The sequence below is a fragment of the Phyllobates terribilis genome, unplaced genomic scaffold, assembly GCF_046119375.1.
Source record: "Phyllobates terribilis strain yellow unplaced genomic scaffold, ASM4611937v1 Scaffold_9__5_contigs__length_417890890, whole genome shotgun sequence".
Taxonomy (NCBI): domain Eukaryota; kingdom Metazoa; phylum Chordata; class Amphibia; order Anura; family Dendrobatidae; genus Phyllobates; species Phyllobates terribilis.
The window spans coordinates 135,289,268-135,577,625 of NW_027362769.1; the positions used below are offsets into that span (position 1 = coordinate 135,289,268).

The 288,358-nt window shown below is 41.2% G+C and overlaps 1 protein-coding gene across 3 annotated transcripts; it reads left to right on the forward strand.

Annotated features, from left to right (window-relative positions):
- Positions 1-28,745: 28,745 nt before the first annotated feature.
- Positions 28,746-198,418, forward strand: FIGN (fidgetin, microtubule severing factor). 3 transcript variants are annotated; one of them, XM_073647043.1, is made up of 4 exons: positions 28,746-29,321; positions 29,961-30,131; positions 159,065-159,140; positions 195,522-198,418. In XM_073647043.1, exons 2-4 carry the CDS (start codon positions 30,129-30,131, stop codon positions 197,747-197,749), a joined length of 2,307 nt encoding a protein of 768 aa, XP_073503144.1. In that variant the 5' UTR covers positions 28,746-29,321; positions 29,961-30,128; the 3' UTR covers positions 197,750-198,418. The 3 variants fall into 3 exon arrangements, with proteins under 3 accessions (XP_073503144.1, XP_073503145.1, XP_073503146.1); XM_073647044.1 differs by lacking the exon at positions 159,065-159,140 and adding an exon at positions 165,250-165,313; XM_073647045.1 differs by lacking the exon at positions 159,065-159,140.
- Positions 198,419-288,358: the final 89,940 nt, after the last annotated feature.

Below are 288,358 nucleotides of genomic sequence, written 5' to 3' on the forward strand. Positions count from 1 at the left end.
ATTCTGAAAAAATGCAGGAGCATTAGTAAGACCAAAAGGCATAACCAGATTCTCAAAATGACCCACAGGAGTGTTAAAAGCAGTCTTCCATTCGTCACCCTCCTTCATGCGCAACAGATTGTATGCCCCCTGAAGGTCAATTTTAGAAAACCACTTGGCCCCCACTAACTGGTTAAACAGATCAGGAATCAATGGCAGTGGGTAAGGATTGCGTACAGTAATTTTGTTAATCTCACGAAAATCCAGACAAGGACGTAAACCGCCGTCCTTTTTTTTTACAAAAAAAAATCCAACTGCCACAGGAGACTTAGAAGGCCTAATGTGACCGGCGGCCAAACTTGTCTGTATGTATTCCTCCAAAGCCTTTCTCTCAGGAATAGTAAGGTTAAATAAACGACTTTTAGGAAGAGTCGCTCCAGGGACAAATTCAATAGAACAATCATAGTCTCTATGGGGAGGCAAAACCTGCGATTCCTTCTCAGAAAAAACTCTCCAAAAATCCTGAATAGGAACAGGCAATTCCCCCCTATCCACAGCTGCAATACGCCCGTTACAACACTTGTCATAACATTTATGGCTCCAGGATTTAATTTCATTGGTAGCCCAATCCAGTACAGGATTGTGAAATTTTAACCAGGGCAATCCCAAGACCACCGGAGAAGGCAAGTTATTCAAGACTACCAAATCCAATTTCTCATGGTGAACACCATTAATAGTGAGAGGAAATTCACAGACCTTGAGAGTAACATTCTTCAAAGGGGAGCCATCCACAGAAACCACAGCAATGGGGGATGATAAAGGTTTGGGTTTTAAATTGAGTCTTTCCAAGAATCCCCCATCAATTACATTCAGAGTAGACCCACAATCAACAAACACCCGAAATTCCATTAATTTTTCCTGAGCAATCGTGGAAGCAGCTAAAAATACACCCTTGGAATTTAAACAGGCAATACGGGCATGACTGACCATTTTTTTTTCTTTCTTCATACGAAGCTCACAGCCTTTAATCAAATGACCAGATTTTCCGCAATAGAAACACAAGCCTTCAGAAAATCTGCGGTCCTTTTCTTGAGAGCGAGGTGCCATCGCTCCAATCTCCATCGGTTCACCACTGTTAGTACACACATTCTCATAACTAGAAACTGACATAGCAGAGGATTTGCTCTCATTAACCCTTGCACGCAGTCTCCTATCCACCCGTATAGCTAATTGCATAGCCTGTTGCAAATCTTCAGGTGTAGGATAAGCAATTAGCAGGTCTTTAACCCTTTCATTGAGCCCAGCAAGAAACAGACTTTTCAGAGCAGAATCGTTCCACCCTGTTTGAGTAGACCATCGACGGAAATGAGTACAATATTTTTCCACATTACCTGATCCCTGTCTCAAACGTCTTAACTCAGTCTCAGCTGATGAGACACGGTCAGGATCATCATATAATAGCCCCAAAGCAGAAAAAAAACTATCCACTGATCTGAAGCATGTATCACTAGGTTGCAAAGAAAAGGCCCACTCCTGAGGCTCTTTGCGCAAAAGTGACATTATGAACCCTATGCGCTGGGATTCATCCCCAAAGGACTTGGGTCTCAAACGAAAATACAATAAGCAAGCATTTTTAAATGAAAAAAATTCTCGGTGTTCACCAAAAAATAAATCCGGCAAACGTACCTTAGGCTCCAAGAAATGTGCTCCAGGACAGTTACTCACGTGCTGACGGAGCTCGGCCACCTCCAGAGAGAGTCCCTGCAGGCGATGAGCCAAATCCTGAACCGACACCATGATGGAACAGAAAAATCTTTCCTTAGAGAATTTGCAGGCTGGACTTACTGTTATGTTCTGCTACCAGAGCTAAGGAAAGAGAGGAGATCTGTCCCTACGATAGAACTCAGCTTTATCCCTACGATGTAACAGGGGACCTGATCCTGCGATCAGACCTGCTAAAGTCCTAAGCTAGTCTGTACGGAGACCTATAGATGTGGGGAAGGAATCCCTACAAGTACTAAGGACTGGGAGGAAAATGGGACACCTCCTAACAGAAATAGTAGCAGACAGACGAACAAACAAAATATATAGAACACAGAGGTCCGTAGACCAAGCAAACTAACAGAGTTAGATACAGAGCACAGGCTAGCTAGAAAGTAGTTATACAATGAAGTCCAGCAAAGCCAGAAGGGCGGAGCAGGATTAAATAGGCCAACAAGGTCATGTGACCAGCAATAGAAAAAACCTAAGAGCAAGGTTCTAACAATAACTCGTCACTGCAGATTTTCCTGCCCAGATGTCTTTGGTTCTTCCTTTTTCAAAGAGAACCTTCTGATTCTGTTGACCCAGTACCAGTTTCCTACCACTTCAGCCTGATGGTTCCCACAAAAATAATAGTGGCACATAGAAAGTGGAAATTTCAGAAACGAGCTACGTGCTGATATGGGAATAACTCTTTAAAGCTTCATGCACATCCATGCAACCTTTGAGCTTAGGGCACATGTAGGGAGTAGTGTATGGGGTCACACTGTACCCTATGTCTAATTTCATATAGAGCCAAATACATTTTTTTTTGTTATATTCATATAGATACAAAAATGTGCCATGCTCCTTCAGATGCCATATTATGTACTTATTTTTCCCTTAAACTATCCTATGTATCCGTCTGTGCAGGCTCTGTCTGCACAGCTCTACAATGTGTCTAATGCCTAATTGTAAGAATTATAGTGTGCAACCTACTTAAAAATTTTTTTTTAATAAATTAAAAATGTAAATCAACTGACGTCATGAAATGTAAACTGTAACTTTTTGTCTTTACATACCGTAATTTAAGCAATTCTAGAAACTGTTTAAAGTTTTTGTGTGAGGTCGTGGTGAATTAATTCTTGTGTGATGCTCCATTGCTTTGTTAGAAAACTTAAGTGCAATTATTATTGATGCAAAGTTTGTAAACAGTTTTCAGGACACCATTTCTCCTTTTAAACTTGAGGATTAACGAACTACAAACCTGCCAACACAACTATATATACTAGGAAGGTGTGAGTCTGGGTGACAAAACACTGCATGTGTTAAACAAGAAATATCTTTGTAAGATGTAAACGTAAAAAGGTCAAATGTGATTTGTGATTTAAATACTATTCTACACAACAATTCATTACAGACGAGATGCATGTCTTTGTTTATGTATATTATACCGTATGGAAAAAGTATTAGGTCAGCTATACATAAAACCTACAGGAGCTTTGATGACATCCCATTCTATAATCGTAGACATTCACATGGAGCTTGTCCTCGCTTTTCGGTTTCAACATTTTCCATTTCTTCTAGGAAGACTTTCTCCAGGATTTTGGAGGTGTCTGTGGGAATTTTTGCACATTCATTCAGAAGAGCATCTGTGATGTAAGACACTGATATTAGATTTGAAGTCCTGACTCATCTATATTCTAGTTCATCCCAAAGGTGTCCGATAGGGGATAAGGTCAAGGTTCTGTGATGCCAGACAAGTTTCTCCGCACCAAACTTATCCAACCATGTATTTATGTACCTTACTTTGCACAGTCATGCTAGAACAGAAAAGGACTTTTCCCAAACTGTTCACACAAAATTGGAAACACTCAATTGTCCAAAAATGATTGGTATGCTGAAGCATTTAGAATAATCTTCACTGGAACTAAGAGTCCTAGACTGATTCCTCAAAAACAAGCCCATAGCATTATCCCTCCTCCAACAAAAACTTTACAGCCGGCACAATACAGTCAGGCAGGTAACATTCCCCGGACAATCACCAAACCCAGATTCATCCATCACATGCCAGATCGAGAAGCAGGATTCATCACTCCAGAGGACATGTCTACACTGCTCCAGAATCCAGTGGCTGTACAGTGGCGCCATTTTCCAAGACCCGTAGAGTCTCCATTTTTCAGGACCTGGGCCCAGGTGAGGGCTTATATTTTGAACGTCGAGCAAAAATTTTTATTGATACTATTTTGGGGTAGATCCCTTGTTTTGATCGCTCATTATTGCATTTTATTGCAATGTTGCGACGACCATTTAACTGGTTAACAGCAGTGGGTGGATCGCGATTCCACCCGTGGCTGTTGCGGGCACATGTCAGCTGTATAAATCAGCTGACATGTGCCTGGTTCAGGTCGGGCTCAGCACCAGCACCCACGCTGAACTGGGGGTGATGACCTGGGGGGGGTACTAGTGCGCCCCAGGTCAGAAAGGGGTTAAACTGGTGACTGATATTATTAGTAGATCTCCCATACATGTTTATTGCACGAAAGAATAAGGAGAAATACAGAGTCTTGATTGGTATAAAAAGGTTAATTTTATTTTCTCATGCATAAAATATGAAAGAGGGAGGTGGGGGGAAAGAGGGGAATATTTGTCATAAATCAGGCATAAATCAGACAAACAGGAAATTAGTGGCAATAACATGTTCCATAAACTCCCTAGAAAGGTGCATGTGCCTGCTGGCCGTCAAACATGCGCTGGGGGCTCGCTCGGCCGTGCGTGCTCCCGGCCGTCTAATGGCCCTCCCCGTGTTCCTGGAGCCCGCCCTCGGGGGGCTCTGCGCGCGCGCAGCGTGTTTGACGGCCGGCGGACGTGGGGCGGTCGGAGCGGGTCCCCGGTGCATGCGCCGTAATACACCTACTGAGCAGTTTCCATTATGACCACCTGACTCATCAATGCGGCGGTCACGTGACCAGCCGATTTACATAAAATCAGGTCCTTTTCCTTACTCCCTTATCGCCTCTTGAGAAAGCCGGTCTCTTGGCAGCGAAACACGCGTCGAGGCGCAATCCTGCACTATAAACAACCACTTTTTCCTCCCTTAAACTGGGCCGTAGTTGATTCTTCAGTGGTGGTAAGGGAGCCTTATTTATATAATATTATGCATTACTGCTAAGCTTTACATTGTATTTAATGATTGTATACCTAGGGCTTACCTGCCAAACCACTTGTACTCACACATGTGTGAGTACCCTATCACATGCACCTTTTTTAGGGAGTTTATGGAACATGTTATTGCCACTCATTTCCTGTTTGTCTGATTATGCCTGATTTATGACAAATATTCCCCTCTTTCCCCCACCTCCCTTTTTCATATTTTTTGCATGAGAAAATAAAATTAACATTTTTGTACCATTCAAGACTCCGTATTTCTCCTTGTTCTTTGATGCTTTGTTAGGAGTCATTGTTTATCAGCAGCCTGCAGGGGTAGAGCTGCTATTTTGATTATGTCATTGGCCTCTTGTTTATTATATTTATTGCACGAGTAGTTTTAAATCTCCATCCTTTTCACTGGATACTGGTAATACTTCTTTTCATATTTGACGAACTGTGGGCCTAGCTTCAGCTTTGTGAATTTATTAGAACATGATTAAAGGGGTTTTCCACTACCTAAACAACCCCTTTTTAAGTATTGTGCCCCCCCCCACTTGTGAAAGAAAAATTAACAGATATTCACCTCCTGTACCAATGTCATTCCAACAATGTTTTTATCATTTTCCCGGAGCTCACGTTACATTGTTGTACCATATGAGCCCTGTAGACAATCAGCGGCCACTATTGGGCTGCAGTGTTCTCACTTCTTCCATTTGTCCAACATTCATCAGAGGGATGTGCCTAAAAGTGGCCGCTCATTGACTATCCCAGGAGACCCGGAACCGACAACACTGGAACGTTGTCAGTGCAGGAGGTGAGCATATATGTTTTTTTTTCAAGGGGGACTATTTCATTTAAAAAGGGATTGTCCAGGTAGTGGACAAATCTTCTAAGGGTGGAGTCTAAAGGACATGAGACTGCAACTATGTTGATAAAAATGTAGCAGAACAGACTTCCGTTGAAAACCAGCAATAAAACAGGGTGAAGTAAGACATTCAGTTCTCCTACATCTATATGTTTGCAACTCACTCATATTTTAGTCCTTCTGCTTCTTGATTACCTGCAGCTTTAAAGCCGACTGTACAAGTAGTAGATTAAGATGTGATTTTCAGATGACAGTACATTTGCAAAACTGAAGCGTCGACAGTCAGCTTACGTTTGCAAGACTAAAGTAAAGTCAATTACATTGCAAGACCCCAGCAATATATATTGTAAATGTCATTTTGGGTAGTAATTAACCATTTTATATTAATTTATAACCACTTACAGTGTACGTCTCTTAGATAATGTGAATAAGACGATCAGTGATTTACTACATTGGAAACATGAAAGGTTTCCTAAATGGTATTTGCAATTACTTTAAAGTGAATGATTTCTGTAAAACATCAATTTTATGATATGATTACGGGGATATGTTTTAGATACATTGCAAGAACATGATCGCTTTATTTCAAATAAAACAAAAAAAAAAAGAAGTACAACAGCCGCTATCAAGCAAAACCGAGCTCCCTATCAATTAAAGTCTACCTGTTAGGAAGGCTTAACTATGTTGCCGCAATTATACAGCTTGAGTAAAAGCTTAATTACAGCGTCATTAATATACACATCCTTCTATACTTAAGGGATATTCTTTACTTTCATGGATTTTTTTTTTCATTGGATTTAATGGATACAGTAGCATGTAAAAGTTTGGGGACCGCTGGTCAAAATTACTGTTGTTGTGAAGAGTTAAGCAATTTGAAGATGAAATGATCTCTAAAAAGGCCTAAAGTTAAAGATGAAACATTTCCTTTGTATTTTAGTTAAAAAAAATATATATGTTTTCATCTTTTACAGTTTAAAAATTACAAAAAGAAAAATTTATATATTTTTTTATAAATAAACGCAAAACATATCGAGCTAAATTTACCAGTATCGAAAAAATATAATGTGTCGCGAAAAAACAAATCTCAAAATCACTGGGATATTTAGAAACATTCCGGGCTTATTGCCACAAAGTGACATCAGATTTGAAGAATATGGCCGGGTCAATAAGGGGTTAAGACTGACGCAAATGACAATATTATGGCTCCATACAATCTGCATTAGGTCAAGATACAGCTCTCAAAGTCTTCTCAGGTACCGTACTGCGCCATTATCTAGCATCACCATTTCTAGAGGAGAACATGTAGTCTAACGTACCTACACTAGTGGCCAAAATTGAGGCAACACCTGCAGTTTTTCACCATCACCAATATTTAATGAAAGTTTTCACTGACATACTTACTTGAACACACGCCCTCTTCTGCGATATGTATTCTATGTTTGTTTATAGTGACCTGGGTGTGATTTAAGACCGATATTGTGCGAATAAAAGGTGTTTTTTTTATATTTTAAAGCCAGTTTGTCATCAAAAGGTAGGCAATTACATGTTTTTATTCGGTTATAATGTCTCTGAATTGTATGATATAAAATTGACACGCATTTTGCTTAACTTTTATTTCACGTGTAGCATTAAAGGGGTTTTCTCACAAACAAAAGTTAATTTTAAAAATTGTCTGTGTCTGACCTTGTACAGAACACACCACAGCTCCTGGGCAGGGGAGGAAACAAAAGACAATACAACTGCTGTTGACATCAACAAGGAGCTTGTCAACACTGGAGTGACAGTGTCCGATTGGACGGTTCGACGACGATTGGTAAACGCGGGGTTAAGAGCCAGAATACCACGTAAAAATGCCTCACAGCATCAGAAACGTCTACAGTGGCCAAAGAACATTCTGAATGGACCATTGAACAATGGAGAAATGTTTTATGGAGCAATGAGACACGCATATCCAACTTTGGCAGCAACGGTGTCCGCTACGTTCGACGACGACCTGGAGAGGATTGCTTGCCAGAGTGTACAGTACCCACCATGAATCATCCTCTGAGTGTTATGGTAGGGGGCTGTGTGTCCAGAGATGCAGTTGGTCGGCTGCAGGTAATGGAAGGAACAGTTAATGCTGAAAAGTCCATCAAGGAAGTCCTTCAGCCTAAACTCATTCCTTCGGCACGTGATGTATTTGGTGAAGGGACACCATTTATTTTTCAGCAAGATGGAGCCTCATGCCATACAGCTAAAAAAAATGTCTCTCTTGGTTCAAGGACAAAAATGTCCAAATATTGAATTGGCCAGGAAACAGCCCAGATCTCAATCCTATTGAGAATCTCTGGGCTCGGCTCAAAAGAGCGGTGTCAAAACAGCGGGCTTCAAACAAGCAGGAACTCATTGCAGCCATCATCAAATCATGGTTTCATATCATTACACCATCTGATTTACACAAACTGGTAGATAGCATGCCAAGTAGATGCCAGGCAGTTATCAAGGCCAAGGGCTATCCAACTAAGTATTAACATTTTAGTGTTAGATATGAAAATAGGACAAAGAAATGGCTCTTCTCCCACAGTCATCTGAGTGACAATAGTGTCCAATTTGCTGACAAATGAACAAATTTCCTGCTAATATTGTGTTTCTATATGAGATTTTGTTATTTCTACTTAAAAACTTTACTGTGAAATCAAAAACATTCATGAAATTTGAATTTGTATTGGCAAAATGCTAAAAATTCATAAATCTTGGGGGTGTTGCCTCAATTCTGGCCACTAGTGTATATTGTGTCTAAACTGTACACAAGATTTAAACAGAAGTTTTACAGATTTTGAGAAAAATATTCAATCAACTGCTGTATACAGACAAGATGAAGAGGTTTAATTAATGTTCAGACCAAACACCAAGTGATGAAGAACTGCAAAACAAAAGTCGGTTAGTGAAAGCATATTGTATGTCTACATGGATCCAAAGTGGGGTAGTTGAATCGAATGTACAGTGTACCGAGTAGCGGTGCCAGTCAGAGATATTAATATTAATATATTTTTCCACCTCTATTGCCCGGTTAATAAGTAGTTTTCCAGTGGTGGGCAACTCATTTAAAAAGTTGAACTAACTGTGTGCGTACATACTCAAGCTACCCACAGCTCGTTATTGCTTACAAGTCATTTTTGCGGAATCTTAACTAGATAACCAGCACCTTGCTCTGCACTAATGAGAGGCAAAACTACCAAAACAGATGTCTGTAAATAGATGTATTGCGTTTGAAACAGTGTGATTTGGGTAACATCTAAAGTCACATTGTTAGACTAAAGATTACAGTTTTGTATCAAATTTGTTTAGAATTTCCTGAAGTTCATTATTTCAGAAAAATATGAATTTTTGGCATATCGCCTTCCTTAAAAGGGGTTTTCCCCACAAACAAAGTTAATCTTAATCAACATTTTAAGCAACAAGTCTTTGGATAATAATAAGTTCCACGATTGGATGTGTTTAAAAAAAATGTTCCTGTGCTGAGATAATCTTATAAATGTGTCCCTGCTGTGTACTGTGTAATGATCGTGTCTGACCGAGCATGATTGTTGTCTGATTATACCACATCTCCTGGGCAAGGGAGGTCATAAGAGAGTATACATACATTACAGCACAGGATCACAGCTGCTGCTTTCTTTAAACATTGTTTAAAAACAGGAAGTAAAATGCTTTATCTCACAGAAAGAATCAGCTGTGACCCCTGCTGTAATTTCTGTATACTCTTTTCCTTCCTCCCCTGCCCAGGAGATGTGGTATGATCAGAACATGTTCCTGTATGGTCAGACACAGCCATTACACAGTACACAGCAGGGGCACATTTATAAGATTATCTCAGCACAGGAACATTTTTTTAACACATCCAATTGTGGAACTTATTTTTATTTCAAAATCTATTGATTAAAATCAACTTTGTTTGTGGGAAAACCCCTTTAAATCCAGTAAAATAGTGACCATTTGGCTGAAAAGGTGTTTAGAAAAATGCGGCATGGAGTTTTGAGGACTAGCCAGTTAGGAGAAGCTGGAGATGCCAGGACATGGTAGAAGACCAGACTGGACATGGGGCTGCACAGCTAAACAGGTGAGAGCTGGGGCAAGTTGAGTACATTTATTTAATCTATATTTATTATGGGCTGGGGTCTGTAGAGACCTCCGAGCATAATTAGGTACATTTGATTTGCAGCAAATATATTTAATGCAAAACTAGTTTCCTGGACAGATTTGAGCAAAGTGCCAAACTGGAATTTTAGCTGATTTGCTCAATGGTAGGTTGGATAATGCCTCATAGGGGAGTTACTATCAATTGGTGGCATTATAATAAAAAAAAATATTTCTTCTGAATAAAAGCTAATTTACATACCTTATTTCCCAGGTTACATTGCTTGGCCTAAAACACTTTATGCCAGCTTGCCATCTCTGCAAGGAGAAATAGTACCCAGTTTTTCAGAATTCCTTTTTCAATGTCATTCTCTCGTTTTGTTATGAAAAGAAAAAAATAAACTCTTTTGGTCTGTCTCATGCGTAGCCACTTTTTTTTATTAACAGTATTTTTCATGTATTTTACACAGTTTGCAATAGTGATGTTTTATGAACTAAACAGCTGGAGGTGGTGACACCGGTATGAAAGCACCAGTCTTGCGCTCCTTTGGTATGAGCTTAATTCGACAAAGTTATCAAACCTTCTACGATTTAAATAAAAGCCGAGAGATTTGTCTTTTTCATACAAGAACGTATCTTGATTTAAATATTTGATGCTTCTTGTTTAAAAAGATACATTGACCTGAACCCCCGCCTGGAGAGATCTTTTCTGGAGTCTTTCTTTTTCGGAACTTGGTTACGGTTTCTGTCACATAAAAGCACAACAGACAGTTGTTACCAAGTAATATAATTTACTCAGTTCAGACAGAAGCCGATTCAAACAGAGAGAAGCATAGACAGCAACATTCTTACCTCTGCTGGCTAATTAGTCATAGCACAGACTGGCATTGTATTCCTTTCATCAAGAGAAAAAACTATAATATTATTGACAAAATTTAGGAGAAAATAACGCAAAAGAATAAAAAATGTCCTTTCATTGGTTTTTCTTTGAAGGAAGAAGAGAAGTGTAACTTCAGCGACTCTTCTTAAGATGGACTCGCGTCATTCATGTTTCCAGTTTCGTAAAAACAGGATCAGATCCAACCGGGAGAAAAAAGATAAAACATTTTCTTTTAATGCGAGTTCATACATGGTAAGAATTGTTACAGATTTTCAGTCTAGATCTCACACTGGAAAAAAAAGTACAATAATTTACAGTACAATATAAGAGGATGGTGGTCTTCAAAACCATTTCCACATATAGGGCAAAAAAATCTGTGCAAAATGTGAAGCAAGCAGCAGATCTGAGAATGTGAAATGCAAATAGCTCAATATGCGGCAAATCTGTAGCAAAATCCACACGAAGCAAATGTGCTACATCACCGCAAAAAAACGTGATCTGTGTTTTACAACAGACAGTGGACTCACTGAACAAAAAAAATTAATTAATTAAAAAAATAATAAAAATAGAAGAGTGAATACTGCAGTAGGGAAAATGCACAAGTAGCAAATTTGCAGCAGTGTATCTGCAATTTTTTTTCAAATCAGTGGATCTAGTTGTGGATTTCAGCCATACATTTGCAAATTGGTGAGTCCTCAATGAAAACCTGCTGAAAGAATTGACATGACGCAGATTTCATAGTTACTTGGCAGGTCAATGTACAAGTTACGCACGTGGTTGTGGAACCACTGTGCCACGATCGGGGAGAGCCTGGAGGGGCGTCACTAAGCGAACACCTGGTTCTTCAATAGAGCCCCCCCCGATAGTGTGGCTAGACTTCGACCCAGGTGGACGCCATGTGCTACTCTAGGACAGATCCCGGAGCCGTGGCTGCTGACTCCCAAATGGGCAGGAAGCAGGAACGGCCAGGGACAGGAACACAGGAGGATGTGCGGTAAGTAGACAGAAGAGGTACAGGAACAGGAATGGACAAGGTAGTTCAGGAACACAGGACAGCCTCAGGTACAGGATCACATGTGCAGGTTCAGACAGGACTAGTGAGGGTAGCGGTATAGGTGCAGACAAGGCGGATCGAGTTCTGTACTTGTTAGATGCAGAGTGAAGGCAAAAGGGCCAACAAGTGCTAAGCATCTCTGGGAACTCCTTCAAGATTGTTGGAAGACCATTTCCGGTGACTACCTCTTGAAGCTCATCAAGAGAATGCCAAGAGTGTGCAAAGCAGTCATCAAAGCAAAAGGTGGCTACTTTGAAGAACCTAGAATATAAGACATATTTTCAGTTGTTTCACACTTTTTTGTTAAGTATATAATTCCACATGGGTTAATTCATAGTTTTGATGCCTTCAGTGTGAATGTAGAATTTTCATAGTCAGGAAAATACAGAAAAATCTTTAAATGAGAAGGTGTGCCCAAACTTTTGGTCTGTATGTACTATATATATATATATATATGTACACACACACACACACATAAATAATGGGAAAGAAATAAACAAAAAAACTACACGTTTGGTATCGTCACGTCTGGTATGACGCGCCCTATCAAAATGTTCCACTAGTTAACCCCTTCAGATATATATATTATACTGTGGGTGATCGCCATGATGTACATATACCTCATCGGGCGGGAAGTACTTCCCGACTATGATGTATATATACCGCAAATGTCGGGAAGGGGTTATTGGTTCTCTGGTAGTGTGACTGTTCCTAAACATAACTAGTGAACTCAATTTGCAACAGGTTCAGGTAGCTAAAGGAAGTACTTTTACGCCACCTCTGAACCCTCCGGTGATTAGTGCATTTATGGAAGCGGTACAAAGGGATGTGAAAGCATTGAAGGTGAACTCAAATAAGGGGTTGAAATCTCCAAATTTAAGTACAGAGGAGATATGGGCTTTGAAGGACCTTGTCCATGACGACGACATTATTATAAAACCTGCTGACAAAGGTGGGGCTGTCGTTGTCATGGACAAGGTCATGTATATTGAAGAGATTAGAAGACAGTTGAGTGATCGTGAAGTTTATGCCAAGTTGGAAAGGGATCCAAGATTTCTATTTTTAAACTCTTTGAGAACCATTTTGGATGGGGCTTTGGAAAATAGTATAATTGATAGAGATATTTATGACTATCTATATGTTGAGAATACCACTACCCCTGTAATATATGTACTTTTTAAAATACATAAAAATCTTGACCATCCCCCGGGACGGCCCATAGTCTCTGGGGTAAATGCATTAACGAATAAAATTGGAATCTACTTGGACAAAATACTAAATCCATTGGCGAAAAATACTAAATCTTTCGTGAGAGATACCACAGATTTTCTATTAAAAATGCAGGAAGTTGAATTAAAAAATGAGGTCATTTTGGCCTCATTTGATGTGGTGTCTCTATACACCTCCATTGATAATGTTAGGGGGATAGAAGCGATTGAATGGAGACTGTCTTATACAGATCTTAGTGAAAATAGTAGGAAATTTATTATTGAACTATTGGAGTTCATATTATATCATAATTATTTCCTATTTGGTGATGAATGTTTCCTCCAAAAACGTGGAACCGCGATGGGGGCCAATATGGCCCCTGCTTACGCAAATATTGCTATGGCTACATTGGAGGAGGACCTTATCTATGTGTCCCACCACTTTAGACATGTTATGGCATGGTGGCGATACATAGATGACGTCTTCCTCCTCTGGACAGGAACACAAGGGGAACTGGAGGATTTTTATGGATATTTGAATCAGATTGATAGGACTATTAAATTTACATTAGTGAGCTCATGTAAATCTATTCAGTTTTTGGATGTTTTTGTTACACAGGAGAATGGAAAATTATTGACCTCCCTCTTTACTAAACCAACGGATCGAAATGACTTTCTGAGGTATAATAGCCACCACCCAAAATGCATGATAGAATCATTACCTTTCAGTCAATATTTAAGAATTAAGAGAATAGAGAGTAATGAGGAGGGCCTGCATAAGAGTACAAAGAAACTTACGAAAAAACTCAGGTCAAGAGGTTATCCTTAGAGACTGTTAAATAAACAGGAGAAAAAAGTAAGTGGACTAAAAAGGGATATTATTTTGAATAAAACGATCAAAAATAATAAAAGTGATAGAATACCTATGGTGTCGACATTTGGTGAAGAGAGTGAACAAGTGGCAAATATAGTTAGGAGTCATTGGAAAATGTTAAATAGGTGTTTACCAGATGTGCCAGAATTTAAAAAAAAAACCTCTTTTTTCTTATAGAAGAAATAAAAATATTAAGGATGTATTAGTGCACTCAGATATAGGCCCTTCTAAAACTGTGACTCAGGCATTTATTACGGGTAGAGGTAGAAAAGGTTGTTATCCATGTTTGTCATGTGTTAACTGCCAGCTCATGTTAAAGGGTGATCAGTTTGTTCATCCAAAAACTCAAAAAGTATATAACATAAAATTTTTTTTTACATGCGACTGATTATATAATATACCTGTTGGAGTGCCCTTGTTCACTCTGGTATATAGGAGAAACTACGTGCGAGTTTAAAACTCGTATGAATAATCATAGACATTCTATTAGAAAAAAAAGAGGATGGATTTACCTGTATCAAAGCATTTTGTGGAGGCGGGACATACTGTGACACAACTAAGATTTAGAATTATAGATGCTGTCCCTGTGCAAAGACGGGGTGGGGATAGAATATGATTATTAAAAAGAAAGGAACTTGAGTAGATTTATAACTTGAATACGTTGAAGCCAAATGGATTGAATGTTGAATTTAATATAGCAAGTATCACTTGAAGAGTATGTTTAGACTAAGCAACATATTTGGAGTATTTTTAGAATTTTAATATATTTATTTTTCTGGTTTCTTGCAGATCAATCACTCTCACTTTGGTGGTTTGTGTAGGCGACTTGACCTGCAGCAACATGCGTATAAAGAGAGAGAGACTTCCTCTGGGAATGGATTTTTTTCTTCTATACATATATAATAATTGAAAATTTTCAAGTCTCCATCTAATGAAGTTATAAAAATATATTTTTACATTATGAAATGGTATTCCTACTTATGGAGGGAATTGGATTGTAGTGTATTCCCAATTAAACACCCGAGATTGGGAAGGAGGTGGGGACCTGTTGAAGGTTCCTCCTCTGACCTATTAATCTCACTCCATGGATGAACCTAGGAATAGGGAATTCCATGGAAGGGTGTTTGGGTTATGTAATAATATATTATCCCTCCGTTCACTTAGGGACACAGGAATTACTATTTGGATACTGTTATTGTAATGCAAATATATTGAGAAACTACTAACAGGATGTTGTCCCTAATAATGAGAAATAGTGCGTTTTTAGTACTAATAGGGGATAAGAGAAATCATTGAAGTATATACTTTGCTTATATGTGAAGAAAATTCTTTGGTGGGGCTTGCCAATTTAAAAGATGGCGACCGTAGCATTAGAAGTGTAATGTGCATGCCCGGTGACGTCACGGAGTGGGCGGAGTAGGTTTGCCCCGATCATATGACGAGATAATGTGTTTTTCCTGGGAGACATGCGCAGATGGGATTTTGAGACGCTGAAGACAGCGTGGAGGAAGTAGGGAACGTGGTCATGCATGATTGCTTTAGGGTGAGTCGCACCCTCAAATATATTATTATTTATAATGTACACCTGGCACTAATGAATATTAATCAAAGCACTTATCACTTTGAGAGCCATGGATCATGATACTGATGATAATAACATATCTGTCTAAAATTTTATCACTATGTATGTAACTGAATAGTATTTTGTGATATGCACTATTGCACTTTTATTGTGAAATCATGTTTCTGTATTAATTATAATTATGGAATCACAGTTTGTAACTATATATATTGCACCATATGCACTTGAACTCTGCTTGAGAAAGGTTCTGTGAACCGAAACGTTGCCTTTTGGGCTCATTAAAGTCCATTTCTTCTAAAATATTTTTGGAGTGCTGCCTTTTCATATTCTTTCTATTGATATGAAGCAGTTTGGACAGACTGTTTGGAGGCCTGGCACCCACTAGTGAGTAAGATGAAATGGTGCTGTCTTTAATATACATATACATATATATATATACACACATATACATATACACACACACACACACACACACACACACAAATAATTGGAAAAAAATAAACAAAAAAACTACACGTTTGGTATCGTCACGTCTGGTATGACGCGCCCTATCAAAATGCTCCACTAGTTAACCCCTTCAGATATATATATTATACTTTGGGTGATCGCCATGATGTACACATACCTCATCGTGCGGGAAGTACTTCCCGACTATGATGTATATATACCGCAAATGTCGGGAAGGGGTTAAACTGTTCCAGTCTAACCAGTATTTCCTATGAAAGTATTAGTTCAACGTGAGCATGTATAAATTGTATGTCATCATGATTACTGTGACTAAAAGCGGTAGCCTAATCTAGTCCATCGACAGCTCCCATAACCTCAGGTTAGTCACACGTTTCTCTCCAAATCTAGTCGAATGGTTGGGTTACATTTTGGATATTCTGGCCTGCGCGCAGGGCTGTGGAGTCGGAGTCATGGAGTCGGTGTCCATTTTGGTGGTGTAGGAGTCGATATAAAATGGACCGACTCCAACTCCTAAAATATATAATAAATTGGGTACAGTAGTTCAATGCAGCTTGAGCAGAATATTTTTTCATAAGAATTTGGGAAAGTTATGAAATGTCTGTCCTATTCCTGATCTAAGGGTCTAGACTTGTAGCCGAGATGAATCTGTGCTACAGTAAATTTATCACTTAAACATGAGCCATGTATGAGGGAGTCGGAGGTTTGGCTTACCGACACAGCCTTGCCTGCGCATCATCTTATTAGCATATTAGACTGGGTCTTGCAAATCAATTCACACCAACTCTATTAGCCGTGTCAGTAGTTGCTGGATGGGAATCAGAGAACTGCCTCCAATATAACGTTATCTGTGATTTTTCATTTGATTAGCCGGCCTTACACGACATCATCATTGCGAAGTAACACAGAGTCTGTGATGTCGGGAAACAGGAAGTGGTTCACAGGGGTCATACCTAGCAGTCACAGCATTCTGACATGCCCGCTGGACCGACTGGGTCCTGCGAATCAATTAGCACCAACTCTATCGTATATAATATAAAATCTCAATGGTCATAACATCTCCATGTTCAACAATATCTAATTCATGAACGACAGAGTCACCCCAAACTTTAGGAATAACTACAGAAATCCATTGACTGCCAAGGTCAGGTGACACTGTCATCAATGGCTGCATATAGCAGGCGATCAAAGGGGAGGAGACCAATAGTAACGTTTATTACGCTGCCATTAATCGAGAGACATTCATTGATGGAGCATGAACAGAGCAGAGGATTAATATAAGATTGATGGACTGCACCTTCAAACAGCAATTTATTAATCTATATAGCTGTGCCTAGAGCTGTAACTCTGCCCCATACTTGAACATAGAATTTAAAGGGAATATGTCAGTAGGATCAATCCTCCCAAGCCGTCTTCATAAGCACAGAGTACAGAAGTTGAATAAAATTATACCTTGATATCTGCAATCCAACATCTTATTCCAGAGACATCCACATTTTTCTTAATATGTAAATGAGCTTTTAAGATCTATGGGCGGGACATAGATCTCCCTTTAGAATCTGGCTCTAGAGGTTATTTTAAATGAAAGGAGGCTTTACCAGTGTCACACTTTGCTCTCCTGATCTCATTGCAGAGCTGTGTGTGATTACAACTAACACAGTACAGTAGAGCTAACACAGTAGAGCAGAACTTCGTCTCATTGCAAACACATTTGCAGCTGCAGTTGTCCTCAGTGTTTCAGCTTCCATCTCACAGGCATATAGCGTCAGGGAAGTGCAGTACAGCAGAGCTGACAGCACTATGAGAAGACAAGTGCTGCACATGTGTTTGTAATGAGACAAAGTTCAGTTCTACTGCATTGTGTTAGTTACAATCAGGCACAGCTCTGCAGTGAAATCAGGAGAGTAGACTCTCAGCCATTACATGACTCACACTGTAATGCTCCATGTATTTAAAATAAGTTCTGGAGGCAGATTCTAAAGGAGATCTGGCCCAGAGATCCTGAGATTTTATATATATATATATACATATACACACACACACTGCTCAAAAAATGAAGGGAACACTTAAACAACAGAATATAACTCCAAGTAAATCAAACTTCTGTGAAATCAAACTGTCCACTTAGGAAGCAACACTGATTGACAATCAATTTCACATGCAAATGGAATAGACAATAGATGGAAGTTATTGGCAATTATAAAGACACACTCAATAAAGGAGTGGTTCTGCAGGTGGGGACCACAGACCACATCTCAGTACCAATGCTTTCTGGCTGATGTTTTGGTCACTTTTGAATGTTGGCTGTGCTTTCACACTCGTGGTAGAATGAGACGGACTCTACAACCCACAGAAGTCGCTCAGATAGAGCAGCTCATCCAGAATGGCACATCAATGCGAGCTGTGGCAAGAAGGTTTGCTCTGTCTGTCAGCATAGTGTCCAGAGGCTGTAGGCGCTACCAGGAGGCAGGCCAGTACACCAGGAGATGTGGAGGGGCCATAGGAGGGCAACAACCCAGCAGCAGGACCGCTATCTCCGCCTTTGTGCAAGGAAGAACAGGAGGAACACTGCCAGAGCCCTGCAAAATGACCTCCAGCAGGCCACAAATGTGCATGTGTCTGCACAAACGGTTAGAAACCGACTCCATGAGGGTAGTATGAGGGCCCGACATCCACAGATGGGGGTTGTGCTCACAGCCCAATACCGTGCAGGACGCTTGGCATTTGCCACAGAACACCAGGATTGGCAAAGTCGCCACTGGTGCCCTGTGCTCTTCACAGATGAAAGCAGGTTCACACTGAGCACATGTGACAGACGTGACAGAGTCTGGAGACGCCGTGGAGAGCGATCTGCTGCCTGCAACATCCTTCAGCATGACCGGTTTGGCAGTGGGTCAGTAATGGCGTGGGGTGGCATTTCTTTGGAGGGCCGCACAGCCCTCCATGTGCTCGCCAGAGGTAGCCTGACTGCCATTAGGTACCGAGATGAGATCCTCAGACCCCTTGTGAGATCATAAGCTGGTGCGGTGGGCCCTGGGTTCCTCCTAATGCAGGACAATGCCAGACCTCATGTGGCTGGAATGTGTCAGCAGTTCCTTCAAGATGAAGGCATTGAAGCTATGGACTGGCCCGCCCGTCCCCAGACCTGAATCCGATAGAACACATCTGGGACATCATGTCTTGCTCCATCCACCAACATCACTTTGCACCACAGACTGTCCAGGAGTTGGCGGATGCTTTAGTCCAGGTCTGGGAGGAGATCCCACAGGAGACCATCCGCAACCTCATCAGGAGCATGCCCAGGCATTGTAGGGAGGTCATACAGGCACGTGGAGGCCACACACAATACTGAGCCTCATTTTGACTTGTTTTAAGGACATTACATCAAAGTTGGATCAGCCTGTAGTGTGTTTTTCCACTTTAATTTTGGGGGTGACTCCAAATCCAGGCCTTTATTGGTTAATAAATTTGATTTCCATTGATGATTTTTGTGTGATTTTGTTGTCAGCACATTCAACTTTGTACAGAACAAAGTATTCAATGAGAATATTTCATTCATTCAGATCTAGGATGTGTTATTTGAGTGTTCCCTTTATTTTTTTGAGCAGTGTATATAAAACTCACATGTCTCCTCAGTGTCGCCCTATTCGTCGTGGTCACCGCACGGATTCTCCTTATGTCAGGTCGTCTCACTGAGTTTGCCTCTGCACCACTTCTCAGCACTGCTGCTTCTACAAGTGGTTTCCATTTGACTTTAAGGTGGTGTGGTCGGTCTCTTCAGAAACTTATCCCTGCTGTGTCCTGCAGAGATTAGGTTCCTAGACCTATCCAGTGCCAGCATGGTCTATAGTAGACAGCTCCTCCCACCATTATCCATTCAAACGTTGGTTCTTAGTTAGTTCATCTACTAGTGTCCTGTTTATGCGTTTGTTTGTATTGATTCTCCCATTATAGACCTGGCTTGTATACCCGTCCTGTCTGACCTCTCCGCTCCTGACCTTCGTTTTGTACTGTGATCGGCCTGTCACGTCCTTGGACCGTCTGACTATGCCTCTGTCTCGCCCTCCTATACCTTGCACCCGCACCTCTGACCCTTTGGTCAGCTGCTCCAGTCCCGGGAATTGCCCTGGAGTGGTACCTGGTATCTCCTGGAAGCCCAGCCTATCCTCACCATCAGAGGCCCTAGTTTAGATCTGGTAGACACATACTCACCAGCGAAATATAAAATAAGAACTGACAAGTCCCTTCTTTGATGCAAATTCATTGTAGAATCCGTTTCAACTTTTATGCTCTAAAGTCAAAAGCCTGGGTGTGTGTGTGGGGGAGGGGTGAAGAAAACACCTCAAAAACAGTGGCAAAACCAAGTAACAACTCTTCAAAAATAGTATATTATCACTTCATGATTGGTGGGCTACCTCCAGGACCCTCACAAAATCCTGAGAATAAAGAGGCAGCAGCTCTGATTTAGCCCTGTGGACCCTTTACCATTTTTCCCGGCACTACAGCCCTCAGGCCTGCAGAGAGCTAGAAGCAGCTCCATGTATTTGAATTGAGCTATGCGAGAGTTTCCTGCACAGTACCTAGATAGAAGCATTGATGTGCAGAAGAAAAAAAACGAGAAGGTGCCGCAGGCGCCAAATTCTAAGGGATACAAGTGATTATAGCCCCAACAATCATAAGGTAATGGCATATCCGAGTGATATACTGTCGCTTTAATGAGAGTGAAACACCCCTGGACTAACATAAATGTTCCATCCTGATATGCCTCAAAGACTGATACAGGGTATTGCTCAACTTTCACAATGAACATATGTGTAGTTGTAGTGAATGGGACATTAAAAAAAATAAAAATCACATTTACACAATTTAGTTAAAAATCATGTGGGCATATTTTAGATTGTGAAAACACAGCATGCCCCTTTGTCTTAAAAGGAAAAAAAAAAACAGAAAATGACAACTGCAAATAAAAAAAAAAAAAACTGTAGAATACTTTTTTTTTATTCTCCAACTGCAAGCAGTTTGTATGTTCTCCCCGTGTTTGTGTGGGTTTCCTCCGGGTTCTCCGGTTTCCTCCCACATTCCAAAGACATACTGATGGGGAATGTAGATTGTGAGCCCCAATGGGGACAGAGATGATAATGTCAGTAAAGTGCAGTGGAATTAATGGCGCTATATAAGTGAGTAAAAACAATAGATAAATCTTTAAAAACACAAGTGTCACAAATCTGTTTCTAAAGCAGAGAAATAGGGACTTACCTAATAGTAAAACATAGCTGTTAATGTATAGAAATAGAAAAATAATTATATATAACATATATACACTGCTCAAAAAAATAAAGGGAACACTCAAATAACACATCCTAGATCTGAATGAATGAAATATTCTCATTGAATACTTTGTTCTGTACAAAGTTGAATGTGCTGACAACAAAATCACACAAAAATCATCAATGGAAATCACATTTATTAACCAATAAAGGCCTGGATTTGGGGTCACCCCCAAAATTAAAGTGAAAAAACACACTACAGACTGATCCAACTTTGCTGTAATGTCCTTAAAACAAGTCAAAATGAGGCTCAGTATTGTGTGTGGCCTCCACGTGCCTGTATGACCTCCCTACAACGCCTGGGCATGCTCCTGATGAGGTTGCGGATGGTCTTCTGTGGGATCTCCTCCCAGACCTGGACTAAAGCATCTGCCAACTCCTGGACAGTCTGTGGTGCAACGTGACGTTGGTGGATGGAGCGAGACATGATATCCCAGATGTGCTCAATCGGATTCAGGTTTGGGGAACGGGTGGGCCAGTCCATAGCTTCAATGCCTTCATCTTGCAGGAACGGCTGACACACTCCAGCCACATGAGGTCTGGCATTGTCCTGCATTAGGAGGAACCCAGGGCCAACCGCACCAGCATATGGTCTCACAAGGGGTCTGAGGATCTCATCTCGGTACCTAATGGCAGTCAGGTTACTTCTGGCGAGCACATGGAGGGCTGGGCAGCCCTCCAAAGAAAGGACACAGAACACCAGGATTGGCAAAGTTGCCACTGGCGCCCTGTGCTCTTCACAGATGAAAGCAGGTTCACACTGAGCACATGTGACAGAGGTGACAGAGTCTGGAGACGCAGTGGAAAGCGATCTGCTTCCTGCAACATCCTTCAGACTGACCGGTTTGGCAGTGGGTCAGCAATGGTGTGGGGTGGCATTTCTTGGGAGGGCCGCACAGCCCTCCATGTGCTCGCCAGAGGTGACTGCCATTAGGTACCGAGATGAGATCCTACGACCCCTTGTGAGACCATATGCTGGTGCGGTTGGCCCTGGGTTCCTCCTAATGCAGGACAATGCCAGACCTCATGTGGCTGGAGTGTGTCAGCAGTTCCTGCAAGATGAAGGCATTGAAGCTATAAACTTATATGAAGATATATATATATATATATATATACACACTGTATACATACACATACACACAGTACAGACCAAAAGTTTGGACACACCTTCTCATTTAAAAGATTTTTCTGTATTTTCATGACTATGAAAATTGTACATTCACACTGAAGGCATCAAAACTATGAATTAACACATGTGGAATTATATACTTAACAAAAAAGTGTGAAACAACTGAAAATATGTCTTATATTCTAGGTTCTTCAAAGTAGCCACCTTTTGCTTTGATGACTGCTTTGCACACTCTTGGCATTCTGTTGATGAGCTTCAAGAGGTAGTCACCGGAAATGGTCTTCCAACAATCTTGAAGGAGTTCCCAGAGATGCTTAGCACTTGTTGGCCCTTTTGCCTTCACTCTCCGGTCTAGCTCACCCAAAACCATCTTGATTGGGTTCAGGTCTGGTGACTGTGGAGGCCAGGTCATCTGGCGTAGCACCCCATCACTCTCCTTCTTGGTCAAATAGCCCTTACACAGCCTGGAGGTGTGTTTAGGGTCATTGTCCTATTGAAAAATAAATGATGGTCCAACTAAAAGCAAACCGGATGGAATAGCATGCTGCTGCAAGATGCTGTGGTAGCCATGCTGGTTCAGTATGCCTTCAGGGGAGGAGTCCTGAGGAGATAATTTGCATATTCCCACTGCATTTTGGGGTAAGTGAAGAGTCTCCGCGAGCTCAAAGAACACTGGATTTTGGCTGTTGGAGCTGAAAAGAGGACATCGGTAAACCGCGCGCCTCTTGGCGCGCGCATTTTGAAGCTTTTTTTTTTTTTAAAGCTTTTTTTCACTGTTTTCAGAACATTAACAGTAAGAACATGGAAGAGTCCAGGAGCCATTTGGTGAGCTGCATATCCTGATACATGTTCACAGACTTGCCAGTGGAAAAGCCAAACTTCACATGCCAGAAATGCAAGCTTGTGTCCCTGTTGGAGGAAAAGTTGCGAAATCTAGAAGAGAGGTTAACTACCTTAAAAATCATTAAGGAAGGTGAAGAGTTCTTAGACAGAGCAGAATTATCTCTTCATGATTCAGAAAGAGAAGAAATTCGAACTGCACCTGACGAAACAGAGGAATGGAAGCATGTGACCCAGAGAAGCAGGAGGATCGAGAGGCAGTCAGCACCCATACTGCTCAGGAACCAGTACCAGGCTCTCACGCAGGAGAACCATGAAGAAATACAGCAAAATAAGACTTTGCCAGCAATGAATAACCTTGTAAGCCCTCAGAATCCTCCTGGATGGAGAAAGAAGAATGTTGTGAAGAAAAAACGGAGTGGTGGTCATGGGGGATTCCCTGTTAAGAGGAACAGAGGCCGCTATCTGCAGACCAGACATAACCTCAAGAGAAATGTGCTGTCTTCCAGGAGCTAAAATTAAAGATGTGTCTGACAGGATATCAAGACTCTTCAGACCTACAGATCACTACACATTCCTGCTAATACATGTGGGGACAAATGACACCGCAAGAAAGGACCTGGAAACCATCTGCAGTGACTTTGAAGACTTAGGCAAGAAAGTGAAAGAATTGGGAGCGCAGGTGGTCTTCTCATCCATCATCCCAGTGGATGGCCATGGAACAATGAGGTGGAATAAGATTCTACAGGTGAACAACTGGCTACGTCGATGGTGCCGTCAACAAGGATTTGGATTTCTGGATCACGGAATGAATTACCTATACGATGGACTACTTGCTAGAGATGGGGTGCACCTTACGAAGACTGGAAAACATGTATTTGGAAGTCGCCTTGCTACACTCATCAGGAGAGCTTTAAACTAGAACAATGTGGGAAGGGAAGCAAAAGGCCAGAAAAAGCCATACAGCTGACAAATACTACTGAGATCTCTGCTACTGGAAGTGGAAAGGAAGAACAAAGACAAAACAATTTAAATAATAAAAATATGGGAGGAAGAGAAACCAATCACAAACTAAAATGTTTTTATACAAATGCACAAAGCATGGGCAACAAACAAGGAGAATTGGAACTACTAACGCAGGAAAAGGAATATGATGTTATTGGAATCACTGAAACTTGGTGGGACGATACACATGATTGGAATAAAAGGCTAAAAGGATACAACTTATTTGCAAGAAACAGACTTGATAAACGAGGAGGAGGTGTCGCATTGTATGTTAGAAAAGCGTATATCTGCACAGAGATTGAAGCTTCAGAGACTGGGAGTTCTGTGGAAACTGTTTGGGTAAGAATACAAGGAGAGAACAACGGAAAGGACACCATTGTAGGCATTTACTACAGGCCACCTGGGCAAGCTGAAGATATGGATGAACTCTTTATGTATCAAATGACCAAGTTCTCCAAAAAATATGACGTAGTGGTCATGGGAGATTTCAACTATCCAGACATTTGTTGGGAATCTCTCTCAAGTAAAACTAGCAGGTCAAGCAAATTCTTATCCTCTCTTGCTGACAACTTTATCTTCCAAAAGGTAGGGGAGAAAACAAGGGGATCTGCTACTTTGGATCTAATCCTTATAAACAGGGAGGAAATGGTTGAGGAGGTAAAGGTGGCTGGGACGCTAGGAGGCAGCGATCATGCTATTATAGAATTTTGGATAACTAGAGGAGGAAGACATGTGAAGACTCAAACTTCAAGGTTAGATTTTAGAAAGGCAGATTTTAAGAGACTCAGAAAGAGAATAGGAGGGATCCAATGGCTGGATGTCCTTAAGGACAAAAATGTCCAGGAAGGATGGGAAATTTTTAAAAATGAGATTCTCAAAGCACAATCGTTAACAATCCCGAAAAGTAGGAAGAATGGGAAGCATTTAAGGAAACCAGGATGGATGAACACAGAACTTAAACACATGCTAAAAAGAAAGAAAGAAATGTTTATTAAATGGAAAGAGGGAGGCATATCTAAAGAAGATTATAATGCAGTCTGCAGATCCTGTAGGGCACGTATCAGGTTAGCTAAAGCTGACAATGAATTAAGGCTTGCAAGAGATGTCAAAAGCAATAAAAAAGGATTTTGGGGGTATGTCAAAAGTAAAAGAAAAGTCAAAGATGCTATAGGATTTTTACAGGATGAAAATGGAGAAATGGTAAGAGAGGATGTTGAGAAGGCCGAACTTTTTAATTCCTATTTTGCATCTGTTTTCTCTCAGAAAGAAAATGTAACATCAACTGATCTTCACTGTCCTTTTAGAGGAATAGAGGAATCCAAGTTATCTGTAAACAGAAAGATTGTGAGGGAATATTTAGCTAACATAAATGAGTTCAAGTCTCCAGGTCCAGATGAATTACACCCCAGAGTACTGAAGGAGATCATAGAAGAAATTTTAGAACCACTCTCCATAATCTTTGAAAATTCTTGGAGAACAGGAGAAGTCCCAGAAGACTGGAGAAGAGCAAATGTTGTTCCTATCTTCAAAAAGGGGAAGAAGGTGGACCCAGGGAACTATAGGCCGGTGAGTCTGACTTCTATACCAGGAAAGATCTTTGAACAAATTATTAAACAACATGTATGTAAGTACATGGATAAGAATGAAGTGATTAACCAGAGTCAGCATGGGTTTGTAACTAACAAGTCATGTCAGACTAACTTAATTTCCTTCTATGACAGAATCACTGACTGGGTGGATCAGGGAAATGCTGTAGATATAGTATATCTTGACTTCAGCAAAGCATTTGACAAAGTATCTCACACCATCCTTATTGAAAAAATGACCAAGTATGCAATGGACCAGGCAACTGTTAGGTGGATTCATAACTGGCTTAGTGATCGGACTCAAAGGGTGGTTGTAAATGGCTTCACATCCAGCTGGATGAATGTCTCAAGTGGGGTACCACAGGGCTCCGTCCTGGGACCTGTATTGTTCAACATCTTTATCAATGATTTAGATGAAGGAATTGAGGGTAAACTGATTAAATTTGCTGATGACACAAAGCTAGGAGGGATAGCTAATACTAGAGAAGAGAGAGAGAGGATTCAAAAAGACCTAAATAAACTGGAGCAGTGGGCAGCAACCAACAGAATGGTTTTTAATAGGGAAAAATGCAAAGTACTACATCTGGGCAATAAAAATGAAAAAAGCATATACAGAATGGGAGGAATAGAGCTAAGCAACAGTACATGTGAAAAAGACTTAGGTATACTAATAGATCATAGACTGAACATGAGCCAACAGTGTGATGCAGCAGCAAAAAAGGCAAATACAATTCTGGGATGTATTAACAGAAGCATACAGTCTAGATCACGTGAAGTAATTATCGGTCTTTACTCCTCTTTGGTCAGACCTCATCTGGAATACTGTGTACAGTTTTGGGCACCACATTTTAAAAAAGACATAGACAAACTGGAGCAAGTTCAGAGAAGAGCGACCAGAATGGTGACTGGTCTGCAAACCATGTCCTATGAGGAACGGTTGCAGGATTTGGGAATGTTTAGCTTGCAAAAAAGAAGACTGAGAGGAGACTTAATAGCTGTCTACAAATATGTCAAGGGCTGTCACATTGTAGAAGGATCATCTTTATTCTCATTTGCACAAGGAAAGACTAGAAGCAATGGGATGAAACTAAATGGGAGGAGACACAGATTAGATATTAGAAAAAACTTTTTGACAGTGAGGGTGATTAATGAGTGGAACAGGCTGCCACGAGAGGTGGTGAGTTCCCCTTCAATGGACGTCTTCAAACAGAGGCTGGACAGACATCTGTCTGAGATGATTTAGTGAATCCTGCTTTGAGCAGGGGGTTGGACCAGATGACCCAGGAGGTCCCTTCCAACTCTACCATTCTATGATTCTATGATTCTATGATTCAATTTTGAATAAATCCCCAACAGTGTCACCAGCAAAGCACACCCACACCATCACACCTTCTCCTCCATGCTTCATGGGGGAACCTTTTCTGCGTTGCACAAAGACACGGTGGTTGGAACCAAAGATCTCAAATTTGGACTCATCAGACCAAAGCACAGATTTCCACTGGTCTAATATCCATTCCTTGTTTCTTTAGCCCAAACAAGTCTCTTCTGCTTGTTGCCTGTCCTTAGCAGTGGTTTCCTAGCAGCTATTTTATCATGAAGGCCTGCTGCACAAAGTCTCCTCTTAACAGTTGGTGAAGAGATGTGTCTGCTGCTAGAACTCTGTGTGGCATTGACCTGGTCTCTAATATGAGCTGCTGTTAACCTGCGATTTCTGAGGCTGGTGACTCGGATAAACTTATCCTCAGAAGCAGAGGTGACTCTTGGTCTTCCTTTCCTGGGGCGGTCCTCATGTGAGCCAAGTTTCTTTGTAGTGCTTGATGGTTTTTGCAACTGCACTTGGGGACACTTTCAAAGTTTGCCCAATTTTTCACACTGACTGACCTTCATTTCTTAAAGTAATGATGGCCACTCTTTTTTCTTTACTTAGCTGCTTTTTTCTTGCCCTAATACAAATTCTAACAGTCTATTCAGTAGGACTATCAGCTGTGTATCCACCAGACTTCTGCACAACACAACTGATGGTCCCAACCCCATTTAGAAGGCAAGAAATCCCACTTATTAAACCTGACAGGGCACACCTGTGAAGTGAAAACCATTTCCGGTGACTACCTCTTGAAGCTCATCAAGAGAATGCCAAGAGTGTGCAAAGCAGTCATCAAAGCAAAAGGTGGCTACTTTGAAGAACCTAGAATATAAGACATATTTTCAGTTGGTTCACACTTTTTTGTTAAGTATATAATTCCACATGTGTTAATTCATAGTTTTGATGCCTTCAGTGTGAATGTACAATTTTTATAGTCATGAAAATACAGAAAAATCTTTAAATGAGGTGTGTCCAAACTTTTGGTCTGTACTAATATATATATATATATATATATATATATATATATATATATATATATATATTATACACATATATACACACACACAGTATATTCTCTGTATCTAACGTTACCCGAAACTTCTGTTCATTTCAAGAATGTTTAAATTATGTTGAGAAAAAAAATAAATCACATCATATACAGTATATTACCAAACAAAACTAAACAAGTGAATTTTAAGAAATTTCTAAATCTCCCTATGCATGTCCATTTTCTATCGATATACACTCAGTGCTCCCTTGCTTGATAAGTACTTTTTAAATCCAGCTAAACATATGTAGCATTCATTTTCCATGTGCCACAAAAGAGCTTCTGCAGCAGCTGTGTTTTCTAGTTCTGTCCTACAAAAACAATAGAGGTGTTAAGCTTAGTAATATGTGCAGCATCCAGCATCATTTCTCCCACTCTCCCCCAGACAAAAGAGCAGCAATCCTGCCCCTGCCTCACATATGTACTGCAGTAAATCACTGGCAAGTACCCCATGCAAAGCTTCTGGTAGAAAAGCCCACTGTGTGAGTACATAGCAATCAATCAACCCTTCTGTAAACACCCCCTACTGCATGGTGCAGGCTTGCTGCCTGCTATATCTCTGCTGCTGCTGGAAGGAGAAAGCTTCATAGCCCTCTGTCCTTGCACAATGCAAAGCCTGAGCTAAATTCATGGAGGCTTGTTGTCTAAGCATTTGGTCAGTGAGCCTTGCACAGAGGAGGAAGTGCTAGCAGACCATGCATACCTCAAGCTGAAGAGAGAGAGATTGGGGCAGGGACAAGGGGAGTGACCACTGCACATCCATCAGAAGCCAGCCTGATGCTTCCACCAGTCCAACCCCCACATACAAGGAAAACAAGATTGCAACCCTGGTGGTGAGGGTTTTTTGCTAGAAACACAAATTAAAAACTTCAAGGCTTTTCTATTTTTTCCTCCCCTCTTAAATCTGCATTGATTGTTTCCTTTGGAGACTGCAAATAACATCCCTATTGCTATAGCAGAGTGACTGTCCTCTGTTGCAGCATGTGCAGAACTCTCTGCTGCTGATCCAAATCATGAACTGCTGCTTTCACTTGAAGAGATTTCCCCATTCATCAGCTAATACAGCAGATCAATGCTCCAGTAACCCATCTGCTGCCAGTGTTACACATGCAGGTAAGTGATGACTCCTTCTATCCTCCTTATTGTGGGGCTGCTGCAGTCAGTGTTTTGTTCCTGAGTCTTGGCTTTGCAGCCAGTTCAGTTACATTGTATAGAATGAGTTTGTAAATATTTACATGATTCAGGAAATGTCTTGGAAGCGGTGTATCTTTTTTGTTCTGTGTCTGTATCTTCAGGCTCCTTCTCTGGGTGCAGCAATGAGTCATTCATGGACTCAAGGCTATTTAGGATGTAATGGCTACTAGATTGTTAATATGGCTTTAGAAAGTTGGGTGTGGCAAGAATAAGAGTGCAACTTTAGTTCCTAAGTGGGTCACAACTGGGTTTGGGGGTCATTGCAAAGAAAGTTTAGAACTGTAACAGTGGTGGGCTGTGTTAATAGAAATTCAGCATTAATGCAGGGGGGAGCTAGGCAGCATGGTGGGTATATTGTTAACTGGGGGGGGAGGTTGGATACTTAATTTAATAAAGTCATGTTATTCCTGTTGGTTTGAATGAGAGTGAATGGTACACAGTTTTGTATCTGCCTCTGCTTTTTGTTGCACTTCTCCCTTTTCTTTTGTGATGTGAGAGCTCTCTCGATGTTGATGTTGTTTTTTTTTTTTTCTTCCACCCTTAATTATATGCATGTAGGTTAAATGAATACCTGACGAAAGGGCCCACGTTTCAAGGCAGTGACATTTGATAGCTGAGAGGAAAAGTGGCTTTAATGAAAATCAACCTTTGGAATTCCTGCTTGTGAAAAATCCCATTCGGCATCTTGTGCTGGCATTAAAGACATGATCAGCAGCAGCAGTGTATATGGTATGTCAGTTTTGGAATTTACTTCACATGTGTGTAATATAATAATGACAGCTTAATAGCATTTGGGGGTGGGGAGAAGTTGAACTGTTTGCTCTTCATGTATGCAAAATACTTAGGAGATTCCAAAAAACTTTCTCTTAAGTTTTTCATTGTGTCTTTTTTTGTTAGTATAATTATTTTTGACACTCAACTATTGTCAAAGATCTCATCATCATAGGCAAGTTTTCACAGTTCTAGGGTCAAAGCCTGAACTAGTGGTGGAGAAGTTCACTTTTTTTATTTTGTCACTAATAATTGAGATATGGAATATTATTGACTTTATTTTTATTGTTTTTTTTACCCTTGATCCATCTGTTGGTTCATTATAACCATTTCAATATAATTTGCTAAATCCTGTTTACAACTCCAAAATAGCTGGTGATCGATTTGCTTAATGATCCAGTTGCCAAAGGTTATTATTATTATTATTTTTTTTTCTTTTTGATGTGATTTTTTTTTTTTTTTTTTTTTTTAATTTAGTTTCTAATTGTTTGAGGAAAAACAGCCTCTGACATATTTTTTTAACCTTTTCTCGCTTTCTCATTCCTTATCCCCCACCTTACTTTACTAAAGGTCACTGGAGATGCAGGAGGAAGGATTTAAGGAGATTTTGGGGGGTTTTAATATTTTTGCAGCGTGTTTAAAAAAAAATGGCTTGTTACAGCTGTAGGATAAATTCCTAGATATTAAGAGATTATCACTGAAGCTAATGTGCAGGCCATAATAAGGCATTGTACATTAGTATTATAAAGTGACAATAAAAAAAAAAAGGAAAAGCTGATGCGTTAAATTCGTATTTTTTTTTATCTATTACAGTAACTCGTAGGAGTGATGACACCTTTTAAATGAATGGATTTTATTTTGCATTTGTGGTACTTGTTGACATGAAAAGATCAATAAGTAGACTGTTTATTTTGCATGCACATAATCTGCACTGGGAAATGTTTTGTAGAGAGCAGAACCTTTTTTTTTTTTTTTTTTTCTTCCCGAAGCTGTTGAAGCGAATTTGATTGCCAGATGGGAGATTTCCCTGTGTGATCTTAAAGCTGTAATATATATTCTGAGCAGATTGGACTTCTGTTGGTGATGAGAAGGATATTACATTTAGAAATTTGAAATAAGCAATAGTACAGAATGCTAAGGTCTGCAAAGTGGGCATTATTTTAGACCCCAACGTATATAGAAAAATAAATAAATTATTATATATATATATATATAAATAAATAAATTATTATATATATATATATATATATATATATATATATATATATATATATATATATATTATTCTCTTTTAATAATTGGAAGAGTGCAAAACTATTAAGTTTTTTTGTAATATATATCTGTACTTAAATATATTTGCATTGCTATTTGATCTAAAAGATAAGTGACCATATACAGTGCAGTAATAAAATGTATAATATTTATTGGGGGGGGGGGTTTTCCCAGGGTTAAATATTGTCTATAGAATGCAGGGCAATTGTGGTATTTTGTTTTGGGCCCGAAAAGCTTGAGAATTAAAGACTGACTCACACTCCTGCCTTCTCTGCTGTTGCAAATTAAAAGTGTGTTTTGGTCAGGAAATGAAAGCTACAGTGTGTCTTTTGAACAAGTCGTTTATCAAGAACAACATCTATCATGCTGCGACTTGTCACACTGATCCTCTAAAACTTGGCTTCTATGTGGACACTGCTTTGATGTTTTTTAATCCCCAAATTTATAAAACAAGTTGAGAAAACAAAAATAAGAACTCACTCAGATGTGTTTTTTAAAGCAAAAAAAAAACACTTAAAAAGAATAAATAAAATCACATGGCCATCACATACCGAGCCAAGAATGTTGTGTTTAGTACAACTGTATTCATATGATGCAGGACATTGTTGCAAGTGTATGTATGTTACTTGTTTGTTTACGTTGGTGTCATGCATCTTGTTTGGTGATTTATGTCAGGCTTTAGCTTAAGACTTGGAGTCTGCTTTTTGTGTTTGTTTTTTTTGTTTTCTTTTTTGTAAATTCTTTGTTCAGAAAGATATGGTAAAAATAAAAGAATTTGGGAATTATACAATTGCCATAATTATTTTTATATCCCCCATCTTTTGGACACGCTCAAATTTATTTATCATAAAAAAAAAAACCTCTTAAAGTTATGACTTAAACATCTTTTATTATCCTTTTACGTTGAGATATCAATGCTCGCTGTGCAATAGGTGATTTAGCAGTCATTTATTAAATAGGCAAGCAGGGGACACACATTAAAATCGCATTTGGCACTGTCTGTCAGTGTAATTGTTGCTTACACCTAGAACTCTTGCTACTTTTATTAGGTCAAGAAAACTAGATTGAGAATTCTGTAGTTCTTATAATTGTCAAAAAACATTTCTAAAGAGTATTGTCTTATCATTTATTTTATCATTGTTAAAAAGCTGAGGTTTTTTTTTTTTGGCCTAGTTAATTGATAACCCTTCCAATTGTAGCCATGGGAATCGCAAATCAGAACCTCAAATTGGTTATATTAGTCTCCAATTATTATTTTTTTAATGAAGCAGGTTGTTACTAAATGCTTTTAGGGTGGCTCATATTCACTTACTAAACTTAAACCTAAGTTTTGTATTATTTGATGTATACCATTGCATGAACGACGCTTGCCCCCCCCTCCCTCCACTTGCACTCACATTTAAAACCTCTTAATTAGACATATAATTGTTCCTAATTGCTTAGAGGCAAGCAGACTTTTGTTTCCCATTGGTAACAAGCGATGGCCAGAAGTATGATATTTAGTTGAATTCTTTGTGTCCTTCCAAACCAAGTGGTGCATTGTATCATTTGTGGCTAAAACTCAACCTCGACTTTGCATTCTGCAGCTTCTTGTTTAAATTAGTCTTTCTTTACTTAGGTGTCAGTAATTTTCTCCAGTCCAACCCTGTTTTCGTTTGTTCTTTTATTTTGAGGGGGGGGGGGGGTGTAAGGGGATGATTGAGAATTTTCATTTTTTTTTTTTTTTCTTTTACCCACCCACCCCACCTTTCCATTTGGAACTGTTGTGACTGTTGAACTCGTTTTGACCAGAGACCTTACCAGAGACCTGCATGTGTTTGTATTTTAAATTTAGTGGAAGGAAAAATCTGGACTGTCAGATTCAATTAGTGGCAAGTATTCATGCAGAGCTGGAGAAAATGATTGATCTTGCCGCATTCCTAATCAACAATTAATCAACCAATCAACGAAGTTGTAGGATAAGGAAAAAAAAAGCAAAGTCCTTAAGAATAAGTAAGCAAATCTGAAAAAGTCTTGTCGCCCAAAAAAAATGACCTGGGTGCCAAAGTTAGTTACTTTATCCCAACATCAGAGGGGTTAACAAACTAAACTTTGGAGTATGTTCCCAATGGGAGCCCTGTGTTTCAGTTGTGTTTGGAGAGGGTTAATCTATACTTATTGTCAGACTTATTGATTGAGTCCTTGGATTATATCATGATATATTGATTTTTGGGGATAAAACAGCTTCTCTGGCTGTGAAACCCTGGAGAGGCATTACAGTCCAGTATGCTTCTGATTAGCACAACTTAAATAATTGATTCATCTGTAGATTCTCTTCACTGAGTCACTGATAGCAAAACGCTAGAAAATGGATCTGCAGAGGGAGAATTTCTATAGTCCATAGAATGATAAATTGTTTTGTATAGAGAAAATCATTAACTACAAGGGGGAGAAAAGAGGAGTTTTACTAAATACAGTAGCACAATTCATTGTAACGTTGGGATTGACTGTGCGATTAGACGTTCTTTTCTTCTTCATCATAGATTAAAGATGGAGCGGGAAATGTCACAACAGCAGTACAGTTAGACAGACGTGTGTGTGTATATATATATATATATATATATATATATATATATATATATATATATATATATATATATATATATATATATATATATATATATATATTTGTGTGTCTGTGCAGGACCAATCGTTAACCCTTTGCTTTACTGTTAAAGAATGCTACGTTACAGGCCGGGGACATGTGGGTGCAAATGTTAGATTGTGACATCCCTCATGAACCTCTGCTCACTTTATAATGGAAGCTCCACGTGTTTGCAAATTGCACAACAATGCAGTTTATCTGCTGCTTGCCAGTCAAGAGACGGAGCCTGGAGATATCTATAGGGGCTAATCAATGCCCAATATATAACATGTATAAAAGTGCATCCTATGTCTTTATGTGGCTTTCATACAGCTCTGGGATAACTAACAGTACAATGTAACCAAGATGTCTGTATCTGTTTAATATTGTACAGGATTTGTTCAATATAGCAAGAAATCATCCAAATATGTAATTATTATTAACACTTAGTGAATAGGCAGATGTAAGCACCAGGAATCCTGCGCTGTAGGCTGCATTACTATATCATGGAGCATCAGAGTTTTATTGTGACACTTTATTTTAAGAGCAAAACTCCATATTAGACATGTTTAAGAAAAAAAAATAGATATATTAATTACACACTTCTCATCACAGACAAAGCCAGCAGTTGGGAATATGTCAGGTAGTTACAATTATGCCTCTGTGGGTTTACATAGGACTGCATGTAGCTTTATCTTAACACTTCCTGGGAAATCCAGTTATGCTGCTTTATTCTATCCATGTGTGTGTGTGAGTATATATAATATATATGCCTGCGCGCATGTGTAATACATGAATAAAAATGAAATAAATAAAAAAATATATAAAATATGTATGTATATATATATATATATAATGTGTGTGTATGTGCTCTGTTTATCTTTATATATTCTGTCATTCTATGGATCCAATTGTCACGGTATCTATTCTACATATCTGTGTGTGTGTGTGTGTGTGTGTGTGTGTGTGTGTGTGTATATATATGTATATATATATATATATATATATATATATTCATTCATTATAATTGGAACACTGGATGGACTGATATTATGAAGACAGAATATATATTGAACATGTAAGTGTAATATATATTACACTTACATGTTCAATATATATTCTGTCTTCATAATCAGTCCATCCATTTTTCCAATTGTAATGACGTGTGTGATATCTGTAGACAGACGGATAATATAAAAGATTTTTTTTATATATATATTACATATATATTAAAAAAAAAAAATCTTTTATATTATCTGTCTGTCTATAGATCTATTTGTTATGGTATCTATTGACCAGCTTGTAGCTGTCTATCTATATAGATATGTATGTGTGCTAGATAGATAGATATATGCATGTCTATATATACTGTATATCTCTATCTGCACATACATATCTAGACAGCTAGAAGCTGATCAATAAATACCATAACGCTTAGATCTATAGATAGACGGATAATATACAAGATAGAAAAAAAAGTGTTTATATATATATCCTATATTTATATCCTAGAACTGTTCATATAGGGCTCCTCATCTCTTTCCTGTAACACTTTGCATGCTCTCCATCCATTGAGCCTCACGTTTCCTCCATCACCATATTACCCGGGTCCCCGTTATAATGTAGCTCAGGATTTCCTTCCCCCTTTAAACATTGGGTGACTTTAGCTGTGATCTCCGGTGCAGTTCTTTTCTGTGCTGCTGTAGAGTATGTCCGGCCTGTGTAATTTTTTTTGTTCTTTCTTTATATATGAAATGCTTGTCTTAATAAAGCATGAGTCTAATTTCCTGCAATTAGGAAACGCTAATACGAAAATGTGTTGTAATTACTTCAGCATGAAAATGCTGCCTGTTGCCAGGAACTCTGCATTCACGTCTCCAGCAGCAGCAGCGGCGGCGGCGGCGATGGTGGATATTAACTTCGTTCACAGCGAGACACAAACTGCTGTTAATTCTTTGTTTTTGTTTTGCCTGAACAAAAGGGTTTTTTTTTTTTCCTTTTTTTTGACACCGCTTCTCTCTATGAAAGAATCATTCTAAAGCTCGGGATTTGTCACATAATGGGACTAGGATGGGTGAAATCTTCCATGCCAGCATGTTTTTTTTTTTTGCTCCAATCCTTGAGGGTTTAACCCTTTCACCACCTCCGAATGGTCTAATATTTGTCACCTAGACTCCGCTAATAGCAAAAAAACATGTTGAATGCTGGCACTTATACTTTTTTACTCGCCTTTAGTAAACAGAGGTGCAGCAGAGCAGAGTTTGTCATTTGGTGGCACGGTTTGTGATAAAATTGCATTGGACTGCTGATGTTGTAAAGTGGCAAGTGCAACTTTTCTGCATCGTTGTGTAAATTGAGATCCCGTATATGTTATGGCAATTAACGCTGTTGCAATATTTTGTGCCCTTAGCCCTCTGGCATCTTAAAGGTTAACAAGCTATGCAAAACGGGGTCCCACTTAGTGCAATGAAACGGGGTGCCTATATTATGTTACAGGCGTCACGCATGCACCAGAGATATGCTAGCAATTTGGTGCGACCCATGGCGATATTACAGCATATTACTACTAGTTTTACATAGGACTGCATAAATGGATAACGTTATGCTGTTCTGTAGGGTTAAACGAGAACATCGACTCTGCTGCACCAAAATCGAACGGGTGTTCTACTAATTAGGCGTTTTGCCGGGAGACAATATTTGGGAGACCATAGGCCCTTCCCTTTGCTGGCAACTGAAAGGTTAACAAGCTTTTTTTTTTTTTTTTTTTTTTTTTTTTTTTTTTTTTTTAATAGAAAAGGGCATCTCCCTTCTTCATTCAGCTCACAGACTGCAATGATACTGGGTCTGTAAATATTTCATAAGGAAAATAGTTTCGCCTGATACCTGTTTGTAGGAAAGAGGTTAAATTATGTCACTTGCAGAGGATCTTAAATGACTTCACTTAACCCCGTCCAGGCAAGCTGGAGATGATTTCCCTAATAAAATATTCACACTCCCCTATGTGCGGCATGGTGGCGGCGTGACACCGAAATATCGCTCCAACATGAATTGTCTGTTATATCACTAGTTTAATATTATTTCTATATTTTTTTTTGTCCCTCTCTTTGTTATATAATATAATAATTTCTATAAGAACAGTTGTTTTCCTCTATTACGAGTGTGCTGCTAACCCTACAAATACGTAATTGTGTTGCCGATCAATGCTTCTTCAGGCATTTCTTTTTTATTTTATTTTTTTTCTGCCGCTTTTACGAATATCCGAGCACTTGTCCTTGATTCTTGGTGCTTATTAGATTACTTTTAGGCTGTGTATTCTTCAGGTGCTTTTTAATTCATGTAACAGTAGAGTGGTTTCATGTCGCAGAAAATCCTCTTCACTGAGGTCTGGTAATTATCAAATTTGCCTTTTCATAAGCATATATGAATGTACATCATTTATATTTGAGGACATTTTTTATTGAAATTGGGGCTAAAAAAAAAAAAAAAATTCAGTGCCACTTGTTGCTCTTTATTCTCCAAATATATTATTTTTGTTTATCGTTCATTGAACATGTATGAATAAACCAAATGTTTAGCTCATAATATTTGTGTTTGTCTAATATGTTTATATATATTTATACATTTTTTTTTTTTTAATCATATTTTTTATGTTTTATTTTATTTTTTATATTGTCCTTCTTCAAGTTCGTATTAGCGGCATTGCACATGAGCCGGTGTACCGTAGTTCATTACTGCGTCAAATGACATTGCGTTCAGAAATTCTCACGTTTGGGCTAATTGTATACATATTTACTGTGACAAAGTTTGGCAACTTGAAAATTTTTTGTTTTAACCTCTGTATCCACCCACGGCACAAAATGAAAATGTATTATTTTTTATAATATTTTTATAATATTTTCTGGACCCTTTTAAAGCCCTTGTGAATGGTTGGTACTCCTAAAATGGAGGTAACGTTTGCTGACCGTTTCTAAGCATTTTCTATTGTGGGTCTTATATACAGTATTTAATTTCTAAAACAAATGATCCTACATAAATGCTATAACTATAAAATGCCGTCGCAGAGTAGGTTGAGTGGATAATGATGATACCTTATTGATTGTTATGATAGGAGCAGAATTGATCGTATAACTTTCTTGTCATTCCATTCCCTAAGTAAAGAGATTGTAGTAGGTGTAGTTGGAAAACCGGGGATGACACCTCATGATATCCATACCCTCAAAAGCATTTCTTTTTATTCTTTGTATAGACTTCTGGCATGCCTAAAAACATTTAGTTTTGGCACCCTAAAGATTTGATAATGAGGTTTTCCAATTCTTTGATAATCATGGTGTGAAAGCTGTTCTTCTCAGTTACCTAATATACTTTCTTGTCTTAGTAGAAAATATAGCAATAATAGGACTTTTTGCCCGTTGACTAAAGATCAGTCGTAAAGACATTGAGCTACTTTTTGTAAGGCCTCGGCCATGGTGTCCAAATCAATTGCCACTGCTTCATATGAGCTTTTTTAGACTTTTGTTGCCTTCTTGAATTTGATATTTTAAAGTTTTAATTATTCTACAAAGTTCTTATATAAGAAATTGTAGCAGAGCGGAGTTTTGATCATTTGCCTTGGCCCATTGTGACTCAATGTATATTGTCTTTTACGCAGATATACCTGCTACATTACCATAGCTTTATTCAATTATCGTGATGACAAATTCAGCCCTACTACATCTGTATTTTAAAAGCCTTTCAGATCATTTCTTTATCTCCCGAGTTACTTAGGATGATCGTGAGAAGCTATAATTCTTCCCTACCTAGAAACAATAACTGACTTTTGGTTTGCGTGGCAACTCGGCCTTGGTACCAAGAGGGTTAAGCATCCCGCTGTTGGTTGAGAAGACTCTATTTGTAGACTTCACCAGGGAGATTTGCCATTTCCACAGACTTAACAGGCTATTGGTATCACAATGTGATGCCTGAGATACATTTAAATCAAGCAGCTGTTTCAAGTTGCAGCAGAAATCTGCAGTGGAAAGTCCAACAAGAATATATCTGAATGCTCTTGTAGGCTCACCATTTATTTTCAAAAGCTATTTTTGACATCACTCAAGGATGGCTCAGCTATGAACAGTCAAATCAAAAGAGCTCAAAGAAATAAAAAAAAAAAAAGGAGAAAAAAAGTAACTAGATTCTTTTATTCCTTCGGAAACCCAGATGCTTACAAGATTGTTTCAGTGAACAGAAAGAATTGAGCCTCTATTTAATCTTCTGTTGCTGTGTGTAGGAATGTCGGAAAAATCCTTCATAACAGAATGTTTCTACCGTATCTCTCATGGTAATTTCATCCAATGTGCTGTTTTGGGGATTTTTTTGTACACACTTTTTTTTTTTTTCGGGAGACATCTGAGTGAACTAAAAAATGGCAGCAAAACGGTCTATAGGCCTAATTCGGGCTTGCACATCTTTTTGAAGGTTTGGCAAATCTAGATAAGCCAACGCTACGAGGTGGATAACTTCTCACACTTTGACTTCCTACCATACATAATATTAATTCTGTAAAACTCTAATGACTATAAGGTTCTTGGTAACAGGCTTGATTTTTACTTTCAATCCCAATGTCTTTATATTGCCTTTTAAAAACCTTGTGTTTAAAAATGTGTTGAGGATCATGTGGTAGGTGTCTACCCGGAATGTTAGTTGCGGAAGTCAACTAACCTCTTAAACTACTATAAGGAGTAATGGGATATTCATTACTGTGGTCCTAAGCCATTCTGTAAAGTGTGTTGATGGTCTATTTTCAGTGACATAGTTGATAATTTGTCTTCAATCCTTGAAAATCGTTGACTTTTGGGTTTTGTTCTCATTTCAGAAATTATTTTATTTTATGATTTCTTTCGAGATTTTAAGTCAGTTCTTGTTGGAAGATGTTTGTCTTCAGCTCATTTACAGTCACATTAATTGTCTGTGCGATTACATTCAAGTCTTGGTTAATAGGTTGACAAAATTGGTTGACTAAATTGCTCGTATAGTGTGGTGAGAAACAAGGTGTTGTTGGAGGATGATGGTCTCTAGTTCAATTGATGTTCCAAGTTGTAAATAACCGCACCATGGGACGAGTTGTGGAGAGTAAAATAAATATATATATATATTACTTTGAGTTTTGAGTCAAGAAAAGAATGCTAAGTCGAGGAACAGTCCTTATTTTTTTTTCTATACCTCTCTTCTTACTAATTGATCAAAAAGTGTTGATTCTTAAGGCTTTTCTTTTTAAATACATACTTGCATACGGCTAAAACTATCAACAGGTGGTTTAAATGCCACAAGGCAAGTTTAGAAGAGTTCTCTTTCTCTCGTGGAATCATCTTTCGCTACAATGAGGCAATTAACAGTGAAATGTCTCAGTGGGAAAATTCCAGCTTGAGGCTACATTGTTGATGGGAACGTTTTGGCTACTTGAAAATTTCTTAAGCATAATTCCCACTATTGTCTTTTATTTTTCTTACATGTTATATTGTTAAATTGGTGCGGGCATTGAAGTGACTATCGGGAATAGAGTAGAAAGCCAATGCCGAGCCTTTGAAAGGACATTTTACCAGGAATTTACATAGTCTCCTAAATGGCTGAATTTTAGGAATGCTCATTCTTTACATTTGAAGTAAATAATCCCTTTTAAATACAAGTATTTGTCCTATAATTTAGAATGTGTAGAATCTTCATGACAACTGATATGCTTTGAAGTATTTGTAAAATCTAAATCTTATCTCGGGTGATGATAACGCTGCTTGTAATCTGGTGCATGGTCAGACATTGGCCATCAAAGAAAGATCCGAGTTGTTTGACTAACGTTGGCGGTGTCATTTGTTTAAAGACATTAAGTGGAAAGAACAATAATTAGCAGTTAGCATTTTAAATGAAGTGTAGATGCCTGTGTGTTTAAGAGACAGCCAGGGACAAGCTATGTGACACTTGCTTCTGGAGCCCTCTTGACACCAAGATGCATGTGGCTTTTTGAGACACCTGACAGAATAAGACAGATGGTTTGCTGGCCATCCTTGATAGGATATGAATATAAATAAGTCTCTTTAGAGATTATAATCGGGGTTGATTGTAGAGCTGATATGGCCCATTACCCAAGCACTCATAAGGCCCTTGTGAAAATGGTGATGTGTTGATCACTATGACAGTTGTTTATACTGTATTTGTGGCAGTTTTTCTCATGCTGGCATGGAATACAGCATTCCTCATAGATGATGATAGATGCATGAACTGACTTTTATGTGGTTTATTCAGCACTGTTATAAGAAGTTTTGAATAAAAGTATCTAGCTTTGTCATATGTTGTCTAATTTTGTTTTAGATCAGCCATGATGCAACAAGTAGAAGTATCTCAGGTTGACCACAATTTCTGAGGTCTGGTTGGGACAGAAATGCACAATAGGGGCAATACCGCGAGAGGAATGAGAGAGGGTGAGAGTGATGGTATTGCTTACCTGGGGTGGTTGTGAATGGACACAAAACCAATAAGAGCCTTGAATCCGCGGCTGCAGAAAGAAAAGTACTTCTTCTAGATAGCAATTCACTTTAATGGAGAGATCACGGTATCTGGGTTGCGCTTGCGGAAATGAAAAATCCTTGATGGTATAAAATTAAGGTTTTTATTTAACCGACGCGTTTCGGCGCCAAACTGGCTCCTTTTTCCAAGGTAAAACAAATGTGTTTTTTTTTTACATTGGAAAAAGACACCAGTCTGGTGCCAAAATGCGTCAGTTTAATAAGGTTTCCTTTTATACCATCTAGGATTTTTCATATCTGCAAGCGCAACCCAGGTACCGAGGTCTCTTCACTAAGGTGAAGGTGTAACACCATGAAGTGTGTAGAAATTATTTCTTGCTTTTAGAGTAAATGTCATCTGAGAGTTAATGTTAGTCTATACTATTTTATATCATCAGGTCACTGATTGGGAGGTCCTAGCACTGAGACACTCACTGATTAGTAAAGTGGACTGGATTAGGAGCTCTTACAGGGAATCTGTCACCTCTTTGGACTTTGGAGTTATCTGACCTCTACTATGGGCCATACAGGGTATAGAAAAGTAAATCTATACATACCTGTATGGTCCATAGTAGAGGTTTGATTGCAGAGAAAAGCTCTTTAATCAATTCTATTTTGTACAGGCTTCACGTCCCCCGGACGCCAAGAAATCCCGCCTATGTGCTTATTATTCCCCCAAATCCCCACCTATATGCTTAATTATCATATCCCCCACCCCCCCCTCCCCTGCACGTCACAAGGCCCTGTGACGTGCACTGTGCTCCCTGACTTCCCGGGCATGCGCAAAGCACTGCTCATATAGAGCTCACACAGAGCGCGCTCTGCTTCATCCCAGCCTCGTCTGCCTGTGCACTGCGCCGCAGGATTCTATTGCGCAGGCGCCGGGAAGTGAAAATGTGTAAATAGAATAAGACTGAATAGTGTTACTATATTACCAGGCATCTATGAAATCATTTAGTAATAATGTTGAGTTTCCCCCAAGCATTGTCTTTAGGGTGATACTTAGATTTGGTGTGAATTTATTTTCCTCTGATAGAACTTACAACAACTTCAGAATTCCACCATTCTACTGCTATAATGCTGCAGAAAAATGATAAACATCCCCCATGATGAAGCGGTAAACACTGACAGCGAAATGCGCGTAGGGGTCTATCAGGGGGCTTTCTTCCATGCTGGTCATCTCCACTTAGTGTTGTCCTGCTATTTAGGTATGTTTTGAACTTAATTTTTTGGCAAAATTGCACAAATTATGCATATCACTGTTTTACATGGGATCTTTGTGATGGACATGGAATGAGCTGTTATGGATTACTATGCATAGTATGGGACTATTTGTGTATAACTTTGTCCATTTCCCTCACCACGTATTCTGTATTTAACTTGAATAGCATTGATGTATTGGGGATATATTAAGACAGTATAAGTGGGGTTTTTGGCTGAGGATATTTTAAATGTTCGTTCATTATTTTTCCTTTCTGTACTGTTTGATAATTGTATCTTAATATTTTTCGAATTAAACTTGTTTTATTCTTGAGTCTATAATACTCCGTGCTTTCCTCTGGTTTGTCTATTAGTATAGTACCCCAATATGTATATAACGCTATATTTGGGATTATTTTTACTAGCAAAATTATAAAGTATGTTTTTTTCCGTTTTAAAGAGATATTAACTATATTTGGGATAACGTACAGTACAGACCAAAAGTTTGGACACACCTTTTCATTTAAAGATTTTTCTGTATTTTCATAACTATGAAAATTGTACATTCACACTGAAGGCATCAAAACTATGAATTAACACATGTGGAATTATATACTTGACAAAAAAGTGTGAAACTGAAAATATGTCTTATATTCTAGGTTCTTCAAAGTAGCCACCTTTTGCTTTGATGACTGCTTTGCACACTCTTGGCATTCTCTTGATGAGCTTCAAGAGGTAGTCACTGGAAATGGTCTTCCAACAATCTTGAAGGAGTTCCCAGAGATGCTTAGCACTTGTTGGCCCTTTTGCCTTCACTCTGCGGTCCAGCTCACCCCAAACCATCTCGATTGGGTTCAGGTCTGGTGACTGTGGAGGCCAGGTTATCTGGCGTAGCACCCCATCACTCTCTTTCTTGGTCAAATAGCCCTTACACAGCCTGGCGGTGTGTTTGGGGTCTTTGTCCTGTTGAAAAATAAATGATGGTCCAACTAAACACAAACCGGATGGAATAGCATGCCACTGCAAGATGCTGTGGTAGCCATGCTGGTTCAGTATGCCTTCAATTTTGAATAAATCCCCAACAGTGTCACCAGCAAAGCACCCCCACACCATCATACCTCCTCCTCCATGCTTCACGGTGGGAACCAGGCATGTAGAGTCCATCCGTTCAGCTTTTCTGCGTCACACAAAGACACGGTGGTTGGAACTAAAGATCTCAAATTTGGACTCATCAGACCAAAGCACAGATTTCAACTGGTCTAATGTCCTTTCCTTGTGTTCTTTAGCCCAAACAAGTCTCTTCTGCTTGTTGCCTGTCCTTAGCAGTGGTTTCCTAGCAGCTATTTTACCATGAAGGCCTGCTGCACAAAGTCTCCTCTTAACAGTGGTTGAAGAGATGTGTCTGCTGCTAGAACTCTGTGTGGCATTGACCTGGTCTCTAATCTGAGCTGCTGTTAACCTATGATTTCTGAGGCTGGTGACTCTTGGTTTTCCTTTCCTGGGGCGGTCCTCATGTGAGCCAGTTTCTTTGTAGCGCTTGATGGTTTTTGCAACTGCACTTGGGGACACTTTCAAAGTTTGTCCAATTTTTCGGACTGACTGACCTTCATTTCTTAAAGTAATGATGGCCACTCGTTTTTCTTTACTTAGCTGCTTTTTTCTTGCCATAATACAAATTCTAACAGTCTATTCAGTAGGACTATCAGCTGTGTATGCACCAGACTTCTGCACAACACAACTGATGGTCCGAACCCCATTTATAAGGCAAGAAATCCCACTTATTAAACCTGACAGGGCACACCTGTGAAGTGAAAACCATTTCCGGTGACTACCTCTTGAAGCTCATCAAGAGAATGCCAAGAGTGTGCAAAGCAGTCATCAATGCAAAAGGTGGCTACTTTGAAGAACCTAGAGTATAAGACATATTTTCAGTTGTTTCACACGTTTTTATTAACTATATAATTCCACATGTGTTAATTCATAGTTTTGATGCCTTCAGTGTGAATGTACAATTTTCATAGTAATGAAAATACAGAAAAATCTTTAAATGAGAAGGTGTGTCCAAACTTTTGGTCTGTACTGTATGTTCAACTGGTGGTGTCTGACTACTGGGAGCTTTATCTGTCATAAAAACAGAAGACCTCCCACCAGGGCCGGCGTCAGCACCCGGCGCACGCGGGCAAATGCCCGGGCCCTGAGCAGGCAGAGGGGCCCACTGGCGGTCGCGCACCCCGCTGGGCTATGGGCGGAGGAGAGCGGTGTGAGCACCTGCCCTTCTCCGCCGCTTGCTCAGGGCCCCGGCAGCTGGATACTTACCTCTCCCCGTGCCTCCGCAGATCAGCTGTCTTCCTGCTCTGCGCTCCCTGTGGCGTCTCAGGTCAGAGGGTGCGGTGACGTCTTTACACCGCGCCCTCCCCTGAGCCGTCACAGGCAGGGCAGAGCGAGAAGACATCGGTGACGCTGGAGTTCGGACCCGAGCAGCGGGCAGCAGGTAGCAGGTGAGGAGGAGGGAGGTGAGTATTTGATTTTTTTTTTTTTAATGTATGGAGGCATGGGGCAGTATAAAGAGAAGGGGGGGTGGCATCCTGCATGGGGCATTATAAAGAGAGGGGGGGACATCCTGCATTGTGCATTATAAAGAGGGGGGGGCAGTCTGTATGGGGCATTAAAGGGGGGGGCTGTATGGGGCATTATGTGGGGGGTAACAGCCTGCATGGCGCATTATAAGGGGGGGACAGCCTGTATGGGGCATTATGTGGGGGGTAACAGCCTGCATGCAGCATTATATGGGGGCCAGTATCCTGTATGGAGTGTTATAAGGGGACCGGTATCCTGTATGGAGTGTTATAAGGGGACCGGTATCCTGTATGGAGCGTTATATGGGGGCCAGTATCCTGTATGGAGTTTTATAAGGGGACCAGTATCCTGTATGGAGCATTATATGGGGGCCAGTATCCTGTATGGAGCGTTATATGGGGGCCAGTATCCTGTATGGAGCCTTATATGGGGGCCAGTATCCTGTATGGAGCGTTATATGGGGGCCAGTATCCTGTATGGAGCTTTATAAGGGGACCAGTATCCTGTATGGAGCGTTATATGGGGGCCAGTATTCCGTATGGAGCCTTATATGGGGGCCAGTATTCCGTATGGAGCCTTATATGGGTGCCAGTATTCCGTATGGAGCCTTATATGGGGGCCAGTATTCCGTATGGAGCCTTATATGGGGGCCAGTATTCCGTATGGAGCCTTATATGGGGGCCAGTATTCCGCATGGAGCCTTATATGGGGGTCAGTATTCCGTATGGGGCCTTATATGGGGGTCAGTATTCCGTATGGGGCCTTATATGGGGGCCAGTATTCCGTATGGGGCCTTATATGGGGGCCAGTATTCCGTATGGGGCCTTATATGGGGGCCAGTATTCCGTATGGGGCCTTATATGGGGCCCAGTATTCCGTATGAAGCGTTATATGGGGGCCAGTATTCTGTGTGGAGCGATTCACCGGTTTCTGAGCTATTGTGGAATTTACAATAGATATCACTCATGTAATGTAAGAAGTGAAATCTTTGCATTGTACTATATATATATATTTCTCTGCATCATGAATCGTGGTATGTGTTAAAGGGGCCCACTGAGACTCTTTCGCCCGGGGGCCCAGAAAAACCTGGAGCCGGCCCTGCCTCCCACCATCCTTTCTCATGTTCCTCCACACTAGGACATCTGTGATGGATAGAAATCATATTTTATGGTTGATGAGTGTAATGTGGGCTTTAGAAATGACCGATCTCCTGAAATTTGAATTTAACAGTTTAGCTCAAATTTGGCCAGGAAATTCAATTTAAATCAAAAAGTGCCCTGATTGTAGTCAAAATACATTTATATGCTCTGATGTCTCTCTAGATACTGATCCATAATAAGTGTAAGGCTAGGATGGAGTTAAATTACGAGTAATATATTTTACTTAACTCACCACCTACCTGTGTTGCCCCTGAAGTTCTTCGTCAGGTCCTTTACTCGCTACCTGCAGGCTTTCGCTACTAAATTCTATACCTCTGGCACATTCTATGACTATTCTTCACTCCCTTCATTGATGTCGATGATTTGCATTGCATCCCTGGTAACCCGAAGTGGACCTTAAGGCCACGGCCCCACTATCAGTATTTCTTCAGTGTTCGGTCAGTAATTTTTCTCAGGAGTGGGAGCCAAAACCAGGTGAGGAACAATCAGAGAAAAGGTCTAATAGAAACAAGTCATTAATTCTGCATTTATCACCCACTCCTGGTTTTGGCTCCAACTCCTGAGAAAAAATAAAAAATACTAACCGAATACTGACCAAATACTGATAGTGGGGCCATGGCCTAAAGGTTTTTCTCAGAAAATGTAGAAATGTGCTACTGTTAAGGTTCTGAAGCCAAACATCAGAATATGTATCCAGACAAAGCAAACCCACTGGTCACACGTTAATGGTCTACAGAGATAAATGAATAAGTTCTCAGGACCTTGGTCCAGCAGCCACACCAGTATTTTGTGGCCACGGGATGGAAGCCCTGATACCGCCTCCTACCTGCTGAAATCTTGTAGGCCTGGCTCAAGTTTCACTTTGCACCAGGCCTACTCATCGAAAGAGATGCCAGGGATGCGGAAAGGTTGCAGTTTACATGGCTCTCATCTGGCAGTCATATACTTTTTGTTATGACTGCCGGACCAGGGTCCTGAGAATACAGAAAGGATAAGCCATTAGAAATGGGCAAATCTATTGACACCAATAATCCAAAATCCCTGTAAGAACTTGTGGACATGTTGTGGATTTGTCACGTTTTTTTTTTTTTGTAATCAGATTTGTGACAAAACGTGAAGGGAATCCTGCTGCCAGCAAAGTGATTGAGATTCCTTAATGCACACGTTGCTTATTTTTCCTTGCAGATTTGGTGCAGAGTTAAATATGCAGCATGTCATTTTTTTTCAACATTTTTGCTGCTGATCTCACCCATTCTAATGAGTGGGGAAAAATCTGCCGTAAAAAAAGTGGCAAAAAGGCATATTTTTTACTTTGCGTTTTTCCTGAGAGATGCAAAAATGGTGCCGAAATTTCTGCACAAAATACTTAACGTGTGCACATACCCATGATCCCCAAAAATTCAGAACATGCGATGATAAAGTTGCACCTAGCACATCTCAAGTAAAGTTAAAGGGGTTGCCTGGATATATATATATATATATATATATATATATATATATATATATATATATATATATATATATATATATAATTATATCATTAATTAGCATAAGGCAGAGAACCCAGTTTTTTTTCACACACATCCCCCCACGAAAAGAAAGAAATAAATAAAATTCTTGATCATGCAAACCACTATTTTAGATAACATGTCAAAAGGTGTAAGGAAAGGCTGATTTTTCATTCATAGATATAAAACAACTTTATTAAGGTTCTTTGATATGAGGATTTGAAGAAAACAGTCATGATTTACTGTTGTGGTCAGCTACACTCTGGTCGCCAAGGCCTGTACTCTTTCCAATTACACCGGGCTTTTTAGCATCACTTCTCTTTGTATAGTTAATATGGTTCATTAATGATTAAATGGTTTGCAAGTGATTTCAGGAAGTAAAGCAGCAGGAAATCACTTTGTTTAATATATATTATGTAGCGTCCTCTTTTTTTTCTGCATGCTTGTAGAGAAATTCCACATTAGTTATGCTTATGAGGAATATTTATTGAATTTGGGAGTCCACTTATTACTTTTATAAGCACTCGGTAGAATACAGAAAATTTTGCAAATGCTGCTAATTCTAACAGCCAAATAAATATTGTAGAGTGAATGTTTCCTGGCATCGTTCACCGGCTCAGTTGACTATGTGAAATATCTACCTTTTTGTAGTTGTAAGTACCTTTTTATTTCCGATCTAAAGTATTCTTCTATATCTATAATAAACTATACATTTCTTATATATATATTATAAAGAACTGGTAAACTGGATTTATTTTTTTTTTAATGTTCAAGGTTTGTGCACAAGTAATAAAACTTTTAAGGGAGGTAGTCTAGGAATACAAATTTGATGGCCCATTTTGCCTGGTTATTATTGCATAGTCGGTGGGGTCTGATCCCCCAAAACCTCCACTGATCAGCAAACAAAGCACCAAGTATTGTGGTTGACTTAGTAGTCTTGATGGATGGAATTGGACCAACTCTGCCAACACATTGATGGGTCATCCTAAGTAGTGTTGAGCGAATTTGTTCGGGTTCGTGTTCGGGGTTCCGGCTTGTTCGCGCCAAAAAATTGGCTCCACCCATGAACAGATCGTGACAGCGTGGCAAATCAGGGATGTTCATGTGCGGAGCCGATTTTTTTTTTTTTTTTTTTGGCGCTAACCAGCCGGAACCCCGAGCACGAACCTGAATTTGAAATGCCGAACAAATTCGCTCAACACTAATCCTAAGTATAGATTATTGTTGTGTATTCCATGTAGGCCTCTTTAATTCTTTATTCTATTGCAATAAAATCATAACAATCGTTTTGACTAGAGACGAGCTGACTGATTCGCGAAGATTCCAGTTCAAGTTGAAGTTCATGAAATTTGCGGTTTCATGCAAGTTAAACATTTTAAGATTTGACTAGTGGTTCACAAAATAAAAAAAAAGTACCCCTGCCCTATTTCTCACACTGTTAAAGCATCAGAGTGCGGACTAATGTCACTTTGGGTTCTCGCATGAGACTCCCCTTAATGCCCTGCAGCTATGACATCTTACTGGTTATCATACCTTGTACAGTGGTTGTCAATACCTGGGTCATCACAGATCAGCGGTTCCTAGTAGAACATGGAAAATTACTTTGCAGTACAATCTATCTCCAAACTCACTGGGAAGTCTCTCTCCCGTAGAGTGTAAGCTCTTATGGTCTTTCCGTCTCTCCCTCTCCACGTCTTTCCCTCATAAAGTGTAAGCTCTTATGGTCAGCAGGGTCCTCTCTCTCCCCCAAGTGTACTTTTTTGAGCAATATAAATCTTTAAAGTATTGAGATTCACACAGATCTAATCATCACAAATCAAATTTTTGTCAAAATCAGCAAATTTTAATTTCTAAAGATCTGTTCATCTGTAGTTTTGACCCTTCAAATTTATTGACAGAGTTGTGTAGAGGATATAAAGTGCAAAGTTAACATACTGTATGTGAGATAATAGCCATGCAAGTTCAAATCATCATTTTATTGCCTCCAGTGCCACAATGGTCCAAAAGGCTGGCCCTTCGTGGGTAGTGTCCAGGAGGCTGGCCCTTCGTGGGTAGTGTCCAGGAGGCTGGCCCTTCGTGGGTAGTGTCCAGGAGGCTGGCCCTTCGTGGGTAGTGTCCAGGAGGCTGGCCCTTCGTGGGTAGTGTCCAGGAGGCTGGCCCTTCGTGGGTAGTGTCCAGGAGGCTGGCCCTTCGTGGGTAGTGTCCAGGAGGCTGGCCCTTCGTGGGTAGTGTCCATGACTCTGTGCTGAATGCTCCACAGCTTTTCCTCTCTGCTCTGAGTGATGGCTGTAGTTTAATTGTGATTGAATGCTTCAGTCATCATTCAGAGCAGAGGTGGAAGTGCTGGGAAGAAATTGGTGCAGAGAGCCATGGGCACTACACATGAGGGGTTGGGGGCATTTGTGATTGTTGACAACTGTGCATTAAAATGTGCAGAAATATGTAGGGACAGGACTGAAAGTAGTAAGGGAGGATTGAGAAAAATGGATATATGAAAATTAAAGAAGATGTTGTCTTAGTCACCTATGGTGAGCAATTAGATTGTTGTGATTAAAAGAAAAACATGGCTGCTGTCTTCCAAAAACAATGCACACAGTCCATGGGCTGTTTGTGGTATTGCAGTTTATTGCCATCGAAGTGAATAGGGCCACACTGCAGTACTATATGTGGCCTACTTTTAAGAATGGCACTCTTTTTTTTTTTTTTTACTAACCACCTTTCCACTCCTTTTTTTAAGTTCTCAGAGACTCCAGAAAACATTTACATACAAAATCCGTAATTCTACCGGCAGCTATTTGTCTAAACCTTATACTAATGGTTGTATATGCTTTTACGTACATTGTGGTTTGTGCTATTATAGAAAATGTCTTTTGTGATGTGAAAAAAAAAAACAAGCAGTTACTCGGCTATTTCATTGAAAGGAAAAAGAAAAGTAGACATTTTGTTTAGAAAGCTCAGATGAAATTCTAGTGCACTATTTTTTGCTGCCTTCTAAGGGGTGTTTATCTCTAGAGATGTGGCTGAGTGAAAATTGATATGAGTTGTGGTATCTGTTTTTATTAGATTGTTTGTACAACATCTCCTATTGCTTATGGCTACAGAGAGGACAAAAAACAAAACACAAAAATCAGGATGTTCTACTCGTATGCTTTTTATTTTATGAATGAAATTCTTGGAAGAGCAATATTAATTTTTGCAAGACCCTCAACAATAGTGATACATAGATGTAGCTATAGCTGCTGTAGAGATAGCTGTGGCACCAAGGTCCACGTGTCCCATGAAGGTCTACATTGTCCTCTACTCATCAGTACTGGTGCATGGCAGGTTCATTAATTCCCCGGTGCTTTATTTTACACTCCCGAAATAGAAGCTATATACAAATTTGTAAGTTTAATTGTAGGTGAAATTTGAATGGTTCTTTCATTTTTCTTTTATGTTGTAATATTTATTACCTTATGGACATATTTTTTTAATGATGTTCCTTTCATCTTCATTAATAAAATGAGCAGATGCCATCACCCCTTTTTTTTTTTTTTTTTTTATGCTTCCTTTAAAAAAAATTTCAAATTTTATTGGTTTCGGAATGTTGCTGAGTCCTGTAGTATCGTGATGTCTCATAACAGATAGCACCTTTCAACCTGCTTTTTACAGAGTGATCAGCTGATTGCCCCAGATCCTGCTCCCAGCATGCCCATAAAGGGGTTTCTGTGAATTTAACATTGAGGGACTATCCTTAGGATAGGCCATCAATGTCTGGTGGGGATGCAACACCCGGCACCTCCAATGATCAGCTGTTCCCAGTGTTGGCCAGAACTGCTTAGTTGGAGAGCTCCATCGACTGTAAAGTGGCCGTGGCCGGGTACTGCACATCTGCCCCCCATTGGTTTGAATAGAGGGTGCAGTACCCGGCCACGGGTACTATACAGTCAATAGAGCTGTGCAGCTCTGCAACTGAGTAGTTCCGACTGCTGTCAACATCAAGAACGGCTAATCGGCGGAGATCCCAGGTGTCACACCCCCACCGATCAGACATTAATTACCTATCCCAAGGATATGTCATCAATGTTAACATCCCGGACAACCTCTTTATAACCACTCAATATATCTCCTACAGTGACGTCTAAAGGGGAGAGGTACTACATTGGTGTAGTATGTAATGTGGTAATATAATGTGTATGCAGTATTGCATAATTGTAGTAATACAATACTGGCCATTCATGCAGTTCAATTTGCCAGAAATGAAGCTACTCATTCTAGTTCATTGAGTGGGGTCCTAATCAGAAGAAATATTAGGCTAAGTGCCCACGATAAAAAAAAAAAAAAAAAAAAAAAAAAAACTGGAGGTCTGAACTAAAATGTAAATTTATTTATTATCATGTGTCGCGTGAACTGTAACCTGACTAAATGACGTCATGGCTGGTCCTTTCACACCACCGCGACCCATACAACAGACAGGACGCAGCGGAGTCAAGACCAGGGGCCATCAGAAGGTAAGTATAATCTTTAGTTTTTATTTTAAATCCTTTTTTTTTAACAGGTACCATGGTACTCGGGTCTGGAGGAGAGTCTCCTCTTCTCCAGACCCGGGTACCATCCGCATATTGAATCGCATAATATCCGCTTGTGCACATGTGCTCATTCGGATATTATGCAATTCAATGCAAGTCAATGGTGGCAATTACGCTGCGTGTCCGCAAAATTAATGGACATGCTGCGTATTTTTCCACAATGATAATCCGCAGCGGAAATTTCCGCAGCATGTGCACAGCACATGCGGATTATCATTGGGGACCAAGGGGCACGTATTACCAAGCATTTTTTAAGAGTTTTCGCTGTGGAAATTCCACGGCAAAAACGCATAGTGGGCGCGCAGCCTTAGGCTATTAGGGTATACGTACAGGGGTTGTCTTCACTAATCAGCCCCTTTGGATAAACTAAGTGCACTTTTTATTCTTGCTCCCAGGTTCAAACACTGTTTTCCAAAGGAAAGTCCTAGTTGATTGATTGTTGTTCAAAAAATTATTACAAATGATGCATGTAAAGCGCATATCACAATGAAGTGCTACAGCTGTAAATATTAGAGAATACCTGATGTCTTTCACTGAAATTTATTGTCTAAAACGTTAAAAGTTTTTTTGTTTTTTTTAATCGTAAAACCTGATTTTTAATTCGTATTCATTTTTAAGGTAAAGAGGTTTCGGCATCCTCACAACTTTCGAGCAAACAGTAAGCAAAGATCCCGTTCTTAGCTAAAGTGTGTCTCCCAATTATGACATGTAAGTGAAACCAATCACACTGTGAGGGGCCTTGGCATCCCTGACCTTTCAGAATGGTTTCTAAATTATCGCCCTAAGCATCTCACATTAAGGGCAAAGCCTCCAGCAACAAAACCTTGTGAGATTTTTGCTTGCTACACAACTGTCATCTGTGTTTGGCAACATTTATCTATGTGATATGGGCATATATTCATCATGTATAAAAAAGACGTGATTTAAAATATTTTTGTCCAATAATTTCTGTTTTTAAAAAATCTAATTGCAACAATATAAATAATTATTTTAAAGAATTTAAAATCTGTTTTAAAAATAGGATACAAATGTAGCTTTTTTTTTTAAGCGTTTTAAGAAAACGCCTTTGTTGATCATGTTGACTTATTTACTATTAACGCTAGAGTGGAATAAGTTTCTGCTAATATTTCAACCAGTCAAATTTCTTGACTTCCCTTAAAAAAACAAACAAATAAATTTATAGACTTTTAGAGTTAATTTGTTGCACTTGGTTAGTTCTTTAAAAAAAAATTTTTAACACCTGTAGCCTATAACGCGACGTGGTCACGTGAGTAAACATTTTATTTCGCAAGACCCCTTTTTAGAAGTAGAGTTCGACTTCTGGATTAGTTATATATGTAGTTTGGTTTACGCCAATGCATTTCTAGTCAACAGAACCTCTACATGATGCATAACAAGGCATTAAAGGGTGCCTATCAAACACAAGTTGGTGATCAGTATCATCCAGGCTTGGACTGACCCACTGTAGAAGAGGAGAATCCTCCGGTGGGCTCCTGTACAACAGTGGGCAACCACCCTCTTATATGAGCAGTACTTGGCACCATATACTTGAATCACTATGTACAGACAAAGGCAGCATCTTATTCATTTACAATCTACCCAGTTCATTGTTATATAAATTTGTGATTTAGGATAATGTCACATTTGCATGTAGCTGATAAGTGGGGCCCTGGAGTTGGTTACTGGTGGACTCTTGGAACCGCAGTCTGACACTGGGATCATCAATAGCTTGTGTACATTTCTTTTTTGGTCCAGCTTTTCTACATTGCAGTGCTGATTGTGCACTCTGGAGGTGGATCCCTAATTTTTGCTTAAGTTGACTATATTGGCCCAATAACAAGATGATAGCTATGGTAGACCACACTCCATCCTTCCCTTTTTAAATTCCATATGTTTTTATGCAAATATTAAAGGCTGAACAAATATTAGTTGTATACAAACATCAAACATTTTCTGCTACTGTCAGACAGTCACAATAAAAAAATAAAATGTCTTTTTACATCACAGGTGGGTTATCAGATGGATGTACAATAGTCTGTGTGTGAATTGTGATGATAGGTTTAACATAATTTCTGTATTGCTTGCTTACAGAGCAAAGTCTGGGTACAGGCAGTGTAAGTGCTGACTTAGAAAGGATTGATGCCTCTATAAACCTCTGGCTTATAAAAGCAATTTTTCTGCTAAACAGAAAACAACGATAAGCAGTGCTAGTATAGGTGAACTGGTTTCTGGAAAAAAAGATTGGGATACAGCACCAGCCTTAGGCTTGGAGTGTTAGAATGCATTAAAGAAATAGAAGTCTCTTTTCCCATAAGGACGGAATAAAGAATTGTACTGTTCTATTTTACTGGGATTTTCACCAATTTTGAAAGAACCTTTTGCCCATAATAATGCTTAGCGGAAAAAAAAAAGGAAGAAATAAAAATGAGAGGGCAAAATGAAGTCAAATTTTCAAATAAATAGCAAGAAATGTTACCGTTTTAACAATTGGATGTAGAATGGTTTTAGTTTTAGATTTTCACATCAGGATCTAATTAGCCACCGCCAGGAGTGGGAGAGCGTAGCTCAAAGCTGTTTATTGTGGCCGAAATATTTATTTTTATTTCACAGAGTGTGTAAGTGTTTGTATATTTTGTCAGATTTGGGGGGAAAAAAACGTTGTTGGAACCAAACTGAAGTGTAAATGTTATAATATTAGTACCAGCTGATTGAGCTTTCATAGTCACTTGTAGATGTCAAATATAGTTTTGTTTTTTTTTTCTTTTTGCTAACATAGTGGAACCTTTGCAAATAAATTCCTTTTTTTGCATTTATTTATTTTTTTCTTTAGAACATTTACAGAATAGAACAAATAACACAAATAAGTGTATGTATGTGTGTATATATATATATATATAATATGATGTGTGTGTGTGTATATATATATATATATATATTTCAAAACAGACGTTTACAAACACTATATAAAATGACACACATATGTGTGTTTTTTTCAACATCTGATAGATCAGAATAAACCTTTCCCATTTTAGGTCAATTATAATCACCATAATTTTTAATATTTGCCAAATGCCAGAATAATGAGAGAGAGAGAGAATGTTTTAAGGCATTTTTATTACTTTCTGCAAAGTCAGAAGTTTCCATACATTTCATTAGTATTTGGTACCATTGCCCTTAAATTGAATGACTTGGGTCAAACATTTGGGATATCCTTCCACAAGCTTCTCACAGCAGTTGGTCAGAATTTGGGCCCATTCCTCCTGACAAAACTGGTGTAACTGATCCAGGTTTGTAGGTCGCCTTGCTCGCACCTGACTTTTCAGCTTTGCCCATAAATTTTCAATAGGATTGAGATCGGGGCTTTGTGATGGCCACTCCAAAACATTGACTTTGTTATCATTTGGCAGTATGTTTCGGGTCATTGTCCATTTCGAAGACCCATTTCCTCCCAAGCTTTAACTTCCTGGCTGATGTCTTGAGATGTTGCTTCAGTATTGCCACATAATCTTCTTTTCTCATGATGCCATCTATTTTGTGAAGTGCACCAGTCCCTCCTCCAGCAAAACAACCCCACAACAAGATGCTGCCACCCCCGTGTTTCAAATGTAACGATGGTCATTATGCCCAAAAATTTCAATTTTAGTTTCATCAGACCACAGGACATGTCTCCAAAAATTAAGGTCTTTGTTCCTGTGTGCATTTGCAAACATTAATCTGGCTTTTTTATGTTTCTTTTGGAGTAATGGCTTCTTCCTGGCAGAGTGGCCTATCAGCCACAGTAACACTGTATACGTGTGTGTATATAATTAAAAAAAAATCTATCTGTATTTAATTTTTTTATTTATTATTATAGCGCCATTTAATACATAGTGCTGTACATGTGAAAGGGGGTATACATAATAAAAACAATTACAATAATTTTGAGCAAAACGTAACGGCGCCTGGTACAGGAGGAGCGAGGACCCTGCCCGTGAGGGCTCACAGTCCGCCAACTCCTGGACTGTCTGTGGCGCAACGTGACGTTGGTGGATGGAGTGAGACATGATGTCCCAGATGTGCTCAATCGGATTCAGGTCTGGGGAACGGGCAAGCCAATCCATAGCTTCAATGCCTTCATCTTGCAGGAACTGCTGACACACTCCAGCCACATGAGGTCTGGCATTGTCCTGCATTAGGAGGAACTCATCTCGATACCTAATGGCAGTCAGGCTACCTCTGGCGAGCACATGGAGGGCTGTGTGGCCCTCCAAAGAAATGTCACCTCACACCATTACTGACCCACTGACAAACCGGTCATGTGAAAGGATGTTGCAGGCAGCAGATCGCTCTCCACGGCATCTCCAGACTCTGTCATGTCTGTCACATGTGCTCAGTGTGAACCTGCTTTCATCTGTGAAGAGCACAGGGCACGAGTGGCGACTTTGCCAATCCTGGTGTTCTGTGGCAAATGCCAAGCATCCTGCATGGTGTTGGGCTGTGAGCACAACCTCAATTTGTGGACGTCGGGCCCTCATTCCACCCTCATGGAGTCAGTTTCTAACCGTTTGTGCAGACACATGCACATTTGTGGCCTACTGGAGGTCATTTTGCAGGGCTCTGGCAGTGCTCCTCCTGTTCCTCCTTGCACAAAGGCGGAGGTAGCGGTCCTGCTGCTGGGTTGTTGCCCTCCTACGGCCCCCTCCACATCTCCTGGTGTACTGGCCTGTCTCCTGGTAGCGCCTCCAGCCTCTGGACACTGCGCTGACAGACAGAGCAAACCTTCTTGCCACAGCTCGCATTGATGTGCCATCCTAGATGAGCAGCTCTACCTGAGCAACTTATGTGGGTTGTAGAGTCCATCTCCTGCTACCACGAGTGTGAAAGCACAAACATCATTCAAAAGTGACCAAAACATCAGCCAGAAAGCATTGGTACTGAGATGTGGTCTGTGGTCCCCACCTGCAGAACCACTCCTTTATTGAGGGTGTCTTGATAATTGCCAATGATTTCCATCTAATTTGCACAACAGCATGTGAAATTGATTGTCAATCACTGTTGCTTCCTAAGTGGACAGTTTGATTTCACAGAAGTTTGATTTACATGGAGTTATATTCTGTTGTTTAAGTGTTCATATCTTTCTCATGGATTGTGGTTTCTAATGATAGATGCAAAGTGGCCCATTAAATATGTACTGGTGAATTTACTAATGAAGTATTGCTAATTGATATCTATGCATTCTGAGGAGTCGGAGAACCTGTCATTCAGCTAGCCTACTTTTAAATGAATCCATATAGAAGATCAGTCATATAGAGTTATCTCGATAACTTTGCATCGCCATCTGTACATATATGCCTGTGATAGACCCGACTTGCTTGGAGATATAATGAGTTGGGATCTTATGATTAAACTGGGAAAATATTGATACATTAATACCAGTACTGTGTGCTTTTATCTACTTGGATACATTTTAAAAGGGTTGTTTAAGGACAATCGCTGTCTATATGCCCCATTAGGGCATATGGTTTAAAATATATATGGTATAAAATATATATGGTATAAAGAGGAAGCACCAATTGTCCATGTACCATAATGGAGAGACTGTTTCTCTAAAAGTACCGTTCAGATGTGGCAGACTTGCAGTATCAATAGTTTACATAGACAATCATTCAACTGCAGGGGAAATGTGTAGCTTTTTGCCTTTGCCTCTATCTTGACTTTATGGATGAATGATCTTCATTCTTGGTGACTTGATGGCTGAATAATCTGTATTAAAACTGACCTTTTATAAGCCTGTGTCCACCATGGTCTTCTGTCGTTTTCTTGATAGTATCAAGCTATCTGGTTGCCGGTCTTCTTTTTCACCTTATTCCTTCTATTTTTCCGACTATGTCCTTCTGCAGTGATTGCTCTCTTCGTATTATGTGTCCAAAGTAGGCAAATCATAGCTTGGTGATCCTTGCTTTGAGTGACCTGTCTGGCTTGATTTGTTACAAAAATTTGTTTGTTCTTCTTGCCATCCATGGTATTGATAACCTCCTCTAGCACCGCATTTCGAAGGCTTCAATTCTTCTTCTTTCTTGTTTTCTTATCGTCCAGGTTTCGCAATCGTATGTTATCACAGTACAGACTAAATTATGTCATGTCTTCGTCGCCAGTGAAATTTTCCTCAATTTGAAGACCCTGTCTTGTGACTTTATTGTTGATTTGCCCATAGCTATTCTCCTATTGACTTCTGGTGTCGTTGCTGCATCTTGAGTGATCATTGATCCAGGTAGGTGGAAGTCCTTAACAACTTCCAGTTCGTTGGCATCTATCTCAAATTTGTCTGTCATACCTGGCTGGAGGAAATATCTTTTGTCTTCTTTGTGTTCAGTAGCAGTCCCGTGGTCGAGCTTTCCATGTTTCCTACTGCTTACTCAAGTGATGACAGCTGATAAGAGCGGTTGAGAACAGGTATACCAAGAGTGATCAGCTGATCTTCATGCCAACTTCCTGTGATAGGAGTGTGCTTATGAGATGACCCCTTTATAAATTACATAGTTTTTTTTTTTTAAAAGCTTTGCCTGCCATAGAATTCCGTAAAGCAGCTGGATGACTCTTCTTAGGCCTCTGTGCCTGTTTGGTTTTACGTCTCCTTCTCGAATACTTGAACCTTGAGTCATAATCACTTAGGATAGGCTATGGGGATATATGTATAAAAATTCCCAACTCTTTGCAAACTGAAAGAGTTAATCTATAAGACATTTTAATTTGGTGTTTACTGAACCAAAGATCGTTCTAGGTCCATGAGATATTTTTTTACCAAAGTAAAAATAATGTCTCAATAAGTTAAGCTGACATTTTAGAGTGCTAAAAAGTTGATGATCAATGATGTGCAGATCATCTCTGAAGCTTATGGAAGACTTGAAATTAAACCTAAGGGTTTATTCAGATGTAATACCAAGTGCAACATCTCCTCCCAGATGTGGTGGACTTGGATCAAAAATTTATAAAAAGGAGCATGGTTTTAGATCATGCAAAACCTTTGAGAAAGGTTTATCAGTGAACGGAACCAGTGCATCATATAGGTAAAAGTACCACATTCTATTTGTATGCTGTCACTCCTAGATAGATCTATTTTTTTTGTCTTTTGGAGATCTGTGGAGTGGACCCATAGTGTGCGAACACCTTGAATAATTTAGTTTGTCAAATACTGCAGCACAGTAGAAGAATGAACTTGCAACTTACCCAGAAGTGTATAAAGCCTTTGTGTGGGAGCCATATATTTAGTACCAGAAATAAGAGTAGAACCTATTATTTTTGGCATGTTCATTTCCATGATGGGATCTAATCTTGTTTTGACATGAAGTACAAGACTTTTATATGGGAGTCCTATAAATATGGTCATAGATTAAACTATACTGTATTTTACTTGACATCTTTCACTTCGTAAAGCAATGTTTAAGGTGGTTGGTCAAATTTTTTAAATGGGTTGTCCACTTAGAACAAGTTAATACTTATCACCGGATAGGTGACAACTTGTTGCACGATGTTGACTGCTGGGACCTGCACCAACTGGCAGAATGGGGAACTTTAATCCCTGTTAGAATGGAGAGTGACAAGCCAAGCCTGGCATGTCACCATGAGGAGACTTATAAGCCATGCATGCTCTTCTGGGAAATTAAATATGCAAATTGTCTCTTCAGAGAGGAAGTGAACTAAAAAGTGCTTACAAGTCTCGTTACTCTGACATGCCAAGCTTGGCTTGTCACGCTCCTCAAGGAGAAGCATTACCCCTTAGACTCCAGTCTAGATCCTCTCACCTAGCCAAATCAGGTCTCATACTTTGCACTGATGAGGTGCAATACTCCTAAACACAGTGTCCGCAAATTGAGATTCTGGTTTGGCTTTCATTCTAAGTCATGTTGCGAGGCTTGTTAAGAGTCGATATTGACTTTTAATAAGTGGCACTAGAGTTCTAGTGTGAATAGAAAGTTTGCCTATCGGGGATTAAAGTTAACCATTATGCTGATCCGTGAGGATCCTGACTGTGACACCCCCACCGATCAGCAAGTTATCATCTATCCTGTCGATCACAAATAACTTTTTTTTTCCTCAAGCAACCTCTTTAAATTATTGTCCATTCTAAATGATTTAGAATTTTCAGAAAATTTGCATATTTAGCAAAATATCGGCATTTCTAACAAAATGTAAAGAAAAATATGAAAACAGACAAACAGTGTAAAACACTTGGAGTATACACTAATGGAATTATTTCTTACATTCTAGTCTTTAGCCCAACTTAGATGTCAAACACACTGAAAACAAGCTTTTTTTTCTGTCAAACTGTAGTAAACAAAGGGAAGTTTTAATTATCTCAGCTCCATTTCCTCTGGAAAGCCAGCATTCCTTAGCAGAAGAATCTCCTATTGTGAGAGAAAGCTTGGGGGGTGAAGCCAGTAAGATGCTTTGGTCATCGTTTTTAGAATGCAAAGTGCAAGAAATGGTAATATGTTTTAGCATTACAAGAATTGTTGGGTAAAATGTATGTAAACATTTTTTGGGATGGTGTAAATTTATTAAAATGAACAATGGAAATGTAAAACAAATTGCTAGTATTTAAGGAAAGCTTTGCTCATTGCAACACCATTCTACTAACTGTTTCTCTATTTAGCTGTTAGTTTCAAATTAAAATTAATTAAATGTACCAAAAATTTTTAAAAACCTCTTAAGCATCATGGCTATATTTGAGAAGTAGGAAAAAAAAAGAAAATGTGTTTAAATTCTTTATGGAACATGTCATAAAATAGCAAGAACTTGTATATTTTGTCTATTTATTTAATTTTATTATTTTAATTAAAACAAATTGGAGTAAGAAAACCGTATCCGTGAAGAATTTTTCTTTTTTCTTTTAAAATGATTGATGACGGAAAAATCTTGAATAGAAGTGTGGATCAAAATTTTATGTTCTATAATTATTTTTGAGAAGATAAATTATATACTATAGATGATCAAATGTAATTTTTTTTAAGGGAGTGTTTTTAATTTTTTCTTTTTTTTTTTTACATAAAGTGATTGACAATGTTTTAGGACCAAACTAGTATTCGGTCTCATGCCCACTGGCTTAAAATCTATGCAGCAGAACATGAGCCTGATGCTGCCTTGTTTCTACTCTCCATGGTCCGCAGACTTTGAGGAGACATGAATTGTTATGAAATTAGTTATACATACTGGTCCCTTTAATTCCTGTTATGTAATAGAATGTTTACCCTGCTACAGAAATGTCCTTATTTCTTCTTGGTTTGACATTTGTGAGATGTTTATGCCATCTGCAGTCTCTAGAGTTCAGGAATAAAAGTTCTGGACCATGGTCTGCCAACCACATTGGTAGTCCGTAACTGCCAGACCAGATCCCTGCAAGACCACCTCTTTGCATGTCAAGCCTTTTAGAAGTCATGCTGGGCTGCTAATCAGAGGAAGCATTGGGGATGCCTGCAGCTTGGAAGAGGTTCCCAGTGCTTTCGTCCTGTGGCCATAGAGTATCGATGTGGCAGCAGGACCAGTGTCCTGCTAATAATTTTGTTCAGCTCTGGTGGCCATCTAGTGGTTGTGATGTAATTTTCTGTCTTTAGGGCATTTGCTTGCATGCTATGATAATGTATTCAATTTATATTGTGAGAAATTTGAATCCTTTATGAAATTTACGGAAATTGTGGGTGGACACATTTTTACATTAGTGATAAATAACGAGAAACTATGATCTTTCCAGTTTAAATGTATTGTAGCTCATATACCGGACTGCACTTTTTAATGGGGTTTCCCAAGAAGAATTGCCCCAGCAAGAAGTGCAAATAAACAAAACTTCCTCCTGATTACCAATAAATTATGAACAGCCATTTAAGGTATCTATCATTTTACTATTAAGAACATGTCACTACTGAAGAGGAGCTTGATTTCCTTGCTGTAGTTGTAGATCCTTCACCCTTGAAGTGGCTGTTATATGTAGGTGAACACATTTAGAGAAATTGTGAATGAGCCTGGAGGCCACCAAAAACAGTAAAAATTCCCTGGGGGAAGCAATATAGAACATTTGGATTGTTTCATTAAGACTTGCGTTGAACACACTGGTCTTAAAGAAGGGCTTGCTGAAGTGTGATGTGCCAAACACATTGTGGTGCATGCAACTTAATAAATTTGGCACATGTTCACAGTGGCGGGCAGCTCACCAGAACTACTGCTCAAGTCCGGATGTGGCAGGAACTGGAGTGTCATTTCTGGTGTAAGAAACACTGCTACTCTTGATGAATTTGATAGGAGTGCATAGTCATGGCCCTTCTTCTCCACAGCTTTGCCTATTTTGGCAGAGCTGCTTCAAACTGCCGAAAACACTTTGAAGAATCCGCCCCATTGTATATTGATGTGTATACGAAGCTAAAATAGGCTTTCATACTGCCAAAACTACTTGATGGCAATAGCAGTAGAAGTGTAAGTTCTACTCCAGTCTGCTTTAAATACATAGTCTTAATAACTAATCTTATAAAGGGGTATTCCCATCTGGAATTTTTCCAATATTCTATAATGTTTGACTGGTTTGGTTCCCACCTCTGGCAGAAGTGTATTTAGAGAGAATCAGGAGTGTCAAGTCTCCACTCACTCGGATTATCTGACTTGGCACTGTGGCAGTGTCCCAGAGGTTGGCCCACCAGGTATCAATCATTTATAATATGTTTTGTGGATATGCTAGATGCTGACTATTTATGTGGCTAATTTCAGATATATATTTTGAGTTATGGACACTTTCTTGGTGTTGTTTCCTCAGTAATAAAATGTTTATTATTCTTGCTTATTCTTTAGAACCATATTAATAATTGACATTTTTTAGTGAAGGTTGAAAGCCCCCCCCCCCCCTTTTTTTTAGTGTCTCATTGCTTTCACGGGTTAGCAGTTCTAGAAAAGAATAGACAATTACTCTAAGACGTCTCGAATGAGAGATGACAATGGGATGGGAAGTGAGTAGCCTAACGTTCACCACCGTCACTGACTGTATGCACTTCTGCTAAATGTCACTTTGTTGAATATTACCACCGCTGAATTACCAGCTGGGCCAGTTGACACTTTTTGTACTTCTAATTTGTAGCTTTGTGAATAAATTAAGGTATTTGCTGATGACTGACAAGAGCGATTCAAATGGAAGCTGTGTGTTAGAATAATGGTTTATTTCTGTAACCTTGTAGACAACAGCACCCTATTTGTGTCTATATCGCAAGGAAAAACATTTGCAAATTAGATTCATGCTCTGCTAATAATGTTAAACTGGACAGCAGTACTAGAAACACATGTAATCTGCATTTAATTTGATAGATACTGAAGGGATTGCGGGATGGCTTTTGATGTCAGCTTGTAACAATTGCATAGTCTAGGGTTGACAGGTTCAAATAATCACAACTTAAAGAATACAGTCTTAAATCTCGAACTGATCTCCCTAGTTCTTATAGAGAAGTATTATTCAATCATCTAGGTCTTGCTGTGCGTATTTCTTCATTCTGCTTTTTAGTGCATCTTTCTGTACAACCTTATAAAGTATCCATTTTACTACATATCGTTTAGCATTTAGTTTTTTTCATCTAAACCTCTACCGTTTAATGAATTTAAAGGGTTTGTCTTGCATAGAGGGTAGTTGTGGATATCATAGAGGGGTCTTAAAGAGGAGTTTCAATACACCCCTCCCAAAAAAAAAACAAAAAGCAAAGCAAAATACTTTTTGGCCACATCATAAAGTTAGTTACTCTTGGCTGACGCAGGGCAGCTGAAAATTGCCCATAGAGTGCACCATAGCTAAATTTAGCAGTAGGTGCCCCCCCACCCAAAAAAAAATAACCATAGCTATAATCGACAGTAGCTCCTTGCTGAAGCTGAGAGCAGCTAATGATGGGTCACACAACAGTTTGTTTTATTTTAGGAACCTCGTAAGATCATAGTGGACTTGCCACAGTGACAGTGCTGAAACCGGCAGAGGCAGTTTCTTTTTTTTTTTTTTTAATAAAAATCCTTTTATTTTCTGTCTTAAACAACCCCTTTTAAAGATGGGTTTGCATAATATACATTATTTTAATTTTGCATAACAAGCTCACAATACATAGTACACATATTTGATGTAGAGGTATTGCTGCGCCCATGACTGTTCCATGTATATTTTTTTTAAATGTATGTTTACATTGATTAAATTTCACACACAGTTTTTGAGTGTTACTAAGGGTTTGTTAAGTGATTTCTCTTATCCAAAGAAAATAATAGTGAATAGTTACTTGCTATTTTAGTTGGCAGCCAGTGTCTGTAATCACTCAAAAAATGTTTAATTTAAAATGTTATTCCTAAACTTTATAGTTTTTCATTTTTAACTATTTGTTTTCTCCTTACACTTCACATTGCAGGTTTTGCTGGTAAGGTTTCCTTTACCAAATAGTCGAGTACAATTGAATATCATTTGTCCATATAGAAAGAAACTGATAGGAAAAAAATGTGAGAATCTTCCAAAATTCTAATTCTCAGAATACTAAGTAATTGTGTAAGATTTGTATTATTATTTCCCAATAAGTATTTTCTAATGATTAAAATTCATATTTTCAGAAATAAAGCTAAAGAGTATATTAACAGAAATAATGTAACAATAAAGCATAAGTCACTGGTTTCCTCTGTAGAACCCCATTAGTGCATTTTGCTTGTAGAAACAAACGCCATAATCTGCTTAATCTAAAGCAGTGGTTGTTTCCTATTTCTAGACTGTATGTAAATACCCTGACCAGGTGTAAGTGGCTACACCTAGCACTCATTACCTCTCAGTACCCAGGGCACTTTAACCGATTGCCTCCTCACCTTTCTTGACTATGCCACTGCTCAAAGATATTATTACAAAATCCATGTGTCGTGCACCTCTCATCCAAATTTTCTACCTTTACGGTTTTTGCACATAATTTCTTTTTCAGGCAGGTCCGCTCCCAGAAAAAGCGCTCAAAAAGAATATATGTATGCATTTCTATGTAAAAACGCCAAGCGGATGAAAGAAGTGAGTGGACCATTCTTCAGGTGTTTAAAGCGCTCTGTACTTTTACAATACAAGTCAATGGGAAGGCTCAAAAGATGCCCAGAAGCCACCACTTTTTGAGCGTTGAGCCACTGCTTTTGCTTGAAAAACTGCTAGTGGTTTCTTCATTGCTAAGTGGAGTTAAAAGAATGCCTAAAAATGCTAGTAAAAAGACTTAAAAAAGGGGGAAAAAACTATTTAAAAGGATCATCGGCAATAAACCTCTCAAGATGACCAAAAAAATCAATAAAAGGATGCTTCAGGAAAATAAACGGTCTCCCACCCACAAAACAAAACAAACAAAAAATAGTAGTTTTGCTATTGCACCTGAATTTCACTACACATACCTCTTGGAGAGTATATTCCAGCTCATCTAAATGAATGCAGAATGCCTGAGGAATTGTTCCAAAAAATATGTATTTCTGAATGAGTCAGTATGAAACTCTTCCAGTTAATAAAAATCTAAAGAAATTAACTGGAATATTAGTTGGTATGCATGCAGCTTGTATTCTTATGTTCACACTGGCCACTAAATGGACAAAACCCAAGATAAAAACAAAGTGAACAAATACCCTGAAGTAAATTAAATGGCAATAGTGCATGAAAATAACATAGGGTACTTAACATAATTTTGATCAAAAAAACATAAAAGCCATCCAACCACGTCAAGGTGACCCTATTCGGGACAGTCCTAACCTTTAGTATTAAAACCTTTACTATATGTATAATTCCATAAATGTGAATAAGTGCCAAGAAGGACAGAGGCCCCGACTAATGGACACCCATCAATGAGAAGCTATATAAACATAATCCAGCTCAAAGAAATTAGCGCTCTACCTCTAGGCTATCTTTGAATAATGTTATAGGTCTACATATTTGACTTTATATTTAGTGATACAAAGTTTGTTTTTTTTTGGACGTATTGGCGCCATAAATACTGCATCCATTTTTATGTTCTGCAACTTTATTCATTTTTTTTATACTGATATTGAATTGGACCTTAGAAACAAAAAACAGCCAACATAAGTTTTTATTTTTTCATTTCTACATTGGAAACTATGCTCTTTAGGTTAAATTAAATTTAAAAGCATTTTGCTCCACCGACTTTCATCAAATAACTAGACAAAAGGAATTGTGCCGCTCAGTGAGTGACATTTCGAGATAGGACGCTAACTCAGTCGAACTGTATCTCATTAAAGGGTAATTAAATAGTCATTTTGCAGTCGGTAATCTTATGATCTCTTTACCATATTGCTGTAAATTGGCATTATATCTTCCATTTGCTATACTCCCCTCAATGTCAGGGGATACTACCAGCGGATTACGGAAGGTGACAAGCTTTGTTTTACAAAAACAAATGCTATTTATGTGACACTTTTCGATGTGTTGGTGTTTATTATTATTTTTTCTATATTTTATACGCTTGTGCATTTTATGTTATAAAGTGATCAGAGTCCATAGTATAACATTGTTGTTTAAATCTTGTTTATTCCCTCTTTTAGATGAACCTGCTTTCTTAAACTGTGAGCACATATTCGCTATTTTTTTATTACAGATTTCACCTTTTCAATGGCTTTGTCCAAAGCCGGTTTTAATAGAAATAGCAAGTTATAAATCATATAAGCAATTATGAAGACATTGTGGGAGTAGGGCCTGGTTTGGGCTATAGCCCCAGATGTTTCTAGGCTTCAGTAATGGACCTGCCCAGATATTTACAGCTTAATTTCTGTGTAAGTGCACTTGTCTATAAATGGGTCCTTTTTTTTTTTTTCCACTTCATAGTCATGTACGAATGACTTCATCTACAATCGCAGAGAAAAAAAAGCTGTGAATAAAGACAATAATTGGCTCCTGCAAGCAAACAATAAATTCTGATATTAGAAAGAGTTTCTTTTATTAAATGCATGAGATTTTTGTCTTCTGTGTTGTAGCTTGTTTGGGTTTGACAATCATGCAGTGATGATTTTTTATTTTCTTTTGTCATTTTATTTATTTTTTGTTTATTTTTTCACTACTGAATAATTTTTATATGTGTGTAATATAAATATATATATATATATATATATATATATATCTTTTATATTATATATATATGTAAATGTGTGTATATTAAAATATATTATAAAATATATAATATATATATTTATTTATTTATATATATATATATATATATATATATATATATATACGGTATATATTTATTTTTTAAATTATATATTATAAAATATATATATATATAAAAATGTGTATATACTTGCACCCGAACCTTGATGGCTAATTTTAAAAATAAATCTCTAGAGGAAAAAATCCAAACGGCTTGATAACAGTGTAGGTTTTGCAATCATCACAGGTCCGCTGGGAGTACATCTCATCCAGTCTTATCAGGGCTATGTACTAAACAATAAATGAACTCTTTGCTTTAACTGAATAAAAAAAAAAATACACATGAGAATAATGCTATACCCATAGAAATACTTTATTTATACCTTATTACTTTTCTTTTTTTTTCTTTTTAGTTTGTTTATTGCAAAAAAAAAAAAGAAAAAGTAATTGTTGCCATGACAAATTTATTTTTCTTCACCGTACGACTTCAACCATTTATTTTTCCTTTCTCTATCCATAGAAAAGTCACAGGAAATGAAAGTAGAAAAACAGTAGCAACAGGATATGCCTCCGTAAAGATATAATTCCTGTTCCAAAAAAAATGTGAAGACTTGCTACTAGCCAAAAATTTTGCTAAATATATTGTCATTTTTTTTTTAAAACAGATCTCTTACATGACTTTTAATTATTTTATTAAACCTATTTTTTTTTTATTTATTTTTTTTTAAATATGAAGCGTATTCTGTCCGGAGGACCCATAGAGTTCATAAATTCTCTGGTGGCCAGTGGATTTTTCATCGGGGAGGCTTCCAATAAAAATGATCTATTTTAGAAATAATATTGTTTAGTGGGTTGAAAAGCAGCGTAATAAAATTAGACCTTCAGTCTTCTAAAGTTACTACTTAGACAGCACCCTTGGGATGGTAAGATGGCTGCATAAGCAGATGAAGCAGACAGTTGCACCGATAGATACATTTGTCAGCTCAGCTATAGATATAATGTATTCCTATAGCCGTAATCCTGACACTGTTACATCCAAATCAAATCAACATGAGGTTGTCATCTTTAAGCAAATATGTTAAGTGTTGTCTTTTGTGCTCTGGATATGAAAGAAAGGGGCCCAAGGGAGACCACATCATGCAAATGGAACAAATCCCATTTCTTCTGAGCGGTGCGTCCCCCCCTTCATGGCAGCTGACTGTGTTATCTTTGTGTTTCTCTCAGTGCTGACAATTCTTTCAGTGATCTAAGTTAGGGCACATTAGGAAGTGGAAGCAGCTGTCTGCGCTATACTGAGAGACGTGTTTGCTGTACTGCAAAGATGAAGGACCGCGAATCCTTGACACCCTCTCCCCCTCCCCCCCCTCTTTTACTCCAACACGATCAACATTCAGACGCATACATCGTCTGCTTGGACAGTTTTTTGTTCTGACTGACAGCATCTGGCACAGGCAAATTTTTATTTTTAAAAAATACATATTACACCCTGCCTGGAACTTTAACCGTTTTTCCCTTTTATTAATCCTTGGACTTATTTAAGGGATCATTTACACTTCAATGGAAATGGGATTCAAAATGAGTGTCAAAAAGCATAATGTAATCACATACATAGCCCTAAAGTTATTCTGATACCATATTAGCAGATTGGCTTTTTTTTTTTGTAACTTTTCTATTTTTGCTTTTTGGGTATTTACAAATAAAACATCACACAGGCAGTTCTATTCAGGGTCGCATATATCATTCATATATCTTGTGTCATAATTCTCACCTTTTTTTTTTTCTATATGCAATGAATTGTGTGTACATATGTGTGAGTAATATAATGTATCTGTGTGTATGATAGATATATATATGTGTTTCTATATATTACACAAACGCATATATAAATACACGTGTGTGTATATGTATGTGTGTGTGTGTGTATATATATATATATATATATATATCTATATATATATCTATATCTATCATACATTCGGATATGCTAGACATCACATATATAACGTGCACACACATTATATATATATATATATATATATATATATATATATATATATATATATATATATATATATAATGTGTGTGCACGTTATATATGTGATGTCTAGCATATCCGAATGTATGATATATTAATTATAATTTCTCCCAAGGTTATTTTAAATTATTGTTGTTTGGATTGCATAACTTTATAGCATTTTCTTTTTGGAAGTCATTCATTGATTTTTATTTTTTTTTAATGATCCTATGTGCTATTAAAAAATGATTCATCCATTTTTTTTTTTAAATTTCCCAAAAAGTTATTTTGTGGAGCCATTGAGTGCTAAAGAACAAGCACAATAATGAGAAAACCATAGTCATTTAATCAATACTCGGCTTCACTTCTGCATTCAATGACTTTCATATAGCAAGGTCTGTTTTATCCCACTCTCCCATAAACAGTTTAGATCAGTCACTTGGGTATCCATGAGTCAGGTTATCTAGGCAGACAAGCTTGTCTGGCATTTATGTAAAAATCATAAGAGGGTTGGCTCCAGCCGTCAGAATATGGGCTATGAAACCTAGAAATAATTCTTTCTGTAGATGTCTCCAGTTTTCCCTGCTACCAGGAAATCAAGCACTGACTGTATCAGCATTCTCATCATGTGATATTATTTCCAGCAAAAAATATAATAGTGTCATATCTGTGACAAAGCAGAGAGGCATCAACAGGAAAAGTTATCCACCACATGTAATAAAGTGTATTGATTTACTTGCCCAGATTCAAACATATATAATTTAGGCGTTAAATGCATTTTGTACAAGTCACCTTGTCAATAGAAATATGTATTGTGAGTAGTAGCATTGTCCGCCTTGTAAAAAAAAACCCTTCTCATGTAATTTATTATGGGAGTTCTCTCTGTTACTCCTGTAATTACCTGCCATTCCTTGGAGGGTACTGTGGAATTTTGGTACCACTGAAAGAGTAAAACATTATGTAATGACTAGAGAGGAACAAATCTTATTCCAGTGGAATGGAGTTCTCCTTTATTCTACAAAAATCTGTATTCTCCAGAATAAAGGGTTGTGTTTTTTTTTTTTTTTCCAATTCGTGTGAATCTATCAAATTGGTCGCCAGCTGTGGCTGCTGTTTTGCTGAAACATAGAGGGCCAGGCAAACTGTTAAAAATAATAAAACGATAAAATGAATACACATTTCACCGCTCAACAGCCCTGCCGTCTCCACCGCTGACCGATCTGTCCTCGGTGCTTCTTATTTTCCCCTTCCATATTTTCTTCAATCCTTGCCACAACTCAGCTTGACTAAGTCTCGGACATCACGCAGCTATGGCACACATTTCCTCAGTGATGTGCCCATGTCCAGTTCCAATCGTGGCAGATCTGTTCATCTTACTAGTAACCTTTTGTGTTTCGTGGCCTTTGTCTTCATTTCCGTGAATGCCAATGGTTCTCTAGATCTGAAAGTTAATTTTTTATATGGGTTCTGGATGATCTTCAGATGACCACCCACTATCCTTTCCAGATCAAGTACAGAAAGTTGTTGAAAAATACTAAAACAGCGAATTGCACTCATTAGATGGTGGTGTCTCGTTCTAGTGATGATCCCAGTGCTCAGAACGTCAACAATTTAGGAATCCAGTGGCTTATACTAATAGGACTTCTATTGAGGTGTTTATTGTGACTTCTATACAGAGTTGTTTTCTGTGTAAGTTTGTGAGGAAAAAATGATTACATTCTTCATAGGACTCCATATACATGGACCTATTCTCTCCTAGAAGCATTTCTGTTTTGTATTGTAGTACTGAAGGCCTTGTACAGACTACAGGTCTTTGCCATGGGCATTATGCCTTATCCTGTTAATAGGTGGTATTAATGCAAGAAACTCTCTTAGATGTCTGGTTATGACACTATATTTTGTCAGTCATTTAGTGCATACTTTGACAATCTCGTAAGTACCACCTTAGAGATGTGGCTACCCTACAAGTCAATGACTGACCCTTTAACGAGCCGAGCAACAGAACCAGCAATAAATGACAAACCAGAAACGCCTATTCTGACAGCTGTTCAGGGTGCTTGCAGCTTATCAATGTAGAGCAGAATCGGACTTGCTGAGTGTAACGCCCTTGAGGCAACGTTGAGTGTAACGCCCTTGGGATTGATTCTTCTTAATGAGACCAGTCAAATATGGAGCCACATGAGTCAGAGGCTTTGTAATCATAGTGTTTTCATAAGGTGTACATATGTGCTAGTTTTTTTTATTATAATATTTTTAAAGGAAGTAGTTTGGAAGAACTTGTTATTGTTTAAAGAGGTTCTCCAGGTAAAAAGAAAAGATTCCCAGAGACTTGGATCTGTAAAAAAATACACAAACTGATACTTGCTTACCACCATCCACCCATGTCTACTGTGACACAAGAAGAGGAGACCACACCATTCCACTAGCAGCAGGACTGGTGTGGCCTGTGATTGGCTGCAGAAAGATCAGGTGACTTGAGCAGCATGTCATTTGATGATTTTCTGATGACTCGCTGCTTAAGTCCCTTGACCACTACAGCCAAACATAGGCTGCAGTGGACCTGCTGCAAGTGGAATGGTGACATCTCCTCTTCCAGCATCAGCGCAGACCACAGAGATGCCTGCGCTTGAATCTAGGTGGGTGCTCGTAGGTGAGTATCTAATGGCTTATTTTTTACAGATCTAAGCCCCTAAGAAAACTTTGCTTTTTTTGCCTGGACAACCCCTTCAATAACTAAAAGCCAATTCATTATTGCACTTTTGCCTCTCATTATTTGTCGAGTCTTTTTAGAATGTATTTTTGTTTGCGACGTATTAATGCTTTCCATTTGCATTTTTATCCTTTATTTTATGTGTTAACCCACATTGACAAACATAAGTAAAGAGGCAGAGTTTATGGTTTTGATATGTTTTTGTCGGATTCATCATGTGTGACTTTTCGAAAAGTTGCTTTATTTGTCATTCATGTACTGTACTTCGGTCTCTGCCTGGAGTGACTTTGCGCACGCCTGTAATTTTGACTACATTTTTGCACTGTTTTTTGAAACGTGACTTTTTGCCCTAAAAAGTCGCGAAAAAGTAGAAAGGCAAAAAATAAAGACTTCTTTTGACTTTGCTCAAAATTCATGAACCACACACTATACAGGTGCATCTCACTAAATTAGAATATCATCAAAAAGTTTTTATTTCAGTTCTTCAATACAAAAAGTGAAACTCATATTATATAGAGTCATTACAAACAGAGTGATCTATTTGAAGTGTTTATTTCTGTTAATGTTGATGATTATGGCTTACAGCCAATGAAAACACAAAAGTCATTATCTCAGTAAATTAGAATACTTTATAACAGCTTGAGAAATGTTTTTCAAATCCGAAATGTTGGCCTACTGAAATGTATGTTCAGTAAATGCCCTCAATACTTGGTCGGGGCTCCTTTTGCATCAATTACTGCATCAATGCGGCAATGTGGCATGGAGGCGATCCGCCTGTGGCACTGCTGAGGTGTTATGGAAGCCCAGGTTGCTTTGATAGCAGCCTTCAGCTCGTCTGCATTGTTGGGTCTGGTGTCTCTCATCTTCCTCTTGACAATACCCCATAGATTCTCTAGAATAGATTCGCTATGAGGTTAAGGTCAGGCGAGTTTGGAGAATGAAATTTCCATCTCCAAAAAGCTTGTCGGCAGAGGGAAGCATGAAGCACTCTAAAATTTCCTGCTAGATGGCTGCGCTGACTTTGGTCTTGATAAAACACAGTGGACCTACACCAGCAGATGACAGGCTCCCCAAACCATCATTATTTGTGGAAACTTCACACTAGACCTCAAGCAGCTTGGATTGTGGCCTCTCCACTCTTCCTCTAGACTCTGGGACCTTGATTTCCAAATGAAAATTGGAACTCTGGGACCTTGTGGAGTGTGTCAATGACTGCCTTCTGGACATCTGTTAAGTCAGCAGTCTTCCCCATGATTGTGGAGCATACTGAAACAAACTAAGAGACCCTTTTAAATGCTTAGGAAGCCTTTTTTGTTCATTTTAATTTACTGAGATAATGACTTTTGTTTTTTCATTGGCTGTAAGTCATAATCATTAAAATTAACAGAAATAAACACTTGAAATAGATCACTCTGTTTGTAATGACTCTATATAATGAGTTTCACTTTTTGTATTGAAGAAGTGAAATAAATTAACTTTTTGATGATCTAATTTAGTGAGATGCACCTGTATTTTGAAGAATTTTGGTGCAAAAAAAAATAGGCGACAAATAACGCAAGACAAAAAGTTACTGAAAGAAAAATAAAAGTAAATGATGAATCAAAGATTTCAACTTTTTGGCATTGTCTCAAGAAGCTTTATATTTTCTATATACTGTATTTTTGTATATAGTTTTTTTTGTAATTTAATAAATCCAAGAGTAAGAAATTAAGAAAAACTTTAATATCTTTTATCATTTTATGTAATTTCTTCAAGAAATATCCAGCGAACGCTTGGAGAGGGTTAGACTATTCCCTAGTGTAAAAGCCAAGGTTTATCAGTAATGCATTTAATCTGGACTTGTGTGCAATCCAGGAGTATCCATAGATCTGCTCCAATAATTACCATACCCCAAGTGGCATGGAAAAAGACATTTGCCTTAAAACCTGATGTCTTCATTACACAGTTTACATTTTAATTAGAAACCTGAATATTACTGGTTCACTCGGACAATTATACTTAACAGGATTTCTTTGGGACTCAATAAATTCTAAAGTGAAGCCAGACATCTGTTTTGCATAGTGAAAAAGACATGTGGGAGCAGCTTACAAAAAGCAAGAGCTCAAGAAGGACGAGATGCTCCTCTCTGGTTATACTATACATCTTCTTAATATAATTTGACATACAAAATCCGGAGTGTAGTACCACTTGTAAACAATAGGTGGTGAAAAGAGGCAATGTGTTTAATACATTTATTGCAGGTATTTGTGTTCTATTCAAGGGCTGGATTTGTATTTAGTGTATTGTGAATTTTTTTTCTTTTTTTTTTTTTTTGCACAAACTTCAGGAACAAAAATAATTCAAACCAATATGAACTGGAGATGAGTCTTTCTGTTGCTGATTTTCCCAAGAAATTCAATTTGCACTAAAGTTATTCTCAAGACTCCTGAGCATAATAAATGTAAGATGTGAAAAAAAAAAAAAAAACCTTACCTTGCTGCTCACCTCTGTGGCCCCTTCGCTCCAAGTCCTCATCTGTCTGATCTTCGGCACATCTTATCACCACTGCAGACCACTGAAACTCTGGATCTCTTCACGCTATGGCCGGACTTCTGGCCCTGATGAGACCCGAGACGATCCTGTGCAATGACGTCATGATTTGCTCCGTGACCTTGCACGTGCATGCACTGAAATGTCCTGGCCTAGCGTGAAGAGACCCCAGGGATTCCGTGTTTGGCAGCTTTAATAAGTTGTGCCGAGACCCAGACAGGTGATGGTAAGGAGGGGATGGGAAGGAGAGAGGAGTGATAAGGTGAGTATAAGAATTTTATTTTATTTTTTAACTTTTTAATGGTCCTTTATGATCCAGCCGAATGGTGGCCTGTGGCCACCATTTTGCTAATTCAGTGCAGAAGCGAATTACAAAAAAGTAGAATTTTGGAGAATATGGACTATATCTCTAACGCCTTACCAAAATTGGTATGTAAAAAGAAAAACGGAGAAAGTATGTACTACATTTTATCTCTAGTTTGGAGGTATCTGGACCTAGAGCTACAGAAGGACTGCAGTGTGGAAATCAAATATCATACATTATGTAGCCTATTGATAAATTCTGGTCTACAGTTTACCTTTCGAAAGCAGCCTATAGCATCTTGTAAAATATTCTCTAGCCTGTTTTATAGGATAGAGGAAATTTTATTTCCCCGGGGCTTGCATTGGCTTTGTCTTTTGGTTTTCATTGCTATTCTTTTCTTTACTGCTTGCAGCAAAAGCAGTTATACTAGCGAAATAACTTTAGGGAACTGCAAATTATGCAATTTCCTAATAAATTACACATTGAGATTCTAATAGTATTTTCTTACATCTCATATTATTTGTGGTGAAATAATATATATATTTTTTCAATGTTTCAAAAGGAAACTGTGAATTCTCCTGACATGTCTGTTTTGTAAATACTTGCATTGTGCCAGAAATGACAAATTTTGAGCATCTTCTTCTTACAAATCTACATTGTACCATTCCTCTTTTTTCCTCCTGGGAGTCACAAGTTAGAGGTGTGTCACTACATGGGCTGATACTGTCAGGCTGTATATGGATGCCCCTCACGGTAACGCCCAGTTGTCAATTCATTCAGTAGGAGAAACAAAGGTAAGGCACATGTATTTTTCATGAAATAAAAATTCTGCAGCATCTTTTTTCATAACTCCATGAATATTTACTCTGAAGCTGGCTGGATTCATTCAGCTGAAGAGCAGCCCTTACATATTCTGTAGCATAGCATTTGTAGGGACTGTGCTCCTTGCTTAGAAGATCAGCCATCATTGATAAAAAAAAAAATATGCAGCTGTGCGCGGTAATCTTGCCAATGAGATGTTAACATGTTAGAAATCCTTTTGGTTCTCAAGAATGGAGAGATTTTTAATAAAGGGTAAATTGCAAACTTCTTTGGGCAAATACTTTTGGAACAATTTTACCCATTTAAGATGATGAGACAACTAGTGTTGAGCGAATTTGTTCGGCATTTCAAATTTGGGTTCGTGTTCGGGGTTCCGGCTTGTTCGCGACAAAAAATCGTCTCTGCCTACGAACATCCCTGATTTGCCACGCTGTCACGCAGATGTTATCTCTAGCCCTAGAGAAGCTTCCTCACCAGTGACAGTATATCCGGATCCTATTTCTCCCCACGTCCTAGCCTTGAGTCCTAGCTTCTTCTGCAGTCTACAGACAGAATGTGCCTCCGGGTCCTCAATGACTCTGTTTAGTTTCTCCGGCCAGCTAAGGTGACTCTTCTGCGTAGGGAATCTTCACTCTGGTGATCCTACTGTCCGGGGTATGGGGCTCACGTCTTCCCTAGCAGCCACTATACTCAGACTGCCTGTACTGTTCCCAGTCCAAACTCTCACTGACTCTTTTCTGGAAACTCACCACAGGTTTCCTCAAGTGCCCACCCTCTATGGGCTGTCTTCAAATACAATTAACCCCTTCACTGTCATATATGTCTTCAATCCTAATGGCGGACTTAATCCATCAGCTGTACCAGTGACAGTGGCATCTTGTGGCTGGCTAACAATACTACAGCCCACAAGGGAGCATATTAGGAACACAGACTCGTTCCCATCCTATGCGCAACCATGGTACTAGGTTCCCCCTCTACTCTACTGGCTGGATTATCACAGCTAACCCCTTAACTGGACCTAACTGCTGCTCAGAGAGATCTAACTATCGGGAACATTCTCTTTTAACTGTTTCAGTGCTATAGGGAAGCTACGTCCTTCCCCACTAGTACACTATTGTCACATGTAGAGGGGTACAGAGTAGTCAGTTTTAAATTGGAACAGGGTACTCTACTTTTTGCCGACATAAAGTATGCCCCTTTTAAAAACCACACCGCCATGTCACACCCTCAGCATAGATATCAAAAGACTGACCGTCAATTCCAAACAGAAAACAAGTGTGTAAAGGTGCTTATTAAGAGAAGACATCTCAATATATAGCTAACAAAGCTGCACTCTGTGGCACTATAGTATGCAAACATGAAATATATGAAATTGGAATTGCATTACTGCGCTAGAAAATAGGAAAAATTGAGAATAATTTGCCAATTCATGTGTGTCCAGCAGCCATGATAAGGCGATTCTCTCGGCTTGGAACCTATCCTAATGTGAATCCTCTCTTAAGCTTAAGCCTACCTTTTATACGGGAAGGTAGGATCCTGCTGTCATTAAAACTGCCTGAGGCTGAGTGGTAGACATAAACCTCAACATAAAGCCCAATAATCACAAAAGGAAAAACTGAATTGGATAGATACAGTACAGACCAAAAGTTTGGACACACCTTCTCATTTAATGATTTTTCTGTATTTTCATGACTATGAAAATTGTACATTCACACTGAAGGCATCAAAACTATGAATTAACACATGTGGAATTATATACTTAACAAAAAAGTGTGAAATAACTGAAAATATGTCTTATATTCTAGGTTCTTCAAAGTAGCCACCTTTTGCTTTGATGACTGCTTTACACACTCTTGGCATTCTCTTGATGAGCTTCAAGAGGTAGTCACCGGAAATGGTTTTCACTTCACAGGTGTGCCCTGTCAGGTTTAATAAGTGGGATTTCTTGCCTTATAAATGGGATTGGGGCCATCAGTTGTGCTGTGCAGAAGTCTGGTGGATACACAGCAGATAGTCCTACTGAATAGACTGTTAGAATTTGTATTATGGCAAGAAAAAAGCAGCTAAGTAAGAAAAAACGAGTGCCCATCATTACTTTAAGAAATGAAGGTCAGTCAGTCTGAAAAATTGGGCAAACTTTGAAAGTGTCCCCAAGTGCAGTTGCAAAAACCATCAAGCGCTACAAAGAAACTGGCTCACATGAGGACCGCCCCAGGAAAGGAAGACCTAGAGTCACCTCTGCTTCTGAGGCTAAGTTTATCCGAGTCACCAGCCTCAGAAATCGCAGGTTAACAGCAGCTCAGATTAGAGACCAGGCCAATGCCACACAGAGTTCTAGAGGCAGACGCATCTCTTCAACAACTGTTAAGAGGAGACTTTGTGCCGCAGGCCTTCATGATAAAATAGCTGCTAGGAAACCACTGCTAAGGACAGGCAACAAGCAGAAGAGACTTGTTTGGGCTAAAGAACACAAGGAATGGACATTCGACCAGTGGAAATCTGTGCTTTGGTCTGATGAGTCAAAATTTGAGATCTTTGGTTCCAACCACTGTGTCTTTGTGCGACGCAGAAAAGGTGAATGGATGGACTCTGCATGCCTGGTTCCCACCGTGAAGCATGGAGGAGGAGGTGTGATGGTGTGGGGGTGCTTTGCTGGTGACACTGTTGGGGATTTATTCAAAATTGAAGGCATACTGAACCAGCATGGCTACCACAGCATCTTGCAGCGGCATGCTATTCCATCCGGTTTGCGTTTAGTTGGACCATCATTTATTTTTCAACAGGACAATGACCCCAAACATACCTCCAGGCGGTGTAAGGGCTATTTGACCAAGATGGAGAGTAATGGGGTGCTACGCCAGATGACCTGGCCTCCACAGTCACCAGACCTGAACCCAATCGAGATGGTTTGGGGTGAGCTGGACCGCAGGGTGAAGACAAAAGGGCCAACAAGTGCTAAGCATCTCTGGGAGCTCCTTCAAGATTGTTGGAAGACCATTTCCGGTGACTACCTCTTGAAGCTCATCAAGAGAATGCCAAGAGTGTGCTAAGCAGTCAACAAAGCAAAAGGTGGCTACTTTGAAGAACCTAGACTATAAGACATATTTTCAGTTGTTTCACACTGTTTTGTTAAGTATATAATTCCACATGTGTTAATTCACAGTTTTGATGCCTTCTTTGTGAATGTACAATTTTCATAGTCATGAAAATACAGAAAAATCTTGAAATGAGAAGGTTTGTCCAAACTTTTGGTCTGTACTGTACTTCAATGTTGGTGTATATAGTGTTCGGATGATACATTCACTGTGAGGTATACTGTGAAGTTGTATATAGATATAGTGACTGAAGCTCTGAATGTGACTAGAATAGAGGACCATGTAATAATCAAATAGTGAATGCAGCTCTGAATGACATAGAAGACATAATGTAAAAGCAGAAGCGTGACATCGCTCCTGACCGGGTAGTCAAAAGAAGAGCGTGGAGGTGAGGAGTTTTGCAGGCCTCCCATCCAACAATTACAGAGCACTTACCTGGCTGATAGACCGGAACCGTGCAAATCAATTCTCCCCTCTCTACTTATCAGGCTATTAACATAGTAAAATATTAAATAAGTTGACCATAATACAATATGTGCTATTTTATAGCAGTTATTATTAGTAGATATTAGACTTTCTCTTTTGAAGACCACACACTCCATATATCTTCCCTGAGCGTAAGTACGGTGATCTCCCTGGTCAGAAACTAGTTAGAGCCACTAAGCGAGAGTTACTTCTTCTTTGTCGCACTAAGTATTTAATTATTTATATTTATTGATAAGATAATTGCTTTACCACCAGCCTGTGGCTGATATATTTTATGTATTTTCACATTTTTGGAAAAAAAACAAAAAGTGGTTTTGGCAAAATGTAAACTAACTTACAGTAAAGCCAGTTTAACTCCTGAACTGAATGATGCTCGGACCTCCTGTGGGTCTCCAGAGCCATGTACATGAGGCTGTGGAATTCAGATCAAGAGACCCCTGGCCGGTCTATAAATCGCAGTCCATTCTCAGACTGTGAATGTAGGAAGTGGGAAATCATCTTAATGTCTATTTTCCAAGAAGCTAAATGGTTAGTTGTAGTCCATGATTTGTAGGAAAGCCATGCATCTGGAGTTAAAGTAACGGTAGCTGTGTTATCCATCAGGCAGAGAAAGGCAGTGCCAATTAAGCTATTTGATTCTGAATGATTAAATAAAGCACCGTATATAGGCTTTAATTGATGTGCATAATCAGCTTACTAATGCTTTGTAGATGACCTGTCTTTTATTAACTACATTGCACTGGTGTAAATGAATAAAATGTTATTTTTAGTAGGACCTCGAGAAACCTTCCATGTTTGCATTTCCTTGCCTTCTCTTAGATTTATTCCTTCATTAATGGGGATCATTTACAGATCTATTTATTAATTGCACATTGATGCTGCCCTATGGACATGATAAAAAAAGGACTCTGAGATGCTCAGTATGTACCTGTCAGCGTGACTGGCCTGTAACTACTCCCAGTAGAGATGGCTCAATGGCAGCAGAGGTGCCAGTCAGTGACCACTCCTGAGTCAGCAGCATGTCGACTGCTTGAACTGCGCGACAGTCACTCATTCAGCCTCTGCCTCCCGAGGGGCAACCGTCCTCCACTTCACTGTGACCCATCTGTCTACTGCGCTCAAGATCTTGAAATGCACCACATTGGTGTGCAAATTCAAATCCCAATTCCTACAAGCAGAACTCAGATTCAGGATAATGAGTCGGAGATACAAAGGGTCAATGCACTTTTGATCTACTGTGCGAACCTATAACACAGATTGGCATGTGCATTCATTTCCATAGTTTTGTATTTTCTTAATATTTCACTGTGAACACTAAAAAAAAAATCAGGTCTATTATGATGACCTTTAAAAAAAGCAAAATTCACACAAATGTTTTACCAAAATGTGTATTGTTACTACTACCGATTAAGTTTATTTAGTTAACATAAGGTGCATCTACTTATTGACACTGCTATGTAGCCTTAATATTTCATACAGAGTCATTTTTTGGTGATTAATACAAACACTTAAGGTTTTGGATGTTTGTATTTTTTCTACAGTATACTTTCCTTTTTATTGTGCGTGTGCATATAAAATATATATATATATATAAATGTTTTATTTATTTTTTTCTAAGCAGAATTTAGACAACACACTCAACATTAGTTTTGTAGTCTAGACTGAGAGCTACATTTTTGCTGGTTCTTACTGTAACCAGTTCCACTTAATGGGCAACATTTATGTTACTTTTATTTTATTTTTTTGTATTTTTATCTCCGCTTCTAAAATGCAAAAATACATTCTGGAAGAGAAGGTCTGTGATGAGGACTGAGCTCTAGCACCAAAGATAACTTTCACTGTTCAATTAAAAACATGGTGAAATAAATAAAAAGGATTAGGATCCATAAGCCTACGCGTTTCGGGTTAGTAACCCTTTTTCACAAGTTGCTAACCCGAAACGGTTAAGCTTATGGATTCTTCTTTTTTTTTCTTTTTTTTTTTCATTTTATCTTTTTCTCACTGTTTTTTATTGTACAGTAAGTTATGTTTTAAATTTTTTTTTTTTCATTGGGGCTGGAGTTCAGTCCTCACTGACCTTCTCTACCAGTTTTGACTTAGATACCGGCCCGGTGTATTTCTACACTCCTTGCACTACTCCCTGACCAAACAAGGTCTACCAGGGTTCCTATGTGAATTAAAGTGGATTTCACACTAAATTGTCCTCACTTGAAGGTGAGCTGATTACCATTTTCCTTCCCATTTCTACTCCAATGATACAGACTACACACGTAGGAATGTGAATCACTAGAGCAGGAAGTGAACAAGTTGGAAATGTGAGCTCAGAAACATAAATGAGAACAGCTAATTGCATTTCCTAATTGGAATAGTTGTAGGATAGATTTATCACCTTATTGCTATTTCTTTTAGGTTACATGTATACATCTATATAGTGAAATGTAATGTTCTATATATTAACATTTAGTTGGCATTACCTACAGTTTCACCTACAAGATTTACAAGTTTCCTCCTACCCTTTCAAAGTTTTTCTCTTGGTGCATATCCAGTCATCCAGACTCGGTTATATAGTGGTGTATCGGTCAGTAGCCGATAATGACCAATGATTAGATTCATGATGCCCACACGACAAGCAACATGAATTTGGCACTGGCTGTGATTGTAGCCAGTCGTCATATTCTACTCTGAAATGCTGGGGACCATAGAGGGAGACCTTACTAGTCCGAGGACATCCCCTGGCTGGCCTCTCCCCGCCCCTCTCCAGTTGATTGTCAGGTCTCTCCCATGTCTGTACATAAGGAGAGACCTGTCGGCAAACTAGGGCTGGCTGAGAAGAGAAGCTGGCCTGGAGCGGCGCTGGGCTAGTCAGGTCTTTATGGTCCTCAGTTGGCTTTTCAAACTGTTTTCTGCAAAATTTCAGCGTAAAACATGCATATCAGTAATCGTAAATCATGAGTCAAACCTCATCAGACCTATATTCACAGATGTACACCACCGAAAAAACTATAGCAAAATGTAGGGAAGGGAGAAGAAGAGCAAAGGTGTGTATATATAAAAATTTTAAGCTTTATTAGAAAAAGCTATTATAATTGATATAGTAAAATTAATAATTCTCATGCATCTACAGATGCATATAAGGTAGATGGTATTCAAACAGTACCCACAAGTATTCCCGGTTGCATAGTTTGTTGAGATTAATAGGATTTTGGGAATGCCTAACCCAGTCCCTTAGTTAAATGGGTTATGGCTGTATATTATACACAATATTGCCCAGTTGGTAAATAGTGAAGACTGTCAATATCAGAAGTTAATATATGTGAATCTCATAGGACAACAAACCACGCAATAATTAGCCCCAAAATATGACAGGTTTAAATGGCAATAATAAATTGCCTGTCATCAAATTCATAGGACCTATAGTGGTTGATTGAATGAAGTTCCTATTCACATTAATTAGTCCCCAGCCAAGGCACATAGATCATATAAGTGCTGATATGGCCAATATATTAATATAAATTGATTACATTAATAGAATTGGCAGCATGAGCCTCTGCGGTAGCGGATTATGCAGTGTAATATGCATCTGACAGCGTGTCTAAACTAACACAGCTGAACGCCGCCGGAGAATATGACAGTCACCCGGCTAAGGAGGGCTAAGCGTTAATGATCTACTGTCAGGGCAAGGGGTGGTCCATATTACCGGATGACTCCATGCATCTCTGACTCCGCTACCCTCACATGCGGTTGGCGTACCCGACACGCATAGCTGATCGCTATAGCTAGAACCACACGCTCGCAGCAGCTGTGCTAATACACATTATAAGCACCGCTGCTGCATGCATTACCACTGGGCTGTTCTATTAGATTTTGTTTGTGATTCCCTTTCAACCACTACTAACATAACTTGGGACAAAGTCCCTGACGCGCGTTTCGCCGGCTTTTTCTAAGTGCCTGCCAGACTCTGATTCATATGGTTTGTGGTTTTGAAGCATAAATTAATGGCTGGTTCTGTTTAATTTGGAAAAAAAGCAGCAAATTAATATGACCTTTTTATATGTAAAACTATTTTGGCTTTTTCACTAATATATCGTCAGTCTTGAAACTTATCTTGGGGTGCTTTCACTCTGCGTTCATGCACCCATTTGTTGGTCCCGACGGGGCTTACGTCCAAACCCCCTTCAACATGGAACTACTTGAGACGGACACCCAGATGCAGTTTATTACATCTGATTGTTCTCTTCCAGTAGGCGTACACGCCCGAAAGTGATGCATGACAAAGTGCACATTCACTCTGTCTGCATCATTATAGTCTATGGCCCGTTCAGTCATGCACCTGAATCCCATTTTTCTGGGGCATCGGACGTAAGCGCCGATGGGACCACTGAGCAGATGTCAGAACGCAATGGGAAAGCACCCTTACAGTAATTTTTGGTCAAGTGATTTGCTTGCATAAGATGCATTGTATAAATAAGATAAAGTGTGATTTTTACTTAGAATTTAAATGCTGTTGGGAATGTCAAGATGCAGTATCTGTTCTAGAAAAGTGCTTAAATTTTAAAATTAAATTTTATCCTATTATTTCCATGAATAGAGGAGTGTTAATCTGTTCCATTCAATGTTCTATGTCCACACTAGAGCTCATAAAAACTGATTAAGATAATTAATTAATATTATTTCTGTGTAAATCCAACACTCAGCACCCCCACCAAAGCTAGGTAATCAGTATTTTATACCCAGGTAACCCCTTTAAGTATTACCTGTCAATCAATGACTATCAAAAACTACCAAGGTGCAAGCAAGAAATGTGAGGATTCTCCTTAACATGCCTATGCAGCAAAATTAGCAGTATAATGCCTTCTCATAGTTGGAGCTTTGTGACACTGTATCTAATCTAGGCAATCCTCTGTGAGCTGATCAACTTTAATGGTTGTCCACTACTTTAACATTGATGGTCATCAATGTCTATTTGGTGGGGGATGCGACACCCGATATCCCAGCCGATCCGCTGTTCTTGGTGTTGGTGGCTGCAGGAACCCCCCAGTTAGAAAGCTGCTTCGTCTACTGATAGTGGCCGCAACCGGGTAGTGCACAGCATCCTCCTATTGATTTGAATAGGTGGTGGATGTGCAAGACCCGGCTGTGGCTACTGTCATTAGATGGAGCAGCTCAGCAACTAAGCAGTTCCAGCTGCTGCCGGCACAGAGAACACAGTTTTGGCACCGAAAACAGCTGGGGTGCTGGGTTGCGCACCCCCACTAATCAGACATTTATGACCTATCCTAAGGATAGTTCATCAATGCTAAAGTAGTGAACAATCTCTTTAACTAAACTTTCAAATAATACAATTATTCACCCTTGTAACAAAGAGTTCCGCAGTTGTCTGTCTCAGAGCATTCTATGACTAGATACATAGGGAAAACCCTCGGCTTTGAGTAGTTATTCAGCCTCTATAGGTCTCTTTATGTTTTCAATTTCAACATCAAGAATATTTCCATTCAGTGAAACCAGCTGAGATCTTGGCAAGAATTTTAAACACACAGGCTCTGATTCATCTATCAATTTTCTGGTGTAAAACTAGGTTGCAAAATTTGTGTGCAATTTCACGTTTTTACACCAGTCCTGACTAACTTTGCCAACTTTTTTTGAAAGTATGTATCTCTTAGCCAGAAGGAGACAATGGCGAGTGCGTCCAACAAATCCAAATAACCCATTTCTAAGTGGACCACCACTTTGAAACCAAACTTTCAGTTTTATCATGTGCGTATTGGGTTGATTTTCCCCTTTGGGAGATCCTATTTCTATATAACAACACATTTAGAGTTAAAGAATTGCAAATCATTGAACGTCTTTTGCAGCCCGAGAAGGAGACTTCATTATGTACCTGTTCTATGTGCTGAACTTTTGCAATAGATGTGAATGTTCTGTATCTAAAATTGTGGTGACAGAATCTACAGACAAGGTTTATGTTTGGTTATTAATTTACAGTTCCTGATCAATAACGGCTTAATGATTACACATTGGCTGTCACTGTGTCTGTTTGCTGTGATTGCAGAGATATCCTTCATGGAAAGTGATGATGATAAAAGCAACGGGTTGTATATTTGGGATCTTTAAAATTGAACTATATTTAAAGATTCCTCTTATTCTGAAAGCAAAAATCCATAACTTTAAATATTCTGAAATTTAAGCTCTTAGTTGCATCTTTCTTATGATCATCGCCGTTGTGAGTCTGCAGAGGGACTATGTATCTGGTTTTAATCACATCTGAATCATGGTTTTCATCATAAATGGAAAGCACTAGAGATGAGAGAATCAATTCTAAACAAATCAAATTTGTTTTGAATTTCTCAAATCTGGAGATTCTACCAAATACTAATTTTTCAGAATTCACGCAAATGCTGAAAAATGTCAGCCAGCTGGCCTCCATTTGTTGATTTCATACGGGCTGGTAAAGGGGTTAAACTAATTTTCTTACTTGTCTGGACTCTTACCTGACATTGCTGCCGCAGCGTCTCGCTAGTCCTATCTGTTGACTTCCTAAGGTATTCTGTCATTGGCATCGGTTTCCACCAAGTTGACTCTTCTGGCACTGGCTAGGCATCCGTACATATTCTAATGTCTTGATTTCATAATGTACATTACCTCACGTGATGACCTCATGTCACGTGTTGGGGCCTCGTTGGTGCCAGAAGCATCGGCAAAGAGTGAGGAGGAAACCGGTGTCGGAGCAAAGTGGGTGACTTGAGAGGCTGCTACGGCAGGGACAGGTCAGAAGCTAGGTGTGGATGATCGTTCTTTGTTTTTTTTTAACCACTTCACAGCCTATCCATTTATTATACCTTGGGAATGGGAGAACTCAGAGCATAATAAACTTCTTTTTTTTTTACCATCAATTGTCAAATCATTTGATTCACGTAGAATATTTTCGAAAGGAATATAATTCATTGTTCAAATTTGAGCGGATCTGAATTTTGGCGCAATGCATGATGAACGTCATTGGTGGCTGGTGGACTCCATTGACTTGTAATTGGGTTTGTCTGGTTCTGCAGAGGTGTCTGTTGCTTTGATGCCATTTTGATCATAGGCTTTACTGTAAAAAATATACATAGTTCAAAATATATTTACATAATAGATAGCGTTTTGAAAAGAAACCAAAATTACAAAGTTAACCATACCATGACATAATAAGGTGACGTTTGACAGAGCTTTTTGGTGTTTGACATAGTCAGACTTGGACTGCCGGAGATATCATTGTACAAGCCACTTTTGACTGTGTTAAGGAGTTAATAAAGGTCATGTGTAGTGTGTGACAGCTGACAGAAATAGGACAGAGATGAAGATTAACAAAAGAAGGAATATTCCCAGCTGCTACTGTATCTGCATAGAGTATGCCTCACTGGCCACATATAGATAGTAAAATGCCTTAAATTTAGCATCAGTGGAATCTAATAGATCTTGGATAATTTACATCTTTTGGATTATCAAATCGATATAGAAAATAAAAAAAAAATTGTATATAAAAAAAATAAAATTATTGTGCTTAACTGCCTGATGCATCCTTTTATATTCTTGTGCTTAAAGCAAGTGCTGGGTTTCTGAATGAACAGATGCCATATTAAAGACATTTAGCTTTATATGGTGAAATCTTTGGAAACCTCATCTCTCTGAGAAGTCCAACTGGATTCCGTTATCCTACTTTCAGTGTGTACGCGCTGCTTTTTTTGAGAGGACCATCCTTCTAGAAGACCATTTTCACTGCTTTTAGTAATTATCTGATGAAGTGGCAAAGTTTACCTTGACTCAGATAACACAGCGCTGGCATATTGCGGCACAATAAAGTGTAATTCGATAAACGACTTGACGTCAATCGATGACTTGTGCCATGTTACCATATCTTCTAAAGTGAGTTAAAGTGAATTTCCGGGCTGAACATAAATTTCTGCCATCACTTTGACTGTCAGGATTGCCCTTCATTGCCAACTTGAGTGGTCAATTTGCAGTTACACGGAGTGGCAGGAAACTTTATGTTCAGTCCAGAAAAAACCCTTTTAACATTTTGTGACAGTTGCAAAGATGGTTCATATTGAATCATGGTCACCTTTCCTATTTCTGTATATGTTTTGTATGTATATATTTTTGTACACACAAAGGTATATAACACTTCCTCCACTTAGTGCTGCTGATAGTCTAAGACCTCCTTTTTAGATCCTCTTTTCTGAAAGATGTGCAACTTTTACCCTTATTTTTCCCCCACATTAAAAGTGGTAGGATAATTTTTATTCAGTATATTGGGACAATAAGTTTGTCAAAAGGTTTGGCTAAGAGAAATGCAGTATTTTGTGCCAAATTGCATCAATACTTTGTGCTAAAAAGTGGTTCAAAATGATTGAAACGATATGGTTGTGAACTTTCCTAACGCTATACTTCCTCCTTTTTTATATTGTCCCTTTTTCTACTACCTAATATCTATATATTGGAAAAGAAGAGATGAATGAATCTTTTTTATAATTCAAACTTGCCTAGTTTTCCCAGTAAATTTGATTTGTAGTGAATCAATTTGGGACATATTCAAAGTAGGACAGCTTCCAATTTCCCTAAAAATTTCACTTCTTTTTATATAAATCTATTTAAGTTTTAGCTTAATTTTATATATTTTAAAGATATTAGAGGCTGTCCTACTTTGAATATATCCCAAATTGATTCACTACAAATATATTAGTATACTTTTTTCCTCCTGCACTAATCTTCTTTACTGCTGTGCTGTCACACACTATCTGTACTGTTTTTCAGTATTTTTTGGGTTTCTCTTCCTATCTGTATTGCTTACCTATGAGCTGTGACGTTCTCTCACTATCCAGATTCACCACAGTCTTGCTGCTACATTTCCTGCTTCTGCTTTTATACTGGCTATGATGGTCCCTACTGATTAGCTGTGTTATACTTTGTGATGTGATAGCTGCAAGGCAGTATGGGGATGCCCACTTGGCCTTTCCTGAGGTCATGTGATCCATCTCTAGCTGATGTATTCTTCTGCAATGTATAAAATGGCGGTACCCATTTTAGGTGATAGTAAATAGTTGGAATTCACAAACTGTTCAATTTGCATCAGATTGATTTGCTCATATCTAATAAATAAAATACTTCACTTAGCTGAAATGTACAGTAACTTGTATGGGCGATTAAAGGAACCTTTTCACTTTTTCAACATCTGCATGTCCTGAATATTTGTGGCAAGAGTACGGAGTCGCTTACCCATGGAGACGCAAATGCACATTAAGGCTGTGCTGCTATTTATTTGGAATATATAATATACACAATGTATCTCCATTCCAATCAAATTCTCACAAAAATCTCCAGCATATACGTGTGTATTCCATAGGTGATTAGAGAATATTAGTGTGTTTTGCAATATTCGATTTGAAGGGCAATTTGCATTGGGCTTTTGCATTGGGCTTTGTATTATTTCGCTACACCCATGTGAGTGTCCATGTAATTGTACCATTAAACTGGCTGCAGTATGCGGTTTCCCTGCATCAACATGCACTGCTGATGGACCTGTAAAGGAGTAATCTATGTGCCCGATCTGACAATTTGGTTAGAAATTCAGCTCGTTATGGTATGTATGATACTGTGCTTTGTCCATGGCGTTAATGTGCAATTAACTCAGGCTGTACCATAACCTTCATAATGTTCCTATTTCTCCATCCAGACCGCACACTTTTTTTTTTCCTTTGTAATAACGTACGATATAGCAAAACCCTTGAAGCAAAACAAAGCAATCGTTTCATTTTATCACCTCAGCGAAAACTATCAGGTGGTCATCTTGCCCTCATCGTCTACTAAAAATTATCCACGACGCTCTGCTTAAAATCCTCCATTTGCCATCATCCAGCTTTCAGAAAAGCAACATTAAAATATGAAATGCAGAATGGTGAATTTCACAGGACAATCTCCACTTTTTACTATTCTGTTTTTTCTTTTTATTTCACTTCTTTTTATATGAATATATTTATGTTTTAGCTTAATTTTATATGTTTGGTTTTTTTTGGGCTTTTCGGCTTTGGACATTATTACCATATTTAATCTACTTATTCATTTATGTTGGGTCTAATTACAAATCTCCCGTCAGTAATCCTTTGCGGGGAAATTAGTAAAAATTATGGCCCCAGATTTAAGAAATTAAATATGGTTATTAAATTGGGTTCTTGCTTTTATCTATTTTTTTTTCTCTCTTGATGCTGCTGTTGGATCTTATACTTATCCCAGCGTCAGGCATTTATCATTACACACAAACAGACAAAATGTAATTTGTACCTGTCTTAATGAAAAATGTTAAATATGCCCTTATCGCTCCAGCCTTTCAGCTACTGTTTATTTAGACTTGTCTCTACATCACCTTCTAATATATGGAAAGACAAAGGTACATCCTCTTATAATTCCACAATGGTATATTCTGGAAAAGGTAGTCTTAAGCTTTGGTCATTGTAAATCTTTTTATCATTAGATTACGTGTTTTTATGGTATAAGATATAAATTGTGAATATTTTTCTTACTTCAAGGTTTAATTTAGATTAGTATATTGGTTGGAAATCGTAATGCTAATAATTAAAAATTGTCAATATTAGCTTACAAATATGATAATACTCTATGGCTCGGATTCATCAAAGCAATAACGTCAGAATTCTGGGATAAATTACGATGAAAAGTCGCAAAAATGTAGCAACTTTCACTCTGCTGGTCGAAGTTTATTTTTCTTGGCCATCGAGAGGTTATTTTGTATTTTTTTTTAAATCCTTACTACCTTACAGCTCACCTCTCTGGTCCCTTTGCTCCTCATCATCACCCGCCGTTCCTCGTTGCATCTTCTGATCCGCACTGTGAGCACTGAAATTCCTGGGCCTCTCGCACTTCTGGCTCTGAGGCTCAGGATGGTTCTGCACCTGGTAGCTGAAGGTCACGGGGCACATTGTGACTTCATTACATTGTGACCTTTCATTCAAATGCACAAAACCCTCCCAGGCCTCCTCAGAGCTGGAAGTCCCAGCTCAATGTGAGAGGACCCGGGAATTTTAGCGCTCATGGTGGTGATCAGAAGGTGAGATGAGGACCAGACGGGTGATAGTGAGGTGGCGGAGATGTCTGTCTGTTTTTTTTCACATGCAAGAAAAGCAATGTCTAAATGACACCTTTGTTTAGCTAATAGAGAAGGTCTTGACCACCTTCATCTATTGAGGTTTCTATTATCTTTGGGAGAAATTATTTTGTTGGACTCACCTTGCGTATGTACAGAATTGAATACAATCATCCATAATCAAAAAAATGCCAAATGTCGTGTAGGTCCACCAAAATAGTTTTGCAACATCAATGCATGGATTCCACAAGACCTCTGAAGTTTTCTTATGGTATCTAACACCAAGATGTTGACTTGTGTTTCACAGATTCCCGATAGGATTGAGATCTCGGGAATTTGGAGTACTTTGCCATGTTCCTCAAACCATTTCTGAACAATTTTACAGTGTGGCAGGGCTCATTATACTGTGAAAAGTGGACTATGCTATTGGGTAATTCAGGTTGTCTTCTCGGCAGTTGCTCATTTCCGGTTATGAGGGTAGCATCATGGTTTTTAAGAATCTACACTCTGTAAACAGTGAATGCATTATAAGCTCTTCTTCTGCTTCCTCAACTGACATCCTGCCTTTCAGGGTACGTATATGACAGAAAGTTGGTCAAAGGGTGGTGAGTAGTGATGAGCGCAAGTGCTTGTTACTCCAGTTTGCCGAGGGTGCTCGAGTATGCACGGAGTATCGCGGGTGCTCGAGTGACATGTTAGATTCTCTGCAGCCGCATGTTTCACAGCTGTTTAAGACAGCCACAAAACATGCGAGGATTGCCTGACAAACACGGGCAATCACAGCATGTTTTGCGGCTGTCTAACAGCAACAAAACATGCGGCCTCGGGGACTTTGAACATAGCACTCGCGATACTCAGTGCATACTTGAGCACCCTTGACAAACTCTAGTAACGAGAACTTGCGCTCATCAATAGTGGGGAGTGTGATTGGAAGCAAGTGGTTGCAGAGAGAATATAACTTCATGTTCTCCCTGCAATCGCACTTCCATATCGTCATCTGCACATGTTTAAAATGCATTTACCTGCAAATTACCTCTACGGCAGCAGATAAAAAATGCTTTTTTGCTGACAGGTTCCATGTTTCCTAAATTACATATAGAGCTAAAAGCTGTAGAACCACGTAAACCAAGTCTATTTTGTGCATGCAACGTTTTAGTAGAATTTAATTTACTTGTACAGTTTTCTATTGTCTGTGAGACATTTTTTTGGCACTGAGAAACCTTTGTAAATTTGAAAGATATATCTCTATATATTTTATCATCATTTTACTAAGGATTAATTCTGTAAACTAGGCTCAGAAGAAATTCAGAGAAATGGGACAAATTTGACTAATTTGTATGATTTTCTTGATTAAAAATTATAGAGGAAGAGTGTACAAAATGATTGGCTTGATTGATATTCACACATGTTGTTTTTGTAATTTATATATAGCCATTGTAGCATTTATCAATTGATCTGTACCCAATGACTGGGAGGTTGGTTTCTTTAAAGTTTGTAGTCTACCAATGAGCATCTGCTGACCTCCATACAAATTTAGATAATTGATCAGTCCTACCAAAAACAGTGGGTTCAGCCACATTTGCCACCTTAACTTGAAACATTATCTATGACTGAATTCCTTTCGATTACCAAATTAAATGTTGTATTGATGATAATAAATGACCATACGATGGAAGAGACTGCAACGAGCAATAGATTTCCACCTGTAAGTTAATTTATATAATTTTTTTACATTTGTAAAAAATTCCTTTTTAAAACATATTCAGGATTATTTTATGATTACGGTATAAGAGTACATGGTGCAATCTGATTTTTTTTTTTCTTTTAAGTTGTCTCATGAACAACATTCATCACCTACCAACAACATTGTGAGGGTCTAGTAAGTAAAGGGTTACAACTGATCTCATGAATGGGGTCCACATCTCCTCTTATGAATGGAGTAAGTCCTTGTTTGAAGGTACATGTCAACCAGATTTCACTGGATAGGTGATAGATCAGTGGAATCTTCTGTAATTGGCTATTACCATCAATGCCATAACCTTCGAATAGAGCAACAGTGTGAATGGTCAACGACTCCTCCATTCACTTCATTCTATCAGTCTTGTCACTGGGGGAAAGCAAAAAAAGTAGGGTCTTCAATTCTGGCAATTTCTAGCACTTAAACCTCCATTGATCTGGCATTCGTCACGTCTAGTGGATAGGAAATAAATGCCTTTGACCTATCGTGGATCTACAAGATTTTGACAGCACATTGGCTCACTGGTTAATGCTCTTGCCTTACAGCACTGAGGTCCTGGGTTCAAATCCCACCAAGGACAACATCTGTAAAGGAGTTTGTATGCTCTCCCCGTGTTTGCGTCGGTTTCCTGTGGGTTCTCAGATTTCTTCCCTTAGTCCAAAGACATACTGATAGGGAATGTAGATTGTGAGCCCCAATGGGGACAGTGATGGTAATGTCTGTAAAGCAAAGCGTAATAAATAACAAAATAGGTAATAACTATTAGATGGGTGGGAGTCCCCAATCAACAGAACGGAGTACAGAATGCAATACAAAAAAAAGAAATAGCTTGTTGTTAAAAATGGAACTGTACAGAGGGAACCAAAACTGAGACTTTCCAATACTGAGACTATTTAAAGGTATAGATAACTGCTTACAGGATGGTGAGATTTGTTGGTCAACAGCTTTGAACTGTTTCCTGTCCTTTCCTACAAAGCCAGAACAATAACCAGCCAGTGATTTGCACGGCGTACAAGAATAGCATTATGGTATAGGAGAGAGTGTAATGCTCCATTTTCTACCGTATCATTCTTGTTCCGTTATTCATTCTGTGTCTTGTAGAAGCTTCTCTTTGTTCATGTTCCCAGGGAAATGAGGAAAGCGCATTAATAGCTGAAGTCTTTTTTGCCGGCCTCACAGTGTTATTACTGTGATCCCTTCCAGACATAAACACTTTTTTTGTTAAAACAAAATTCACATTTATAATAGAAATTATAAAAGGATTGTCTTTTTTTTTTTTTTTTAAAGATAATGAGTTCTCTTCAGAAACTGCAGGTGACATGAAACACAAATGAGCTCTAAGTGGAAGGATTTAAAGTCCCGCTAAAGCATTTAATTTCTTGAGGATGGAAGTTCAGTTCAAGGTTATACTGTTATTGTGCTACTAGCATCTACTTCTCTTATTCCTGTGTGGCTGCTGGCTACCCGGTACAAAAGACCGTCATTTTTATCTAATATGGAGGGTAGTATTAATCATGGCAGCTTTTTCCTGAATAAAGCTTTTCATCAAATTCATGGTTTCACTGCTCTTGACAATAATAGGGTGTTTAATTACTCAATAAGAACACTTTATAGATTGCATTTTTCTTCATTGCTGTACAAATGGTATTGATTTTTTTTTTTTTCCCTTCGATACAACATGAAGCTAAATAAAACACAATTAGGATTCACTTGCTCGTTCTCGAAAGTACATCTGTTAAAGGAACCAGGACCTTGAAGATGAATTGAGTGTCTGATTTCAGATTTTTAAGGACATCATCATTTATGACTGTTTAACAAAAAAAAAAAAGCTTTCAAGGCAAGCAAACTTCTCTTGTAGCCTTCTCTAGGTATTCAGCATTTTCTAAAGGTTCTCGGCTTCTCGCCTGTACGAGCTGTAAAAAAAAAAAAAAGTGAAGGAATGTTTCTTGTTTATCAGCAAGCATAAGGCTATAGTCTACATTACTCCTTGGAATAAAATGGGTTGGCCTCGTTGGGTATAATAATTCCAAATGTGTGCTGCACATTAAAATTGGCAATTTAACCTGTAAATCCTTTTTAGAAGTAGTGAAGCTAACCTTACCCTTCTGATGCTTCATCCCTAATATGGCCACAGACACGGGACACCTCATAAGAAAGGACTTTTTGCAAGCCCCCCATAAAAATTCAATGTGCATGCTGTAGTTTCTTATGTACAGGTTCTGGACAGTATGGAGACTAAGAAAATCCAAGACAAGAGCAAAATGAGTATATACCCTATAGTAATTATTACATATAAATAACATGGGGTACTTAACACTGTTTTGATCAAAAAAGCATCAAAGCAATCCCACCGTGACAAGGTTGTTCCCAATCAGGACAGTCCTATCTTCTAATATTAAAACCTCTCATCTTGTGTCTGCCGACCTCAAAGTAGATAATGAAGAGCAGGTCCAGGGCCCGACTGTTCAGATACGTGCTGCTCATTGGAAGCTATATAGATAAAATTCCTAGCTCAAGAAAGGTGACCCTGTTAATTCAAAGTACGAGAAACTACAGCAAAACCTAAAAAATGAGCCAGAGCATAAGTTGGTATACGTGCAATGAATAGAAGCACATTCACACTGGGGCCATTTAACAGACAAAACCCAAGACCACAACAAAATTAGCGTATACCCTATAGTAAGTAAATAGCAATAGTACATGTAAATAACATAGTTTAATTGGTTGACACTATTTTGATCAAAAACATGTAAAAGGTGTGCAAGGAAACTAATTACCTTCACAGTGGGTTTTATATGAGGTCGTGAGCAGATTCCTCTTGTGGCATGTCCCTCCATGTTCGGCCATCTTATAAATGGAGTGGCACACTGTCAGAGGGAAAAGATATGTGAACCAGGAGGGGTAAGTTATACAGATGGTGAAAACAGCACATATCTAAAACTAGTTTATTAGTAAGTTGCCTACTTTACTATTTAACACAATTGGAAATTCATTGGCTTACCTCAAGTGGTCAACTCGCTTAATGGGTTCTGACCATCTCATGGCAGAGTTTCAAGCTCTGACCACTATTTTGTGGAGCTACCGAAAAGAGCGGCTGAGCTACGCAGTTTCCATATCTCACATTGAAGTGAATGAGTGTTATAAGAACAGCATAGCCTGTTAAAAATATCTAACGATACATTTCAACTAATAATATATATATATAGTTTTCACTTGAGCATTATTGTGGCCTTTAGGTCAGGATCTTATATCATCTATATGATGGATGGGTAATAAATGCTATATTGTTGGGAGTCTCATCTCTAGGACCTATAGTAACCATCAAGAATGGGAGATATTAGTCCTCAGTTCTAATCAGTGGCAAGACTACAGGTTGAATCCGTTTTGAGTGGAGTGGCGGTCAAGCTCCTTTTTAATGTCTGTGATTTGCGGTTGGGGTAAGTGCATTGAAATATTCTGGCAATCGTTGGAGGTTTGACCACTTGAATGGCTGTTAAATGCTTCTGACCAGAGTATGACTTTTAGGACAACCTCTAAATGTGGCGGCTTGCCAGATAGTATTCTTATCATCGGTAGTCTTCTAAATCCACCGGAACCCATTGTTATGGCTAGGTAAAGTTGCTTCCATGACTAAATTGTGCATAGAGTATGAAGAATTACAAAGTGCCCATTGTAATCCATGACGGTATCGGTGCCTCCAGAGTGAGAGCCAGTCTCGGCTCCTACTAATAGTCCCTTCTGAATATGGCCAAGGGATGTCCCTGTCTTTTTTGTTAATTATTAGATGAAAAAAACATTGAGTAAATGGTATCTTGATGTGTATTGATTTGAGCAAAAAGGTGAAAGTCTGCAGAAGTTACATCTGTAACATGTCACACATGAATCAAGGTGTTGAGTAAAGTAGCGTATATCTGTGACGTGTAATGTCTGTAGAGATTACATAAAAATCTGCTGTTTATCATAAAACATTCTAATTCTTGCCCATTGATGTGTTTGGTATTTAGGGCTGGCATCTCACATTGTCACAATACTCCAAATCTACAAAAGACTGGATATTGATTCTCAGACAACCTTAATATGAACTTCAGTATCCTCAAGTATTGAAAGTGAAGCAGAAGTAACTATTTTATCTTGTGTTTGTTCCTTTATTGTATCAGGAGATATATGAAATATTTGCAATGAATAAATAGGCCACGAATCATCAAGACCGGCATTGTTCATTCCAGTGTTGATGAGGGGGTGTACTGAAGGCAGACGCTCTTCATTCATTGAGACTTATGACTCTTAATGAATCAGGAGCATCGGACAAGTGGTGTGCTCCTCGCCATAAATCCTACTCCAGTCACTGCTGATGTAAGATTTGTGGCACAGCGAATGTTGCTGCTCATCATAAATTTGACAAGCAGCTTTTGCCACGTCCCGTCCCAGTTCCACCCACTGTGTCTGAGCTGAGTGAAAATAGTGTGAGGATGCTAAAAGTCTCAAAATGTTAGCACAGCTTCAAGTTGTACCAAAATGTTGCAAGTTTTCCAAGATTTTTACTCTAGAATACTGGAATTAAAGCTTTGATGAAACGCGGCTAGTATAATGATGAGATTTCCACTGGTGCTGGAATATTAGCAAACCAGGAAGTGGACTAGTGCTCAAGTCATGAAAATGGGATTAGAGCACCAGGGCATCCAGTTCTAAATGGTTAGGAGTGTGGTGGTGCTTAAGAGCACCTGTTGAGAGCTTTATTTTTATTTTTTGCTATGGAGTCTCCTGTACTTGATGCATTTCACAGCTTTTAAGTTTAAAAGGGTGGTCCGGAATACAAATTAATTTTCATCCTAAATCCCTATTTTTTTTAATGTCATAATCTAATTTATTTCTAATATGCTTAAATTAAAAACTCCCTATCCTTCCCTAACTATACTATCTAACTGCTTTTTTCTTCTTTTTTTTCCTTTTTGATGACTCTTTGTTCGAAAATCCCAGTGCATACTTAGATACACAAATGAAGTGCTATTTAGAGGGAAAAGACTGATGTCCCTTGCGGGGGCGGCACTGGTCTTTGCAAGCCTGATATTCATCTTACAACTCGCATTGACAGTGAGCTCTATTGCTGGATTGTTACTACTGATCTGAGTCGGCGAGAGAGTGCACTGTCATTGTGCACAGTGACAGAGCAGGGACTAGCCTAGTTGCTGGAGCAAGGTCACAGATTACTCTTCATTTCAGGGTGGGTGTAAGGCGGCTAACTGACTGCAGCCTCTGCACCCGAATGACACTTTGAGTATCCCAGCATGCACTGGGATTCTCAAACAATGATTCATCAAAAAGTTGTTAAACAGTGCACTTGGGGAAGCACAGGGAATTTTAAATTAAAGTATATTAGAAAATATATTTGATTATGGCATTAAATAGGCACTTAGGATGAAAATTAATTTGCACTTCAGAACACCCTTTCTAAGATAATTACATGGGTTGTCTACGCTAATGATATTAATGACTTCAGATGGGTTATCAATATTAAATCAACATCCGACTAGGGCTGAACTCCAATTCTTGGCACCAGATACTACACTGTACATGGAGCTGAGCTGTGTAATAATGTTCACCATTTACATCTCGTAAAGCAATCTACCGCGCTCTCCAGAATTGTAGGTAAAAATTTATTGTGAAGTCACATAGTAAGGTAATTGGACACAAAAATATGGGCGACAATAGAGACCATCTCCACCGTCGCCCATATCTCCATGTTTAATTACTTTTCGGTAGATTGCTTTGCATTGTGAACCACGGGGACCACACCCTGATCATCCAGGACCCCTCTACTTCACTGATTACATCTGGCTGCCACTAACGCTGATCAGTTGAGTTACCAGGGGTCAACCTCCACTGATCTGATATTGATAAACTTTCCACTTATGGGTAATCAATACCATCAAGACAGACAACCCCTTTTAAGGTACTGTCAATGCTTGCAAATATTATAAATTATTAGAGAATGTAATTTACTCACATGGTGTAATGTAGTTGATTTACTTTGAAAAATTCATGAAAAAAATGTCATTTGTAGGGAATACCATACACGAATAGCTGGAATCTGTATCTCATGATATTACATTGCGATAAAACCAAGCAGAGCTTTTTTTCCCTGACTTACGAACATTGCTGATCGACCATAACATGCAATAACTATTTCTCTTGTTCACTGCTTATTTATTTTTACTTTTAGTGTACCAGTGGGTAACATTTTTCAAATCGCACATCGACTCTGTTGAAAAGCTAGTGAAATGGTGATTGCAGCGTAAGGAAGAGTAATAACCATAGATCTAGTGCTTTCTCAGGAATGAGACCATTCCGTGCCTTATGTACCACTAAAATATATAGTTATTTCTGTAAATTTAAATGACCTACTCATTGAGACCAGGGCTTATTAACTTTTGTATTTTACATGTCTACCCTGTTCGCTTTAGTAACGATATTTAAAATTGTTAGATATTATCTATTAAATAATGAAAGGGGAATATGTATATACGGTATATCTTTCGGTTGCTTATATTACAATAGTATATTCTGAAACATTGTACAGCTGACTAAAGGTCGCCATGCTCTTTAGATAGCTTCCTGCCAAATGCTCATTTGGCTGCTCTTCTTCTCAATCCCACATACACATGCACACTCAACTCGATGCATCTGTGTTTTTGAAATGGAGGAGGAAAGAAGCTGCTTACAGATACCTCTTAAGGCTAGGGCTACATGGTGAATTGTGTCTTGCAACATCAATTCTCTGTACAATGGCGTAGCTATTTTAGAGTTCTGATTTTGCTGTAAATAATAAAATGGTCAAGTTGCAAATAAGTCACACCTAAGGTGCATGTCGCGTGCGACTTTCATTGAAGCCTATGGCAAATGTGATGCATGCAACTTACGACAGGCCAGAAAATCTAACACATTTTGAAACATTTGCAATTCCGTTTCACAGTTTGTTGCAGGTCTCAGCTCAACACTTTAGGAAATCATTACATTGCAACGTGTCACTACAGTTTCAGTGTTGCATGATTCATGTTGCCGTGTAGCCATAGCTTATGGACAATTGATCTGGCATTTTCAAATAAGACATGCCAATTTTTTCTTTCTTCCAAAATGTGAAAGTGGCTCTAATATTATTTCTATGCTGGTGTCCATTTTTGTATTCGGCTTGAGAAAGGCTGCTTGCCTGCTGAAACATTACATTCTAGTCTTGTGTACTTTGGACAATAAAGAAAAATTAGCAATTACTCTGGTGTCTTGTAAATACTTAATTTATGAAAGTGGAGGAGAGCTAGGACACCACATGACAAATTTGATGGTTGTCCCACCCTAACAAAATCTTATGTGCATGACCACTTTTAATAGGGGATCACAATCTTAAATCTCTGGCAATTTATTAAGTATATGTGTTGGGAGGGTCTAAAGGAATCCAATGCCTACTTGAGCAGAATAACCAAATGTCATGCAGATATGGTCATTGATTGGATTCAATGCTAGGACCGAAGTGCTTAAAAGATGTAGTGATGACCACCGATTTACTGCATTGTTTTGGGTTATTTGGGCCAATGATATTTATGGTGATGGGGTTGATCTCTATGTTGGTGGATGAATTTTATTGAGGTTTGATTTTTTAGCTTTCATGTTCTGCATCTAGTATGTTTTCAATTCTATGTAAGCTATCTAAAAAGATGATTGCTTTCAAAGGCCAAAGTTTCAGGAACTTCTTGTCAAGAGTTACCTCGAATGGTTTTGTGATGGCATACCATAGTTTGTAGTTTCCCAGTAAAGCTTGAGATGTTTTTGCAATGTGAGATTACCTGTACAGAAGTAGCAGCCACAACTAGGCTCCAGTGCATGAAGCCCCAATATAGCTTAGAATTAAACATATAACCAGTCTGAATGGAGCGCTGGTTGCTGTTGGGCATTTCCTCTCAAATTAAGTCGGTTTTCCAATTTCACAAAGGTGGTGCCCAAATAATTACATAGTGCATAAAAATAATTGCAGTTTTAAAATGACAAACACAGATCACACTCGCCCTTGTCAGGGTCCAGTGATGACTCTCCACCACTGTTCCAGTCTGTGTTTTTTGTGCAGCGGTGATGTCACTACTATAGCGGACATCACTCCTTCATCAAATCACTGAGTTCTTTGTCTTGTCTGCTTCGTGATTGGCTACAGTGGTTATGTATGTTTATAGTGATGTTGTTGTCACCACTGTAGCCAATACACACAGGCCAAAGCAGCGTTGGAGAGTAGGTGCTGGACGTGGAGTGTGTGAGTACTATCTGTGTTTGTAGTTTTTCAAATATGCAAACTTTGGACAACTTATGTGAAACCCTTTTAATGTCAGTAGGACTGACTGATAAGGATAGCAATGTATCCGTCCCACTAAGATTCAGTGGAGCCACAGCTCCCATGCTTAAAAACTGCTCCACTCACACGCGAGACATGGAAATCCCATCTTGATGATCAGTAGGTCTCTCAGCTGTCGCCCTCACTAATCTGGTAGTTCTCACCTATAGAATTGATAGTTGGGCAGTGTGGTGGTTCAGTGGTTAGCACTGCAGCCTTGCAGTGCTGGGGTCCTGGTTTCAAATCCCACCAAGGACAACATCTGCAATGAGTTTGTATGTTCTCCTCTTGTTTGCGTGGATTTCCTCACGGTTCTCCGGTTTCCTCCCACACTCCAAAGACATACTGATACGGAATCTAGATTTTGAGCCCCAATGGGAACAGTGCTGATGTCTGTAAAGTCCAGTGGAATATGATGGTGCTATATGTGAGTAAAATAATGAATAGTTCATCATTTATTACTTGAATACCACGTTCTATATGTGGATGGCTCATTTGTATCTCATCCCATTAAAATCCTAAATCCAAAAAATGGAATGCATCATCAGCAATATTGGCTGCATTTTTAGACTTTCTTTTTTGTTAATATAATGAAAACTACATTCAGTCACATATATTCTAAAATATAATATATTGCACATAACTTCAGGCTTAAATCCAACCTCCAATGTCAATCATGAACGCATCCACTTGTGAAGTCCAAATTACAAATTAGAAAATCAGAGATAGCTGCAGACATATCCCACAAGAAACACTGCATGATAAGAAGAAGAATATCAGGATGGCCTGGCCTACTTATTGTGAAGTGCATTTGCTGTCATTTGCATATTATCATTTAAGTATACTCATCTTCTTAGGAGGCTTTAGGATCCTAATTTTCTTTATCACACTTTTTAAGACGTAAAAGTATTATTTAGTCTACAGATATAGTTCTTCAGTAAATGACTTTCCGTAATTAAGAACCACAATATTGCATTAAATTATACATTTACAGTTATTTTTGAGGATGTCAATAACAGGATTTCAGTAGGAGCAATTATAAAAAAAAAAAATAAGCTTTTTCTGAAAAATTGGGGTTGTAACCAAGGTTTTATAATTCATTATAATTCAGATTCTATAGTTCTGTTCACACTAGCTTCAAAGCTTCTGTTCATAATGGAGCCCTTTTCTTAAAGGGATTGTCCAGTCCGAATATATTATTACCTTTTCCTTGAAAGATGTCAGCAATATCAGATCGGTGGGGATCCAACATCTGGCACCCCCCAAATATTAGATGTTCCAATTTCCGGTGGCGGTTGAATAAAGACACGTTGAACGAAGCTGCAAGGCACAGCTCCATTCAGTGTCTAGTGATCATGTTCATTACACATTGAATATTAGTGGCTGCTACAGATTAAAAATTAATTGCAATTTACTTTTGTTTTGTCAACCTCAAAAACCTGCTGTACTTGTAAAAAAAATATATATTTTAATAGAGCGCCAAATGTAAATCCCCATCAAGTGGTCCAGTGGGCTCAGATAAATCATGAAAGACAGTATTGGGGTTTTTTTTAGTTAAGAATTTGGCACATTCAGCTTAAAGAAAAAAGTTCCTAATTGTATGTTTTAACTACTAAAACTTAAAGGGGTGGTCCAAAATACAAGTTACTTTTCATCCTCAATCCCTGTCTATTTAATGCCATAATATTAACTTTTTTCTAATATACCTGAAGTAAAAATTCCCTATCCTTCCCTAACTACACTAACAGCTTTTCTTTTTCTTACAACTTCCATTTTGATGACTCTCCATTTGAGAATCCCAGTGCATGCTGGGATACTCAAAGCATCATCAGGGGGCTGAGGCTGAGAGGCTGCAGTCACTGATGCAGCCACTACCCTGTCCCTGAAATAAAGCTTCGTTAGTGACCTTCATTTCGGGGGCTGTGCCAGTCCCTGTGCAATGTGCAAACAGACAGTGCGCTCTTCCATTGGCTCAGATCAGAAGTAATGAGCTGGCAACAGAGCGCACTGTTAGTGTTTGTCATGAGGCTACCCGGAGTGCAGAAACAAACGCCGCCGTAAGTGATGTCACTTGCAGGGTGGGCGCTGGTCTCTGCATGTCTAGTATATGTCTTACAGCACAAACTAACCGTGCACTTTGTTGCCTGCCCATTACTACTGATCTGAGCCGGCGAGACGACCACACTGTCTTTGTGCACATCGCACACTGTACATCACGCAGTACTAGCCCAGCCTTGGCATGACGGTTACTAATGAAGCTTTGTTTCACGGAGGTGGCTGGGGCTGTGGCAGTGACCGCAACCTCTCAGCCTCTGCCCCTTGAAGACGCTTTGAGTATCCTAGCATACAGTGGTATTCTCAAGCGAAGAGTCATCAAAAAGGAAGTTGTAAAAAAAAAAAAAAAGAAAGAAATGCAGCTAGATAGTGTAGCTGGTGAGGGATAGGGAATTCTTAATTCAAGTATATTAGAAAGTAGATTCGATTATGGCATTAAATGGATTTGGAATTTAGGATGAAAATTAAGTTGTATTCCAGACCACCCTTTAATTTTCTAAAAGCATCTAACAATTATTTTAATTTAAAATAATATATTGTCTTGTAAGTCAAATTTACCAGCAGCTAATGGTGCAAGCCAAGCAATGCAATTGTGGTTTGCTTGGAATTTTCTCCATCTTACTACGAACAATGGGCTTTCATGAGTAGTTTGAGTAGTTATATTGTGGATGTCTGTACATCATCTGTAGTTAAGAATGTAAAAAGTCAAGGACTTCATGCATTAAAATAAATCACTTAGTATGTAAAACACTGTAAGGTGTTTTATTCATGAATATGGTGCTTGACAGCTCTCAAGTCTGTGTCCCTGTATGAAAGGCTTTAGAGAGTTCCAGGGACTTTTTAATAAAGGTACTTAGCAAACGTGTCTTTCCTAATATAAGAAATAGAAGTATTGTAGCAGAAATTGTGGATTTGTGAAGATCACTCTATTTGTTTATAAATCAGGAGACACAGGAAAAAAAAACATTTCCGAACGTATCATCTACAGATGTGTTAGTTTCGGGCAGATTTGTTCAATTCTGCTGACAGATTCCATTTTGCCCAAATCTAAAGTGTCTTGAGAAGACATTTATTATTTTCTGAGGTCTTTCCAGACCCCAAAACATAACAAATGGAGGGGAGGGAATGGGTTAAAAATAATAAGCATTATATACTTATCTGCCCCAAGTGCGCCGCTCTTCTGTCCTTACACTATCTTAACTTTGCGATACTAAGGACCAATCTTGACATATTCCGGTGCTTCCTTTCAGTGCTGAGGCTATGATTGGCCTCACATGGTTACATGAGCAGCATCGCATTTAATGACCAATTTATGTTCCTCGAAAGAAGACCAGTAAACTGGTTGGCAACTCTTCACCACTGTGCTTGATGAAGATGAGCAAATTGGCGTTCGATACATAATTAAGTCCTTTTTTTTTTAAATCTTGTTCACAACTCCAATTTTTCCCAAAAGAAGCATAGACATCTCCTGGCACAAAATTACATATTGTTTCAAAGTCAAACATTGAACTGTTGCATGATGAATTGAGACTCTTGGGGAGATGAAGCTAGATGGACAGATTTACTAATAGTGTCTTAAATTGACAGAGTTTAGAATTAAATTAGAGTAGATGTGCATAATTTACAGTGGGTCATAATGGTTAAAACTTACATGGAATACCAGTATAGCATGTACACTTATTTCAAATAGAAAGAAAGCAGCTCACCCACACTCCTTGGCGTCCTGATGCACGGAACCCAGCGGACCACTTGCAGCAATGGAAAAACCAAAAATTTGTTCCAGCTTCGTAGATTGCAAAAAAATACTTTTATTGGATGAAAAGGATTTCCATGGGGATAGGGGGCATAGCTACGCATTTCAAATACAGTCCTGCGTTTTTTATCAAAGCTCAAGCATGTATACTACCACGCCATTGTACCTGGGATAAACCTGTCCCATTCTGGTAGATCCATGGGGTTCCAGTGGATGGACCTGAATCAATTCAAGTTAACACCTATCGTGTGAATAGGTGCTAACTTTTTTTCACTGGACAATCTCAACCTCTTTTAAGGTAAATTTCTAAGAAACTTGCCATTAGAGATAAGCTAATTTTTTTCATGATATGGATCTATGTCCCAGTATTGATGATCCATACAACTCCTAAACTATAATGCCCGAAGAGAAAATGGAAGCAAATGCAACTTCACTAAAATATAGTAAATCTTTACGGAAAATTAGTTATTGATTAAAATCAATGACAAGGCAATTATATCATAAAGAAAAAGTGACAAAAAGTCCTAAACTATGTAAGGCTAGGTTCTGTTTTTCTCTTCTGTTGTAAAAATGGAAAATCAGAATTTCTTTAAGAAACTGATCCATACTATTACTGACAACCCACTTACTGTCAAGGGTTCATTTTGGCTTCTGTTTGAGTGGACATCATTATAACCAGGGATGTGGAGTCGGTAAGCGAAACCACCGACTCAGTCTACTCAATTTCCCTGGCTTCTGTCTCCAACTCTACAGCACGGCCTCACTACTGAGCGTGTACATAAAGTGCAGCACAGGTTTATCTCAACTTAAAAAAGCCTAAATCCTTAGATTAGGAACAGAACAGATACTTATAGGACATTTCATACCTTTCCCAAATTCTTATGAAAACATTTACAGCACATCCTGCATTGTACTACTGTACCCACTTTATTATATATTTTAGGAGTTGGAGTCGGTCAATTTTATTTCGACTCCACCAAAATGGGCACGGACTCAGACTCCACAGCCCTTATTTTAACATAAAAAAACAAAATAGTGCAACATGTGGTATGAACCTTCCCTAAAACCTTTCTGTAGCATTCTAAATTCCTTCCTTTGTATTGTTAGTCATGGTTATCTGAAAGAAGAATTTCAAAGTAGAATAAAAGTTTGATGAATGTGTAAATGATAATGAGGTACTTGGATCTCAGTCATTTTCTGGCCTTCCGTGTTATGCCAGTAAGATTATGGATATTTAATAGTCATTATAAAATAAAATATAAAATCACACTGCTAGTCTTTTTTTCTTTCTTATTTTAATGTCAGTGTTTCCAATGAACAAACTAGTAGGAACGTTTGTTTATGTTGTAGTAAAAAAAGAAAATTATTGCAATAATGTTAGATTTGCTTATATAATCCAGAAAAATGGCCCTCCTCATCCAGACAATACTTTAGTTTAAATTTCTGTTAAAAATAAATAGCTGTTGGATTAGCTGGTTGCGTGAAGACATCAGACTTTTCGCGCTACAGCAAGTGCTCTTACAGGTTTGAACCTTGATATAGCGTGGAACGGCCAATGTCTTCTTCACGCAACCCGCTAATCCCACAGCTATTTATTTTTAACAGAAATTTAAACTAAAGTATTTTATTGATGGTGAGGGCCACTTTTCTGGATTATATGGACTTTTTGTACTTAAATTTACAAGTAGAGCACCACTGGATCCACTAGCCAGAGGGGAAGTCCTGCAATTTTAAAATCTTTTCTAGTTTTGACAGTTCCAAGCTTTTCTTGTCTACTCAGTACAAATGATACTCTTGCTTGTTGGCTGTTTTTGAGTCAGACAAAGATATTTCTTTATTTCTTCTAAATAGTGTTTCCAAAAAATTCATTGTATCCTAACGGTGACCTGTATGGCCAGTTTAAATGGCTAAAATGTGCATGGTTCTATTTTATTTCTTAAGCCATTAACCTTTTTCTATATAATGTGTATGGTCATCTTTAGGGTTCACTCACACTGCCGTATAATACTGCCGAGGGCTATCCAATGTTTTATCGAATAGCACTTGGCCCAATGTTATACTATAAGGCAGTCAAGATCTGCGAGTATTTCCTCATGCCGATTTCAATGTGAGAAAATCGTGGCATGCTGCGATTGCATCCAGTAAAAGGATCACGAGAACTCATACAAGTCTATGGGTACTTGTGAAACATCGGACTGCACTTGAATGACATGACAGAGACAATGGAGAAGATGGAGAAATTTAAGTCTCCATCTTCTCCGCACCTGTGCTGCGATTCTCTCATGAGATAGAATCTGATCACACTCAGATGACACTCGGCTCAAACTTTGACAGAGTTTGAGCCAAGTGTTATTAGCATAATCTACCCGATTCTCTCGCATGAGAGAATATACACCAGTGTGAGCGAGCCCTTACAAGGTGTCTGTCAGCCGAAAATGACTGATCAAACCAAACATAGATACCGGTTGCATGCTTGGTGTGGCCAAATAGTTTAGTGCACTTCTCTGCCCCTATCTTCTTTGGCAACTGTGGCTTTACCGCAGCCCGAGGAGCAGATAGAGAGATTGAAAACAAGTAGGCATGGCTAAACCGTTCCCGCCTAGAATACACCGAATGCCTGTGCTTGGTTTGACCAGTCATTTTAAAGGATACGTAATGGTGTAAAGCTAAAAATATTATGTTTTACCGTATCGATTTAATATGGGAAGGAAAACTAGGAGCGGAAATATATTTTATAGTGTTTCCTTTCAACAATACTGGGAATAGTTCCTGGAATAAATTTGTAGATTAATTTCAGTAAATACATTTCAAATCATATATCATCTAGAAATGTATTTTTGTCTTAATATTTCTCACACCAATAAATCTTGGGGCAGTAACCGAATAATCCAGACATTTTCTAGAATAATTGTTTACTGCCTGTAAATGTCCTGGCTGATTATTATCCCTGTTCTTTTCTGTACGGAGCTTCGGATTGACTGTTGACAATATATTTTTATAATTGGAGATGCAGTAAACACATCTATAATTGTTAACATTTCACATACTGAGCAATAGTACACCTTATTAGCAGCTCAGCAGTGCAAAAGGCGACCACAATTGTTTCCGCTGTACAGTACTTCAGAACTATTGACCTGTTTTGACTGCAAGGTTTCGAAGTGTGTTAATTGTGCTATTTGTAAACGCTTATGGCAAGTGTCTAGGTCTTTTTATGGCTTTTTACATAAAAACAAAGATCAATTGCAGATTGGTTGTTGTAAACTCTAAAGATCTATTGATTCTTAATGGTTGCCATAGCTCAGTCACCGTTAACTGGACGCGATCTTGGGATAAGTGTTTCAGGAAGATTGGACTACAGCATTGACATATTGTGATAAAATCTCAGGCTTTTAGGTACTTTAACACTTTTATTTTTGTGATTTGTCATTTAGGTTTTTGTGTTTTGTAGTCAATTCTCCATGTTGTGAAGGGATTTTGTTAGGGAACGTAATATATTAGCTGTTTTATATAGGACCAATCTGTTCTTTCACCAATCTGTTCCCAGTATGGTCTACTGTATAATGTCCTTATTTGAGGATCTCTATTGCATGCACTATAGGTGGCCATACACAACTGTCAGCGGAATGCTCGTTCAGAAAACCGCTATTCCTTCCGACCTTCCCATACCCATGAGTTTTGTCTAGTATCTTAAGAGTTTTGAATGGAAAGAGTTGCATAAGCAGAATGGATTGGACATGTTGACATTCAACAATCCTGAAACTTTTATGCTAACATCCATTTCATATTAGATAAAAGTCTCTTATTGTGGAAATTAGATATTTGACCAACTTTAGTCTAACATGCATGGCCGGTTTAAGCTAATGGGGTATGAATAACAACTGTATTATCTGTGCAGCTTACCATAAACCATAGTTTGGATAATTAAAATGAAAGATGTTATCCGGTACTTTGGTTATTTTTTTTTTTTTATATTAGTCCGTAAACTTAACGATAGGTAATTGCCAACTATGTGCTTGTTCTGTCCGGCAACAATCTCTGCAGGCTCAGGCGGTGACTTTCCTACCTCCTTAAACCTCATGTCAATGAAGCAGCTCTTTCTCTTCCAGTCTGCTCTGTCGACGGGTGTCACTGCCGACGTCATGCTGATTGATAGCCAGTTCTCAGCAGTTAGGCACCAGGGAGCCAGTTGTTAATTAGCATGACATAGTCAGTGATGCCCCATTGACAGAGCAAAAGAGAAGATGCTTCTTCCTCGATATGACCTCTCAGGAAGCTGGATAGTCAGTAGCTGCCATGACTGCTCAGAGAGATCGTTGCTTGGCAATACAGGCATGTAGTTGGCAACCACCTGCCGGTAAGTTCTTAGAACCTTATGGAAGAACTAGATGGTGGCCCGATTCTAACGCATCGGGTATTCTAGAATATGTATGCGGCCGACTGGGCGAAATCAGCAGAGCGGTGTTTAAATTTGGCGCCAAAATCGTTGATTGGTCGCGGCCCGCAACCGTGACCAATCAGCAAAGCTGTGTTAAAATTTGGCGTCTATATCGCTGATTGGTCACGGCCGGCGGTCGCAACTAATCAGCAGAGCGGGGTTTAAATTTGGCGCCAAAATCGCTGACTGGTCGCGGCCGGCAGTCGCGACCAATCAGCAGAGCGGTGTTTAAATTTACCGCCAATACTGCTGATTGTTCTCGGTTTCCGTTCGCGACCAATCAGCAGAGCGGGGTTTAAATTTGGCGCCAATAATACTGATTAGTCGCGGCCCGCGGACGCTGCCCATTAGCACAGCAGTGTTTAAATGTGGCGCCAAGATCGCTGATTGGTCGCGGGCAGCGGCCGCGACCAATCAGCACAGCGTTGTTTACATTTTGCGCCAAGATCACTGATTGGTCGCGGCAGGAGGCCGCGACCAATCAGCGAATTGTATTAGTGAGGACCGGGGAGTGGCGCTGCGGGAGATGAGCGGCTGCTCGCAGCTGAAGTATCCCGACCGGCAGCACCGATCCCCGGTCCTCCCTTGACACTTGCCGCCGGTCGGGGTTCTTCTGCTGCTAGCGGCCGGGAGATGAGCGTCTCGCGCCGGTCATCTACCTGCTGCATCGCCGCTGACCTCCGTCCCGCAGATGAGCCGCTAACGGCCGCCATCTTTTTCTGAAATCCCGTGTCGCTGATTGGCCGCAGGATTGTCAGCATTTGATGGCTCAATGGTTAGCAAAATTGTATTGCAATGTTCAGGTCTTGGGTCCAAATCCGATCATTGCTGATATCATCCTGTAGTTTGTATGTTCTCCTGAGTGTCTACATGGGTTTTGTCCCACAGGCCAAAAACATATTGTCTCAAAGATTTTATATACTACTTAAAAGTTGACCTTAAAAGGCCGAGATTAACCCATACTCATTTATTTATTATGCTTTGCTTATATAGCACTATTGTATTCCACGGCGCTTTACAGACATTATCAGCACTGTCCCCATTGGGGCTCACAATCTACATTCCCTATCAGTATGTCTTTGCAGTGTGCGAGGAAACCGGACAACCCAGAGGAAACCCACGCAAACACAGGGAGAACATACAAACTCCTTGCAGATGTTGTCCTTGGTGGGACTTGACCCCAGAACCCCAGCGCTACAAGGCTGCAGTGCTAACGACTGAGTCACTGTGCTGGTCATCTATTGGATCAGTAAGCTATATAGCACTTTAACACGGTTGTTCCCAACATTAACATCCAGCAGGGGCAACACATGACTGCTGCCGCCAATTAGTGGCTGTCAATCAACTGCAGCCTTCATGTTTTGTCCAAACAAGAAAAAATCATGTCTCTTCCTGTTAGGACATAATATAAAGGCTTTCCCAAATTTTGATACAAGGAGACTGGCAGGGAAAACAATCCAGAGTGTACATGAACAGAGCCTGTCACCAGTAGGTGAGTAAAGGTTGTTTTTTTTTTTTTTTTAAATGGTTAAAACAATTTTCCCCATTCTGCCCCATTTAAAGTCGCAGACAACTACTTGAACTGATAATCTGAATATAGGCACCATTGACTCCCAAAAAAAAGTATTGTCCTTGCCCTGTAAATTTCTATCTTTTGGTTGGATACAAAATTATATTCTCTATTTTAGTTGACACTTTTTAGCAGTTTTGGAGATTGATGCTATAATTCCAAAAAGGCCAGTTTCAGCTAATTGCATATGCTACGGCTGGTATATATATTAATTAGGCGAGTCTCAAAAGTCTTTACGTGCTAATTTGTTAAAAGGAAAATAAAATGCTGTTACCGCTAGAAAAAAAACATAACATAGCATGTGTCCTTTCCCGTTCACTTCTTTTAGAATCTGCAAAGTCTGGTATATGTCAAGTTTGCAACAGAAAATCTACTTTCCAGTGAAACATACATAGAGCCTTTGGCTAAAACAAGTAAATTCACGGGTAATATGCATTGAATCACATATTGGAAAGTGTCCTAGATCTCGTCTTGCATCTCTTGTTTGTATTATTATCTTTTTGTAGTGCAATAAAAGAACATATGGTTTATATAACATTTGCAAATGACCTATTTTTTCTGCAACTTTTTTGCCTTATTTTAAACTTTCTTTAGTTTTTTATTTTTTATTTTTCTCTTACATTTCTTCACTCTACTTTGTAATGTAAATAGCCATATTTTTTTGTTTATAGAATATCAGAATGGTGGATTAAATGACCATGAATACTGTATTAGGAATTGGAACACTGAGCTAAAAATCATATAGAAAAAAATCATATGTCTGTGTTTTAGAATATCTGTATATTTTACCAAAATCGTAGGCGTGATGTTACAGAATTTCAGGTGGGCTTTAAAAGGGGTATTTGGGATTACGATATCGATGGCCTTTTCTTAAGATGGATCAGCAATATCAGATTGGCAGAGATTCAATCCCCAATCAGGGGACATATTAATGACTCCTCCATAGACAGTATAAAAAATCATCCCACTTTTCTGCATGAAAATTGGACCAATTTTTTTTTTCTCACTTGTTATCCATATGCAATGTTTTTTTTTATTTCAGCAACCATTAATCATTTACAAGGAAATTTACATTCTCCTATGTTACATAATTGCAATGTATCCATAAAAATTGGATTGTATTGCATCTGATTTTTTTTTTTCCCCTCCTACGTATATTCTTGAATGGGTGAGTCTTATCCAACTTTCGGAGGAAAATTGTACATGTTGAATTTTTTTTTTTCAAGTACAGATTTAGCCAGTGAAAAAAAATTGTACATCTCCACTGCTCCATTGAATAACATTGGTCCAAGTACGATCTGTTTTTCATCGGATAACACTCTAACCGAAAATACGAGCCCATAGTAGAAGTCATCAAGTTAAAGTTAGTGGTGGTCTGATACCTCTCCCATTTAGCATTGTTTCCCACATCTATATGCATGGCAACATTACGCTCCATCATAAGGTCTCCTGACCATATATACATATGAGACAGTTGGCTCATATCTGAAGACCCAGTGGTCGTGATGGTTGATGTGATGCGAACACTGTGTTTTATGAATTTATGAAATTGGCTTTAGGGAAATAAATTGCAGATCTCTGTAGCAACCACTAAACAATGTACTGAGCTGCGCTTTTCCACTCACTAAATCACTTCCATCTGGCCCTTCCTGAGCAGACTTCAGCTGATCTGTGGTAGTGCCAAGTGTTGGACCCCCATAGATCACTTATTGTTGACCTATGCCATGTATAAGTCATTAAAGTGTAATCCCCTAAAGTTTGCCTGCCTGCAGGCTGTCCTTACACATACCATCCAATCTACGCTATTCTTCTAGTTTGTTGCGTGGTTATCTCTAATCATTTGTATAGGAGTTGAAAAAATTAGCAGAACACAGTCTGGGCATATGCCAGAAATCTTCCAAATGGAAGAACACTTATGCACCCAGACAGTGGCTTCCATCCTGGTATATACAATATGTGTATGTGTGTATGTATGTATGCATGCATATGATGCGCCCCCTGGGCCAGTGCTGTTTGGGGATACCCGGAACCGGATCAGATGGGGGTTGTAGTCTCCGAGTGGCGGCGACCCGGTCCGTGCCCAGGGTGTCAAACTCAGTGTGTGGCAGTCTTTACAGATGTTGTTAAAGGTCCTTAGTGTCGACTACGCCACCCGTTGATTTGCGGTCAAAAGGCCGCCGCTGCAGAAGGGTCCGCTGAGGCTGGTGGTATGTGTGCAGCTGGGGTAGTATAACCCCCAACGGGAGGGGTATAGCCTCAGGGGGTCAGATGTAGAGGATGGTGGTTGTGCAGGTGCAGGAGAGCTAAGCAAGAAGACTGAGTCAGGCTGTGTAGTTCAGGGGTTTTTACTTACGGGTGTTCTTATGGTCACTCTGGCCTGAAGCGACCACCCGAGCCGTGCTGCATCCACCAGGTCCTGGACTCGGCCAACCCCCAAGCAATTCTGGAGCGTGGTCCTGAGCTCCTGTCTGACTTTCCCTCTCTTCTGGCCGTTCTCACCAGGGATCCACCTATGTCCGGCTCCCTCGGGTCTCTTGGTGGGTACACCTCTTCTGGGTTCCCTGACCCTATACTTGGTCTGCCTTTCTAATGGATTTGGTGAGGGTCGTGGCAGATCCTGCCCACGACCTCCGGTTCCTGGCTAAGGTGTGCTTTTCTCTCTGCCAGCTTGGGATCCGGTACCCTGGGTGCCAACCCTTCACCCTGCTGTTTGTATTCTGGGGTCTTGGGGTTCCTTCTTCTTCTCTCTGGGTCCTTCTGACTCCTCTCTCTCCCTCAGACTTGGCCTTGGAGCTGGGCCCAGCCGGAACCACAACTCCCTGTCAGCCCTTCTGGCTGAGCTTCTCTGCTCTGCTCCTCTGACTCTACAAAGGCTGACTCACTCTACAAAAGACCCTGTCCTAAGATGGTGCCCACCTTATATACTCCCTCTATGTGTGAGCTCAGGTGACCAGCACCCAATGAGCTCCTAGCCTTACCCAGACTGCTCCCCCTATCTGCCCCTACACTACTGGGATGTTCCACCCCCCTCTCACTCCAGCCAGGGACAGACACTATCGTACCTGCACATATATTGGTGGGAGTACCGTCGATCTGTCCCCCGGAAATGGGATGTATGTAGTGTATGCAGCTATCTGAGCTCAGTTCCACACTCCATCCTTACCCGGGAGTGGAATACCACACCTCTGGCTTGAGGTGTAATACCCCTGTAGCAGCCGAATCCTCAGGGTGCTACATTCCCCCCTGGTAAATCACAGCACGTCCTCGGGCTGTAAGAGAATAAACATCCACAAACATACATTTTTTTTTTCATAAAACATAAACATATAAAACATCATATATTATCAGCATAAACTTTTCATATAAAGCTTTTCATAAATAACACTCTTGTTCCTCCGGCCACGGTGCAACTTGTGACCGGGTAAAGTGCGACAGTCTCTTGTAGTAAAAACAACAGTTTCCTATAAAACCGGTAGGGGGCGCCTTAGAAAGCGCAACTATATACAAGGGAAGGTGTGGCCGCTCTCAGTCCTCGACCAGTGGGGAAAAGGGATGGCTGCTCACAGTCCTCAGCCTGTGGGGAGATGGGACACACTGGAACAGTTCACACTTGTCCCAACGGGGACCTTATTTTAAGTTAGCAGCATGGCATATACCCTGACGGGTAACTATGTACAGTCTCTTTACCGTACTTTAATGACGGCGTACTCCTGCTCCTTCTTCAGACCCGTCCGGGTCCTCTTGCTCCTCTTCACACCGTAGCTCCTCCTCCGTCAGCCGGTGTACATGGAGGGCGTAGGGTCCTTTGGCACACTTGTGCCGGGTGAACGTGACCTCGTCCCCTACATATAGGTCACGACCTCTGTGTCCCTCCGGCAGATGGGACTCCACGTCTCTGCGGGTGACAAAGACGTCGCCGGGGGTGTGATGATCCCTGATGAAACCCCAACCGTGCTGCAGTTGGAATTTAATTACAGTCCCGGTGGCACGGGGACCGTGGGCTGCACGGGGGTTCCTCCTGGTCCGGCTCTTCTGCTCTGCACTCTGTTCCTGCAGCCGCTGCTCTCGGACCCGCCTCTCTCTTCGCTCCCGGTCAAAGACCTCTAACTGCTGCCGGCAGCACTCCGCATTCTCAGCTGCGGCTGCCCGAGTCTCTTGGGTGAATCCCATGAGGTCTCCTCCGGTGGGGTCCCACGCAAACTGCGCTTCCTCCAACGAGAGTGGGGTGATCTTAACGGGCTTCGGAACCGGAATCAGGGGCTCATCTAGGGGTCTTTCTTTCCGGAGTCGGGGATGGTGGAACTCCGGTGGCCACACAAAGGGCTGCCCATCCGGGCACGTGTGCTGGGCAAACAAGTCTTCACCCAGGTGCGGCACGGTGGACGTTGAGGGCGCGGTGGTGGTAGCGGCGCCCGGGTTCACTAGGCCTTGCGACCAGGCTTGGGGCACCCTGAAGGTAAAGGGCACCGTGAAGACGGCGGCGCCCGGGGTAACTTGGCCCAGCGACCAGGCCGGTGACTCAGCAGAGGTAGAGGGCGCTGTTGGTACTGCGGCGCCCGGGGGTACTAGACCTTGCGACCAGGCCGGTGGTGTTTCCTGCTTTGCCGCGCTCAGGGTTGAGGCGCGTGACGTCACAGGGGTCGCGGCCGCGGCTTCTGCTTGAGGCCTTGTCTGGAGCGGTGACGATGCAGCGACGAGCACGGCAGGGGGAATTTCGGGCTCTGCGACGGGGAGCTGGGGCAGGCACGCGGTTTCTCGGCTCGGGGTAGTGACGTCCCCTTTACCTGCCTCCATCTGTCCAGCTCCCTTCTCGGCGCCGTCTCCGGCCTTCACTCCTCCTGCACCATCCTCAGAGGCGGTCTGTCTCCTCGTCTCGGGTGGCGTGCTTCGCTGGCGGGTTCTTGCCTGCAGGGCCATCTCTCGGCTCCACTCCGTCAGCGTCTCTCGCTGCACCTGGGCCATCCTCCATGCGAGGCGCTCCAGCACGGTCTGTGCACACTCCCGGTCTCGGGGGAGCTGTGCCAGGATCTCCACTAAGCCTAGTGGGGTTGTTGCTTGCAGCAGGCTCCTGACCACAGGGTCGGTGCTGCCTGACTCTCCTTCCATCTCCGGGTGCGACTTCTCCGGAGTCCTCTCCAGACTTCTTGTCTCCGGGTGCGCTCTCTCCAGACTCCTCCAGGCTGCACCCATCTTCGCTCTCTTGTTCTGTCTCCGCCCACATTGAAGGTGGTCCCGGGGCAACTTTGTGATTGTCAGTTCCAGGGGCAGTTCTCTCACGCTGATGGACATCTCTAGCATCACAGTCTCTGTTGGTGGGGGCGGTTTCCGCTTTTGGCGCCATTCCTTGACCTGGCCCACGATGGGAGGTGACCTCTTGCCACCCTCTGGCACGCCCATAATGGCGTCCGCTCTTCCAAGGCGGGAAATCTTCTGGAAATGGCGGGAATCGTCTCCCAGTGGCGGGAAACTCCGTGGATGGCGGGAAAAAGCTGCAGATGGCGGGCAACCGGCGGGAAACGATCCGTGATGGCGTCCCATGGCGGGGACCCTCTGGAACCGGCGGGAGACTTCTTCTTAAGGTAAATTTGAACTTCTCTTCAGGCACGCAGTACCCGGTGGTTGTGGGCACGAAATCCTGCCGACTACGCCAAAGTTGACGCGCCCCCTGGGCCAGTGCTGTTTGGGGATACCCGGAACCGGATCAGATGGGGGTTGTAGTCTCCGAGTGGCGGCGACCCGGTCCGTGCCCAGGGTGTCAAACTCAGTGTGTGGCAGTCTTTACAGATGTTGTTAAAGGTCCTTAGTGTCGACTACGCCACCCGTTGATTTGCGGTCAAAAGGCCGCCGCTGCAGAAGGGTCCGCTGAGGCTGGTGGTATGTGTGCAGCTGGGGTAGTATAACCCCCAACGGGAGGGGTATAGCCTCAGGGGGTCAGATGTAGAGGATGGTGGTTGTGCAGGTGCAGGAGAGCTAAGCAAGAAGACTGAGTCGGGCTGTGTAGTTCAGGGGTTTTTACTTACGGGTGTTCTTATGGTCACTCTGGCCTGAAGCGACCACCCGAGCCGTGCTGCATCCACCAGGTCCTGGACTCGGCCAACCCCCAAGCAATTCTGGAGCGTGGTCCTGAGCTCCTGTCTGACTTTCCCTCTCTTCTGGCCGTTCTCACCAGGGATCCACCTATGTCCGGCTCCCTCGGGTCTCTTGGTGGGTACACCTCTTCTGGGTTCCCTGACCATATACTTGGTCTGCCTTTCTAGTGGATTTGGTGAGGGTCGTGGCAGATCCTGCCCACGACCTCCGGTTCCTGGCTAAGGTGTGCTTTTCTCTCTGCCAGCTTGGGATCCGGTACCCTGGGTGCCAACCCTTCACCCTGCTGTTTGTATTCTGGGGTCTTGGGGTTCCTTCTTCTTCTCTCTGGGTCCTTCTGACTCCTCTCTCTCCCTCAGACTTGGCCTTGGAGCTGGGCCCAGCCGGAACCACAACTCCCTGTCAGCCCTTCTGGCTGAGCTTCTCTGCTCTGCTCCTCTGACTCTACAAAGGCTGACTCACTCTACAAAAGACCCTGTCCTAAGATGGTGCCCACCTTATATACTCCCTCTATGTGTGAGCTCAGGTGACCAGCACCCAATGAGCTCCTAGCCTTACCCAGACTGCTCCCCCTATCTGCCCCTACACTACTGGGATGTTCCACCCCCCTCCCACTCCAGCCAGGGACAGACCCTATCGTACCTGCACATATATTGGTGGGAGTACCGTCGATCTGTCCCCCGGAAATGGGATGTATGTAGTGTATGCAGCTATCTGCGCTCAGTTCCACACTCCATCCTTACCCGGGAGTGGAATACCACACCTCTGGCTTGAGGTGTAATACCCCTGTAGCAGCCGAATCCTCAGGGTGCTACACATATATATATGTATACATACATATACACGCACACTTTATCCTGGGCCCCATCCTGGTATTTGTTCCATTGGCAGCTGACTTCAGCATGCAAGCGGCGGGAGCGCATGACATCACTGCCATGAGCCCCCAGTCAAGTGCGTGCATGCTGACGTCAGCTGTTGGCCTTGGATTGGCTGGCAGCATGTATTGCCATGCACGGACCCAATGGGTCTGTGCGCTGCAATACACTTCAACTTGAGTGAAGTCCCGGTCGCGACCTCTGCAACCATGGTCATTAGGCCTCTGCACCAGACCATCGATGACCAAACTATAATCATGTCACGTTTTTTGAAATGTTGGTAACACTTTGAGAAGAGCACTTGGATTTTTTTTTCTCCTGAAAGTGTTATATTGTTTTTTTGAGTCTGTTTGAGTTGTTCTCTGATCGTATGATACTTTCATTTAATTCACTAAGGATGGCTGACATTTTGGGCTTTTATTTTCTCTATATTTCCATGCCTCTGGTTACCCGGGCCCATGGTATTGGTCTACCAGTGATTACAATAATCCTGGCTCCTTGTCATTCTTTATCTAGAAGCCTCCTGTCATATTGAGGTTCCAACACAGTCTTTGACTTTCCATGTAGACAGATTCCACTGTTCGAGAAAGCTACAGAACATTTCAAGGGAGGCTGCCAAACATTATTTTTTATTTTCAGACTGATTTATCTGTCAGATGGCAAATACATATTTAAATGATTTTACAGCGTCTGCGTGATTGACATCTTTAAACAAAGCTTATCATCCGTACATTGAGAAACAGAACTTTGGTGACTCTCCTTGTTAACGGGGTTCTTTGTCTGTCATTCAGGCTTCCTCTCTCAGCTTGTCACAATTAAACACAAGCACCATCAAAGTTGTGAGCAAGCTTCTCTGTCAAAAACGCCGAAATCAGAAAGTCTAAGTGAGTCATTGTTGTTCTTGTAAGAAGAAGGCATATCAAACTAAATAGTCTTGCAAAGCTGACGGATACATTGATGCACAGTGCACAGATGTGGAATATTGCAGAACCTTATAGCAGTCTCTGCATTTATGCATACAAATGCAAAAGTAGAAATATCATTACAATATTTCTGGGACTTTGCAAGAGCCATTTAAAACCAATAAATAAAGGTCAATTCATCCAGTTATATTTTTATTTCCCATTGTTTGTGTCCTGTCCCCAGTATTGTGGCTGTATACTGGTACTGTGACAGATAAACCGTATGTGACTATAGCTCTTCTGTTATTATAGAAAACTGTAGTATTATATAGAATACTCATTTCAGTAGGTTTTATAGGTATTGAGTTATTAGTTTGCTTAATAGGAGCTGAATAAATCGGACTTATTATTATGAATTTATTATGCTTTTTATATATAGCACTATCATATTCCACAGTGTTTTAAAAACATTATAACCACTGTCCCCATTGGGGCTCACAATCTACATTCCCTATCAATATGTCTTTGTAGTGTGGAAGGAAACCGGAGAACTCGGAGGAAATCCACGCGAACACGGGGAGAACATACAAACTCCGTGCAGATGTTGTCCTTGGTGGGATTTGAACCCAAAGCCTCAGTGCTGCAAGGCAACAGTGCTAACCACTGAGCCACCATGCTGCCCTGTACTTCAGTAAGTACCCTTAGTGGTGGCTGCAGAAGGCATGAAAACGGAAATAAGTCAATGTAATTTACCCCCTGATTCCAAATATGCAAAACATTTTTTGGAGTGAAGGGGTACTCAATGGCATCCCTCCTTTAGTCAGCCAATAAAGTCCATGTACCATATGCTACTGCGTATTCAGGACTCCTAAGCCCAGAAATAAAATAGAGCTGAACTCCTTATTGCTTTAGGACACTAACGCTTTGCTGGCTGTCCACTATCCACTGAAATTAAAAATTATATTTTTGCAATTGGTATATTTTTGAGGGGTTATCCGGGACTTTAGTTATTTTTTCTTTTAAGGCTAAGAACTTACAGGCAATTAGTTGCTAACTACATGCCTGTTCTACCTGGCTACGATATTTGCCTGTTCAAAATAGTCACGGACCACTCCAACTGGTGATTTCCCTGCTTCTGGTGATGTCACGTCAACTAAGCAGATTTTTTTTCTTCTGCTCTGCCTATGCATTACTGTCGATATCATGCTGATTGACAGCCGGCTCCCCACTGCCTCCCCGCAGGGAGCAAGCTTTTAATTAGCATGATGTAAGTAGTGATGCCCCATCAACAGAGCAGTTCAGAAGAGAAGGCACTGTTCTGTTGATGTAACATCAAATGAAGCAGGAGAGTCACTACCTGAGCTGGCAGAGATAGTTGCTAACTACCTGCCTGGCAACAATCTGCCTGTAAGTTCTTAGCCCCTTGGGAAGAAATAACTAAATTCCCAGATGACCACTTTAAAGAAAACATTTAACACATCCTGATTTCTTTATGCTGAGACTGTTATTTATGTGCCTTATTAATATTGCTGTCTTTTAAAAATGTACGTTTTAGTCCACAACTCGGCATATGCTAATGGGACTAGCCCAGCGGGACGTCTCTTCATTCCAAACTACTCCTGCCTTGGATCCTCTAATCGTGCCTCCTTGATATAGATTGACAGATTCCATACAATCCCAATCATGGTAGAGCAATTAAAAATCTTGTACATATGCACAGGGTGCCAGATGTCCATGCCATTATCAGATGTGTATAAGGGCTGTCCATCATGCCCAAGCGAGTGTGTGTAGAGGATCTCAGGCATGACTAGTCTGGGAAAGTGATGCCTCGCCAGACTAGTCCTGTCTCATTGGCATATGCCAAGCGGTGGAATTAAAGTACATTTTTAAAAGACAGTAATATCAAAATGGCAAATATAAGACTTTATCAGAATAAAGGAATCGAGATTCTTCTATAGTATTGGCTGAGGACAATCTGAGAGTCTGGACAGTCTGGTGGCCTGAGAGGCGCCTTTAAAGATGTATTGTAACTTAATTATTGCCAAATGTTGGACCGGACCTTATTAAATTAAAAAAAATATGAAAAGTACATAAAGGTTTTTTTTGTGGGATTCCTTTTTTTATTTCTTTTCAAAGCATTAGTGCTGTTCAGTTCTGAGCACCAGTTCATAGAAAGGATGCCCTGGAGTTAGAAAAAGTTCAAGAAAGAGCCACAAAACTGATAAGGGGCATGGAGGATCTTTAGTTACGAGTAAAGATTAAAATAACTACATTGTACAAGTAACTGAAAAGTCCATACGAAAAATATAGTCAAAAGCTGTTTCAGGTAAAACCCTCATAAAAGACTAGGGGCACTCCACCCATTTGCAGAAAGACAGGTTTGGTCTCCAAAGTAGCACTGTTGCTTTCCAGCTCTGAGGTCCTGGATTGAAATCCCACTAAGGACAACATCTGCAAGGAGTTTATATGTTCTCCCCGTGTTTGCGTGGCTTTCCTCGTGTTCTACGGTTTCCTCCCAAAGACATACTGATAGGAAATGTAGATTGTGAGCCCCAATGGGGACAGTGATGATAATGTCTGTAAAGCACTGTGGAATATCATTGTTCTGTATAAGCAAAGCATAACAATAATAATAATAATAAATAAAGGAGATAAATATTTTTTGCCATGAGAACTATTACCCAGGGGAATAGTCTACCTCAGATGTTGAGCTCAGTGGGAACCATCAATTGTTTCAAAAAGGCTTTGATCCTTATTTTCTTTTAGGAAAAAAAAAGCATATACGCTTATGTGAATGTGTAAAGTTTTTATTTCTGAATGTGTCATCCATTGGATCAATAATTGGGATCAAGAGGCAAATATTAGGTTTTTGGGTCCGGACTGGATCATGCATTGCGGTTGTGCATGCGCCCTTTCCCTGTGTCACTTTCCTATCCTTGACCCTGATGGACATTTGTTTTTTCTCAACCATATTAACTATGTAACTAACTACAATATGTTATTTGTCGACAATGCTCGGCTGCTTCCGTTAGCCCAAAAGGCTTTTAATAGAGGTGGCAGTAAGCATGCTCAACCACTGCACTATTCAGTCTTACTCTTGCAGATGCTATGTACTGGGGGTATCTGGTTCCCTGCTTTAGTAATCCTGGGGGATTCGGCAGTGTTTTCCCGAGCAATCATGCATTTATCAATTATCTGGTAAGATATATATATAATATTGATGTCCTTTCCTTAGCTTTGGTCATTAATCAGACAAAGCCACATATATTTGGTAATGACTGCAGCCAACGCAGCAGAACTCCACTCGAGGGGGATGGGACTGCCTTGCAATTCCAGACACCTTTGTTATCAAATGCCCTAAGGATCATCCCAGAAAACCTTCTAAAATCAAATGGCAAATCCATCAGGCAGTAGACTGGCTTAAAGGGGTTATCCAGGAATATATATATTTTTTTTACTAAGGGGCCCAATAACTAACAGGCAAGTAGTTGCTAACTACCTGCATATTGTGCCCGGCCCTTATGTCTGCTGGTGCAGAGAGGTCACAGACCGCTCCTGACAGTGATTTAGCAGCTTCCCCTGACACCAACAGAGCCACAGATTCTCATCCAATCTGCTCTGTTGACAGGACAGGACTGCTGACATCATGTTGATTGAGAGCTGGCTCCCCGCTGCCTAACTGCAGAGAGCCAACTGTCATTCAGTCATGCCCCTTTGTAAGAGCACCCCAGAAGAAGTGGTGATGAAGTGCTGCTCTGTTGACACAAAGCAGCTGAATTGCAGGCAGGAGCGGTCAGTGACCGATCTGAGCCAGCGCCAGGTAGTTGCCTATGTTAGCAACTCCCTGCCTGTTAGTTTTTTGGCCCATAGTAAAAATATATATAATAATCCTGGACAAGCCCTTAATAAAACAGCCCAAATGAGTCTAATATATAGACAATGTAAACTAATGACAATTCCATAAAAAGTTTTACAGTAGGTAAAAAATTTTTTTTAACCTTTCACATCTTAATCCTTGTTCCTTCTCACTCACTCATTTGAACCCCCCCCCCTTTCAAAGATAGGTGCAGAGTTTAAAGCACATACAAAAATGGGTCTAAAACTAGATGCGCCAAAATGCACCAAAACTCAAGATGCACTGAGCATACATTATGGAGAGTAGACATCAGTCAGTCATCTTTTTTGCATTATTTTCTTATAAAATGTATTCTTTTGTTTACTAGAAAACTAGAAGTGGAAATGATTCCAAGTTGAAATAAGAAGTAATCTAATCATTCTGTAACATTTTACCCGGTACACATGGGAAGCATATTGTATTGAAGCACGCCTAGATATATATTTTGAACTTCCTATTAAAGCAGTTTTAGGGCTTTTCTATGGAAATGTAAAGTAGGCTATTTTCAGTTACTGTTCAGTTCCATATTCCCAAAGGGTTATGTTTGCACAAGATCTTATGTGATCTGCAACCAACTTGGAAAAAAAGCTGTATTTTCCTTGGAGCAAGTAATTTATATCTTGTAAATGATTTAGCAGAATGGTCTATGCATAAGTCTGGGTACCAAGCTGAGTTCTTCCATATAAGATTTTACAAAGCTGTGTTGCTTCTCCTAATATAATACAAGTTCAGTAGCAAATGCAGGTAAAGTTATCGTATGTAGCAAGTATTGCAAAAACTGCGCAGTGTATGATTTCCTAATGAATTTAACCTGCTTTGGTGCAAATGGCTTATAGTCGATCGAGACCACTCATGCAACCTCTAAGGGATCCTCAAAGATAGAGAGCCCATATTGTTTTGTCCCATTAATTACATTTTCAAAGAAATTTTGACATCAGAAAGATGTTTAAAAGTTTTGATTATTGGGGTTCTAGGTGCTGAGACCCCTATGGAAACTGAAGGTGACGGGCAGAAGCATTCAGCCAATCATTGATATTCCTGGAGAACTGGAAACTAGCTTAGTAGAAAGGCTTCAAGTCAATCTTCAGCCGCAAAGTTGAGCAGTTCTTGGCGGAGAGCTACTGATCCTTCAATTTAGAGGTCATGGGAGTTTCAGCACTCAGAGCCCACCACTCAAAAGTAACATTTTTCCAAAAGTACAGTTTCGTTTTTAGTGTCAAGATCCTGTTCAAAGCTCTCTTTTAGGGTTAGTGCACATGGAGTTATTTGAGGAGCTTTATGAAGCAGTTCTGCTCAGACAAAAAAGCCTGAAAAATAACTAAAAGAAAATTCTTAAAAGACTCCTTTTCATATTTGTATTGAAAAACCAAATTCATATGTTTAGGCTTTTTAGCTTTTTTTTTTCCACTTCAGAATTTGAAAAATGGCTGGTTGTAAAAAAGCAAATTGAGCAATGTCCAATCAAAAGGATGCCCCAAAAATACTTTAGGTTAAAAAAAATAAAACTCTTCCAAAGCACTTCAAAAACCTTCAAAAGCCCCCTAAAGAAAGAACGTTTCTTGAAGCGTTTTCTACTAGACATCTCATAGTTTATGACCGGCTCAAAAAAATCAGGGCACACTGTGAGGAGAAGATGGTGAACAAAATGTCTCCATTTTGTCAGTGCATGGAAATCTCATTTCAATGCAGTCTGATGACTTGAACGCATAGCCAAGTGCGATCCCATAATTAGATCAGTCTCAGACATGCTGCCATTTTTTTCCTTGAACCACCTCAGTTTGAGGAAAAAATCGGAAATGTGCGTGGCCTCATACACTAACATTTGTCCAAGTGTGATCCAATGTTTTGTCGGATGGCACTCGGACCGATAATACCAGGGCTGTGTTGTCGGAATCGGAGTCTGTGTTTATTTTGGTGGAGTCGGAATCTAAGTCGGTATAAAATGGACCGACTCCAACTCCTAAAATATATAATAAATTGGGTACAGTAGTTCAATCCAGTTTGTGGGGAATATTTTTTCAAAATAATTTGGGAAAGTTATGTAATGTCCTATAAATGTCTGTCCTATTCCTGATCTAAGGGTCTAGACTTTTAGCTGAGATGAATCTGTGATACAGTAAATTTATCACTTAAACATGAGCCATGTATGAGGGAGTCGTGGAGTCGGTGTCATGGAAATTCAGGAGTCTGAGTCGGAGGTTTGGCTTACCGACTCCACAGCCCTGGATAATACGATGGTGTGAGCGAGCCCTTAGAGTAGATGATTTCTAGCGAGTAAGGAGGCAATTGTCCCAAAAAGAGAATGTGTTCTAATGACAAAACTTAGCACCATGATGAAGGGGTGTAATTGATCTTTACTTCAAAATTCCTCACTTTTATGTTTATTCTTGCAGATAAATATGTCTCTATGTCAAACTCAAAATTATGAAATCTTCATATTTTGTGTGACATCTAATAAAATCCTTTTTAGACGCTATACTCTATTTTTTAAGTTTCTTTACATATTTTGCTTAACTTTGAAAATTCCAAACATTTTGGACCTAAGGACATTGATAAATGTCATCTACTCTTCCTAAACTGTAGAAATGTTCCCCATCCTCACCCAAAAATCACTTTTTAAGTACAGAAATGTAAAGTTCTCTTTATAAATGTGCACTTATTACAGATGTTTCATTCATCTGCAAGTAGTATTTAGCCCACTTCTTACTTTGTGACAAGCCTTTAAATGTTTTGGTTAACCTCTACAGAACCAGAAAAAGACATTTAAAAGCTCTTTGCTTCAATTACACTAATTTGATCGGTTCAGGGTTTTTTTTTAATCAAAACTTGAAATAAATAGATGTATAACTTCAAAACTATGCCAGGCTGTGGGAACAAATAATTTTAATTTTTCTGGCATTTCCAATTTTTCTTAGTTATTCTTTTTCCTTTTCAATGAGTTGTTAATTGTTGATTTTTGGTAGCTGTAAACTATACAAGAAACCTTTTTGAGTTGCAACCAGTGTATAAGGGCTAAAAATGAATTAAAAAAAGAAAAGATTATAAAAATATCTATAATTACGATTTCAATTATTTCTTAGAGGTGGAAAAATATTTTATAAAGTAAGGGCGTAGATAAATTAATCAGTTTACAGTCTTTTTTTATTTTTATAGTGGAAACATTCTAATTCTGGTATTAAATTATTAAAGAATAAACAAGAAGATCCAATTTGATCATGAGGATATAGCTATGACCTCTGCTTCCTGAAACATGGTTTTCCATCACAATTTCATCTAGCTGCCATGACTTTTCTTGTGAATCATCAAGTATCATATGCCATGAAGTCGAAGACATAAATTGCAGAAGTTTAGTGAAGAAAGCAATTACATTGGGGAATGTGGAGGGGATGAACACATGTTGTTGTGAGTTGTCGATTCCAAAAGTAATGACTGTGAAGATACTCAGCAACTTTTTTTTTTTTTCAGAAAGGAGGAAGGGGGATGGAGGTATTCATGCTTAAAGGCTAAAACCTAGCAAGACAAAAATGAATAATATGATACAGTCAAGGTTGGGACAAGGAGCCTGCAGAAAAGGCAAGAGCCTCAGGCATAGCACAGAATATGGCCAAAGATCCAACTCTGAGTATAATAAATTCTATATCTGATTTAATAAGTCAATAGTATAATATTGTCTGCAGAATATCATTGGTACGTGATGAACTTCAACAACAAAAAAGTTGTATTGCTGACCTTTAAACCAAGCAAACTTACAGAAAGGTGAGTGTACGGACCATAAAGTGACGTCTTATAGGTGCTATAAAGTGTTTAATCTTCTAATCTTTGGATATTGGTATTTAGAGTTTTGGATTGTAGGAGCATGTATTTTGTCTTTTAGAAAGTAAAGGTAAAACAGTAATACAGTATTGTTTCGATAATCTATGATATATAAAATTTCATGAAGCATTGTACAGGACTTCAGTTTCGGATTTTAAAAGTCGCTGTGTTTTTGCACAGTTTAATCTAAACCCTAGTTGCACAAAACTATTAAAACTTTTAGGTGTTTTTATTGAATAATGCACCCAATTCAATAAAAGGTAAGTTACTCTTAGTAAATTTTGCACATTTCACTCCCGTCAAGTCTGGATATCAAAACTGGCATACAAAATCTCTATTTTGGGTTGCTAGATTAATGTTAAAGCTTAATTAAATATATTTTAATTATGTGTGTTTATATCTATCTATTGCAACAATGTTTGATCGGTGGAGGTGCGTCACCCGGCACCCCTACCAATCATATGTTCCCTGTGTCGGCAGCAGAGCAGCCAGAACTGCACAGCTCCTTCTACTGCACATCCACCCCCTATTCAAATCACTGTAGAGTGGATGTGCAGTACCCGACTGTGGTCACTATTCCGGCGACTTAGCTGTGCAGCTCAGTAACTGAGCACTTCTGGCCGACACCAGGAACAGCTGATCGGCGGGGATCCTGGGTGACGCACTCCACCGATCAGACATTGATGACTTACTTGCTGTTTCCTTCATGTTAGGAACAACACACCCTATCTTGTACAATATTTTAATACATAATATATTAAAATACAGGGTACAGCTGATCTGTGGAGGTGCTAGGTGATGCACCCCCACCGATCAGACATAAGGATAGGCCTTCATTGTTTACAGTCTTAGACAACCTGTTTAAGACATATATTATTACTGTTTTTGAACAATATCGTAGACAATGTATATTAGAGAAATTTTTTTTCAGTATAACAAATAAGGTTTAAAAAATGTGTTTGCATAGTCGTAGGGATTTGGCTTTACATAGGTGGCCCAGTTTGATCCCAGCAAGGGTCTAACCAATATGGTGTATTGTCTCTTCTCCATAAAACCATATTAGTATGCATTGGATAGGTAATTTCCTGTAATGTTTAGATCTGTAGTGTTTACTTGTATGGTTATTTCATTATTCATCTTGGGTAGTATTAGGACAGTATCCTTGAGTCTTTTTTCTCGCTCATAATCCATCTCTAGCATTCCATCTGCTTTTTTCCTTGACTTTGGAATCCTTTTCTAGGAGGAAAAAAGAGTTTTCATTATCTAGGAAATCAATTTCCTCACTGCAGCTAATGGGATTTTTTTTAAAATGGTTTTAACTCTCTTAGGTGTAAAGCTTCTGTCCCTCCTGCTTCATTGTCTGATCTTGTTACTTTCACATTTTGACACATAATGTAGCAAGACTATTCCTGTCCAGTTAATTCCGATCAAACAGAATGTATTGTGCAGAATGTGAAGACAAAACATATACAGTACGATGATAAAGAGATCTCCCATAAAGTACAATGTTCTCAAGTTTACCCCTTCATCTGCGTTAAAAAAAATAAACTTGGATTTGTTTTCTGATTGTTGGTCAGCTTCTCATTTTAATTTAAAGTTCCAGACTCTAAATTATACTTTTTTAACACATTCAGTGCCAGAAAAAATGTGTTGCTTGTTTTGATTTTTCTTTTGGACTCGATTAATAGCGTTCTTACATCAGAGACAACTCTTTCTAAAATGTGACCCTAGGGACGATTAGTTCTTACCTCCCGGACTCCATCCCAGCTGATTGTGCCGGAAGAGATGTGACCAGTCAGGAACTTTCCCATTGGCGGCTGCTGTAGGGAAAATGTAGCTATACTAAGAAATTGTCAGAAAGGGAGACTCGTGCATGGCAGTTCTGGCTCATTGTAGGGAGTGATATTATGGGGACCCCTCCATAATGTCTGTATACCATAATAGTGTGTATAAAACAGAGTTTGTCTCCATGAAAAAATCTCTATTGTCCCCCATTGTAAAAAAAAAAAAAAAAAAGGTGCGTGTATTGAATTTGCAACTTTTTATTCATCCATTTATGTGTGTATACAGTCAGAGATTGCCTTCTCTTGGCCGTTCATATTAAATTTTTTTTCTTTTTAATGGCTTTCAGCTTGATCTGGAGCCATGGTGACTTGATGGATGAACAATTTGTAGAAAAATTGATCTTGTGCAAGCCTAGATACCCATCAAGATAATGGTGGAAGAGACATTGGCCATCAAGCCATCGGGTTGCTGTTCTTCCTCTTCGCCTTATTCCTTTTATTCTTCTGACCATGATGTCCTTCTCCAGTGATTGCTCTCTTCGTATGATGTGTCCAAAGTAGGCAGGCAAAGCTTATTGATCTTTGCTTCATGTGACATGTCTTGCTTGATTTGTTCCAAAATTGATATGTTTGTTCTTCTTGCCATCCATGATATTGATAACTTCCTTCTCCAGCACCATATTTCGAAAGCGTTGTCTTTTTTCTTTATCGTCCAGGATTCACATCCATATGTTACCCCAGAAAAGACCAGACTATGTATTAGCCGTGTCTTCGTTGCCAGTAAAATTTTCCTCGATATGAAAAACTTGTCCAGTGACTTCATTGTTGATTTGCCCATAGCCATTCTTCTATTCTCTTCCAGTGTCATCGCTGCATATTGAGTGATCATCGATCCAAGTAGGTTGAAGTCCTTGACAACTTCCAGTTTGTCGCCGTCCATCTCAAATATGTCCCGGTCGTACCTGGCAGTAGTCAATATCTTTGTCATCTTTATTAGTTGTTGGTTATCTTGAAACATGCATACCCAGCTTAGTCAATGAGCAGGGGAAAGAAATATGCCTTATGTGTCTCTCTTCAAATATCTGCCATTGGAAACAGTTGGCAGAACCCTATACACTGTTGCGATATTGTCTAGTCATACCAAAAGCAGTGAGTTTGGTGGATTTTTATCTTACAATGTGGCCAAATTAAGAAAGGAGTTTGGATCGTATAGTAGTAATTGGTAAAAATGTAATGTTTATGTCCTACTATTATGAAGAAGGTAATAGAGATTACACATTTTTAAAGACCAACCCTTGCCTGACTTGGCAATTATCCATTATTTAGCTTTTGTTTTTTTCCACCTTTTCTTTAAATAGCCATAACTTTTTCTGTTGACATAGTAGGAGTGCTTGTTTTTGTGGGAAGAATTTTAGTTTTGAATAACACCATTAATTACCCCTTACTCAGTCTGGGTGTGTGCGCTGAGACAGAATCTATGTGCACCCAGCTGCTGAGCTGCGTACTGTTCTGGGGTTTATTGAGCTAACAATGGAGTTCTCCAGACTTGGTCCTTCGCCATTCTGAATGCAAGTCAAGTGCCTGTCAAATTTGAAAAAAACATGTTCAATGTTTAGTAAAGAGTATTAACATATAATTTAGTTACTTTATATTTTAACAGATTTGACATTTATACACCATACAGTAGGTGTTTTAGTTTTTTGATTCCGTATATTTAAACATGGAAAACATGCTGACCCGTGCCGGGTATGCTGTGGGCTCAGTTCCAGTGCCTGCTCCATATACCCCCTGTTCCACTATGATGTACAGTATATTTAATAAAAATGAACTGATCTGACTCAATTCAAATTGCAAATCACACAGAATTTACCATGAAATTTGCCGTCATTTTATTTTCTGCAAACAGAATATCTCTATTATGCTCTGGGGTCTTCATAGATCACAGAGCATAATAAATGTAAGATGTAGGAAAAAAACAACAACTAATACTCCCGCTGCTTACTGTCCCCATATTGTCCTCAACACCATTTTACCACTACTGGGTACTGAGATCCCAGGCTTCTTCACACTTGGTCGGGGGGGATATCTGGGTTTATATGGAGAAGAGCGCTGCACTTCCAGATATTAGGTGCGCAAATCAGATCCTAATCCATTAACAATTGTAAAAGACACTTAGCACTCGGTATTGCGTTCAAAGTGATTTATTGAATGTGGAAAATCCAGACCGTTTCGGTCAATACAAGACCTTCATCAGTTTTCTGGATGGTGAGCACCTGCCTCCAATAGCGCTAGGTGTATGTCTGCGGTGTCAACCGATCAGACAGGACGCGCTGGGTGTGACTAGACCCAGGATGTGTCTGCTCATGCGCAGAGATGTCTCAGGCATAGTCGCACCTTGAAGTCCCAGCCTAGGGTACATGTCATAAGGTAACAACATTGCTCTGACCTTCAGGGCTGTGGAGTCAGAGTCGGTATAAAATGGACCGACTCCAATTCCTAAAATATATAATAAATTGGGTACAGTAGTTCAATGCAGTTTGTGGGGAATATTTTTTCATAAGAATTTGGGAAAGTTATGAAATGTCCTATAAATATCTGTCCTATTCCTAATCTAAGGGTCTAGACTTTTAGCTGAGATGAATTTGTGCTACAGTAAATTTATCACTTGAACATGAGCCATGTATGAGGGAGTCGGTGTCATGGAAATTGAGGAGTCTGAGTCGGAGGTTTGGCTTACCGACTCCACGCCCTGGTGACCTTACAATGAGCATGAGCAAAGAGGTGTCTGGTGTAGTTGCGGCTGGAAGTTCCGGCCTAGCCTGAAGATACCCAACACACTGAGGCAGTATGAAGGGGTGATAAGAATTGCACAAGGGAGTGCAAGCAGCAGAGGTGGCTAGTGAAGGGAGTATTTTTTTTTTCTAATCTTTTTCCAGCTTTTTATGGTTCAGAAAAATGGCAGCCAGCCACCTGCCAACTTGCTGAAAATAGTGTGGAGCGAATAGCAAAAACAAATCCTGCATTATGGAAAGTACAGACTTATGTAAAGTTCAAGTAGAATTCAATTCAATTTGAATACATTTGCCCAACTCGAATAACCCCTTCATGACCATATAAGGTAATTAAGTGGCAAAGACCCTGTAATAACAATAATTAATGAAACACTCCCATCAAAGTTTTTTTTCATCTTAATATATTGAAATCATCATATTATACAGCACTGTGTACTTACAATTGCCCAATTTGCCTTTCTACCCAGTTACTTCTTCTTTTTTCTCTGCTCTATGTAGAAACAGGAAGTCTCTTTCCCTGCATGAGTCACCCCCAATCTTGAATTGCTGGCAGTGATATAGAATTGTAATTCTAATGATAACTCATGCGGGGAAAATAGACTTCCTGTTAATACATAGCGCTTAGAAGGATTCAGCCAGTCAGTTTTTAATCGTGTGATGTCATTGACCTAATGGAAAAGAAAAGAATTAGCTGGGTAGAAAGGCAAAATGAGCAATTGTAAGTACACAATGCTGTATAATATGATGACTGCAATATATTAAGAGGATAAACATTTTGATGGGAGGAGTGCTTCTTTAAGCAGTGATTTCCCACTTCTTTTCACTGTTTTACACTTGTTCAGTTAGGCCCTCCAAGTAGTGCACACTGGATACAGCCATCAGCGTGTATGCAGTGGGAGTTTGCCCCTTGTGATCAACAATTGCAGATTGAGTTTTTTTGTTTTTCAGGGACAATAGCATGATCACTCACATGACTGGGGATAGTAGTTTAGCTCAGCTCTATTCCTTTGAAAAAAACCCTCAAAAACGTACATTTACAGGGGGCTATTTAGGGGTATGTATTCTTCAACATAATTGTTTTTTATTCAGCTTATGCCTAGGTTATTTGAATTTTTCAAAGTTTTGAACCTTGATTCATAAATCCAATTTATATAAATAGAATACTTCGGTTATCTTGACCTCAAATAGCATGTTCTTCAGAGAAGTCATTGACCGAGGTTCTCAAAAATAAGCGCCTTCACAATCAGCTTGGTTCGAGATTCTCATTTTCCATGCAATGGTGTCGCAACGCATGGTAACCTATTGTAGTCTTGATTCTCAATGAGCTTCCAAGGGACCACCGAGCTCTGAGAATCTGCTGGTGGCATTATTTGATTTTTTTTTTTCCTTTTTTAATCTATTTTACTGCCAAGATGTATTCTGAACCAATTTTTTTTTTCCTTGGTTGCTGATTTATCTAGAAGGGTTAAACTCCCTAATATCATTTGCTTGGGTTGAGATTTCAATGCATTCGATATTCCGACAGCAAAGTAAGTTATTGTAAGTTTGAAAATTACTTTTTTTTTCCCAATGTAATTGCTTATACTAACCAGACATTTATGTTGATTTTTATATTAGTATTCACAATTTAAAGAACACTATTAAAGGAAATGAAAGGGTCTCCCTCGGTTCACACTAATAATTTTTGCTTCACTGCACAGTTGATTGGAAATCACCTTGATAGGATCTGTATTACTAGATTTCAGAGTTGTGCCTGATGCATCCCTCCATATCAGAATTAATTGATGCAACCATAGTAGCTGTGTTAGTCCTAGATGTGAGCTAGCAAAAAAATGCCTACTTAAGTGTATAGCTATACTGTGTGATGCCAGTTATTATTTTACATTGTTTGGTTCTGTCATTAGTCTTTGTGTTCATCTTGGTGACCAGAATTTGTCATATGCTCTATAGGATCATTTTTTATTTTTGTAGGTTATGTATTGATCGTGAATGTATTAGAATGGAAATACTAATTTAAAGCTTCAGTATCTCATAAAGGATCAGTTTTCAGGCCGAAACCATTGATGATGTAATATGTTTTAATGGTTTTAAGACCAAAAAGGAATTTGAACTGAAATTCGTATATAGGGTCTCATTCATTATTGCATTTGCGCTCCTTTTTATCTCGTTTTTGGTTGTATTACGCCTATTTTTCAATGTAATATTTATGCTGATCATTTATCCTCATATTTATTGCTGTGCTCATTAGTTCTGGATTGTTTGTGTTCCCTTTTTCTACTAATATTTCATATACTAGAAAAGCACCCAAATGATTCACTATTTTAGATAATTTGGACTACTCCAAATTTTTCTTAGGTCTGTCGATCTATTTTTTTCTGTTTTTTCTTTGCGAATTCTTTTAATTTGAGGGATTTTTTTCAAATTCGCCTTTTTGTTTTTAAATGATTTCATCATTGTCGAAAAAGTCACAACATTTTTGTGTGATTGTACTCCAGTCCCCACCTGGAGTGATTTTTATGTACAGCAGGATTTTTTATGAAATAATATTTGCCATATTTTGCTAAATGTGTTTTTTTTTATTGTTAAAAAATTTGTTAAAAACCGTTAAAAGCAAAAATAAAGACGATTTTTGACTTTACATAAAATTCATGAATCTTGTGCACCATTTTGAAGTTTTGGGCACACAAAAGGAATTACACAAGACAAAAACGAAGATAGACTTAAAAAAAAAAAATTAAATGATGAATCGGGGCTCAAATCTTATGTTGTATTGAACTTGAAGGACAATAAACACTATCTCTCCTTATAATGGCAGGGGCAGATGATCCTATTTTCGGTCCTAGTGCGATCCGACAAAACATCGCATAACTATTGGACCAATGTTAATCTATGGGGCCGTGCACATGTCTGATTTTTTTTCCTTGGACCGAGGCGATCCGTGGAAAAAAAAGCTGCATGCGCACGTTTCATTCGATACTTGAATCGGACTTGGCCAAGAAAGTCAATGCGTCCTTGGGCACTGGGCACCACCGGATTGCACTCGGATGACATCTGAGTGCAGTCTGATTTCCACAGACTGACAGAATGGAAAAGACGGCGACATTTTATTTTCTCCATCTTCTCCTTAACCGAGAGAATGGAATCACAATCTGATCAGAATGTGATGTGTATAATCGGACCCGATTCTCTCAGATGATGGAATACGTGGACCTGCCTTTAGTTGAAATAATGTTCCTATTATGGTGCATTTCATATCTTCGTATAAGATTTGTTGACGCCACGTCCATTGAAAGTAATTAAATTGAAGCTTGATAAATTTTCCTTGGACAAGCAACTAAACCATCAGCCTAAATACTATAAAACATGTTACCAATTTAAAGCTGTGCGTTACATTTTTTGGCTTGGTAAAGCTCACTTCACCACTTTGCAGTTCGACGTGTAAAGCTGGATGGAGGTATAGCTACATAATCCAATGTTTGCTGTGAAAAAACGTGACTGGTTTGCAACAAGTACTGATAACAGAACTTCTCCGAGTATTTTTTTTTGAGTACTTTGTTCTAAAACTTTAAGGCCAGGTTCACATGTTCCATATTTAGTGCAAATTTTACTTTCAGATTTCTTAACTAAAATTTGCAGTATTTCTGTACTCGTATTCGTGCAGTTTTTTTCCTTTCTTTTTTGTTGCTGTAGAAACACACCAAAATATTGCAAAGAAACATTGCCATGACGGCATTTTGACTAGCGGATTTAAAGTCCCCATTGAAATAAATGGGTAGAATCTTCACGCGAAGAGGTGTTTCCGAAATGAATATTGACATACTGTCACACTGTCACAGAATACTGGAGGTAGGGGGCCTAAGCTGACCCTAAGCTGGGGCCCTGACTAATCCTTCATCCTGGAGGTACTGTTAAAGGTACAGAGGTCCAGGCCGCCAGCGTAACCCCTACCTCCTGAGGATCCCTGCACCACAGTAATCTAGTCCTGAGAAGGACCCCGATCACAACAATTGGGAACCAGCGATAATATGCCCACACACAGTATTTAGACGAACGAGACAGTACAAGGGAAAAACCAAAACCACCTTGCATACAACTTCAACAAAACTACAACAGAGGGAACACCAACGGGAAAGGAGATAAATGATAAAGCGAGGAAAGGGAAATAACACTTTCAAATACACTTATCTCAGCAACTCCAAACACCACGATCCGCTCTGTAAGTCTGAATGAAAAGCTTTCACCGACACCTCACAAACAGACCTGCAGGAATATAAAGGAGTCTCACTAACGAAGCATTGATTGCAGCTGGGCGAGGCTGGACCTCAGCTAGCCCAGAGAGAGAGAGAATTAACTCCTTCACTGCCGAGAAAACACAAAGCACCAACAAGTCAGCTGCGAGAAGTCAGGCTGTGTACTCGTGACGATCTTCGTGGCAACACACCCGTGACACATACTGTGATTTTAGAAAATGAAACAAAAGCCAATTTTCAACCAGATTCAGGCTCCCAAAAATGTAGATCGGATAAAGTTAAAACTCATCCTTTTTGCTGGTGCTGTAAAAGTCTATGGAAAATTGGCACCAAATACGCATGTGAACCTAACCTGAGTTTTCTCTTTTTGAGAGCTTGCTACTTAGTTCTTCAGGAATCCTCTGTAATTTTACCAATGTTTCTGATCTCAAATAAAGCATAGCAGAGCAAAAAAAGTATTAAAAATTGAATGCATTGTATGCAGATGAATTGCTATTCCAAGTATCTGCTGGACGATTCTCTAGCAGTGACGTATCCTGGCTTATAAATGCTAAATCCTCGAAAACCCTCTCTCTTCTACAGTCAATTGACTTTGCTTTTAGTCTTCAACGCCCTACGATATATTTTCCTTGTGCATCACAGTGTGTGTATATCCTGGCACAGAGTATATTGAGTGGCACTTGCTTTGGATACAGCACAGACAACGGTTTGCATAATATTACATTGAAGCCTATTCCAAAAGCAAGAACAAGCGCTGGGCATTTCCGGTGCACATTCTGCATGGAGCATGCATAGTAGTTAGAGACTGAAAATGCTATGACCCTGGAGGCTGAAAGTGACGTTAATCCACTGTAGACAGGAGGAGTTTGAAAAAGTTTATAGAGGAGAAGCCTGAACATTTTCTCTGTAGAAGAAAGTCCAATGTAAGACTATGTTCACTTATTGCATTTTTTATGCAAATTTATGTACATGCATAATGAGACAAAAGGACAGTGGAAAAAATGCAGCAAAAAACGCACCAAAAATTCAGCAAAAAAAAAAACAAGCAAAATCCTAAACAAACCTTCCTGGCAAGAGATTTGGTTTTGCTGCAGAAAAAAAAATCCCCAGTGTGAAAATTTCAACATTTCCCTTTTTTAACTCTGATTGTGATATGTAAAAACATTGCTTAATTTTGTGTTTTCATTGGCTGTAAGATTACAGCCAATGATATATATACACTGCTCAAAATAATAAAGGGAACACATAAACAATAGAATTTAATGCCAAGTAAATCAAACTTCTGTGAAATCAAACTGTCCACTTAGGAAGCAACACTGATTGACAATCAATTTCACATGCTGTTGTGCAAATGGAATAGACAATAGATGGCAATTATCAAGACACCCTCAATAATGGAGTGGTTCTGCAGGTGGGGACCACAGACCACATCTCAGATCCAATGCTTTCTGGCTGATGTTTTGGTCACTTTTGAATGTTGGTTGTGCTTTCACACTCGTGTTAGCATGAGACGGACTCTACAACCCACAGAAGTTGCTTAGGTAGTGCAGCTCATGCAGGATGGCACATCAATGCGAGCTGTGGCAAGAAGGTTTGCTGTGTTTGTCAGCGTAGTGTCCAGAGGCAGGAGGTGCTACCAGGAGACAGACCAGTACACCAGGAGACGTGGAGGGGGCCATAGGATGGCAACAACTCGGCAGCAGGACTGCTACCTCCGCCTTTGTGCAAGGAGGAGCACTGCCAGACCACTGCAAAATGACCTCCAGCAGTCCACAAATGTGCATGTGTCTGCACAAATGGTTAGAAACCGACTCCATGAGGGTGGTATGAGGGCCCAACATCCACAGATGGGGGTTGTGCTCACAGCCCAACACCGTGCAGGACACTTGGCATTTGCCACAGAACACCAGGATTGGCAAAGTCGCCACTGGCGCCCTGTACTCTTCACAGATGAAAGCAGGTTCACACTAAGCACATGTGACAGACGTCACAGAGTCTGGAGATGCCGTTGAGAGCGATCTGCTGCCTGCAATATCCTTCAGCATGACCGGTTTGGCAGTGGGTCAGTAATGGTGTGGGGTGGCATTTCATTAGAGGGCCACACAGCCCTCCATGTGCTCACCAGAGGTAGCCTGACTGCCATTAGGTACCGAGATGAGATCCTCTGACCTCTTTTGAGACCATACGCTGGTGCGGTTGGCCCTGGGTTCCTCCTAATGCAGGACAATGCCAGACCTCATTGCTGGAGTGTGTCAGCAGTTCCTGCAAGATGAAGGCATTCAAGCTATGGACTGGCCCGCCCGTTCCCAAGACCTGAATAACATTGAGTACATCTGGGACATCATGTCTCGCTCCATCCACCAACGTCGCGTTGCACCACAGACTGTCCAGGAGTTGGCTGATGCTTTAGTCCAGGTCTGGGAGGAGATCCCACAGGAGACCATCCGCAACCTCATCAGGAGAATGCCCAGGCGTTGTAGGGAGGTCATACAGGCACGTGGAGGCCACACACAATACTGAGCCTCATTTTGACTTGTTTTAAGGACATTACATCAAAGTTGGATCAGCCTGTAGTGTGTTTTTCCACTTTAATTTTGGGGGTGACTCCAAATCCAGGCCTCCATTGATTAATGAATTTGATTTCCATTGATGATTTTAGAGTGATTTTGTTGTCAGGACATTCAACTTTGTACAGAACAAAGTATTCAATGAGAATATTTCATTCATTCAGATCTAGGATGTGTTATTTGAGTGTTCCCTTTACTTTTTTGAGCAGTGTATATACTGTATATTATAATAAAGATCTATGTAATATATTATAATTTTAATTTATTTTTATTTTTTTTTACTATCGGTCATTTTCTGATGGAATCTTCCTTTTAAAGCACCACTCCAGCATTTTTTTATTTTACCTCTGGGGTGGTGCCTCTAATCTAAGGTCCCTGCCCCTACTCTCATACTTACCAGCAGACGCCTTCACTTTTTATCACCTTTTAATTCAAGTCGGTCTCCAGCAGTTTGTGACTTGCCGGATGGCTCTAGTGTTTCCTGAAGTGAGCCGGAGATCACTTTTCAAGACATGTCTATGAGAGCCTCTTTCTGGCTCTCATAGACTTGCATTGAGTGCTTGTGACTGTTACTTCTGACTTCCGGCCAGTCAGAAGTTGTGGTCACAAGGTGGCGGCAAGGGACCGGACCTGTGCCGATAAAAAGTGAATACACCAACGAGTAAGTATAAGGGAGCAGTCAGATTGCCATATAACACGGACGATGACCACATTGCAATACTCAGACTGGCCAGTGGCTCTCCTGACCCAAAAGCATGATAACTACTTGTATTTTTATGCAGCTGTCACGTTTGGGTCAGAAGAGCCATCGGCTAGTCCATGCACTGCGATGCAATCGTTGTCAGTGCTATACAGCAATTTTACTGCGCACTAAGACTACAGTCTGGAAACTTGGATTAGAAACACCACTCCAGTGCTAAAAAAGACAATGGAGTGGTGCTTTAACGACCACCTAGAACATTCTATGGGTCTAAATTATCCCATTGCTTTTTTTTTGACTGATAGAACTGTTAATTGTCGAAAAGTTGGTAATTTCTCTACTTTTACCTTTTTTATGCTAACATACTTCTCTGTTATGTAGAGAATATATCTTTTAAGCTAGAGCTGCTGATAAACTGCCGTACAAAGTCTAAAGCCCCCGTCTCACATAGCGAGATCGCTAGCGAGATCGCTGCCGTGTCACGGTTTTGGTGACGCAACAGCGACCTCACCAGCGATGTCGCTATGTGTGACACTTTGCAGCAATCAGGCCCCTGCTGTGAGGTCGCTGATCGCTGCGGACCATTTTTTGGTCATTGCCCTCCCGCTGGTCAGCACACATCGCTGTGTGTGACCAGCGGGAACAGCGATCAGGCTGGTAACCATGATAAACATTGGGTTACTAGGGGCACACGCGCACCTAGTAACCCGTTGTTTATCATGGTTACGAGCCTGCTAAAGTGAGCGGTAACCTCCCGCTCACCGTAGCAGAGTGGTAACCATGATAAACAACGGGTTACTAGGTGCGCGTGTGCCCCTAGTAACCCGATGTTTATCATGGTTACCAGCCTGCTCCTGCTTCAGCAGGCTGGTAACCAGGAGCAGGACATCGTGGAAAGATTCTTTCCACGATGTCGCTGCTCCCCTGATCGTTGGTGAGCCTGTCTGTTTGACAGCTCACCAGCGACCACTTAGCGACGCAGCAACGATCCCTGACAGGTCGTATCGTTGTAGGGATCATTGCAGCGTCGCTAAAGGCCCCGTCACACTTAGCGACGCTGCAACGATCCCGACAACGATGCGACCTGTCGGGGATCGTTGCTGCGTCGCTATGTGGTCGCTGGTGAGCTGTCAAACAGACAGGCTCACCAACGATCAGGGGAGCAGCGACATCATGGAAAGAATCTTTCCACGATGTCCTGCTCCTGGTTACCAGCCTGCTGAAGCAGGAGCAGGCTGGTAACCATGATAAACATCGGGTTACTAGGGGCACACGCGCACCTAGTAACCCGTTGTTTATCATGGTTACCACTCTGCTACGGTGAGCGGGAGGTTACCGCTCACTTTAGCAGGCTCGTAACCATGATAAACATCGGGTTACTAGGGGCACACGCGCACCTGGTAACCCGTTGTTTATCATGGTTACCACTCTGCTACGTTGAGCAGGAGGTTACCGCTCACTTTAGCAGGCTCGTAACCATGATAAACAGCGGATTACTAAGTGCGCGTGTGCCCCTAGTAACCCGATGTTTATCATGGTTACCAGCCTGATCACTGCTCCCGTGGGCACACACAGCGATGTGTGCTGACCAGCGGGATGGCAACGACCAAAAAATGGTCCAGGACACTTTGCTGCGATCACCGACCTCACAGCAGGGGCCTGATCGCTGCAAAGTGTCACACATAGCGACATCGCTGGTGAGGTCGCTGTTGCGTCACCAAAACCGTGACACAGCAGCGATCTCGCTAGCGATCTCGCTATGTGAGACGGGGGCTTAAGTGTGACGGGGCCTTAACTGGGAAAGCTTTCTCAAGTTCACAAATGGAGCTCCTTACTTTTTGGGTCTTTCCTGATTTCAGCACTTTGCTCCATTTACCATTTGCGCAAATTACAATTTTAATATTGTTCCTTGTCGAGCTTTAGTATCTAAACACAAAGATAAGATCATTCTCTGTCACCCACCAACCTATATTGGAGCAGTGATGCTATTGTAGCAAGCTCTATGGGTTCACAATGATTGGTCAAAAGTCATTGATGTAGACCATTAACTTTTTTGAGTTACGGGAGTTAATGTGTACAATGTGTCTTTCCAAGTCTAGTTTTAATCATCTAACACCAAAGGTGTTACCATTTTTTTTTTTTATATGTCTTCTCTGTAGTTAGACAAAATGGTTTTGTAGATTTTTATACTTTGTGACAAGTCGGAACATGGTACATGGAGCAAGTTAAAGCAATATTTCCTTCAGAATGAGTGTCATAAAACCGAGGAACTTTTCGACATTCCTTTACTTTTGCTACACGATTTTTTCCCTGTAAGACACAGGTGGTAAATATTAAATATGGCTGTGTAAATATGCGCTAGAACTCTCGAGGCTGAGCATAAAGCATTTTAGCAGAGTGTCATAAAATTAATTGACAGGCGTATCTTGAATGTTTGCAATTAGGAAATACAGAAGTAGCAGTAAAGACTCTATTAGCATGCCATGTATTCGGGTTTATAGATGTGAGTGTAAATTGATTATATTCAATATGGTGCACAATTGTAAATTAACAGGTTTTAATTAGTCTTGAATTGGTGTCAAGCCAATTATTTGCTTTCTAAACAACTCCATCTGTGCTTTGTTATGCTGTTGATTTTGGGTTTGTTCCAGGTCCTTCAATAATAAATATTGCATGGCTTTCAAGATCCATTTTTAATTCATTTCTACTTTCTATAAGCTTCTTGTAAGCTTTACGTGAAACGTGAAATGCATTTTGAGAACCTTGACCTAATTTTTTGTTTTTAATTAATTTCAATGTATAACATTGTTGACTTAGCCATTGTCAATGCTTTTACTATGCATCCATCTTTGAAGACCTGGTTGGAGATAAGTTGTCAAAGTAAATCTGTATCTGGTATGTTTTTGTTTTCAGATCAAAAGATCTAATTTGTGGACTTAAATTTGTCAAAACTGCACTACTTCCTTCCAAAAAAATGTCACCACCCTTGTCTATGGTTTGTGTTTTGCATTGCAAATGATCCTGTTAAAAACTGTGAATACGGTACCTGGGTGTGTAGGTATGATTCTTTTGAATAATAAATGATAATCTTTATTTTTTTTATAACGCCAACATATTCCACAGTGCTTTACAAACATTATTGACACTGTCCCCATCGGGGCTCACAATCTAGATTCCCTATCAGTATATCTTTGGAGTGTGGGAGGAAGCCGGAGAACCCGGAGGAAACCCACGCAAACATGGGATGAACATACAAACTCCTTGCAGATGTTGTCCTTGGTGGGATTTGAACCTAGGACCCCAGCGCTGCAAGGCTGCAGTGCTAAACACTGAGCCACCGTGCTGCCCTGAATAGGATGAGGATGGTAAAGAGACTTTTACAATGCTAGTCCTTTTTTGGGGGGGAAATTCAAGTCATTTAGGTTTGGGGCACATGAAAGAATTCATGACTCTGATCCCTAGGTTTAAGGGGGTTGTCTGCGACTTTAACATTGATGTCCAAACCATAGGATGAGTCATCAATGTCTGGTTGACAGTTGGAACTGTTAAGTTGTGGAGCTGCACTGTACAGCTCTGTCAACGGCATAGTGGCTGCGACCAGGTACTGCGTATCCACCCCATTTTTTTTCGAATAGAGGGTGGATATGCAGTACTCAGCTGTGGCCACCATAAAGTTGATGGAGCTGTGCTGTGCAGCTCCGCAACTAATATCGGTATCAGCTGGTCATCTGGAGTGCTGGATAATAATAGATGCAATATACTTAATTGTACTATGAGATCATATTCAAAATAGTTTTAGTATTTGGTACAAAGAAAAATCTTGATGGCTGCTCATTTGTGTTTTACTTTTATCATAAAATGGTATAATTAACTGGACAACGAAAACTGCTTATCCTTTTACGGCATTTGGAAGTCCTCAGAGGCAGGGTCATCTTTTGGGACTACTCTCAAAGTATATGTGGCACCCCAGGGGTCTGGTTTCCACAGTAACAGCAATGTTATGTCTGAGAGCAGGTGGGAGGTCTCTTGGTCAGGGATCCGATGCATGCCACACCTCCTGCCCAGTCCTGGGAGGGGAAGAACTTCCCCTATATAAACCTAGGGCTGAGGCAGGGTTAGTGTGTAGAGAAGAAGTAGAGACAGAGAAGAGAAGCAGATATAGGAAAAGAACATCAGGAGCTCTGTGGGAGCAGTGCTATAAGGAGTCAGGGGCTGGCAGCTGCAGAGCTCGCCCTGACTGAGAAGCTATCACCGGACCCGGAGTCCGAGGCTGTGGGGACTAATCTTTACCCAGCAGCAGAAACCGACCGGCAGGGGATTTCAGGTCCTCTGGTCAAGAAACCCGAAGGCACGGTCACACGCATGGGACCAGCACCGCTGTCGTGGAGCGGACGCCACAAGAAGGCCCCGAGTCACCGGCCATACGGGTGAGCACCACACGGTACACTCAGGGACGTGGGCTACTTTTACCCGCCTCTAGCAAGGTAGCCAGAAGAGTACAATTAGTTGGGGAGGCCTACAACTCCGCCTGGCCAGGGGAAATCCCATCTGCTCAAAGACTGACCAGGCCACGATCGCTAGCCAGTACTCCGGGAGGGTCTATCTTTATCACCAGTAAAGACCCTGAACTACACCGCATCGTCTCTGAGTGATTCCTGCTTCCCCCATCAGCCACGTCGGCTGCCCTGAGGCCATACCCCTCCCGTTGGGGGTGATACTATCACGCTGCACAATCCTACCACCGGCCTCAGCGGTCTGCCCTGCAGCGGCAGCTCCTTCGCTGCATTCAACGGGTGGCGTAGTCGTCCAACATCTACCGCTAATACATCGCCGCTCAGTTTGACTCCCTGGGCACGGACCGGGTCACCGCCACGAGACTACTACCCCCATCTGATCCGGATCCGGGTAAGCTCCCCCGTGCGCGCGATGCCACGCGAAGCAGCAGGCCCAGGGGCGCGTCATATACTAAGCAAGAGAGTCATTTGGAAGAGTAGTTTCTGCTGTGGAAGATCTAAGTTGTCCATGTATTTACCTGCTCTGCCCTTCTTTTTTTCCTGGGTACCATTTAAACTAAAAATGTAGCACCACCTTCTTCTCCCCTTGATCACTATGGCAATGGTGTGGCTGGTATAACCAATCGGTTGATTTTCAGGCTGAGTACATCCAGAAGAAGAAATGTTACACTTGTGAGAATCCTTTTTAACAAGCTCAGTTTTTGTGGGAATCCAGTCGGGGTTGATTACCATGCAGTCTCTGATCACTATGCTCATAAAGCTAATCACTTGAGTAGATGGCCTGCCATTATGTCCATGGACATGCATGGATGTTCCCTTTTGAATATTTTGTTTCCTATCTGATTTTCTTTTATGTAGACAAGTTATCCAAAAATTGCCGAATACATTTTTTTGTTAGACAAGTAAGAAATCTGTAACGAGTGCTAAAGATCAAATTTTTTTATTTAGAGTAAAGCCTAATGTAATATTCAGGGCCGGTTATAGAGAAACTATGCTGGCCCAAATTTTGAAATACTGCACCAACAACAACATTAATTTTGGCTCAGTACAATGAAGTGGGTTTTTGACTAATAACAATCTATAGGAATCCAAAATGCCACATAAAGCAGTAAAGGAAAACATGGGTGACTGATGATTAAAACATATCACAAAACTCTGTTATTTGTAGGTTAAGTCACTGAAGACACAAGTTGCCCCCACTCACTACACATTATGATCATGAAGGCAAACGGAATGTAGACGCTTTACTTTATTAATATATGTAAAAAAAGAAAAAAATATAATTCGTATCGGCACGTCTGTGATGACCAGAGCTATATAACTACCCGCATGATGAGCACCACAAAGAAAGAACAAAAAGTCAATGGTAGAATTTCTCAGAAACACAATAAAAACCATAAAAAAAATTCACAAACTGGCCATCGCTAGATTCAGCAGATAAAGGGAGCAACTGCACACCAAGCGGCACAGGAATATGCTTCAAACCTGATTTATTATTATTTTCTCATGTCCATTATTCAATCTGCAGTAGTAGTGTTTTGATCCTGGGGCAGTCTATCGAACCTGAAACCAGGATTTCCTACACCACATATCCATTGCTATTAGAGATGAATGGATCAGGACAAAATTCAAGTAAATTTTTCTGGGAAATTCAATTGGCAGAAAAGTTGTTCTCCCCAAATTTAATGTCCCACATTATTTACTAGGATCCTAGAGCATAATAAACCTAAGATATATATGCTCAACTGGTCACCATTTTGCTGAAGTATGATACCCCAATAGTGAATTACCCCACAATACCTCCCTCATGCACAAGATTGTGACTCCACAGTAGCCCTAGTACAGTATGATGTTGCCAAAATGTCCCCAACATACAATATGATGTTCCTCCACACAGTATGATGGCCCCCACTGGAGAGGAGGTTGAGCAGTAGTGTGCAGTAAGCTTTTGACTTGTACTACGGTGGCCACAAAGTAGCTGAAAATGTCAATGGGCAGTTTGCTGATCAAACAGAAGACGAGGCAGAGCAGTAGTGTGCAATGGATTAGCCGGCACGATGACCACATGTATCTGTGATTGGTGTCGTATACAAGCCTTATCCTCGGGCATTTAAAATACTAAGCAACCATCCCCACCAATGGATGATAGTTGTGTGATTGGTTGTTAATCAGTATTTTGCACCTGGGCTTCCTTTTATCGATTGAGGCTGTCTGCATTGTCACAGTGCATTGGTATTGTGACACAGAATTTGTAAGCATGATCTTTATTTGGGCAGATGCACACGACCGTTTTTCTCTCCATCCGAGAAAAACTGTCCAATTACGCTAATCAGACTCTGGTCAGAATTTGATCAGAGTGGGATCAGTTTTTCTTGGAGGATGGAGAGGAAAAAAAAAAGTTTCTCCACCTTCCCCATTCAGTCAGTCTGTGAAAATTGTATGGACCCATAGACTTGCACTCAGATCAAAATCAGACATTTCATCGAATAATATGGGTACGAGTGCTATCCGTCAAAACCACGGATAGCACTCGTCCGAAATAAACTGTTGTGTGCCCTTTCTGTGGTGTGTTTTGAAACAACAAATAAATAAAAGTCCCCAATTTTTAGGGAATTTACAATAATATACCAATGACAACCCTGGTACCAGGATTTTGTAGAAAGTTTATAAACCTCTAGAAGCAGGTGCAGGATAAAGAGGTAGTGGATATCTGGTATGTAATATATTTATTTTTTATTTATTTTTTTATAACTGAATTTTTTTTATAATTTTTTTCATAAAGTATTACATACAAGGAAAACAAAAACCTATGAATTAAAGGAAGACCATTTCAATATGTACCGTTTCTATCTATTAGGGTAATTATCATCCAAAAAAAATGGAATATACTCATCAGATCTTATTCTTAAAATAAAGACAAGACAGTGATATACAGGGATGGGGAGGGAAAGGGTAGATAAAGAACCGTAATTATTCCAGTTATCTGGCCAATGTTACCTCTTACAACCATAGTCTTTAAGAGTCTCTTTGAACCCAATATGTTTCTCACAAAGTTGACATTGGAGCGTTAGCGGTCAATGTGTTATGTAAGCTCTAACGAGCAGGGTCGTCGTTATTTTTGCTTTAATTATTGTATTATCTTTAACTGTTACTTATCACTGTTGTGAATGAACTTCTGAATTGTAAAGTGCTGCCAAATATGTTGGTGCTATATAAATAAAGATTATTATTATTATTTAGCAAGGCCGTTAAATATTCCATACCTGTAATATCTTGTATTCTCAATTGAAGTTCATTAACTAACTTAAGGGGGCTGAGTTGACCTCCACTTACAAGCTATCAGACATCTAGCAGCCATTGTCATATGTAGCAGAAGTTACATAAAGGGGTTGTCCGGTCAAAAGTGATAAGTCTGTAGTCACTCTGTGTGACTGAAAACTTATGAATCCCCCCCAGTGCAGGCACTGTACGCTGCGGATTCACCAGCGTGAAACCCGGGACCAGAGGCTATGTATATGTTATACATACCACCCGGCCATTCAGCGCCGCCTCGCTCCATACGTTTGCCACGCTCCATCTAGTGACATGGACGGCCAGTAGGCATGTCCGACTAGAAGGCGTGGCCTCGCTCAATACAAGTGTATGGAGAGCGAGGCCATGCCCACTGGTACGGGGGTTTGTATAACTCATACATACCCTCCGGTCCCGGGTCTCATACCGGCGAATCCCCACACAGCATAGTGCCTGCGCTGGGGTGATTCATAAGTCTTCAGTCACAGAGTGACTGCAGACTTATCACTTTTGACCAGACAACCTCTTTAATTTTACTACCCATCTGGGATGGTGAAATATTCAGTAAATACAATTTTGGATCAAAGGCATCTGAAGGCCAGTGATTTTAAAAATAAGGAACATAACATAATATTTTCCCAGAAACCTTGGAGGGTTGGGCATAACCAGAACATATAGGGTAGGTCACCCACTGATGATCCACACCTCCAACAATGGTCAGGGATTGTGGGATTAAGTTTGTATAAAGGAGAAGGGAGTATGGTAGCAAAACATAAGTAGTTATTATTGGTTTTCCCTGTAGGTATAACATGTCGATGTCCTGGCCGCATTTCTCCATATCTGTTGCCAGACCCGATAGGAAAGATATTTTTAACTCCTTTTATTTATACAATTTTACCTATTAACATCCAGACCTTCCCTTTTGAATGTAATAATTTTCTTTTTGAAATGATACCAAAATGAAATTTTCTTTTTAGCTTTCAATAATTAGTTCAGTAGCTGAAAACTGTCCACAGGAGCAACACCTTTTATACATTTAACATTATCAAGTTTAATTAATGTAAAAAAAGGCATTTGATTAACACAAAGCACTTTTTAGCTGTTGGTGGAATCCCTGCCCTCTTTCCTACCCCTGCCAGATATGACTTTTATTCTCTGCTCTGCCTGTCTCTTAAATGTAATGTTTGGTAAGTTCAGAATGCACAAAATGGCATTTAGAAAAAAATATGTATCTGTTCTTTCTCTGGGGACAGTCGCCTTAGATCTTAAAATCCTCAGTCCGTTTTTTTTTCTTCCACACTCTTCTCCATGTGTCAGTCCAAGCACAGAAAATATATTCAATTTCCATGAGGCCGCGGAGACTTATCTGCATGTGATCTTTATTGAAAACAATTATATAATTTGATCCCATGTGGGGATTTTTTTTTTCCCCGGCACAATCCACTTAACATGCTTATGTGGACATAAGTCTTCATTTTGGCATGTATCAACGTTTCAGATGACTAAACCTACAATTTAGCCTGTCTCACCACTTATAATATCCTCTTCTTGAAAGTCACCAGCAGACATGGGCTGCCATTAAATCTTAAATGCCTGCAGTCAACAGCTTGAATGGCCTTCCCCCCTCCGTTTGGTAGCTTTTGTCAGAGCGATACAGTGACTGAATTTAAATTGCAAAGATACAAACTTGCCAGTGTGAGGTTTGAAGCTTTATATGTAGGAATATATTTGAAGAAGACTGGAAAGCAGAAAAGAAACGGTTTGCAAATCCAAGCCAAAGGAGAAGATGCTGAGGACAATTATCCTTCTCATGTCTTATTTTTTTTTTTCTAACTTCTGTCGACTTGCAATGTATATGTGCATCATTTTAATAAGCAAACTTGCTGTACATACTAAAACATTTAAAATGACCATTGATCTGCAGACAAATAGTGGAAAAAAAGCATCTGTAAATGACACGGTTTTTATGGCTTCCATATTTTACCCATTTCTAAGTCAGTTTATAAATATTTATGACCGGTATTGGCAAAAGAAACATCCCAGGAGCCGGCATAACGCATCCTAAAGCACCTAAAAAATACTTAAGTATTCAGTACAGGCAGATAATTGGCTGTCAGCAAGTCGCAGGATAGTTGCTGGTTTGTTAAGAATATTAGGTGCACACAGAGTGACAGATCTGTTAAGCAAAATCTCCTAGAAATCGCACCCAAAAAATTAAAAAAAACCTAGAGCACATGTGGAGTGCCTGATTAATTATATTCTAGATACATTTTATGCCTCATTAGATAGTGTTTTAAAATTGCATCAGAATTGCATTAAAGATTGGCACAAAAATTAGGTCTAAATTAAAGGGTTATTCCCATCTTCGTAGAAAAGTAGAATAGCAAAGTGTTTGAAAAAATAATCAACTTTTGCAATTTACTTGTTCTCCAGAACTGTCATTATTTATTTTATTGTTCATGGCTTATTGCCATGCAGTCTAGCAGCAGTGGATGAACAGTTGCAGTGCTTACAAGCTCTTTACTATTGAGCTTGTAAGTACTGAAGATGGCTATGACCATTGGAGCATGCGAATTCCGAGCAGTCTCTGTGCTGCTGCACGTCTGCTTTATGTGCCTGCATCAGAGAGTGCTCAGTTTTGGGCACAGTGGTGGGATAAGGCCATGTGTCCACGTAGCGTTTTTGCGGCTGCGAAAACGCTTGTAAAACAGTCTGCTATGCAAAGCAATGTGAATTCGGATGTGCTGTGCACATGATGTGCTAATTTGCGCGCCGAGTTCGCATTGCGTTGCAAAATGCAGCATGACCATTTCTACCGCGATTACACTGCAAATTCGCGGCCATTGAGGAACATTGAAACGCAGCAAACCCGCAGGTATATGTGGATTTGCTGCGTTTCAATTAAATTCAATGGCCGCGAATTTGCAGCGTAACACGGTGCGTGTGGTACCCGGGATGAAGAGGAGACTACAACTCCTCTTCATCCCGGCTACCACGCGGTGAAAAAAAGAAATAAAAAAGTTAAAAATAAACAAAACCTGTATATTCACCTCTCCGGCGGCCTCCAGTCTGCTCCCGGCCACGTCCTCTCTCCTTGGCGTCCCGCGGTGTACTGTCAGGACCTGCGGTGACGTCATTTAGTCACCTGATGGTCACGCGACCTCTGACGTCGGCGGTCAGGTGATGGTCACGTGACAATCAGCTGACTAAATGATGTCACCGCAGGCCTGACAGTACACCATGGGACGCCGAAGAGAGGGAACGTGGCCGGGAGCAGACTGGAGGAGACTGGAGAGGTAAGTATACAGGGTTTTTTTTTGTTTTGTTTTAATTCTCTTTTTTTTTTTTTTTTTACTATAGATGCTGCATTTAAAGCATCAGTTGTTCACACATTATAAATCCAGGCCGGTTGCATGGATTTATATTGTGTGACCAACTTGTCAAGCACTTTTCCAAGTGATGCTCAAAATCTCTTGGAAAACTGCTTGAAATAATGCATGTAAAAACACTTCTCTCTGGCAGAAAAAACGCATGTAAATCTGCATGTGTTTTTTCTACCAGAGAGAGGCAAAACGCTCTGCATCAAATCTGCTACGTGGGCGCATAGCCTAATGCTACTGGTCTGAACTGTCAATCAAGCAGGAGAACACCACCGCCCAGCAAACAGGAATTTGGAAGATTGGAGAAGAATGTGCTCCTGAAAATACATTTGGGACAAACCCTTTAAGCCAGTTCCTAACATGTCTAGCGAGATGCACCAAATCTATCACGCAGGATTCACCACCATGATGCATGAGCGAGGTCAAGTTGTAAGCCTTTGAATTTCAAGAGTTTTATTATGGAGAATGTTATATGTGAAGGGATAAAGAAAAATTATTGAGGGATAAAGAAAAATTATTGACAAGTTGGATATTTTAATAGAGTGTAGCTAATCTCTGTATAAACTGATAAAATTTTTCTATGTGGTAGCCCCTTAAACATCAAGTAGATCACTATGGGTCTATGTTCTGGGACCCTCACTGATCCTACAAAACACTGTGCAAAAAGGCTTATTAAGCAGAAATTCTGAGCTCTTCACGCACAAGTGGCCCATAGACTTTTTATTGAGCCTCATACAGGAGCTGAGCGCTTCTGCACAATGTTTTGATTGATTGGAGTTTTCCTCTTTGCTCCTTTCCACCATCCTCTTATCTACAGGGCGATTTTAGGGGTTCTAGCATACAAAAAAAAATTTGAATTACACTTTAAAAAAAAAAAAAAACACTAATCGTTTTGGACAAAAAAATCATAAACTGGGCAACTTAAAGGGTTTTCTGGATTTATTAAAAAATTTGCATATGAGTAGGGAATGATCTAATTGTGCAGAAATAAGCATCACTTGCCCTTGTATCCCTCATCTTCATACTTTTTATAGAAAATCTTCATGATCTTACATTAGTCTTGTGTTGGTCATTTACTTTTAATGGTCCTGTACAATAGATTAGTGAAGTCAGTAAGATGGTCCAAAGGTGGAAATCTAAGAACCATAGAATGTTTCTGAAGCTCCGTCGCATACTCGTTGGGTGTACTTTATTGGTAATTAAATGTTCATATTGTGAGTGATCTTCAACATAAACCTTATAGAAAAATACTATTTTTTTCATATATATTTCTTGTCTAAAGACTTTTCTTGGAATCCTAGTCTTCTGTGATGTGTAATTGAACATTTCTCTCTTTACTCAGCGTCTTTACGCTTAATACAGAAAGTGTTATTTGCAATATCTCAAAGTGCTCCTGGAAAACCATTCAAGTGTTGACAATAATTGCTCTAATTTTCTATTTCTTTTTAGTGTCTAAATGCTAGGAGCAAATGAGACTGGTAAATTATTTGACATCATGTAAAGTTTTATTTCTTATGAGTAAATCATTTGCTTATGACTGAGTTTTCACAGCTTACCACTCAAGAACAGGTAGTCTACTGGACTAGACGATGACCAAAAATGTGATCGAATGTTCACTCCCTAAAATAGTAGCTGTACACCCCAACTTTGTATGGCCATTTATAAATACCAATATATGTTTTATGTAGGTTATCTAATCTGGATAGTTTTCTCCATAACAGTTGTCTCTTGTGGCTCGTCAGCTTGTCAAACCACGTTAGGATGTTAGAAGTAGTAGGGTTTTTGCTTTTTTTTTGTAGGAGGGGAATTTTTGCTACTGCTGGGGAGGTACAGTTTGGAGACAATAACTCTCATGTTAGAGGTAGACAGCATGTACAGAACACCAGTCATAAAGCAGTTTACAGGTGTTTACTATATTTTCCCATTTTTGTGATTCGGGATGAATCACAACATTCCTCATGTCCCAACCAACATTTCTGCAGGATCCAAACCTTGTGTCCATGTTACAAAAATGGCACAATTTTTAAAGTCTTAAGTTCTGACATGAGTATGACTTGCGTCAAAATTCTGATAAAGTCTTAACTTTGAGTGACCCTGTGGCAGGATCAAGATCTTTTGGCCAATATATGATGCTAAGGATTCGCTTAATCTCTAATTTTCTTACTCGTCTGTAAGCAATATTGGTCAAAATGTGGTAGAGCAAAATTTCCCCACTTCCGTGAACAATGGAATTCTCATGCCTTTCAAAATTTGCAGCTTTCTGCCTTTCTCCACCATTTTGTTTTTCGATGACTCAATAGCATGTCCAAAATCAAGGATAGGATACTTAAAAGGTATATGTCAACAGGTTTTTACCACCTAATCTGAGAGCAGCATAATGTTGATATAGATACTCTAATTCCAGTGATGTGTCGCTTACTGGGCTTCTTGCTGTGAGTTCGATAATTTCCTGCTGACAAAACAATAATTTTATCACTAGAGGACTAGTAAACTTGCTGCTAGGTAGTCCTCCATATTCATGATTTTTGTATAACCCCGTCCCCTCCACTGACTGGTAGCTTTCTGCCTATGCACAGTGTACACAGAAAGCTGCCAATCCGTGATGTGAGAAGGGTTATATACAGAGCTCAACATTTAGAGAACTGGTAAATCTGCAGTAGAGATAACTGTGATTTTATCAAAATGACAGCAAGCTGCCCAGTAAGTGACACATCGCTAGAATCTAGGTCTCGACCACTAAATCATGTTGCTCTCAGATGAGGTAGCAAAAACCCAGTGACAGATTCCCTTTTAAGAGAGTAAAATGTCTGGATCTACTTGTTACCATGTTGCAAAAGGATCATGCGGGTATTGGAGTGACCAAGGTGCAAAGACATTGTCAGAAACCTTAATAGATACAGTCCCTGGATAGATATTATGTTCTAAATTAAATTCAGCATTGTAGAACATACAGAAGAGTACACTACTTCAGATTTTTCTTTCTTCATCTACTATTCAATTCCCCATTCACTTACTATCGAAAAAACCTATGTGATAGTCTAGAAAAAAATAATCTGCAATTAGAATGAGCCTCATGATTATTTTAGCTGATTCCACATGGGAAAGCCATAGTTGGTCCTCATCAAATGACAGTGGAGCTAATAATCATAAAAAATTCAATGGAAAATCCATGACCAAAATCAGTGTTTGCCATAGATCCTCTTGTAAAGTACACACCAGATTTGCCAAAGAAAAATCTAAACTGTGAACAGATCTTAAAGAAGCCCTGCTCCTCCTCCTCCCATCATTTTTTTATCCTCTTAATATATTGCAGTCATCATATTATATGGCACTGTGTACTTACAATTGCGCATTTTTGCCTTTCTACCGAGTTAATTCTTCTGTTTTCCATTAGGTATATGTAGAAACAGGAAGTCTCTTATCCCTGCATTTATCATTCCCATATTCATCTCCTGACCCAGCTGCTCCCCCCTTCCCCTGCCAGGGACTCTTGCATTGACTTATGACTCATGCAGGGAAAATAGACTTCATATTTCTACATGGAGCTTAGAAGGATTCAGCTAGTCAGTTTTTAATCACGTGATGTCATAGACCTAATGGAAAAGAGAAGAATTAACTGGGTAGAAAGGCAAAATGAGCAATTGTAAGTACACAGTGCTGTATAATATGATGACTGCAATATATTAAGAAGATAAAAACATTGATGGGAGTGCTTTTTTAAAGGATTAAGTTTCCACCCAAGGTTGATGTTTCAGTGTTGGAGAATGTTCTATGAAAGTTGTTTATAGAACTTTGTCTCTTCCGTTCCCATCACATACGGGATTTATCTTGCCACCGAGTTGTATTTGGTTGTGTGTGTTATTATGCTTACCTGATACCTGAGAGGCCGTTGAGGTGTTTTTTTGGTCTCCATTCAGCACTAGACAAGTCCTTCTGTTCATGCTAAAAAGAGATTGACAGAAAAAGTTATCTAACGCCCTATAATGAGTGTTCAGTGTATTATAAAACATCATCCGCGAACAGATTCTAACCTATTAATCACAGCATGAATTCTTCTAACACAGAGCACCAGAGCCTTCTCTCAAATAGTATATCATTGAAAGTACAGTGAGAGACACTTTAATCATTCCTAGAGTATGCTATGTAACTGATCTTGAAAATACCCAGTTCTCACCAGAGATTTATATTAGAAAAACATGTCGAGTACTGCCGTCTTTCTCCTAAAACATTACATATATTAAAAAGGCAGTCAAGCTCAGCAGCCATTTTTAAGTGAACCATTTAGGGTATTTTTTGTCTTCGCCATGTAGACCTTTTAAGAAAATGTCATATCTGGTTTTGCTTAATGTAAAATAGCCCATCAAACCTACTTTAGTGTAACTTTCTTCCTTAAATATCAATGTATTCTCTCCAACTTTGTATGGTCAAAAGTCAGTGGTGAATGAAAATCTTCCTTTTTAAAATTGTAAGACAATTTTTTGTAGCATTTTGGAAATGTAGTTTTAATTGCTTTTAATCCCGACTTTCTTAATCCTATGTAAAAATGGAAATATTCAAAATCGATATGTAATAAATGTGAAAATTGCTTCTAATAGATTAAATTGGGATGCTGTTTTTGCTTTTCAAAAAATAGTGCGAATCATCCAATTTTTGTTTGTATTTTGGAAGTCTTTATCAATCAGACCAAGTACAGTACCAAGTAGACTTTTGCTCTGGACCAAAATGGTTAAACACATTGCTTAGAATAGTCTAAAAAGAAACTTGAAAAGTTTGGAAAAATCTTTTGAGGGAAAGTGAGCAACTTGAGATTGGGTGGCAGCCTGATGGAGAAAATAAAAACAATTTTAGGAGTTTGTAAAATAAAATTATAAATGAGTTTCTCGAGGCTTCTAGAATTTATTTGTGGAATGAATATCTAGTGAATGAATGTTCGTGTGGGTCGATAAGAACACTTGAGCAAAAAGAGGAACTGTGGCTTACATAATGGATGGAAAATTCACAAAACAGTGCAATATTCTTAGTCCGAATTACTCAGCAAGAAATAACCCCTTTTGCTCCATATCCTACAAAAATTAGCTATTAGGTACAATATATTTAAAGTCATCAAGACTGAAGTTTTGCATGCCAGTCTTGAAAAATATTGAACTGCAGTATGATGCCCCAAATTCATCAGGGCAAGTGTACCTCTTTTTATGAATTTGGTGAATTTTTTAGCTGTGCACTGCTGCAAAAAATGTACACCATTACAAATTACACAAAGAAACACCGAAATTTGACTGATGAATCAAGACTTGAAAGAAAAAAAAAATGTATAAGTTAGATGCAGGGCTGTGGAGTTGGAGCCCATTTTGGTGGAGTCAGAGTCTGTATAAAATGGACCGACTCCAACTGCTAAAATACATAATAAATTGGGTACAGTAGTTCAATGCAGTTTGTGGGGAATATTTTTTCATAAGAATTTGGGAAAGTTATGAAATGTCCTATAAATGTCCGTCCTATTCCTGATCTAAGGGTCTAGACTTTTAGCTGAGATTAATCTGTGCTACAGTAAATTTATCACTTAAACATGAGCCATGTACGAGGGAGTCAGAGTCGGTGGCATGGAAATTTCGGAGTTGGAAGTTTGGCTTATCGACTCTACAGCCCTGGTCAGATGCCACTGTAGCTATTACCATCAATTACTTTATATATTTTCAAGCCAGATTATGTTTCTTTGCTATTGTGTAGTAAAATTAACATTGGAGAAGGTTTGTTAAGCTAAATTTGTGAGAATTCTGATACAATTTGCCCAAAAAATGGTCTTGCATTGGGATTACATGCCTTATAATCACATGTTTCGTACACTTCTGCCATTGAGTTTTTCTGCAGATTTGGCTGCAAATACAGGACTGAAAAATGTTTCCCTTTGGAATCCATCCAAATAGGTTATCAACAGTAGTTGCCTACATTGCACCCAACTAGTTGTGCAGCTAGCTAAGCCTGATCATTTCATTGACACCCATCGAGAAGACAATGAGGGCCAGAGAAATTAAGTCCATGATGTCATAAGAGAAATAGTAAAAATGAGCTCAACGACTTAGTGTCTATACCCTGAAGATGATGCATACCAGCTCCACATGTTGACGATGGGGTGAGATGGGGTGCAGACCGTTAAAAAAGAATAGGTACATGAATAGTCTAGAAATAATGTATTACCTAGACCGTGCTTTCAGATAGTATAAATAGGTAGTTTTCTGCGCTGCTGATGAACCTCCATCGATAAAACCAGGACACACAGGATGAAGGAATATGCGGTTTTATTATCTATGCGTTTCGAAGTTCTCCAACTTCTTCCTCAGGATACAACCACAGACTGTTGTCTCCAACTTTGGTTGTATCCTGAGGAAGAAGTTGGAGAACTTCGAAATGTATAGATAATAAAATCGCATATTCCTTCATCTTGTGTGTCCTAGCTTCATTTGTGGAACTTCATCAGTAGCTCAGAAAACCATCTATGTATCCTATTTGAATATCGTCTTGATTTTTAAGCCGTGGTTGGCAGCGGCTGGTTCATTTTTGCTCCGAAAGTGTTATGTGCTCACAACCTCACCAGGTGAGTAAGGTTTCTAGATCTATTATATGTGTACCACCAAAAAAAACCCTATTACATTTTTTTTCTCCCCAATCTCCTCCTGACTAGACCATACTTACAAATAGTGGGTAAAATCTATGACACCATTGAATGTTCTGCTTCCAAGGACCTATTTTTCCCAAGCAGATGAAAGGTCCTTGGAAGCAGAAAAATGTTTCCCAAGCAGATCGCTCTTTAGTCCGAAGTAGCTTTTATGATGCAGAGGAATATAGCCCAATTTGAGGACTTCTCCATGTATGCGCTTACCTTCTGTAAGCGAGGAATACATTTTATTGTGATATGTCTACGCGATCTATCATGTGATGAAATTACACAATTGTATCCTTATGATTGATTTATGAGAAACCCGAATTTCAAGTAGGTGGATGTGATTGTTTCACATTATCTTACCTCAGTATTTCCTGATCCAGATAAGTAATTTTTATGTTAAAAGCTGGATGCGGTTGCACTTTTAATATTTTGTCTACCTCGGGAAAAGTTCATTTGATTTACAGTCCGCTACTGCAAAATGGAATATTTATTGAAAGTTTTTCCACAATAATCTTTTTATAATAGAACCTTATATTATAATGGGAGATGGGTGATATTTATGTATCTGAAAATGTCATATTTTATTTTACATCTTTCTTCTTTCAAACCTTTTTCAGAGAATTTTACAATTTTGTAACATAGAGGGAAATGGTTTAAATAATTCTAAAAAATATATTTTAGATTTTTAAAAAAAGATATAAAAAATGTATAATTATCTGTGAGTATTTATTTTATATATTTTCTTATTTTATCAGTTTTTTAAATTTATATTCTGGTTTGAAATACAAATTAATTTTCATCCTAAATCCCTATCTATTTGATGCTATAATCTATTCTGTTTTCTAATATACTTAAATTAAATATTCCCTATCCTTCTCTAACTGCAGTATCTTACTGCTTCTTTTTTCTTTTTTTACAACTTCCTTGTTGATGTTGCTTCTTTTTAAAATCCCAGGGCATTCTGGGATACTCAAACAAAGCGTTATCAGGGGACACAGGCTGCGGTCAGCGTGCTGCAACCCTTGTACCCTCCCTGAAATGAAGAGTCATCAGTGACCTTCATTTCAGGGGCTAGACTCGTCCCAGCTCTGTCACTGCGCGATGTGCAGATTGGCAGTTCCCTCTCTCTTTGGCTCAGATCAGTAGTAACAAGCCCCGGCATCAGAGCGCACTGTCAATGTGCGTTGTAAGAATACCCGGAACGCAGAGACCAGCGCTGCCCCTGAAAGTGACATCACTTGCATGGGCAGAGCTGGTCTCTGCATGCCAAGTATTCATCTTATAACGTCCACTGAAATGTAGGCATGCTTTTAAATATGAAGGTAGTAGTATGACTGAATAGGATTTTCCTCCCCTCCCCCAAAAAATATCTTTTTGTAAATATTAGATGTGCCAGTTATAAGAAATCTAGCATAAAATCTTGCACTAGGAAGAATCAGTCAAAAAATATTGAAGCCCTCCCCACTGCACTTACAGCATGATTTACATATGTCTTCTAGCCTAGATTTCTCCTGACTCGCACATCGGATCGCTACCAAAAAAAAGGTCTCGTTTTATTGTGCACAAACAGCTATATCACTACAAACATATGTAAGGATATATGCTGTCAGGTTCCTTTTAAGGGTATTAGTAATACCCTATTCAAGAGATAGTTAAAGATTTAAAAGTGAAAATCTGTTTATCCTTCAGAAACTTGGTCTTGTCCATTGTTTCTATATAGTTTTGCACCTAAATCCCATTTACTTTAATCCACAGCCGATGGAAAAAAATGGTGTTGTTTCTCGGGGATATGGGTTGGAGGGAGGTTTACAAAAATTAAACCCATCCCTTTTTTTAATGTCTATAATTGCCGGAAGGACAGATGTAGAGAGAAGAATTTTTTTTCAACTAAATGTTAACAGTCTAACCCAAAAGATGGACACTTCCTTTTATTAATATAAAAAGTAATTTTATTTGAGAGAATCTATAAATTTCTTGCTGCCATCGCTCCATTGATATCATTTTTTTTTTTTTTTGTGGTCATTTTTATACCATATCTTTCTCATGTTGTCATTCTCAACGGGAAGAAAAATGTCCATAGTCTTAAACGAGAGAAAAAAAAAAAAAGTCTTCATTGTCCCTGCTGTCTCTTTAATGAGATAATGGTGCTCCGTAATGGGAGACTGTGCTTTGTATGCTGCTAATAGAGGCCTCTTGCTTATGAAGGCTATTCTCTCTCCGCGGGGAGTAAGCGGCCTCATGAGGCCAACTTCAGCAGGCAGCGAATAGCACTGATCTGCTACCTTGTTCATAGTTTCCATAAAGCCAATCATAGGCACACTGGCTGGGATACAGAGTATCATCTTTTTCTGTTCTTGGAGCAATCTGTAGGCCTCCTTACTTTATCTTTGATCTCTTTCTTACTAGAGCTGTAGAAAGTGCAATAAGGAAGAGCAAGTGCAGGGCTAAAAGGAGGAAAGACGAGAAAGAAGAAAAAAAATTGGATATTATAGGCAATCTTCTCAACGTAGATCACAGCTTTAATAATATAAAATCTAAAAATATTTACTAAATATGCAGTGCATCACTCAAGAAACATATATGCATGTATATATATTATAATATATTATAATGTGTATATATTCATATCTATCTTAGATTATTGTTTTATACAGTCCTCAACATTGTAATTACAACACCAAGAAGGAAGCGTTAAGGAAATCACAGGATGGATAAACTTATTTAAAGATCTGCAAATGATGAAAAAATGGAAACAAAATTTTCAAAATAACTTGATTTTATTTAATAGGGAGTATGTGGACCACACGCAGAAATTCCAGCACTTACAGCCTTGGCTACGATCAATGAGAAGACAAAAAATGGAGGTACGTAATCCGGCACCAGAACTGATTAAAAATAGTGTAGAGTATGGACACCATTGCCCGAAATGCGTAAGGTGTTACATGTCCTGATTTTTTTAGCCGTGATCTTTAATGTAGACTAAATAAATATTGGCTTTTTTTCATTTCCGATGCCGTATTATGCACCTCCATTTTTTGTCTTCTCTGTCAACTCATGGATACCAGCCCTGAAGAGCTGTGCACCGAACAAACTCTGAATCTATGGATATCCCTTGCAATATTTTCATGGCCTGATGGATTTTTTCTCTTTTTTTTTTCATTATTTGCTATCAGTAAGGTCAGCAATGGTTGTCTGATGGATATTGTAGAATGTAAGCCCACAAGGGCAGGGTTCTATTCCCACTGTACCTGTCGATCACTGTTAGTTTGCTTACTGTAAGTGATCTGTATTTTGTATGTAACCCCTTCTCTAGTACTGCACCATAGAATCAATGGTCCTATATAAATAATAATAATAATGATAATATTCTGATATGCACATGGGTACGCAGATCATCAAGATCCACTGCTGGCAACTCCCTTTGCAATGGCCCACCAATGATGTCCCAGATGGGCTCAAATGAAGACAAGTCTGGAGACGCTGCTGACCCTGGTAGCACGTTTTAGGCCATGCCGGCTTCTCACAGTAGCACAAGCAACATGTGGACTTTTCCTTCTTGGTGTTATAAGGATTATATATAAATACATACTCGCACACGTCCATTCTCAAACATTTATTATGATAGGCTGTAATAGGTGTGTAATTATGCTGGAATGGAAAGATTAGAGAATTACTACTTTAAGGGGTTTTCCACGATTTAAAAGAAAAAGAAAAGAAAACAGCGCCACTCCTGTCTTAAGGTTTTGTCTGGTATTACAGCTCATACACATTTAAGTGCTTTGGAATGAGAAATCATACCAGACACATCACAGAATACCATTTTCTTTTTTCTCTATACTAGACACTTTTATGAAAAATGTAACAGCTGATCAACTAGAAATAGAAAAAAAAATGCTGTAAGTTGCTTGATTTTCATACACAGTTCACTAAAAATTCTCTAAGGGCATCTGTAAAAGGTAAAATTGTAATTATTATGCTTTGTTATTTCCCATTACTTATGTGTCACATATATTTTTCACGATGATGAACTGAGGATATTTTTTCTGTCCCTTATCCCAGTGGGGCTCACAATTAAATCTAATTGATCTAAATAATGATGTTTCACTATTTAAATTATAGGAATTAAATGAGGTGTGAACAAAGAGAAAAGGTTTTCTTACTTCTGGAAATGGCATCATTTTTGCCCAATGGCAGTTTCTGGCAATTTATCTAAGCGGTATTAACCCTTCCTATCCGGAGTTGCTGTATGTAGTTGGCTCAGGTGCTGAGCCCGCTCCACATAAGACCAGTGCCAGCTGTGTTTTACAGCCGTCCCCTGCCTCTAACTGCAGCAACCAGAACTTGCTCGAGTCTCTGCTCTTTACCCCCTTAAATGCTGCTGTCAGTCTCAAATTCAAGTCATCTAAGAGGGTCTAAAAATAAAGTAAAAAAATTAAAAGGTTTAAAAAAATATAAAAATTTGAATATCCCCCATTTTCCCAGACTCAAAATAATGGAGTTGAATCAAAAATTTAAATTATGTAACTCGTACCATAATACCACTTGGAATTTATTTTTTTTGGACTTGTAATATAGTGTATGGTCCCATTTTTAACCACAGCTTAGCCATATGAGGGTTTGTTTTTTTGTGGGCCATGTTGATTAAAAAATAAAAAAGTTATGGCTCCTTGAAGAAGAGGAGGAAAAATAAATGCGTAAAACCATATAATCACCTGATTGTAAAGGGGTTAAAGTGTACACAGTTGAAATTTTCTAATCTCATTAACTTTTTGCCCAGCCCTACAGAGCATCAATGCCAACCCCTTCCCACTAAAAGTAAAAAGAATATATATATTTTTTTTGTACATAAAAAGTTGCAGGGCAATACAGGAGGGTAATCTTTATCAAAAGAATCTTTCAAACGTGTAAGCCATGAAGCAAGCGTCTGGTCTCGGACTTAATGGTCCATTATATTAAGATTATATAGATAAAGCAGGAATCTCTTTATAATCTAATTTCTAATCAAAATTCCCAATCTCGACTGGTCTGATCCATACTGTATCATCCAATTTCAATTACAAAACTTGTGGATTTTCACTGAACTTCATTCTGTTTTGCTCTCTTGACCCTAGCCACTCCTAGACCGTCAACCCCTTAGCCCCTGACCTGATCTTTGTGCTAATCTACATCTGTAATTCTACTTTCATTACTCCGATACTTGAGATACTTGCACAATTCATACCTATGCTTAAAAATCAAGCCTTAACTTGTCCTATTGCCTTCTTCCATTCTACAATGTTCATTTAACCTATAAATTTGTATGAAGTCTTCTCTACTTTATAGCAGAAGAGATCCAGCCTTAGAAATCCATTAAAATCAGCAGTCTTTATTCCATATATATATTAAAAAGTATATAAATCACAGCATATTAGTCACAAACCCAGGGAGGAAGGGGTCGACGCGTTATTAGGGTCGACGCGTTTTAGATCATAGCGTCTTTTAGTCATTGCTGTTTTCTCTACTTATCCCGGTGCCATTCTTTTTTCAACATTTGTCTCTTTCAGTTTTGTCCTCTTTAAAACTATAGCCTTTTCTTGATTCAAGTTTATTTAGCCTTTCCATTTTTTGTTATCTTTTGGTTATTTTTTTGTAAGTATTAAAAAAGGGCTCTGCTTATTTTTCCACAAAATTACCTCTTTAATCCACAGGCTGTGCCTATATATGTGTGTATAGCTCAAACCATATACAAGTGAACGATCTGCAATTCTAGACACAACTGATTTAGAAGAGTGTCAATGTGCAAGTAATCTTTTTTTAGGAGGGGGTAAAAAAAAAAAAAATAAATTCTCAAGAGTGGACTATAATATTTGAACAAATAAAAAATCAATATACTAGTATGCAATATTATAGATGTCGCTCCGTATGAAACAAATTTGAATTTTCACATACAGTGGTATGAAAAAGTGTTTGCCCCCTTCCTTATTTCTTATTCTTTTGCATGGTTGTCACACACAAATGTTTCAGATCACAAAGCAAATTTAAATATTAGACAAAGATAACACAAGTAACCACAAAATGCAGTTTTTGCATGAAGGTCTTTATTAAGGGAAAAAGAAATCCACACCTTCAGGGCCCTGTGTGAAAGTGATTGCCCCCTGAACCTAATAACTGGTTGGGCCACCCTTAGCAGCAACAATTGCCATCAAGCATTTGCGATAACTGGCAATGAGCCTTTTACATTGCTGTGGAAGGATTTTGGCCCACTCATCCTTGCGAAATTGTTGTAATTCAGCCACATTGGAGGGTTTCCAAACATGAACAGCCTTTGTAAGGACATGGCCACAGCATCTCAATTAGATTAATGTCAGGACTTTGACTAGGCCACTCCAGTGTCTTAATTTTGTTTTTCTTAAGCCATTCAGAGGTGGACTTGCTGGTGTGTTTTGGATCATTGTCCTGCTGCATAACCCAAGTGTGCTTCAGCTTGAGGTCACGAACAGATGGCCGGACATATCTCCTTCAGGACTTTTTGGTAGACAGCAGAATTCACGGTTCCATTTTACAGCAAGTCTTCCAAGTCCTGGAGCTGTAAAACAGCCCCATATCCTTAAACTACCACCGCCCTATTTTACTGTTAGTATGATGTTCCTTTTATGAAATGCTGTGTTACTTCTACACCAGATGTAATGGGACATACACCTTCCAAAAAGTTCAACTTTTGTGTTTTCAGTCCACAGATATTCTCCCAAAAGTCTTGGTGATCATCAAGATGTTTTCTGGCAAAACTGAGATGAGTCTTCCTGTTCTTTTTGATCAGCAGTGGTTTTCATCTTGTAACTCTGCCATGCTGCCATTTTTGCCCAGTCTCTTCCTTATGGTGGAGTCATGAACACTGGCCTTATCTGAGGCAAGTGAGACCTGCAGTTCTTTGGATGTTGTTGTGGGTTCTTTTGTGACCTCTTAGATGAGTCATCGCTGTGCTCTAGGGGTAATTTTGGTCGGCCAGCCGCTCCTGGGAAGGTTCACCATTGTTCCTTGTTTTTGCCATTTGAGAATAATGGCTCTCACTGTGGTTTGCTGGAGTCCCAAAGCTTTAGAAATGGCTTTATAACCTTTTGCAGACTGATAGTCTTCTCTCCTCCTGTACCAGCTTGCTGTTGCGTTTTTGTTCAAGATTTTTGTAATCGTTTTTGCTATGTATATCCCCTTTTTCACATGTAAAGCGCCATTGAATAAATGGAGCTGTAATAAAAAATAATAATAATTATTTTGTTTATCATTTGTTCCTGAATTTCTTGGGATTGCAGCATGGTTTTGAGTATCTTTTTGTCTACTTCACTTTGTCAGGCAGGTCCTATTTAAGTGATTTCTTGATTGAGAACAGGTGTGGCAGTAATCAGGCCTGTGTGTGGCTAGGGAAATTGAACTCCGCTTCCCAAAGATGTGATAAACCACAGTTAATTTATGTTTTTAAGGTGGAGGGGGGGGCAATCACTTTTTCACATAGGGCCCTGTAGGTTTGCATTTCTTTTTCCCTTAATAAAAATACCTTAATTTATAACTGCATTCTGTGTTTATTTGTGTTACTTTGTCTAATGAAATTTTGTTTTGTGATCTGGAACATTTAAGTGCCACAAACATGCAAAAGCATAAGAAATCAGAACTTTTTCACACCACTGTTTATCACCTGTCTCATTGTTTCTGTAGTGATTGCAATTTCTTAAGTCCAAAACGCAGGTCTGCGTCATCCTTTGGACCCTTTATATTGTGTATATTTGCTTAACTATTTGAAAGCCTATACATTAGCTTTAATATTTTATTAAGTGCATGGTTATAGTAATACCTTATAAAAAAAAAAAAAAAAAAAACTTTTAGTTTTGATTACAGAAGAGCCAAATAAAGAGAACTATTTTCCATTAAGTGCACTAATTTGACTTTTAACATGGTTACTGCAATCTAATGTTTCATGTCTGTCTTAATATCTGGAGATTTCATTTATTTAATTGAAATGATTGTGATGTAATTTATCGTGGAGGGATTTTCTACCTTGTATATAAAAACATCCGCGCGGTGGAACTTGCCTACATGGCACGTGTGACCAGGTCACTGAATACCTAAGCTGGATGTTAGGGGAGGTAATTAAAGGGACTGCTATAACAAGTCTGTAGTGGCAGTGTCAAGACATAAGTGAATATTTTTAAATACTTACAATTGTATTGGTAGAATTTACATGGTTGGAAATGAAAAAAATATATATATAGCTTACGAGCATTAAGGTAACGCCTGCCGTTTGAGTTTGATAAGAAAGCTGCTTGCAAAAGGCTCCATAGAGAGAGCAGAATCGTAGCTGGTGTGGGTGAATAAAGGGTCCTTACACTTTTTTCACCAAATTGAATGCGCTGCCTTTTTTTATTTTTTTTATTATTATTTTTTTCAGTAGAGCCGGAATACTTGGATAAGCTTTGTAACCAACTAGGCTGTGCTGCTATTTTTTGGAACTAAAACGGTTTTAATATTCATAACCCTCGGATAAAAACAAAATGAGCAAATACACCTCGGTAAGTAACAAGGTGTACCCCAATCAGGATGGTTCTATCTTTAGTATTAAACCCCTCTATGTGCCAGACGGCTTCAATAGACAGAGGCGGAGCAGGACCTAGGTCTGACTGTTTTGCTCCTACTTGTGGCAAGCTATTGAGACTCACTGCACAGCCCAAAAAGGGGAGCCACACCCCTGAACGTACAAAAGTACAAAAAGCTAAAGCAAAACCCAAGAAATGAGCTGCAACACATAGTGATGTAAGTGCAATGTGTAGGTACACATTCACACTGTGGCCATTAACAAACAAATCAAAAAAGCATAAAAGCCATCCCACAGTGACAGGGTGTATCAGGATGGTCTTTTATCCAAGTATCCTATGTTATTTACATGTAATATTTATTTATTTACTTACTGGAGTGTCTTTGCTAAATTTGTTCTTGTTTTTAACCTAGGTTATGTTTGTTAATGGCCACAGTGTGAATATGAACCTACACATTGCACTTGCATCACATCACCGTGAGTTCCAGCTCATTTCTTTGGTTTTGATTTATATTTCTAATATTGTAAAAACCATTACAATGAATCATGACATATATAAATGTGTGTGTATATGTATATAAAATGTGCGTTCATTATATATAGAATTTACATATAATTTTATATATATGTGTGTAATATACACTGCTCAAAAAAATAAAGGGAACACTCAAATAACACATCCTAGATCTGAATGAATGAAATATTCTCATTGAATACTTTGTTCTGTACAAAGTTGCATTTGCGGACAACAAAATCACACAAAAATCATCAATGGAAGTCAAATTTATTAACCAATGGAGGCCTGGATTTGGAGTCACTCCCAAAATTAAAGTGGAAAAACACACTACAGGCTGATCCAACTTTGCTGTAATGTCCTTAAAACAAGTCAAAATGAGGCTCAGTATTGTGTGTGGCCTCCACGTGCCTGTATGACCTCCCTACAACACCTGGGCATGCTCCTGATGAGGTTGCAGATGGTCTCCTGTGGGATCTCCTCCCAGCCCTGTGGGATCTCCTCCACAGACTGTCCAGGAGTTGGCGGATGCTTTAGTCCAGGTCTGGGAGGAGATCCCACAGGAGACCATCCACAACCTCATCAGGAGCATGCCCAGGCGTTGTATGGAGGTCATACAGGCACGTGGAGGCCACACACAATACTGTACATACGATATACAATACAATATAGTATGTGTGTGTTTAGTATATATAATAGAATATATACAGTACAGACCAAAAGTTTGGACACACCTTCTCATTTAAATATTTTTCTGTATTTTCATGACTATGGAAATTGTACATTCACACTGAAGGCATCAAAACTATGAATTAACACATGGAATTATATACTTAACAAAAAAGTGTGAAACGACTGAAAATATGTCTTATATTCTAGGTTCTTCAAAGTAGCCACGTTTTGCTTTGATGACTGCTTTGCACACTCTTGGCATTCTCTTGATGAGTTTCAAGAGGTAGTCACCGGAAATGGTCTTCCAACAATCTTGAAGGAGTTCCCAGAGATGATTAGCATTTGTTGGCCCTTTTGCCTTCACTCTGTGGTCCAGCTCACCCCAAACCATCTCGATTGGGTTCAGGTCTGGTGACTGTGGAGGTAAGGTCATCTGGCGTAGCACCCCATCACTCTCCGTCTTGGTCAAATAGCCCTTACACAGCCTGGAGGTGTGTTTGGGGTCATTGTCCTGTTGAAAAATAAATGATGGTCCAACTAAACGCAAACCGGATGGAATAGCATGCCGCTGCAAGATGCTGTGGTAGCCATGCTGGTTCAGTATGCCTTCAATTTTGAATAAATCCCCAACAGTGTCACCAGCAAAGCACACCCACACCATCACACCTCCTCCTCCATGCTTCACGGTGGGAACCAGGCATGTAGAGTCCATTCGTTCACCTTTTCTTCGTCGCACAAAGACACGGTGGTTGGAACCAAAGATCTCAAATTTGGACTCATCAGACCAAAGAACAGATTTCCACTGGTCTAATGTCCATTCCTTGTGTTCTTTAGCCCAAACAAGTCTCTTCTGCTTGTTGCCTGTCCTTAGCAGTGGTTTCCTAGCAGCTATTTTACCATGAAGGCCTGCTGCACAAAGTCTCCTCTTAACAGTTGTTGAAGAGATGTGTCTGCTGCTAGAACTCTGTGTGGCATTGACCTGGTTTCTAATCTGAGCTGCTGTTAACCTGCGATTTCTGAGGCTGGTGACTCTGATAAACTTATCCTCAGAAGCAGAGGTGACTCTTGGTCTTCCTTTCCTGGGGCTTTCCTCATGTGAGCCAGTTTCTTTGTAGCGCTTGATGGTTTTTGCAACTGCACTTGGGGACTCTTTCAAAGTTTTCCCAATTTTTCGGACTGACTGACCTTCATTTATTAAAGTAATGATGGCTACTCATTTTTCTTTACTTAGAATTTGTATTATGGCAAGAAAAAAGCAGCTAACAGTCTATTCAGTAGAACTATCAGCTGTGTATCCACCAGAGTTCTGCACAACACAACTGATGGTCCCAACCCCATTTATAAGGCAAGAAATCCCTCTTATTAAACCTGACAGGGCACACCTGTGAAGTGAAAACCATTTCCAGTGACTACCTCTTGAAGCTCATCAAGAGAATGCCAAGAGTGTGCAAAGCAGTCATGAAAGCAAAAGGTGGCTACTTTTAAGAACCTAGAATATAAGACATATTTTCAGTTGTTTCACACTTTTTTGCTAAGTATATAATTCCACATGTGTTAATGCATAGTTTTGATGCCTTCAGTGTGAATGTACAATTTTCATAGTCATGAAAATACAGAAAAATCTTTAAATGAGAAGGTGTGTCCAAACTTTTGGTCTATACTGTAGGTTTGTGTGTGTAAATTCCATTATAAATACTATATATTCAGATTTACATTTCTATATGCAGTGATTCATTGTATTGTAATTGTATACGTATAGTACAGAGTGAATAGAAACTTGCCTGCTTTGTCCTTGAATGAAGCAAATAAGCTTTTCAAGGAAAACGATTTTGTGCACCGGTAGTTTACTCTCTAATTCAAACATGCCCTTTTCTTTTGAGTCAGTCTGTTTGTGCAACTTACCTCTTTATGGCCTCTTCTTTGCCGATTTCTAAGACTTGATTATGACACTACTAAATGTGAAAATCAATTCAGCACCAGTAACACTTTTCAAATTACATTCACACTGCGGATTGACTGTTAAGGGCTCATTACTGTTATTTTTCTAGAGAGTGGTTTATTAAACACAGTTACCTAATAAGCATCTTCGGTGGTGCAAATTGCTGAAAACAGTAATGAGTCTGATTAGACTTCATTTCAATTACAACAACTTGTCAAGCAAGAGGAAAAAAAAAACACCCTTCTGGATGCGACTGAATTTGGCCACCGTTGTGTTTTCAGCTCGGAGAGAGAATAGAGGGAAAGGCTATCTTTGTGCTTCTGTCTCGGTGCTATAATGAGTACAAAATTGAACTAGACCTAGGCCAATTTATGTGCTGGTAAATGGCATGGAAAGACTGAAGCGCTGTGTTATTATTTTTTTTTCGTGGTGAATTTTCTTGTGTGTTTTGAGATCAAGTATCTTTACAGACATATATATGTGTGTTTGTGTGTGTGTGTCTTGCATTTCTCACCTTTAGGCTACTTTCCCGCAATGAGTTTTTAGTGACTTTTTTTCTTAAGCTGCATATTTTTGAAAAAAACGCAACTAACCTATTTTACTTAATATGTGCTGAAGATCTACAACATCAAAACTGACCAAAAGCTCATTGTAGGAACATAGCCTTAGCGTCCATATACATAGTATTGGTTTAGGTGCACATCCATTTTGGCAGCATGCTAATTATCTGCACCATGTGGACTTCATGTTCCTCTTTGGTAAGGCTGTGAGCATGGCTCCTCAAGCTGAAGAACAGAACCCAGCTCTAAGTTGCCCATGCATTTGAGAAAGCTGTCAGCTCATTGCTCCTTTAGCTGACGCTTCTTACTCTCCATATACATGAACGTTCAGCTCACATATTATCTAGTGAAGAAGCATGAGTCTCATGCAGGGGCTTATCTAGCTGAAAAACAAAATAATCCTTACCTCCCCAGATGTCTGTTGGGGAAGATTCATGAAATGTCCATATACATTAAGTTGCCCAGTTCAACCAACTTTAACTTTTTTTGGGGGGATAGCGGGTGGAGTGCGGGGCGCTTTAGGTATCTTCACCCCATATATGGTGCCATTATGGATATGCTTCTAAGGGAAAATACCACTGTGATAATGGCATGCTGTAGAAAATATCACGAGTTGTCTTCTCATTGACTCAGTGGCTTAACTTGTGTATGACTTTGTATAAAATATGCAACTTGTGTTAATTATAGTATGGGCTTGTACTGTCTGACCTATCCATGCTGCATCGATCTGTAATATGGCCATGTTCATAATATCTTAGTTTCCAGAATGTATGGACCTTGCCATTTGGAAAAAGATGACAAGTGGTAAAATAGTGAGTAAAGCAAAAATTTTTAACTATGTGCTCGGAACTAATATCTGCCGGCACGGAGTAGTCACAGATGGTGTTAAGCGAATTTATTCGGCATTTTAAATTCGGTTTCGTGTTCGGGGTTCCGGCTTGTTCGCGCCAAAAAATCGGCTCTGCCCATGAACAGCCCTGAAGTGCCAAGCGTTGCAAATCAGGGATGTTTGTGGGCGGAGCCGATTTTTTGCACGAACAAGCCGGAACCCCGAACAAAAATGCTCTTGCCGTCAGTTCAGTTGCTTCTGCTGACGTCATGTCGACAAGGCAGTGGCTTCTCTTCCACTCTTCTCTGTTGACGGGGCGTGACTGCCGACGTCATGCTGATTGACAGCCAGCTCCCCTCTGCCTATCTGCGGGAAGCTGGTTGTCAATCAGCACGACGTCAGTAGTCACACCCCATCAACAGAGCAGCTCGGAAGAAGAGCTACTCCTATTGACGTGAAGCAGCTGAATCACCGGCAGGAGCGGTCAATGACCACTCTGAGCCGGTGCTGGATAGAAAGGGCAGATAGTTAGGAACTACCTTTTTAGGCCCATAGTAAAAACAAAAATATAATAATCCTGAATAACCCTTTAAATATTAAAGCATAAATGGTAGAAAACCATTTAAATTTTGAGATTGGGACTTGCCACATTTAGTCAGATTAGGATAGCAATATCAAGGCAAAATGGGTGCCAAAGTTTAAAAATGGGGGCATTTTAGGCAGGAAGTAGAAGTCATGCATTACCAAGGCAGTGGGACTATATAATTTCGATAAATCCTTGTTCGATTAGTTTCTTTTTTTTCACCATAAATCAGACCATAAAATAATTCATCATTACACTTTTTCTTCTTGCAGACCTGTCCCTATGCTCTAGACTTTGTCAGTTAATATATAATGGATATTGCACTCAATTCAGGTGCAAAAAGTAGGCTATTTAACATCGCTAAATGTCTAACCCCCATTAAATTATTCTCAGGCATTACATCTCATGGTGGAAAAAAACTGTTAATGTGAAATGCTTTATGGTGATTAAGCTGTCATTTTTCATCAGTTGGTTACTTTACTAACATTTTAATGCTTTTGTGAGTTTCACGGACACCACTGACGAATCAGTGTTTTGTGCTATGTTCAGCATATGCCTTCTGATAATACTATTTGACATTGAACTAGATAAAAGAATTTCTGAAATAGTGTAAGGTAATAAAAGGAGTGTGACAAAAAAAGACATGGTGAAAGAATGTATACCAAAATGGGCTAAGTAGCAACAATGTGGAGTCCGAAGACCTAAACGAAGAGTAGCAGAAAAAGTCAATCATGTAGATATGATTGACTTTAAATCACGATTAATAGGGAAAAATGCACGACATAAGTAAAAATATTAACACATATCAAAATGGCAAAAACAAGCTAACAAAATCTCAAAATATGAAACAAAAACTTAATTCAAAGTAATCCTACTAATTATATTTTGGTGAGAATTTTGATAGCTGCACACAATATGTTTAAGCAACATAGAATATGCTATTTGCATCAGAAGACCTATTGTCCAGTCCCCACCTCTTGTATAATGGAAAGGGAAGGTATGCAGGCTAGATCCTCTTTGCTTTAACTTCCCACCAGCATAACTGTCAGCCTTTCAATCATGATGATAAATGAGGTATGGGCCATGTTAGCTGTAAAGGTGTAGCTCCAAGAAGATCAAATTTCCAAGATGGTGTCGCCAGCATAGAGCAAAATATATTCAAGAAAAGCTAGTTGAAGGGAAGGTTTAAAAAAAAAAAAAGCTTCCTTCCTTAAGTTTTGATTCGTTTTCTTCCTTCAGAAGTAAGGAGAAGTTGGGTAAACTTGTAGCCTACTTGACTGAGAACGAGTGGGTGCATTTGTAAAAGATCATTTGGATGTGTCACGTAAGAACTCAAGACATTCTTAAAATCCTTCTGTACCTGTCCTTTATTTTAGGGATAATTGTATATGATTATTAAAGGAGTATTCACCTTTGAGGCATTTGACATAATTACAAAATAAAGCACAATTGGTGCGATAGGTGCTTTTTTTTATTCTCATAGACCTTGAGAGAGATTTGTCCATTCACCGCTCTAGTGAACTCAATAAAAAATAGCTGCTGACAGTCGAATATAAAATTGGTTGTGGGTCTCCTATTTGTTACTCCCAAGCATTCTGGCATATCTTATGGATATTCTACAAATGATGTGAATGCATACCCCTTTATCTCTATATGTATGTCAAGCTTACAATAGATACGAACTGGTTTAATTGTAATGCATATTTTTTCTATTAGGTGTCTAGCACACTTTAAAGGGGTTGTCCGGCCTAAAATGAAAAGTCTGCAGCAACTCTGTGTGACTGCAAACTTATGAATCCCCACCAGGCGCGCAATTTGCGCTACGAGGATTAGCCGGTTTCTGAGCCGGGAATGGCAGTGACGTATGCAATATGCATACTCCCGGGCAAAACCCGTCTAGTGGACGCAGCCTCGCTCCATGCAAGCGGCGGCTTGCAAATGAGCGGCGCCATTTTATTTTCACCAGCGGACTTTCCTCATAGATGTTAGGGCTATGGAGAATGCCCACATGCGGACCCACCAGAGAAATTGATATACTGCGGTCTGGAAAGATGCGCCACATCTCAGTTTCCACGGGTGAGCCGCAGACGCATTGTGGACATGGGATTTCTAGAAATCCCATCCACTATGCTGTAACATCTGGCCGCTGCAGGTTTGATGCTGCATAACACGCAGCGTCAAACCTGCAGCGGCTCCTGACAGTGTGCACATACCCTAAATGTGTTGGAATGGAACGGGGAAAATTATAACCGGATGGGGGACATTATTGCTTGAAGGAGCTCAGGGTGGAATGTTATTACTGAAAGGGGTCCAGGATGGGGGACATTATTATAGGATGAGGCCAGGATGGGGGATATTATATGGGGGGTGAACCTTTATGTTTTTACAGGATCTAGAACTATACAGGGGATCATTCATCTGACCAACATTCTGGTGGGGGCCCCGGTCCACATAATTTTGCAATGGGGCCCATTGGACTCTAGCGATGCCACTGGGAGGTGACCTATGTGCACTGGCACTTATGCTTTACTCTTAACAGAACCTATCTTACTGGATTGGGTTCTGGGGATAATCCCCATTGTAGGACAACCAGTCCCTAATTCTACTCGAAGCCTAGGTACATAGTTTAGACATTATCCCTAATGCTCAGTAGAAGTACAGTTTTTCCAGTCTTGTCATACTTGTTTGATATTTCATTTGAAAGTTGTGGCACAATGCCTTAATGCTATTTGTAGTTTAGAATGTTGTGCCTTTGTCACTACTTTCTTCCACTTGGCAACTAATAGAGTTGTGGTGACTGGATTTCCTAGTAGCTCTTGAAATGGAGCCTTATAGGCAGCGCTGCACTGAGCATGCATTGTAGCTCCTGCTAGAGAAAATCTTCTGTGCGTACTCCATAGAGCATTGCTTGTAAGACTCCTTACACCAACTGGATCCCTGCTTGGAGAATCTGTATTGTCCAAAAATCACCACAACTCTACTATCTTTGAAGTGGCACATTAAACCTCGGTATATTTTTTGGATTTGGAAAATGTGTACAGTATTTTCATTTTGTAAATTGCATAATTGCTGGCAAGGTCACAGTCCTCTTTCCTTTTGCTTTTCATCAGAGAAAGTGTGAAGTTTCAGACAGCATTTATGAAGAAGTGGCATCTCAGATGTTCAGTTCCCTTTGCTTGTGTTAATTTACGTGCCAGGTTTCAGAGTTTTAAACAGTGTGTTGCAATTAAGAATTTTCCTGGTAAAAGTAGGATGGTACAGCTTGTTTTGAAAGATTCTGGAATGTTAGAAAACATGTTCCCCTGAGGAAGCCATATTTGAATGGTGATACGCGTAACTTAGTTTTTTCTCCATACCTGCATTAGGATGTATATCCTATATGATATTTCTTATTGTCTCTAGCTCGAATTTGGAGTAATTAATTGTTAATATGGTAAAAGCTTATCTTTGTTCAGTATTTACTATGAACTGACTTCATTTTTACTGCTTTATCACTTTTTTTTCCTTCTTTATTTTGTATGGTGGTTGCATGTAATATATATTGAATAAGCTACTGCCAGTAGACAATAAGCTGTGTGTGTCGGGATGTCTTTTGTGGCCTTGACAAAGAATCTTCTGTCTTTTTTGGCAATTTTAATTGTTTTTGTTTTTTTTTAATAAAAATTTGTATTTGGCCAGTTTAAATTATTTTTAGATGTGTTGAGTATAGTCGTATCTATATATATATATATATATATATATATATATATATATATATATATATATATATATATATATATATATATATATATATATATTTGTCTTATCCCGTCTCTGTCTGTCTGTCTGTCCAGGAAATCCCGCGTCGCTCATTGGTCCGGCCGCGGCCAATCAGCGACCCGGGATTTCAGAAAAAAGATGGCGGCCGTTAGCGGCTCATCTGCCGGATGGAGGTCAGCGGCGATGCAGCCGGGAGTTGAGCGGCGCTAGCAGCAGAACTACCCCGACCTGCGGCGCCGCTGACCTCCATGCGGCTAACGTCGGGAGATCAGCGGCTGGGGCCGCTGATCTCCCGACGGCAAGTGTGAACGGAGGACCGGGGAGCGGCGGCGCCAGTCGGGATGCTTCTGCTGCGAGCAGCCGCTCATCTCCCAGCTGCTCGCAGCGGAAGTACCAGCACAAGCAGCGCCGCTCCTCACTAATACGACGCTTACTGGTTGCGGCCGCCGGCCGCGACTAATCAGTATTATTGGCGCCAAATTTTAACACCGCTTTGCTGATTGGTCGCGGTCGCCGGCCGTGACCAATCAGCAGTATTGGAGCCAAATTTAAACACCGCTCTGCTGATTGTTCGCGGCCGGCAACCGCGACCAATCAGCGATTTTGGCGCCAAATTTAAACACCGCTCTGCTGATTGCGCCCTTTTGGCCGCATACATATTCTAAAATACCCGATGCGTTAGAATCGGGCCACCATCTAGTTATATAATAAAATATTATCTGCATGATTGTTGAATGTGAAGCAATTTATGGGGGTGTAACTTTTACTGTGTTGTAAAGAGTTTTCCTGTAATACAAATGAAAGCCTAAACTTAATCTATAAAATGTGTGATTTGTGGGTTCTTAGGGTTTGGACCACCACAATCTGTAAAACTGTATTCAGGCCAGAATAATTGGTAGTAATATACTCGTGTGAAACTGGCTTTAGTTCCATTATTCTGCCAATATTGGCGATTCATCAGTTCATGCTTCCCCAATCACAAATTGATGGCCTATGTTATGCATATTCTTCAAAAATCCCTCTCTAGAGAGCTATTGTTGGTTGTTGTTATTTTCCCATACTATTTTTCGTTATTTTTGGGGGGTTTTGCCTAAATTTTAAAGTATGCATTTGAGATAAAACTGTATTGCTTCAATTATAGTACATTTAAATAATTGTAAAGGACTAGTCAAACTCAGTAATTTATAGACTTACCTTATATTTGATTATGCATTGTAGCAGCCACTATAATAATTGAATATTTAGAGATGTCACAGATCTGTCCATTATTCCATTTCCTCTTCATTTGACATATTTCAAGATGAATGGCACAAAATAACCAGCTTTGAATAAAAGCACAATTTTATAATACTCTCTATGGAGATGTTTATGCTATATGTGTTTATACACTTCTTAACATTGAAGTTGCAACACCAAGAAGGAAAAGTTGCAAAGTTCTGAAATTAATGGATCCATAGAAATGTTAATGATTTGCAAATGATGAAAAAATGGAAATGACATCTTCAAAAGATCTTGATTTATTAAAGGGATATTCCCATCTCAAAGATCCTATCCCAATATGTAGTAGGTGTAATAATAATAATAATATTAGCAAATATCTCCAATTAGAAATGTAGTATAGTATTTTTGATTCACTATGTCTCATATGCAGGCATTGCAGGACCTTAGGTATCCATGGTTACGTCCACTGATAAAGTGACAGCTAGCTGCTAGTGATCGTAACCGTGGATACCTAAGGTCCTGTATTGCCTGCACATGAGGCATAGTGAATCAAAAATACTATACTACATTTCTAATTGGAGGTATTTGCTAATATTATTATTACTACACCTACTACATATTGGGATAGGATATTGGAGATGGGAATACCCCTTTTAAGTATCAAGTACGAGCGCCACCTGCAGAATGCATGCATTAACATTATTTGGCTGCTATCGATAAGGTTATTAATGGTCGTCTGAGGAATGTTTTGCCACACTAAATGCACTTGGGCAAATCCTAAAGATCCGCAACTGACAGCTCCCTTTGCAATGACATCCCAGATGTACTCCATGAGAGACAAGTCTGTAGATGTTACAGGCCAAGGTTGCACGTTAAGGCCAAGCAGGCTACTCACATTAAATACGAGCAACTTGCAACCTGGTGTTATCATGTTGAAACTGCTTCTGGAACATTTTAATATTTCCTCATGAAGGCCTCTTCATGACATTGACTCCAGACCAACGTCCTGCCATCACTGCATCCAAGACATAATCTGACTTCATCACTGAAGCGGCTAGACCTCCATTTTAGTCCCCATTGCCATTTTTTCTCTGCATAATAATAGTCTTTGAGAGTGGTGGAATGAGGTCAATTGATCAATACATGCCAATCTTTGAATCTGACAAGACCATCTGGACAGTGCCATCAAGAAACGTTCACACTGGTCCTTCTCCCAGGTGAAGGATGGCAATCCGTACTGTAGCTGGATCCCCTAGTGTTCACTCCAGGTACACTAACTGCTTACGTTGATTTGGTCATGGACTCAGTGGTACAACCATTTCTCTGAATTCTCCATGGAACCCTTTTTCAACACAGCAACACCAAGCTGCATGATGCTGGAGCTACTGTAAGCAGCTTATGTGATGTCATTGGTTGGCAAATTCAAAGGGAGCTGCCAGCAGTGGATCTTGATGATTTGTCCAAGTGCATTCAGAGTGGCAGAACATTCCTTTGACAACCATTAATAACCTCATTGCCAGCAGTCAATGCGTGTAAGTGCAGGGATTCCTGTGCATGGTGTTCATACTCGATACTGAATAAATCGAGATGTTTTGAAAATTTTGTTTCCATTTTTTTTCTTCATTTCCATATCATTAAAAGGGATGTTCCTTTTTAAAGATAATTCATCCCTTTCAGCATTTTGTTTTAAATGAAACAAACATTACTGTACTCACTTTCCCCGGGTCAAACATCAATTCTCTGCCACTGCTCCTGGTATTTGGCATCGGTTGCGGCATGGACATCACGTGAACAGCCAAAGAGCTAATCGGTGAGTTTACCGGCTCTGATCGGGGTGTTCCATCTACACTGGAATGACCGCTCAGAGCTACTGAACTCACTGGCTGACATCATCGCCGCATCCAATGCCACAAACCGGGAGCTGTGACAGACACCAGTGGCCCCAAGGAAGGTGAATACAGCATAATTTCCTTTTTTTCTAAAGCAAATTACAACAAGGGACGATTTTATATTTGAACGAGAACAACCCCTTTAAAACTTCTATCTATCCTGTGATTTCCATAACTCCACAACTTTTCCTTCTTGGTGTATGGTCGTGATGTTGGTTATAACATGTCAAGAGATTTGTTAGCTTGTCGTAAATTGGCTGAACACATCTTTACTTGTATCAAAGTTAATTTTTAAATGTTATTTTGTATGTAAGAGAAATTTAGAATTTTAATGCAAACACTTGTGTATCTACTAACAGTCTTCTACTAATTCCCTGGTATAACGGACCAAGCCCTATAAACCCACTTCTCTACCATTGCATTGCGTTGAAGACAAAGGCTCATGATGGCTGTATTACATGTAAGAATTTGTCTGTGTGGTAGCATTCATCAAATCCAGGCGATTTTCCGGAGACGAGCTTTCTAATCCCTTAGCAATGGAGAAGTGAAGAATAAATCTGCCCTACTGTACGGGGAAGGTCTTCTTTTTAACAGAGTTCCACACGCGCTGCTGGAAGGTAGTTTATCTTCATATAGAGTATTGTGTGAGAGAATACAACATTCAGCCCACACAAATGAATTTTATATGTAGTTTCTTCCACAGCCATCAGATGGGGACTAAATTATACAGAGGTCTTGGGAGTGAAGGACACAGAATTAATGCTCTATGTCACCCTGTCCTATCAACAGATTTTTTTTTTTTTTTTATTGTAAGATACCTTTTATTGGTACATTAATCACGTAGTCTTTAACCATCCATAGCATTCGCTATTCTTCTGCCAAATAGCAAATTTTCCCAATTTACAGACAATAAAGGTATAAAAGATAAAAAAAATTTAAACTAGAAATAGAACTGATCACCAAATCCTTGTCCTTTAAATTCTGTCTTGTAGTCTTTTTACTTGTGAAGTTAAACGCTTAGAAAAGTCATTTAAGAGCAGGGATGCCTTGTTCATTCAAGACTAAGGCCCGCAGTTATTAGACCTATAAATTTGTTTTTTGACCCCGGTTAGCTCAGTCTATTGGGTCAAAATTGAGTACAGCTTCTTTCAAATGTACTCAAATTGATCTTTTCCTTGATGGAATACTAAAACTGACGCTATATCTGTGAACGCTTGTGTTTTGTATACGCGTGGGGTTTGCATTTAGGCTGTAAAGGAGAAGGATAAGGAGCTTGCAGTAATTTAGCGATATTGCAGCATGTATTATATGTTACAGTCATGCCTATAAATATACAGGGTGATTGTGTGTTTATAGATAATCATTACTGAATAGCATAAGGATTCACCCTGATTTATCCGAAATCTGGCAATTCCGCCTTGCAAGATAAACATTGCCTTTAGCTTTCTTGCATAAATTGCCCATAGCAGTTTTTTTTTCCCTTATTCGCTACATTTAGTATTTTTAGTACTGAGCTGGTAGATTCAGTTCAAGATTGTGATTTGCCAGATGTCCTATAGAAAATATCATCAATTTTTTCTTAGCCACTTTTATACACATAATCATACATAACGTGCGATATTAATAAACATACAATGTCTTGATCAGTTTATAACAATGTGGTTTTACCCATAGTAAATTAGTGGAACAGCTGGCATTAAAAAAAAATAATAATAATAATAAAAATAAATAAAAAATAGAGAGAGTGGGTTTTGCAAAGTTTATTAAATGTTGCACATCAATATGACATATTTTTGACTGTCTGAAAGTCCAAAAATTAATTATATGCTTTCAGTAAGCAGGCACCATCTTCTGTCTTTCAGCTTTTGGGAGGGGTTCTTTGGGAATAAGAAAATATAACTTAACGAAATGTCATTATAAATAGTTTTGTAAATTACCTTTTATCAAATTACTCCAGCCTTTTCACTATAGGATTAAAATGGCCGCCGTTGTGTTTCACTGACAGAAATCTGGATTGTAGTAGTGAGTATGTGCAGTAGGAATCTCTGCTGCTGTTACCTGGAGGTGAACTAGATCACACCCTGTGAACCTCTCTCCAGGTCACAGCAGCTGATCAACACTCAGAAAGGCAGGATGGACAGCAGTATGAGCAGCCTCTTCATACCTCAGTACCACTGATATCTCCAGTCATTAGATCAGATAGATAAGGTGGACAACAGTGTGAGAGGCCTGTTCCTACCTCAGCACTCCTGGTATCTCCAGTATTCGATCAGATAGACAGGGAGGACTACAGTGTGAGCAGCTTATTCTTTCCTCAGCACCCCTGGTATCTCTAGTATTAGATCAGACAGACAGGGGGGCAGCAGTATAAACAGTCTCCTCTTACCTTAGAACTCCTTGGTATCGCCAGTATTAGATCAGATAGACAGGGTGGACAGCAGTGTGAGCAGTGTCTTCTAATTCTGGAGATACCAGTGGTACGGAGATAAGATCAGATTGACAGCATGGACAGCAGTGTGAGCAGCCTCTTCATACCTCAGTACCACTGGTATCTCCAGTATTAGATCCAGGGGTGGATTAAGAGTAGCAAGGGCCCCGGGCAGTTTAGAAGGCGCCCCCCCCCCCCCCCCCCACACCACACACACACACACACACACACACACCTGATGTATCACATGTCACACAATCCCCTGTGATAGATCATGTGATAGTTCACATGAAATTAATTTGGCACAATATTAATATATTAATTATAATAATTTTTTTTTAGGCTGTGTGCCCACTATGCGTTTTTTAAGCGTTTCCGCAGCGGCAATTCCGCTGCAGAAATACTTAAAAAACGCTTGGTATAAGGTCTGCCATGTTCCCCAATGATAATCCGCATGTGCTGTGCACATGCTGCGGAAATTTCCGCTGCGGAAATTTCTGCTGTGGATTATCATTGCGGAAAAATCCGCAGCATTACCAAATATTTTGCGGAAGCGAGGTGTTTTCGCCGCCATTGACTTGCATTGGAACAAATGGAATCCGCATCACTGGATCTGTACATGCGGATTCCATGCGTTTCAATGTGCGGATGGTACCCGGGTCTGGAGGACAGGAGACTCTCCTCCGGACCCGGGTACCATAGAACCTGTAAAAAAAAAAAAAAGAATAAAATAAATAATAAATATTATACTTGCCTTCTGATGGCCCCCGGTTTCTTTATCCGATGCGTCCTGGCTTGCCGGCAGCTCTCGGTAGACTAAAGGACCTGTGGTAACGTCGTTTAGTCATATGACAGGTCACGTGACCATTGACGTCGGCAGGCCATCAGAAGGTAAGTATATATTTTTTATTTTTTACCATTCTTTTACGGTCACACTTTATAAATCCATTCCGCTTGCATGGATTTATATAGTGTGACCAAGTTGACAAGCACTTTCCAAGTGATGCTAAAATCGCTTGGAAAGCGCTCGTCAACCCGCATGTGGAAATGCATGTAAAGAACGCTTCACATCCGCTTGTCCCTGGCAGGAAAAACGCATGTACAATCCGCATGTACAATCCACATGCGTTTTTTCTGCCAGGGAGATGCAGAAACGCTCAGGAAAAAATCCAGAGCATTTCTGCATCGTGGGCACATAGCCTTACATTAATTGTATGGCTTAGTATTGAGCACACGTAGCTATCTATACACAGCAGGAGGCCGCGCACAGGGCCATGTCTCCTAGCTGTGACGTGGCCGGGCCAGCACACAAGGAAGTTAACACGTGCAGTGCTGGCCCGGCCGAAGAAGAAGTAGCTGCCGTGCGCCGCTGCTGGGGGAGCGGTCCGGGGGCCCCCGCCTCTGACTGCCCTCATTATAATATGTGCGGTGCCGCGGCACATACCAGCAATCTGGCCATGAACCCCCCGGAGCACTGGAGCCCCGGGGCCCCGGTTGGTAGCCCAGATTGCCTTCATTATAATCCACCTATGATTAGATCAGATAGACAGGGAGGACAGCAGTATTAGAAGCCTCCTCTTACCTCAGCACCCAGTGGTATCTCCAGTATTAGATCAGATAGACAGGGTGGACAGCAGTATTAGCAGCCTCCTCTTACCTCAGCACCCAGTGGTATCTCCAGTATTAGATCAGATAGACAGACAGGGTGGACAGCAGTATTAGCAGCCTCCTCTTACCTCAGCACCCAGTGGTATCTCCAGTATTAGATCAGATAGACAGGGTGGACAGCAGTATTAGCAGCCTCCTCTTACCTCAGCACCCAGTGGTATCTCCAGTATTAGATCAGATAGACAGGGTGGACAGCAGTATTAGCAGCCTCCTCTTACCTCAGCACCCAGTGGTATCTCCAGTATTAGATCAGATAGACAGACAGGGTGGACAGCAGTATTAGCAGCCTCCTCTTACCTCAGCACCCAGTGGTATCTCCAGTATTAGATCAGATGGACAGACAGGGTAGACAGCAGTATTAGCAGCCTCTTCTTACCTCAGCACCCAGTGGTATCTCCAGTATTAGATCAGATAGACAGACAGGGTGGACAGCAGTATTAGCAGCCTCCTCTTACCTCAGCACCCAGTGGTATCTCCAGTATTAGATCAGATGGACAGACAGGGTAGACAGCAGTATTAGCAGCCTCTTCTTACCTCAGCACCCCTAATATCTCCAGTATTAGATCACATAGATAGGGTGGACAGCAGTGTGAGCAGCCTCTTCTGTGGTGTACGCTATGTATTTATTTAATCGGAAAGCACAGTCTAAAAACAGCAGAAATATGAAATGAACTGTCAAACTTTACAAAACTTTTTTTATTCAGATTCAGGTCTCTAACAATTTTTAGAACTTCAATAAGTGATTGTCATCAATTCCTTGTCCCTCTTTTTGTCAGTGCTTCCTGGGATCTCTGATTTTCTTTATATCCCAGTTCCGGTCCCCGAATGCTAGGAAATGCCAATGACTGGCTAAAGTAGGTCTTTATTGTGGTCATTCAATGGCTAAGCAAGTTTTTCTTAGCCTTTTCTGAATATTCAAATAAAATCCGGAAGTAAAGACCAGCGGTTGAGGCCCAGTAATTGTTAGAACAGGAGTAGAGGGAACCGTGAGGTTAATATCCCTTTTTCTTTAACCACTTAGAGCCCTTTGCCAAAATAGTTTCTCCTGGGGGCTGAAGACCAGAAAGGTTTAGCCATAAGCTTTATAAATCTGCAGTGTGTAAACCATGGAGTGACAGGTTTTGCTTAGTTCCCATAATTTACTTGCATCAGAAAATTTGCACTTACTTGAAAGGCTAGGTGAATATAGTTGACTATATGTTGTTCATATTTGTTGACTTGCTATTTATTTCATGGATTTGCTTATAGCAGGATTACTTGCTTTTGTTTTCCTCTTGAGCTTCGGCTGGAGCGGCAGCTTGGTGATGCTGGCACATATGACTTGACAGCAGAGGCCCTGTGGGGCCTTGTTTTAAAGATTGTCGAGTGAAGCAGCATGCAAGATGGGCTGAGACTGGCCAACGGTTATACTCTGCAAATTGATTGTTGCAGTTTCGCTGTTGAGATCAAATTTTTTTTTTCAGTCATGCTGTGGTTCCTCTATCAGGCGAACGTCTTAAGCTTAAGATCGGCCAAATCACATAGAATAATCGGATAAAATAAAGTGGCAGTCGCTGTTTACTCAAGTGGGAGTTAAATTTAATTAAGAGTCACATTGAAAGTATACATATAATTTGTATCTATGGCCATGTACACACATGTATGTTTATATTTATTAACATACATACTGTAGGGATTCCACTCTTTGGCAGCGCTTGAGGTAGACACATGCAGCAGTTTCTCGATCAAATAAGATGATTTATTTATGTTTATAAATCTTCAATGAAAACAAATTGACTTTCTCCATCAAAACAATATAACCTAAAGTAAACCGGCACAGTTCTCAGTATCAGAGTCATGGGCTCACCTGTTTAGAGCAAAGTATTTTAAGACAGCTCCTCACAACAAACTGTTTCAGTATCTCCCAGGTCTTTTCCTTCTTCAAGACACAGACCCTGAATGAGGCAGCTGGACTGCCTTAAAGGGGATCTGTCACCACTTTAGAGTTATCAGACCTCTACTATGGCCATACAGGGTATAGAAAAGTGAATCTATACTTGTGTGGCCCATAGTAGAGGTTTGATTGCAGAGGAAAGCGCTTTAATCAGTTCTATTTTGTACAGGCTTGGCATCCAGGGGGCGCCAAGAAATCCCCGTCTATGTGCTTATTATTCCCCCAAATCCCCGCCTATATGCTTAATTATCATACCTTCCCCTTCACATGACCTGTGACGTGCACTGTGCTCCCTGACTTCCCGGGCATGCGCAAAGCGCCGCTCACATAGAGCTCACATAGAGCGCGCTTTGCTTCTGCCTGTGCACTGCGCTGCAGGGTTCTATTGCGCAGGCGCCGGGAAGTGACAGTGTCTCCCCAGCGCCTGCACAATAGAAACCTTTGGCGCAGTGCACAGGCAAACGGGCCGGGATGAAGCAAAGCGTGCTCTATCTGAGTGGCGCTTTGCGCATGCCCGGGAGGTTAGGGAGCACAGTGCACGTCACAGGGCCTATCACAGGGCCCTGTGATGTGCAGGGGAGGGGGAGAATATGATAAATACACACATAGGCGGGGATTTGGGGGAGTAATAAGCACATAGGCAGAGATTGCTTGGCGTCCCCCGGACGCCAAGCCTGTACAAAATAGAATTGATTAAAGCACTTTTCTTTGCAATCAAACCTCTACTATGGGCCATACAGGTAAGTATAGATTCACTTTTCTATACCCTGTGTGGCAATAATAGAGGTCTGATATCTCCAAAGTGGTGACAGATTCCCCTTAAATAAGCGATTCCAAGGCCTTGAATTGGAGGTATGGGAATGGCCAGTTCCACCCAGCTCTTGTTGCCTTTCCTAAAATCTGGACCCCAAATCCAGACCCATTAATAACCTTTCGGCACTATCTGTGCTGGAGCCTTCTTTTCCGGGTCCTACGTCACCGAGGCTAGCCATTTTGATGACACAAACCTCCCATCCAGGACTTGTCTGGCTGCAACCTTTAAAATACATGTGTGTGTGTGTGTGTGTGTGTGTGTGTGTGTGTGTGTGTATATATATATGTATATACACACACTCACTCACACATACAAACTATACTTGGGGAGCTTACATTTTTGTCGGAGCTATGATCCTTTGTAGAAATGGTCTCCAGCCTGCAGCTTCATGTGTTGCAAAGCTATGAATCACCGCGCACACCAAGGGGCTTGCAGTTAAGGCATTCTGGGAGTTCTAGTTTAATGACCACTAGAGATCTGCAAGTTACCTTGTAAAATAACATATGGTTATTTTAGGTTTAATCCCATCTTGTTTTGCTATCAACTCCATAAACTTACTTTGTTGATACATATATTATACTATATTTAGAGAAAAGGGAATCAATTCAATGAAAACTGAAATTGTGTCAAATTTTATGGAATTCAAAGTGCTAGCAAATTTGATTATTTTGTGAGTCTATACACACAAAACACCAAAACAATTGCCCTCTTCCATTCCATTTGCCCATAGCAGCAGATATAGACAGCAGTTATTTTAGGATCATTTTAAGATAGTAGGACATCTAAACTGACAAATCAGCTGTAGAACTTGAAAGAGAGAGCCATGACACATTCTTACGAATACTCCTGATGGTAATGTGTTGTACAAATGCAGCAGCGAAGAAGATGAGTGTAGTAGTTTACAAATAATACAGAGATTTAATTGATCGAGGGAAAGAGACAGATATGAGAGGGGCCAGCAACAGTGCCAGATTTATGTAATTGATCAGTGATATGGTGTAGCTGACATCTGTCCTGCTGAATTTGAATTACATTTTTTTTTCTTTATTGTCGTTACACTACAAAGCAGCAGCTAGGCAGCACAATATTTTTTTTAACGGAAAAAAAATTCTGAAATCATTATCAGTCAGAGACAGTGTGTTTGCTTGTCACAAGCAACTGTACTAAGCTCTTTGCATTTCTTTTACAATCTTTTTAGTGAAGAGAGAATAATTATTTTTAAAAAACACAAAATTCTCCAACATCGAGATATTTAACTGGGTGACATGCATTCATTGCTGGTAGACAGTCAAAGATTCATTTTACATCCATACATGCCATACTAATAGTGTCCTGTTGCAGGTGCTGGATTTATGGTTGTGTGCTCTCCTAGCATTTTTTCATTTTGTCATTTTTGGATAGGGGCTGGAATGTTGTTTAAAAATATGATGACAAAAAATGTTGACACTTAACTGTTTTAATAGGCCAATTTGTCAAAAACAGGCAATCGTACAATGCTATACCTATGCTGTGGCCTGATTTCACATTTTCCTTTACCTACCTAACATTTATTGTTAGTCCTTTTTGGCAAGCGTTCAATAATTGGGGTTGAAAATATTCTTAAAAGTTAATTAGATTATTTTACAAAATTTAAAGTAAAAGAAAATGGCAATAGATGGAGTAGCGAAGAAAAAAAAACACAATACAAGAAAAACCCCATAGCACTACTAAGAATGGGGGAGCCACTAGCAGCAGAAGAAGAAGCACCATCACCACCACTGGCACCAGCTGTCAGGGCAGTATTACTACCACTTACAGGCCGCAATTGGCCTCCTTTGCTTATTAGTGGGCAAGAAGTTATGGAATATATGGCATATCACTTGGCCCATAGCAGGATGATGTTACCTCTTACAGTGACACTGTCAGTATGCGTCGATATTCTAAAAAGAATGGTTTGCCTGATCAGAAATTACTAACCAGGATCATTTTCAGGCCATTTTTAATAAAAAAAAAAAAAAAAAAAAAAAAAGCATGAAAAGTCTGACAGTCCACTTTTTTTCATTTTATGTCTGTGTTTGAGAAACGCCCAGTGTATAGGGCCGAAATGTTACACCTTATTTTGGGATTGCTTTATGAAATAAAGAAATATATTTTGTAAAGATTTAATTTTGAGTGCCGAGCATTTATAAAACGAATAAATGAGTTGTTGTTGGATATTACTGGATTATTACCTGTTTCTATGATGAGGTCACTTTAACACAAAGACAGCCTTACTAATGTTAAGGAGCTTGAAAGGGGTTTTGTTTTAAAAGATTCTATAATCTCTAATTATAATATATTGTATACTGTATATTACATTATGGTAACACTGTTGCCTTACTAATCTGGTTTCTTGGGTTTGAACCCAACCAAAATCAATATTTGCATGTAGTTTGTGTGTTTTCCACCTGCTTAGAGAGTGACGCAATTTTTGCACAGTGCTGCAGAATATGTTGGCACTATATAAATGAATAAAATACATGTGTGTCTTATTCTGACTTCAGAACTAGGCTGCGAGTATGGGGCTCTTGAGACACGATTTCTATAGATTAACCACTACTCACACAAAGAGATTTCATCAGATAGCTTAACTTGACTGTAGGAGGCACGTATGATGATTCCAGAAGAAGGTTTATTTTCAAGCTAATTTCTTGTAGTTATACACAATTAAAGTAGGTAAAAAGACTGTTCTGAACCCGAGCTGTAGAGACATGATGCTAGCAAGATGAATGACAAACACTGACTGGGGGAGAAGGGAGGGGTTACTGACATCAGAGCTGTAGAGACAGACAGGGAGAGAGACAGGCCAAACCTCTGCAATCAGGTTTGTCTTTTATTGATGTGAAATGGAAAAAATACAATGATAATACAATACGGCATGATTTCTAAGTCATGGGACATGACCTGTTTATTAGAGATGAGCCAAACAATTTGCACTACCCTGGTTCAGCATCCAGTTCAGTACTCCATGGCAGCTGGACTACAGCAGTGCAAACTTTCTCGCTCGGCACTCGAACGCGAACATCCTGGGCGCCTTCTTGCTATTGACTAGGCCTCACATAATGTCATGATGTCACTGGGGACTAGTAATCGCAACAGGTACCTTGGATTCCTCAAGGAAGTTTGCACTGAATTTGTCCAGGTCCCATGGAGTACCAAAATAGATGCCAAAGCAGGACAGTGCCAATCTTTTTTGCTCATCTCTGGTATTCTAATCTTATTTTTCTCTGAATTTCATTATAAACACCAATTACTCATTGATAGAAAGTCAATCTATTATTATCACATGCTAGCAAACCCTTTGACAGGCTGCAAGACACATTACAACTACTGGGGGGTGACCTGTAGGCACATATAGCATAAACCTCTCCCACTAGAATATTGTAAAGCTATTTATTTTTTTATGCTTTTTTGAAAGCTGGACTTGCAACTATGTCTTGTTAAAACAGTAGTTCAAGTAAAGTACTGTACAGACTACTTAGAAAGACACTATTAGACTTATTACATGAAAAGGACAGTATCACAAGGTGATTAGATATATTTAATACAGCACTCTGTTTTTAAGATGCTTTAAAGGGTTATTCAGAAAGTAGCAAGTTTATTCCTTATTAGTGATGAGCGAGCACGTTCTGTTAACCCTTTCGGCGAGCATGCTCGGGTGCTCGCCGAGTATTTGCAGCGTGCTCGAATGTTATGCTTGAGTTACTGTGTGTGCATGATTTGCGACTGTTTGACAGTTTTAATACATGTGAGGAATGCCTAACAAATAGGCATTCCTCACATTTATTAAAGCTGTCAAACAGTCGCAAATCATACACACGGAGTGGCTCAAACAAAACACTCCAGCACGCCAAGCTACTCAGAAAACACCCGAGCATGCTCGTAAATCTCGAGTAACGAGCATGCTCGCTCATCACTATTCCTTATTCATTAGCTGAGGGATAACTTGCAGATGATCTAGGGTCTGGCCAGTAGGACCCCCCCTCCCGTGATCCTGGGAATGGGTTCTGGATCCCAATAATAGGCATACAGAGCCCATATTGAATGGAGCGGACGTGGACATGCATGGTCTATGGGGCTACCGAAGAAAGAGTACAGTGCTCTGGTATATTCGGCAGTTCCACGAAGAATCTATGGAGCAGAGGTCAAACATGCATATGTCCATGCATTCAGGAATGGGCTCTTCAGCCTTTTCTTGAGATTCGATTTTCTTGGGATCCACCTGTTGGACCCCCACAGATCAGCAAGTTATCACCAACAACTTTATCTAGTATTATTTGATTTGACACAATGGATTTTTGTCTTTTTGTTTATACTCTTGGAAGACCGTTATAAAATCATCAGAAATTGGACTGATGACATTAATTCTGACTACATTTGCATATAATAACATAAATGATGTAGGGCAATAAATTTGAGTATAGGTGACATAACTTGTTTTTTCCTGAGGTGACATAACTCTGGAATTTTATGGTTCATAAATAGAGATGAGCGAACCCAAATTTAAAAGTTTGAGGTTAATTTAGGTTCCGGTCCTAAACTCCAAGCACCAACTTCTCCTGGAAGTCCATTTTAATGTTTGGAGTTCCAGGAAAAGAGAGAGATTTTTTTTCCAGCTCCAAAGTTCGGGTCTGCACTGTTTTCAGTGGGGTTCAGGTTCCGGTTGAATCTTGGGTACAGTTCTGGTACCCAAACCGGACTTTGGCCAGAACTTCCACGGGTTCGCTCATACCTATTCATAAATGATCATTCTACCTTTAATTAATGTCATCCCATTTTGGTCTTGAAAAACAACACAGCAAAATCTTGCCAGAGATGCGGGATTTGGTGAGAATCTTCTTGGATTTTTGTAAATGAACATAAATAAAGGCTCAATTCAGATATCAGTTTTTTTGTATCCGTTCCATTCATGTTTTTCATGTGTAGAACTCATACCTATTTTAGTTTATGGGGCTGTTCACAGGTCAGTGTAGTTTTGCCAAGAAAATCACGGAGACTTGAGTCTCGGCTCAATCTCACCAATGCAAGCCCATGGGTTCCTGAAGAAATCGGACAGTACTTTGATGCCATCTGTATGCAGTTCATTTTTCACAAACTAGTTTGATAGGAGAAGCTTGAGAAATTTCCATAAGTTTATTTATTCATCTGAGAAAAACAGATCAAACTCTGATGGTAAAAACTGACACCGATGAAACTTTGATGACACTGATAAAAAACAAACAAACTTGAGCTGATTTTGGCCAATGAGAAAAATTACCGATGTCTAAATGAGCCCTAACGATGTATTGTCCAGATAATAATAATTTTTCATATTCAAAAGCAAAAATGTAAAAAACATGAAATGTCACTGGGAAACTGTTTACATCTGTGTTAGTATTATGGCAAAAAGACCTTCTGTACGGGCTTAATATCAGGAAAATTTCAAACTGGTTAAATATTAAACTGATAAAATTCAGAGCATTTTGTAAATCCTGTACTAAAAATGATCTGGAAAATATAAATGTATTTCATTATGGAATGAGTTGGGATGACATGGAGATGTCAAGTAGCCTGTCTGTATATAAATTGATTTCCAGCAAACAATCAATTATTCAGATTATGTAATGGGGTGCCGAGGTTTATCAAAATTGGTTTATGACTGCTATATAACAGCAATAATGTTTATCCTACACCAGCTGGGCGCCAATTTTACATTTTATCTATGGTGTCCAAACATGTCTGCTTCTAAGGGAAATGTATAAGCTTTATTTTTTTTATTCATTAAAACCCAACTACTGATATAAGTACATTTTTTCTAATAATTTCTTGTTTTCTGAGCATAGATATTTTTTTCTGTACACGATTATATGGGCTACCTTCCACGTTATGCTTTACACCAGCTACAAAGTCAATTGTATAAAGATGAATCATTAACTTTCCTAGGAATGTGTTGTGAGCATGCTCTGTGATCTATGCAGTGGCCATTGTGCAGAGAGGTGAAGGAGGTGAACAGGGACTTTGTCGATGGTGGATCCCGTGTTGGCTTTATAGAGGAATTATCTGTCATTGTAATCTTGCCTGCGATGATTATGAGATGACCACTGAAACTGAACAGCGATCTCTACAGTGTTAGTCTTTTATTAAAGAGGTTGGCCACTGCTTTTTTTTTTATTGATGACCTCTGATCGATAATGCCACAACACCGGGCAACCTTGCCAATCAGCTGCTATGGGTGCAAGCTGGATGTTCTTGGATGCTGATGGATCCCAGCAATCCCATCATTTCTGAAGTGACCACAGCCAGGTACTGCAGATCTGCCCCCTATTCATTTGAATGGGTGGTAGATCTGCAGTACTCAGCTGAGGCCACTACACTTGAATAGGGGGAAGATCTGCAGAACCTGGCTGCAGCACCTGTAGTTTTGATGGTGCTGCTGTGTTCTGGCAAAATCCAAGAACTCTTCAACTTTAACAGCTTATCGGTAGGGAGTGGCGGGCATCATACCCCCACCAATTGTTTTTTTTTAATGATGACTTATTCTTTTTGAAGTGTCAGATGTCCGTATAACTCAAATGAGCATCGCAACGCAATGCTCGGACTGGCCATCTGCTCTCCCAACCCGAGCGTGCCAGGTACATAAAAATACGTGCTTCAGACGGCAAGTCCGAGCATCGCATTGTGATCATTGTCCGAGTTATATGGCTGTGTGACTCTTAATTTAGGATAGGACATCAATATCTGTAGTGGCCCACCTATTTAAGCTCAGTGGATATAGTGAAAACTGCAAGATTTAAGTTTGTTTTTGTTTTAATCTGGGCAATAACAGAAAATGAGGAGAAAAAGTTCACAACAAATAAATTAAAAGTTTAGCATAAAATCTTGATTTAAACAATTGGTAATCTTCTGATCTCACATTCCTTCAAAACACATGTTGTATTTCAATTCTAAAACTTCCCATTCCCACACGTTTCTACTTTTTGTTATATTGACGTCATGGGCTCTAAGCTAATGTTACATTTTAGATTTAAAGGGGCCAACTGGCATAGAACACAGATTAAAAGGGGAGGTTCCATGTTCAGTATACAATGGGAGTGGCTACTAAAAGTCTTTCTCTCTGACAGCCCAATGGAAATGACGTAATATAGAATTTCCTTTAGAATTGAGAATTTGCTGCCACATTCCTCCCAAGTTTGCTGATGAATGTGAACGTCTAAGCAGTCATACACCATGTCATCAGCTTACTTTTAGTAGACTCATTCCAGTAAATTGTCTAAAGCCAACTATTTCATTTATAGGAAATTTCCACCTTCACCTTCCATTATATCTACATTTAAAGAACGAAGCCTCTTTATAAATAGTCTTGATTAAAAAGCTCCTACTGTTTTGTGTCTACAGTTTCTATGCTAACCTATGCATTTCCATGGTAACAGACTACAGAATCAGAATACTCGGGTTTTATTTGTAGACTTGCTTCCTTGTTGGTTAAATATCTGAATTCTCAATTGAATATGTCAGAGTTCCCGAATAAAAGATCTACACCAATGTCCTCTTTAAAATGTCTTTATTGGTTGAAGTTAGAAAAAAAATTTCTTTGCAAAAATCTTGACCTTTTGGTTAGAAACATATTGGTCTGTAGAGAATAATTTAATTTTGTGTATGGTTAGCAATGGGCACATACATTTTTAGATGTTTTTATATATTGAATTTCTGCATAACAAGGTATTAAAGGGGACCTGTCACCAGGTTTTCTCAATATAAAATACAGTCAGCACCTTTCAGCCCTCTGTTACCGCATTCTAGTATACTGTATGTATGCCTCGAATTCCCTATGCAAGGCACAAAACCGTGCGGTCCGGTTTGATCGGCGTCCGTGGCCTTGATCTGATATCTCCACTCTACTTACGATCACCATCCTCCTTCCCTGCTTCATGTAGATGAGGCGCATCCTACATCCTCCACACAGTCCTCCATTGCGCTTCTGCGCAGGCACATTTATTTTTGCCCTGCCGAGGGCAAAGCAAAGTACTGTAGTGTGCATGCGCCAGCTTTACCGATCATTGTCGCTCTTTGGACTTTTATAGCGCATGCGCACTTCAATACTTTGCGCTGACCCCAGCAGGGCAGAGAGAAGTGCGCCTCCAGAGAAGCACGATGGAGGACACTGTCCACATGAAGCAGGGAAGGAGGGCAGCAATCGCAAGAGAGGAGGCACCGGACCAAGACCAGAGACGTCCAAGGGCCCAGACCATGCTGTCTGCGAGTGTAATAAAAGGTCTTTTTTGTGCCTTGCATACGGGATTGCTCTTGCTCCATAACCTGCTGCCCATAGATCCTAGCTGATCGTCTTGATTGAAAGGGTTAATCTCTTAAGATTAATAATCATCCTGCTCTTTGAAATGTCTCTTATAGAAACTAATATTGAGACACTGGGATTGACCTAGATCCTATAGAAACGGCGCAGTAGTATTATTCCATTAACCAACTAAATAGTGAAAAAAAAAAAAACAAGTGGAGATGGCGAGAGTCATGTCCGCTTCTATCTAATAAGGAAAAAAAAATGGACAATAGCTTCCAGGGACAGAGCTTGAAAACCAGGGACTCTCTTTGGATATAGGAAGCATATTATTTATTCCCTGTTATTAACTCTATCTCCTGTGCATACGACATTCTACAAAATTCATCATTTCAAAACTAATATGTTAATCCGTGTACATAAGTTTATATTACCTTCAGTGATCTCTGAGCCTCCGCTATTCCCTCTATCGTATTATTATTAAATGCACATTGTGTGCTGTCCTTCTGGGCAGTCGATTCCAATAAATGAGCTGTCTGATGTCGAGAACCCCCCTCATATAAAGGAAGCTAGTGATCTGCTAATAGCCACAAGTTTAGCTCATGGAGCCTCCTTGGTCATTTATGAGAGCTCGGTCTTGTACTATATGTTGGTTAATGTAAATATAGTATTACGTGCTACCATATACACATGTCATTAATGTCTTGCCATGTAATAAAACATAGACAAAGACAAATTCTGCTGTGCAAACCTCCTCATTTTGCAATGCATTTCTTTGGCTCATAGAGGGGGACTGCGGAAATACATTTGTCAGCTTTGTATACTATTCAATATAAAAAAAAAAACCTTTCTATAGCCTTGTGATTGGGGGCACCTATAAGACCCAATGCACCTCTATGGGAGCACTATTATTGTGCTATGCAACATGGAGTTTTTAATGGATTACAGTCATGATAAAACTGCAAAGAGCATCTTCGCAATTTACTTCTTAATAAAAATCTTCTCCGTTCTTAAGAACAGAGGAATTTTTAATTATATTGTTTACTGCCCAAGGAAACCGGCCACCACTAGTGTCTATCAGAGGTAGTGAAACATACAGTGCTTACAAGTTGTTTCAAACTGAGCTTGTAAGTGCTGCTCTAAAGCTGGCTATATTGCCGGAGTGTATTGTAGGCTCTTGATCTGGCCAGCTTCAGTGCTACTGCTTGGGTCTTCCAATAGTGCAGAAGCAGAGCGGTCTGTGCTTGCAGAATTAGGTCTCATTTACACTTCTGGGCTTAAACACGTACATGAAAAAATGGTACCCGTGTGTCCGCTTGTACCATCAGTGTGTCATTTGTGTGTCCGTTTTTCCCATCAGTGTGTCCGTTTTTTCCATTAGTGTGTCATCTGTGTGCCCGTTTTTACCATCCGTGTGTCATCCATGTGTCCGTATTTCCCATCAGTGGGTCATCCATGTTTCCGTCTTTCCCATCAGTGTCATCCATCTGTCTGGTTTTACCATGAGTGTGTCATCTGTGTGCCCGTTTTTACCATCCGTGTGTCATCCATGTGTCCGTATTTCCCATCAGTGGGTCATCCATGTTTCCGTCTTTCCCATCAGTGTCATCCATCTGTCTGGTTTTACCATGAGTGTGTCATCCGTGTGTCTGGTTTTACCATGAGTGTGTTATCCGTGTGTCCGGTTTTACCATCGGTGTGGCATCCGTGTTTCCGGTTTTACCATCGGTGTGTTATTCGTGTGTCCTGTTTTACCATTGGTGGGTCATCCGTGTGTCTGGTTTTCCCCTTAGTGGGTCATCCTTGTGTCTGGTTTTCCCTTCAGTGGGTCATCCGTGTGTCCGGTTTTACCATCTGTGGGTCATCCGTGTGTCCGGTTTTACCATCTGTGGGTCATCCGTGTGTCCGGTTTTACCATCTGTGGGTCATCCGTGTGTCCGGTTTTACCATCTGTGGGTCATCCGTGTGTCCGGTTTTACCATCTGTGGGTCATCCGTGTGTCCGGTTTTGCCATCAGTGGGTCATCCGTGTGTCCGGTTTTCCCATTAGTGTGTCATCCGTGTGTCCGGTTTTACCATCAGTGTTGTGCATCAGTGTTTTTCACAGATGGATAAAGAAAGAAATAAATGACAACACTTCTCTTATACTTTTCAATGTTAAACACGGATGGCACACGGATGAAATCCATATGCTGTACGTGTTTTCACCGACCCATAGACTTGTATTGGCCTTTGTCATCTGTGCTGCCGGAAAAAAAATGGACATGTCTTTGTGTATTTTGCATGGACACACGGTCCTTGAACAAACACAGACATGTGAATAGCACCATAGATCATAATGGTTAAAATCCGATACAATACGTACGTGTGAACGAGGCCTTAGAGAGCGTGCATGGTTTTAGCCAATGGCGCCACAATCCTGCAGATCTGAACTGTCAATCAAATAAGCGTGCACCGCCAGCAGAAAGCTGGAAGGCGGGGGTGCAGTGTGCTCCTAAAAACGCAAAATGAGACAACTCCTTTTTATATGGCCATGTGCATGAGACCTAAACGATTTTGTATTAACATATTTTGATAGGTATACTTCAGATTATCAGGTCCCATTTATGACAAATTATTGGATTTTTCTATAACATTATAAACTTTTCAACTGCCATTGTTTAAAATGATGATAATCTTGTTTTTTTTTCATATTGTTAAAAGGTAATTTTAATTTAAAATTGCATCATGCATTGCAAAAAATTGAAAAAAAGTATGCATGTTAAATGATTATCCTGCAAAAAAATAAAATTAATACATAAAATAATTACATTACAATATATTAAGAAGGGTCCAGTATTTTTGCGAAGAGTGCATATAGCAAGTTCACCTAAGTAGGACGTGTAGCAAATGCTGTGCCCGAATGATGGATTCCAGCTGCTGCATATAAAGGGTAAAGCTGGAAAAAAAAAAAACTTTTAGGGGTTAGTCATCAGTGGTTTAATTCCTCGCGCCCTGGAGACTTGCAGCAGAAACAGACCAGCAGACAAGCAGTACTTTGTTTTTTTTTTTTCTTTAGGGGTTCAACAACAGAGCTCAGAAGGAGAAAGCAGTTGTAATTCATACCGAGTTGTAGGCTTTGTGTGATGAAAGCGATGGACCGCTGCCTGGGAGATTGCTTTGCTGCACTCCACGAAGCAGATTTGAAACTGTCGTGGACTACTTTAGATGAGAGTTGGATTATGGAATGACCTGCAATGTCTGTGTCATATTGTTCAGCACAGGGTGCATTATGCTGTGCTAACTAGGTGTTCAGCACCAAATAAGAGAGGCATCCTAGATGTGATTTGTCAGCTGTGTCTCATATTTTTAGATTGAGGGGAAAAAAAAAAATAGAAATCTGAAACTGATATTGTACAGACAGAATTGCTGCATACGTAGCATGTTGAGTGTTTCTGGAAAGCAGTACTGCGCCTACAAATCATCCATCAGAATGGGCTAAAGATGAGAATATCTGCTTATTGTCTAATTTATTAGTACGTACATGATATGCCACATCTTTATTTTATTATGGTATTGATTTCTTTCTTTTCTTCTTATTTATATAGGCTTGAAGATGCAGTGGACGCCAGAGCATGCTCAATGGCCAGAACAGCACTTCGATATATCGTCCACCACAAGGTCACCGGCTCACAAAGTGGAAGCATACCGTGGTCATTTGCAACGTACATACCAGTATGCCTGGGCCAATGATGATATATCGGCTTTAACTGCATCAAATCTACTTAAAAAGTATGCTGAGAAATATTCTGGCATTTTGGAAGGATCTATGGAAAGACCTCTTCTCAGTAATTACTCTGAAGTTCAGTCTGGCCTTGTGAATGGTCGAAAAAATGATGGTGAGCCTTGGCAAAGTTCTTTGAATTCAGACAATGTCTATCCTATGAACTGTGTCTCCGATGTAATTGCAGCAAGCAAAGCTGGAGTAGGAGCCACTTTACCTCCATCAGATGTCTCCGCCAGCATAGGCAGTTCTCCTGGGGTGGGCAGCAACTTGACAGAACCTAGTTATTCCAGTAGTACATGTGGAAGTCACTCAGTTGCTAGTCTACATTCAGGGCTACCATCTCAGGAATATGGGACAGCATATAATGGCTCCTACCTGCATTCAAGTTATAGTAGTCAATCAGCATCTGCACTGCCATCACCTCATCCATCCCCACTTCATAGCTCTGGACTCCTACAGCCTCCACCACCACCTCCACCCCCACCAGCTCTCGTATCAGGCTACAATGGGGCCTCCAATCTTTCAAGCTACAACTATCCACCTGCTGGTTATCCTCCACAATCAGGTGTTGGGTCAGGGTACAGCCCTGGAAGTGCGCCTCCTCCTTCTGCTTACCTTCCTTCTGGTATACCTGCTCCTACACCTCTTCCACCAACAACTGTTCCAGGCTATAGTTATCAAACACATGGTTTAACCCCAATAACTCCAAGTTCAGCTAGTTCCCTCAAAAGAAAAGCTTTCTATATGACAGGCCAGGGGGATTTAGATTCTAGTTATGGGAACTATAGTTATGGCCAACAAAGAACCTCACATAGCCCTATGTACAGAATGCCTGACACAGCTATATCCAACTCAAATAGAGGAAATGGCTATGAACGAAGTTCTGAATCTTCATCCTTGGCCTTCAAGCCCACTAAGCAGTTAGCTCCTACTGATCAGCAAAGAAAATTTAACAGTCAGTCAACAAGAGCTCTCACACCACCGTCCTATAGCACTGGAAAGAATTCCCGATCAAGTGAAGCTTTTGGAAAATACAACTCCTCTTCAATCAATGAACACAGTGAAGAGCATAGACAGCTACTCCCACATACTCTTCAAGGCCCTGGACTTCATACGGCTACCTCATCCAACCACTCTGTGGACGAACAGCTGAAGAACACTGATACTCACCTCATTGACCTTGTAACTAATGAGATTATCAACCAGGGACATCCAGTTGACTGGGATGAAATTGCTGGCCTTGATTTGGTAAAAGCATTTATAAAGGAAGAAGTGTTGTGGCCTGTGATTCGATCTGATGCATTTAGTGGACTTACAGCTTTGCCTCGGAGCATACTTTTATTTGGACCTAGAGGAACAGGCAAAACATTATTGGGCCGATGTATAGCTAGTCAGCTAGGTGCAACGTTCTTCAAAATTACTGGCTCCAATCTTGTCACAAAGTGGATAAATGAAGGAGAAAAAATTGTCCACGCATCGTTTCTTGTGGCAAGGTGTCGGCAACCTTCTGTGATTTTTGTAAGTGACATAGACATGCTACTTTCCTCACAAGTAGGTGAAGAACACAATCCAGTAAGCCGAATGAGAACAGAGTTTCTTATGCAGTTAGATTCCGTTCTTTCTTCTGCTGAGGACCAAATAGTTGTAATTTGTGCCACAAGTAAACCCGAAGAAATAGATGAATCTCTAAGGAGATATTTCATGAAGAGACTTCTTATCCCACTTCCAGACAGCACAGCCAGACATCAAATAATAATACAATTGCTCTCACAGCACAATTACTGTCTTAATGACAAAGAAGTTGCACTCCTAGTCCAGCGCACAGAAGGTTTTTCTGGACTGGATGTGGCTCGCTTGTGTCAGGAAGCTGTGGTTGGCCCTCTCCATGCCATACCACCCTCAGAGCTCTCGGCCATTATGCCGAGTCAGCTGAGGCCCGTAACATACCAAGACTTTGAAAATGTATTCTGCAAGATTCAGCCTAGCATATCACAGAAAGAACTTGATACGTATATTGAATGGAACAAAATGTTTGGGTGCAGCCAGTGATGAACATTGCAATGAATGCTGGCACGCAAACTTAGGTGTCCAAGGGGTTAGAGTCCCTTTTGGCAGTGGCCTAAATGTCAAAAGTACCAAGGCAGCCACAATAAACTTGCATCTTCAGAGTGATGGTAGACTTTAATGTGCATCAAACAGCCAATGTTCTGAATTGAATGGTGTGACAGTGAGCATATTTTAATGCTTAGTTCTAATTACGGAAAACCACACTCGAAAAGAAGCAGGGTGGACATAGGTTGACATTGGAAGGACATGAATCCCGTGTATTGATTCCATTCTGCTGTTCTTGAGATTTAGTTGCTGTCAAGTGCCTCAAGTGGTGCTTTTATTTTTTTTTTTGTTTGCCTCACAATTACATTGGTGGCATGTGCTAATATAAAGAGCTTTAACTTCAAACATTAATGGACTATAGATGAACAGATAAGTTGAAAGACAGCCAGCCAGATTTTCTTGCCATGTTTATGAGCAACAGTATTCCTCAATCCTGTCTGTTCTGCAGAAGGGATAAAGAAAATTAATCTGGAACTTTTTAATTTCTGTAGTTTTTATTTCTTTTAATGTTCTGTCTGCAAAAATGACAAACAAAAAAAAAAAAACCTCAGGAAAGTTGATTTGTACAGTACCTCAAAGGAAAGTGTTGAAAGCACTATTTACTGCTGAGAGAGATGGTTGGCGTCATTGTTGCTTTATATTACAAATGTGTGTTTACCTCAAAAAATTGGAAAGTGGCATGGAAAATTCCTTTGAATGTATTTGGTTGATATTCTAAAAAAAATGGCTAATGTCTTGCCATATTAATTTGTAACTTCTCCCTATGTAAATGACACATTATTCAGAATGACCATTTACGATATTAAATCAAAGGCTTTTTTTTAATAAGTTCAGATGGTGCAAGTATTCTTTATATCTATTTAGAGTCACAAATTTATGACCGGAATGAATGCAGCTTCAGCCCAACAACATTTTAGTAAATCAAACTGTCTTATCAAAACTAAATCTCTATATATTAGCTTGTAACCATTGACACGGATAGTATAGCCTTTTCTATTCACCGACTGTAGTACAGTTTTGTACCTAACACTTTGGTCAAGAAAACCAGAAAAATGGTTGCATTTAGAAAAAAAAAAAAAGAGAGAGCGGGGATCACGTCTGGTGACTGGTAGAGAGTTATATTCATTTCAGGCCTGGAATACATGATGACTTGTGGCTTCGAAGAAAATACTGTGACGTGACCACAAAGATTCCCTATCGTAAAAAAATGTAGAAAATGATTTTTCTTTCACCATCACAAGATTATCATTTTTTGCTTTAGGAAACCATAAATTGCCATGTAACCTGAGCCTTAAATAAGCACTCCCATCAGTTTTTATACTCTTAATATATTGCAATCGCCACATTATATAGCACGGTGTACTTACAATTGCTCATTATGCCTTTCTACCCAGATAATTCTTCTCTATGTAGAAACAGGAAGTCTCTTTTCCCTGCACTTATCATTCCCCTCCTCAACTACGGACCCAGCTGCTGGCTTCTCCCCCTGCCAGGGACTTTTGCAGTAACTCATGTCTCATACAGGGAAAATTGACCTCCTGTTTCTACATAGAGCTTAGAAGGATTCAGCTAGTAAGTTTTTAATCCAGTGATGTCATAGACCTAGTGGAAAAGAGAATAAATAGCTGGGTAGAAAGGCAAAATGAGCATTTGTAAGTACACAGTGCTAAATAATATGATTGCAATATAATAAAATTTGTAAAAAATATTGAAGGGACTTTTATGAAGAATATCCAATACTTACCTGAAGTTAACATTAAACCTGACCGATACATTTTGTTACGTATAGTCATCATACCTGGTGCCCTGCATTATGGTGCCATAATCTGTGAGATTGGTGTCCCATTTTCCAAAATAGTCACCAAGTTGGTATGGGGAGTGAAATAAAATTTTTAAACATGTCCCCCACACCTTACCTCTGCCAAAAAATTGACCACCACCGATTACGTCTGTGATGTGTCCATCTCATCATTGGCAATTATCTATCACAATGCATAGAAAAAACTGACTTTCCATAGTGCCCTCCATATGTCTTTGGGGTGGCCATTGTGGAGAAGAAGAAATTGGGGGCCATTATAACAGAGGCAGCAGCAACATAACTGAGGGCACTAGATATGGTAACTATTAGACATGATCAGAAAGATTCGCATGACCCTGGTCCATCGGACACATTGGTAGACTGTGGTGACTAACAAGAGATCTGAGGACCTCCTCCTACCTGACAGAATCCCCAGCATCTCTTCTAATTTGTACACCTGCTGCATGATGCAGCAACAACCATACATGATAACACACTGGGCTCACCAATCTGAAGAAACGCCAGGGATGCCGCAAGTAGGAGGAGGTTGACAGGGCTCTTGGCGGTCCATTAATGTCGCTACTGGATCAGGGTTCCTTCACACTCTAGCTGAACTCTAGTGACATGAGGAATGTCCAGTGACATTTGAGGTTATAGGTTCAGGGTCTCTTTAAATCCACTGCCGTTTCAGTGGCCCCCACAGAATATTGGTGCTGGGGTCAGTGATTGGCTACAGCGTTCACATCAATGTATATGGTTGTTGCTGCTACATAAAGACTGGCAAGAATCACCAGAAATGCTGACGCAATGGAAGATTTAACACATGAGTAATGTTTTTTTTTTCTCCCATCCCCAGTTGATATATTTAAAAAAAATAAATAAATTCTAAAGATCCAAAATGTTTGCAGCCATGCCATTCTTAATTACCGGGGCTTACGGCTGGTACACAGAAATAGTTTCAGCCTTCCAAAGTCAAGTTCATATATGGGCTGAAAACATTCAGTATTAGCATTACAACCAAAATACATGCAAAAGTGAGGTGTATTTATAATTTTTTTTTTTTTACTTTACAAAAAAAAAAATGTACTGTGGGGTTCTTGTAGCTGTGTTTGGTCCAAATAACCTTCATTTCTACATCTTGTGATATACTTTTGGTCTGCTGGTGAGATAACCCAAGTAGGCTTTAAATAAACCACATGCCCTTCCATTTTAGAAAAACTATTTTGTTGACACTCGTTTCCAAACTGGAAAATGTAAGCTTTATTGAATAACTTTAATTTTACAAATATTTAACATTAGTTTATTTGTTTTTTGATGTTCAATATGTGAAATTATTCCATATTTTACGGTGGCCACTACTGGCTCCAAAGAGTCTATTTTCCCTTTTTTTTTTTTCTTCCGTACAGGTTTTTTTTTTATATGTATGTTCACTTTGTATTCTTAACAGGTGTCTAATATTTGTGACATTTCTTATATTTTTATCCTCTAACTTGTACTGTCATCCATTGTGGTTTGTTTATATTTTCCATTTTTTGGTTATTTTTGACATATAATGACAGCTAATTGATGCTGGGTGATATATTTGATGGAGGAGTAGTGTACAGATTATAGGCCGTCTCACACCTGCCAACTCATGAACAGGACAGCTCGGCTTTTTTGAATGTATTGTTTTGTTTACTTTATATGGAGACAGTGGCGAAGCTGTTCCAAGGCACTGGCAATTAATGTACATTTTAGACATTAAATAAATGCACTGAACGTCGTACAGAGAAATTTCATTACATTTTGCTTCTTTTTTTTTGTTTACTATCAGATACAAATTTCCTTTTTTATTCTTTTTAGGAAAAGTTGATGTTTAAAAAAAAATGAGATGAAAAAAAATGAAATTGCACTTCCAAAGACAAAAATACGCATTGAGAATCAAACCTATTTTCCAAAAATAAATGGGTGCCAATAATAAAAAAAATAAAAAAAAAAAATTGTAATTTGCATGTCTTTTTTTTTTTTAAAACTTAGAATTGTCTTTCAGGAACCAGTATATTATTAGTACGTTATCTTGCTGTGAAAAAAAAAAAGTTTAAGAATTTTCTTTGTGGTTCAAAGTAACTATTAAATTCATTGTGTTATATTTTAATAAAAAATATTAAATCTTAAAATAAAAATTTTAATCTTATTACTCATAGGTCAGGATTTCATTTCACTTACGTTTATATTTTATATTATAACATTGTGCTTCTTATTTTTTGCAGTCAGCAAAACTTTTTTTTTCTGCTTGACAAATTTAATTTCAATTAAAAAAATGTATGAAATGTATATAATATTTAAATTAAAGTGACAGCCTTCTCTTTGGCACCCACCTGTAAATTGATTACAATTGTTATATTTTCTTCCATAGGTACTGCTTCTCAACCATCAGATTGTAGATTGTTGGATAATGGTGTGGTCTTCTATAGAAATCCTTTAAAAATATATATATTTCCAGATGAGGCTCCTTTTTAGGAGAGGCTTAAAAAAAATAAAATGTACTTTCTTTACTGGTTGGCCATTACATTTTACACATGAAGACTCTTTAAACCTATTTTAAGGAGTCCCCCATTTACAGTCTTTGAGAAGAGACCTGGGCACAACTGAAGACCAGTTAAGACACATATTTTATTACTAATTAAAGGGAACCTAACAGCGGATACATAGTGTTCTAACCATAAAAAAAACATACTTTAAAAACCACTTTTCAGAAAAAAAAACTGCTTTAAAAGCTGCCCAGGACCAAGCCGTATGGATGACTAGTCGAAAAGGCCAGTCCCCGATGGATTTTCCCCTCCCATTGCCAGTGACTGACAGTTCTCTCCCTATACATGCATGCAGAGAGACACCAGTCACTCAAATGGAGCAGGCAGGGAGAAGTCGCTGGGGACCTGCCTTTTGAACTAGTCACCTGTGTGGCTTGGTCCCTGGTGTTTTTTAAAGTAGGGTTTTCTCTGAAATCCCGCAGCACTTTAGAGTCAAACATACAAGGCTGACATCTTATAGTCAATGCCTGATGCATGCTGCCCGAGGTTCGGGCAGCAAGTATCAGCTGTCAAGTCCCCTTTAAGTTTTGTTGGTAATAGAATTGTGACAACTACTTGTTCAATTTTAATGAAAAAAATGTAAAGTTTTTCTAAAATCTTAACAATTGGCCAATTATAACTTGTGAACTTGGCTGAAACATGCTGGCCAAACCTCTATAACACAATAGGAAGTTTTTTTCCTGCACAGAAAAGCAAGCTTTATATAGAAATCAAGCCATAAAAATATTCAGGGAGATTTCCAGCAGAATTTTGAATGCTGTTTTAGCCTATAAAACTTGTAATGTTACATAGGTCAAATTTCTATTTAAAATAATTAGAGGATAGTAGATATGAGCAAAAAAATGCGCATGAACCTGGTCCGGTGTCCATTTCGGTACTCCATGACAGCTGACCAGGGTCCTGCCGACTTCCTTGGAAAACCCATAAATATCCACATCCTGTGGACCTATGGTGTTTATACGGCCTCTGCAATGTTATGATGTCACTTGAGACCTTGTGGCTATGGTTTAAAGGTGCCAAAGATATCATTTGAAGGGCAGCCAAGGAAGATTGCAGGACCCTGTTCCAGCTGTCAGAGAGAACCTACATGGATGTCAGACCAGGTCATTGCAAATCTTTTTGCTCATCTCTAGACAATAACAATTAACTTTCTACCATAGCACTTTGATGGTATAAAAAAATATTATTTTTATGGCACCCACATACAAGTTGAGTGGAGTCTCTACATATATGCTCGCAAATGACTGGTAGATTGGCAACATAGGAACATAACTTTGCAAAAAAAAATGCTGAATATGTTTTGGCAAATCTTGTTAACCAATAATAACCACCTGTATAAGAACACAAATGCTACATAAAGCATGTGTAATCACTGTCAAACTGGAGTTCATTGGAACAACAGCAGCAAGTTACCATCCTCAATCTATGCAGAATTTATGCACAATCACATCTATATGCCTGAATATTTGTGAATAAACCAATAAGCAATAGACAAAAATGGCAAGTCATTGGCTCCATAGTCACCTCTGTCTTCTCCTGGACCTTTAGGACCTCTTTTTCTGGATGCGCGTTAGTAGTGTGGTGGAAATTTTGACATTACATGTACCATGGTTCAGGACAAAGGTATCACCTAATGATATAGAATATTAATATCTGAATAAGAGCTTACTCTTATGTTCTGACGACCAAGTTACTTTACTACAATGAAAATGAGTGATTGCTATATCTTGTAATAAGGAAGAAATTGTCAGCTCAGCCTGTGAAGAGGATATGCATGCCAGTTTTCACCAGAGATCAAACCAGTAGAAAGCCAACATCCAAATGAGTAAAATGAATAGATACTTTGTGTGTTTTTTTTAAAAGAAACTTCAGCCAACACACAACTGGGGACAATATACTATAAAGTTTTTAAGCGTTTAAGGCCAGTTTGGCACTTAGTCATAACACGTCTTATAATACTTTTAAAACACACCAGACACATATCTAATTTCTTATAAAGTTGACGTCAATGGCAGAGGAACACAAACAGGTTATGATTTCTAGGTGTTCTGCTGTCCATAAAATGTTGTGCAGTCTCTGGAGCACTCCAGAAAACACACATGGGCGCTTTAATATAGCAAATAGATAGTAAAGCATGACAACCCAATGAGCAGACAAAGGAATTGTGTAAGTATATTTTTAAAAACTATTGGAAAAAATGTAATTCTACGACCAAGTCAAGAAATCCGAACAAGCAAATATTTTTTTGGGGGAATATTCTTAAAAACCTTCTCCATACCCATGTACAAAAATGGGCTAAGTTAATTTTTTTATATGTAATCAGTAGATCACCTTTGCTTCCATTGAACTGAATTTATACAGGTGCATCTCACTAAATTAGAATATCATCAAAAAGTTAATTTATTTCAGTTCTTCAATACAAAAAGTGAACCTCATATATTAGATAGAGTCATTACAAACAGAGTGATCTATTTCAAGTGTTTATTTCTGTTAATGTTGATGATTATGGCTTACAGCCAATGAAAACACAAACGTCATTATCTCAGTAAATTAAAATAATTAACAAAAAACACCTGCAAAGGCTTCCTAAGCATTTAAAAGGGTCCCTTAGTCTGTTTCAGTAGGCTCCACAATCATGGGGAAGACTGCTGACTTGACAGATGTCCAGAAGGCAGTCATTGACACACTCCACAAGGTCCCAGAGTCTGGAGGAAGAGTGGAGAGGAACACAATCCAAGCTGCTTGAGGTCTAGTGTGAAGTTTCCACAATCAGTGATGGTTTGGGGAGCCATGTCATCTGCTGGTGTAGGTCCACTGTGTTTTATCAAGACCAAAGTCAGCGCAGCCGTCTACCAGGAAATTTTAGAGCACTTCATGCTTTCCTCTGCCAACAAGCTTTTAGGAGATGAAAATTTCATTCTCTAGCAAGACTTGGCCCCTGTCCACACTGTCAAAGTACCAATACCTGGTTTACAAACAACAGTATCACTGGGCTTGATTGGCCAGCAAACTCGCCTGACCTTAACCATCTATGGGATATTGTTAAGAGGAAGATGGGAGACACCACACCCAACAATGCAGATGAGCTGAAGGCTGCTATCAAAGCCACCTGGGCTTCCATAACACCTCAGCTGTGCCACAGGCTGATCGCCTCCATGCCACGCAGCATTGATGCAGTAATTGATGCAAAAGGAGCCCCGACCAAGTATTGAGGGAATTTACTGAACATACATTTCAGTAGATCAACATTTCAGATTTTAAAAACATTTTTCAAGCTGTTCTAAAGTATTCTAATTTACTGAGATAATGACTTTTGTGTTTTCATTGGCTGTAAGCCATAATCATCAACATTAACAGAAATAAACACTTGAAATAGATCACTGTTTGTAATGATTCTATATAATATGAGTTTCACTTTTTGTATTGAAGAACTGAAATAAATTTACTTTTTGATGATATTCTAATTTAGTGAGATGCACCTGTAGCTGGGGCTACAAGTTCAGTTCAAACATCAGGTCCCAGTATTATATCAAGACAGAGTCAAACTGGTTCATTGGAGCACCAAGGAATATGCTGCTGGACCCTGGGAGCTTCTTGAGCCTAAGACTGAATATGGCAAGCATGATGATGCCACTAGATTGTGCCTTTTATCCTGAGCCACAAAATACCTGCTACAGAGACTCTGGTCTAGAGTTCCGTTCTCCATTGCAGTTGGATCGGGGTCGTACCTACTTCCTCTGAAAGCACTTTAACGTCAGCCCACGTCATTTTAAGAGGGGACGTGACTAAGCATTTTTCATTATTTTATTAGTCATATTACTTTTTGGGGCCTCTATACCTTATATAGGGTAGCTATTGGATTGGGATGTGGTAACCATCATACTCTATAGTGGGAGCTTTGGGACTATCATACTATATATGTAGGGGCGATCATACTGTACATAGGGAGTGGTGAGACCCTCAGACTATGTAGGCGGTTATAGGGGCATCCTAATGCATATACGGGAGCTGTGGGAAGACACAATGTGTAGACGGAGCTGTGGGGTCCATACTGTATATAGTGAGCAGTTGGGTCCCCATATTTTGTATAGAAGAGATGTGGCGACCCCATAATTCACATTGATGCACTGTGGAGCTATAATATTGTATATACAATGCTGTAGGGCCTAATACTGAATATAGGGTAGCTGTGGGGGACATAATACTATGTATAGGGAGTTGTGGGGCCGTCATATTGCATATAGTGGAGCTGCGGCTTTCTAATTTGTTATTCTCAGTGTAGTAAATAAAGCTCCACAATGCCGTTTAGTGCCCGATTATGGGTACTGCAGATCATCATGTTGTTTATAGGGGAGCTGTGGGGACCATCATACTGTATATATGGAGTGGTGTAGGCATCTTATTTTATAGAGGGGCTGTGCGAACATCATACTGTATATACAAGAGGGGCCCAGTTCTTTTATGTGGATGACCTATCTTCTGGACCCAGAAGATGCATTGTATTACACTAAACAGCCTTAGGCTTTTTTTTACCATGTTCTTATGCCAGTGATGGAACAAATTGTTTTTCCCCTACAGTGGTGTGGGATTCCTGATTTCTTATTCTTTTGCTTGTTTTTCACACTTCAATGTTTCAGATCACAAAACAAATTTAAATATAAGACAAAGATAACACAAGTAAACAAAAAATACAGCTTTTAAATGAAGGTCTTTATTATTAAGGGAAAAAGAAATCCAAACCTACAGGGCCATGTGTGGAAAAGTGATTGCCCCCCACCCCCTTAAAACCTAAATTAATTGTGGTTTATCACATCTTTGGGAAGCTGAGTTCAGTTTCCTTAGCCACACACAGGCCTGATTCCTGCCACATCTGTTCTCAACCAAGAAATCACTTAAATAGGAACTGCCTGACACAGTGAAGTAGACCAAAAGATCCTCAAAAGCTTGACATCATGCTGCGATCCAAAGAAATTCAGGAACAAATGAGAAACAAAGTAATTGAGATCTATCAGTCTGGAAAGGGTTATAAAGCCATTTCTAAAGCTTTGTGACTCCAGCGAACCACAGTGAAAGCCATTATCCACAAATGGCCAAAAAAACCTGGAACAGTGGTGAGCCTTCCCAGGAGTGGCTGGACGACCAAAATTACCCCAAGAGTGCAGCGACAACTCTTCCAAGAGGTCACAAAAGACCCCATAACAACATCCAAAGAACTACAGGCCTCACTTGACTCAGTTAAGATCAGTGTTCATGACTCCACCATAAGAAACTAACAAAGTAGCACTCTGCAACGCTTAGTATGCAAATATATGAAATTTGGATAGCATTACTGCTCTAGAAAATAGAAATAAGTGAGAAATCTTATGGCATAAATTGGCCAATTTATGTGTACCTGGTAGCCACGGTAAAGCGTTTCTTGATACCAGGACCCTGTCAATGTGAACTCCTCTCTAAGAGACCAAAGTCTGCATGTGTATGGGAAGGCACGATCCTGCTGCAATTAAAACCACCTGTTGCCTAGAGGCGGAGTGCTCAGTCAGAGAGCCTATACATATAAACAGAAAAAACTGACCGGCACATCCAAAACAAATAGGTGTGTACAGGTGCTTACTAGGAGCAGCTATCTCCATATACAACTAACACATAAAGTAGCACTCTGCGACACCAAGTATGCAAACATGAAATACACTGCTTAAAAAAATAAAGGGAACTCTCAAATAACACATCCTAGATCTGAATGAATGAAATATTCTCATTGAATACTTTGTTCTGTACAAAGTTGAATGTGCTGACAACAAAATCACACAAAAATCATCAATGGAAATCAAATTTATTAACCAATGGAGGCCTGGATTTGGAGTCACCCCCAAAATTAAAGTGGAAAAACACACTACAGGCTGATCCAACTTTGATGTAATGTCCTTAAAACAAGTCAAAATGAGGCTCAGTATTGTGTGTGGCCTCCACGTGACTGTATGACCTCCCTACAACGGCTCGGCATGCTTCTGATGAGGTTGCAGATGGTCTTCTGTGGGATCTCCTCCCAGACCTGGACTAAAGCATCTGCCAACTCCTGGACAGTCTGCGGTGCAACGTGATGTTGGTGGATGGAGCGAGACATGATGTCCCAGATGTGCTCAATCGGATTCAGGTCTGGGGAACGGGCGGGCCAGTCCAGAGCTTCAATGCCTTCATTTTGCAGGAACTGCTGACACACTCCAGCCACATGAGGTCTGGCAATTGTCCTGCATTAGGAGGAACCCAGGGCCAATCGCACCAGCATATGGTCTCACAAGGGGTCTGAGGATCTCACCTCGGTACGTAATGGCAGTCAGGCTACCTCTGGCGAGCACATGGAGGACTGTGCGGCCCTCCAAAGAAATGCCACCCCACACCATTACTGACCCACTGCCAAACCGGTCATGCTGAAGGATGTTGCAGGCAGCAGATCACTCTCCACGGCATCTCCAGACTCTGTCACGTCTGTCACATGTGCTCAGTGTGAACCTGCTTTCATCTGTGAAGAGCACAGGGCGCCAGTGGCGACTTTGTCAATCCTGGTGTTCTGTGGAAAATGCCAAGCTTCCTGCACTGTGTTGGGCTGTGAGCACAACCCCAATCTGTGAACATCGGGCCCTCATACCACCCTCATGGAGTCGGTTTCTAACCGTTTGTGCAGACACATGCACATTTGTGGCCTGCTGGAGGTCATTTTGCAGGGCTCTGGCAGTGCTCCTCCTGTTCCTCCTTGCACAAAGGCAGAGGTAGCGGTCCTGCTGCTGGGTTGTTGCCCTCCTACAGCCCCCTCCATGTCTCCTGGTGTACTGGAAGCGCCTCCAGCCTCCGGACACTACGCTGACAGACACAGCAAAGCTTCTTGCCACAGCTCGCATTGATGTGCCGTCCTGGATGAGCTGCACTACCTGAGCAACTTCTGTGTGTTGGAAAGTCCATTTCATGCTACCATGAGTGTGAAAGCACAACCAAAATTCAAAAGTGACCAAAACATCAGCCAGAAAGCATTGGTACTGAGATGTGGTCTGTGGTCCCCACCTGCAGAACCACTCCTTTATTGAGTGTGCCAATAATTTCCATCTATTGTCTATTCCATTTGCACAACAGTGTGTGAAATTGATTGTCAATCAGTGTTGCTTCCTAAGTGGACAGTTTGAGTTCACAGAAGTTTGATTTACTTGGAGTTATATTCTGTTGTTTAAGTGTTCCCTTTATTTTTTTGAGCAGTGTATATACCACTATAAGGCTATGTGCCCACGATGCGGAAATGAAGCAGAAAATTTCTGCAGCATTTGTGCATCTCCCTGGCAGAAAAAAGGCATGCAGATTGTGCATGCGTTTTCCTGCCAATTACATGCGGATTTGAAGCGTTATTCACATGCTTTTCCACATGCGGATTGACAAGAGCTTTCCAGGCGATTTTAGCATCACTTGGAAAGTGCTTGACAACTAGGTCACACTATATAAATCCATGCAAACAGCATGGATTTATATAGTGTGACAGTAAAAGAATGTTTAAAAATAAAAAAATAAACCATACTTACCTTCCGATGGCCCGGCGTGTGTTGCTGCGCTCCTTCCTGGCTGCCAGCTGATCGCGGGACACTGCACTGAAGGGCCTACGGTCACATGACTGTGACGTCACCGCAGGTCCTTCAGTCCTGCCCGCAAGCACAGGGAAGGAGACCGGGGGCCGTCGGAAGGTGAATATAATCTTTATTTTTTATTTTATTCTTTTTTTAACAGGTACAATGGTACCCAGGTCTGGATGAGAGTCTCCTCTCCTCCAGACTTGAGTACCATCCTCACATTGAAACGCATATAATCCGTGAATACAAATGTACTGACACGGATTATATGCGTCTCAATGCAAGTCAATGGTGGCGATTATGCCGCGCTTCCGCAAAATTAATGGACATGCTGCAGATTTTTGAACGCAGCATAAACGCTGTGGAAAAATCCGCAGCATGGGCATTGACAGTGCGGCTTGTCATTGGGGACCATGGGGGGCGGATTACCATGCGTTTTTGAAGCGTTTACGCTGCGGAAATTCCGCAGCATAAACGCTTGAAAAACGCATCGTGGGCACACAGCCTAAGAAAGAGACTGGGAAAAAATGGCATGCATCGCAAAGTTAAAATACTAAAACTACTGCTGATCAAAAAGAAAATAATGGCTAGTCTTAGTTTTGCCAGAAAACATCTTGATGATTGCCAAGACTTTTGGGAGAAGACACTGTGGACTGATGAGACAAATGCTGAACTTTTCAGAAGGTGTATGTCCCAATACATCTGGTGTAGAAGTAACAGCATTTCAGAAAAGGAACATCATACCAACGGTAAAATAGGTAGTGCGATAGTCTGGGGGTGTTTTGCTTCTTCAGGACCTGGAAGACTTGCTGTGGTAAATGGAACTATGAATTCTGCTGTCTACTAAAAAATCCTGAAGGAGAATGTCCTGCCATCTGTTCATGACCTCAAGCTGATGCGCACTTGGGTTATGCAGCAGGACAATGATCCAAAACACACCAGCAAATCCACCTCTGAATATCTTAAGGAAAACAAAATTAAGACATTGGAGAGGCCTAGTCAAAGTCCTGACCTTAATCCGATTGAGATGCTGTGACATGACCTTAAAATGGCGGTCCATGCTTGAAAACCCTTCAATGTGACTAAATTTACAACAATTTTGCAAAGATGAGTGACCAAAATTCCTCCAGAGCCTTGTAAAAGGGTCATTACCAGTTATCGCAAAATCTCGTGATTGCAGTTGTTGCTGCTAAGGGTGGCCCAACCAGTTATTACATTTAGAGGGCAATCACTTTTTCACACAGGGCCCTGTAGGTTTGGATTTCTTTTTCCCTTAATAATAAAGACCTTTATTTAAAACTGCATTTTGTGTTTACTTGTGTTATCTTCATCTACTATTTAAATTTGTTTTGTGATCTGAAACATTTAAGTGTGACAAACTTGCAAGAGAATAAGAAATTAGGAAGAGGGCAAACACTTTTTCACACCACTGTATATCGACCTGGCAGCAACATAATAATCTTACGCATTCAATTAATACAGATGCTTATTGCAAAATAAAAGTTGACAAAAATGTTGAATATAATGCTTAGTTTTATTCAAAATTGCCTTTTTGTGTTTAAATTTCTTGATAAAATTCTTTATTTAAAACTTCCAGTTCGGTAAAGATGACTTTCCATAGCCATCTCATTATCATCATAGGCAGGATTCCACTGAAAGGTAACATCTCTATTATAAAGCTGGAGGGACATAGTGCAAAAACCATGAATGACAATGGGTTATGTCACAACTAACCTCCTCCCGTTCCCTGCACAGTAATCTTATCACAGGTCACACAACATACCTGCAACACTCTCCCACAAATGTCTATAGGACAGATGTTAAGCACAGGCAGAAGACGACTGTGTGACTGATCTAAAAGATATCACTGAACTGCCATTAGAAGCTTCTAAGAGTTTTAAAATTTATTCTATCAACCCTCTTGCAAAAAGTAAGTCTGGTCTTTAGTTGAAGAAGTTAATCCAAGCAAGAGGAGACAAGTCGACCTGCTTGAGACCAAGATCACTACAGAGAGAGCGCAAGAATTGTCACCACAGTGCAGTTTTTCCTCAGGTAAGGAAAGCAACCCCCCCAGACAGTCAAAGTTTCGCAGCCCACATGGGTAAGAGAGGTGCATCGCATCAGAGATTGCAAGGGGACTCTGTGTTTCTGTTATGCTGGAACAATGAGAGTAGGACTCGGGAGTTCTACACAAGTTCGAAAGCTAAAATGAAAGAGGCCGTTCCCAGTTGAGACATATAATGACTGACTGTCTGCTCTCCTGATCTACATGTCTCACACTGGTAATGCCCCCTTTTATATAAAATGAGCTCTGGAGGCAGATTCTCAGGGAGATCTATGTCCGATCCATAGATATTAACAGCTCATTTATATATTAGCTAAAAAGTGGATTTCTTTGGAATAAGACATTGGATCGCAGATGTCAAGGTATCATTTTATTCAGCTTCCTATGACCTACATGCCCATATAGACGGCTTAGGAGAGTTGAGCCTCTTGACACATGTCCTTAATAAGATGTGTGGAGTATCAATGCAAATTGCCTCTTCAGAGAAGACGAGGCTTAAACTCTAGTGCCATCTATTGGAAGTAGCAATCCTAAAAGTCAACATCAATTCTTTAATGAGCCTTGAGATTTGACTGAAGATAAAAGCCAAACCAGAATCTCAAATTACAGACAGTATTTTGGGATGTTGCCCCTTCTCAGTGTAAAGCATGAGATCAGATATGGCTTTATGAGAGGCTTATGACTGGGATCTAAGGGGTAACTTTTCTCCTTGTGTAGAGTGACATGCCTTATATGCCATAGTAAGGAGGCTTATAGGTCATGCAATGCGCCTCTGGGAAATTAATCAAATTACTTCTTCAGAGAGGAAGAGGACTTGAACTCTAGTGCCACCTATTGGAAGTAGCAATCCTAAAAGACAATATTGACTCTCTTATGATCCTTGCCATATGACTGAGGCTAAAAGCCAAACCAGAATTTCAATTTGCAGAAACAGTGTTTCGGGGTGATGCCTCTCATCAGTGAAATATCAAAACATTTGTACAAAGAAAACAAAATGTCAACTTTTGATTATACTGATTAAAGGAGGTGTCTGAGATTAGAAAAAAAATTGGGAATGACTTCCAAAAAAATAGTGCTACTGTTGCCCGTGGTCTGTGTTTGGTATTACAACTCTGCCTCATTCAGGTGAATAAACATTTAAGTACAATACCAAATAAAGTCCATGGACAAGAATGGCAATGATTCTGAAATAGCACCACCATATTCAGCACTATGGGTGTCAATGAATTTACATTTGTTAAGAACTTATCTTTGGACCAATTTAATGCACATTTGCAATAATGCAAATCTAAACTTTTGTACTCCATATAAGGCATTATTAAAAGAAAACTAAGTTTATTAACTTTTTATGTGTTCGAACAATCAGGACCTACCACTTACATGTAGACTTATATCAAGTTGTGTGGACTTCAAGAATTTCAACAGTTGTGATTATAGCAAAAAAAAAAAATCCAAAATCTTTCAGCTTTACCAGACAGCCAGACATGGATGAAACAAAGACAGCATGAAGGAGCAGCTTGTTCTAAAAAAAAACAAAAGATAAATGGAACTTTCCAAAGGTTGAGATATTTAAGGCATCAAGGTTCTGAGATGTTCTTATCGTTAAAGGCTTTTTTCCATTGATTTTTCTAGATGTCCAATGTTCGTTAAAATAACTGGAACAGTACTATGCTGGCTATATAATGAAAAAAATATATTCTGGCCATTATATTAGCTCTTTAAGGGTACAGAAGGGTACATGAACTTCTATAATTTTTTGTTTCAGCCCACTTTGTGTATACATCTTTTTCTGACTTATTTGTCTCCATCGTTACTTACTAAACACAAGCCCTATGTTGTCTGATCCTGAAGTTATTCTCCTTTCCATGTATTCCATATTTGCTGCTAAAGCATTATGTGTTAGTTCAAAGTAGAGGACAAATGGAAAAGAGTATAGATGGGTGAATTTGTTTGAGCAGAATTTCACAAAAATTCAGATTCTTCAGAATCTAAATTGTTTGCAATTCACGCCTCGCGAATTTAGAAAAATGGCAGCCAAAAATAACTGCTCATGTGTCGCTGCAGTCCCACGGGTTAACAACTGTTGAAATGCCAGAAGAGAAACAATAGTTGGGTCATTTGTGCTGCTGATGGAGATCCGAAAGGATGGTCCAAGATACAAAGTAGACATGATGCAGTTTTATTACCAACGCATTTCAAAGTCTTCAGACTTCTTGATCAGGATATCAACACAACATTGGTATTGGGTTTTTATAAGGATAGGCCTATAGGTACATATTACCAGAGTCATATCATAGGCCAAGTCATATTGAAGCAGGCCAAAGAAGATGTGTGCGATGGGGGAAGACAATAGGAAAACGTGCAGTTGAACTAGACGGTGGGCTGTGGGGGCAGCACGGCAGTTGAGCTGTGAGATGTTTTTTTTTTTTGTTTTTTTTGCATTCTGCATTTTAAGATACATTAAGTTACATTAAATGACTTAGATTCTAACCAAATTTCCCTCTCAAATTTCAATTAATTTGTCAAAATCGAAACTCAGTAAATTCCATCATCTGTAGAAGAGAAAAATGTGACTGCAAAATCTGACTTTACTGGGTTAGCTTGTAGTCTGTTACCCAGGGAACAAATGAAAAGTAGATTTTCCAGTGATATCGCTATTAAAGAAATCCATTTTGGACATTGTATTTTGTTACAAAAACTCCTAAAAATCATGGAGTCATAGGGTGTAAAGCTCCTCAGACCTCAGCAATAAGCTATAATCAGTGTGAGAACTTGGCAGTGAGTGGTTAACTACAGGTAACATAGTAACATAGTTTTTAAGGTTGAAGGAAGACTAAGTCCATCTAGTTCAACCCATAGCCTAAATCTCAATAGGTGAATCTCAATAAATTAGAATATCATCAAAAAGTTAATTAGTAGGTGTTCTGCTGTCCATAAAATGTTGTGCGGTCTCTGAAGCACTCCAAAAAACACACATGGGCACTTTAATATAGCAAATAGACAGTAACGCATGACAACCCAATGAGCAGAGAAAGGAATTGTGTAAGTATATTTTTAAAAACTATTGGAAAAAATTGAATTCTACAACTAAGTCAAGAAATCAGAACAAGCAAATATTTTTTGGGGGGAATATTCTTAAAAACCCTCTCCATACCCATGTACAAAAAATGGGCTAAGTTCATTTTTTTTCATATGTAATCAGTAGATCACCTTTGCTTCCATTGAACTGAATTTATACAGGTGCATCTCACTAAATTAGAATATCATCAAAAAGTAAATTTATTTCAGTTCTTCAATACAAAAAGTGAAACTCATATATTATATAGAGTCATTACAAACAGAGTGATCTATTTCAAGTGTTTATTTCTGTGAATGTTGATGATTATGGCTTACAGCCAATGAAAACACAAACGTCATTATCTCAGTACATTAAAATAATTAACAAAAAACACCTGCAAAGGCTTCCTAAGCTTTTAAAAGGTCACTTAGTCTGTTGCAGTAGGCCCCACAATCATGGGGAAGACTGCTGACTTGACAGATGTCCAGAAGGCAGTCACTGACACACGCCACAAGGTCTCAGAGTTCCAATTTTCATTTGAAAATCAAGGTCCCAGAGTCTGGAGGAAGAGTGGAGAGGCCACAATCCAAGTTGCTTGAGGTCTAGTGTGAAGCCTCCAAGAGGAAGATGAGCGACACCAGATCCAACAATGCAGACAAGCTGAAGGCTGCTATCAAAGCAACCCGGGCTTCCATAACACCTCAGCAGTGCCACAGGCTGATCGCCTCCATGCCACTCCACATTGATGCAGTAATTGATGTAAAAGGAGCCCCAACCAAGTATTGAGTGCATTTACTGAACATACATTTCGGATTTTAAAAACATTTTTCAAGCAGTTGTTATAAAGTATTCTAATTTACTGAGATAATGACTTTTGAGTTTTCATTGGCTGTAAGCCATAATCATCAACATTAACAGAAATAAACACTTGAAATAGATCACTCTGTTTGTAATGACTCTATATAATATGAGTTTCACTTTTTGTATTGAAGAACTGAAATAAATTTACTTTTTGATGATATTCTAGTTTACTGTAGTTCTAGTTTAGATGCACCTGTATATCACAACACCACTGTGGGGGATATGAAGCATTACACTGTTCATTCCCGAATTTATGTGCTTGTTATGTCCACCAGAGAGATTTCCATTTTGCCTATAAAATTTTTTTGGCTATCCACGATTTTTATACAGGTTATCGAGATAAAAAAATATGTTTTCAAGTGGGCTACTCTGAGAAGGAGATTCAGCTAAAGTATGGAGTCTTCCAAAGAATGCTCCTTTGATTTGAATTATACCAATAAGCTTTTCTATAAAATAGAAGAAACCAGAGAGCTTACTCAAATAAATCTTATCTTGCCAACTCATACTCTATGATGTGCAGAAGAAGAGCAAGTACCTTGAATAACTGTGTTTTTTGTTTGGCTAATATTCTTAGTCCTGTTTCAAGGTTGTTACAAAGGTTGGACATTGACTTAAAGAAGCACTCTCATTATAGTTTTTATCCTCTTAGCATATTGCAGTCATCATATTATACAGCACTGTGTACTTACAATTGATCATTTTGCCTTTCTACCCAGTTAATTCTTCTCTTTTTCCATTAGGTCTATGACATCACATAGAACAAAACACAAAATTTGAGCTTGGTTTAAAATGGCATACATGCAGCACATAAGTGCATGTTTCACAATGGCCATGAATCAGAGAAACCTACAAGAAGCAAAATGAAAATAAACCCTGCTGTAAATAAATAAAAAGCAAGGTCGGTAGAAGAATTTTTTGTTGCTATGGGTCTATTATATGACGATCCTGATCGAATCTCATCTGCTGAGGCAGAACTCAGGCGTTTGAATCAGGGGTCAGATAATGCTGAGAATTATTGCACACACTTTAGAAGGTGGGTTTCTGAAGTCAGATGGAATGATCCCGCTCTGAAAAGTCTATTTCTTGCTGGTCTGAGTGAAAGGGTTAACGATTTGCTAATTGCATTCCCTGCACCTGAGACTCTGCAGGAGGCCATGCAGTTAGCTGTTCAGGTGGATAGGAGGCTGAGATCTAGGCAGAATGAGGTAAAGACTCCTGTAATGCCAGGTCCAAGTCCACAGAAAATCTGCTCAGACGGCGGGGAACCGATGGAGGTTGGGGCGATGTCACTCCTCTCTCAGGAAAGAGACAGGAGGCTCGCCGAGGGATTGTGTCTTTATTGTGGTAAAGCTGACCATTTGATTAAGTATTGTGAGCTTCGTTTAAGTAAAGAAAAAAAAATGTCAGGTACACCCGTATAGCTTGTTTATTCTCTGCAGGAGTATTTCTTTCAGGGAGTTCTACTTTGCAGGAAAATTTGATTGAATTTCAGGTATTTGTGGATTGTGGTTCAACACTTAATGTGATTGATAAAGGGTTTTTAGAAAATCTTAGATTGAAATCCAAACCTTTGTCATCACCTATTTCTGTTATTGCAATTGATAACACTCCCTTGAAATGAATTACTCACAAGGTTGCTGAATTTCCCCTCACTATCAATGGACTTCACAAAGAAATTTTGGACTTAGTTGTATTAGATAATTTACCCTCTCCGGTCATTCTAGGATTGCCTTGTTTAAAGTTGCACAATCCTTTGCTGGACTGGTCTACTAATATGATAAAGCCTTGGAGTCCTAAGTGCTATGATAAATGTTGTAATGGTCGCATTGCGGCTGTGGAAAAAGGGGAATTACCTGTACCTATTCAGGATTTTTGGAGGTTTTTTTCGGAGGAGGAGTCACAAGTTTTACCTCCTCATAGGGACTATGATTGCGCCATTGAGTTTGTTCCAGGAGCTACTCTTCCCAAAAGTCGCTTGTTTAATTTGACTATCCCTGAAAGAAAGGCCTTGGAGGAGTACATACAAACTAGCCTGGCTGCTGGTTACATTAGACCTTCCAAATCGCCTGTGGCAGTTGTTTTTTTCTTTGTTAAGAAAAAGGACGGGGGTTTGCATCCATGTCTGGATTTTCGTGAAATTAATAAGATTACCGTACGCAATTCTTACCCATTGCCGTTAATTCCTGACTTGTTTAACCAGTTAGTTGGGGCCAAGTGGTTCTCTAAAATTGATCTCCAGGGGCATACAATTTATTACGAGTAAAAGAAGGTGATGAATGGAAAACTGCTTTTAACACTCCGGTAGGTCATTTTGAGAATCTGGTGATACCTTTTGGTCTTACCAATGCACCTGCATTTTTTTTAGAACCTTATTAATGACATTCTGAGACCTTTGATTGGTAAGAATGTGGTTGTGTATTTGTATGATATTTTGATTTATTCGCCAGATCTGGAGTCTCATTGGCAGAGTGTACGTGAAGTTTTACAGTTATTGAGCGATAACTCACTCTTTGCTAAGCTGGAGAAATGTGTGTTCGCTGTGCAGAAAATTAGTTTTTTGGGCTACATTGTCTCCAGCGAGGGCTTTGAGATGGACCCGGTGAAGGTTCAGGCTGTGCAGGAATGGCCTAGGCCTGTTGGTTTGAAATCTATACAGAGATTTTTGGGTTTTGTCAATTATTACAGGAAATTCATTAAGAATTTTTCTGTAATTGTTAATCCTCTTACCAATCTCATCAGGAAAGGTGCGAACACAGTCCAATGTACCACTGAGGCCATTGAAGTGTTTAAGTATTTCAAAGAGAGGTTCAGTTTAACCCTCATCCTTATGCAGCCTGATGAGACCAAGCCTTTTTTGGTCGAGGTTGATGCTTCGTCGGTGGGGGTCGGAGCAGTTTTGTCTCAGGAGAACAGGGATGGAGTACATCCTTGTGCCTTTTTTTCGAAAAAAATTTCGGAAACCGAATTGAATTATGATGTTGGAAATCGGGAGTTGCTGGCTATTAAACTCACGTTTGAACATTGGCGTCATTTCTTGAAAGGCGCTAGATGTCCTATTCAGGTTTTCACAGATCATAAGAATTTGATCTATTTGGATGCTGCCAAGCGTTTGAATGCCCATCAAGCTAGGTGGGCACTTTTTTTTTCTCGGTTTCATTTTTCTGTTACCTATATCCCTGGTACTAAGAATGTTAAAGCCGATGCTTTATCTCGCAGCTTCTCTCCTGCGGTCGGTTGCGAGGAGGAGGAGAGCATTTTACAGAAAGGAGTTGTGGACTCCATTTTGGAGAATGGGATTCTAAAAGCTCAAGATGATGCTCCATCTAACACTCCCCATGGGAGGTTGTTCGTGCCTAGAACCTTTAGGAGAGACTTGTTTGTGGAGTGTCATGAGTCTCGGCTGGCAGGTCATCCAGGAATTTCTGAGACTAAGAGACTTATCAGTCGCAGTTTTTGGTGGCCTGGATGGCAGAAGGAAGTCATCAAGTGGGTGCGTCAGTGTACTGTGTGTGCTAGGTCAAAGGCTTCACATACTCCTGCTGCGGGGTTGCTTTGCCTTCTGGAGGTTCCTAGTGCGCCTTGGACGCATCTCACAATGGATTTGATTACTGATCTGCCTGTATCCGAGGGTTTTCCTGTCATCTGGGTGGTCATGGACCGTTTTAGTAAGATGTGTCGTTTGGTTCCATTCATTAAGTTGCCCTGCGCCAAGACACTTGCTAAGACGTTTGTTAAGGAGATTGTCAAGCTTCATGACATTCCCACGGATATTGTTTCTGATAGAGGACCTCAGTTTTTGGCTCGCTTTTGGTGTGCTTTTTGTGACAGGTTGGGAGTCCATTTGTCATTTTCGTCTGGGTATCATCCTGAGTCTAATGGACAGACTGAAAGAAAGAACCAGGATGTAGAACAGTTTTTGCGATGTTTTGTGGCGGACAATCAAGAGGTGTGGTCCGAGTTTCTGCCTCTCATAGAATTTGCTCTTAACAATCATCCTCCTCAGCTGGGTGTTCTCCTTTTTTTTGTTGTACTGGGAGATATCCGTCTTTTGGTTCGTTCTCCAAATTGGGGTCAGCGGTGCCGGAAGAGGAGAATTTTTCCGGTGATTTGGAGAGAGTTTGGCTATTGTACGTTGCAACCTTCTAGAGGCTAACAAGAAGTCCAAGAAGTAATTTGACAGGAAACGTAAGGAGGTTTTGTTTACTGTGGGTGACATGGTTTGGTTGTCCTCAAGGAATCTGCGGTTGAGGATTCCCTCTAAAAAACTGGGTCCTAAGTTTGTGGGTCCATTTAAAGTGCTTCAGGTTGTTAACCCGTCTGCGGTTAGGTTGGATGTCCCTACTTCCTGGAAGATTAATCCTGTGTTTCATGTTTCCTTGTTGAAAAAGGCAGATGTATCTGATAGGGATCCAACTGTCACAGTTCCTCCTGTGGTGTAAGACAGCGAATATGAAATTTCTCATATCTTGAATTCTAGATGGCATAGAGGGGGATTACAATACCTTGTCTCCTGGAAGGGTTTCAGTCCTGAAGATAACTCCTGGGTAAGGGCGGATGATGTCTCTGCTCCTAGGTTTGTTAGAGCTTTCCACAAGAGGTTTCCGGACAGGCCTGGAGGATCCGGAGGATCCTCTTAAAAGAGGGGGTACTGTTAGAACCCTCCTGTTTGTTTTTTCCATCTTGTGTTTTGCGGTCACGTGACCAGCTGCCTTTATATTCCAGCTCCGCCTTTTTGGCTGTGCTGGACTTCAGTGTTGTTAGACTGTTTTGCTAGCCGGGTGCTTCGGTGTCTATCTTTGTCAGTTTTTCGTTGGTCCTTCTGGGACCTCTAGTACTTTTTGTCAGTTTCTCCTTTGGTGTTCTGCAACAATTATTTCTGTTTAGGAGGTCTCCCATTTTTGTCCCAGTCCTTAGTTCTAGTAGGGATCCCCTCCCTTTATTCTATAGGTCTTCGTTCAGACTAGCCGAGGACTAAGGTGGGTCCTTTCGCTAGGAACGGGCAGCCCGCTACATCGTAGGGACTCAGCTTAGCCTTACTTTACGGATAGCTTCTTCCCTCTTTCCTTAGTACTTGTTGCTGATCATTACAGCTCCCTCCAATAGGTATTATGGAAACAAATTTGTTCCTTTTGGAGAAGAGCTACAGTACCGTAATTGCAATACATTTTCCTAAAGTAGATATACCTATAGACTCCACAGCTTATCGTGATTGCTTTAAAGAGAGTTGTTAATCGAAAAATAACTATTTAAATCAAGCGCAGACACTGAGTGTACCCTTAGCATAGCCAAAAAGTTTAGTGCACCTTCCCACCTACTTGTTTTCCTTCAATTTCCACTCTCCTATGACTCCTGTAAATCCAAAGCTGTCCACCAAGAGAAAGAGAGGGGTGGCGGAGAGAGATGGAAAACAAAGTAGGAAGGTGCTTTAACCTGTTTGGCCACACCAAGGGTGCACAGAGCGCTTGTGCTTCTTTTGAGAAGTCATTCTGTGCTTGCAGACTCTCCATAAGACAATCCCGATAAACTATGCTGACAGAGTCCCTTTATTGAGAGGTAGTGCCCCTCAGAGGTGTTACTAAACAATTATCTACAAAGGCTATCCCTAAGGGTGCAGACAGATGGCCGTATAGATCGAACCAAGATCGGACCACAATGCATGGACTGGCTGGCGACTCACCCGAATGTGACAGCTGCATAAAAATATAAGAAGATGTCACACTCGGGTCGGGAGAACTGTTGGCCAGTCCGTGCATTGCGGTCCGATGTATATGGCCGTCAGACTGTGCCCTTACTTAAATTATTGGGACCAATGGACTTCCTAAATGATCTACTACTATTAGTCCATTCACAAAATGCTACTATCTATTGTCAAGTATAAAAATTTGGTGCTGGGTTTCCATCCAGCCCCATTTATTCCCCTCCTTTCCCCATAGTGACAACAGTTTGTCCATTATAACATATTATCAGCTGAATTTTCAAATAGAAATATTGTGATCATTTTTGTTTTTGTGCAAGGTATAATATACCTAGTATCCAAACCTCTCCAGGAGGATGAATCACAGGGATATATAATAATTCTGAATGATTTTCTTTTTTTCTCCCCTGACATTTACATTTATAAGGGCCATTTTTTGTTTTAATTCCCTTCTGCATATGTTTACTTATTCTGCAAAATCATTATTGTTGTGTTTTATTTTGCATCTGCCGCAACTAAATGTATCATCATTGCACTCATTAAAAATGAAATAGTCCATTTCTCTTGGAAAAAAAAGACAAGCTTTAGATGATGAAAGCTTAAATTATCCATCACTGCAAAATGAATTCATATAATTTGTGGACATTATTAATGTAAATGAGACATTTCTGCTTAGATTTTTATGTTGATGGAATCATTAGATGATTGATCATGTGTGTGTAGAAAGCTGCTGTACAATTAACTTGGAGATCTGAAAATGCTTTTTGTCCCCGTAGCTACTGTTTCAATTGTAATTCATCGCATCTCATTTTCTTAGGTGTCTGAATAGTAATATAAAAATATAAAATCAGTGATTGGTATTGTAACTAACTGTCCCTACCTCTTTTCATTAGTGCCTGCTACCAAGGATGAATACCTATTTTTTTCATATCAGACTGATTTCAGTAGTAACCATTAGGAATAATAAAAAGCATTGTTGTTTGCCACCGATTTTTCTTTTGTTTTGTTTTTTTTCCCTATTCTACAATATCTTATCTATAGTTAGGCTAACATAATGCAATAAAAACTTTCAAGTATAAAATTCTTTTGCCTCCATTTATTTTGAAATTTAGTTACAATTTTTGGTTGAAAAATTTTTCATTTAGCAATTAGTTCTTTCGATCCCCTATTAAGATCCATGTGTGGAGATACGAGGGTCAGTGGGTGCTTTTTGTCCACAGGCCTGGCTGTCTTTAGAAAGACTGCATGGGCCAGGGCTCATCCCACTGAACGCCCACATTCCTTTCCTGTGGGCAGAATACTACTCAGAAAACAGGGTGAGGGTAACACACTGCAGTAATACTTTATTGGATCACCAACAGTCAACAACATATAGTACAGTCCCAGCAAGTACACAAGATAGTGTGAGACTCTGTCTTTTGCACTATCGGTGGCTCGCCGGGGAGTAGAATCTTTGTGACTTCGGGACATCCAGGGCCAACTATCCCAACCAATGGCACCCTGCTTTTACCGTCCACCCACAGAGAGGAGTTAGCGGCAAGCTTAGGAAGCTGACAGAGTGCAATCAAGTATGTGGCCAGTGGATATGACTGTCCTGACCTGGATTCTCCAAGTATCTTCGTGGGTTCAGTGATGAGCAGTGGAACAGATCTGTATTCCATCAGCTGGAGTCATGGTCCCTCGGCTGATGTCCAGTAGAGTCTCTCTGGAAACAGAGGCAGCCCCCTTTTTATATCCCACAGCTCTCATTTAGGGCATTCTCCCACAGGATTGGGGGAAGGTGGGGCAGGTAATTCCTCATTGTTCAATTACCCTGCATATTTTTCCTCCAAGGTGTGTAGACTAGTAAACCGCAGGGGACTGATACAATAAGGAATCAGCAGGCATTCCACAGATTAACATACTACATGAGTCAACATACTGGTTCATATGAAACATTGTCTCATGTCCTTGGACCTACTGAACAAAGGAACAATACGTCTAGCATAATTAAGAATAATTAAGCTCCATGCCAGTGGCCAGGCTGACACTGTTTCGTTACACTATTTTTGGTTGCTCTAAAGACTCCAATACACATAAGATTGTGCTCAGCCGACAGCAAACTCTCTCCTGACTCTCCCATACACGGGAGCTATGTTCTCTATGAAAGAGCTGCTGACAGATTCCTCCCACAGCGGCTTTTCTCCACAATGAACAAAAGGATCGGCTGCTGAAATTCTACAGGCTGTATTGTATCTTCCTCTTCCCTGACACAATTTGTCAGCGGAGAGTTGGGAGGTCTCCATGCACATTAGGCTATCAGCCCTATATTGAAGGTTTTGGCCACCTTTAGTCTTAACTATCCCTACTAATGCCACTGTAGGCATCTCTGAAAGATGTCTCTGCTGTCATTGTTCTCTGAGAGATAAGATGTTGGATTCATTTTTCTTTTAAGAAGAGACTCAAAATTGTGTCTTGTAGACCTTTATTGACATTAGATTTTAGGAGCCTTTTTGCAACTACCACCCTATAATCAAGATCATAAGAAGCCAAGAAAAAGGAGATGTTTCTCCAGCCCTTATTTTTTTTATTTGACAAGTGGGCCTGTACAGCCTAAAAATAGTAAAAAGAAAAATCAACTTGCCTACCGATTCCCTACTACTTCTCCGTAACAAGGCTTCAATCCTTTCTGGTATCCTTGCATCGTTTTATTCATGCAGCCAATCACTGGGCATAATGGTAACCTTGTTGGGCTTAGTAGATAAAAAATACTTAACATAATATTGAGGTTTATCCTTTTAAGAACATTTTTTTGTTTTGTGTGCTTTCGTTTTTGCCTTTTAATTTTTATTTTTTAAATGAGGGGATTTAAAGGCACATGTCATAATTTACTTAATTTTATCATTTGTATTAGAAAATGGACAATACCTGAAGGTGCTCTATAAATGTCTTCTGGAGTAATATTACCTGAAAGTACAAGGAAATCATGCAGACTTGAGGGCAGATTTGACTGTAGATTTGCTGCTGCAGAGAAAGCAAAATAGAAAAAAGTAGTAAGCGGTATACTTGTTTCCCAGGGCAATTCTATTATCCTTTTGCCTGGTCATCTGCTCGTCTCTGTACAACACAGACTCCTATGAGATCTCGCAATGTGGCCACTCAAACCTATGAAAGTGTATATAATATATTATCAAATAGATCTTTTAGACCTGGTGGGGCTAGTGTACCTACTTCGAAATTATGATAATTTGGCTGTATAGTCATAATATTAATATAAGTTAGAATGGAATAGCTCATGAGTCCAAATTTAATTAGTCTGATGCACACCGGACCTAACTGACACAGCTGCAAATCTGAGATTTCAGCAGCAGCAGGGAGGAGGGATACTGAGGAGCTATCAATTAGGATAGGTAACTGGAGACAATTAGGCTATGTGCCCACAATGCAGAAATGCTCAGGATTATTTCCTGAGCATTTCTGCATCTCCCTGGCAGAAAAAAACGCATGCGGATTTTACATGCGTTTTTCCTGCCAGGGACATGCGGAAGTGAAGCGTTCTTCACATGCATTTCCGCATGCGGGTTGACAAGCGCTTTCCAAGTGATTTTAGCATCACTTGGAAAGTGCTTGTCAACTTGGTCACACTATATAAATTCATGCAACCGGCATGGATTTATACAGTGGGACCCGAGAGAATGGTTAAAAATATAAAAATAAATCTATACTTACCCTCTGATGGCCCCCGGTGTCTTGCTTCCCTCCGTCCTGACTGCCGGCAGCTCGCGGTACACTGAAGGACCTGCCGACGTCAGCGTCGCGTGACCCGTCACATGACTATGACGTCAGCGCAGGTCCTTCAGTCCATCGTGATCTGCCGGCATGAAAGGACGAGTGCAGCGGGGGCCGTCAGAAGGTAAATATAATCTTTATTTTTTATTTTATTCTTTTTTTCACAGTTTCTATGATACCCGAGTCCAGAGGAGAGTCTCCTGTCCTCCACACCCGGGTACCATCCGCACATTGAAACGCATGCATTCCGCATGTCCTTATCTAGTGATGCGTATTCCATGCATTCCAATGCAAGTCAATGGTGGCGAAAACGCAACACTTCCGCAAAATAATTGGTAGTGCTGCGTTTTTTCCCACAATGATAATCCGCAGTGGAAATTTCCGCAGCATGTGCACAGCACATGCGGATTATCATTGAGGACATGGCAGGCCTTCTACCATGCGCTTTTTAAGCTTTTCTGCAGCGTTTTTGCCGCTGCGGAAACGCTTAAAAAACGCATCGTGGGCACACAGCCTTAGTATTTTATCAAGTAGTACACAATTATTCTTTGATGGATTTTCAAAGTAAGTACACAAATTTGATCAGATGTTATAGGAAATCTGTCAGTAAGATCAACACTCACACCCACAAGCTGAACACATGAGCATACAGGTCTTTGACAGCTAAATCCATTGAAAACTTTATATCTTCTATATGTTGCTGCATTTCTGAAAAATCAGCATTTTAATTCATATACAAATTGGGCATTATAGGGAATCTGTAAGCAGTTTTTTTGCTATGTAATCCGAGGACAGCATTATGTAGGGCAAGCGTGCCTGTTTCCAGCAATGTGTCACTTACTTGTGCTTGATGCAGTTTTAATAGAATCCCTGTTTTTGTCTGTTGTAGATGTAGCAGTGCACTGAATGCTGAGCTGTGTGTAACCTCGTTCAACACCTGTATACACTGTACATTGTACAATGCTGGCACGGCAAAAATCACGGCTCACAGCACTGCTAGTGGTGGCTGTAAGCACGCCATGGCACTTTGACTGAGTAACGGCTTTGCTATGCATCAGTGTAGAGCCAACTGCCAGTCAAAGTACCGAGGCATGCTTACAGCCACCACTCAGATGGGTGATTGAAGCCATGGCGGCATATCTGTATGACTGAAAGTTCCACTTCTCACCAGGTCCATTGGACTTCAAGACAAGGACACTTGGCGCACTCATAAAAACAAGGGACTCTTTGCTTAGCAACACACTTAGGTACATAAGGCACCAGACAGTACACTTTACAACTTCTTCTGTTTCATTCAGAGGTACATTCTTATTGGATTTGAGCCGCAACACTTTATGTTACGCACACGCCCGGACTAACCGGTGTGAGCGAGATTAGTGATCCCACTGGACCATGAACCGAGGAGTGCCTGGAGGGGGGTGACTAAGTATCAACTCAGTCCGACCAAGGTCGCACGGCGGCTCAGTCGACTCCGTGAACCAGGGAGGAACCAAGCAGAGGGACCAGGTGCTACTCCAGGTCAGACCCCGGTCACAGCATTTGACCCACTCTGGGAAATGCAGGAACGGGCAGGCACAGCTGGTATGCAGACAGGTGGGTACTAGCAGGCACGGCTGGTATGCAGACAGGCGGGTACTGGCAGGCACGGCTGGTATGCAGACTGGCAGATACTAGCAGGTATGAACGCAGGCTGGATAGGGACCAGTACAGACTGGGATACAGGAACAGAGCCACGGGTGCAGTGGACTAGCAGAGCAGAACCACAGGCGTGGAGGACAAGCGGAGCAGAGCAGAGCAAAACCGCAGGTGCGATGGACAAGCAGAGCAGAGCAAAACCGCAGATGCGGTGAACAAGCAGAGCAGAGCGAAACCGCAGATGCGGTGAACAAGCAGAGCAGAGCGAAACCGCAGGTGCGGTGGACAAGCAGAGTGGAGTGAAACCGCAGGTGCGGTGGACAAGCAGAGCGGAGCGAAACCACAGGTGCGGTAGACAAGCAGAGCAGAGCGAAACCGCAGGAGCGGTGGACAAGCAGAGCGAAACTGCAGGTGCGGTGGACAAGCAGAGCGGAGCGAAACCACAGGTGCAGTGGACAAGCAGAGCGGAGCGAAACCGCAGGTGCAGTGGACAAGCAGAGCGGAGCGAAACCGCAGATGCGGTGGACAAGCAGAGCGGAGTGACATTGCAGGTGCGGTGGACAAGCAGAGCAGAGCGAAACCGCACGTGCGGTGGACAAGCAGAGCAGAGCAAAACCGCAGGTGCGGTGAGCAAGCAGAGCAGAGCAAAACTGCAGGTGCAGTGAACAAGCAGAACAGAGCGGAACCGCAGGTGCAGTGGACAAGCAGAGCAGAACAGAGCAGAAGGTGCAGGCAGACAGGACAGGTCTCTGTTCACATGGAACAGACGGGAAAATACAGGACGATAGTTAGAACACAGGAGGTAGATACAGAGGCAGGGAAACGGGACAAGCAGAACCAGATACACACAAGGTACTTACAATGAAGTAGCGAGTGGACACAAAACTCACAAACAGAAGTACAGAGACAATGAGTTGAAGTTAGATGCAGGTTCAGACACTGCAGGAAAAGGGAAGGTACGGACATAGAGACAAACAGGTAATGGACTAGGGCACAGTTCAGACAGGAACTGAACCCGGAACAAGATACAGGAACGAGCCTGGGAACTCAGCCCCCAGGGTGGCGGAAATAGACTAGAAGTCACAGATACAGATAACGGGCCTGGGTATACAGCCCCCAGGGTGGCGGAACAGACTAGAAGTCACAGATACAGGTAACAGGCCTGGGCATAGAAAACCAAACTGAACCAAGCCGAACCAAGTCAGCAAAGAAGAGGGTATACAATATTGAGAGAACCAGCGAAAAAATATACCCAATAAAAATTAACTTTTAATTAATTACCAAAGTTTAAAAGTGTCCTTAATAGTCCAAATGGGACACATCATAACTAAACATTTGGTGTCCCCGCTCCACGAAGGCTGTCTCTTGTCTGTCCCTAACTCTCCCTAAACAGACACACGATTAGATTTCATAGATAATGACCAAAATCAATAATGCCATAATTGACATGCTAGATATTTAATTGGGGAAGACGTAAAAAAGACAAAGGGAGATATGTATCCCATAGATATCCCACACGAGCACCCCCAAACAATTAAACAGATATAGATTGGTCAGAGTAAAACAAAAGGAATGACCTTATCTGGTCTCTAGTCAATCCGAAGTTCCCAGCAGGCGTCTCAGATAGAAATTCTTTAGGCCCCTCAATAGGTGGCTGTATGGTTCCAATGAAAATTCACAGTTAAGACTTCATAAAGAATTCCCAAACAGTCCGGGCTCCCAATTTCCTGGTCCTTCAAGGTGGTGCAAACCCATAAACAAAAGTGTCCTTTAAAAGTAGTCCCAAGTAGTCCCAACGCTTTTCACCCCCTCCTCAATCTGAGGTTCATCAGGGGACAGAAATTATCAGAGGAGAAGAGCCATAGTTGGTGCACCAATAATAAGTGCTGCAATACTGTGCTGATGGCTATACTACAGGATTGCAGCACTTATTATGGTGCTTGATGTTACAGCAAAAACGAGATGTGTGTGTCTGTATGCTGGCAGTTTTGCTATTGGTACTTTCACCTTCAGACTGGTCTCGGTCCACTCCTCACCAGGTCCAATAGACTTCAAGAAAAGGACACCAGGCATGTTCATAAAAACAAGGCCCACTTTACTTTACAACACGCTTAAGTAGACAAGGCAGCAGGCAGTACACTTTACAACTTCTTCTGTCTCATACAGAGGTATGTTCTTATTGGTTTCAGGTGACGGCACTTTACATGTGGATGGCAAACAAGCAGAGTAAATGAGATAAACCTTCCCGGTGTTGAGTCAGTATGTTGCGCTGTGAACCCTGCACCCAAACAGCAGTCTGTGATCCGTTAATGAGGGTCTCTCTTGGAGACGTGTCCCTCTACCAGGTCCTCAGCTGGGCAAGACCATTCTCTACAGGGCTTCCCACATCTGGCCAACACTGGACTCACGTCTCCCTTTAATTTTTCCCATCAATAGATTTCGCCCACTTGTCTGCTAGATTGGAGCTCAGTTGCCTCTAAAGTTCCTTCATGATTCTTGCTGCCTTGTGCCTCTCAGCTCACTCCATACTAGCTCTGTTGCTCTCCAGATCTCTCCATGCTCTCTTCTCTTCTTCCCTCTTAATTTACTCACTGCCTCAATCTCTCACTACCCAGAGATTCCCAATTCTCCCCCCCTCTATGGGCCGGCCTTAACTCTAACTCTGTCCCTGCTCTCTCTATTGCTAGGTAGACTTAACCTTTCACCCAGTTCTGTACAGAAGCAAAGAGGAAGACAGTAACCTCTTGTGACCCTTGGTTAATGCTGCAGCCCAGAAAAAATTAACACTTGATACCACAAGAAAACATATTACACACATTTATATTAAACCCATTGATGTCTTCAGGGAGGGAACATGACAGTTGTTCCACCTCTTCACACTGTACTCTTGGAGCCTGCTTTTGGTTCAGCCATTAGGCACCTTTCTTGCTATTTATGTTCAGACTAACCCTATAGCTGCAGGTAAATAGTGTTATCCAACATGACCAGTTCACTTTAAAGGGATTTTAAAGGGACTGTGAGCACAGTATGACTGTTCAAACCAAGTACAGGTGCTTGGTGCATCATGGCGTGGCCCAATATTTAAGTGCACCTTCCCACCTGCTTGTTTTCCATCTATCTCCACCCTTCTCTGGCTCTATGAAGCCACAACTGTCAATTAAAGAAGAGGAGGAGGGGTGGAGATAGAGGGATAACAAGTAGGTGGAAATTTGCTTTGAAATGTTTGGCCACACCCTGGTCCTCTGAATGCCTGTACTAGGTTCGATCAGTCATTCTGTGCTGACAGAGTCCCTTTAAATGACAAAGAAGATGGTTCATCTTCCAAACAAATTCTACGGCGCTACACCACCAAAAGAAAGGGAAAAACACAATCTATTGTTTTCAGTGAAGATGGAGCCCATTGAAAGGACCTTTTGGTTTTATTTTGTCATTGTGTTCTACACTGTTCCCCACAGTCTTCAGTAAAAAGGAGGTCTAGCACAACTTCAGCCGTTAGGTCAAAGACCATGCTTCAGTGGGACTGAGCATGGTACCACCTATGAAACAATCATTTATGGATGCGTGTTTCCCTAGGAAGAGCCTATTTTCTATTTTCTTACATACCTTCTTTAAGATTAGGGTAAATTATTGGCCAGGAGCTCGGACCAGTCCCAGTCCATCTCCAATATCCACTCCAAACCTTTGAGGCATGACTCTTAATATGTTTTACATTTTCATTTGTGCACAACTGTCCTACTAGTCTTTTAGAAGACAGAATCTCCATGATGTGTATAAATCGTGCAGGACTATTACCCGGAGGCTCTGCGCATTTTTAGTCAGTTTAAGATTTACACAAGGCAATTCTTCATTTTTGATAAACTTCTGAAGGCTCCCACAGTAGCCGCTTAAGGTTCATTAAAATGTAATTAATTAATGATTTGCTGCTGAATAGCTGCTGACTGTGGGTTTCTTTTCACTTGTCCAACAGCGTGAGTCACAGTTGCCAAGCCGACACTGAAACTATTTGCAGACTGTAGCACCTATTGATGGGTTTTTCAATCTGCAGTCATTTGCATAGAAAATACTCTGGATTTGTGTTTGTGCTGCGGATACCAACACGGCAGCTAATGACTTGCTACTAGTGGTCATTTTTATCTACCATTCGTGTAATCTACGTTAATACTATGCAAATTTAGCTTTGACACTCAGCTTTGTATAATGATTCCGACTCTTATGTGACTAATTGCACACTACAGGGCCAACAATTAACGATTCCTTAGTTTTCTGTTACTTTCACTGTTTTCTGCTATTATCTTTATTTTTCTGCTTTGAAATGTAAATGAGGTCTTCTACGGAGACGTTCTCACCAAGCGAGGACAGAAAGGATTTATTACGGAGAAATCATGCAAAATAAAAGTAAATGTATAGGAAATATAATTTCAGAATTTTGTATTGTTTCCTTCTAAATTAATTAATTACTGTATAATGAGGCAGATTTATAAAAATTGCTTTAGGAGAGGCATAATAAAGCTCTTATTGGATGTCATGGACAAGAACAGTAAGTCGGCACAAAATGACTGTTCAAACCAAGCACAAGCTGCAGCAGTTAATTGTGGCCAGTAGGGTTGAGCGAGTATGTTCTGTCCGAGTATGCTCGCGCCGAGCTCCGAGTATTTACAGCTGCTCGGTGATAAGGTTGAATCGCTCCCGGGTGCATGATTTGCAACTGTTTGACAGTTTTATTACATGTGAGGAATGTGTAAGAAATAGACATTCCTCACATGTAATAAAGCTGTCAAACAGTTGCAAATCATGCACACCGGAGCGATTCAACCTTATCACCGAGCAGCTATAAATACTCAGAGCTCGGCCCGAGAGTACTCGGCGAAAGGGTTAATAGAACATACTCTCTCAACACTAGTGGCCAGTTTAGAGCGCTTTCCCACCTATTTGTTTTCCATCTCTCTACACCTTCCTCTTCCTTGACAAACAGCTCTGGCTTTATAGAAGCCAGATCAGAAGGGAAATAAATGAAAAACATGTAGGTAGGAAGATGCACGGAATTGCTTGGTTATACCAAAGGTTTCTTGAGTGCCAGTGCTTGGTTTGAACAGTCATTTTGTACAAACTGACTCGCTTTGAGACCACGTGCCCATGAAGAGTTTTTGGTAAGTTTTTTTACGCAGCATTTTTAAAAAACAAACAAAAAAAAAAACAACCTGTTTCACTTAAGGCTGTGTGCACACGTTGCATTTTTGCTGTTTTTTAACTGCATTGTTTTAGGGCAGATTTGTCACAAAACCTGAAGAGTTTCCTGAACGCTGCAAAGTGAAAGAGAATCCTGAAGTGTCATGCACACGTTGCTTATTTGTAACTTGCAGATTACAATTTGCAGCAGCATATCAATTCTTTAAGCGTTTTTGCTGCAGATTTCCTCCATACTTGAGCAGGGAAAAATCTGCACCAAAAACGCAAGTAAAAAAATGCAGCAAAAACGCGCGTTTTTGCCTCTGCATTTTTATGCTAAGAGATGGAGAAATTTTTGCACCCAAATACTTACCGTGTGCACATACCCTAATGGGTACAGAAATGGTGCAGGAAATCTGCAACATTAAAAACTCACCAAAAACTCATCGTGGGCACATAGCTTAATAGTTTTGATTATTTATGAACCATTACCCCTTTTCCCATAAATGGCCAGCCACTTTTTAGTGGTTTAACAGCCCTAGGCTTTTTCTTTTGGGATACCAGAATAATTTCTGTGCCATATCATTGGTGCTATCTTGGTAGATTTTTAATACCTTTCTTACAGAAGTATTTATGGCTTTTTTTTGTCTTGTTAGGATTAATATGCACAAAAAGTAAAATAAAATGGGAATACCTTTATTTTAAGTTTACACAAAAATAAAGAATTAAAATATATTCCTTATTTAATTTTGGTTATTTTAATACAACGTGCATAGTTTTGGGGGACCCGGTAGTAAATCACTCCGGGTCACCCAATAACAGTTTGTTTGTTTTTTTCCTTTTATGTCTATTTTTTAACATTTTTTTTACCATATATTTTAATTACATAACATGTCATACAAGAGTTCATAAAAGACCTTTGGAGGACACTAAAATCTACTGTAACTGATGCATCCATAGGAACCCTGTTACTGAGAAAAACCGCTTCTTTTATGACATTTATTGGCAGAGCTTATCTGGACTTGATAGGCCCCAGCAGTAATGCAGTGCCAGGGGCACAAGTTGGTCATGTGGTATTGGGTCCAATTTAGGCAGGAGCATTGCCATATTGCAGGGCGCAGGGCTTGCATTATCCAATAACTATTACATGGGCAGCAGGCTGGCTCAGTGGTTAGCACTGTTGTTTTGCAGCACTGGGATCCTGGGATCAAGGACAACATCTGCAAGTAATTTGTATGTTCTCCTTGTGTTAGCATGGGTTTCCTCTGGGTGCTCATATTCCAAAGACATATTGGTAGGGAATTTAGATTGTGAACCCCAATGGGGACAGAGATGATGGTGTTTGTAAGGCACTGTGGAATATGATAGTGCTATATAAGTGTGGCACCCTGCTGCGCACTGGTGCCACAGATCCCAGAGGGGTGCATGGATAGACTTCTCCCCAGTGGCCTCACTACATGCAGACATCTCCACCCAAGTCCACTAGATGGAGCCCTGACAAGTATGCAGATACTGGGGGGGGGGGTTTAGCCAGGGAGCTCTCAGTGCAGTGAAGTTTAGTGTGGAGTTGTGCAGAGACCCAGAGAGAGCAGGCTGCAGACTGTGTGGCTGAAGGCCAGGCTAGGCCCCAGGCTGCGGGCTAGCCTGGCCGGTGAGGGCCTAGAGTGGGCCAGAAGGCAGAAGAGAGGAGTAGAGCCATCTGGGACAGAGGGACCATAGAAGGTTCGTCCCAGCTGCAAGCCGGGCACCGGGCCCGTGCCTATTGGGATCTTTATGACCAGTAGGGAATCCGGAATACCGAGGAGGATTTTATATCCCTCGGTCCACCCGCGAATACCGCACATTTAGAGGACAAGGTACCATGAAGGCTCCAGCGTCCAGGAATAGTGGTAACCAAGGGAAAGCCCTCGCCGCGAAGCAAAACGGGTGAGAGAAGCATCAAGGAAGCTAGACCCTGTTCCATGCAGGTCAGAAGCTCCAGGGAGAGAGACAGGAAGGTTCAGACAAGGAGGCCTTACACCAGCTCACTGGGGAGCAAGTCCAGAAGTGCGCACCACCTACAAGTACCCCGGACCGTACCTGACTACCATCATCAGTAAAGGTACTGAATTGAACTCCCGTGTGCATGCCTGTTCTTCCTCTGACCCAGCTGGGTCCCCTCTTTCCTGCATGCCTGCACACCATCCCTGCCCCGGGGGCCCGCTCCACCTGTGGGGAGCAGAAACACCTCAGCTGCCATCCCAACACCCCCGGAGGTCTGAAGCAGCGCTGGTAATCATTACCAGGTACCACAGGTGGCGTCACAAACTGTTTATTTATTTTATCGAACTCTCCCAAATCCCCTATAAAACTATTCCCCTTTTACTGACAGCCCTGGGTCATGGACCGGGCCAGCCACCGTGATTTCCCCCAACTGGCATCCAGAGGCCCGGCTGCCGAGTACCCCACGGCCCTGGGGGCGCGTCAGCTTCTGGCGTCACGAACAGGATTGAGTGCCCGTTGACACCGGGTACTGTGCACCTTAAAAGACTGTGTTACTCACTGTGGTGAAGTTTTCCCGCCATTCCCGAGGTTTTCCCGCCATATCAGCCATTTTTCCTGTCGCTGCGAGGGAAGAAGAAGGGCGTAACCGCGGGAATCCGAGAGGCGTAACTGCTGAAGTGCGCGAAGCAGAGGACACGCCCCACCCCTCGACGTCGAACCAGGAAGCGTCAGGTCCTGGAAGGAGTCCAGTGAACGCTCTGACGTCAGACGCGAGCGATGCAAGGTCCTGAAGGAAGACCGTCGCCTGCGGAGCTGCGGCCTACCCGAAAGAAGTGAAGAAGGTAGGCTCCGGTTCACTAGGGGGTCGCAATGATGTCCGAAGGCCAGCAGCAGTCGGCGCTGCAAGTGACCGGCAGCGCCCCAGCTCCGGCGGAGCTGCGTAAAGACTGGGAGGTGCCAGGTCGTGCTGGAGCAGTCGCGGGAGCAGGTAGGAGTGAAGTCCCTGTCCTGGACGCAAATGGTGCTGCTTCATCCCTGGTCCCCCTGCAGTCCAAGGCTGATGACCCGGCTGGGCCAGCCTACAGCAAACAGGTGTCTCCCCGGAGGGAGCACCACTACTAAGCACAGTATGTGAAATTGAACTGAACTGTATACAGTTACCCGTAAGGGTATAAGGACTCTGTGGCTGAGGACTTGAGCAGCCCAAAAACTGTTCGTATAAATAGTTGCACTCCCTGGAGTGCCCCTTTAGGTACCACTGAACAAAAACCTGTTTGGCGTGGCGGAAGACGTGGTCCAACACAGGATCACCTATGCCCTGCAGCCACGCCCAGGGCCTACGTGGAGGGTTTGCGGACAGGTCCCTCAAGCTACATATGCAGTGAAATGGACACCCTGTTAGGGGACTCGCTGACATTTGCCCAAAAACTTTAACTGTTGTACATATGGTTATTAGTTATTATGTTTTATAATGTTACCTGTAACTAGAGATGAGCGGTGTTCAACTCGAATTGTTCGCCAATCTCAAATTCAAGCTGTTTTGGGCGTGTTCGAGCCGTTCGGCGAACACGAACAATTTGAAAAAAATTTGGCTGTTCGAGGTTATGTTCGATAACTGCTCGTGCACCAAAATCATAACTGGATTTTTTCTCAGTAATGCTGAAAATGAATGTTAATACGCAGTTTGAGTGTACAGCGGGGCGGGGGGAGGGGCAGGGGATGGATCTCTGCATAAATAATGAAGATCTCCATTTTTTTTTCTCTTTCCCGCATTTACAGTGGGGAGGTGCAGTCTGTCAGCCTATCAGCAGCGCACACACGGAGCGAAGTGCTTTTTTTCACACAAGCAAGGGCATGTGTCATTGGCAGTGTATGTCACATGTCCTTACCCTATAAGACCCAGTCATTTTCCCCGTCGCCACCATTTTCTCACTGCTGCAGCTGAGTGTTAGACGGAACCGCCGTGCTGTGTGCGCTATACTTTCAGTGTTAATTTCAAGCCAATTTTCGCACAAATCTACAGATAGCTTGATAGTAGGGAATAGTTGTGATTGCAGTCCTTTTGAGGACTAGGTTACATCATTTCCTATGACTTTTATCAGGCAGGTCTTTACTCTTAAATAGATAGGTTGGGAGTAAAGACTAATTGTAATTGCAGTCCTTTTCAGGACTAAGTTACATCAGTTCCTATCAGTTTTTGCCAGGCAGGTCTGTGCCAGTGCAGTGCAAGTTTTTTTCACAGCATTTGGCTAAATCTAGCAAAGCTAATCCTTTTTGGCCTATTGCAGAGTGTGTTAGTCAGTGGAGTAAAGACTAATTGTAATTGCAGTCCTTTTGAGGGCTAGGTTACATCAGTTCCTATCACTTTCTACCAGGCTGGTGTGTGCCAGTGCTGTGCAAGTTTTTTTCACAGCATTTGGCTAAATCTAGCAAAGCTAATCCTTTTTGGCCTCTTGCAGAGTGTGTTAGTCAGTGGAATAGCCTATCTGTGTTGCAAGCTACACCACCTGTGTATATAATACAAATTTTTTTACTGCACCTAGTGAAGTAAAACCTTTTGGGCATAGCATCATTCTATTAGTCCATCTATACTAACCTCCACCAGGTTGCAAATTCAAAATAATTTTTATATGCATCTAGCTCTGAAAAAATATTTTGGCTTCGGCTTATAGCAGTGTGTGGGACTTGTTCTATTAGTCCATCTATACTAATCTCCACCAGGATGCAAATTCAAAATAATTTTTATCTGCATCTAGCTCTGAAAAAATATTTTGGCTTCGGCTTGTAGCAGTGTGTGGGACTTCCTCTATTAGTCCATCTATACTAACCTCCACCAGGTTGCAAATTCAAGATAATTTTTATCTGCATCTAGCTCTGAAAAAATATTTTGACTTCGGCTTGTAGCAGTGTGTGGGACTTGTTCTATTAGTCCATCTATACTAACCTCCACCAGGTTGCAAATTCAAAATAATTTTTATCTGCATCTAGCTCTGAAAAAACATTTTGGCTTCGGCTTGTAGCAGTGTGTGGGACTTGTTCTATTAGTCCGTCTATACTAACCTCCACCAGGTTGCAAATTCAAAATAATTTTTATCTGCATCTAGCCCAGCCAATACTTTTGGGCTAATATCACAGTTTGGCCACTAAGCTCTGCTCGGTTCTCATCCATTGTTCTTTTGGCAAACAACTCCAGAGTTGTCAATTAGTTAACCACCAAAATGAGTGGAAAAAGGCCTGCTGCTGGTGGAAAGGGGAATAGGCATGTTGGGAAGGGAAAAAAAGGTTGTGTCCGTGGGGTAGGTCTTAAAGCAACAGTAACATCTGCAGAAGATAGACCATCTTCCAGCCAAACTAAGATGTCTACTTCTTTTAGCGGACAATGTAATAAGATCCCTTTCTTACGGCCACGCCAATCGCTACAAGTTCCAGATGAGGCACAAAAACAGCAGGTGCTTCAACGGATATCAAGTGCTCCTTTAAGTGGGCTCTCCTCCACCTCAACTTCAACATCAGAAATACTCCAGTCCTCAGAGGTGTCACCCCAATCGTACTTGCTTCCTCACAGCTCCCAAGTGGAGATGAGCGTTGTTCGACTCGAACTGTTCGCCAATCTCAAATTTGAGCTGTTTTGGGCGGTGTTCGAGCCGTTCGGCGAACACGAACGATTTGAAAAAAATTCGGCTGTTCGAGGTTATGTTCGATAACTGTTCGTGCACAAAAATCATAACTGGATTTTTTCTCAGTAATGATGAAAATTAATGTTAATACGCAGTTTGAGTGTACAGCGGGGCGGGGGAAGGGGCAGGGGATGGATCTCTGCAGGAATAATGAAGATCTCCATTTTTTTTTTCTCTTTCCCGCATTTACAGTGGGGAGGTGCAATTTGTCAGCCTATCAGCAGCGCACACACGGAGCGAAGTGCTTTTTTTCACACAAGCAAGGGCATGTGTCATTGGCAGTGTATGTCACATGTCCTTGCCCTATAAGATTCAGCCATTTTCCCCGTCGCCACCATTTTCTCACTGCTGCAGCTGCGTGTTAGACAGCACCGCTGTTGCTGTGTGCGCTATACCTTGTTAATTTCAGTCCAATTTTCGCACAAATCTACAGATAGCTTGGGAGTAGGGAATAGTTGTGATTGCAGTCCTTTTAAGGACTAGGTTACAGCATTTCCTACGACTTTTATCAGGCAGGTATGTGCTCTTAAATAGATAGGTTGTGGGAGTAAAGACTAATTGTAATTGCAGTCCTTTTCAGGACTAAGTTACATCAGTTCCTATCAGTTTTTGCCAGGCAGGTCTGTGCCAGTGCTGTGCAAGTTTTTTCCACAGCATTTGGCTGAATCTAGCAAAGCTAATCCTTTTTGGCCTATTGCAGAGTGTGTTAGTCAGTGGAGTAGCCTATCTGTGTTGCAAGCTACACCACCTGTGTATAGAATACCAATTTTTTTACTGCACCTAGTGAAGTAAAACCTTTTGGGCATAGCATCATTCTATTAGTCCATCTATACTGACCTCCATAAGGTTGCAAATTGAATATAATTTTTTTCTGCATCTAGCTCTGAAAAAATATTTGGGCTTCTAGCTGTGTGTGGGACTTGTTCTATTAGTCCATCTATACTGACCTCCATCAGGTTGCAAATTGAATATAATATTTTTCTGCATCTAGCTCTGAAAAAATATTTGTCCTTCTAGCAGTGTGTGGGACTTGTTCTATTAGTCCATCTATACTGACCTCCATCAGGTTGCAAATTGAATATAATTTTTTTCTGCATCTAGCTCTGAAAATATATTTGGGCTTCTAGCTGTGTGTGGGACTTGTTCTATTAGTCCATCTATACTGACCTCCATCAGGTTGCAAATTGAATATAATATTTTTCTGCATATAGCTCTGAAAAAATATTTGGCCTTCTAGCAGTGTATGGGACTTGTTCTATTAGTCCATCTATACTGACCTCCATCAGGTTGCAAACTGAATATAATTTTTTTCTGCATCTACCTCTGAAAAAATATTTGGGCTTCTAGCAGTGTGTGGGACTTGTTCTATTAGTCCATCTATACTGACCTCCATCAGGTTGCAAACTGAATATAATTTTTTTCTGCATCTAGCTCTGAAAAAATATTTGGCCTTCTAGCAGTGTGTGGGACTTGTTATATTAGTCCATCTATACTGACCTCCATCAGGTTGCAAACTGAATATAATTTTTTTCTGCATCTACCTCTGAAAAAACATTTGGGCTTCTAGTAGTGTGTGGGACTTGTTTTATTAGTCCATCTATACTGACCTCCATCAGGTTGCAAACTGAATATAATTTTTTCTGCATCTAGCTCTGAAAAAATATTTGGCCTTCTAGCAGTGTGTGGGACTTGTTCTATTAGTCCATCTATACTGACCTCCATCAGGTTGCAAACTGAATATAATTTTTTTCTGCATCTAGCTCTGAAAAAATATTTGGCCTTCTAGCTGTGTGTGGGACTTGTTCTATTAGTCCATCTATACTGACCTCCATCAGGTTGCAAACTAAATATAATTTTTTTCTGCATCTAACCCAGACAATAGTTTTGGCCTAATACCACAGTTTGGCCACTCAGCTCTGCTCGGTTCCCATCCATTGTTTTTTTGTGCAAACAACTCCAGAGTTGTGAATTAGTTAACCACCAAAATGAGTGGAAAAAGGCCTGCTGCTGGTGGAAAGGGGAATAGGCGTGTTGGGAAGGGGAGAAAAGGTTGTGTCCGTGGAGTAGGTGTTAAAGCAACAGTAACATCTGCAGAAGATAGACCATCTTCCAGCAAAACTAAAATGTCAACTTCTTTTAGCGGACAATGTGATAAGATCCCTTTCTTACGGCCACGCCAATCGCTACAAATTCCAGATGAGGCACAAAAACAGCAGGTGCTTCAACGGATATCAAGTACTCCTTTAAGTGGGCTCTCCTCCACATCAACTTCAACATCACAAATACTCCAGTCCTCAGAGGTGTCACCCCAATCGCACTTGCTTCCTCACAGCTCCCAAATCTCCAGCTGCCCATCTGAGTATGAGGTAGAACAGATGGTTGAGTCTGCAGAGCCGTTTACTCATACTATAGCCTGGGAATCAGAGGTCGGCTCCAGCGCTTCTGTGAATCCAGACGAGGAAATGATCTGCACTGATGCCCAGAATCTTTATGAGTCGGATCCAGGACCAGACGCAGAAGGTTCTGACCATAATGTAGACCCTCATTCCCAAACTGTAACTCCTGTTGGTGGAGACAATGAGGAAGACGATGATGAGACTCAAATACCTGAATGGAGCGACAACTTTAGTTTTTTGTCAGGGCAGGAACAGGTTGGCTCTGAGGACGACGGGTGTGATAACACACAGGGTGATGATGATGAGGTTGGAGATCCCACTTACTGTCAACCCACAGTCAGCCAAGAGATGAGGTCAGCAGAGGAGGTGGAGGAGGATGCTAGAGACGACGAGGTCAGGTTGCGCCTTCCTGGACAGAGACATAGTACTGGAAGCACATCAACAACTGCATCCTCAAACACAACTATGCCTCTGACCACAAGTCGTGGTGGCTCTTCAGGTCGCATGGGTGCTAAGCCTTGCATAGCCTGGGCATTTTTTCAGATCGATAAAGATGACCCAACTCGTGTTATCTGTAACATTTGGCAACAAAAGCTAAGTAGAGGCCAAAAAATACATAGTTTGAGTAATTCATGCATGAACCGGCACATGGACATGAAGCATAAGTTGCAGTGGGAAGCTCACTGTGCTACAATGCGGCCTAGCCGGCCGGGCCAACCACCGTCTGCCCCATCTTGTGCATCTGCGGCCTCTTCATCCTCTGTGACTGGGGGGACAGCAGTCACACCTGTTTTGGGACGCAGACCTGCCACCTCTTTACCCTCAACAGCCAGCGTGATTGGCAGGTCATCATTTTCTTTGGAGGTGGTAACACCAGCTGGTGTTGAGCGCTGTCCGACATCGATAGCACCACCTTTGGATCAAGGCAACCTAACATGTCCGCCTGCATCTTCCTCACAGACCGGCAGTTTGCCGGGGACACCCTTGTCAACCCCGTCTAAGCACAACAGCCAGCCCTCAGTCCCTCAGATGTGGACAAGTAAAAGACCATTTCCTCCTAGCCATGAGAAAGCTAAGAGGTTGAATTTCACCATCTGCAAGCTCTTGGCTACAGAAATGCTGCCTTTCCGCCTGGTGGACACAGAGGATTTTCGAGACCTTATGTCCGTCGCAGTGCCCCAGTACCAGATGCCCAGTCGGCACTACTTCTCAAAGAAAGGTGTGCCTGCGCTCCACCAGCATGTCGCACACAACATCACCGCTTCTTTGAGAAACTCTGTGTGTAACAGGGTGCATTTCACCACAGACACTTGGACGAGTAGGCATGAACAGGGGCGTTACATGTCGCTGACAGGGCACTGGGTAACTATGGTGACAGCAGAACAAGGGGCTGCTGTCCAAGTCTTGCCGTCCCCACGAGTTGTGCATCAATCCTCTTTATCTCGAAGTTCCTCCACTGCTTCTGCCTCCTCAACCTCCTCTCGGTCCTCCACCTGCACCCAAAGCCTGTCTGGTCATGCCACAAGCTTTCTAACTGCGCAGAAGGGATCCTGCACACCTCCTTACTATGCTTTCAGCAGGGCTCAACTTCATCAGGCGGTTTTTACTTTGAAATGTCTGGGAAATGTGAGTCACACAGCTGAGGAGTTGTGGTCAGCTCTGGAGAACCAGTTTCATGAATGGTTGTCTCCACTGGAACTGAAACCAGGGAAGGCCGTGTGCGACAATGCTGCAAACCTGGGTGCGGCCCTTCGCCGGGGCAATGTCACACACATGCCTTTCATGGCTCACGTGTTGAACCTGGTTGTCCAGCAATTTTTAGCCCACTATCCTGGACTAGATGACCTTCTGCAGAGGGCACGGTCGCTGTGTGCTCACTTCCGCCGTTCGCATCCCGCAGCTCAGCGACTTACATCTCTACAGAAGTCGTTGGGCCTGCCACTTCACCGGCTAAAATGCGATGTGCCTACCCGGTGGAATTCAACTCTGCACATGTTGCAGCGATTGTGGCAGCACCGACAAGCCCTGGTGCAATACGTTCTGACGTATAGCCTGGGCCAACGAGATCCAGAGGTGGGGCAAATCACGCTGGAGGAGTGGTCTCAGATCAGGGACCTATGCACCCTTCTGCACAGTTTTGAAATGGTGACGAAGATGTTTAGTGCTGACGATGCCTTTATCAGCATGACTATTCTGGTGATTTACATGCTGGAGCACATGTTAAACAGAATTCTGAGTCAGGTGGTGGCACAAGAGAAGGTGGAGGAAGTAGAGGAGGAGGAGTTGTATGCGGAAGGGCTAACATCTGCAAGGTCCAGACGGTCGGCAGCACCAAGGCGGCAGGCATGTGGGGGAGATGGTTTTACCAGGGCACATGGTAGCAGCCAAACTAGTGAGGAAGGTGCAGGAGCCGAGGAAGAAGTGGAGGACTAACTGATGGAAGACTCATCAGATGAGGGAGACCTTGATCACATTTCTGTAGTGCGAGGTTGGGGGGAGAGGGCAGAGGAAGGAAGCATGATTGTTACCTCGCCACCAACACAACAGGGACTTGGTGCTCCTGGATGCGCAACACACATGAGTGCCTTCTTGCTGCACTACCTGCAACTTGACCCTCGAATTGTGAGAATTAGAAATAATCCTGACTACTGGGTTGCCACACTCTTAGATCCCTGGTACAAAAGTAAATTTGCAGAAATTATTCCTGCCATAGAAAGAGATGCACACATGCAGGAGTATCAGCAGAGACTGTTGCAGAATCTTACATGTGCTTTTCCACAAAACACTAGTGGTGCACGTAGTGAATCTCACAGTTCCAACTTGCCAACCGTGGGATCATCGAGTGTTCAGCACTCAAACCGTAACAGAAACACAGTATCTGCTGGTAACATCAATTTTGCGGAATCATTTCACCACTTTTTTAGCCCATCCTTTGCAAGGCCATAGGAGACAAGAAGTCTGACACAGTCAACACCTAGAGACGATGGTACAGGAGTATCTCCAAGTAAACATTGAAGCCATGACTGTGTCACTGGACTCTTGCTCTTTTTGGGCTTCCAATCTGGATAAATGGCCGGAGCTCGCCACTTACGCCTTGGAGATCTTGTCATGCCCCGCAGCCAGCGTTCTGTCTGAACGTGTGTTCAGCGCTGCTGGTGGTGTGCTGACAGATAAGCGCACGCGGCTCTCCACTGATAATGTAGACAGACTCACGTTCATAAAGATGAACAAATCATGGATCCAAAACGACTTTTCTACCCCTGTGTCATCCTGGGGAGAGTAAAAGCTTGATGATTTGTTAAAATCACCTCACAAACCGTTTTAAGCTTTCAAATTACTAATCATGTTTATCTGTATCTTGCCTGGAAAATAATTTGGGCCTTGTAGCAGTGTGCAGTAGTGAATCTATTAGGCCATCTATACTAAACTCCACCAGATTTAAAATTACTAATCATGTTTATCTGTATCTTGGCTGGAAAATAATTTGGGCCTTGTAGCAGTGTGCAGTACTGATTCTATTAGGCCATCTATACTAAACTCCACCAGATTTAAAATTACTAATCATGTTTATCTGTATCTTGGCTGGAAAATAATTTGGGCCTTTTAGCAGTTTGCAGTACTGATTATATTAGGCCATCTATACTAAGCTCCACCAGCTTTCAAATTAATAATTTTTAGCTGCATCTAGCCCTGAAAATAATTTTGGGGCTCCTAGAAGCGCAAGACACATGAGTACCTTCTTGCTGCACTACCTTCAACATGACCCTCAGATTGTCAGAATTCGAAATAATCCTGACTACTGGGTTGCCACACTCTTAGATCCCCCACACTCTTCGATAAACCTTTTCATTTTATTAAAGAACAAAAAAATGGTCATTTTTGAAATTATAAGCATTAGCAGGTTATTAGAAACTGAAATCAAACAGTTTTCAACTCAAAACTTTATTTTAGGTGATGTTACATTTGCACATAGGACCCCTTGTTCGAAAGGAGCTTCTAAACTCTCTCGTCCATTGAATTTGTCAGGTTTTGGATGGTTTCTGCTTCAATTGTTTTGCATGAGGACAGAATTCCCTCCCAGAGCTGTTGATTAGATGTGAACTGCCTCCAGCCATCATAGACACTCCTTTTGATGATGCTCCAGAGGTTCTCAATGGGGTTGAGGTCAGGGGAGCATGGGGGTCACACCATAAGTTTGTCCCCTTTTATGCCCATATCAGCCAGAGACGCAGATGAGTTATGTGCAGCATGAGACGGTGCATCATCATGCATGAAAATGATCTTGCTGCGGAATACACGGTTCTTCTTCTTGAACCATGGCAGGAAGTGCTGTTTTATAAACTCCACATACATTATGGAGTTCATCTTTAACCCTTCAGGGATCCTAAAGGGGCCGACAATCTCTCTCCCCATGATTCCAGCCCAAAACATTGCTCCACCTCCTCCTTGTTGGTGCCGTAGCCGTGTTTGCATGGGGTGTCCATCAACCAGCCATCCTCCACTCCATCCATCTGGACCATCGAGCGTTGCACGGTACTCATCGGTGAACAACACAGTTTTGAAGTCAGTCTTCATGTATTGCTTGGCCCACTGGAGCCGTTTCTGCTTGTGTACAGTGGATAGAGGAGGTCGACAGGATGGCTTACGCACAGCTGCAAACCTCTGAAGGACCCTGCATCTTGTTGTTCGGGGGACGTTGGAGGCACCAGCAGCTTCAAAAACTGCTATGACAAGGCTTTTTTTCCGCTGCTCTTTTAACCTGACGTAATTGCCTGTAGGAAAGAGTCCTCAATTTTCCCTTATCAGCACGCACACGTGTGTACTGTGAATCAGCTACATACTTCTTGATTGTGCGATGATCAGGATGAAGTGTCTTGGCAATGTTGATTGTAGTCATGCCTTGACCTAAACACTCCACAATTTGTTGCTTCTCAGCAGCCGACACATCCTTTTTCTTTCCCATTTTGGCAGAAAATGTAGGCTGCTTAATAATGTGGGACAGCCTTCTTAAGTAGTCTTGACTTTCATTGGACACACCTGCCAAACTAATTAGCACAGGTGTCTGCAATTGCTTACAGTGATATAAAGAGCCCTGACACACATCACCATCAATGAGTTTAACTGACAAACAAAAAAATTCTTACCTTATCACTCCTAAACACTTTTTGCATAATAATTTGGAACACAGTGTGCATGTGCTTTTCCACAAAACACCAGTGGTTCACGTAGTGAATCTTACAATTCTAACTTGCCAACCGTGGTCTGTATGGAGTTGTTCAATAAAGGGCCCAAAATTAAGATAACATAGACGGGAGAGGTCTCTATGAATAGGAATTCCTAAGTATTTTATACCCTGTGAGGGCCAGGCAAAGGGAAAGTTGGGCAGGATGGAATCCTGTATGGATTTGGGGAGGGAGACATCGAGGGCCTCAGACTTCGCTGCATTGATTTTAAAATTTGACCATGTAACAAAGTGATCTATTTCAGCCATAACAGCAGGGATGGATATATGTGATTGAGTGATATATACTAGGACATCATCAGCAAATGCAGAGCACTTGTACTCGGTGCCTCCCACCTCAATCCACCTAATATTGGGGTTATGGCGAATTAATGAGAGCAGGTGCTCCATCACTAGGATGTATAAGTGAGGGGACAGAGGACATCCCTGCCTTGTCCCATTGGTGATTATGAAAGGTGATGAAAATGTTCCATTTATCTTCAGCCTAGGTGACGTATTGTGATATAGGGCCATGATTTTGCCTATAAAAGGGTCCCCTAGACCCCTACCCCAAGCTTTTTAAGAGAATAATATATGGCGTGCCAGGAGACTCTATGGAATGCTTTCTCAGCATCCAACGAGAGTATCTAATTACAAATTTTTAACTGCATCTAGCCCAGGAAATACTTTGTGCCTAGTAGCAGTGTCTGCTTGTCATTGGATTATCCCACCTGTTAAGCAAGCTACACCACCTGTAGTTTGGTCACTTAATTTTTTCAAAGGAAATGGTTCGGGCCCCCGGGACACTCAGTGAAGAGCATCGGGGAGGCACCCCAAGGCACAGGGTCTGGGACTGGCGGTAGGACGCCTTGCGGTGGACTGCCAAGCTCGATCCTTATAAAAGCTTTCTAACTGCAGCAGCTTTAGTGGACGCTACTGGAGCTTGAATTACCGCGGCTGCTGGCATGAGACTTGCCCTCCAATAGATCCTTGTAAAAGGATTTAAAGTGTACTCATTCAAATTTGAGAGACAATTTAAATAAAAAAGATTAGACCTGCCTCCACCGCAGGGGGGCTCGCTCGACCTACCAGCGGACAGGCACCAGTATTGGGAGAGGGGGGCTGGCCATCAGGGTCCACTGCAGCTCTGGCACAAACCCGGCGACACGGAATTTGCACGGGCAGGAACGAACTGGCCGTCTCGGCTTTGCACTTTTTTGGTTTTAGAAGGGCATGACATGCCTATATCTGTGTCTCCTCCTCCTTTTACTCCTCCACCTCTTTTCTTTTCGCATGACTATATGTACTTGTCACTTTTCCATGTGTTAGTTGTGTCTTCTGAGCAGTTTGTCAGCTTTTGGACACCTTTGAAGGTGTTTTCTATGTGTTTCTATGTGTTTTTGTTTGCCTGCCATTGGTTTTAATGGTGTTCGAACATTTCGACTAACAGTTCGGCAAACATACGGGTGTTCGACGAACCAAACCGAACTCGAACACTACGGGGGTGGCTCAACACTACCTGTAACATTCAAGAAAAGTACCACCCGTAAACGGAAGAAATGTTACTGTTTAATCTGTTTTTGAAAAATTCTTCAGTCCAGAAGTACTGATTTTTACTAGGTGGGAATGTGGCGCCCTGCTGCGCACTGGTGCCACAGATCCCAGAGAGGTGCATGGATAGACTTCTCCCCAGTGGCCTCACTACATGCAGACATCTCCACCCAAGTCCACTAGATGGAGCCCTGACAAGTATGCAGATACTGGGGGGTGGAGTTTTAGCCAGGGAGCTCTTAGTGCAGTGAAGTTTAGTGTGGAGTTGTGCAGAGACCCAGAGAGAGCAGGCTGCAGACTGTGTGGCTGAAGGCCAGGCTAGGCCCCAGGCTGTGGGCTAGCCTGGCCGGTGAGGGCCTAGAGTGGGCCAGAAGGCAGAAGAGAGGAGTAGAGCCATCTGGGACAGAGGGACCATAGAAGGTTTGTCCCAGCTGCAATCCGGGCACCGGGTCCGTGCCTATTGGGATCTTTATGACCAGTAGGGAATCCGGCATACCGAGGAGGATTTTATATCCCTCGGTCCACCCGCGAATACCTCACATTTAGAGGACTAGGTACCACGAAGGCTCCAGCGTCCAGGAATAGTGGTAACCAAGGGAAAGCCCTCGCCGTGAAGCAAAATGGGTGAGAGTAGCATCAAGGAAGCTAGATCCTGTTCCAGGCAGGTCAGAAGCTCCAGGGAGAGAGACAGGAAGGTTCAGACAAGGAGGCCTTACACCCGCTCACTGGGGAGAAAGTCCAGAAGTGCGCACCACCTACACGTACCACGGACCGTACCTGACTACCATCATCATTAAAGGTACTGAATTGAACTCCCTTGTGCATGTCTGTTCTTCCTCTGACCCAGCTGTGTCCCCTCTTTCCTGCATCCCTGCACACCATCCCTGCCCCGGGGGCCCGCTCCAGCTGTGGGGAGCAGAAACACCTCAGCTGCTATCCCAACACCCCCGAAGGTCTGAAGCAGCGCTGGTAATCATTACCAGGTACCACATGTGGCGTCACGAACTGTTTATTTATTTTATCAAACTCTCCCAAATCCCCTATAAAACTATTCCCCTTTTACTGACCGCCCTGGGTCACGGACCGGGCCAGCCACCGTGATTTCCCCCAACCGGCATCCAGAGGCCCGGCTGCTGAGTACCCCACCGCCCTGGGGGCGCGTCATAAGCAACGCCAAATAAAAATACTAAAACCTGTTACTGCTCTTCTGATGGAGGGTTATGAGTTCTCATTTGGAAGATCCATCTGTTGTATAGATTTTTACTAGAAATGCTCCAAGGGCAAAAAAGTATGTAAGTAACTCCAGAAGTGACTGTCTCTAATGCCTCCTATAGCTACTCTGTAAGAGTCCAAATTAAAAATGAGTTTAGAAACATGTCTTGAGACTAGAGATGAGCGAATGGATGCTAAAAGAATCTACTTCACTATGAATTTCCTCTCCAAAAATTAGATTCTAATTAGTGTTGAGCGAGCATGCTCGACACTGCTCGGTTCTCACCCGAGCATCTCACTACTCGGGATGTTCGGCGAGCACCGAGCATTTCCGGGTTACTCGGGCGGGAGCTCGGGTCTCCGCCCTGCACATTTGGCGCTCTTTACAGAGCCAATGAACATGCAGGGATTGCCAGCCAGTCACTGTAATGACGCAGCCATGTTGGTTGTGGGCATTACAGTGATTGGCTGGCCGCACAGCGTCAACTCGAGTATTTAAAACCGGGCGCCGCCATCTTGGACACAGTCGCCCGGTATCAGACAGTGTAGGGTCAGTGCTGCTGAGTTAGGGAGAGATATATAGTGCGAAATAGGTAGTGTAGGGTTTCTAAAGCCTGCCAAATCAAACAAACGGTAATATCCATCCCAGCTATCAGGCAGTCAGGCAGGCTGTATAGGAGACGCAGTGGTTATACCAACAAACACTGCATTACAGTCCTATGTGCTACCGCTGCTCAAATTGCTAGACTTAGCCCCAGGTCTCAGGGGCCAGGAAAAATCCTTTTTTTTTCATCGAAATCCTCTTTTTTTTCTTTTTCCTCAGTCAGACTGTACAAATACCCGTCTTATTAACCTTTTGGTATTCCCCCCCCCCAAAAAAAAAAAAAATTGAGTGTGTCTGTGAGTGTTCAGACACAAATATATCTGTTTAAAAGAGTCTGGTGTAGGCCAGATAACTAGAACTGTGTTTTTGCAGTTCCACAGTTCAAATCTCTGTATTATCCACTTTTTTGCCTTTTTTGTATAAAAAAAAACATTTTGAGTGTCTCACTGACTGTACAGACACAAATATATCTGTTTAAAAGAGTCTGGTTTAGGCCAGATAACTAGAACTGTGGTTTTGCAGTTTCATGGTTCAAATCTGGGTGTAATCTAGAGTTGAGCCACCCCCGTAGTGTTCGGGTTCGGTTCGTCGAACACCGGTGTGTTCGCAGAACTGTTCGTCGAACTGTTCGTCAAACACCGTCGAACACCGTTAAAACCAATGGCAGGCAAACAAAAACACATAGAAACACATAGAAAACACCTTCAAAGGTGTCCAAAAGCTTACAAACTACTCAGAAGACACAACTAACACATGGAAAAGTGACAAGTACATATAGTCATGCGAAAAGAAAAGAGGTGGAGGAGTAAAAGGAGGGGGAGACACAGATATAGGCATGTCATGCCCTTCTAAAATCAAGAAAGGCTGGAGTAAAAATCTAAAATCAGCCTACCAACACCCAGACGTCGTGACAAGAAAATTAAAAAAGAAATATCTTTAGGTAGAATGGCGGTTACATTCAGAACACTTTCCTTACAAGATGTAGTGGTATCCACGTTGTGAGTTGTGCCAAAAATGGAACCCAATACATTCGGACTAATCCACCATTTGTCATATCCAAGGGGCAGGTCAGTAAACGACAACATCGACGCGGAACCAAGTACAGTAGTATATACTGTACATCCTTTGACAAGGCAATCAGGCGGATCAAGAAGTTGGGAAGGGTCACCCTAATGGCCAAAACAGACATTGATGCGGCGTTCCGGTTACTTACTACCTATGCCTCTGAATAGTGTCCACCTATTGGGCTGCTTCTGGGAAGGAGCATACTATATAGATCGCTGTTTGCCCATGGGGTGGTCCAGATTCTGCTCACTATTTGAGGCTTTTAGTTGCTTCCTCGAATGGGTTGTAATGGACGTTTCTAAGGGGGCACATATTTTCCATTACCTCGACAACTTCTTATACCTGGGCCCAAAAGATTCGCCACAGTGTGAATACACGCGGTAGTCCACCTGTGAGATGGAGAGAGCTGGAGGGAGAGCAGATACCACAGAGCCGAGGGGTTAGATGGAGAACGGAAGAAGGAAAGAGGGCGAGGGAGGTAAGGGAGTACAGTGGAAGGACGACCTGAGCTCCCCCACGTTCCTGCTGGCGGGGAACAGCCCTGGGAAGAAAAGCCGCTTGCGCATCCCTTTGAGGTTACGGGCGCGAGCGGGCAGAGGGACTACGCTGGAGTGCGAAGCCGACATGGCCAGTCTGTTCCTGCCCGTGCGACCTCTGTGTCGCCGGATTTGTGCCAGAGCCGCGGTGGACCCTGACGGCCAGCCCCCCTCTCCCAATACTGGTGCCTGTCCGCTGGTGGGTCAAGCCCCCCCGCGGTGGAGGCAGGTCTAAGCTCTGTAATTTAAATTGGCTCTGTAATTTGAATGAGTACACTTTAAATCCTTTTACAAGGATCTATTGGAGGGCAAGTCTGATGCCAGCAGCCGCGGTAATTCCAGCTCTAGTAGCGTCCACTAAAGCTGCTGCAGTTAAAAAGCTTTTATAAGGATCAAGCTTGGCGGTCCACCGCAAGGCGTGCTACCACCAGTCCCAGTCACTTTGCCTTGGGGTGCCTCCCCGATGCTCTTCACTGAGTGTCCCGGGGGCCCGAAGCATTTCCTTTGAAAAATTTAAGTGCCCAAACCACAGGTGCTGTAGCTTGCTTAACAGCTGGGATACTCTGCTGTCTAGCAGACATTGCTACTAGGCCCAAAGTATTGCCTGGGCTAGATGCAGTTAAAAATTTGTAATTAGATCTACAGGCGGTGGCTACTCCGCTGACTAGCAGACACTGAAGCTTTGGAGCAGACCTCTGATTCCCAGGCTATAGTATGAGTAAACAGCTCTTCAGACTCAACCATCTGTGTTACCCCAAGCCATAGTGTATGTAGTTTCTTATGGTTAAAAGGGGGGGGGGACCCGACCCACCTGGAATTGACGATGCCAACGTCATGTAAAACACAGCAAGGGGCTCCAAAAAGAATCTCCATTTTTTCCAAAAATTGTGGCACAGACACCACTTAAGTGGCATCAATTGTCCCAGAGTTGCTTAAAATGGTTGGTGAGGTGATTTTCCAAAATCCTCAAGCTTTTAGTCTCCCCAGGATGACACAGGTGAGGCAGATGGTGCTTGGCCCGGCCCGCTAGGCCGCATTGTAGCACAGTGAGCTTCGCACTGCAACTTATGCTTCATATCCATGTGACAGTTCAAGCATAAAGTACTCAAACTATTGTTTTTTTGGCCTCTACTTAGCTTTTGGTGACAAATGTTACAGATAACATGAGTTGAGTCATCCTTAGCGATCTCAAAAAATGCCCAGGCTATGCAAGGTTTAGAGCCCATGCGACACTGCTACTAGCAAAACTAGCAAATGATTGGCTCGGTTAGATGCAGTAAAAAATTGTTATTAGATACACAGGCGGTGCAGCTTGCTTCACAGCTGGGCTATTACGCCCAAAGTATTGCCTGGGCTAGAAGCAGCTAAAAATTCTTATTAGATACACAGGTGGTGTAGCTTGCATCACAGCTGGGCTACTACGCCCAAAGTATTGGTAGACTCTATACTAAATAAGGAAGGAGTCACTGACTGTGGTGGCCCCTCTGCGGGCCGTGGCGATTCGTCATCCCCTTTCGCTGCTCCTTACTCAATGAATTCACAAACATCTCCCGTTGGTTTGGAGTCCCATTATGCCAAACAAAAACCATAGGCCCCACAACAAAGCTATCGTTCTTAGGCATCGAAATCGACACCACAGCAAGGTTGTTCCACCTCCCATGGGAAAAAATACCAAAACATCACACCTGATCGAGGGTTTTTGCGCAGTATGGAAAGTAACACTACAGCCGATGCAAGTATTATTATGTCTCCTTGTGTTTGCGAGCCGGATGATGCCAGTCGGAAGGGTTTTTTCTCGTCATTTATCGCCGGCAACAAAAGGGGCATCAAAACCGAGTCATAGAATCAGAATCAGCAGGCAGCTACGGGCGGACTTAGAGGTGTGGAAAACCTTCTTATAATCATTCAACGGTCACACATTATTTATGTCAGCAGAACAGTCCAACATTGAACTAAAATTATTCACCGGGGCGGCAGAATCTTGTCCCACCACCTGACTCCGAATTCTTTTTAACGAGTGCTCCAGCAAGTAAATCACCGGAATAGTCATGCTGATAATGGCATCGTCAGCACTAAACATCTTCGTCGCCATTTCAAAACTGTGCAGAAGGGTGCATAGATCCCTGATCTGAGACCACTCCTGCAGCGTGATTTGCCCCACCTCTGGATCTCATTGGCCCAGGCTATACGTCAGAACGTATTGCACCAGGGCTTGTCGGTTCTGCCACAGTCGCTGCAACATGTGCAGAGTTGAATTCCACTGTGTCGGCACATCGCATTTCAGCCGGTGAACTCGCAGGCCCAATGAATTCTGTAGAGATGTAAGTCGTTGAGCTGCGGGATGCGAACGGCGGAAGTGAGCACACAGCGACCGTGCCCTCTGCAGAAGGCCATCTAGTCCGGGATAGTGGGCTAAAAATTGCTGGACAACCAGGTTCAACAAGTGAGCCATACAAGGCACGTGTGTGACATTGCCCAGGCGAAGGGCCGCACCCAGGTTTGCAGCATTGTTGCAGAAGCAGTGGAGGAACTTCTAGATAAAGTGGATTAACGCACAACTCGTGGGGATGGCAAGACTTGGACAGCAGCCCCTTGTCCTGCTGTCACCATAGTTACCCAGTGCCCAGTCAGCGACATGTAACGCCCCTGTCCATGCCTACTCGTCCAAGTGTCTGTGGTGAAATGCACCCTGTCACACACAGAGTTTCTCAAAGAAGCGGTGATGTTGTGTGCGACATGCTGGTGTAGCGCAGGCACACCTTTCTTTGAGAAGTAGTGCCGACTGGGCATCTGGTACTGGGGCACTGCGACGGACATAAGGTCTCAAAAATCCTCTGTGTCCACCAGGCGGAAAGGCAGCATTTCTGTAGCCAACAGCTTGCAGCTGGTGAAATTCAATCTCTTAGCTTTGTCATGGCTAGGAGGAAATGGTCTTTTACTTGTCCACATCTGAGGGACCGAGGGCTGGCTGTTCTGCTTAGACGGGGTTGAGTAGGGTGTCCCTGGCAAACTGACGGTCTGTGAGGAAGATGCAGGCGGAAAAGTTAGGTTGCCTTGATCCAAAGGTGGTGCTCTCGATGTCGGAGAGCGCTCAACACCAGCTGGTGTTTCCACTTCCAAATGAAATGATGACCTGCCAATCACACTGGCTGTTGCGGGTAAAGAGGTGGCAGGTCTGCGTCCAAAAACATGTGTGACTACTGTCCCCCAAGTCACAGAGGATGAAGAGGCCGCGGATGCACAAGATGGGGCAGACGGTGGTTGGCCCGGCCCGCTAGCACAGTGAGCTTCCCACTGCAACTTATGCTTCATATCCATGTGAAGGTTCATGCATGAAGTACTCAAACTATGGATTTTTTAGCCTTTACTTAGCTTTTGGCGACAAATATTACAGATAACACGAGTAGAGATGAGCGTTGTTCTACTCGAACTGTTCGCCAATCTCAATTTCGAGCTGTTTTGGGCGGTGTTCGAGCCGTTCGGCGAACACGAACGATTTGAGAAAAATTCGGCTGTTCGAGGTTATGTTCGATAACTGTTCGTGCACCAAAATCATAGCTGGATTTTTTCTCAGTAATGATGAAATTTAATGTTAATACGCAGTTTGAGTGTACAGCGGGGTGGGGGGAGGGGCAGGGGCTGGATCTCTGCAGGAATAATGAAGATCTCCATTTTTTTTTCTCTTTCCCGCATTTGCAGTGGGGAGGTGCAGTCTGTCAGCCTATCAGCAGCGCACACACGGAGCGAACTGCTGTTTTTCACACAAGCAAGGGCATGTGTCATTGGCAGTGTATGTCACATAGAATCATAGAATCATAGAATCATAGAATGGTACAGTTGGAAGGGACCTCCTGGGTCATCTGGTCCAACCCCCTGCTCAAAGCAGGATTCACTAAATCATCTCAGACAGATGTCTGTCCAGCCTCTGTTTGAAGACGTCCATTGAAGGGGAACTCACCACCTCTCGTGGCAGCCTGTTCCACTCATTAATCACCCTAACTGTCCTTGCCCTATAAGACCAAGCCATTTTCCCCGTCGCCACCATTTTCTCACTGCTGCAGCTGCGTGTTAGACGGCACCGCTGTTGCTGTGTGCGCTATACCTTGTTAATTTCAAGCCAATTTTCGCACAAATCTACAGATAGCTTGGGAGTAGGGAATAGTTGTGATTGCAGTCCTTTTAAGGACTAGGTTACAGCATTTCCTACGACTTTTATCAGGCAGGTCTGTGCTCTTAAATAGATAGATTGTGGGAGTAAAGACTAATTGTAATTGCAGTCCTTTTCAGGACTAGGTTACATCAGTTCCTATCAGTTTTTGCCAGGCAGGTCTGTGCCAGTGCTGTGCAAGTTTTTTTCACAGCATTTGGCTGAATCTAGCAAAGCTAATCCTTTTTGGCCTATTGCAGAGTGTGTTAGTCAGTGGAGTAGCCTATCTGTGTTGCAAGATATACCACCTGTGTATAGAATACCAATTTTTTTACTGCACCTAGTGAAGTAAAATCTTTTGGGCATAGCATCATTCTATTAGTCCATCTATACTGACCTCCATCAGGTTGCAAATTGAATATAATTTTTTTCTGCATCTAGCTCTGAAAAAATATTTGGGCTTCTAGCAGTGTGTGGGACTTGTTCTATTAGTCCATCTATACTGACCTCCATCAGGTTGCAAACTGAATATAATTTTTTTCTGCATCTAGCTCTGAAAAAATATTTGGCCTTCTAGCAGTGTGTGGGACTTTCTATATTAGTCCATCTATACTGACCTCCATCAGGTTGCAAATAAAAAATAATTTTTATCTGCATCTAGATCTGAAAAAATATTTGGCCTTCTAGCAGTGTTTGGGACTTTCTCTATTAGTCCATCTATACTGACCTCCATCAGGTTGCAAATTAAAAATAATTTTTATCTGCATCTACCTCTGAAAAAATATTTGGGCTTCTAGCTGTGTGTGGGACTTGTTCTATTAGTCCATCTATACTGACCTCCATCAGGTTGCAAACTGAATATAATTTTTTTCTGCATCTAGCTCTGAAAAAATATTTGGCCTTCTAGCAGTGTGTGGGACTTTCTCTATTAGTCCATCTATACTGACCTCCATCAGGTTGCAAACTGAATATATTTTTTTTCTGCATCTACCTCTGAAAAAATATTGGGCTTCTAGCTGTGTGTGGGACTTGTTCTATTAATCCATCTATACAGACCTCCATCAGGTTGCAAACTGAATATATTTTTTTTCTGCATCTACCTCTGAAAAAATATTGGGCTTCTAGCTGTGTGTGGGACTTGTTCTATTAATCCATCTATACAGACCTCCATCAGGTTGCAAACTGAATATAATTTTTTTCTGCATCTACCTCTGAAAAAATATTTGGGCTTCTAGCTGTGTGTGGGACTTGTTCTATTAGTCCATCTATACTGACCTCCATCAGGTTGCAAACTGAATATAATTTTTTTCTGCATCTAGCTCTGAAAAAATATTTGGCCTTCTAGTAGTGTGTGGGACTTTCTCTATTAGTCCATCTATACTGACCTCCATCAGGTTGCAAATTAAAAATAATTTTTATCTGCATCTAGCTCTGAAAAAATATTTGGCCTTCTAGCAGTGTGTGGGACTTTCTCTATTAGTCCATCTATACTGACCTCCATCAGGTTGCAAATTAAAAATAATTTTTATCTGCATCTACCTCTGAAAAAATATTTGGGCTTCTAGCTGTGTGTGGGACTTGTTCTATTAGTCCATCTATACTGACCTCCATCAGGTTGCAAACTGAATATAATTTTTTTCTGCATCTAGCTCTGAAAAAATATTTGGCCCTCTTGCAGTGTGTGGGACTTTCTCTATTAGTCCATCTATACTGACCTCCATCAGGTTGCAAATTAAAAATAATTTTTATCTGCATCTAGCTCTGAAAAAATATTTGGCCTTCTAGCAGTGTGTGGGACTTTCTCTATTAGTCCATCTATACTGACCTCCATCAGGTTGCAAATTAAAAATAATTTTTATCTGCATCTAGCTCTGAAAAAATATTTGGCCTTCTAGCAGTGTGTGGGACTTTCTCTATTAGTCCATCTATACTGACCTCCATCAGGTTGCAAATTAAAAATAATTTTTATCTGCATCTACCTCTGAAAAAATATTTGGGCTTCTAGCTGTGTGTGGGACTTGTTCTATTAGTCCATCTATACTGACCTCCATCAGGTTGCAAACTGAATATAATTTTTTTCTGCATCTAGCTCTGAAAAAATATTTGGCCCTCTTGCAGTGTGTGGGACTTTCTCTATTAGTCCATCTATACTGACCTCCATCAGGTTGCAAATTAAAAATAATTTTTATCTGCATCTAGCTCTGAAAAAATATTTGGCCTTCTAGCAGTGTGTGGGACTTTCTCTATTAGTCCATCTATACTGACCTCCATCAGGTTGCAAATTAAAAATAAGTTTTATCGGCATCTAGCTCTGAAAAAATATTTGGCCTTCTAGCAGTGTGTGGGACTTTCTCTATTAGTCCATCTATACTGACCTCCATCAGGTTGCAAATTAAAAATAATTTTTATCTGCATCTACCTCTGAAAAAATATTTGGGCTTCTAGCTGTCTGTGGGACTTGTTCTATTAGTCCATCTATACTGACCTCCATCAGGTTGCAAACTGAATATAATTTTTTTCTGCATCTAGCTCTGAAAAAATATTTGGCCTTCTAGCAGTGTGTGGGACTTTCTCTATTAGTCCATCTATACTGACCTCCATCAGGTTGCAAATTAAAAATAATTTTTTTTCTGCATCTACCTCTGAAAAAATATTGGGCTTCTAGCAGTGTGTGGGATTTGTTCTATTAATCCATCTATACAGACCTCCATCAGGTTGCAAACTGAATATAATTTTTTTCTGCATCTACCTCTGAAAAAATATTTGGGCTTCTAGCAGTGTGTGGGACTTGTTCTATTAGTCCACCTATACTGACCTCCATCAGGTTGCAAATTCAAAATAATTTTTTGTCTGCATCTAGCTCTGAAAAAATATTTGGCCTTCTAGCAGTGTGTGGGACTTTCTCTATTAGTCCATCTATACTGACCTCCATCAGGTTGCAAACTGAATATATTTTTTTTCTGCATCTACCTCTGAAAAAATATTTGGGCTTCTAGCTGTGTGTGGGACTTGTTCTATTAGTCCATCTATACTGACCTCCATCAGGTTGCAAATCGAATATAATTTTTTTCTCCATCTAACCCAGCCAATAGTTTTGGCCTAATACCACAGTTTGGCCACTCAGCTCTGCTCGGTTCCCATCCATTGTTTTTTTGTGCAAACAACTCCAGAGTTGTGAATTAGTTAACCACCAAAATGAGTGGAAAAAGGCCTGCTGCTGGTGGAAAGGGGAATAGGCGTGTTGGGAAGGGGAAAAAAGGTTGTGTCCGTGGGGTAGGTGTTAAAGCAACAGTAACATCTGCAGAAGAAAGACCATCTTCCAGCCAAACTAAAATGTCTACTTCTTTTAGCGGACAATGTGATAAGATCCCTTTCTTACGGCCACGCCAATCGCTACAAATTCCAGATGAGGCACAAAAACAGCAGGTGCTTCAACGGATATCAAGTGCTCCTTTAAGTGGGCTCTCCTCCACATCAACTTCAACATCACAAATACTCCAGTCCTCAAAGGTGTCACCCCAATCGCACTTGCTTCCTCACAGCTCCCAAATCTCCAGCTGCCCGTCTGAGTATGAGGTAGAACAGATGGTTGAGTCTGCAGAGCTGTTTACTCATACTATAGCCTGGGAATCAGAGGTCGACTACAGCGCTTCTGTGAATCCAGACGAGGAAATGATCTGCACTGATGCCCAGAATCTTTATGAGTCGGATCCAGGACCAGACGCAGAAGGTTCTGACCATAATGTAGACCCTCATTCCCAAACTATAACTCCTGTTGGTGGAGACAATGAGGAAGACGATGATGAGACTCAAATACCTGATTGGAGCGACAACTTTAGTTTTTTGTCAGGGCAGGAACAGGTTGGCTCTGAGGACGACGGGTGTGATAACGCACAGGGTGATGATGATGAGGTTGGAGATCCCACTTACTGTCAACCCACAGTCAGCCAAGAGATGAGGTCAGCAGAGGAGGTGGAGGAAGATGCTAGTGACGACGAGGTCAGGTTGCGCCTTCCTGGACAGAGACGTAGTACTGGAAGCACGTCAACAACTGCATCCTCAAACACAACTCTGCCTCTCACCACAAGTCGTGGTGGCTCTTCAGGTCGCATGGGTGCTAAGCCTTGCATAGCCTGGGCATTTTTCAGATCGATAAAGATTACCCAACTCGTGTTATCTGTAACATTTGTCAGCAAAAGTTAAGTAGAGGCCAAAAAATACATAGTTTGAGTACTTCATGCATGAACCGGCACATGGACATGAAGCATAAGTTGCAGTGGGAAGCTTTTGTGCTACAATGCGGCCTAGCCGGCCGGGCCAACCACCGTCTGCCATATCTTGTGCATCCGCGGCCTCTTCATCCTCTGTGACTGGGGGGACAGCAGTCACACCTGTTTTGGGGCGCAGACCTGCCACCTCTTTACCCGCAACAGCCAGCGTGATTGGCAGGTCATCATTTTCTTTGGAGGTGGTAACACCAGCTGGTGTTGAGCGCTGTCCGACATCGATAGCACCACCTTTGGATTAAGGCAACATAACATGTCCACCTGCATCTTCCTCACAGACCGGCAGTTTGCCGGGGACACCCTTATCAACCCCGTCTAAGCACAATAGCCAGCCCTCGGTCCCTCAGATGTGGACAAGTAAAAGACCATTTCCTCCTAGCCATGAGAAAGCTAAGAGGTTGAATTTCACCATCTGCAAGCTCTTGGCTACAGAAATGCTGCCTTTCCGCCTGGTGGACACAGAGGATTTTCAAGACCTTATGTCCGTCGCAGTGCCCCAGTACCAGATGCCCAGTCGGCACTACTTCTCAAAGAAAGGTGTGCCTGCGCTCCACCAGCATGTCGCACACAACATCACCACTTCTTTGAGAAACTCTGTGTGTGACAGGGTGCATTTCACCACAGACACTTGGACGAGTAGGCATGGACAGGGGCGTTACATGTTGCTGACTGGGCACTGGGTAACTATGGTGACAGCAGGACAAGGGGCTGCTGTCCAAGTCTTGCCGTCCCCACGAGTTGTGCGTCAATCCTCTTTATGTCAAAGTTCCTCCACTGCTTCTGCCTCCTCAACCTCCTCTCGGTCTTCCACCTGCACCCAAAGCCTGTCTGGTCATGCCACAAGCTTTCTAACTGCGCAGAAGGGATCCTGCACACCTCCTTACTATGCTGGCAGTAGGGCTCAACGTCATCAGGCGGTTTTTACTTTGAAATGTCTGGGAAATGTGAGTCACACAGCTGAGGAGTTGTGGTCAGCTCTGGAGAACCAATTTCATGAATGGTTGTCTCCACTGGACCTGAAACCAGGGAAGGCCGTGTGCGACAATGCTGCAAACCTGGGTGCGGCCCTTCGCCGGGGCAATGTCACACACGTGCCTTGTATGGCTCACGTGTTGAACCTGGTTGTCCAGCAATTTTTAGCCCACTATCCCAGACTAGATGGCCTTCTGCAGAGGGCACGGTCGCTGTGTGCTCACTTCCGCCGTTCGCATCCCGCAGCTCAGCGACTTACATCTCTACAGAAGTCGTTGGGCCTGCCACTTCACCGGCTAAAATGCGATGTGCCTACCCGGTGGAATTCAACTCTGCACATGTTGCAGCGACTGTGGCAGCACTGACAAGCCCTGGTGCAATACGTTCTGACGTATAGCCTGGGCCAACGAGATCCAGAGGTGGGGCAAATCACGCTGGAGGAGTGGTCTCAGATCAGGGACCTATGCACCCTTCTGCACAGTTTTGAAATGGCGACGAAGATGTTTAGTGCTGATGATGCCATTATCAGCATGACTATTCTGGTGATTTACATGCTGGAGCACATGTTAAACAGAATTCGGAGTCAGGTGGTGGCACAAGAGGAGGTGGAGGAAGTAGAGGAGGAGGAGTTGTATGCGGAAGGGCTAACATCTGCAAGGTCCAGACGGTCGGCAGCACCAAGGCGGCAGGCATGTGAGGGTGGGGGAGATGGTTTTACCAGGGCGCATGGTAGCAGCCAAACTAGTGAGGAAGGTGCAAGAGCCCAGGAAGAAGTGGAGGACGAACTGATGGAAGACTCATCAGATGAGGGAGACCTTGATCACATTTCTGTTGTGCGAGGTTGGGGGGAGAGGACAAAGGAAGGAAGCATGATTGTTACCTCGCCACCAACACAACAGGGACTTGGTGCTCCTGGATGCGCAACACACATGAGTGCCTTCTTGCTGCACTACCTGCAACATGACCCTCGAATTGTGAGAATTAGAAATAATCCTGACTACTGGGTTGCCACACTGTTAGATCCCCGGTACAAAAGTAAATTTGCCGAAATTATTCCTGCCATAGAAAGGGATGCACGCATGCAGGAGTATCAGCAGAGACTGTTGCAGAATCTTACATGTGCTTTTCCACAAAACACCAGTGGTGCACGTAGTGAATCTCACAGTTCCAACTTGCCAACCGTGGGACCGTCAAGTGTTCAGCACTCAAACCGTAACAGAACCACAGTATCTGCTGGTAACATCAATTTTGCGGAATCATTTCACCACTTTTTTAGCCCATCCTTTGCAAGGCCACAGGAGACAAGAAGTCTGACACATAGTCAACGCCTAGAGACGATGGTACAGGAGTATCTCCAAGTAAACATTGAAGCCATGACTGTGTCACTGGACCCTTGCTCTTTTTGGGCTTCCAATCTGGATAAATGGCCGGAGCTAGCCACATACGCCTTGGAGATCTTGTCATGCCCCGCAGCCAGCGTTCTGTCTGAACGTGTGTTCAGCGCTGCTGGTGGTGTGCTGACAGATAAGCGCACGCGGCTCTCCACTGATAATGTAGACAAACTCACGTTCATAAAGATGAACAAATCATGGATCCGAAACGACTTTTCTACCCCTGTGTCATCCTGGGGAGAGTAAAAGCTTGATGATTGGTTAAAATCACCCTACCAACCGTTTTAAGCTTTCAAATTACTAATCATGTTTATCTGTATCTTGGCTGGAAAATAATTTGGGCTTTGTAGCAGTGTGCAGCACTGATTCTATTAGGCCATCTATAATAAGCTCCACCAGATTTAAAATTACTAATCATGTTTATCTGTATCTTGGCTGGAAAATAATTTGGGCTTTGTAGCAGTGTGCAGCACTGATCCTATTAGGCCATCTATACTAAGCTCCACCAGATTTAAAATTAATAATAATTTTTAGCTGCATCTAGCCCGGAAAATAATTTTGGGGCTCCGAGATGCGCAAGACACATAAGTGCCTTCTTGCTGCACTACCTGCAACATGACCCTCATATTGTCAGAATTCGAAGTAATCATGACTACTGGGTTGCCACACTCTTAGATCCCCCAAACTTTTCGATCAACCTTTTCATTTTAATAAAGACCAAAAAAATGGTCATTTTTGAAATTATAAGCATTAGCAGGTTATTAGAAACTGAAATCAAACAGTTTTCAACTCAAAACTTTATTCTAGGTGATGTTACATTTTCACATAGGACCCCTTGTTCGAAAGGAGCTTCTGAACTCTCTCGTCCATTGAATTTGTCAGGTTTTGGATGGTTTCTGCTTCATTTGTTTTGCATGAGGACAGAATACCCTCCCAGAGGTGTTGCTTAGATGTGAACTGCCTCCCGCCATCATAGACACTCCTTTTGATGATGCTCCAGAGGTTCTGAATGGGGTAGAGGTCAGGGGAGCATGGGGGTCACACCATAAGTTTGTCCCCTTTTATGCCCATATCAGCCAGAGATGCAGATGTTTTATGTGCAGCATGAGATGGTGCATTATCATGCAAAAAAATGATCTTGCTGTGAAATACACGGTTCTTCTTCTTGAACCATGGCAGGAAGTGCTGTTTGAGAAAATCCACATACATTATGGAGTTCATCTTTAGCGCCTTCAGGGATCCTAAAGGGGCCGACAATCTCTCTCCCCATGATTCCAGCCCAAAACATTACTCCACCTCCTCCTTGTTGACTCTGTAGCCGTGTTTGCGTGGGGTGTCCATCAACCAGCCATCCTCCACTCCATCCATCTGGACCATCGAGCGCTGCACGGCACTCATCCGTGAACAAAACAGTTTTGAAATCAGTCTTCATGTAATGTTTAGCCCACTGGAGCCGTTTCTGCTTGTGTGAAGTGGATAGAGGAGGTCGACAGGATGGCGTATGCACAGCTGCAAACCTCTGAAGGACCCTGCATCTTGTTGTTCGGGGGACGTTGGAGGCACCAGCAGCTTCAAAAACTTGTCTGCTGCTATGACAAGGCTTTTTTGCCGCTGCTCTTTTAACCTGACGTAATTGCCTGTAGGAAAGAGTCCTCATTTTGCCCTTATCAGCACGCACACGTGTGTACTGTGAATCAGCTACATACTTCTTGATTGCCAAGACACTTCATCCTGATCATCGCACAATGTTGATTGTAGTCATGCCTTGACCTAAACACTCCACAATTTGTTGCTTCTCAGCAGCCGACACATCCTTTTTCTTTCCCATTTTGGCAGAAAATGTAGGCTGCTTAATAATGTGAGACAGCCTTCTTAAGTAGTCTTGCCTTTCATTGGACACACCTGCCAAACTAACTAGCACAGGTGTCTGCAATTGCTTACAGTGATATAAAGAGCCCTGACACACATCACCATCAATGAGTTTAACTGACAAACAAACAAATTCTTCCCTTATCACTCCTAAACACTTTTTGCATAATAATTTGGAACACAGTGTACATGTGCTTTTCCACAAAACACCAGTGTTTCACGTAGTGAATCTTACAGTTCTAACTTGCCAACCGTGGTCTGTATGGAGTTGTTCAATAAAGGGCCCAAAATTAAGATAACATAGATGGGAGAGGTCTCTATGAATAGGAATTCCTAAGTATTTGATACCCTGTGAGTGCCAGGCAAAGGGAAAGTTGGACTGGATGGAATCCTATATGGATTTGGGGAGGGAGACATCGAGGGCCTCAGACTTCGCTGCATTGATTTTAAAATTTGACCATGTAACAAAGTGATCTATTTCAGCCATAACAGCATGGATGGATATATGTGATTGAGTGATATATACTAGGACATCATCAGCAAATAGAGAGCACTTGTACTCGGTGCCTCCCACCTCAATCCACCTAATATTGGGGTTATGGCGAATTGATGAGAGCAGGTGCTCCGTCACTAGGATGTATAAGAGAGGGGACAGAGGACATCCCTGCCTTGTCCCATTGGTGATTGTGAAAGGTGATGAAAATGTTCTGATGCACCCCCTGGGCCTTGGGACACCCGGAGCCGGACCCTTTTTGGTGGATGCTGGTGGTTGTAGTTCTCGTGGCGGCGACCCGGTTCCGTGGCTCAGGGTGGTCAAACCAGTGGCGGAACTATTTATGTGGTTTTGATGTTTAAATGTCCGACTACGCCACCCGTGGATTGCGGTCAGAGTGAACCGCCGCTGCAGGGCAGACCGCTGAGGCTGGTGTTGTGGGTGCAGCAGAGCGTAGCATAACTCCCCACGGGAGGAGTATAGCCTCAGGGCAGTGTATGCGGAGGATGGGGGTGATGGTGCAGGGCAGCAGCAGTAACGACACGGAGTCAGTGATGCAGTCCAGGGCCTTTACTCACAGTTCTTATTATCCAGACCACGTCTGCAGGTAACGGCTGCCCACGTCGTACTGTGCTCACCATGTGAGGGGCTCAGACAACTCCCAGATAACTTTGGAGCGCTTCACAGGACCCCCTTTGTGTGTCCTTTGTCTGGCCTTTCTTACCAACACTTCTGTCCGGCTGCCTCGGGCCTCCTCTTGGTAAACTTGGCGCCAGTTTCCCTGACCCTATGTGGTGCCTTCCTAGCGGGTGTAGCGAGGGGCTGCGCCACATAAAATGTCACAGCCTCCGGTTTCTAGCTGAGGGTCGTTTCCTGCCTCCACTAGTTTCGGGGACCGGTCTCCCCCTTTGGCCTGACCCCTCCACGCAGGTGGATTCGGGCGTGCGGTGGCGACTCGCCCGTCCGCACCCCTGGGATCCCTTCATTCCTCGTTCCTGGAGCCTTCTCCGCTCCTCTTCCTTCCTTCTCCCTCTTCCAGGCCTGGGCCTCTGTTACTAGGCCCGCCTCCGGAGCAGAGCTCATGCAGAGCCCCTGCTCCCTGCCACTTCTGCTCAGACTTCTCTGCACTGAACTAAGATGGTGCCCACCTTTTATACTCCCTTCTCAATGCACCCAGGAACTGCTTCCTCCCTGCTCCTGCACTACAGGGTTCCCCTTCCTCAGTGTTCCCTCCCCCCACTCCAGCCAGGGACAGGGACTGTCGTGCCCATCTCAGAGGCATATTGGTCGCCCTGCCCCACGGCAATGTGGTGTAATGCATGCAGGTATCGGGTCCTGATCCACACTCCATCCTTACCTGAGAGTGAGATATCACACCTCTGGGTGAGGTGCAATACCTCTGTGGCAACCGAGCCCTCAGGGTGCTACAGTTCCATTTATCTTCAGCCTAGGTGACGTATTGTGATACAGGGCCGTGATTTTGGCTATAAAAGGGTCCCCTAGACCCCTACCCCAAGCTTTTTAAGAGAATCATATATGGCGTGCCAGGAGACTCTATGGAATGCTTTCTCAGCATCCAACGAGAGTATCTAATTACAAATTTTTAACTGCATCTAGCCCAGGAAATACTTTGTGCCTAGTAGCAGTGTTTGCTAGTCAGCGGATTATCCCGGCTGTTAAGCAAGCTACACCACCTGTAGTTTGGACACTTAATTTTTTCAAAGGAAATGCTTCGGGACCACGGGATACTCAGTGAAGAGCATCAGGAGGCACCCCAAGGCATAGGGGCTGGGACTGGCAGTAGGATGCCTTGCGGTGGACAGCCGAGCTCGATCCTTATAAAAGCTTTTTAACTGCAGCAGCTTTAGTGGACGCTACTGGAGCTGGAATTACGCGGCTGCTGGCATGAGAATTGCCCTCCAATAGATCCTTGTAAATGGATTTAAAGTGTATTCATTCAAATTAGAGAGACAATTTAAATTAAAAAGCTTAGAGCTGCCTCCACCACAGGGGGGCTCGCTCGACCCACCAGCGGACAGGCACCAGTATTGAGAGAGGGGGGCTGGCCGTCAGGGTTCACCGCGGCTCTGGCACAAACCCGGCGACACGGAGGTGGCACGGGCAGGAGCGGACTGAACGTGTCGGCTTCTCACTTTTTGGATTTAAGAAGGGCATGACATGCCTATATTTGTGTCTCCCCCTCCTTTTACTCCTCCACCTCTTTTCTTTTCGCATGACTCTATGTACTTGTCACTTTTCCATGTGTTAGTTGTGTCTTCTGAGCAGTTTGTCAGCTTTTGGACACCTTTGAAGGTGTTTTCTATGTGTTTCTATGTGTTTTTGTTTGCCTGCCATTGGTTTTAACGGTGTTTGAAGGTGTTCGACGAACAGTTCGACGAACAGTTCGGCGAACACACGGGTGTTCGACGAACCGAACCGAACTCGAACACTACGGGGGTGGCTCAACACTAAACACGAGTTGGGTCATCCTTATCGATCTGAAAAAATGCCCAAGCTATGCAAGGATTAGAGCCCATGCGACCTGAAGAGCCACCACGACTTGTGGTCAGAGGCAGAGTTGTGGTTGAGGATGCAGTTGTTGACGTGCTTCCAGTACTCCGTCTCTGTCCAGGAAGGCGCAACCTAACCTCGTCATCAATAGCATCCTCCTCCACCTCCTCTGCTGACCTCATCGACTGGCTGACTGTGGGTTGACAGTAGGTGGGATCTCCAACCTCGTCATCATCACCCTGTGTGTTCTCACACCCATCATCTTCAGAGCCAACCTCTTCCTGCCCTGACCGAAAAGTCAAGTTGTCGCTCCAATCAGGTATTTGAGTCTCATCATCATCTTCATCATTGTCTCCACAAACAGGAGTTACAGTTTGGGAACGAGGGTCTACATTATGCTCAGAACCTTCTTCATCTGGAACTGGATCCGACTCATAAACATTCTGGGCATAAGTGCAGATCATTTCCTCGTCTGGATTAACAGTAGCTCTGGAGCAGACCTCCGTTTCCCAGGCTATAGTATGAGTAAACAGCTCTGCAGACTCAACTATCTGTGTTACCCCATACTCAGACGGGCAGCTGGAGACTTGGGAGCTGTGAGGAAGCAAGTGCGATTGGGGTGACACCTCTGAGGACTGGAGTATTTGTGATGTTGAAGTTGAGGTGGAGGAGAGCCCACTTGAAGGAGCACTTGATATTCGTTGAAGCACCTGCTGTTTTTGTGCCTCATCTGGAATTTGTAGCGATGGGCGTGTCCATAAGAAAGGGATCGTATCACATTGTCCACGAAAAGAAGTAGACATCTTAGTTTGGCTGGAAGATAGTCTTTCTTCTGCAGATGTTACTGTTGCTTTAACACCTACCCCACGGACACAACCTTTTTTTCCCCTTCCAACACGCCTATTCCCCTTTCCACCAGCAGCAGTCCTTTTGCCACTCATTTTGGTGGTTAACTAATTGACAACTCTGTAGTTGTTTGCACAAAAAACAATGGATGGTAACCGAGCAGAGCTGAGTGGCCAAACTGTGGTACTAGCCCAAAAGGATTGGCTGGGCTAGATGCAGTAAAACAATTTTATTATATACACAGGTGGTGTAGCTTGGTGCAGATGGGCTACTACAATGTGTAACAGACACTGCTGCAGACCCTGGGTTGTCATGCACGCCCATCGGCGACCCGCGATCACGTGACGGGGTCGCCGGTGGGCGGGGCTTATGACGCGCTACCCGGAAGCGCGCGTTAAATGCTGCTGTCTGAGATTGACAGCAGCATTTAACATGTTAACAGCCGCGGGTGGATCGCGATTCCACCCGCGGCTGTTGCGTGCACATGTCAGCTGTAAGAATCAGCTGACATGTGCTCCATTCAGTGAGGGCTCAGCGCAGCAACCCTCACTGAACGGGGGGATCGCAAATATGCGTACTAATACGTCCCCGGTAAGTAAGGGGTTAAATACAAAAGTGGTGTAGCTTGGTACAGATGGGCTACTGCAATGAGTAACAGACACTGCTACAGGCCCAAAAGGATTTACTGGGCTAGATGCAGTAAAAAATTGTTATTAAATACAAAGGTGGTGTAGCTTGGTACAGATGGGCTACTCCAATGAGTAACAGACACTGCTACAGGCCCAAAAGTAATTACTGGGCTGGATGCAGCAAAAAAAATGTTATTAAATACAAATACAAAGATGGTGTAGCTTGGTACAGATGGGCTACTCCAATGAGTAACAGACACTGCTACAGGCCCAAAAGGTTTTACTTGGCTAGATGCAGTAAAAAATGGTTATTAAATAAAAAGGTGGTGTAGCTTGGTACAGATGGGCTACTACAATGAGTAACAGACACTGCTACAGGCCCAAAAGTATTTACTGGGCTAGATGCAGTAAAAAATTATTAAATACAAAGGTGGTATAGCTTGGTACAGATGGGCTACTACAATGAGTAACAGACACTGCTACTGTGCCCAAAAGTTTTTACTTGGCTAGATGCAGTAAAAATTGTTATTAAATACAAAGGTGGTGTAGCTTGGTACAGATGGGCTACTCCACTGACTACCTGACACTGCTACAGGTCCAAAAGGTTTTGCTTGGCTAGATGCAGTAAAAAATTGTTGCTAAATACAAAGGTGGTGTAGCTTGGTACAGATGGGCTACTCCAATGAGTAACAGACACTGCTACAGGTCCAAAAGTATTTACTGGGCTAGATGCAGTAAAAAATTGTTATTAATTACAAAGGTGGTGTAGCTTGGTACAGATGGGCTACTACAATAAGTAACAGACACTGCTACTATGCCCAAAAGGTTTTACTTGGCAAGATGCAGCAAAAAAATGTTATTAAATACAAAGGTGGTGTAGCTTGGTACAGATAGGCTACTACAATGAGTAAAAGACACTGCTACAAGCCCAAAAGGATTTGCTGGGCTAGATGCAGTAAAAAATTGTTATTAAATACAAAGGTGGTGTAGCTTGTTACAGATGGGCTGCTACAATGAGTAACAGACACTGCTACAGTCCCAAAAGTATTTACTGGGCTAGATGCAGTAAAAAATTGTTATTAAATACAAAGGTGGTGTATCTTGGTACAGATGGGCTACTCCAATGAGTAACAGACACTGCTACAGGCCCAAAAGGTTTTACTTGGCTAGATGCAGTAAAAAATTGTTATTAAATACAAAGGTGGTGTAGCTTGGTACAGATGGGCTACTACAATGAGTAACAGACACTGCTACAGGCCCAAAAGTATTTACTAGGCTAGATGCAGGACATTTTTTTATTAAATACAAAGGTGGTGTAGCTTGGTACAGATGGGCTACTACAATTAGTAACAGACACTGCTACTATGCCCAAAAGGTTTTACTGGGCTAGATGCAGTAAAAAATTGTTATTAAATACAAAGGTGGTGTAGCTTGGTACAGATGGTCTACTACAATGAGTAACAGACACTGCTACTATGCCCAAAAGGTTTTACTTGGCTAGATACAGTAAAAAATTGTTATTAAATACAAAGGTGGTGTAGCTTGGTACAGATGGGCTAGTCCACTGACTACCAGACACTGCTACTATGCCCAAAAGGTTTTACTTGGCTAGATGCAGTAAAAAATTGTTATTAAATACAAAGGTGGTGTAGCGTGGTACAGATGGGCTACTACAATGAGTATCAGACACTGCTACTATGCCCAAAAGGTTTTACTTGGCTAGGTCTAGTAAAAAATTGGTATTAGATACACAGGTGGTGTAGCTTGCAACACAGATAGGCTAGAGGCCCAAAAGGATTGGCTTAGCTAGATTTAGCCAAATGCTGTGAAAAACAGTTTCACAGCACTGGCACAGACCTGCCTGGCAAAAAGTGCTTGGAACTGCTGTAACCTAGCCCTCAAAAGGGCTGTAATTACAACTAGTCCCTACTCCCTAAACCTATCTGTCTATTTAAGAGCAAATTCGCTTGCAATTCACACAGTTACAAAGTATAGTGCCCACAGCAGCAGCGGTGCCGTCTAACACTTAGCTGCAGCAGTGAGAAAATGGTGGCGACGGGGAAAATGGCTGGGTCTTATAGGGCAAGGAAATGTGACATACACAGCCAATGACACATGCCCTTGCTTGTGTGAAAAAAAAGAACTTCGCTGCGTGTGTGCGCTGCTGATAGGCTGACAGACTGCACCTCCCCACTGTAAATGCGGGAAAGAAAAAAAAAATGGAGATCGGCATTATTTCTGCAAAGATCCATCCCCTGCCCCTCCCCCCGCCCACTCTACACTGAAACTGTCTATTAACATTGATTAACAGTATTAGTGTGAAAAAATCCAGTTACGATTTTGGTGCACGAACAGTTATCGAACATAACCTCGAACAGCCAGATTTTTTGCAAATCGTTCAGGTTCGTCGAACGGTTCGAACACCGCCCAAAACAGCTCAAATTTGAGATTGGCGAACAGTTCAAGTCGAACACCTCTCATCTCTAGTGTAATCCACCTTTTTGCATAAAAAAAAACATTTTAAATGTCTCGCTGACTGTTCAGACACAAATATATCTGTTTAAAAGAGTCTGGTGTAGGCCAGATAACTAGAACTGTGGTTTTCCTCTCCCACGGTTCAAATCGGGGTGTAATCCACCTTTTTGCATTAAAAAAAAACATTTTGAGTGTCTCGCTGACTGTTCAGACAGAAATATATCTGTTTAAAATAGTCTGGTGTAGGCCAGGTAACTAGAACTGTGGTTTTGCAGTTCCACTGTTCAAATCTCTGTATTATCCACTTTTTTTTGCATAAAAAAAAACATTTTGAGTGTCTCACTGACTGTTCAGACACAAATATATCTGATTAAAAGAGTCTGGTGTAGGCCAGATAACTAGAACTGTGGTTTTCCTCTTCCACGGTTCAAATCTCCTTTTTATTACCCTTTTGCCATTGATAGTGCGAGTGTAAGCTATTTTACATAATTTACAATGGGCAAGGCGCGTGGCAAGGGACGTGGAACTGGACGTTCTGGTGATGGTGCGTGCAGAGGACGGGGCCGTGGCCAAGGTGAAAATGTGCCACAACCAACAGCCACATCGTCTCACTCCCAGTTCTTGACTGAATTACTAGGGAAGCACACAACAGCACCACTATTGCGAACTGATCAGTGTGAGCAGGTTATTAATTGGATAGCAGATAATACTTCCAGTCACTTGGGAACCATCACCTCTGGTCTGTCTTCCACACGGTCAAGTGTTAGTAGCCGTGAGTCCCGACTGCATACTCCTCCTCACCCTGATGCTCCTTCCTCCCACCATGCCGAGTGTCGTCAGACAGCAACTGATCCCACAGTTGGACACTCTGAAGAGCTGTTCACTGGTCCATTTCCATATTTGTGCCCCTCGCCTGCTCCGCTTGAAGTGGTGGAAGAGGAGATCCCATGTAGCGATGGCCAAATATTTGAACAGCCACGGCCACAGGAAGGCGACACTGGCAATTTGTCACAAGAGGTGGACGATGACGAGACACAATTGCCACGAAGTGAGGAGGAGGACCCTGGTGCGGAAGTGGAAGAGGAGGAGGTGGTGGATGATCTAGTAACTGACCCAACGTGGCAGGAGGACACGCAGAGTGAGGCCAGCAGCACACAGGGGGAGGGAGGCAGAGTACTCCAACAGGCAGGAAGAAGCAGTGTGGTGGCCGCAGACAGAAGGCGGGCAACCATTCCCCGTAACACCAACACGAGGGACATTGCCAGTACAACCTGTAGGTCTTCCAGAGTCTGGAATTTTTTTAAAGACTCTGCTGATAACCCCAAAAAGGCCATTAGTACCACCTGCCAGGCCAGCATCAGCAGGGGTGACAAAACTACCAGCCTGACCACCACCAGCATGATCAGGCACATGTCAGCAAAGCACCCGACTTTGTGGGGCGAACCCCAGGGTCCACGACCAGTGTCAGTGGGTACCACCGCAGCGTTCAATTGTCCATATCCCAGACCTTTGAACGAAAGCGCAAATTCGCAGCCAACGCCCCACAGGCCACAGTCCTAAATTCGCACATTTCACAACTGCTAGCGTTGGAAATGCTGCCTTTTAGGCTGGTGGAGACGGAATCCTTCCGCAGCCTTATGGCGGTGGCCGTCCCTCGGTACTCGGTCCCCAGCCGACACTATTTAGCCCGGTGTGCCATCCCCGCACTACACAAGCACGAGTCCCAAAACATCTGCCGTGCCCTCAACAACGCAGTTACTGGGAGAGTCCACCTGACAACGGACACGTGGACAAGTGCTTGTGGCCAGGGACGGTACATCTCCCTGACGGCACACTGGGTAAACATAGTGGAAGCCGGGATCCAGTCGGACCTTGGGACAGAACACATCCTCCCCACACCGAGGATTGTGGGCCCTATGTCAGTCAGAGTTGCCCCCACAGTGTACAGCTCCTTCACATCATCCTCCTCCTCCTCCTCATTTTCAGCCTCCATCTCAGATATCACCACATCAGTTACAAGCTGGAAGCACTGCAGTACTGCCTCAGCCAAGCGGCAATAGGCTGTGCTGAAACTCATAAGCTTAGGTGATAAACCTCACACTGCTTGTGAGTTGTGGACAGCTGTGAAAGAGCAGGCAGATCTGTGGCTGAGACCGCTGAACCTACATCCAGGCACGGTCGTGTGTGACAATGGCCATAACCTGGTGGCGGCTCTGAGGCGAGGCGAGATCACACACGTACCATGCCTGGCTCATGTGCTTAACCTCGTGGTTCAGCGGTTTCTTAAATCGTACCCCGAGTTGCCAGATCTGCTCGTCAAAGTATGCCGCCTGTCAGCTCATTTTCGGAAGTTGGCTACAGCTTCCGCCGCCCTTGCTGTGTTGCAGCAGTGTTTGCAGCTTCTGGCACACCGACTGGTGTGTGATGTCCCCACACGTTGGAACTCTACCCTCCACATGTTGCAAAGGATTTGTGAGCAGAAGAGAGCAGTTGTGGAGTACCAGCTGCAACAAGGCCATCTATATTCAGGTCAGACTCCACACATAAGACCTCAGGAGTGGACCTGGATGTCTGACATATGTACCATCCTGACAAACTTTGAGGAGTCCACCAAGATGGTGAGTGGCGATGACGCCATCATTAGCGTCAGGATCCCACTTGTCTGTCTTTTGCAATGCTCTCTGCAGAGAATTAAAGAGGAGGCATTGCAGCCAGAGTATGATGAGATGGATCAGGAAGCCATAGCGGGCGATTACACACAGTCCAGCCTCATCTCATCCCAACGTGCATTGGGGTACAATGAGGGAGAGGAAGAGGTTGAGGAAGAAGAACAGGAGCTGGTATCATGCGCTGTAGACGGTAGTACCTGTACAACTGTCATACCGTCGGTTCAGCATGGGTGGCCTGAGGACAGTGGGGGAGGAGGAGGAGGAGGAGAGCATGGTCAGTCGTCATCTTGGTGAGGACACGGAAGTCTTGCCCATTACCAGTCTGGCACGCATGGCTGACTTTATGTTACGCTGCCTTAACCGTGACCCTCGCGTTGTCAAAATGTTGGGTGACAGTCATTACTGGTTGGTGACACTTTTAGACCCCCCTACAAGAAGAACTTTCACTCTCTTATTCCTGAGGTGGAGAGGTCTACAAAAATGGGGCAGTACCAGAAGGCCCTTGCTGCAGAACTGTTAAAAAAATTCCCATCTGAACACGCTAGCGGCAGAGGTCACAGTTCGTTGCCCAACCAAGGTGTACAGGCGAGAGAGAAGCAACTCCAATCCAGCAGAGGCAGGGGAACACTGTCAACATTCTGGGACAGTTTTCTGAGACCCGCCCAGCTTACAGGCCCTGAGGCGCGGGATAATCTCACAAGGAGTGGAAAGTTTGAAAAGATGGTGAGGGAGTACCTTGCCGAATGTACCAGCGTCCTCCGTGATTCTTCTGTGCCTTTTAATTATTGGGTATCCAAGCTGGACACTTGGAATGAACTCGCTCTGTACGCCTTGGAGGTCCTGGCCTGCCGTGCCGCTAGCGTGTTATCGGAGCGTGTTTTTAGTGCCGCTGGGGGAATTATAACTGATAAGCACACTCACCTGTCAACTGATAATGCTGACAAGCTGACCCTTATCAAAATGAACAAGGGCTGGATTGGGCCAGACTTCTCATCACCACCAAATGACAGCAGAGTAACATAAAGTAAAATCCACTGTGTTATTTCGGGATGTGTATTCCCATGCACCGCTTCACACCCACACATGGGTATACGCTTCCTCATTTCGGCTGTTTTTTGCTCTTCTCCTTATCGTCAGCCTCCACCACCACTATACCACCAGGGTGACCGTGGTCCGTGTTGCCAGCATTGTAAGTTCCTCCGTCCTAATTTTTGGCAGCTTTTGCTTGGAAGGCATAGGCGAAGACTATGGGAGACCCACTGCCCAATAATCGGAATAATGTTTTTAATATGCTGTAATGCATGGCTCTTGTAAGGGGCATTGCAAGTTCCTCCGTCCTAATTTTTGGCAGCTTTTGCTGGGAAGGCATAGGCAAAGACTATGGGAGACCCACTCCCCAATAATGGGAATAATGTTTTTAATATGCTGTACTGCATGACTCTTGTAAGGGGCATTAAAATCATCTTGTTAAGCTACTGTGACCTCCACGTCTCTTCCAAGGGGCATTAAAACCGTCTTGTTAAGCTACTGTGACTTCCATGTCTCTTCCAAGGAGCATTAAAAAAGTCTTGTTAAACCACTCTGACTTCCAAGTTGTTATGTTCTGCTACCAGAGCTATGGAAAGAGAGGAGATCTGTCCCTACGATAGAACTCAGCTTAATCCCTACGATGTAACAGGGAACCTGATCCTGCGATCAGACCTGCTAAAGTCCTAAGCTAGTCTGTACGGAGACCTATAGATGTGGGGAAGGAATCCCTACAGGTAATAAGGACTGGGAGAAATATGGGACACCTCCTAACAGAAATAGTAGCAGACAGACGAACAAACAAAATATATAGAACATAGAGATCAGTAGACCAAGCAAACTAACAGAGCAAGACACAGAGCACAGGCTAGCTAGAAAGTGGATATACAATGAAGTCCAGCAAAGCCAGAAGAGCGGAGCAGGATTAAATAGGCCAACAAGGTCATGTGACCAGCAAAGGAAAAAAAACCTAAGAGCAAGGTTCTAACACAAGTCTCTTCCAAGGGGCATTAAAACCGTCTTGTTAAGCTACTGTGACCTCCACGTCTCTTCCAAGGGGCATTAAAACCATCTTGTTAAACCACTCTGACCTCCACCTCTCTTCTAAGGGGCATTAAAACCATCTTGTTAAACCACTCTGACCTCCACGTCTCTTCCAAGAGGCATTAAAACCATTTTGTTAAACCACTCTGACCTCCACCTCTCTTCTAAGGGGCATTAAAACCATCTTGAGAAACCACTCTGACCTCCACGTCTCTTCCAAGGGGCATTAAAACCGTCTTGTTAAACCACTCTGACCTCCACGTCTCTTCCAAGGGGCATTAAAACTGTCTTGTTAAACAACTCTGAACTCCACGTCTCTTCCAAGGGGCATTAAAACTGTCTTGTTAAACCACTCTGACCTCCACGTTTCTTCCAAGGGGCATTAAAACCGTCTTGTTAAACCACTCTGACCACCACGTCTCTTCCAAGGGGCATTAAAACCATCTTGCTAAACCACTCTGACCTCCACGTCTCTTCCAAGGGGCATTAAAACCGTCTTGTTAAACCACTCTGACCTCCACGTCTCTTCCAAGGGGCATTAAAAAGGTCTTGTTAAGCTACTGTGACCTCCACGTCTCTTCCAAGGGGCATTAAAACCTTCTTGTTAAACAACTCTGACCTCCACGTCTCTTCCAAAGGGCATTAAAACCATCTTGTTAAACCACTCTGACCTCCACGTCTCTTCCAAAGGGCATTAAAACCATCTTGTTACACCACTCTGACCTCCACGTCTCTTCCAAGGGGCATTAAAACCGTCTTGTTAAACCACTCTGATCTCCACGTCTCTTCCAAGGGCATTAAAACCATCTTGTTAAGCTACTGTGACCTCCACGTCTCTTCCAATGGGCAATGAAACCATCTTGTTAAACCACTCTGACCTCCACGTTTGTTCCAAGGGGCATTAAAACCGTCTTGTTAAGCTACTGTGACCTTCACGTCTCTTCCAAGGGGCATTAAAACCGTCTTGTTAAACCACTCTGACCTCCACATCTCTTCCAAGGGGCATTAAAACCATCTTGTTAAACCACTCTGATCTCCACGTCTCTTCCAAGGGGCATTAAAACCATCTTGTTAAGCTACTGTGACCTCCACGTCTCTTCCAATGGGCATTAAAACCATCTTGTTAAACCACTCTGACCTCCACGTTTGTTCCAAGGGGCATTAAAACCGTCATATTAAGCTACTGTGACCTTCACGTCTCTTCCAAGGGGCATTAAAACCGTCTTGTTAAACCACTCTGACCTCCACATCTCTTCCAAGGGGCATTAAAACCATCTTGATAAACCACTCTGACCTCCACGTCTCTTCCAAGGGGCATTAAAACCATCTTGTTAAACGACTCTTACCTCCACGTCTCTTCCAAGGGGCATTAAAACCGTTTTGTTAAACCACTCTGACCTCCACATCTCTTCCAAGGGGCATTAAAACCATCTTGTTAAACCACTCTGATCTCCACGTCTCTTCCAAGGGGCATTAAACCATCTTGTTAAGCTACTGTGACCTCCACGTCTCTTCCAATGGGCATTAAAACCATCTTGTTAAACCACTCTGACCTCCACGTTTGTTCCAAGGGGCATTAAAACCGTCTTGTTAAGCTACTGTGACCTTCACGTCTCTTCCAAGGGGCATTAAAACCATCTTGTTAAACCACTCTGACCTCCACATCTCTTCAAAGGGGCATTAAAACCATCTTGCTAAACCACTCTGACCTCCACGTCTCTTCCAAGGGGCATTAAAACCATCTTGTTAAACCACTCTTACCTCCACGTCTCTTCCAAGGGGCATTAAAACCGTTTTGTTAAACCACTCTGACCTCCACATCTCTTCCAAGGGGCATTAAAACCATCTTGTTAAACCACTCTGACCTCCACGTCTCTTCCAAGGGGCATTAAAACCATCTTGTTAAACCACTCTGATCTCCACGTCTCTTCCAAGTAGTGTTGAGCCACCCCCGTAGTGTTCGAGTTCGGTTCGGTTCGTCAAACACCCGTGTGTTCGCCGAACTGTTCGTCGAACTGTTCGTCGAACACCTTCGAACACCGTTAAAACCAATGGCAGGCAAACAAAAACACATAGAAACACATAGAAAACACCTTCAAAGGTGTCCAAAAGCTGACAAACTGCTCAGAAGACATAACTAACACATGGAAAAGTGACAAGTACATATAGTCATGCGAAAATAAAAGAGGTGGAGGAGTAAAAGGAGGGGGAGACACAGATATAGGCATGTCATGCCCTTCTAAAATCCAAAAAGTGAGAAGCCCAGACGGCCAGTCCGCTCCTGCCCGTGCCACCTCCGTGTCGCCGGGTTTGTGCCAGAGCCGCGGTGAACCCTGACGGCCAGCCCCCCTCTCCCAATACTGGTGCCTGTCCGCTGGTGGGTCGAGCGAGCCCCCCTGTGATGGAGGCAGCTCTAAGCTTTTTAATTTAAATTGTCTCTCTAATTTGAATGAATACACTTTAAATCCATTTACAAGGATCTATTGGAGGGCAAGTCTCATGCCAGCGGCCGCGGTAATTCCAGCTCCAGTAGCGTCCACTAAAGCTGCTGCAGTTAAAAAGCTTTTATAAGGATCGAGCTCGGCTGTCCACCGCAAGGCATCCTACTGCCAGTCCCAGCCCCTATGCCTTGGGGTGCCTCCTGATGCTCTTCACTAAGTATCCCATGGTCCCGAAGCATTTCCTTTGAAAAAATTAAGTGTCTAAACTACAGGTGGTGCAGCTTGCTTAACAGCCGGGATAATCCGCTGACTAGCAGACACTGCTACTAGGCACAAAGTATTTCCTGGGCTAGATGCAGTTAAAAATTTGTAATTAGATACTCTCGTTGGATGCTGAGAAAGCATTCCATAGAGTCTCCTGGCACGCCATATATGATTCTCTTAAAAAGCTTGGGGTAGGGGTCTAGGGGACCCTTTTATAGCCAAAATCACGGCCCTGTATCGCAATACGTCACCTAGGCTGAAGATAAATGGAACTGTAGCACCCTGAGGGCTCGGTTGCTACAGACGTATTGCACCTCACCCAGAGGTGTGATATCTCACTCTCAGGTAAGGATGGCGTGTGGATCAGGACCCGACACCTGCATGCATTACACCACATTGCCGTGGGGCAGGGCGACCAATATGCCCCTGAGATGGGCACGACAGTCCCTGTCCCTGGCTGGAGTGGGGGGAGGGAACACTGAGGAAGGGGAACCCTGTAGTGCAGGAGCAGGGAGGAAGCAGTTCCTGGGTGCATTGAGAAGGGAGTATAAAAGGTGGGCACCATCTTAGTTCAGTGCAGAGAAGTCTGAGCAGAAGTGGCAGGGAGCAGGGGCTCTGCATGAGCTCTGCTCCGGAGGCGGGCCTAGTAACAGAGGCCCAGGCCTGGAAGAGGGAGAAGGAAGGAAGAGGAGCGGAGAAGGCTCCAGGAACGAGGAATGAAGGGATCCCAGGGGTGCGGACGGGCGAGTCGCCACCGCACGCCCGAATCCACCTGCGTGGAGGGGTCAGGCCAAAGGGGGAGACCGGTCCCCGAACTAGTGGAGGCAGGAAACGACCCTCAGCTAGAAACCGGAGGCTCTGACATTTTATGTGGTGCAGCCCCTCGCTACACCCGCTAGGAAGGCACCACATAGGGTCAGGGAAACTGGCGCCAAGTTTACCAAGAGGAGGCCCGAGGCAGCCGGACAGAAGTGTTGGTAAGAAAGGCCAGACAAAGGACACACAAAGGGGGTCCTGTGAAGTGCTGCAAAGTTATCTGGGAGTTGTCTGAGCCCCTCACCTGGTGAGCACAGTACGACGTGGGCAGCCGTTACCTGCAGACGTGGTCTGGATAATAAGAACTGTGAGTAAAGGCCCTGAACTGCATCACTGACTCCGTGTCGTTACTGCTGCTGCCCTGCACCATCACCCCCATCCTCCGCATACACTGCCCTGAGGCTATACTCCTCCCGTGGGGAGTTATGCTACGCTCTGCTGCACCCACAACACCAGCCTCAGCGGTCTGCCCTGTAGCGGCGGTTCACTCTGACCGCAATCCACGGGTGGCGTAGTCGGACATTTAAACATCAAAACCACATAAATAGTTCCGCCACTGGTTTGACCGCCCTGAGCCACGGAACCGGGTCGCCGCCACGAAGACTACAACCACCAGCATCCACCAAAAAGGGTCCGGCTCCAGGTGTCCCAAGGCCCAGGGGGTGCGTCAGAACATTTTCATCACCTTTCACAATCACCAATGGGACAAGGCAGTGATGTCCTCTGTCCCCTCTCTTATACATCCTAGTGACGGAGCACCTGCTCTCATCAATTCGCCATAACCCCAATATTAGGTGGATTGAGGTGGGAGGCACCGAGTACAAGTGCTCTCTATTTGCTGATGATGTCCTAGTATATATCACTCAATCACATATATCCATCCATGCTGTTATGACTGAAATAGATCACTTTGTTACATGGTAAAATTTTAAAATCAATGCAGCGAAGTCTGAGGCCCTCGATGTCTCCCTCCCCAAATCCATATAGGATTCCATCCAGTCCAACTTTCCATTTGCCTGGCCCTCACAGGGTATCAAATACTTAGGAATTCCTATTCATAGAGACCTCTCCCATCTATGTTATCTTAATTTTGGGCCCTTTATTGAACAACTCCATACAGACCACGGTTGGCAAGTTAGAACTGTAAGATTCACTACGTGAACCACTGGTGTTTTGTGGAAAAGCACATGTACACTGCGTTCCAAATTATTATGCAAAAAGTGTTTAGGAGTGATAAGGGAAGAATTTGTTTGTTTGTCAGTTAAACTCATTGATGGTGATGTGTGTCAGGGCTCTTTATATCACTGTAAGCAATTGCAGACACCTGTGCTAATTAGTTTGGCAGGTGTGTCCAATGAAAGGCAAGACTACTTAAGAAGGCTCTCTCACATTATTAAGCAGCCTACATTTTCTGCCAAAATGGGAAAGAAAAAGGATGTGTCGGCTGCTGAGAAGCAACAAATTGTGGAGTGTTTAGGTCAAGGCATGACTACAATCAACATTGTGCGATGATCAGGATGAAGTGTCTTGGCAATCAAGAAGTATGTAGCTGATTCACAGTATACACGTGTGCGTGCTGATAAGGGCAAATTGAGGACTCTTTCCTACAGGCAATTACGTCAGGTTGAAAGAGCAGCGGCAAAAAAGCCTTGTCATAGCAGCAGACAAGTTTTTGAAGCTGCTTGTGCCTCCAACGTCCCCCGAACAACAAGATGCAGGGTCCTTCAGAGGTTTGCAGCTGTGCATGCGCCATCCTGTCGACCTCCTCTATCCACTTCACACAAGCAGAAACGGCTCCAGTGGGCCAAACATTACATGAAGACTGATTTCAAAACTGTTTTGTTCACGGATGAGTGCCGTGCAGCGCTCGATGGTCCAGATGGATGGAGTGGAGGATGGCTGGTTGATGGACACCCCACGCAAACACGGCTACAGCGCCAACAAGGAGGAGGTGGAGTAATGTTTTGGGCTGGAATCATGGGGAGAGAGATTGTCGGCCCCTTTAGGATCCCTGAAGGCGCTAAAGATGAACTCCATAATGTATGTGGATTTTCTCAAACAGCACTTCCTGCCATGGTTCAAGAAGAAGAACCGTGTATTTCACAGCAAGATCATTTTTCTGCATGATAATGCACCATCTCATGCTGCACATAAAACATCTGCATCTCTGGCTGATATGGGCATAAAAGGGGACAAACTTATGGTGTGACCCCCATGCTCCCCTGACCTCTACCCCATTCAGAACTTTTGGAGCATCATTAAAAGGAGTGTCTATGATGGCGGGAGGCAGTTCACATCTAAGCAACAGCTCTGGGAGGGTATTCTGTCCTCATGCAAAACAATTGAAGCAGAAACCATCCAAAACCTGACAAATTCAATGGACGAGAGAGTTCAGAAGCTCCTTTCGAACAAGGGGTCCTATGTGAAAATGTAACATCACCTAGAATAAAGTTTTGAGTTGAAAACTGTTTGATTTCAGTTTCTAACAACCTGCTAATGCTTATAATTTCAAAAATGACCATTTTTTTGGTCTTTATTAAAATGAAAAGGTTGATCGAAAAGTTTGGGGGATCTAAGAGTGTGGCAACCCAGTAGTCATGATTACTTCGAATTCTGACAATATGAGGGTCATGCTGCAGGTAGTGCAGCAAGAAGGCACTTATGTGCCTTGCGCATCTCGGAGCCCCCAAATTTTTTTCCGGGCTAGATGCAGCTAAAAATTATTTTTAATTTTAAATCTGGTGAAGCTTTAGTATAGATGGCCTAATAGGATCAGTGCTGCACACTGCTACAAAGCCCAAATTATTTTCCAGTCAAGATACAGATAAACATGATTAGTAATTTGAAAGCTTAAAACGGTTGGTAGGGTGATTTTAACCAATCATCAAGCTTTTACTCTCCCCAGGATGACACAGGGGTAGAAAAGTCATTTCGGATCCATGATTTGTTCATCTTTATGAACGTGAGTCTGTCTACATTATCAGTGGAGAGCCGCGTGCGCTTATCTGTCAGCACACCACCAGCAGCGCTGAACACACGTTCAGACAGAACGCTGGCTGCGGGGCATGACAAGATCTCCAAGGCGTAAGTGGCTAGCTCCGGCCATTTATCCAGATTGGAAGCCCAAAAAGAGCAAGGGTCCAGTGACACAGTCGTGGCTTCAATGTTTACTTGCTGATACTCCTGTACCATCGTCTCTAGGCGTTGACTATGTGTCAGACTTCTTGTCTCCTGTGGCCTTGCAAAGGATGGGCTAAAAAAGTGGTGAAATGATTCCGCAAAATTGATGTTACCAGCAGATACTGTGGTTCTGTTACGGTTTGAGTGCTGAACACTTGACGGTCCCACGGTTGGCAAGTTGGAACTGTGAGATTCACTACGTGCACCACTGGTATTTTGTGGAAAAGCACATGTAAGATTCTGCAACAGTCTCTGCTGATACTCCTGCATGCATGCATCCCTTTCTATGGCAGGAATAATTTCTGCAAATTTACTTTTGTACCGGGGATCTAACAGTGTGGCAACCCAGTAGTCAGGATTATTTCTCATTCTCACAATTCGAGGTTCATGTTGCAGGTAGTGCAGCAAGAAGGCACTCATGTGTGTTGCGCATCCAGGAGCACCAAGTCCCTGTTGTGTTGGTGGCGAGGTAACAATCATGCTTCCTTCCTCTGTCCTCTCCCCCCAACCTCGCACAACAGAAATGTGATCAAGGTCTCCCTCATCTGATGAGTCTTCCATCAGTTCGTCCTCCACTTCTTCCTGGGCTCCTGCACCTTCCTCACTAGTTTGGCTGCTACCATGCGCCCTGGTAAAACCATCTCCCCCACCCTCACATGCCTGCCGCCTTGGTGCTGCCGACCGTCTGGACCTTGCAGATGTTAGCCCTTCCGCATACAACTCCTCCTCCTCTACTTCCTCCACCTTCTCTTGTGCCACCACCTGACTCCGAATTCTGTTTAACATGTGCTCCAGCATGTAAATCACCGGAATAGTCATGCTGATAATGGCATCGTCAGCACTAAACATCTTCGTCGCCATTTCAAAACTGTGCAGAAGGGTGCATAGGTCCCTGATCTGAGACCACTCCTCCAGCGTGATTTGCCCCACCTCTGAATCTCGTTGGCCCAGGCTATACGTCAGAACGTATTGCACCAGGGCTTGTCGGTGCTGCCACAGTCGCTGCAACATGTGCAGAGTTGAATTCCACCGGGTAGGCACATCGCATTTTAGCCGGTGAAGTGGCAGGCCCAACGACTTCTGTAGAGATGTAAGTCGCTGAGCTGCGGGATGCGAACGGCGGAAGTGAGCACACAGCGACCGTGCCCTCTGCAGAAGGCCATCTAGTCTGGGATAGTGGGCTAAAAATTGCTGGACAACCAGGTTCAACACGTGAGCCATACAAGGCACGTGTGTGACATTGCCCCGGCGAAGGGCCGCACCCAGGTTTGCAGCATTGTCGCACACGGCCTTCCCTGGTTTCAGGTCCAGTGGAGACAACCATTCATGAAATTGGTTCTCCAGAGCTGACCACAACTCCTCAGCTGTGTGACTCACATTTCCCAGACATTTCAATGTAAAAACCGCCTGATGACATTGAGCCCTACTGCCAGCATAGTAAGGAGGTGTGCAGGATCCCTTCTGCGCAGTTAGAAAGCTTGTGGCATGACCAGACAGGCTTTGGGTGCAGGTGGAAGACCGAGAGGAGGTTGAGGAGGCAGAAGCAGTGGAGGAACTTTGACATAAAGAGGATTGACGCACAACTCGTGGGGACGGCAAGACTTGGACAGCAGCCCCTTGTCCTGCTGTCACCATAGTTACCCAGTGCCCAGTCAGCGACATGTAACGCCCCTGTCCATGCCTACTCGTCCAAGTGTCTGTGGTGAAATGCACCCTGTCACACACAGAGTTTCTCAAAGAAGCGGTGATGTTATGTGCGACATGCTGGTGGAGCGCAGGCACACCTTTCTTTGAGAAGTAGTGCCGACTGGGCATCTGGTACTGGGGCACTGCGACGGACATAAGGTCTCGAAAATCCTCTGTGTCCACCAGGCGGAAAGGCAGCATTTCTGTAGCCAAGAGCTTGCAGATGGTGAAATTCAACCTCTTAGCTTTCTCATGGCTAGGAGGAAATGGTCTTTTACTTGTCCACATCTGAGGGACCGAGGGCTGGCTATTGTGCTTAAACGGGGTTGATAAGGGTGTCCCCGGCAAACTGCCGGTCTGTGAGGAAGATGCAGGCGGACATGTTAGGTTGCCTTGATCCAAAGGTGGTGCTATCGATGTCGGACAGCGCTCAACACCAGCTGGTGTTACCACCTCCAAAGAAAATGATGACCTGCCAATCACGCTGGCTGTTGCGGGTAAAGAGGTGGCAGGTCTGCGCCCCAAAACAGGTGTGACTGCTGTCCCCCCAGTCACAGAGGATGAAGAGGCCGCGGATGCACAAGATATGGCAGACGGTGGTTGGCCCGGCCGGCTAGGCCGCATTGTAGCACACTGAGCTTCCCACTGCAACTTATGCTTCATGTCCATGTGCCGGTTCATGCATGAAGTACTCAAACTATGTATTTTTTGGCCTCTACTTAGCTTTTGCTGACAAATGTTACAGATAACACGAGTTGGGTCATCTTTATCGATCTGAAAAAATGCCCAGGCTATGCAAGGCTTAGCACCCATGCGACCTGAAGAGCCACCACGACTTGTGGTGAGAGGCAGAGTTGTGTTTGAGGATGCAGTTGTTGACGTGCTTCCAGTACTACGTCTCTGTCCAGGAAGGCGCAACCTGACCTCGTCGTCACTAGCATCTTCCTCCACCTCCTCTGCTGACCTCATCTCTTGGCTGACTGTGGGTTGACAGTAAGTGGGATCTCCGACCTCATCATCATCACCCTGTGCGTTATCACACCCGTCGTCCTCAGAGCCAACCTGTTCCTGCCCTGACAAAAAACTAAAGTTGTCGCTCCAATCAGGTATTTGAGTCTTATCATCGTCTTCCTCATTGTCTCCACCAACAGGAGTTACAGTTTGGGAATGAGGGTCTACATTATGGTCAGAACCTTCTGCGTCTGGTCCTGGATCCGACTCATAAAGATTCTGGGCATCAGTGCAGATCATTTCCCCGTCTGGATTCACAGAAGCGCTGGAGTCGACCTCTGATTCCCAGGCTATAGTATGAGTAAACAGCTCTGCAGACTCAACCATCTGTTCTACCTCATACTCAGACGGGCAGCTGGAGATTTGGGAGCTGTGAGGAAGCAAATGCGATTTGGGTGACACCTTTGAGGACTGGAGTATTTGTGATGTTGAAGTTGATGTGGAGGAGAGCCCACTTAAAGGAGCACTTGATATCCGTTGAAGCACCTGCTGTTTTTGTGCCTCATCTGGAATTTGTAACGATTGGCGTGGCCGTAAGAAAGGGATCTTATCACATTGTCCGCTAAAAGAAGTAGACATTTTAGTTTGGCTGGAAGATGGTCTTTCTTCTGCAGATGTTACTGTTGCTTTAACACCTACCCCACGGACACAACCTTTTTTCCCCTTCCCAACATGCCTATTCCCCTTTCCACCAGCAGCAGGCCTTTTTCCACTCATTTTGGTGGTTAACTAATTCACAACTCTGGAGTTGTTTGCACAAAAAAACAATGGATGGTAACCGAGCAGAGCTGAGTGGCCAAACTGTGGTATTAGGCCAAAACTATTGGCTGGGTTAGATGCAGAAAAAAATTATTTTGAATTTGCAACCTGATGGAGGTCAGTATAGATGGATTAATAGAACAAGACCCACACACAGCTAGAAGCCCAATATTTTTTCAGAGGTAGATGCAGGAAAAAAATATATTCAGTTTGCAACCTGATGGAGGTCAGTATAGATGGACTAATACAACAAGTCCCACACACAGCTAGAAGCCCAAATATTTTTTCAGAGGTACTGTAGATGCAGATAAAAATTAGTTTTAATTTGCAACCTGATGGAGGTCAGTATAGATGGACTAATAGAGAAAGTCCGACACACTACTAGAAGGCCAAATATTTTTTCAGAGGTAGATGCAGAAAAAAATATATTCAGTTTGCAACCTGATGGAGGTCAGTATAGATGGACTAATAGAGAAAGTCCGACACACTACTAGAAGGCCAAATATTTTTTCAGAGCTAGATGCAGAAAAAAATTATATTCAGTTTGCAACCTGATGGAGGTCAGTATAGATGGATTAATAGAACAAGACCCACACACAGCTAGAAGCCCAATATTTTTTCAGAGGTAGATGCAGAAAAAAATATATTCAGTTAGCAACCTGATGGAGGTCAGTATAGATGGACTAATACAACAAGTCCCACACACAGCTAGAAGCCCAATATTTTTTCAGAGGTAGATGCAGAAAAAAATATATTCAGTTTGCAACCTGATGGAGGTCAGTATAGATGGACTAATACAACAAGTCCCACACACAGCTAGAAGCCCAAATATTTTTTCAGAGGTACTGTAGATGCAGATAAAAATTAGTTTTAATTTGCAACCTGATGGAGGTCAGTATAGATGGACTAATAGAGAAAGTCCGACACACTACTAGAAGGCCAAATATTTTTTCAGAGCTAGATGCAGAAAAAAATTATATTCAGTTTGCAACCTGATGGAGGTCAGTATAGATGGATTAATAGAACAAGACCCACACACAGCTAGAAGCCCAATATTTTTTCAGAGGTAGATGCAGAAAAAAATATATTCAGTTTGCAACCTGATGGAGGTCAGTATAGATGGACTAATACAACAAGTCCCACACACAGCTAGAAGCCCAATATTTTTTCAGAGGTAGATGCAGAAAAAAATATATTCAGTTTGTAACCTGATGGAGGTCAGTATAGATGGACTAATACAACAAGTCCCACACACAGGTAGAAGCCCAAATATTTTTTCAGAGGTACTGTAGATGCAGATAAAAATTAGTTTTAATTTGCAACCTGATGGAGGTCAGTATAGATGGACTAATAGAATGATGCTATGCCCAAAAGATTTTACTTCACTAGGTGCAGTAAAAAAATTGGTATTCTATACACAGGTGGTATATCTTGCAACACAGATAGGCTACTCCACTGACTAACACACTCTGCAATAGGCCAAAAAGGATTAGCTTTGCTAGATTCAGCCAAATGCTGTGAAAAAAACTTGCACAGCACTGGCACAGACCTGCCTGGCAAAAACTGATAGGAACTGATGTAACCTAGTCCTGAAAAGGACTCCAATTACAATTAGTCTTTACTCCCACAACCTATCTATTTAAGAGCACAGACCTCCCTGATAAAAGTCGTAGGAAATGCTGTAACCTAGTCCTTAAAAGGACTGCAATCACAACTATTCCCTACTCCCAAGCTATCTGTATATTTGTGCGAAAATTAGCTTGAAATTAACAAGGTATAGCGCACACAGCAACAGCGGTGCCGTCTAACACGCAGCTGCAGCAGTGAGAAAATGGTGGCGACGGGGAAAATGGCTTGGTCTTATAGGGCAAGGACATGTGACATACACTGCCAATGACACATGCCCTTGCTTGTGTGAAAAAAAGCACTTCGCTCCGTGTGTGCGCTGCTGATAGGCTGACAGATTGCACCTCCCCACTGCAAATGCGGGAAAGAGAAAAAAAAATGGAGATCTTCATTGTTCCTGCAGAGATCCATCCCCTGCCCCTCCCCCCACCCCGCTGTACACTCAAACTGCGTATTAACATCAATTTTCATCATTACTGAGAAAAAATCTAGTTATGATTTTGGTGCACGAACAGTTATCGAACATAACCTCGAACAGCCGAATTTTTCTCAAATTGTTCGTGCTCGCCTAACGGCTCGAACACCGCCCAAAACAGCTCGAATTTGAGATTGGCGAACAGTTCGAGTAGAACAACGCTCATCTCTACTTCCAAGGGGCATTAAAACTGTCTTGTTAAACCACTCTGACCTCCACGTCTCTTCCAAGGGGCATTAAAACCGTCTTGTTAAACCACTCTGACCTCCATGTCTCTTCCAAGAGGCATTAAAACCGTTTTGTTAAACCACTCTGACCTCCACGTCTCTTCCAAGGGGCATTAAAACCGTCTTGTTAAACCACTCTGACCTCCATGTCTCTTCCAAGAGGCATTAAAACCGTTTTGTTAAACCACTCTGACCTCCACATCTCTTCCAAGGGCCATTAAAATCATCTTGCTAAACCACTCTGACCTCCACGTCTCTTCCAAGGGGCATTAAAACCATCTTGTTAAACCACTCTGACCTCCACGTTTGTTCCAAGGGGCATTAAAACCGTCTTGTTAAGCTACTGTGACCTTCACGTCTCTTCCAAGGGGCATTAAAACCGTCTTGTTAAACCACTCTGACCTCCACGTCTCTTCCAAGGGGCATTAAAACCATCTTGTTAAACCACTCTTACCTCCACGTCTCTTCCAAGGGGCATTAAAACCGTCTTGTTAAACCACTCTGATCTCCACGTCTCTTCCAAGGGGCATTAAAACCATCTTGTTAAACCACTCTTACCTCCACGTCTCTTCCAAGGGGCATTAAAACCGTTTTGTTAAACCACTCTGACCTCCACATCTCTTCCAAGGGGCATTAAAACCATCTTGCTAAACTACTCTGACCTCCACGTCTCTTCCAAGGGGCATTAAAACCATCTTGTTAAACCACTCTTACCTCCACGTCTCTTCCAAGGGGCATTAAAACCGTCTTGTTAAACCACTCTGATCTCCACGTCTCTTCCAAGGGGCATTAAAACCATCTTGTTAAACCACTCTTACCTCCACGTCTCTTCCAAGGGGCATTAAAACCGTTTTGTTAAACCACTCTGACCTCCACATCTCTTCCAAGGGGCATTAAAACCATCTTGTTAAACCACTCTGACCTCCACGTCTCTTCCAAGGGGCATTAAAACCGTCTTGTTAAACCACTCTGATCTCCACGTCTCTTCCAAGGGGCATTAAAACTGTCTTGTTAAACCACTCTGACCTCCACGTCTCTTCCAAGGGGCATTAAAACCGTCTTGTTAAACCACTCTGACCTCCATGTCTCTTCCAAGAGGCATTAAAACCGTTTTGTTAAACCACTCTGACCTCCACATCTCTTCCAAGGGGCATTAAAACCATCTTGCTAAACCACTCTGACCTCCACGTCTCTTCCAAGGGGCATTAAAACCATCTTGTTAAACCACTCTGACCTCC

Excerpts from the sequence above, each read along its gene's own strand:
- FIGN (XM_073647043.1), top strand. Across the intron at positions 159,141-195,521 it reads TGAGAAGACAAAAAATGGAG|GCTTGAAGATGCAGTGGACG; the intron begins GTACGTAATCCG and ends TTATTTATATAG.